Source organism: Myotis daubentonii, chromosome 8 (assembly GCF_963259705.1).
Source record: "Myotis daubentonii chromosome 8, mMyoDau2.1, whole genome shotgun sequence".
Classification (NCBI taxonomy): Eukaryota; Metazoa; Chordata; class Mammalia; order Chiroptera; family Vespertilionidae; genus Myotis; species Myotis daubentonii.
The window spans coordinates 14,083,449-14,371,806 of NC_081847.1; the positions used below are offsets into that span (position 1 = coordinate 14,083,449).

Genomic DNA, 288,358 nt, shown 5'->3' on the forward strand with positions numbered 1-288,358 from the left:
GCATGGCCCTAGCTTTGCAGAACACAAACCAGTGGCTTTCCTCTTGGTGTTGCTCCAAGGGTTTCCTGGAGGGAGTGGGGGAAGACGGAGCATTCCAGACCCCTCCTCACAAAGCCCTGGATACCGTCTTCTGTTTTACACAGCGGCTATGTGTAAGAGTTCATAGAAAAGAGTGTTCCACGAAGAACCACTCATTGAGTTATAAAAACACTCAAGAGCTCCAAGACGCCCTGGCCATGCTCCATGTCTGCACGGCCTCTCCCACACGTGAGGTAAAGCGCCCTGTTGGGCCAGTGTTTGGTGCAGGAAATGTTATTCCCTCTGGCAGGAACAGTGAATGGACAGACCGCAGGGCAGCTTGGGCCTCCTTGGCTGGGGTCAAGAATGATTTGTCCACCTCAGTCTAGGGCTGGTGCAGATAGATATATATTCATTCTTTGGGGTCAACATTTTGCTCCTGAGAACTTTCCCCTCCAACATTTTCATATAAAAAGTACCTAGCCTGCAGAAGAGGTAAAAGACTAGATGCCTCCTAAGAGCGGGTCTGCCCCTTGACCTCTCTCTAGCCCTTCCTAGTGGGCTTGTAACTGAACAAAAACAGGTTTGGCTTCCTGCCATAATGAAAGCCATCTAGGGAGGAAGGTGCTGGTGTAAAAGAAGAAAGAAAGAGATTTTATTTAGGAGCTACAGGACCTAATTATCTTGCTAGCTTTTAGCGTTCAGGGTAAGAACCTCCCCCAGTGCCATCTTGGCCAATGGGGAAGCTCTCCAGGCTTCCTGTCTATGGTAACAGGCTGACAGGAGTAAGCAGCTTGGGGATGATGGTGCACAGCAGAGACCTTTGCTGGACATGGTCTGGGACCTTTTCCATCTTGGCAGAGGCCTGTCCGCTCGGTGTGTGCAGTGGCAATGGGAGGTGAGGGCAGATGGTGGTCCCTGTTCTCGGACCCCCGTTGGTGGGGTTGCACTCTCATACCCTTCATCAGCTCCCACACTTTGTTCTATCCACTTTGATCCCAGTTAAGCACCAGGCAGGCCTCATGCTTGGCAATGCCCACTCAGCCACACGCTGGTTTGTGGGTCAAGAAGGTAATCATTGACTAGTTCATATATTTAAATAATGCATATGGTTAAAATGTCCATGGAATTAGAGGATGTTGAACATTCAGAGTTGAATATATTTATTTTAACACAAAGAACTTCTTCCTCTATAATATTTATTCTGTTTTTTTCCCACTGCTTTTAAGTGGAGATGGTAGTTAGAGGGTTTGGGGGAACTTCACAGGTTACCCCCACCCTGAGCCAGCGTCGTGTTGGATGTGGGATCAGCAGGAGCAAAGCAGAGACCCTCCTGGCCGGGAGGAGCAAACTAAAGCCTAGGCAAATGCCTGGGGCTTCAGGGGACAGTGTGGGGTGTTGGAGCAGGCCCAGTGGTCAGGGAAGGTCCTGGGAGTGGGGGGAAGATGGTGCTGCTGAATCTGTGTTGTAACTGGTGTCCTGCGTGCCACCCTCCAGGCTCTTTGGCCTGTTCCCTGTGAGCCACTTTGTCACTCAAGGGTCCTGGCAACCTGGACTTGTTATTTGCCATGACAGAAGGGGTGGCACAGGTGTGGGAGGTGAGGAGACACAGCTAGTAGAGGCTCCATGTCCCAAAGCAGCACTGGGGCACAAAGAATGGAGGGCGACAGGGCTTAGAGACTGTGTGCTTTTTTCTGGTATGGATTCTTAGTCAATTCTTATAATATTTTATTTCAAAAGTCCAGGATCAAAGTAGGAAGGAAAGCGAGGGGCTAGAGAAACTTCAAAGGCTGTTTGTGATTCAATCCCCACTCTTCTCTTCCAGGATCTAAAACCAAACCAAACCAAAACACTTGATCCAACAGAAGAAATCTGGACCAGGGACTCCGGAAGCTGTGGGAGCACAGGGGTGAGTCGTCCGTGGTACCTTCTGGGGAAAGTTAAAATAAGAAGGAGCCAGAGTCACTGAGGAAGAAGACTCGGCACTGGGGCAAAAGCATTCTTCAGTTGGTCTCTGGATGGGCTCTCATGTCGTGCCTACATTTAAAAGGGTTAGGGGAACATCTAGATCAGCGGTTCTCAACCTGTGGGTTGCGACCCCTTTGGCTGTTGAACGATCCTTTCACAGGGGTCGCCTAAGACCATCCTGCATATCAGATATTTACATTATGATTCATAACAGTAGCAACATGACAGTTATGAAGTAGCAACGAAAATGATTTTATGGTTGGGTCACAACATGAGGAACTGTATTTAAAGGGCCAGAAGGTTGAGAACCACTGATCTAGATGGTTCTTGCTGGCCCCTTCAGGACCAAGATTTGGGGGAGATTTTTCTTGAAGGTTTCACTGCCAGGAAATAACATGTTGGGCTACATAAGTTATTTTCTGCTTCCAATTTTATACAAATTTTACATTTGCAAAGTTAAACATGTTGCATGTCATGAGATGAAAAAAATCAAAGCTTTTCTACAATGAGGACCTATCTGAGGGGGTCAGACCAACAGGCAGGACACGGGAGGTTTGCTGATTTTAAACAAGTGTCACTAGATCTTTCCACAGTGATTCTGGCAGCTGTGGCTGCCTGTGTGTGTGGAGAGGCTGTCGGAGGGGTAGCATGCTGCTCTGGTGACTGGAGGGAGGACATGCGAGTCAGCTGGGCTTTTGATTAGAGTCTCTCATTAATTTGCTGCTGCTGCTGGCTGCTTCACGCCAGGCTTGCTAATGAAGTGAACTTTTGGGTATTGTGTACAATTATCAGTGCTCTCTGGCGAATACTGACAATATTCCAGGGGCACCCATGCAAGTGACGGGCATTATACAGCACATTCTGGGAGTGCTTCACAACTAATGAGAGTGGATGGTTCACAGCGTTGTCTGGACTTTATTAAGCCGGCTAACGAGTGTCAGGTCAGTTACTCACCTAACAGACGCTGGGAGCAGCTCATGGCTACCTGCAAGGGCCCTTCTGGGGATTTTTATTACTCCGGCAGGACGCTCAGCGGCACTGATCTCTCATGTGAGCTGTGAAGAGGTTTATGGGAGCCACATAGTTGGGGTGGGTGTGAGAATGATCACACGGATGTCATGTTTTATGACAGCACCGGCTGAGGGCACTTGGAAAAAATGCAGATTCCTGGGTCTTACCCTAGACCAGTGAAATTGGGATCTCTGGGTGTGGGGCCCAGGAAATTGCTTCCGCAACAAGTCTGCACTCTCCCATGTATGTTCCAGTTGCCCTGAGTTAGCAGAGAAACTGGAATGACATGGAAAGTGCAGCTGACAGCATGGAGAGGGCCTGGCATGACTGAGACTCTGACATCGGCAACCACTAGGAGTTTCTGCAAGAAGAGGAGGGGGAAGGGTTTGGTACACTTCTCCTCCCCCGTGTGTGTGTGTGTGTGTGTGTGTGTGTGTGTGTGTGTGTGTGTGTGTGTGTAGGATCGGCTGGTAGGTGCGAGAGCAGTTGCCTCATTTAGTGCAGGTCTCATCCCCAAGACTTGCCTTCCCTCACCTGAGCCCCTGCCTCTGACCTGGCCCCTTCTGGACCTGCTCCTCTCTGCTTGGAGATGAGTTGGACCCTCGTTGCTACTTTTGAGACTATGCATTTCCTATCTTATTCCAGTGAGGACTTAAAGCAGCAGAACAAACTAGTTAGGGAGGGAGAATGCCAGCACATGAGGAACTAGTTACAAGATTGCATGAATGGTTCAGATGTCAGTTCAACAATTATGAGCTACGTGAACTACCAACCTGTTAGGGGCTGAATTGTTGAATTCATATGTTGAAGCCCTAACCCTCAGCACCTCAGGATGTGATTGGGCCTTGGAGACAGGCCTTTACGGAGGTGATTAAGTTAAATGAGGTCAGATGGATTGGCTCTAGTCCAATGTCACTGGCGTGCTTGAAGTGGACATAATGACACAGTGATGCGCAGAGGGAAGACCACGTGAAGGCACATGAGAAGACGTCATCTACAAGCCAAGGAGAGAGGCTCAGGAGGAGGGAGCTTGATCTCAGATCTAGCCCCCGGCTGTGGGGAGGTTGGTCTCCGTTGTTTCAGCCCCGGGTCCTTGGTACTTTGTTATGGCAGTCTGAGCACATTCATATGCCCACTCAAACCAATTCAGGGAATTTTTTGGCTTTTGTAATTGGGAGGTTGAGGGCTGGGTCTAGAGGTAGGAACATTTGGGGACACACAGATGCTGTCAAGGTCCCTCATGCTCTCTCCCCACTGAGCTTCCCTCCAAGTCCGATTGCTTCCCAGCCCGCTGTAGCTGCCTCTTTCCAGGCAGCCATCTCAATAGAAATGAGATACCAGCCAGTTGCCCTCTTCCTGCACCCCATTTTCCAAGAACCCGCAGTGTGGAAGGATCGGACTGGCCCTGCTCCAGGGCAGAGACACCTCCAGACCAACTGCTGTGTGCAGGGAGGTGTGGCCCATGGATGCCCCTTGCGTATCCCAGTGCTGAGGGTGTGTGTGGGGACGGGGGGTTGGTGTACAGAGGGAGGAACAGAGCAGACAGAACCAATCCAGGTCTGTGAGAGTCACATATTTGGATGAAGGAATCTACATTATAATCCGTATTATTTGGTAGTTAAAACTTGTTTAATAATTGAGAGTGCTATATATTGCAGTACACAGCGACCCCAAATTATTAAATAAACGGCTTCATTTTCCTGATGACCTTCTGTGCTTTGGCAAGATTTTAGTAAGTGTAACCCATAGGGAAGGGTCCCATAGTTAAATACACTAGGGAAATGCTCCTTAACTCCTTCCTGGGCATTCAAAATAAATATTCCCGAGTTAAAGGCCCCGAGAATTCCAGCTCTGAAGAAATCTTTTACTTATTTATTTATTTATTTATTTATTTATTTATTTATTTTTATTGATTTCAGAGAGGAAGAGGGAGGGAGATAGAAACATCAGTAATGAAAGAGAATCATTGATCAGCTGCCTCCTACATGCTTCCTACTGGGGATTGAGCCTGAAACTCAAGCATGTGCCCTGACCAGGAATCCAACCGTGAAGTCCTGGTTCATAGGTCGATACTCAGTCACTGAATCACACTGGCCGGGGCTGAAGAAATCTTTCCAATCTTTTCCAATCTTTCCAAATCTTAACCCTGTATTTGCCAAATTTAATTGACTAAGAGTCCCCATCTCACCCGCTCTCACCCCCCTCCCCACCAACTAGTGTTTACAGAAGCTGTTTAGAAGTGCGGGGCTCTGACTTTATCTGTGCCCCTAAGGTGAGGCCACCATAAACCTGAAGCTACCTCCTGGGTGTGAGTGAGGGGTGTGTCCCACCCAACTGCTCTGATAAGAAGTCTCCCGGAGGTTGACTTTTTCTACCCTCTCTTCAGGGCCCTAGGTGTCTTCTTAAAGCCACAGGACCCCTACTGATGCCACCTACAGTCACATCTGGCTCCCAGCTGCCTCTGGGTTGCAACCGAGAGGTGCAGGAGGAGAAATATGGCTTTAAACCAGAAGTCCTCACTCTTGGCCATGTATCTCAATCAAGGTTTTTACAGAAGATAGAATATTTCTTTCCTTTTAAATTCACACAATTGTTTACAAAGGCTTTCAGATATTTCAGGATTTTATGCAGACACGACTGCCTCCTTGAACCCCTGTGGCTTTCAGAGGGTTCACTTGTGCAGGCTGCTTGGGGTGGCAGCCACGAGGAATTGTGGGAATGTTCACTGGCCACTGCAGATTGTGGGGATGTTCCCCACAGCTCGCCCGGGGCCTCCCGGGCCCCAGAGTGTCCTCTTTCACTGCGTTCAGAAACGGATTTCTCACTTCCCCACACAGCACATGCCATCCGTTTCACAAAGTTTTTTAGTTTTAGATCTGAGGGAAAGACTCAACCCTTTGGAGTTACTGGCTGTTTGAAGCTATGAGTGAGCACATGAAATCCAGGGTCTTGAGTGACTCTGTGCCTGGCTGAAGGAGGGGCTTCCATCAAAGCTGACTAGTCAGATGATTTTGGCTTTAAAAAATGACCCCAGTGTTTCCTGATGCAAACGCAGAGCAGTTTCAGTGAGATGGATGCAGCAGCCACCTGCTTCCCGCGAAGAGCCATCCCCGTGCGTCCCCCTGGCCAGCCTGCTCACCCAGCTCAGTTGTTTCCTCTGGCCCTAGGTTGGGGATGTCCACCTGCCCTCACTCCTTGCCCTGGGCCTTTGATCATTACTCTTCATACACATGATCATTTCTCGTTGTTAGAATCATGGGTGGCACCCAAGCAGCCATTCATGGGTGGGAGGGGACATGGTTCTGTTCCCGGGCTCTGAGATGAGCTGGAGAGTTGGTTTCCCATTCAAGTCTCTGGGTAATTTAGGCCACGACAGTGAGTGCTGTTCTCCACGGCAAATGAAGACGTGTAATTCCTTTTCTTTAGTTTTCTACGGGCTCAGCTCATCACAGATCTCTTTTGGCTTCTCAACTGCAAAGCCTGATCCTCCTTTCCTCCCCCTCCCCCCTTTCTTTCTACTGGATTGAGTGCAGGCTTTGAGAAAAAGCTGTTTTGTTTCCTAGTTTCATAAATATAAAGTAAAACCAGGCCACTCACTTTTCCCAATGCCTCTGTGCGAGCCATTTGTGTCCTTAAAAACCCTGGCAGGTGAGTAACAAAAGAAAATGTTGCTGTAACTTTCTTTTTAAAAAACATCTCACATGCAGGTGGGGTGGAAAGAAAGCCATGCTGGGCCTTCTCTTTCTGGTGTTGGCCTGGGCTCCACTTCGGGCTCCTAACGCTGGAGCCTTCTATCTGCCCGTAGCCCCGCAAGGCAGGTCTTCTCAGCCCCATTTTTAAAGGCAGTAAGTAGGATGCTCCCCTGAAACCCCACTGCAGGGAAAGGGCTGAGCTGGATCCAGATTGGCCTGACCCCATCCCATTGGCCCACTGTGTGCTGAAGGGACCTTCAGATCTGTGCAGTTTCTGGGCTTTGTTTTGGTGGGCAGGGGGGTGCCTCCCTGGCTGTCACCCAGAGGTGGGCACTGGCACACAGAGAACAGGCTCTGAGTCTCAGGGCCCCTGGTGGTTTGGTCTGTGACTTGGCTCCTGGCAGGTCACCCCAGGCACCTCCACTGCATCTGTGTCAAAGGGAGTCAGAGGGATCTGGGTGCCACTGCCTGGCTGTGGGACTTGGGGAGGTATTCACCCCTTTGTTCTTTAGGTGCCTGTAAAATGTGTGCTTTGGGCATGAAGTAAGAAAAGGGATATACAGCACCCCAGTAGGCACCTGGTGAGGGGGTGCTCAAATATGGTAGCCCCTGGGAGGGGACTTCTGTGTTGCTCTGCTCCTCCACCTTCCCGCTCCCCTTCTTCCTGTTTTCCAAGAGTGGAAGGAGGGAGTGAGACCCTCACAGCCTAGAGACAGCGGTGCGGGAAGCAGGCGTCTCACAGCGAGAGGTGAACATTGAATATAAGGCCAATTGGGAAAAAAAGGAGACATATGTACTACTATTTGTAATACTTTAAACAATAAATAAATAAATAAATAAATAAATAAATAAATAAATAGGAAAGCAGCTAGAATTTTTAGCTTAAATATTGGAATATAAACACGTAAAAAGAAATAAATATTTCTCATTTTTTACATGGTTAAACAAACACACAGAAACAAACAAACAAAAAAGAAAGAAAGCAGCTTTCTTTCCAGGGTCCTGCTGCCTGTGCCTGGGACCTTTAGTTTCCAGTGAAGACGGACAGCAGAGGGCTGCCGCGTGCCCCGGCCTGGCTGTGGCTGCTTGGGATTTCTTTCGTTTTCCACTGGGGCTTGTATCTTGTCAAGCTCATCAAAAAAATCAGTGACCTGCAAGGACTTATTTATATTAGATCAACTGACAGAGCTTCCAGGAAATTTGGTGCTAAAGCCACTTTATGCAGCCATTCTCTCTAAATCCGAGGTCAGATCATCAGAGTTCTCAGTGTAGCCTATGGTCAGCCACTTGGAAATTCAGTGCATGGTGGGAAGTCAAATATTTCACTGAATAACTGTTAGATTCGGTGCCATTCTCAGCCCCAATATTAAGAGTATATGGAGGCACAGCTGAGGCCTGTTCCTGACTGGCCTTGGCCGTGTAGGGGCTCTGAGGCTGCAGGGGCCCGGCTGGAGGTCAAACTCAGTCTGAGCCTTGCCCATGGGGATTGGCTTAGGGACTACACAAACTAAGGGCACCGAGCTCACGCGGCCAGCATAGGAACGGCGACTTCAGATCCCGTTTTAGGGCTGGTGAAACTGAGGCACAGCATCCCCACAAACACCCAGGAGGGACAAAATGGTAGGGGCTGCGTTTCTAACGGTGCCCCATCAGTATCTTGGACTCTTTCAGTAAATACATAATAAAAATTCACCGGGCAAACCTCTATTGCGTGCCTGTGGTGCACCAGGTACTGTTCTAAGTAAGCACTGGGGACACTGCAGCGAACCCAACAGACCATAATCCCTGGCCCCCGAGTTCATGGGTTCAGGGAGACTACGCTCAACAAGGTAACTATGTAAAAGAGAGTGCCTTCCTGGGTGACCTGTGTCACCTGGAGCCAAACAAAGCTAGGAAGGGTTACAAAGGGGCAGGGTGAGGTGAGGTGGGGGTGGGGGGGACTCAAATTTCTCCCCGCACCATGGAAAGGTACAGACCTGAGGGATGAGAGGGAGTCAGCCAGTCTGTTCAAGAGTAACAAGGAGGGGGGACTCTTTCCCCCTCCCCACGTGGGAGTCCGTACTTGTTCTTCAATAAATTTCCACCTTCGCTGGACAAAATAATAATAATGATAACAATGATAATAATAAATAAATAAAAATAACAAGGAGGGAGGAGACGGACAGGAGGGGGGTTGAGCTCTGAGAAAATGGAGTCAGCTGCTAGAGTGTCTTTTGACCACTTGAAAGTCTTGGTTTTCGGAGAGGTGAGTCTTGTGGTGGTGGGGGGAAAGGGGGGAGTGGGGGAGGGGTGGGTTTGAGGAGAAGAGGATTAGGATCCTGTACACATCTACTCTGCTCTTACACCTGGAATAGCCATGAAAGCCAAATGGCCAACTGTCTTGCCTCATATGTGTTTTTCCCCCCAATAAATACTGCAAATATATTTTATCTTCCATATGATGTTCTTAATAACATTTTATTTACTCTAGCATTATTTATTGAAAGAATATAGCATATAATACATATAACATACAAGATATGTGTGAATCAACAATTCATGTTTCCAGTAAGGCTTTTGGTCAATAGCAGGCTTTTAGTAGTAGTAGTAGTTAAATTTTGGGAGATTCAAAAGTTATATATGGATCCTCAACTATGCAGGGGGTCAGCATCCCTAGTCCCCACATTGTCCAGGTGTCAACTGTTTTTGAAGGAGCTGCCCTATTCTAAAAACCTCAGTTTCTGCCGAAACCGGTTTGGCTCAGTGGACAGAGCGTCGGCCTGTGGACTGGAAGGTCCCAGGTTCGATTCCGGTCAAGGGCATGTACCTGGGTTGTGGGCACATCCCCAGTAGGAGATGTGCAAGAGGCAGCTAATCGATGTTTCTCTCTCATCGATGTTTCTAACTCTCTATCTCTCTCCCTTCCTCTCTGTAAAAAAATCAATAAAATAAAAAAAATAATAAAAATAAGAACCATTTAAAAAAAATAAAAAAAAAATAAAAACCTCAGTTTCTCACTCAGACAATGGGATAGTAATGCCCGCCTTAAAGCATTTTATGAAAATTCAGTGAGACTATACATGAAATGACTACAATGGAGTAAATTTTTAAAAACTGTGAGTTTTACATCCCAATCAATTCTGCTCCACTTCTCATTTTCCAAAGTTCAATTTTATCTTAAAACCATCCATTCCATTCTACCCCATTCATCCAACAACCATCCACTTACCCAATACCATCTACCACCCATCTATTCATTTATTCTTCCATCCATCCATCCATCCATCCATCCATCCATCCATCCATCCATTTATCCATCCATCCATCCATCCATCCATCCATCATCCAAGTTAGATCCTTAGAAGTGCATGTGGAAAGCTAAATACTGTAATTAAGGGTGCCTAAAATGAAGGCTGAGTTACTGGAGTAAATAGGAGACTGAAAAGGTTGATGAGAAACAGTGGTGACCAACCTGTTTTCTATGCTAATGAGGTGAGTTTTATCCCAAAGGCAGTAAGAAGCCATAGAGACCATTGATCAGGCATTTATGAAATGGGAACAGTTAAATCAGTGGCTAGATGAATGAAAGCCCATTGAGTACGGTTGTGTAAGTGTAGGAATTTAAGATCAAAGAATAATAAAACTAGTAAGAATGATGGTCCAAAACTTGTAGAAATCAGCAATTTGGGGAGAAAACTGACTTGAATAGAGACAGTGAGGAAAGTGAGGAAGATTTTGCAATCACTTATTATAAGACTGATAAGGCTTGAACATATCTGAGGCAGAGAGATGGAAATGTAGATTTGGGAATTACTCAAGAGGCCTGAGAGGGAATGGGCTGGGCTAGCTGGGTGACGTGTGGCAAGTCACTCAAAACCCACTGTGCTTGGTTGTCCATTTGTAGCGTGAGCAGACCTCCACTACCAGCATCTGATGAGCTAATACTTGTAAAATGCACTTAGCACCTTATAAGCCTTTTGTAAGAGCTAGGTCAAATCAATGTTGTTAAATAAAATATAAAATATTTCTGAGAGACTATTTTATTGATCACAATGAAACATGAGGAAGGGATTTACAAAGTACAGGTGGTTTAGGGGGTGGAGCATAAGAAAAAATAATATATATTATTTAATAATAATAACAGGTATTTCATAAATGTTACATTAACTGAACCATGCAGTATGTATTCTTTGGATATTAACTTTTCTCACTCAACATAATTTCCTTGAGATTCATCTAAATTACTGCATGTATCAATTGTTCATTTTTTTTATTGTTGAGTAGTTTTTCATGATATGCCATACTGATCTTTTAAACCATAAATTTGTTAAATAAATAAAATTAAATTAACTTTGTGAGAAAAATTCTGTATTGTTGCTCATCCACATGACATGAACGACAACTTTGACAGAGCATAAAATATGGACGCACTGAATCAGAAGAATTGTGTGAGTGATGTCTCATTAACACTGAATGCTGGCCTGCAGCCAGAAGACTGATGTGGGTTTCAAAGCTTGACCTCATACGTGTGCTAGGGTTGGGGGCTTGTCCCAGCATTTGAGGAGAATTCCTGTTGCTCCATATTCTCATCAGCATTTGGTGTTGGTCCTATTTTGGATTTGGGCCACTGTAATAGATGCATAGAGTATCTTATAATTGTTTTAATCTGCTATTTTCTAACAGCATATGATGTTAAACATCTTTTCGTATGCTTCTTTGTCATTTGTATATTTTCCTTGATGAGATGTCATTTCAGATCTGTTGCCCGATTTTTTAATTGGATTGTTTGCCTTCTGGTTGAGTTTTAAGAGCTTTTTGTATATTTTAGATAACAGTCTTTTATCAGCTATGTCTTTGCAGTCTGGGCTTTTTTTTATTCTCTTAACAGTGTCTTTGGCAGATAAAAAGGTTTTGCTTTTATTTTTTATTTTTATTTTTTAATATTTTACAAAGTAGAGGGAGGGAGGGAAGAAGGGAGGGAGGGAGGACTTATTCACAGCAGGACATGATCAACAGGTACATGATCAGTGGTACCAGGGACAGCAGGGGGGAAGGGCATTTTGGGGTGCTTCTGCCACAGGTGTCTGCCCAGGGTGGCCCGCAGGCAGGCGGAAGGGCACATGGCAGTGGGAGCACTCAAAGCGGGCACCGCCAGGCCCCAGACCGTGTATGCTGCGGTGGCGGCTAAGCTTGCTGCTCTGGGCACAGGCAAAGGAGCAGAGGTCGCAGGTATAGTGCTGCTCCCGGTGTGTGAGCGCCGGTGCACAGTCAGGTTGCTGCTGTGGGTGAAACGTTTCCCACAGAACTCACAGCTGCCCCCGGGCCCATGGCTCTTGTTCACTGTCTTTGGAGTCTTCTTAGGCAACTTCTCTGGGATCTGGGCAGAATTGATTCCCTCTTCCTTGATGGCATCGCCCCAACTGTCCCCACCAGGACCAGCCTGAGCTCCACCACCTGGAGCCCCAGGTTCCTGCACACCTGCTGTGTCGGCAGCTCCAGCCCCTTCAGGACTGCACAGGGGAGTCCTGGCTGGTCAGCGGCATGGGCGGCTGGCTCTGGAGTATATGGGGCTCAAGGGGGTTAAAACATGATTCTGTAGAAGCAACGTTGCAAGCAGTGACTAGGTCAGGCCCAATGTCTGGGTCCAGGAAACAGGAAGCAGAGGGAATGTGGCTACTCTGCTGGAGAGTTCACTAACCAGTGTTGCAGAGCCATGGGGTGGGGGATGGGAACCAGTCATCTCCCAGCCCCTGAGGTCAGGTCCCTGCAACTTCTTTGTCCTGTTGGCCCCGTGAGCCATCCTGCCATGTCACTGAGGACTTTGCTTTGTGTCTGACACGATGTCAGAAGATATTCCCAGGCAGAGAACTCTGAGGATGGCATCTTCTTTCTACCCAGCGACACCTTGCAGACTGGGGACCGAGGGAGAGTGAGAGAGTTTACCTCGTTCTCCGGAGGCTGTATTATGTGCCCCAGAGTCACCCCACTTCTCCACTCCACTCTCACACTGTTCTCATCACAGAAGCCAAAGTGAGTCTCCAAAATCCTGAGTCAGAGCAGGTTACTCTCCTGCTCAGAATCCGCAAGAGGGGCCCATTTCATTTAGTGTAAGGGCCATGGTCCCTGCCAAGGGCCAGTGGGACCTGCCTCTATTTTCTAGGCTCACCTGTCCTCACTCTCCACCTCCCTCTTACTCTCCAGCCTGGCCTCCTTCATACCCTCCAGCACAGTGGGTGTGCCTCAGGGCCTTTGCACTGCTGTTCCCTTTGCAGGGAACACTCTTTGACCATATACAGTGGGGCCTTGACTTACAAGTTTAATTCGTTCCGTGACGGAGCTCGTAACTCAAATTACTTGTATGTCAAATCAGAAGTGAACGAGTGAGACACGTGATGCTGGGCTGATGTTGTGGCGTTCACTGTGACATTCACTGCGCCAACTAGCGGTGGGGTATCTGAAGCTGGCTCGTAACCCGAATTTTAGCTTGCAACTCAAAGCAAAAAATCGGCCGAGAGAGGCTCGTATCTCGAAAAACTCGTTAGTCGGGACACTCACTGTATCTGCTTGGCCAATGCCCTTAGCACCTTCTCTTTGAAGCAACTGTTAAACACTGCATAGCCTCCCCTAGCCCACCTCTTCCTTATCCTTACCTGACTCAGCTCTCTCTCCTTCTCCTTCTTGTTTAACATACAGATTATTTCTTATTTACAGTGGGGCCTTGACTTACGAGTGTCCTGACTATCGAGTTTTTTGAGATACCAGCTGTCTCTTGGCAGATTTTTTGCATCGAGTCGATAGAGTAATTTGAGTTAACGAGCTCCTTAAGGAGCTCGGTCTCGGAACAAATTAAACTCGTAAGTCAAGGCCCCACTGTATTATGCTCACTGTTCATAGATCCTTTACTGAGTTATTCACTGAGCACAATATCTGGCTTGAATTTGTTCAGTGCGAAATACTGACCCTTGGATGTGAATTTGTTGCATCTTCTCAGTTCAAATGAAGTCAACAAAAATTCCCTTCAGCAGATGTCCGGCCCAGCTGTATTGAGGTTATTTCATGTGTTTCTGCTTTTCTCTTTATTGTCTTCTGTATTCTACTTCCCTGTGATTTATTTGATTTTTTAGTATATCTTAAGTTGAGTGATTAGCTCATGCATTCTCAAACTTCATGCCTTTCTAATATAACACTACTAGTATGTAATCAGTCTTAGAACATTTTTTGTTGCATCTGACAGGTTTTGATAGGTATCATTAACTATTGTTCAATGTAAACTGAAACTAGAAATGAACTTAGAACCAGCTGGCTTAGGAACAGGGAGCATGCAATCATTACAAGGCTGGAGGTGCCATAGCCAGATGGACTCTGGGTTCTTTCCCTGATGCTTGGTCTGCACAAGGGCACGGGCGAGGGCTGCCAGTCACCAGTGCCATGCAGGGTTGGGGCTGCCAGATCGAACAACATGGATCTGAAGACTGTTGGTAGGTAACCAAGTGACCCCTGGTCCTCACTGATGCCTCAAACTGGTCAGCACACATTTATAATAAGGGCCATGACATCCCCTCAGCCTGGGCCTCCCTGTGAGGCTCTGGCGGAGTCTGCATTCCACGATGATGCAATCTGTATGTCTCTGGCACATTTGCTTGAAAATACCTCTTAAACTTCCTGTCCAAGGGTGGTGTGGTGGCTAAGGGCCCTTAGATAAAAATGAACAGATTCAGGGTTTATTTTTTCTCTTCTAAAGAGGCAAGTCATAGTTCACCAGAGGACATCTCTGACTCATTTTCAAACGGGAATTTTCACACTCTCAGCTGAAATGAATGAAGTGAATTACAAATCTGAAAGCCTTTCCCCAAGCTTCCTTGCATCCGGATGAAAGAGCACAAGTTCATTTTCAAGGAAGGGCTCAGAGCCGGACTGTGTGGTTTCCCATAGTTATGAAGGTTTTTAAAATGATTATTTTTGGTTCTGAACGTGCACCCAGTACCACCACAGTGTTTCCCACTTTGATGTAATCGGTAGAATGATTCTGATACTGGCCTCAGAATCCTGCATCGTGGCAGCCCTGTCGGAGCCATACGCTGGCTTCCTTAATGAACCAGAGTGTGAACTTGCCCCTGGAGGGAGAGGAATCCCCGCTACCCTGTCCCTGAGCATCTACAATGTGTGCAGCTGGAGGACCACCTCTAAGGGAACATGCCTGAGATTTTCGTGGATGGGATTCTGAAACTTCCCCAAATCACTAGAAAAAGTCTGTTGAAACAATTGCACGGAAGAAAGCAGCATGTGGGGTGTGAAGGGCCACTGGCTTACTCAGAGAACCGCAGATATCTGGGGCCCTGCTCTAGCACCGTGACCTTCATTAAGGTGCCTAACTTTTGAGCCCTGTTGCCTTCAATGTGAAATTAGGTGCACAAGTCTCATGAAACTGTTGTGTGGATTTGGCGGAGTCATCACAGGCAAAGTGCTGAGGACTCTGGCACAGGTAGACACTTGAATTCCTTGCATTCGTGGGGACCTCGAGTTGGCTTATCTCCATTCTTCTGTTGGAAATCACCCAAAGCCACAGGAGAAAGAGAAGCCAGAATGAGCTTCTCTGGATGAAGTAGGAGCGTGTGCTGCCCCCATCCTTGCTCCTGCCCAGGCTTCTGCCATTTCTTGCCTCTGTACTACGTGTCCTCCAATTATTCATATTCTTTGGACCCTTCTCGCCTGTCATGTTTTATTTCTCAGCGGCATCATTCCTCACTGTGCTGGCGCAAGGGGCAGCCCTTTCACATTGTGCTGTCTGAGTTTCTCTGGATCCCTCATCAGCATGCAAAATTATTCTATTTAGTTGTTTACTTTTTCAATGTTTGTGAAGTGCTTAGAACAGCACCAGGTAGTGAACACCGCATAAATATCTGCTATTATTATTATTTATTATTATTACATTCCTGTGGGATGACAGGTCTAGAGAACACTACAGCCTAGACAATGTGCCTTCTCTGAATGGTTCACATCAAATCCTTTCAAGCTCATTCTCTTGGAAGGCATTGAGGGGTTTCCTTTCTTTGCCCTGATGAATTGTAATAGACTTTAGATCCACTGTGCACTGTATGTATGGAATAGTTGGATATATAGATTTAGATAGAGATTAAGCTAATGAGATCAAGGTGTGTCATGGTGAGTGAGCATGTGCGCGCTTGCGCACACACACACACACACACACACACACACACACACACACACCTTTGAGTTAGAATATCTGGGTTCTGCATGCAAGCTTCAAAAAGTCTCAGGCAGACCTAGCTGGTTTGGTTCAGTGGATAAAGCATCAGTCTGTGGACTGAAGGGTCCCTAGTTTGATTCCGGTCAAGAGCATGTACGAGTTGCGGTTTGATACCTGGCCTTGGTCAGGGCACATGTGGGAGTCGACTGATCGATGTGTCTCTCTCACACTGATGCTTCTCTCTGTCTCTCCCCCTCCTTCCCACGCTCTCTAAAAATCAATGGAAAAGTATCATTGGGTGAGGATTAACAAACAAAAACAAAAATGTCTCAGACAAAGTACCCCCTCCCCACTGTGCCCTGTGACCTCTGCCTTGAGGGCTCTCCATTCCTATTCTGCCCCCAGAGCAGAGTCGACTAGCCAGGAGCCAGGGGAGGGGACCACGGTCACTCTAGAAAGTCCAAGCACCTTCACACCGACTCTTCTCTCAACCTCTCCCCTGGCTCTCGGCATCTCACTGGGTGAAAGTGAACTTCAGAGAGGGCATGATCTGAAAGGCAAGTCCTTGCAATCTCAAGAAAGGACCTGAACTTGCTGTGGCCATGCACCCCATGGGCTTCAGACACCTGCATGTGGAAGTGATTAGCGTTGCCAACAAACCTGGGGTGTCACCTTGGCTGCCATGGCTGCCCACCCTTGGGTGCGTCTATCATCCTTTTTTAAAATATTTTTTTTATTTTTAATTATAGTTGATATTATATTAGTCTCAGGTGTATAAACCAGTGATTAGACATTTATGTAACTAAGGAATTGATCATCATGATCAATCTATTAACCATCTGACACCATACATAGTTATTACAATATGTTGACCATGTTTTCTATGTTGTACTTTACACCCCCCTGACTATTCTGTAACTACCAATTTGTACTTCTTAATCCCTTCACCTTTTTTACCCAGTCTTCCTACCCCTCCCCCCCAAAATCTGACAACTGTTACAATGTTCTCTGAATCTATGATTGCTCTCACACGCCTTCTCCCCTGGATGCCAGTCACACCTGTTTAAGTCCATGCACTGTGTCATCTCACTGTATGAACATGTATTCCTGAGGAAATTTTGCTCTAGACCAGTGGTTCTCAACCTCTGGGTCACGACCCCTTTGGGGGTGGAACGACCCTTTCACAGGGGTCGCCGAAGACCATCGGAAAACACATATATAATTACATATTGTTTTTGTGATTAATCACTATGCTTTAATTATGTTCCATTTGCAACAATGAAATTGGGGTCACCGCAACATGAGGAACTGTATTAAAGGGTCGCAGTATTAGGGAGGTTGAGAACCACTGCTCTAGACTAAAGAGAGACATCCAGTTTAAGCTGGTGTGAGGCACAGTGTCCTTTAGAATCTTTGTTAACAGACTTGGGATATTGTTATGAAACCCTTGCTCCTCACTCATGACGTTTCCTTCTGTGCACAGTTTTGGCCCCTCAATCCCCCCTTACTCCTTCCTTTCCAGGGACCGTTCAGATTGGAGAGTGCTGGGAGAAGGAATTAGGCATGTGTGGTTCCGCTCCTTCCGCCTTTATTTTAGGGATGTGCTTTCCTGCAGGAGCATCTGGTGAGCTCAAGGGACTGCCCCAGGCTGAAGCCTAGAGTCAGGACTTCCTGTCACGAATGGGTAAAGAGCCTCTTCTAGGGCATAGAACCAGGAAGCCCCTGTCTCCCCCACCTTGGTGACATTCTCCAGGATCAGCTGTGCTGGTTACAAAGCGGACATTTGGTTTCTGATGACTTGGTTGAGTCGGTATGCCTCAACTGGCTATTACTTTATCTCAGTCAGTTTTGAAATTGGTAATTCGTGCCCTGACCGGTTTGGCTCAGTGGATAGAGCATCGGCCTGCGGACTGAAGGGTCACAGGTTCGATTCCAGTCAAGGGCATGTACCTTGGTTGTGTCACATCCCCAGTAGGGGGTGTGCAGGAGGCAGCTAATTGATGTTTCTCTCTCATTGCTGTTTCTAACTCTCTATCCCTCTCCCTTCCTCTCTGTAAAAAATTAATAAAATATATTAAAAAAAGAAAAGAAATTGGTAATTCGTATGATTCCACTGATTCTGAACTTGAGTGTGAAGCAGAAGGGCCTGATCTACAGACCCCTTCAAAACATAAATCCTAAGAGCTGTGGTTTCCTTTTCAGCTTTTCTTGTGGCGACTGGCACATGGTGGTGGTACATGATGGAGAGGGGCGAACCTGTAACTGGAGAAGGTGCAGAGACAGTAGACAACGCAGGCCAATAGTCATGATCTTAGTTTCCACTAGCAACAGAAACTAAGGCAGAAACACAGCAGCAGAACTTCTGGCCCTGCCAATGCCAGGATCCCTGCCAGCTCCCCATGGCCAGGCTCCTCCTACTCCATCAGCTGCAGGGAAGTGTCCTGCTCTCCTGTCCTACAGGCCTGAAAGGGGAGCCTCACCATCACACTCAAGGCATAAACAAGGACACCTCAGGAAACTTCCAAGGAGATGGGTGATTTTCCCAGGGAATGGATGATTTTCCCATTGACCGTGGCTGGAGTGGCGACTGCAAGCTGGTGGGTGGTGCAGTCACAAGTCACCTGAAGCATCCTTCCCTCACCCCTGAGATGATACCCTGACAGCTGGGGCAAAAACTCATCAGGAGCAACTGAAATGTTGATGTAAATGTTATTTTGGAGAACTGATTAATGTGTCAAATTATTCAGCTCCCAAGGTACGGTAAAAATAACAGAGTTCTCTGTAATTTCCTGATTTTACATTCAAATGACTGATTTAAGTTCCATTTCATAACATCCTATTTAAACCTGTCCCTCTTCCCAGGGTGTTGAAGGGCTGCTTTTCTGTGTCCTGAATTTGTATGGGCCAGAAATCACAACAGCAAAAGACAGGTTTTGAAAATTGGGACAAGAGGCTCATGGGCTATTCTCTTAATAACAGTGCTCTGCAATTATATTTGTATTACAGCAAAGAAAGCAGGAAGCCAGGAACACGTTTGCTGGGTAGTCCCGGCCCACCACAAGCTTTAAGGGACAGGCATGCCACACCCAGGCAGCAGTAGTTCATTTAAGGGCACTATTGCTCATTTTCTCTGTCCTGGTGGTAAGGGAGAGTGACCTCAGGGTGAATGCATCCTCCTGGTTCTGATATTGCTCCCAGTCAATTCTTGTTGCACTGGCATCCTCAGAGAAACTTAGGAAGCCACTGTGGAGAGGAATGTACCCCACCTACGGGGTACACCTAGGGGTCTCCAAGCGTTTTCACCCACACTTTCAAAGAGCTGTGCATAGATCAGCATCAGATGGCTCTGCGGTGCCTCACGCCCAGCAGCACCACATGTGATGGAGGTGAGATCTTGCCCCTTTGTGCTCCTTGCAGCATGCAGCTCCATGCCCCTGCCCCCACTGGCTTCCAAAGGTTGGTGCTGTTAACTGATAGTAGTTGGTGGCAATTCGAGGCCAACAGGAATCCCCGATTTGGGGTGTGGGGAAGAAGAAAATTTTATTCAGTGCAAACTTTATTCAGTGGTATCCTTGAGATTGTTCCACGTGCACTTGAAAAGTATGTATATTCTGCTACTTTGGGGTGAAATGCTCTGTAAATATCAGTTACAGATCACATACTTTTGATTTATCTGGACCATTTTTACCATTTTTTAATTTTAAAAGTGGGAGCAAAAAGAGTTTTATGGAAAATGCCAAAGGGACCACCCATGCCTATTTTTCATCAACCCTAGACACAAGCCACAGGAGAACTTTGGCGTGTGAGCCGAGGGTGTGCAGAATGTTGCTAACTGGTGCTGTAGCTGTTGGTCTCCTGTAATGACCTTCTAGTATCCAACTGCTCAAGTGTCCTGGTGACAATAATAATAACTCGGGCTTTGAGGCCCAAATTCTATTTTTGCCAGCGGCAACTCTAATCTTTTTTTTTTTAAACCAGGAAATGATAAAATTGAGTTGAGAGAATGGTTTTCAGAATGAGAATAATGATGAATGCCCGCACCTATCAGTCTTTAGCAGAAATTTGTCATATTATACAATTTAATTAATCTTGCATTAAAAATATGACTGAAAAAGTTAATTTTCAATGTAATAACTTATTCAAGAAAATCTTGCACGAGAATCAAAGATTCTGAACCTCTAATGAACTGTTTAAAATATTCCTGTGGAACTGAATTAAAAAAGCAGGTCTCTGATAATTGCTAAGATCGAAGACTCCCCTAAATGAACTATTTGGTGAACTAATTTGCAAGGGAATAAGTCATAAGATAAGGACTGATGAATAAAGACTAATAAATAAGGGAATCAGAAGTCAGAGGTTCTGTATGTGGCGCCCACGAACCAAACTGCCCGATGACCTTGCTTTGTGTGGACCACTCCCCATGGACTCAGGGGTTTGCTCTGTGACTTGTTAAGGATGGACTGTCAGCAAGTGTGATTCAAGCAGAGCGTTCTTGGAATGCTCCCTCACGGAAGCTGGCTGCCACGTGAAAGGTCCAAATGGCCTGAGGCCACCATGCTGTGAGGAAGCCCAAGCTAGCCAACATAAGGGCACATGGAAACAGCTATGTCTGACAGCTCCTAGCTATCTGGCTCTCCTAGCTGAAGCACCAGATATAAGAATGTTGGGTGCCACAGCCTTATCATGCAAACCTAGAGCTGAAGGCTGCCCAGTTGAATCCCAGCTCAAATTCATTATTGCTATTTCTGCCGCTAAGTTTTCAAGTGTCTTATATAGCAAGAGATAACGGAAACAGAGGGTGAGGGGTCCTGGCTAAGTCACGTCTTGAAAGAGTGATAACACTTTTGTCAGTAATGGGGTCAGAGCATTAATTACCTACTTTACAAGGATTCTGTGGGTGACAGTAGATCACAGATCGCAAGTGTAGTCCCTCTACCAGCAGTCCCAACATGCCCAGAGGGCTTGTTAATTTCTAAACAAACAAACAAACATACAAAATCTTGGCCCTGCCCAGACCTGCTGAGTCAGAACCACCTCTTTATAAGAATTCCAGGTGTCTCATGTTTGAACCTGAGACACGCTGAGCTGGATAGAAGAGCAGAGGCTTGGGCCTGGACTCTGGGTGTGAAAGCTCCCAGGATGCAGTGCTCTGAGCAGCAAGCAGCTGAGGGTCCTGAGCTCCTGCACATCCATGCGTATCTGAAATATCTGTTCCCCTTGGGGAACTTCTAAAAGGGGTGATTGATTTGCTGAATGTCTCAAATATGTATTACATATTCAGCCTTTTTTGTTATGTTTCTAAATTATGACTGTAAGTTATCAGGTCACTGGCAATCCTTAGAAAAATATCAGTAAACTAGAAGCCTGGTGCATGGATTCAGCCTCGTCTCTCAGCCTGGCCTGTGCCCTCTTGTAATCTGGGATCCCTCAAGGGATGTTGGACTGCCTGTGGGGATCAGGCCCAAACCGGCAGTCTGACATCCCCCAAGGGATATAGTAGTGCGTGAAGCTGCAGGCGGCCAGGGAGGAGCCCAAGCCCTGGCCAGGCGCCACACGCTCTCATCCTGGACCTGCCTGGTAGCGCTGGCACTGAGGTGGGAGAGGCTCAGGCCACTGCAGTTGCGCTCGCCAGCCATGAGCCCAGCATCTGGCGCCTAGCGCCCGTCAATCAGCTGAGCGGTGCTCCCGCTGTGGGAGCACACTGACCACCAGGGGATAGCTCCTGCATTGAGCATCTGCCCCCTGGTGGTCAGGGCCCATCATGGCAACCAGTCAAACAGTCGACTGGCTGAATGGTCCACCAGTTGCTTTGGGTTTTGTATATATAGACAAGAGGCCCGATGCATGAAATTCATGCAAGAGTAGGCCTTCCTTCCCTTGGCTGCTGGCACTGGCTTCTCTCTGGCACCCGGGACCCGGGCTTCCCTCACAGCCCTGACTTCATCTGGAAGGTCACCCAGTCTAATTAGCATGTTATGCTTTTATTATTATAGATGGGGCTCTTTATCAACAGTCAAAGCAGAGACACTGCATGACCAAGAGAGGGCGGTGCAGGGGAAGGTGACCACACCTGAGAGGAGCTGTGAAGAGAGGAGAGACTGACAATGGCCAAGTGTTCCTCAGGTCTCTGAGCCCCTGAACTGCAAGTACCCAGAAGGCTGGTCTAGAGTCTCCTGATGTTAATGTGCATTGAACTGGTCACCATCACTGGTCAGGACACAGGGTGCAGGCCCTGCCCCGGAGAATCTATGCCAGGAGGCCTGGGCTGAGACCCGAGACACTGCACAGTAAGAAGACACTGTTGGGTCTTTAGTCAATGCAGGTGGTCAGGAACTAGGACAGTCCAGTCCAGCTTGCTCCTAAAAGTCCTAAGGTTGGAAAGTGGCCAAAGCAGGGAAGTCTTTCTTTCTAACAGACTTTTAATAACTTTCCAAATCCCAGCTTTCCAAATATATACTTATATATTCATAATTATATGAAGGTATAAATGCTGTCCAAATATAATGAATAAAAATTATATTTATATAAAATATGTAAATTATATGATATATACTATATAAATATATGGAAAATGTATATTCTTTCCCAGAGAGAATCACATGAACAGTTTAGTGTATACTTCTCTCAGCTGTCCTCTTCTTAGTAATCTCCACTTAATAAGGTGGCATGCTTTTGCAGCATCAGTTTTCCTTAATCCTTGGCCTCTGCTTTCCAGAGGCATATGGGCACACACCCCAAGGCTTTCAGGGGCAGATAGTTTGCCATTGAATGGATGCACCGTGGCTTTTTTCTACAGTGTGGTTAACCACATTCACAGTGTGGTTAATTGGTCCCTGTAGTAAACCTTCTACATCTCATTTCTCACTTTTGCCTACTGCACTGTTGCCTGAGCAAACACCCCCAGAACCCAGGAGCCTTTCTGGTGAGGGCAGGTCCCAGGTCCCAGGTCCCAGGGTGGCCTTTGGTGTCTGCCACTCCAGGCTGGCATCTATGTGCCCCCTGGAGACAGATCCTGCCTGGAGGGGATTCTGAGGGAGCAGCACATTCGTGGTGTTTGCTTCCATTGTCTGCTACCAGCCAGGGACACGCTGTCATGCATTAAATGTTTGGTTTTGCATATTTGCTGTTTTGCTGTTATTGACCATCAAGGTCTCTAAAGCGACCCAGATAAAAAGCCCAGGAGCATGGGACTAAGAGGTGTGAAGTAACCAGGATCAACCTGAATGACTCTGCCTCCCCTCCCCCTGTTAAAATCAACAGAAACCACATCCTCACTCACCGCCCTGTGTGTCCCCATAGGCCACAAGCCCAGCAAAATGTCCTCGGAGACACACACATTGTTGTAGTTACTATGGCTTCAACACAAATCACCACAAAACTTACCAGATGCATTGGTCTCGAGGGCCTGTGGGTCAGGAATTTGGATGAATGCAGTGTAATCGTGTGTCTCTGCTCTACACTGTCTGGGCTCCACGTGCTCTTTCCATGTGGCACAGAGAACACGGTCTCCATCCTGTCAGCGTGGGCCACCGACCCCCAGGTGGTACCCAGGGCTGCAGAGGCACATGCCCCAGGAGAGAGAGGCAGCTTAGCTTCAGAAATCAGCATCCCAGGGTGAGGAGACTGCGGGGAGGGGACATCTCCTAGTGCAGCCACCTTTGGAAAGGCATCTTCCAGGCTGCTGATTCACAGAGGTGACCTCAGGGGTCATGCAAGCTGGGTGTAAAATAAGCATGTCAAACCCACAGGCCTCGGTTTATTTAAATGAGGCCTGCGGCCCGTGAGCTTCGAGGGATATCTGTCGCTGGGCCAGAGAGTGAGTTGGGACTCTCAGGCTGAGGCTGTCCCAGGGTGCTGTGGAGGGCTTTTGGCTCATCCAGGCCCTGCTGATACCCAGGGGTAAAGTGTGACCACAGAAGTGTCCAGGAAGGGGATCTCATGGATTTTGACAATAGAGGGCACCATGTTGCTGGGGGTTCATCAGTTCATTCAGACCAGGAGCCCAGCCAATGGCAGGGAGCAAGGAAATAAGGGGAGGCTGGCCACCCGGGCAATATCCCAGCCCAGGAAGGGTCCAGGTGTCAAGCTGGATCATGCAGCCAGATGCAGGCAAGGGGGGAAGATTTCCTAGCCCATCCCTTAACCAAGGCCCTTCCAACCTGATTCCAGGTCTGCCTTACTGGGGGAAGGGCCTGCTGGCCTCTCTGCCCGGTAAGAATAGGCCGGGGACTCTAGGAACCCCGCTAGGCGGGTTCTGTGAAGACTGACGCCTGTACAGTCTTGCAGTGTCTCCAAGGAGCTAGTCACCTGTTGGTCTCAAGGATGAAGCTTGAGGAGCAGAGGAAGAAGCGCACTCCTGCAAGAGGTGCAGAGGCGCCCTGAGCTGGCCTGGAACGCGTGGCAGCACACCATCACCGCTTAAGCTCCACCCTTGCAGGATTCTCTCCCCATTGTCACCTTCCTTCTGGAAGCCCTTGGTGACTTCCTGCAAAGAGAGTTCCAGTGTCTGCCCTGAACTCCCCACTTTCCCAAGACGTGCATGAGCTGGGGCTGGCAGCAGGACCTGTGTGGCTGAGTTCTCCAGATACAAAGCACCCTGACTGTCCATTCCACAGACAGCACAGACCATCTCATAGAGGCCCGGCTGTGAAGGTTGTGGTTCCCACCCCTTTCCCCCAAGAACAAATGGGGTCAGGAATTTGGGGAGACAGGTGGGAGATGGCATCGTGTTTGAAGCCCATCCAAGCCGTTGGCTCTCAGCCCCACTGGCTCAGGAAGGCTTTCCTGAGCAATAGGTTGCTGTGTCCTCTGTGCGCATGGAAATGGAGTGGAAAGTGGACAATGCCACCAGGAAATGGAAGAACAAGGGGCTGGAGCAGTTCCACACCAGGGTAATGGCAGGGTTCAGGGCTTGGCAGCTCTGTCACCCGGAGTGTAAGAGGGAGGCTCTGTGGCTTAGTCCCTGAGCAAGGTGGGCACTATGGGGGGAAGCTGTGGCCTAGAGCCTGGAGCCTGGAGCCTGGAGCCTGGAGCCTGGAGGAAGGGCTGCACCTGCCCTTCCTGCTGCAGGAGTACAGTCACGTGCTCAGGGCATGCTCGTCTTTTTGGGCCTGCCCTCCACATCCACTGTCTCCACAGGAGCTGCCTTGCTGGAGCCAGGGAACGTTCTGGGGTTAGGGCTGACGCACTGCTGAGGCAGAGGTGTCTGGAGCTCCCACCTGCTAGTCCTCATGCTCCACCAGAGCCCCTCGGGCGCCCAAGCCCACTGTGGCTGTCTGTGGGCGTTTCCTGGAGCGTGGTTTCTGTTCCAACTTTGGGTACCTCATATGTCCTCATAATGACCAGGAGAGACTCCTTATCTTTGCACAATCATGTTAACAAAATAGCGACTCTTTGTCATGATGTAAAAGAGGGGAGTGGCACCAGCCATTGCCTAGCAATGACAATTTTGTGAGTAAAGTTGACAGGTGTGGTGGCTAACGTAGACAGCTAGGTGGACGGAGGGAGGGAGGGACGAGCGTGTTAAACCCAAGGGAGTTTCTGAGAAGTTCCAGGACCCCAGCGCTCTGGAGACTGGGAGCAGAACTAGAATTCTCTGTCCACAGGATCAGTCTCCAATGTCTAGCAGGGCCTCCCAGCCAGGAGCCCAAGAGGCATATGTGAGTCACGGCCTTGCCTGGACAAGATGTTTAGACTGTTAATGAATGTAAATGTTTCTTAATCATCCTCAAATCATTCCTTGGAGGGTTGCCATGGCCACAGGGCTCTGGTGAGGGAAAGTCATTGTGTCTTCACATTACTGTCCACCCACATGGGGTTCAGACAGCTCAGGCTCTGAGCCCCATGTGCCTGCAGCATTTACAAGTTGCCCAGCACTTTTCCTTCTGCGACTCCTGAGAATCCCCATGGCGTTCCCTGCCTAGGAATCTGTGACGCGAGGCTGCCAGGGCAGGTTGCGACCAACTTCAGTATTTCCCACATGCCCTCACAGCAACACCAACAGAGATGGCCGGGTAGAGGCTGGTGCAACACTGGTCAGAAAGGAAAACAGGTTCACAGAGAACCGGTGACTCATACAAGCTCAGTCATGACTGGTCCAGCCTCGTGCCTGGTGAAGATGCTGAAGATACTGGGCAGCTCCACAGCATTAGGTGCCAAGCTGGGGGCACGCACTGTTCACTCAGTCCCCTAGCAACACGTCACCTGCATTTCAGATGAGCAGAGAGGCTCAGAGACGGGGTGTAATTTGCCTCAGGTCACAGAGCAAGTGAGTGGCTGAGTTGGGACTTCGGGGTTTCCAGGGCTCAGGCCTGGGAGGGAGGCAGGGTCCAGGGTTGGCCATGGTTCCTGTCCCGCCACAGTATTGAGATGCTGCAGGATGCTGAGCGCCCCCCCCCCCCCCCCACCCCTGTCTCCTTGCACTGTGTCGTGAGGCCCTGGACCGGGAGCAGGGAGAGGGGAGTTACACTGTTCGCTCCATGCGTGGTGCAGTGGACCGTGTTTCCACTGGTTAAACACAGAAGTCAGTTCTGTCCAGAAGGCTGCAGTGTCTCCTTCCAAAGGGGTGGAGTATGTCTGACGCGTACCAGTGACGCATAGGCACTCCATCTTGTTACCGTAATCTCTATTTTGTAAAAGCTGTTTGAAATTTTAACCCTGCTATTCTTGGCTTCTGTAAACATGCTTGTTTGCTTGAATAATAGGGAAAACAAGCTCAGCTCTCTGACCTTGCAAGCTGCTCCGCTGCAGTCCCTGGCTACTCCCATGCCAGGCCCCCTCCAGTTATCTGAAGTGTACTATGCTCAAGGCTACTGAGTTGTGCTGTGCCCAGGTTACAAGCTTCCTGCAAAATATCTACATAGGGCACTTTGTAAAGCCTACAAAAGGTCCGGAAACTCCATATTTAGGGGACAAAGAGGCTGTGTGTATGTGGTGGGGGGTGGGTAATAAAGGGAAAACTTCCTCCATGTTGCTTTGCTCAGACTTTGAGAGACAACTCCTCTGAGACCGCTAGCATAATAAAGGCTCCAAAATTCGGCTTACTGATTAATTAAGGCGTCCTCTGTTTAGCTTGTTGATTTACAATATGACACCAGCACTCAGGGACTGTGCAGGAGCCAGGCCAGATGTCTGAGGAGGGTCAGCAACCTGTGGTTATGCTGAGTGGCCCAGGTCCCATCATTAACGTCCCTTGCCCCACTGTTCCCAGCCTCCTAATTAGTACATGATATCATTATCTGTGCTCACCTGCAGGTTTTTCAGATTTCCTCCCCATTAGGTTAAGTAGGGCTGTTAGGCCTAATCGCATTGCAGTGGTTCTCAACCTTGGCTGCACATTAGAATCACCTGGGAATCTTTTTTAAAATCCTGATTTCTGGGCCTCATCCTCCAGAAGTTTTGTTTCTTTGTTACTTGCCCCACCCCATAACAAAGAAACAGAATTTCCGGAGGATGAGGCCCAGAAATCAGGATTTTATTTTTTATTTTTTTAAAATGTATTTTATTGATTTTTTACAGAGAGGAGGGAGAGAGATAGTTAGAAACATTAATGAGAGAGAAACATCGATCAGCTGCCCACTGCGGATGTGCACGCAACCAAGGTACATGCCCTCAACCGGAGTCAAACCTGGGACCTTTCAGTCCACAGACCGACGCTCTATCCACTGAGCCAAACCGGTTTCAGCAAGAAATCAGGATTTTAAAAAGATTCCCAGGTGATTCTGATGTGCAGCCAAGGTTGAGAACCACTGCATTAGAGGACTGTGGGTTATAGGTGTCAGATATTCATTCTGGGAAGTTAGGTGTTCGAAGCACAGAACTATTGCTTAATTACCTGCCTCTCCACTCTGGGCTGAGAGTGAGTGTGGGCTGCTTCTTTTGCCCGAGGCATGTGCCTGTCCGGTACTTGATCAACCACAGGAACGCAGCACTTTCTTCCAAACTCAGATCTCCCCATGACACTGTCCCTAGAAGTTCTGCAGATAACTCAGGTCTGACTCAGTTTGGTATCTGGCTGCTATAGCAAAGAGACTCCCACATGTCCCATCTCTCACGTGGAAACTCACTGCTTATTCGCTGAAGGAGTCAGAGTGTGTGACCTCCTGGTGGGCAGGTGGCTCTCCTCCATCTGAAGGTCCCTCCAGCAACCCATCCTCCCTGCCTGGATCCAGCCTGTGGAAGGGGAATGAGTATTCAGAAGGCACAGCCACTTCTTAAATCCGGATCTGGAGAGCATTATGCTAAGCGAAATAAGCCAGTCGGAGAAAGATAAATATCACATGATCTCACTCATTTGTGGATTATAATGAACAACATAAACTGATGAACAAAAACAGACCCAGAGATAGAGAAGTATTGATCAGACTGTCAAACCTCAGAGGGAAGGTAGGGGAGGATGAGGGGAAGGGAGAAAGATCAACCAAAGGACTTGTATGCATGCATATAAGCCTAACGAATGGACACAGACACCAGGGGGGTGAGGGCATGAGCTGGGGGATGGGGAGGCTGCGGGGGCCACAATGGGGGGATAAGGACACATATGTAATACCTTAATCAATAAAGAGAATAAAAAATTTAAAAAATACTTTAAAAAATAAAATAAAAATTCCGGGACTATATACCATTGGCCTCTCTTGCCCACATCTTCTTGGCGGGAACTCTGTTGTTACCTGGCCACACCTACCTGCAGGGGAGGCAGCACTCAGGGACAGGTGAGAGGAGCCTCAGGTGGCCTCACAGCACAGGTGTGAATGACAGAGGGGGAGTTGGCAAGGGCAGACTCATCCAGGCTCATCTCCTTCTTTGTGTACAACCCGCTTTATCCAGGGGCACACGACCTCAGAGAGCTTCCGGGACCACACAGCCGGGCAGGAGCAGACGTAAACACAGACTTAAACATGGACAGTCCTCTTTCTCCAACATGACAGCCTGCAGTGGCCGGCACTGTCCACCTAGATGGCCCCTAGTTTGGCCCCCACCCCTTGTAAGACCAGAAGTCTGAGTCACCAAAATTAACAGAAATGTCTGTTACTTTCTAGTGCTACCGAGATGACTCAAAATAAGCAAGTTAGGATCCTCCTGGTGGCCCGGCTAAAGCCCCTGGGAAGCACCTGTGAGCAGAATAGCAGATGTGGGCTAAGGCTGATTCTCCCAGGGCCAGAGGCCACGCAGAGGGACGTCGCTTCCTCCTGTCACTTCTGCCGCCTCTGTGGAAGGTCTCTGGGAGGCCACGAGGTTGTGTTTGCATGAGCAAGGCACAGCCAGCGCTGCCGCTTCCCCGTTCACATTCTGAGCCCGGACTCAGTGCATGCTCAAGGGGAGCAGCCCGCCTGCTCAGTTCTCTATCCCCTCAGCTCTCTCCCCTCAGCCCACCCACGAGACTCCTGCACCTGCAGCACTGCCCTGATCTTGCCCTGGCCCACCAGGACCCCACCCTCGGCCCTGCACCTGCTTGGAGTGCAGTGCAGAGTCCCTGTTGGCTCACCAGGCTTTCTAACTGCTCCCCCAACTGCATCTCCAGTTTCCTTCTGCATTTATTCCATGCTTCTCTCTCCCTAGCAAGTCATTTCTCACCTTCCCTCTCACCACTAACCATCTGAATCCTGCTCCTCCCTTCGCCAGGAAGCCTGCCCCCCCCCACCACCCCAGGAGGGTTTCCTGCTCCCTTCTCAGTCCTGAGCACCCATTTGCCTTCTCTTGAGGCCCTTGTCAAGTCCCTGGTCTGAGGTTCGGGACCATCTTTATCTTGGGGTGCATTTGGCTGTGTGCCACACATGGTCTGCACCAGTGTTCAGTAAACACAGATCCACAGTCTCCAATATGCAAAACCAAATTAATGAGGTGCTCATTACCCCACAGCTGCAGGGCATCCGGGAGAAGAGGAGGGGTTTGTGAGTAAGGCTGACCTTGAAGGCTGCAGGTGCTCAGTGCTGTATCTCCAGCCTCTGACCTCGGGCTGCTCCGAACTCTTCACGTCATCCTGCTTTGGTGCCTGTGCAAACCCACTGGGGCTGCTGTGCCCGTCAGCTTGGGGGCTGCTCAGAGCCTTCTGATACCCTTTCCCACAAAACATCCTACTGCACGTCTCTTGGGGCCATTATCTCTTTTCTTAAATAGTCATACATGTTTGTTTCATTATATGTGTTATATAACACACACACACTCACAGACAACACACTCACAGACACACACAGACACACTCACACTCACACACATACACGGTCCATTCCTCCCCTTTTCCTCTGGGTGGACTCCACCTAGCACAGTGCCTAGGACAAGGCCCCTGCTCAACTGACTCCCACCTACTAGTAGACTCACCACCACTGTTGTCAAAAGCGGACTCAAGGCAAGGACTTGGCTCTAGGAAGCACGGGTGAGGAAATGGTGATGTGGGACAGAGAAAGCAAAGAAGACAGTTAAAAAGGTGCGAATCACCCCACTCCTGGGTATTTACTTAAATAAAGTGGAATTTTGTGGTCCCCCAAAAGTCTGTACAAACATGTCTGCAGCAGCTTTATTCATAATTGCCCCAAATTGGAGACAACCCACAGGCCCTTCAGCTGGTGAGTGGATGATGGCCGATGACGGTACCCACTTAGCAATAATGAGCAAGGAAGTAGCAGTGCTCACGACAGCCTGGGTGAGCCTCAGGGCCAGGCTCAGGAGGCCGCACGCTCTGTGAGTCTGTTCCTGGGCCACTTGGAAGAGGGAGCACTGCAGGTGGAGGACGGTGAGTGGTTGTCCCAGGTCACAGGGAGAAGGTTGACTATAAAGGGCATGTGAGGTTTCGAGGGGGTGATGACATTTCTGTATCTTGACTGTGATGGTGGTTACAGGGTCATTCATGCATATGGTCCAGCTCGTGGAACTGTACATGAGAACAGGTGCATTGTGGGTTCCCAATGAATCAACAAACCTGAGTACAATGCGCTTGTGTGTATAAAGATGTGGCCAGGACACCTGTCTGAGGCGGAAGTGGATGGGAACCCAGGCTGAGCTGAGCCAGACTTCTCAGGCGAGGTGAGTGGACCTGGAACTTCAGGTCTAAAAGCTGCAGGGCACCTCAGAGCAGGAGAGCCGCGCTCACAGCAGGGAGCCAGCGAGTCTGGAGGAAAGGAGGAACCCAGAAGGGTTTGAAGGTGAGATCTCAGGAGGCTGAGGAGCAGGCATGGGGACAAGGACAGCCCTGGGCATGTTTGGAAGCACTTCACTCTGCAGGGTCCGTGGAGGGACGTTTGGGGCCTCAGGTTGCCCACCCTCCACCAGAGGCCCAGACTGCGACTTGGTGCCAGAGGCATATTTGGGAGGTTGTCCCAGGAAGCAGTTGTGGGAGTTGGGTGGGGAAATGAGTTTGGACAGGGAAGAAGCCAGTCTGAGAGGGCATTAAAGAACAGGTGACATCAGGGTGACACCTCAATCCCGCAGGGAACCCTGGGAGCCTGCAGATCAGCTCAGCGTTGTCTCTGAGCTGAGAGGAAGCTGAGCTTTATTCACCATTTATTCCCACCTCCCTGGGTGAGACTGCTCTTGACAGTCTTCATGGTACTGTGACCCCATGAGCAGTCGGAGGGCCAGACACTGTCAACACGTTTGACTGAGGGAATGTGGGCAGGTGCCATCAACATTCACTACAGTTGGTGTCAACAAAGTATACTTGAATTTGGAGATGTCTTATTATCAGGAAAAGCAAATTGCTTTACATATTCTTCAGTTTTGAGATATATAATTGCTTTACATATCTCATCAACATCCACATATGCCCCCATTGTACACATCATCAAAAGCACTCTTGCCCAAAATGAACAAACAAACAAACAAAAAAACGAACAAACAACCAAACAGACAAAGCACTCTTGCCCAACCCACATGGCGCAGTGGTTGAGCATTGACCTATGAACCAGGAGGTCATAGTTGGATTCCCAGTCAGGGCACATGCCTGGGTTGCAGGCTCGGTCCCCAGTGTGGGACTTGCAGGAGGCAGCCAATTAAGATTTCTCTCTCATCATTGATGTTTCTATCTCTCTCTCCCTCTTCCTTCCTCTCTGAAATCAATAAAAAATATTTTTTAAAAAAGCTCTCTTGTAGTTGAGGTGTCCCAGGCGCAGAGTGGCCAGGCCGTTTGATGAGGCCCACACGTCAGGACCACTTTAGGGCCCAGACTCAAGGACCCCTTCTCCTATGTCCTCATTGATGAGAAAGTCAAACATGACCCTTCCCTCTGGGAACAGGCATTTGTGGAGAAGTTTGTTCATTTTTGCTTTGGTTGCAATAAGCATACTTTTTCTCTAACATGAAAGGAAGAAGTTTGTTACAGCGATGTTACAAAGCAGAGCACTCTTTTTCAGATTTTAGCAAATTGTTTTCCAATTTCCCCTTTTAGGAAACTGAGATCTCAGATGACTGGTCAGCTTCCATGGTGGTGGAAGTGGCAGACGGTGACTGGACTTTCTTTCCCAAACACATTGATCATGTTTCTTGTTAAGTCTGTGGTTGAATTCTCAGATGCAGAGAAAATCCACACTTTTAATAAAAAGGTAGCCTTCCTGCTTCCACATTGTTCCTTCGTAAGAAGAGGAACCGCCTTGTCTGCTGAGAGGACCCTCATCTGGCCTCTCTGAGCTTCCGTTTCCCTGCTTATCAATTGGAGAACTGATGCCCCACCTGCTCACCCCACAGGGGATTTCTTGAAAGGATCAAATGTAATCAGACTAAAATATGTAGGTATAATATTTACTCAGGTTCCTAAATGACTAATGCTGAGGGAGGTAAATGCATACAGTATGTATCTGTTCTCAAAAAATCCCAAGATGCAGAGGAAGTTACAGCAATGTCAGCAACTAGGACATAGGCTGGCGTTACCTCATTTGCTTCTTGCAAGAGTTCTTTAATGATGAGGAAACTGAGGCTCAGAGAAGTTCAGGAACATGGCAGTCCATCCTGCTGACCCTACAGCCTGTGAGTGTAATAGTTTCATGACCGAAGGTAATCCAAGTAGAAACAGTGAATCCCGGAGCAGAGGGGCGATGTCTTACTCAGCCTCCTTATGTCTCAAACCCAGCAGAGTGCCTGGCACAGACTAAATCTCCGACTTCATTAAACCATGAAGCATATCACACATACAAGCAATACGTATAATGGCAATCAGAAGCACCTCAGCAGCACCTGTGGACACCCTCCCCCCCCCGCACCCCCAGCCTGAGAAAGGGAACCCTGCCGGTGTCCAGGCTGCCCTCCTCCCTACTCCACCGGGAATACGCACCACCTTGGATTGTGTGCTCTCACAGCCCAGCCTCTCGTGCTCTTTCAGTCACTCATGTGTTCTTCATTGCAGTTCAGTTTTTCTTCATTTGAACCACATCTAAATGGATGACATCGTGTATGTTCTGCGACTTATTTTTTTGTTACCTGTGTTTTGAAGTTCCTTCTGCACTCATTTTCACACCCCAGAGTCCCTCCATGGTAGCATTAATGGTGCTGGGTCTGTAGTAAGCGCTGCTGGTTCAGTGAATGAATAAAAAAACCACAGGAGGAGTCCTGAGTTTGCAGGCAGCCCGAAGACCAGGCTTGGTGATGGGTTTGCATTGATCTGGGCCTTCTCTGGTGAGTACCTGTGTGGGCTGGGGGCAGGTTGGAGGGGGTGGGGTTTCAGGGACCTTGGGTAGCTCAGGGCATGCCACACTGAAGGATTCCTGACCAAGGGCAGGGATGGGGGAGAGGTGTAGTGAGAGGCACCTCCTGGGGCCAAAGTTAAAATTTCAGTTTTATGTGCGGACAGTGCTCCTCGGAGGAGGCTCTCAGGCTTGAGCTCCAAGGGGAATGAGGCCAGGTCCCGAGGACCTTCTGATGCCAGAGTCTCCCTGCCTTAGGGCCGGATGGCTGGGGTAGACACACACACCGCTAAGGCCCACTGATGGGCTCCAAGTCACCAAATCACCATTATTTCTAGTGGGACCCCTAAATGCGGTCATTTACAGAGCCCAGAGAGGCGTTCCATAGTTCCCCTTGCAGCATACTGCTCTCCTCAGCCTTTGTGTCTACCCATGACTGCTCCCAGCACACACATCCACTAGACACAGGTTGACAAAAGCCCAGGACGATCTTAGTGAAGCTAGGACAGCTTGTCAGTCCTGGCAAATGAGTTCCTGTGGGATAGAGCCCCCTGGGCCACGTGCCCCCACTTCCTGCGGATCTCTTTGTTTCTTCTGTGGGACGGCTTCTGCTTCAGTCCCCGTGAAGAGGTAGGAAACACAAGAGCCAGCTTGATGTTTCTGAAGCCGGGTGTGTTCTGGACAGGGCCAGCCGCCAGGCTCTGGGGTCAGCTGGTGGGAGGTTGCCTCTCAGGCTGAGGAGATGGGGCTCTGGTCCGCAGCAGCCATGGGAGGTTTTTAAGCAGAATTATGATAGCAATGTGTGCAAACTTATTCTCTTGTGTGTGCCTGTCAGAGAGAGGAATGGGGGCGGGGAGGGGGGGGAGGAGGAGAGAGAGAGAGAACACCAGTTTGCTTCTGGGCCCCAGAGAAACATTCGTATTTGAGTCATTTATTGAGAAAAAATAATTAAAATCCGAAACCAGAGTAAAGTTAAGGAACAAGCTGATGGCTCAGTGGGAGTGGATCAGTTGAAAAGCAGGAGAAGATAGAAGCCTCTTTCCCTTTATCCCCACTGTTCAAGCTCAAAAACCATTCGGAGAGAACTGTGCAAAATTGGCCCCTGGAGAATGTGAGGAGCCCTGGGCAGGTGTGTGCTGCAAAGAGGGAGGGGCCTCTTTGTGGCCTGTTTTCACCTGCACATGTGCGGCTGGAGCTGAGGTCATGGGCATACCCCGCACACCGTGGCAGGAAATTAACCTCCCTGCATTATGGTCACCCCTCAGTCATCCTCCTCCATAATTACATTAAATATCCACACATACCCCTGCAATGTGTGCACCCCAAAAGAGAGCTGTGCAAGGAAAGCGACAGCTCTGCACTCATCTTCAAACTGTTATCTGTTCTCTGAATTTCTCAACTCGCAGGACATTTCACAAGGGGCCAGATGAGCAGCTTAGATCACTGGAAGTCCCTTCCCAGCCGTCTTAGAGTAAGTTCCCTTTACCTATAATTGGGGCTTGAATGGACTTGGCTTCACAGTTAGCAACAGGAGAGGCTGGTGTGCTGGAATCTTCATGCCCTTGCGGCTCTGTCGCCAGCAGCAAACACTGCGATGATCCCTGATGGATGGGGTCTCCGTGTGATGACAAGCTGGGCTGATTTAAACATGTACTTTTTTTTCCCCCCCAACATCATGCTCTTATATTATAGGATTTTTACATTTTACATTAAAAAATTTCAAGGGTAATTTTGACTATGAGGTTTTCATTTTATGCTGTTAAAAACTATTTCAAAATGCAGCTCCAGAGAATCACCTGAGATCTTGTAACATGGTCAAATGCGGTCATCTTCAGCACCCACATCACAAATTATTATCATCAGAGCTGGTGCTTGTGACCAGTCTGTGTGACAACCTGACTTCACACCTCGCCCTGGCCATCCTAAATTCTTACATTTCTTTTCTCTCGAGCCTCCTACCTTCTTTGCTGATGGCTATGGGCAGTGAGTTCTGCCCGTGACTTTGTTAGTAAGGGAAGAGAGGAGAGGAGAAGAAAAGGGAAGGGGTGCGCCCTGGGGTCAAGGACGTGAGCATGGCAGAGCAGTAAATTGATCTGGCTCAGACCCCTCTGTTGTGTTTCATCACTGATGACACATGAGGTTCAAGAACAGATATGAGCATCCAAATCATCATGTTCCAAGACTCTGCGCCAATGGCATCTAGTGGGCTTCAGGGCATCTCAGTGTCACCCCCTTGGACCAGCCACCCCTGACAATCCCCACTAGTCCCTCCCACTCCCGTTCTGTCCCCTGCCTTTGTTTCTCCCTGACCTCCTCATGCTCTGCAGTTACTTTATCGGCTTCTGGTTCGTTTGCTCATTGTCTGCCCCCAGGAGGCTGGCCTGTCTCTTGCTGATCCCTATCACCACAGCTCAGAGTGGCACTAAGCTCGGAGGAGGCCTGCAATAGAAATGTGCTGGATGCGTGGGTGCCCAGCTAAGCATGCGTGCCAATCAGCAGAGCGAGTCAGGGCGTGGGGGCTAATGTTTAGGTTGGGCAAGGGTTCCAGTGGGCTCAGGCAGGGGTCAAAGAAGGCTTTCCAGAGAAGGTGAGCTAGGCTCGGCAGATGGGCAGCGTGAGGCCCGTCGGCCTCGGGCTGGGAATGTGGTAGCTGTACCAGGGCAGGGCACCTAGACCACTATCATACCTGCCAGCTGCTGCCCACATGGTGGAGGGGACTGTCAGGGGAGTTCTGAGGTGGCCTTTGACATTCCTGGACAGTGGGTCCAGGTGGGAAAAACCTCAATGTTATCAAATTTGAGCCAGTGCATGAGATGCCTGCTGGAAGTGTGGGTGCGGAGGGCCCCACATGGCTGCTGGGAACTGATTCCTGGGAAAGCATCTGACTGTGGGCATGGGGTGGGCAGAGACAATGGGAGTGGCACAGGGCTCCTCTCCCTTGGCTGCTCAGTGAGGGTGCGGAAATGCTGCCAGGCTGCCGAGGAGGGCTGGGGGCGACCCTGGGGCAGCGCACTTGCTGGCTGTTTCTTTGCTGGCCCACACCCCCCAGGCCCCCTCCCAGGAGCTATGCCTGGGGTGCAGGAGAGGAGCTGGCCTGGTTCATTTGCAAAGGAATCAAATTTGCTTTTCAAACTTTCAAACCGAAAAACGTGTTCATTTCTCTCTTTGGCGCACCACTTAGAAGTGATGAGTTTCCCAGCTGCACCGCACAGTCCGGCGCGGCTCCCGGACACCGGAGCCGAGATTCAGCCCAGAAGGGGGCCTCCCGCATGTGATGAGCAAACGGAAGTGGAGGAAGTTTAACTGCACAGGAAACAAGATGAAAACACTATAAACTGCCATGAGTATACAAACAGGGCTCTGCAAACATTGACACGGAACCTGAAGGACACCCTGTCCACGGGGTTCTGCTCCCAGGCCCTTCTGCCAACACCGCCTGCGCTCTCCAGAGACAGAGGACAGCCTGTCCTGCGCTGTGGACTCGCAGCGGGTTTGCCCAGTCTGTAGGCTTGTCTCCATCACACCGGGTCTGTGTGGGCTGAGCTGAGCACCGGTGCAGAGTCGGCGAGCAGTGCACCCCCTTTCCCAACAGCTCCAGGGGTTCCTGCCAGAGCAGGGGCTGCTCTGTGCTGGGCAGCAGAGGGACTACCTGGATAGTAGAGGGAAGAGATGTGGGCCCGGGAGCCCAGGGAAGGCAGGTAAATTCTGGAGCTGGTCACGGCAGGAGCCTGGGTGTCATCTGTGAGAGGGAAGGCGGTGGGGTGTGTGGGGACAAAGCGAAATGTGTGAAGGCGCTTCATACACTGCAGTGTGGATGCGGGTTTGATGGTGGGAAGGGGGAGGCATTGTGGGTAGTTTCTAGCTGCTCATGAATTCTGGGCACATCTTGTCACCCCTTTGAGCTTCACTTCCTAAAGTCGGTGTCCTTGGCTCCCAGACCTTACCCCGGAGGCCGGGTTCTCCTGAAAGTGGCAGAGGGACTACCTGGATAGTAGAGGGAAGAGAAAAGGTTTATTGGGGGTAATAGGTGTGAACTGGAAATGGAGGAATCCGACTGGGCAAAGGAGCCTTCAGAACACAGAGCTCATTGGCAGCCAGAGGGCGCTCCCAGCAGAGGGCTGGCAGAGGAGCCGTGAGCTGGGGAGAAGTGGCCGGGCCCTGTGTACCACCTGGCCCCGCCTTGGCGAGAGCTGTCCTGGGAAGCCTGCGGCTGTAGCTGCCACACCACAGCCGTCAGCAGCCACACTCCTCGCAGCAGGCGCCAGGGTCTGAGTAAAGCGTCTGTGTTTCAGACACAAGACCACGTAAAAGCAGCTGAAGGGACCTTGGCTCCCACCCCCAGGCAGGTTCAGGTGGGGCCTCACTAGTGTGAACACTGCCTGGCTGGTATTCCTGAGGGTTCCCGAGGGCACCCCGGTGCTTATGAACACGTTGTCACCAACACCTGCAGTTGGCCATCCAATGCTCCTGTGTCCCCGCTGGGGTAGCTCTGTGCCCAAGCATCTTGTACCTGTGTCCCAGCAGGCCCCGCCTCACCCACCAACCTGACCTGAGAGGGCCAGCTCCCCAGGGACTCCCCTCTGAGATGACAAGGGCTTGAAACTGAGCCCTCTAGTGGTGCTGGGTGCCCCGTCTGTCAGGTGCCCTGAGGCAGGCTGAGAGGGATCAGCGGGGCCTTCAGCCTCAGAGATTTCACAGCTGTGTCACACGGCAAGCCTGGCTCCTTCCATCTCTGACGTGTCCTTTGCCTGCAGGATTCTGGGGCCTTGGCTCAAGGGACACAACCTGGTCAGGGCCTCACAGAGGCATGAGCTGGGTGCCCTGCCTGGGGTGAGGGGCGCTGAACCACTTACTGCCCACACGAACTTTTAGTCCATCAGTCAGCTTTGGTTTAGGGCCCAGAGGCACAGGCAGACAGCTAGATGTGGCTGGGGCTGAAGGTAGAGGTGGAGAGAAAAGGCGGTGAGGGGCTCAGGGTGACTACGGGGGTGGGGTATCTGTGGAAAGGCAGGCAGTTGCTGGATACCATGCATGAGCACGAGTGGTGCTATGGCTTGAATGTGTCCCCCCAAATCCGAATATTGAAGCCCAAACTCTGCATGTGCCAGGACCTGGTCTTGGCTTCCACTCCTGTACTGGTCCCATTAGGCTGTGAGCATCCCCAGATCTAATCCCTCCCATCTTTGTCCCCCAAGGCCCCCCACAGCCCTGTGCATGGTACGTGCTCAGCTAATGCTTGTCATGCCGCACTGATGTGAATAGGCTGCCCTGAGCATCCACCTCTGGTTCTGTTCCAAAGCAACGCTGAACGACTCGGCTGGATATATCCTGTGAATAAGCCTGCAGCTCCCGCAGCCCCTACTGGACCCCATTCAGCTGCAGTTTCCAGATTCAGTCCTTTCCTTCCTCACGGGAAAGGAATGGGAGAAAGAGAACCGTTCCCATGTACAGTTCTGGCCCCGTGCATCTGATTTCTGATCGGGGGCTGTAGGGGGTGGAGGTATGTGGCTCCCAGAGGCATCTGGACCTGCGTCGTGGAAATGACAGCCGGGCCACTGGCAACATGCGCCTAACCTGGCATGGCCGCCTCCCTGGCCCACACCTTCTCAGAGCAGCTGGGGAAGGAGACCTGGGCCCTGGTGAGGAGAGCTGAGTCCCATTCTCCACCAGTTGGCAGTGCTGAATTGAGCAAGCGCCCCCCGTCCCCCATTCCCCGCCCCCTCCCCCGGTCCAGTCAGGAATGGGCCCTCGATCCTTTTGAACCAGAGGATTTCTGGGTGGCTGTTATTGAGTGAACAGGAAAGTCATTTTTACAAACCCCAAGTCATATCCCATGTGAGGGGTGCTATTATCATCTGTCACTGTTTTGCTAGGACGGACACGTGCTGGTGGAGGTAGGTGGGTGTGTGGCTGTGGAAGCTGAGGCTTCTTCCAGGAGATAGGGTGCCTCCCTCCTCCCCTCTCCTCCTCCTTCCCCTTCTCTCTTAGTTGAACTATGGAGGGGTTTGAAGGAAGTGTGGCTCTGCGAGTGGACGCCAAGCTTCCTGGGCTGGTGCTCCATCCAGGTGGCACCAAATTCAGAGCCAGTTTTCAGAACGTTTGTGCTGCGAATGACCAAGACGGATGGTGTCGCAGGCTGGCTGATTCTCTGATGTGGGCCGTCCTGTGCATTGTAGGATGTTGAGCAGCATCCTTGGCCTCTATGCAGTAGGTGGACAGTTGTGACAGCCCCAAATGTCTCCAGATATTGACCGATGTCCCAGGATGACGGGCGGAGAGGGAAACGGACCCTGGTTTGTTCATTCTTGTGCTGTCAGACCTTGATCTCTGGCCCGTGGTGGGTCGGCCAGGCTCCAGCCTCATGTCCTCCTGGCTGGATGTCTTTGGGCTCTCTCTGTTGTTCCCTCTTTCCTGTGAATTGGCCTCTGACACCCCTAGATTGAGTTCAGGGATGTTCCCGGAACCATCTGAGAAGCTGCACAGGCTCTAGGGCAGCCACATGTCAGGCTTAAGGTGGAGGAAGCCTGGCCTTCCCAGTTTTCCAGCTCCTGCCCATCTTCCTGCAGGTTCATCAGCTCCCCCTGCCAAGTGGCCTCCTGGACCAGGCTCAGTAAGATCTCAGAGAGCCCACAGTCTCCTGGTCCTGGTTGTGAGGGCACTGGCCCCAGAGCTCCTCGGCTGAGCCCAAGGCCAGGTTCTGTCACTTCCTGGCTGGTGATGGTGGAGGCAAGAGCCTCATCGGACACTGAGGATCTGACAGGCCTGGCACGGAGCGGGATCCACTTGCAATGCACTCTAAATTCAAGGTGCGTGTTATTTTAGAAAGACATATTGTATGGGAGTTCACAGGATGCCAGATAAAGAGCTGGTTTGGGACTTTCAAATAGCTGGGTTTCTGTGTGGGAATGGTAATGAGGGAGCGTTATCTGTGGGCATCACCTTTACTCCATTATGGGCTAAAACAAAGGGCGAGCGATACTGAAGTGGCCTGATCCCTGTTTCTAAATTCAAAAGGGTCTATCTCTCGACAGTGACAGCCTCTTGCTTCTAATCACACAGGACCTCGTAAGAGAATGAATGAAAGCCCTGCCTGGTGGTGCTAAGTGCGCAGGTTTCATAGCTCTTCATCAGCTCTGCAACTAATTCAGCCCTTAGCAATAGCTGATTGTAGCAGACTCTTTCTATTTATCAGGAATAAGACTTTGTTTACCAAATCAAGTAGAAAAACATATTTTTCACATGTTCTGGGATCATATTCAGGGAACAAAAACACTAGGTGTTTTAGAAGAATGCAAACCATTCCCCATCTTGTTCCACCTATAAATCTTGATTCGTTTAATAAAATAGTTTGAATCCAAATATGAATTCTCTTGTGTAGACGGGCAAAATACCCAAATCACCGTTTATTTTTTTCAGCTGAGCCATGGGTTGGACTCAGGTGACAGGAGGTATCATAGCTGAAGGCCTGAGAGCTGCATGAGTGGCTGGTGCTGTGATTTTGTGCGTGCTCACCCATTCTCCTCTCTCTTTTCTTCCTACTCTCCTTTCCTCCATTCCTTCCATCTATCAACTTTTATCTTCAAATTGGCCCAGAATGGCCTAATTTTAGTGAAAAAACCAGGCATAGTCCCCTAGAGGTCATAGGGATACAGTGAATGCAGCCCCTGGCACTTACCTCTCCAACCCCCTCCCTCTGCAGAGCGCCTTGGCTTTAGTCACCCCCTGCTGGTCAGTGGAGTTCATGGCTAGATGCTGAATTCAGGTTCAGGAACCTGTCTCCCTGGCCTGGGAAGTGCAGCCTGAGCTCACTGAGGAGAGGGCTCTGGGTGACTGAGGAGCCTGACAGCACTGCTCCGCTAAAAAGACAGCCACCTTGCAGCCTGGAACCCAGATTCATCCTAACAGCAGAGGAACCATGGCCCAAAGTCCAGAGCAAGTACCGCACTGAACTCTGGGGCGGCCGCTCCTCTCACCATTGTCTGCATTTGAAAAAGCCCAGGCTAGCCCCACCCCTGGGGATGTCTCCAGCTCAGTGCTTATCCATGGAGGCACCCACATTCCACCTCATCGCCCCAATCATCCTGCCATGCTTGCTTTTCTACGTGGTGGGGGTGGGCAAATCTTTAGAGCCCCCAGTAATCTCCCCTGACCCATGACTCACTCAAGACACACTCTCTACTAGGAAAACCCACAGGGAGCTCCACTCCTAATCACCATGCCCTCCTGTGTGGGGCAGCTGTACTGGCTGTTATCGGTGATCTTATCAATATCCTTCCTGCAATGCAGGACAGCCACTGGCCCACAGAACCCAGCTGTACCTTAAACGCAGGGCAGACAGCTCCTCCCCACTCCCTCTGCACCCACGTGGAGCCCTGACCCCTCCTGTGGGGCTCAGTGAGGGGACAAGCTCACTTCTTTATTTACATGCTTGTTTGGCAGGGAGCCAGCGGTCTGCTGGCCTCGGCCATCTGTGGGTCTAGTGTCCACCATTTCTTTCCAAAGATGTGTGATCTTCAAATGAGAACCCCAGGGAAATGAGGTTCCCCCGCCCCAGGGGCTGGCTCAGCGCATCCTGAAGACCAGGGAGGGGCTTCAAGAGGTCATGGGGGCGGAGACATCACAGCCATAGCTTCACACACAACTTCTGGCTCCCTCTGTTTCCAACGACATCAAGAGCAGAGCACAGATGCAAAGGTGGCCTCTAGGTAGGAGATGGGACAGCTGCATTTTTAGGGAGGTCAGCCTCAGCTCAGGGTTTGAATTTACACTAAATGGTTTATTGATAAATTGGGTCGATGTCAACACTCATGGCAACAAATGCAGGCGGTCTTTGAGGGGGAAAGAGTGAAACACAAAATGGTCCTCATAAGGGTTAGGACCGAAGCCAGTCCACAGGAGGCCTCAGAGGCCCTGTAGAACCTCAGGGGTGAGGCCCAGAAACCCAGCCAGGATAGCCGAAAAGGCAGCTTTGGCCCTGGCTTTAGCCGTGGTGACCATTGGACGCTTGTACATCCTGGAGCAGTAGGAGTTGTTGGCAAATGGGAAGGCTGCTCCATTGATGCATTTTAAATCCAGAAGCTGCTTCATATGAGGGAGGCTTCTAGCATCTTAAAAAGTGCCGAGAGACTGACTGGGTGTGAGGAATGCGCTGCCCGGCTTTTGAAGAGGCTGGTCCTATTGTCAGGGCCCTGTTTCTATTTAGCTGGGTGGCCGAACTCTCTGTGGCACCTTGGGCAGCTGCTGATGACACAGTGACTTACAGATGAGCTTCTCTCACCATGTTCTCCTTGGGCCCATTGTAGTTCCTGGGGGAGAGTTGGGTAAGTGGGGATATCTGGTGAAGTGGGGACTCCTGGTGAAGGGGGGACACCCAAGGAAGCCAGGCATGCCTAGTGAAGCAGGGACGGGAAGAGCCTTGTGGCCGGTGGAGGTAGGTCAGCCAGGGATGCCTCCAAGGCTGTGGGAAGGAGAGCATTGTGCACAGGAATAAGATATGCCCTAGTCACCTTTGCTGAGGTGTCACTGCCCATGGAAGTCACCTCAGCCCTCCCCCCTTCTCACCACATTGTCCCACCACTTAGTGGCAAAGACAGGCTGTGAAACATAAGCCAAAAGCATCTTTCCAGTCCCCTAAGAGTCTTGGCACCCCAACAATGGGATCTTGGCCCAGATGTAATTTTTCTCGCTTGTAAAGCCATAACGGAGGAAACACAGTGTAAGAGGAATCCGATGGGGCTTATGATCCAATGGTCTAGGATGCATCTTGGCTTTGCTGTTTTCCAGGTGCACGACTTAGAGGAAAAGTATGAATGGGCTCTGGGTCTCTGTATGTCAATAAAATGGTTGTAATAAAGAGCTCTTACAAAATGGAGTGCGATGCTAAAGGGAAGGCTGTGCCTCGCATGATGAGGGGTGTGGAAGCAGGTCCTACCACTAAGTGCTTTGTTGCCTGGAGGGGTGGCGGGGCTGGGGTGTTCTATAGCTGCCACTTGTGTGGTGCTGGGTGAGTTACCTTCTCTGAACCTCAGTTCTATCACCTTTTCACCTACCTCTGGGTGAAATGATACATGAGATAATGTGGGCCCAGTGACTAATGTAGGGCCTGCCCAGGGCACTGCCTGGTCCATGGTGGCTGCAATGACAACTAAGGTAATGTGACTTTAGAAGTACATGGCAGCCCCAACTCACTTGGAAGACTGTTATGCTGCTGCTCAGCAGTCACTAACAGGACACCGAGGATGACATGCAACCACCTCCCCCGCTGGTCAGAGGACTGGGTTGTGTTGTGTCTATCTATCCAGTGAGCTGGGAGGCCACACCCATTCATCCAGCTGTCCTGACAGGTTTGGCCCTAACCCTACGCACATGACCATCCACACTATATAGTACCACCTGTGGTCCTCGTGCTGGTCCTTGGGAAGGACTTGGTAGAGCTTCAAAAAATACAGAGAGGGATGATCCACTGGAAATGAAAGCTTCTCCAACTGGAAAGGCAGGGGCTGAGAGAAGTGGGAGGTCGGTCTGGTAGGAGACAGGGTATCTGGGCACAGAAGGGTTAGTGTAGAGCAACCATGATGTGGCAGTGAGATGGTGGGACGTGACATACAGCGTTGGTTCTACTTCTTAACCAAATCCAAAGTCATGGAACTTTGGGCACCTCTTAAACTTCAAATAAGCCTTTTTAGGACAAATACGAAGATGCCCATTTCACACCATGGTTCCTGATAAATAAACCTGGAGAGATTGGGCTGAAATGATGGGACAGTACAAACAAGCCAGGGAATGATTATCCAAACACTGGGAATAACAGCGGCCACTCCAACTCCTTTACATGACCCAGGGCAGGAGCTGGGCTCTGTGTTCATATACTTACCAGCAATCCTAGGAAGTGGGCCTCACTTATCCTCTTCTAGAGGTCAGGTTCCAAGAAGTACACCCATCTACCCAGGATCACACAGCTAGAAAGTAGCACAACTGGATTCACGTCCAGGTTGGTTTGATCCCAAATCTCTGCTATCGCTGGGTTACTGATTCTTACAGGGACATTTGGATTTCTTCCATATGTATATTTTTTAGAGCACATTTTTGAAGCAGCTATTACAACCAAATGGTAGAAGATCTTGGACTTGACCTAGGAAGGCAGTGCTAATAATTTTCACAATATTAAGTGTTTAAGGTCAAGGGTGAGGGAGCTCAAACCGGAGTCCTTATTCCAGGACAGTGATTCCACACACTGGAATCACCAGGCTGCACCCCAATCAATCAAATCAGAAATCTGGGGCTGGGATCCAGGCAGCAGGAATGCTGTAGGTGCTGGGATGAAACCATTGCCCTAGAGAGATGGTCGCAGCATCCACTCAAAGTATCAGAACAACAGTGCATGTGAACAGTGTTCCAGGTGGAACTTAAGCCGTCAGAGATGATGTGATTCTCATCTTAGGAGGCCCTCCTACTGTTTTAGCAACCGAGTCCTGGCTAGCTCTTTAATTATTTTAAAAAGAAACAACTATAAGTGAAACCTAAGAAACAGTATTAATAAAAAAAAAGTCTTAAACAAAATAGCTGAAAGATCATTTTTGTTAAATAATGAACACTCGTGAAACAGCAGTGAAATGGTATTAAAATGTCTGTGATTATTTCTCAGCATTTGTCTGATAACTAAGCAGCATGAAGCAGTAGTTGCACTTAAAAAATGACAAGAAAATAGCTATTCATTTAGTCAACAGAGAAGGTTCATCTCCTCCTAAAATCACTAGTGCCACTGCTTATCACCAAGGCGAGCGCCAACGCTTGTCTTTATGCTGAGATGGTGTCCGCAGGTCCTGGAGCAAACCTCGGCGTCCTTCTGGGAGGAGTCCGGGACAGACTGTGGCCTGCTCCCCCGACCCTAGATCAATGAGGCCCAAGGTTGCAGATTGCTGTGTGGTGGCTGCTAAGTTTGGACATGACAAGGGATGCTGGATGAGCCTAGGCTGGGGGGGTGGGGGGGGGGGCGCGGGGCAGGGCGGGGAGGAAAGACTGGGCCTGGGGACAGGTCCCACAGTGTTCTGACTTGGCATTCTTAGGCTGCACCCATTGAAGACCAGGGAGAGCAGGGTTCCTGCCAGCAGCTTTGTCTGTCTTTCTGATGAGCCCTGTTTCCTTTCCATGGGGAAGGTACATGGACTGGGGAAATGACAGAGGAGTCAAGCAAGGCAACAGACAGAAGAGTGACACGTCCCCAGCCTTCTGCCTATTGCACCATATCCCATAAAAAATAAACACAGTTTTACTATTTGTATATTGCTAGTGCTATGGCTTTCCAGGCCTGGCAGGCTGCCGAGAGAGCTGCACTGCCGCTAGTCCACCAGAACCCATCCAGGCACAGCCTCAGGGTAAGGATCTTTGGAGCTTCCCCTTGGAAGGGTTAGCAGTGCCATCTGTCTCCTGTTCTACAACGTGTTGTGAAAATAAAGGGTAAAAACAAAACAAATCGATGAGTAGAAAATTTCAGGGTGTTATGGAGTTGTTTGGCAATAATTTATACTACACAGCGTCACACAGGTGTTTCTCCCCTGCTAGCCCTGCTCGCTCTGCGTGCGCACAACACTGGCCCCGAGTTCTTCTCCTTCGTGCGCGGAGGAAGCTCATAGGTGATTGTTCTTGGAGAGGTAGGCAATGAGGGCCACGGCCACGCCCACGTAGATGCCAGTTCCGATGGTGATGGAGAGCACAGCCAGGAATAGGGCCCGCCGAGAGCTGGTGCTGGCCTGGTGGAAGTCCCCCTTGGCCACGGCTTTATTGGTCTGCAGAGTGGAAAAGAAAGGAGGGGGAAGAAAAAGAAAGTCAAGAAGAGCAAGTCAGGAAAGATGAAGAGCGTGTGTGGCTCACTTCTGGCTCCCTTCCAACCTTGAACCTGACTGGTCCCAGGGAGTGAGGACTCGCCCAGAGGAACTGTGCCTGCTCTGAGCTGGTGACAGCAGTTCTCTGTAACTGGCAAAAAAGGAATGGGGGACGGATGCTTATGACTGCTTCTCCACTGCAAGGCACTCAAAGTGTAAAGAACAAAAAAGCCTCAAGCAAACACCCATGGTCAGCAGTAGCCCAGCTGAGCACCATAAATGTGGGGCCCGGGGTCTCGGGCACCAGTACGCCAGGGATGAATAGCTACCACACCTCCAGTGCCCTGCTTTCTACCCAATAATGCCATTTCCTTTCATCTGAATAACACTAAATTGTCTAAAATATGTTCACACTTAATTTAATCTTTACAGCATAGGAGGAGTGTGGGGAAGGGTATTATGGTTCTCATTTCCCAGAAAAGACTGTGGCATGAGATTATTAAATCAACCGCAGGATACTTGAGACTCTACTCCTCAGCTGGTGGCCCTGGAATCATGCTCTCCTTTCCGTCTCCCTTCCTTGCATAGCTAGATTTGTTACAATTCATCCGTCAATACAGTGGTTTGAAGTAAGAGCAATAGCTAGACATCTGGTTGCTCAGTTACATAACACGGTGTTAGTTTAATTAGATTCACTTCTTATGATCATGAGGTGGCAGGAACGTGGTTTTGGATGTTGAATCTGATTTGGTATTTTTTGGTAGACCCACGTATTCCCTCTCACCCTCTTCCTTTCTGAAGGAAGGTTTCTGGCCTGGTCTCACTTCCATGTGTCACCAGTGGTATTTCTGCATTGCGTAGGCAGGTATAGGAGTCAGTATATTTTTTACTCAAATTGAAAACACCGAGGCCTTTGCAATGGACCACAGAGGGTGAAACCCAAGAGGACTCACAAAATGAATTTCCGCTCTCTGTGGTCCAGACCCCATCTGATGAGGTCTGCATCCCTGTGTCAGGTTGAGAAGGGACTTGTGTCTGCTTCATGGCTGCCCTCTCTTTCCCCTAATTTCTGGATTGTGAAGGCCAGTTTTTACGTCCTCCTCCCTTAATTTTTTGGCTTGGACGTGAGCTTGGGATCTAACCACCAACAACTTCTAATGAAGCAGGGCTAAGGAAATGCAAAATGGGAAGTCTCCTAGGGCAGTAGTAATTAAGTCTTAATTAGCTGAGTTTCATTTTCTAGCAGTACTCCTACCCTCCAAGGTCCTAGAACATAATTCACTGTCACTGCCCATCTTCAGCCCAGCAGCCATCCTCCATTAGAATGTCATTTGCTGCTATCTTTGCCATTAGCCCCATCCTTGTCGCCATCCACCCACGGCTCTGCTGTCGGAGCGTACATACAGAGAGGAAGGCAAGGTGGACACTCTGCATTCCTTACCCCTGGACTCAGGCCCCTGGAGGGAATTCCTGTGTCTCAGAGGACTATCCCATGAGAGTTCACACATTTTAGCAGTGCCCTCTCACCCCCCTTTTCTGTTTCATTGATCTCCATGCCTATTCTTATGCCAGTGCCAGGCTGTTTTGATTACAATGCCCTTGTAGGATAATTTGATATCGAGTAGTGTGATATATCCAACTTTATTCTTTTTCAAGATCGCTGCAGCTATTCAGAATCTTTTTTGGTTCCATATACATTTTTGGGATATTTGTTCTATATCTGTGAAATATGCCATTGGCATTTTAATAGGAATTGTGTTGAATCTATAGATCGCCCTGTGGACTGTGGGAATTTTAATGTTAATTCTTCCCATCCATGAACACGGTATATGCCCCCACTTATTTGTATCTTCCTCAATTTCTTTCTTCCATGTCCTATAATTTCCCGAGTACAGGTTTTTTTTTTTTTTTTTTTTTTTTTTTAAGAGAAAAACTTTTACTAGATGATGCTCAGACATGACAGAAATGGACTTAACAATCAAAGACATTAAAATACTTCTTACAAATATGTTCTATGTATTCAAGGATATAAAGAAAAACATTACCATAATAAGAAAAAAAATAAAAAGATTAAAAACTAAAAAACTGTAACTTCTAGAGAAGAAAATACATTAATCAGAAACGCAAATGGTATTTTTTTTTTCTTTTTAGAAATTGTTCTTGCTTGGCTTCGTGGGGCTTGCGTATGTCACTAGTTATTTTGCAAACAACTCAACCTTGAACCCTTTCTCTGCCAGGCTGTTTCCTGCCTAAAATTCTGATGTACACATTTTAGCCATCACAGTCTTCTTACTGTCCAATTTTCGACTCTTCAATCAGTGAAATTTCAGTCTTCATGTGTGTGAGAAGAATGGGGTAATTATAAACCTCATCTTGTGTTTTTTATTCTCTCAAGGATCACGGATATTCCCTGTTTGTGTTTCATGTGTAAAATTATATGTTTCCTGCCCGGCCAGTGTGGCTCAGTGGTTGAGTGTTGACCCCTGAACCGAGAGGTGACTGGGCTCGATTCCCAGTCAGGGCACATGCCTAGTTTGTGGGCTGGATCCCCAGTTGGGGAGCGTGCAGGAGGCAGCCAATCAGTGATGGATAATGTTTCTTTCTTTTTCTTTTTTTTTTTTTTCTTTTCCGAGTACAGGTTTTTTACCTCAGTTAAACTTATTCCCTCGGTACCTTATATTTTTTGTTGCAATAGTAAATGGGATTGTTTTCTTAGATCTTCTTTCTGATAGTTCATTATAGTGTATAAAAATACAACTTATTTCTGATTAATTTTATATCCTCCTACTTTGCCAAATTCATTTATTAGATCTATCCCCACTTACCTGGTTGTTAAGGCTTAGAAAACCCAATTTTTAAATTCAAGAGCAAAAGTAAAACATTAGTGCTAAAGCTCATGAAAACAACAGATTTTCTTGAGTAATGTATTATTTAAACTGAGAAAATGAAAATCGTATAAACAGAGCAACGCAACAAGCACAGGCGTTCTTTGTCTAAAATCTCTACCACCAGAACCATGATGCATTTTCCATCAGCATTTGCTGAAGAGGTAAGACTTCTCTATCCCCTGTCTGTCCCTGCTCACCATGCCTCACTCCAAAGTGGCAGACACGAAGGTTGGCAAGCTGGGAGGAGGAGAGGAGAGGAGAGACCATACCCCTCCTTCCCAGTGTGCAGGCATGCCATTGGCAACTACTTTTTTAAAAAAATATATATTTTATTGACTTTTTACAGAGAGGAAGGGAGAGGGATAGAGAGTTAGAAACATCGATGAGAGAGAAACATTGATCAGCTGCCTCCTGCACACTCCCTGCTAGGGATGTGCCCGCAACCAAGGTACATGCCCTTGATCAGAATCGAACTTGGAACCCTTCAGTCTGCAGGCCGATGCTCTATCCACTGAGCCAAACCGGTTAGGGCAGCAACTACGTTTTAAAAGAATAGTGCTATATACCAACCCCCAGAATGGCTCAAATGGAAAAGTGACCCAGTACAAAATGTCAGCAACAATATGGAAAAACCAAAATTATCATTTACTCCTGGTAAGAGTGTATTAGTACATTTGTATCACTACTTGGGGAAACTTCAGTGCTTCTTATAGTTGAACATGTAGCTACATTATACAACTATTCCCTTCCTGGTAAATACTCTACAGAAATTATCCCTATGTTTACCAAAAGACATCGACAAGGATGTTCACAGCAATATTCATCATAGTAGCCCCCAGATGGAAAATCAGTCAAATGTCCAATAACAGTAAAAAGTGTAAATAATAATGGTACCCCAATGTGGAAATGAAATCAATCTCAGGAACATAATGTTGACCAGAAGAAGTCTAACACACGATGCTATTCACATAAAGCACAACATAGGCCAAAATAATCTATGCTATTTTTGGCAAAGAAGTCAGGTTAGTGGATATCTATGGGGAAGGTCAATAATTGGAAGAAAGCACCATTTAAAAAATATAAATTTGCACCCCAAGATAATTTCAGAAATGATTCTAGCAAGAATTAAGTGAACAGATAAGAAGCATCAATAAATAATAGAGAAACTGATTTTATGAAATTATAGAAGAAAAAGAATGAGATGCTAATTTCCCTATAAACAGATGTAAATGCGGCTCATCAAGGTGTGCCCCAGACTTTCTTCTCCGGGCTGCTCTGTCGAGGCCCTTGTATTTGCAGTGGCGTTTTCATTCCTCATCAGCATTTGAACTCCGGACTCATCTCGCCATGGTATGGATGCTGAGGCCTGTTCGGCTCTGCTGAGTGCCTGGAAGGAGTTGGCAATCTAAGTGTGGGCACGACAGAAGGAGGGGTGCTTGCTGCTTCTCAGGGAATACAGGAGGCAGGGGCTGGGGGTGGCGAGAAAGGCCGAGATGACCGAGGCTGGAGAGAGCCTGCCCAGGTGAGTGCTGTGGAGGAGCTCTCTGTGGTTGGTGGAGATGTTTCATGTCGGTGCTGTCCAGCGTGGTGGCCACAAGCCGCCTGTGGCTATTAAACACAAGTGCTATCGGGTCATGAGAAAACATGGCAGAAGATCCCACAGGGAAGAGACGTGAGGGAGAAGGAACCCAGTGCTGCAGTGAACCAAAAAAGAAGGCAAAATGCCTAAAACTGAGGTCCAAGGAGTCTACCAGGCTGTGCACTACATGTGGGGCACCCCCCAGGCCCCTGGGAAACTGGCTCACACACGCCTGCCTTGTGTGGATTATGTGTGAGCTTATTTTACTGCCCATTCAATTTGGTTCAGTGTCTGGTTGAGATAGTGAAAGAGCTGTAAGATGAAGGAAACAGGTGACCCATGACAAGGGAAAGCCCCTTGAATTTGCAGATAACTTGGGGAGGCCTTTGGACTTCTGCATGGCCTGGCATGAGCTTACCTGTATTTAGGGTGCACACAGGGCTCCTTTACATTTAGAATTGGGAGATGCACTGACCCCGGCCATCGTGACCCTGAGGCAAGGACTTCTGAACAGATCTCCCTCCCCTCCTATGTGACCATCTCCCCTTCTCAAGCCAGCCCAGAGCTGCTCTGAGGGCCCTGGGCTCAGTCTCTCTCAGATGGACCAGGAACCTTGTGCTAACATTTCTCTTAGCTCAGGATTCAGTTCCCATGGCTTTTGGCCAAAGTCTTCATTTATGTGTGAGTTTGGAAAACACCCACTATTTTTTTAAAAAATATTTACTTTTATTGATTTCAGAGAGGAAGGGAAAGGGAGAGAGAGAAACATCAATGACGAGAATCATTGATTGGCTGCCTCCTGCACGCCCCCTACTGGGGATCGAGCTCACAACCTGGGCATGTGCTCTTGACCGGAATCAAACCTGGGACCCTTCAGTCAGCAGGCTAGCGCTCTACCCATCAAGCCAAACTGGCTAGGGCAGTAAACACCCACTATTGATTGAGGATTTGGATAAATGATTCCCCCCTGAGATATGTCCCTGCTGCTTTGTTTTTCTTGTAAACTTATTCTAGGGGTAAGGTCGGATGTTTCCAGGTTCCATTAAATCCAGAGATATATTCTCTCCGCTCCTGTCCAGCACTCGGGTCCAGGCACAGCCGGGAGGGCCTTAACAGAAAAGCCCATGCCAGACCCCAGCCTCCTGGATGTGTGATGGGCTCCCCAAGACACTCGCTGCCTCTGCAACCTTCCCTTCAGAAATGTATAGCACACTGGGGGCTTGGAGGCTCATTTCCCTCCAGTACCAATGTCTGGCTGGCTGGTTTACATTTCTCTGCATTATTGCAAAGTTTGTTTCCAGTATTTATTACCGCCTACCATTCGCTATGCATTCACCAGGCACTTGGAGAATCAGTGTTATATTGTGTATAACAAGATAATGTAGACATACTACACCTCGTGGATGAAAAACCTCTCAGATGCAGGTGGTTTCACACACAAGCCTCCACACACACATTTCTTTCCTTACATGAATTTCATTCCAGGTGTATTTTCATGCACCCCCACCCCCACCCCCACTGCTCCTTTGAAGCAACTCTTCTGTTTTAAGCCAGTAAAAATGTATCTGTTGTTAGTTAGGTCTGAAGGGCAGAAAGGGTATCAGTGACAAAACAAAGGCACCAACCGTGTCTGGGTAACTGGTTCTCCTGGGTTTGAGTCCCGGCCTCCACAGAGCCGCCCCGCCTGTCCCTGGTTTGGATCGCTGCCCTCAGAGGGAGGGGACTCCCCACAGAGATGTCTGCGCAGCTCCTTTCATCAAGGTCACCCCTTCTGTGGACCTTATTTTACAGGGGCCACAGCATCATAAACATAACACCTGAGCTACTAGTATCTCTCCATCTCCACGTGAGCTTAGAGAAATCTCAAAGCCTTTAAGCCACTCAGCTCACGAGTGGCCTTCCCAATGGGCCTTAAGCAGTTTCACGCTCTGGCACTCTCTCACATGCTGAGCTCTGGTCCCAACCAGAGAGAAGTCCGCCTTGGTTTCCCACACACTCAGGTTTTCTCAGCCGTGAGAGGAGGGCTGGGAGGCTGGGACTCCTCCAGCGAGGGCCCAGGAAACCTAACATCCAAGCAAAATGGGAACCCCTGGAGGAGGGTGAAGGGGGACCTCCCACTCAGCCCTGCCCCCTGGTGCCCTCCCACTGCCACCTCCCCCTATTCAGGCTGGTGGTTAAGACTCAGCCTGCCATCCACATTCTCAAATACCCTCTCTCTACTCTCCTCCCCAGTGCTGCCCCATTGCACTCCCGTTCTCTTCTGGGTGTCACTGGCGCTCAGGTTGGTAGGAGTAACAATGACAAAAAGAACTTCTACTATTAAATCCGAATTATAGACAGCATCAGAGGGCCTAAAAGCTGCTATCTTCATTTCTTAAATTTGAACAGCTGAAAATGGCCAGACATTTGTATACTGGCTTTCCCTGTGTCCTTCATTTTTTTTTTAAACATTTGTTTGCATAAACATACACGCATACTAAGTATAAGACTCATAGAGAAAGTGCACAACTTATAAATTCATAAGTACACAGCTTGGTGAATTTTTACAATGTGCACACAGCCATGTAACCATCATTTGGAACAAGAACAGAACAGTATGGCCACTTGAAAGCCTTCCACTGCCCCTTTTCTGTCACTCTTCCCCAGCAATAAACACTGTCCTGATTTAGCCTAGATCAGTGATTTTGTGCCAAAGCAGGCACACAGGTGTGCTGCAAGATTCTTTAAAATTTGCATTACCTGAATATTTAGTCAGGGGCACTGGCTTTTTTTCCTTTAGATTGTCAAATTAAAAAATGACAACAGCTAACAAAACAATAGCCATTCGGTGTAAATGAATCAAAACTATACCTATTTTTTTGTCAGATAGGCAAAAAACATGTTTTTTTGCGGGCCACAGAATTTTAGTAATTAGTTTATGTGTGCCATGAGGTAAAAAAGGTTGAAAATAGCTGGCCTAGATTGTGTGGACTGCTTTGGAATTTCTTATAACAGGTCCTACAGTATAAAAACTGGCTTCCTTCGTTCTGTGAGATTCATCCCTGTTGCATGTAATTATACACCATTTATCCTCTAGAGTCCTGCTGCATGAATATACTATGATTTATTTGTCCACTCTCTTGTGCAAAGGCATCTGGGTAGTTTCCAGTTTTTGGCTATTATGAATAGGGCTGCTATGAACATAAACATTCCAGCACATTTTTATGATCATCTATACTTATGTCTGTTGGGTATACGGTTAAGAATAGAACTACTAATAATGGGGGTATGTATATATTCAGTTCATAAAATAGTTTTTATAATCATAGTAATTGATGAATGCAGGGTTTTATAAAATACATGGTACAAAAGGTTTCTAAACTCAACCATCAGCAGCTGTGTCACAAATACTTCTGTACCTCTGAAGCCTTTTCTGAAAGACAAGTGATGAACTTTTCAGTGAATCTGTCTGTTATGTATTAAATTCTTAAAAGGTTATACTTTTTATTTCTTAGTTTATCAACTTATCAACTACTTATCACTGACCACCTATTGTGGTGCTTTCTTACAAAACTTCTCTGCCCCTGCTCCCACCTCCCATTTGTCACCTATTCCCTTCCCTCATCCTCCTAATGCATTTAGTTAGCTCTTTATCTGAGTAAGCCAAGCACACTGGTGTTGCTTCTTCTCTTCTAGCCTTGATGACTCTAGTTTCTCATATGTTATGGAATTGTTCATTTTCTTTACCACACTCACCAATAGCCTCTCCATACATTTTCTTCATTATATGATCAAACGTGTCAGATTACCTATCCATTTTTTTTCTTATTTTCCTGGAGACCAGACTCCTGGGATCTGCTATCCTTCTGCTTCAGTTTAATAGGATTGCTCTTTGATGCCATCCCTTTAATTGTATTTTGAGATTTCCTTTTGCTTTTCCTCTAAGTTAACATTTTTGTTTCCTCAGGTCTTTTCTGAGGAAGACATCCCTGCAGTACATGCTACTGAAAACCCCTGAGAACTATTAGTGTGTGGATGATATGTTTGTAAGACTTTGCATATCTATAAATGACCATATATTACCACTGCCACCACCACCTCCACCACCCCCACACTTGATTGATGGTTTAGCTAGGTATAGAATTCCACATTGGATATCATTTTCCCTCATATTTCTCAAGACATTCATCCATAGTTTTCCCATTTTCAATACTGTCTAAAGGACTAGAATCCTCTTTATACCCCACTCACTATTAAAACCTGCTTCTTCTCTCTAGAAGCTTTTAGGAATCCCCCATTTATGTCCCGGATTCTGAAATGTTAATTTGAAAGGCCTTGATATTAAATCTCTAAATTAATCCTTCAATTGTCTCCTTTTTTGTACTACTGTCCATCTCTGGCCTTTTGTTAATATTTTATGGGAGATCTCCTCAACTGCTGAAAAGTATTTTTCTACTTCCTGCATTGTCTCCTTATTTGTCCCTTCTCTTACCCTCACTCATAAATTTAGTTCTCATTTTTTCAGGTTAGAGGCATTCTCAAATGTCAGGCAATCACTGGTGGCTACTTGACATTTAAGAGCACCAAAGGCCAACTAGATCCTCTGTGTGCTACTGAGATGTTTTATATACATACATTTCTAAAAGGTGCTATTTTTGTTTCTTGTTGATCCATGTCCATTCTCTTTTTCTTTCATAGTTTTATGATTTTTATTTTAACATTTTAAACATAATCTACACTAATAAAAGACAAACATGCAAATTGACTGTACCCTCTCTATGCCTTCAGCCATGCCCATCAGCCAATCAGAGTGACTATATGCAAATTAACCCAACCAAGATGGCGGCCGGAAGCCACAGAGCTGGAGCAAGCAGGAGGCTTGGTTGCCCCAATGATGGAGGAAGCCAAGCTTCCTGGCTGGCTGCTGCCTGCTCTCAAGGCAACCAAGTTTCAATTATAGAAGGTAAATAAACCCCAGATACCTGCTTCCAGCCGCCATGGCCATGGAGGTGGAGCGAGCAGGAGGCTTGGTTGCCCCAGCCATGGAAGAAGCCAAGCTTCCTGGCCGGCTGCTGCCTCCTCTCAAGGCAACAAAGTTTCAATTATAGAAGGTAAATAAACCCCAGATACCTGCTTCCAGTTGCCATGGCCACAGAGCTGGAGCAAATAAAAAAAACAAACAAAAACAGGAAAGGCTGGGAGCTTCGGTCACCGGGGGGCTTGGTCAGTCTGAAAACAGCCATCAGCCCCTTACCGAGGCTGGTCAGACACCCCAGTGGGGACCCACACACTGAAGGGGGTTTGGGCAGCCTGAAAATGGCCCTCGGCCCCTCACCCAGGCTGGCCAGGCACCCCAGCGGGGACCCCTACCCTGAAGGGGCTGTGGCCAGCCTGAAAACAGCCATCAGCCCCTCACCCAGGCTGGCCAAACCCCCATGGGGTGAGGGTCCCCACTAGGGGGCTTGAGCAGCCTGCAAACAGCCATCAGCCCCTCACCCAGGCTGGCCAGGCACTCCAGCGGGACCCCCACCCTGATCCAGGACACCCTTCAGGGCAAACCAGTCAGCCCCCACCTGTGCACTAGGCTTCTATCCTATCTAATAAAAGAGAAACATGGTAATTGGCGTACGACCACTACCTTTCCCATTGGCTAATCAGGGTGATATGCAAATTAACTGCCAGCCAAGATGGCGGCCGGCAGCCAGGCAGCTTAAACTGATAATGAGGCTTGCTTGCTTCAGTGATGGAGGACTGCAATGTTCCTCGCCTGCCTTGCCAGCCTCTGAGCTTGCAGTTTAAGAAACATAGTAACATATAGAAGGTAAACAAAACCCCAGAAACCTGCTTTCAGCAAGCCTGGGATCTCAGAGTTGGAGTTGATACAGAGTTTCGATTATAGAACTGAAACAAACCAGATACCTGCTTTCAGGAGTGGAGGCCTAAGAGTTGGAGCCTCAAAGCTAAATGTGGCCCAGAATAATAAAAAAAAAAAAAATGGAGCAGTTGGGAGCTTCAGTCCCAGCCTGAAAACAGGCCTCAGCCCCTCACCCAGACTGGCCAGGCACCCCAGTGGGGAACCCCACCCTGAAGGGTGTGTGACCAGCTGCAAACAGCCATCATCCCCTCACCCAGGCTGGCCAGGCACCCCAGTGGGGACCCCCACCCTGATCCAGGACACCCTTCAGGGCAAACCAGCCAGCCCCACCTGTGCACCAGGCTTCTATCCTATATAGTAAAAGGTTAATATGCCTCCCAGCACCGGGATCAGCGGAGCCGAGAGGCCTCCCGGCACCGGGATCAGTGTGACAGGGGGCAGCGCCCAAACCCCCTGATCGCCCTGCGGCTCTGTGTGTGACAGAGGGCGGGGCCACAACCTCCCTATCTGCCCTGCTCTGTTCGTGACAGGGGAAGGCGCCCCAACCCCCTGATCAGCACTGCTCTGTGCCTGATAGGGGGGAGCTCCCCAAACCCCTGATCAGCCCTGCTCTGTGTGTGATGGGGTAGAGCCATAACCTCCCCATCGGCCCTGCCCTGAGTGTGACAGTGGCGGTGCCCCAACCCCCTGATCGGCCCTGCTCTGTGGGTGATAGAGGGCGGCGCCCCAACCCCCACCTCACGGGCCCTGCTCTGTGTGTGATGGGGTAGAGCCATAACCTCCCCATTGGCCCTGCCCTGAGTGTGACAGTGGCGGCGCCCCAACCCCCTGATCAGCCCTGCTCTGTGTGTGACAGGGGGCGGTGCCACAACTCCCCTATCGGCCCTACTCTGTGAGTGACGGGGGGAGCTCCTCAACCCCCTGATCAGCCCTGCTCTGTGCGTGACAGGGGGGAGCTACCCAACCCCCTGATTGGCCCTGCTCTGTGCATGACAGGGGGTGGAGCCGCAACCTCCCCATCGAGCCTGCCTTGAGTGTGACAGGGGGCGGTGGCCCAAACCCCCATCGGCCCTACCCCGAGTGTGTCTGAGGGTGGCATCGCAACCTCCCAATCCGCCCTGCTCTGTGCATGACAGGGGGTGGCGCCCCAACTCCCCAATCGGCCCTGCTCTGAGCCCGACCAGGGGCTGCACGTAGGGATTGGGCCTGTCCTCTGCCACCCGGGAGCAGGCCTAAGCCAGCAGGGCGTTATCTCCCGAGGGGTCCCAGACTGCGAGAGGGCACAGGACGGGCTGAGGGACCTCTCCTCCCCCCCGAGTGCACAAATTTTTGTGCACCGGGCCTCTAATTCTATATAATAAAAGGGTAATATGCAAATTGACCCTAACAGCAGAACGACTGGGAATGACTGGTCACTATGACACACACTGACCACCAGGGGGCAGATGTTCAATGCAGGAGCTGCCCCCTGGTGGTCAGTGTGCTCCCACAGGGCGAGCTCTGCTCAGCCACAAGCCAGGCTAATGGCTGCCAGCACAGCGGCGGTGGTGGGAGCCTCTCCTGCCTCCTCAGCAGCACTAAGGATGTCCAACTGCAGCTTAGTTCTGCCCCCTGCTGGCAAGTGGACATCCCCCAAGGGCTGCCAGGCTGCTAGAGGGATGTCTGACTGCCAGCTGGGGCCCAATCCCCCAGGGAGCAGGCCTAAGCCAGGAGGTGGATATCCTCCGAGGGGTCCCAGACTGCAAGAGGGCATAGGCCAGGCTGAGGGACCCCCCTGAGTGCACAAATTTTTGTGCACCAGGCCTCTAGTCCTATATAATAAAAGGCTAATATGCAAATTGACCAAACCATGGAACGAACGGTCACTATGATGTGCACTGACCACCAGGGGCATATGCTCAACACAGGAGCTGCCCCCTGGTGGTCAGTGTGCTCCCACAGGAGGAGCACCACTCATCCAGAAGCTGGGCTCACAGCTGGCAAGTGCAGCAGCTATAGCGGGAGCCTCTCCCGCCTCTACATCTGTTGGACATCTCCTGAAGGCTTCCGGACTGTGAGAGGGCGCAGGTCGGGCTGAGGACACACCCACCCCTGACCCGAGTGCACTAATTTCGTGCACCCAGCCTCTAGTTTAAATATAAAGTAATTTCAGTAAAGTCATAGGTTAGGTTCAAGTGTACTCATTTTTGATCCTTTGCCACCTGTGTAGTAGTGTTGCCTACTCACTACTTTAAGAAATTTTGATGGACTCTTGATGGGGAAAGTTTATAAACCAATCGACTCATAATCTCTTGCTCCCTCATATTTTTGATTAAGAGAGACATTTGTGACATTTTTGTGTGATCTTTTCCTACACAACTAGTTCAGCCTGTTGTCTCTAAGATAATATTTGGGACATGGCCCTGGTGGGCTTCAATGCTTACAGTTGGCCTCTTTGCAGGAAGGCAAGGCAGGTAAATTCAGGAATGCTGCCCTTATGAGTCAACATATATGAACAAATAAAAAGAAGATAATCAATAAGAAAACATTAATGAAAAATAAAAGTATAAAGAAAACGACAAGACATTGCTTGGTACACTGGCAAGTCGCATAGCTCACTGGCCTTGGTGGCAAGACGTGAGTTTTAAGACGTACGAGATGTATTGCAGTTTCAAGGAACACAGATTTGTTTTCATGTTATAAAACAGTCAATTTAAATATTTACCACAAAACATTAACAGCTGCCCACAGCACCTTAAGGGACTCTAATCCCAGCTCTGTAGGTTAACATTTGGAATTCTGGGACTCAATGCTTAAAGTGAACAGTAGGACCGCTTCCTTACCGGGAAAGTTTGTACAACATACAGAGTTGAATCTTCCACAATTCAAGTAAAAGAAAAACAAGCATGGAAATGGCGCTGCACAAGCCATTTGTGTTCTTTGATTCCATGATGCTGCCCCTAGACATAATGAAGCAGTGGCGATGCTACATAGCACTGGGTGGTACCCAAATGCAGGCGATCAGATTGGAGACACACAGTTGGACATGTTTTTTGTGGGTTGAGAATGGAGAGTGAAATGTGGCCAGGACACAGCACAGATTGGAAGGACAGTTTATTTCTAGCGCAGCTAAGCAAACTTGCAGCTTTCAGTTTATAAACCTGTTATTTCTTGGAAGGTAGGCATAGCATTCTGCTTGTTTGCATGCTATTTCATAGATGGTTTGCATTCTGTGGAGGCCCCTTTCAGAACAACCTTAAGAACTGGTCAGGCTGCCAGGTGATAGATGAGAAAATGGAGGCTGGGAAAGACTGAAGGACGCAGTCAGCAAAGGTTTGAAAGTGGAACTCGTGTTTCTTAATCATACCCAGCACTCTTTCTGTTCTGTTCTACCTGTTCTGGTTTAGTGGGTAACTGCGACCATGAGGCCTCGCTGACAAAGGGGAGCTGTGCTTGGTTGCCCTTTTATGCCCACGAGATTCCCAATTACTATCTATCCATTATCATGGAATATGCCAAAGGTGAGTATATACCACAGGGAGGAATGACTACTTATTTTTAAATTACAGTTGTGTTTGCATTTTCTATTCTAATTGTTTCCTGTTTCAAAACAAGTATTTTTACTATTATTACTGGTACTTATTTGCAAAAGGCACCAGGTCCTAAGTTCTGGCAAGATAATAAATTGGCTGACATGGGAGATCCCTCCTTCTGGGAAGATAAAAAGCCATGAAACCCAAGGGGAATGCACTTGAGGAGAGAGATCTGGGGTCCATGTCTGAGTTTCTAACACTTTTGAGGGTAGGAAGGCTTGGTGTTTGGCCAGGGAAGATTCCCATACACAAATCCCATCGCTTCAAAGAGAGTCCCATTATGAAAGGAGCTAGAGACTTCTTCCTGCGGCTTGAGAAATCAGAGGGTAAGTTTGTGTCTGTCTGGACCCTGAACATATACTCAAAACCTAAGGGCCAGGCTAAACATAGGTGCCAGCCCTGACTCTTTACATAGGCACAGAGCAGAAGCCCTGCTAAGAAATTAAAATATGTATGGATTCAGGACTTAAGCCATGGAAAACACAAAGATGCTCTCTAAGGACAATGACAGTTTTGCAAGCTAGAGCTCATGAGTTTCCATCGGGGATGTGGTGGGGGGAATTAATCTTGGCTCTAGATAAAACCACAATAGAAAATTATAAACTACATTGTGTGTATGTGTGTGTGTGTGTGTGTGTGTGCGGAATACAATACATAAGAGGGTGGTTGGCAGATATATCTCCCAAAACAGAACTATTAATTCAAGAATTAAATGACTCCAAAAAAATTCATTTTTCATCTCTATCACAACTCAAAAAGATTAAAGTAATTAAGAGAATTTAAGTGATTAAGAAGGAATAGAAGTCCACAGTGAAAGAACAAGAGACTATATTTTTAAAAAAATGCAAAGTTGGAAAATTCACAGCTAGAATTTTTAGAATTGAAAAGTATAGAGTACTTGATATAAAAATAAAAACAATTTAAGGGTCAAATAGCAGACTGACTAGATGCAGCTGAAGAGAGAATCTATCTGCTAGATGATATTTAGAAGGGAATCGGCTAGATATGCACAGAAAGATACAGAGATGAAAAATAGGTGACTTAGCACATAAAAGGTCCAATATACAACCAATAGGAATTACAGAGGCGAGAGAGGGGAACTAATGAGGTCACAGCAATAGTTAGACGTGGGAATTGTACAAATTGATGACAGATATGCATCATCAGATTGCAGGTGTTCACTGAATTCTGAGCAGAACAAATAGAACTGAACACACATAAAGACACACCATGGTGGAACTGAAGAGAATGGATCGAAAGAATCAACAAAAGGCTTATTCTAGAACATTCACATTTCCACTTTCCTGTTTTACCCTTAAACATATCATTGATACCCATAGCTTTGATTACCACCTATATATAGTGACCTTCTGGTCTTATAACTCTAGCCTAGATGCATATATACAACTTGATATCTTTATTTGGATATCTCAAAAATAAACTCAAATCCAGTGCTCAAGGCCAACCTTGTCATCCTTCCTGCTGGCCACTGTCCCCCTCAACCACCACCATTATCATTGCCAGTCTTCCTCATGACCTGCTTTTCCAGTCTTCTCTCAGGACACTGGGTTTTGCCTAAAAACCCCAGAACAAAATTCCTTTTGTTTCACTGCTCTAATCTTTGACTATGCCAGCTTCTATTCCCTGTCCTTCACTCTAGCTAATTTGGAAGAGGAACAGAGTTCATTTTTGAAACATGCAACACATGCTCTCCCTTCTCTCTTCTTAAAACAGCCCCTCAGTAGCTTCTCATCCTTAAAGGGCTCCCAAGACCTGCATGGTCTGGGCCTTTCTGCCTCTCTCTGTCTTGTTCTCTTCCATCCAGCCTCCCTGGTCATTTCTCCCTGTGCCCTACCTTTAGCCCTCTCTGCCCTCATCTGCCTTCACAACAGAACATCTTCTGATTGAATGCAAGCCCTCAGTCACAAGGAAATTTTGCCTGACTCCCAATTTGGCCACACTCCTCTAAAACATGCTTTCATGCAGCTGTGACCCTTCATCTATGCCATTTATGACATTAATGTTCAGCTCCCCACTAGACTATAAGCTCCAAGGCAACAGAGGCCATTTTCTTGTTAATTTTTTTATCTTCAACATTTAACACAGCACCCTTGCACATTAATGGCATTAGAAGTATTCCTTTAATGAAGGACTTTCATAGGTTCTTATTTTATAATTATATCCAAAATACGTGAGTGAACCAGTACCTTTTCTTTTTATTTCTTTTTTATAAATATATTTTTATTGCTTTTAGAGAGGAAGGGAGAGAGATAGAAACATCAATGATGAGAGAGAATCATTGACTGGCTGCCTCCTGCACGCCCCCCACTGGGGATCGAGCCGACAACCTGGGCATGTGCCCTTGACCAGAATCAAACCTTCAGTCCGCAGGCCGACGCTGAATCAGTACCTTTTCCAACATGAACTCAAACACCATGCTGACTTGTAAAGACAGCAATGATGCATCTTGCAGACATAGGCCTCCACCAGCTGTTAACATCACAATGTTTATTGTTGAAAGTGAGTCTGGCTCAAGTGGCTTGGCCTCTGTGTGGCTGTGCTCAGCTTGCACACTCATTTATGACATGTATCTTTCCCTCTTATGACAGCTTGCTTAGCAGACAGCAGGACGTGAATGTCCTAAAATCACTTTGCATCTGCTCCCAGCAAATAGCCCATGCTGGTCCCCATTTGGGGCTCACTCCTGACCATCTGGCCTCTTCCCGAGGAACCTGACTGCCTTCGGGTTGGCTGCAGAGTCTGCCAGCTGGGGGTGTGCACTTTCCAATTATACTCCCTCGGGATTCAGTCATTTGTTTTTATTTTCCTGCTGCAAGAATCCCTGACCTGAAGAAACCCCAAATGTGTGATGGTGACATAGTGAGAAAGAAAGTTGGGCTCCAGAAGTTAATGTTGAATCAAGTGGAATGAAGGTGAGGTAACATAATAATTGCTAGTAAAACTAAGGAAGCTTCAAACCAAAATACAATAAAATATCTAGGACTTGAATTATCAAAAGGACAAAGAAATTCATTGCTGGATTGAAAGGAAGCATTAGCCAGGGTGGCTGTACCCACCATCAGAAGGCAATTACATGGATTCCTACAAATGACTGAGTTTTGTTGACTTTGGATTCCTAATTTTGAACTCAGAGCCAAACCCCTATATAAAGCTCTTAAAGGAAATGACAACAAACCATTAAACTGGACTGCAGAATGCCTTGAGGCAGTGGTTCTCAACCTTCCTAATGCCTGACCCTTTAATACAGTTCCTCATGTTGTGGTGACCCCCAATTTCATTGTTACAAATGGAACATAATTAAAGCATAGCGATTCATCACAAAAACAATATGTAATTATATATGTGTTTTCCGATGGTCTTCGGCGACCCCTGTGAACGGGCCGTTCCACCCCCAAAGGGGTCGCGACCCACAGGTTGAGAACCGCTGCCTTAAGGCGTTCCATGCCATTTAGGAGACACTTTCAACAGCTGCAGCCTTGGTCTCGGGAAAGCCATCTGATCTTTTTGTGCACAGTATCAGTTTGAGTCTTGGAACACTAACTCAAAATTTAGGAGCCAGAAGACCAGCACCTTACTGTTATAAACAGTTAAACAACTGCAATTCAAGGATGGCCAGTTTGCCTCCGGGCTGTGTCCTCCAACTGTGACCTTTTACAGGAGGCTGAAAAACTTATCCTGAGACAGCCTACCATTGTGCACACTCCACATTGTGTGTTGCCTGTACTTGAACAAAAGGATGCTGGGTAAATACCAGGTCATATTAGTTGACAACCGGAATGTTAAATTAAAGGCGGCATCCCCCCAGTATGAAAGGAGAACATGTCCAAGGTTGTATACAGATAGTCAAAGAAGCCTATTCTAGCAGACCTGACCTGGCCTTTCAGCCTTTAGAAACTCCAGACGTGGAGTGGAGATGTTTATTGATGGAAGAGCTTCATGGCTGGGGGGTTAATTTCCAGATATTTGGAAACTCCCCAGTTCTCTTCCTGTTGTTGCTTTCTACTTTAATGACTGTGTGGTATGAAATGTGGTTTTTTTTTTCTATTCTTTTCTGATTCAAGGATTGTGTTGTGGCTCAGGACATGGTCTATCTTGGTGAGTGCTCCACGTGCACTTTATTAGAATAAGTATTCTGCTGTTGTTTGTTGGCATGTTCTTTTAATGTATCAGTCAGGTTGATTGATAGGGCAATATATCAAGTAAAGATAACTCTAGCTTCATTAATTGTCTGTCTACTTGATCTATACTGACAGAGTGTTGATGTCACCAACTATATATATCTACTTCTTTCATTTCTATTAGTCTTTCCCTCATATTTTGACTCTCTGTAGTTAGGTGCATACACATTTAGGATTATTTCTCTTTGGAAAATTGACCCTTTATTATTATGCAATGAGCCTCTTTATTCATGATAACTATTCTTCTTCCCAGGTAGGCTTTTCTGACATTAATATAGATACTACAGCTTTGTGTTGGCATAGTATACCTTTCTTCACATCCTAACTTTTAATCTATTTGGGTATTTATATATAGGTTTCTTTAACTGTTTACAGTATATAATTTATATTTTGATAGCATATAATTGGGTCTCTTTTTTAAACAAGTCTGACAATCTCTGTGTTTGTTTTTTTAAATTGAGTATTTAGACCACTTACATATATATTATTATTATTAATATAATTGAACTAATATTTACCAACTTTATATATTTGTTGTATTTTTTCCTTCTTTTAGCCTTCTCTGGTTTTAATTGGGCAATTTATATGATTCCATTTTTATCCCCTCTATTAGCTTATTATGTATACTTCTTTCTAAAAATATATATTTCAGTGGAGGTCCCAGGACCTACAGTAGCATTTTTAACTAGCCTAAGACTACTTTCAGTAACACCTAATGTCTCAGTTGTAGTTCATACCTTATGACAGAATATTCCCAAATCCTGTTGTTCCTCTGATATTATTGTCACTTTTCATTTTTTTACATATGCTATAATCACCCAATGTAATGTCACTATTTCTTTAAACCAAGCATGTCAAACTTGCAGCCCCATGTGGCCCAGAACAAATATCTACCAATATAATGGTATGTAAGGAACATTTTAATAAAAATTTCATAACTTAATTTTTACAATATCCTGTTATACATAACTAGAGGCCCAGTGCACGAATTTGTGCATGGGTGAGGTCCAGCCAGCCCGCCCCAATTGGGGCTGATGGGGCCAGGCCGGCTGGGGGGAAGGGCCTCGGGCGGTTGGCTGGTCAGCCCTGCCCCCTGGTCAAACTCCCGATCAAGGGGACAATTTGCATATTAGCCTTTTATTATATAGGATTATTAATAACAAACTATAACATTCGCTAATGACTGATTACTATAATCGTGTTGCATTCATTTCCCTTACGCGCCGTACGCACGGGCGCACCATTTCTCTCCACTAATACCAGCAGCAAATATTTTAGCAGCCGATTGCCACGGCATTAGTCTTGGACTGACTTGTTTGGTGTGCGCAACAGGAAATATTTTGCTTTCAGAGAACAAGAAAAATAGGTTTATTTGCATTATGCTTGTTAATTTGTGCAGTTATTCAGTGTCTGGTAAGTTAATGTTCAAGAAAAAAGATTAATTTTTATTAAAATGTTCTATTATTTTATGTTAACGATAACTGATTTATTTCAGCCCTTTGTATTCAACATGTCTCTATTGAAATAAACCTATGTTTCTATGAAAATTGAAGCTTTTGTTTTTTTGTGGCCCACATAAACTTAAACCTTGTTTATTTGGCCCATGTTAGCCTTTAATTTTGACATGCTTGCTTTAAGTACACATTGATCTTTCAGATAACTTAAAAATAATAAATTAAAAGATTATATTTCACTTTTATTTTTTCCATTTTTGCTGCTCTTCCTTTTTAAATGTAAATCCTATTTTCTAACCCATACCATTTTCCTGCATCCTGCAGAACTTCTATAATAATTTTGTAGATATCAGGTCTGCTGGCAATGAATTCTCAGTTATTTTTTTGAAATCATTATTAATTCTCAGCTTTTGAAGGGTATTCTCACTGGATGTACAATTTTGGGTTGGCAGGTTTTTATTTGTTTCAGCACCTAAAGACTACATTCAGCTGCATTCTTAGCTGCATGCTTTCTCTGTAGGTAAGGGTTCTTTTTTTTTTTTCTTTATGGGGATCTTTCAGATTTTCTCTTTGTTTTCAATTTTTTACAGTTTACATATGACACATCTAGATATTATTTTTGTTGTTTGTTTTTGTTTTTGTTTAATTCTGCTTGGAGATTTCTCTGCTTTTTGAACAGTGGTTTGGTCTGTCACTGAGATTGAAAAGCGCTTGACTATTATTTAAAAAAAATGTTTCTTCTTTTGGTATTCCAATGATACATGTTACACCATTTCCTGTGGCTCCACCGTCCTCAGCTCTTGTATGTTCTGCTCTGTTAGTGTTTTTAAAAATTCTTTTTTCTCTTTTTATTTCAGTAATTTTTTTTTTACCTATCTTCAAGCTCATGGATTCTTTCCTTAGCTGTGTTAAGTCTATCAACAAAAACATTCTTCATTTCTATTACTGCATTTTGGTTTACAGTTTTAATCTCTCTGCTGACACTGCCCATTCGTATAAACATGTCTGCTTTTTCTATTAGAGCCTTTAACCTATTGGTCATAGTTGCTTTAGATTCCTTGTCTAATAATTCCAACATCTAAATCATAATCAAGTTTGATTCTGATGACTGCTTTGTCTCTTAAAATTTTTCTTGATATTTGGCATGCCTTGCAATATTCTGTTGAAAGGCATCTTGTATAGGGCAATGTATATTGAGGGAAATAGGCCTGTGAAAATTTATGCTAATTTCGCCAGGGGTGGAGCTTATTTGATGTTTGTGATAGCTTTAGGCACCAAAAGCGTCAAGGTCCTCTATGTCCTCATATTTGTCTTCCCTCTTGACTTCCCTATATACTTCTCCTTACACAAAGTATATGTCTTTCAGCCCTCCCAGCTTAAACCCATGGTTGTCATACTAGTGGCTTATTCACATGGTGGTAGGGTGTGGGGAGGACAATGTCCTCTGATCTAATTAAGTCTCACCCCTTGGAATACATAGTGGGCCTAGGGTGCACTCCCCACAGAGGGATACATCTCACATCCTTCTGTTCCTCCTACAGGGTAGGGTCCCCACCCATCAAAAGTATGCCAGAGGCCACCCTGCATCAGATAGGAATTCCAGCAGACACATCAAAAAGGGGGCTAGGGATAAAATGTGAAGGAGCCATTTAAAACTATGAACAAGCACTGTGGCAATTTAGAAATGCAGTATTTCAGCAAATATGAGATGACATCTTTTGTAAATGGCCACTTAAGACTGTGTGCTAAATTGGTGTTAACCATGTGCTAGCACCAATTTAGCACACCGTCAAACCTTAGAAGTGCAATGCACTTACAATGCAATCACTTATTTACTTAAATGGCAAAAGTAAAGATGAGAAGCTTTTTCCAGCATTTTGCTTTTGGATTGACAAATGAAAAACATGATGAAGATTTTTTAAAATGCTCTAAGATGGCTCTATTTTGCTCAGAAAGTTTCTATTTCTTTCCTGTACATGCGCATAGTGTTAGGCTGTAGATATTTGAAGGACTATGTTAAATTAACTTGTTTTTAAATTATTTAAAGTATTTAATGCGATCATTTACCCTTACCAAGGAAGATTTTTTAAAATGCTCTAAGATGGCTCTATTTTGCTCAGAAAGTTTCTATTTCTTTCCTGTACATGCGCATAGTGTTAGGCTGTAGATATTTGAAGGACTATGTTAAATTAACTTGTTTTTAAATTATTTAAAGTATTTAATGCGATCATTTACCCTTACCAAGGAAGATTTTTTAAAATGCTCTAAGATGGCTCTATTTTGCTCAGAAAGTTTCTATTTCTTTCCTGTACATGCGCATAGTGTTAGGCTGTAGATATTTGAAGGACTATGTTAAATTAACTTGTTTTTAAATTATTTAAAGTATTTAATGCGATCATTTACCCTTACCAAGCTAATGCTGTCTGCTCTGCTGACTGAAGATTTACAAGGTTCTCAGCCCCTCTATCTTCCTTACACAATGTGTTTTCAACACTGTCATGCATGCCAATGTGTATTTGATCAGTATAACAGCTGTTAAGTAAAAATACTCTTTACTTTTACTGTAATAATGCCATGGCCTAATAAAGGAGAAGGCATTTTAGGTCTCAGAAGTGTTGTTAATTTCACATAATCTTTCTTTTCTTTCTTTCTTTCTTTTTTTTAAAAAATATATTTTATTGATTTTTTACAGAGAAGAAGGGAGAGGGATAGAGAGTCAGAAACATCGATGAGAGAGAAACATTGACCAGCCACCCCCTGCACACCTCCCACTGGGGATGTGCCCGCAACCAAGGTACATGCCCTTGATCGGAATCGAACCTGGGACCCTTCAGTCTGCAGGCCGATGCTCTATCCACTGAGCCAAACCGGTTACGGCATATAATTCTAAATATAGTATTTAGGAAAGAAAATTGTTCTGGATTACAAATTTTCCTATAAATCTAGTAATATAAATAGAGGGTGGACAAAAGTAGGTTTATAGTTGCTTGTACAGAAAATAATACAATAATTAATAATACAAGAAAAAACTCTGTTTCGCATACTCACCGCTGTAAATCTGCTTCTGTCTACCCCTGTATGTTGAGTGCATAATTTTCTTTCCTCCCTAGAAAAGCAGCTGTGACAGATTATATTTTCCCCAAATGGCTGCTGCCGTATTTCCCATTCCTTGTTCTAGAGCCTTGACTTCAATGTGCCTTCCCATGAGCGTGGACGGACCTGTACCAAGGCCTTGACCAGTAAAGTCTGGTGGTAGTGATGCTGCATGACTTTAGAGGCTAAGTCATAGCAAGCTCTCATGATCTCCCTTGATATCTTGGGACCCTCGCTCTGGGAACCCACCGCCATGCTGTGAGGAGCCTCAGATTGGTCCACTGGGAGACTACATGGGAAGGCCACGTAACGGGTACTCCTGTGAGGAGTCTGGCTCAAGTCCCAGCCAACAGTCAGCATCAATTACAAGACATGTGTGTGGAGGCACTATTCGGTCTTTCCCCACTAGCTGTCAAGTCAGCCCAGTCTTGAATCTTCCCAGACATTTAGGACAAACCATCCTGATGATACCCATGGATTCCGAACCCACAGAAACAGCGAACATAGTGAAAATGTCTTATGGCACTACGTATAAAGTGGTTTATTTTTTAGAAATAAGTGGAATCAGTATCCTAAATAAAATGTAAAGTTTTTTTTCAGAAAGCTGGAAGCAGGTGCCACATGTAAAACACTTTCACTGTAAAACCAAGAAGCACACAGATTGTGGGGGTTTGCAGGAAATTCTACAAGACTCTTAAAGGCGGAGGAATGCAGCTACTTCTTATAAGTACCGCGCGCTAACCGACTGCGCGACTGGAGCTCCTGCAGCTACTTCTGTAGAAGTCTTAGGGAATTTCTCCTTGGAAGCCAGGGTTTTTCACCTCTTATTAGTTGGTACACTCTTGTGTCCACATTATAATGTCAGGGACTTAGCTGCCTCATGCAGAATTTGACAAAGTGCCTTGGTTCATGCTACTCTCAACTGGAAAATGCTGAACTGAGTTTAGACAAAAAAGTTAGGCCGGGACATGCTGCATTGGGTCAGGAATACAACATACTCTGGTCACTAAGAGAGGACCTCCCTTTTATCACTGGAGCTTTGTAGTCTGATAAGCTAATGGAAATACTATAGACAGTGAGGGCTATACTATTATATATAGTGACAACACTACATTTATCTGGCATATAAACATCCTATATAACAAAGAGGTAATATGCTAATTGACCCTTACACCCTCACAAGATGGCAGCGTTCACAGCCACAAGATGGCGGTGCCCAGTCCCCTCAGACCTGTGGACAGTGAATTTTCATGCGACCATTACCTTTTAAAAAAAAAATCCTTGCCGAAACCGGTTTGGCTCAGTGGATAGAGCATCGGCCTGCGGACTGGAGGGTCCCAGGTTTGGTTCCGGTGAAGGGCATGTACCTTGGTTGCGGGCACATGCCCAGTGGGAGGTGTGCAGGAGGCAGCTGATCGATGTTTCTCTCTTATCGATGCTTCTAACTCTCTATCTCTCTCCCTTCCTCTCTGTAAAAAAATCAATGAAATATATTTTTTTAAAAAAACCCTTACCCAATGATGGTTATTTCTTTTAGATCATCTGTTCTTGGGGAGCAGGCCTAAGCCAGCAGGTGGGCATCCCCCAAGGGTCTCAGACTATGAGAGGGCACAGGCTGGGCTGAGGGACCCCATGTGCATGAATTTTCATGCACCGGGCCTCTAGTTAAAAATAAATGTGATTTATGGGTAAGGTTCTTAAATTATGTGTGCACATGCAGGCATGTTCATGTGCAAATGCACAGTCCTGTTCATGCCACATACATTTTAGCTCCCATGAGAATCATCTCTGAACAGGAAAACATAAAGGGCAGCTGGAGAAGGGAGGTGTCATGGCCCACACACTTCCTCTCTGCTCTTGCTTCTCATTGTGTGGCTACCCCTTTTGGAAGCCTCAATATTCTTGCCACCCTCTTTTCCACTTAAGAAACAAGAACAATCTCTAAAGTACAGTGCCCTTTTGGCTGGGGAATTAGTAACAATAGACCAAACTTGGCTCTATCCTACACCCCACCCCTTCTGGATAACTACTTTTGTTGTGTTCCACCTTTGGGTCAGGTAGTAACAGTCTGGCCTCTGTCTTGTTTCTCCTCAATACTGAGGGATAAAAGGAGATGTGATTAATGCTGCACAGGTGACTTGCTGCCTCCAGGCCCCTAATAACAGTGACACTTAAAGAACAGACTTAACTGTGACAAGTGACAGCTGAGCTTGGGATGGCCTGGGTGTGCCTGCTTTTTGGAGGAGCCACAGTACAGTCTGCTGCCCGGCAGGGATCTTAATGGACACACTGCCCCACCCCAGTCCAGGCCTTTCCTACCCACCTGGTTAAGGATCTGTAGGGCCCAATAATGATCAAGTTTGGCTAAGGGTTCCAATAAGTCAAACTTCTAGGCTTAACACTTACTTTCTTCCTTCCCAGCATTCAAAAAAAGTGTTGTGTTGTGCACTTTATTTTATTTTATTTTTTTAAATATATTTTATTGATTTTTACAGAGAGGAAGGGAGAGAGATAGAGAGTTAGAAACATCGATGAGAGAGAAACATCGATCAGCTGCCTCCTGCACATCTCCTACTGGGGATATGCCCGCAACCCAGGTACATGCCCTTGACCGGAATCGAACCTGGGACCCTTCAGTCCGCAGGCCGACGCTCTATCCACTGAGCCAAACCGGTTTCGGCTATGTTGTGCACTTTAAATACATACAATTTTATTTAACTATACCTCAATAAAGCTTGAGGGGAAAATGATAAACCCAAGAACATGGTCTTCCTCTACCCTTTTAGTAGTTCTAAATTATAGAAAACCTCAAATAAAAGCCCCCCACCTTGGGTGTGAACTATACCTTCCAGCTACACTTCAATGTCTAAATCTTCTCATATAAGAGTCTGAGATTTGCTGAGGCCAAAACTGGAGAAAATGGGTGCATCTCTTTCCCTCCATATCATCTCATGATTTTCTTCATTGTTGCTGTTGCTTCAGGTGAGGAAATACTAATTCTGCAAGATGCCCTGGTCACTGGCTATAGAGGACTGATATCTGAAATACAAAGGAGCAACAAAGGGAAAGCAAAGTGGAGGGGAAGGAACGAGAGGGGAAAAAAATAGAGACTCCTCTAGAAAGAAGAAAGGTCACTATGGCTATTTTCAATGGGTGAACTATTCCATTAGCTCTATTATGTGGAGAGCATTAGCGTTGTGCATGGCGGGAAGGGATATTTTAATGTAGAACATCTTTTTCCAGCTTCAAAAGACAAGACTGAAATATAAAGGCAATAAAATGGCTGTTGGGATGATATCTTTTCTCCCTGGGGGCTTTGCAGGTTGGCAGAGTAACAGGAACATAATTTCCCAGGTCAGAGATGACTCTGGCAAAAGAAGAAGAGACAGGCTGAGCCCTCAGAGCCAGCGAGTCCAGGTGCTCTGACTGGCAGAGATGCTGCAGGACCCCCCTCACCCCTCCTCCCTCCTCAGCCAGCAGAGGAGCGAGAAAGCCATGGGTTAGCCTAGAGGGTTAGCTCATTTTCCTCATGTAAGTGGCCCGTTCACATTGCATTTTCCTAGTCCCAGTTTCTAAGGTCTGATGGACTATATTACCCTGATCACTGCAACATCTTAAATGAGGAATTAGGGTCAGAAGACTTGGCTGAACCACTAACTAGGGATTTCAGGTGGGTGTGTGGCACCATTTTTCAACCAATGAGAATGGAAGGTTTTGGAAAAAGAGCTCGTGCATGCCGGGCCCATTTAATCTTGGATGTTGCCTTCCTGTTTTAGTCTTTACACCACGAATCAACAAACTCATGGACATGTATTTATTATAACCCTTTACTAGGCCACAGGTTGCACAGGTACTAAACACTCTACTAATGCATATCCTATATAATAAAGAGCTAATATGCAATGGTCATCATGCCCTCGTGTCCTTGTGCCCTCGCAGGGGGACCTGAGGCTGGGGAACCTGAGACTGCCCCCCCTCGCCCTGTGGGGCTTGACAGGGGTGGGGCTGGCCGGGTCTGAGTCTCGCGCAATTTCAAGGAGCACGCAGGTGGGTGGGAACTTAACTCTGGGTCCCACGGCATGCCCCAGACTCTGACAGGAGGGAGATTTTCATATACATTTTACTAATTTTCTTTCATCTCTGACACTTCTATTATAGAGAAAGGGCAAATAGCAATATTAAACTATTTCCTCTAATTAATTCCCTTTTAATGTGCATGAATTTTGTGCACCGGGCCACTAGTTAAGACTATAAAATGATGCACAGACCCTTGACTGCCAGTGTGCTCTCCTTAATAATCAGCACTGTGAGTGGCCCTCATGCTGTATGGGCGGCAGCACACTATGCCTCCAAGCCATCCCTGAAGCCTTATAAGCCCACCCTCTCCTGTCTTCAGATGCTAAGAATGCAGACTCATGTCTTACTTACATCTTTGTCATTGGTGGGTCACAGTTCAGACTAGAAAGTCCCCTGAAGTCTTTCACTGTAACTGGAAAGAGCTGACTAGGGGTTAACGGGGAGAGCAGGCAGTGATTCTCAGCTGTCCAGAGGGACTTTGGGATGATGGTACCAAGGAGGTGGCTGTGTGGTTGAAGCAGGAATTCCCATGTGCTGAGAAGAGGATGGGCACAAAGGGATAGCCCCTAGGTCAGTGATGGTGAACCTTTTGAGCTCGGCGTGTCAGCATTTTGAAAAACCCTAACTTAACTCTGGTGCCATGTCACATATAGAAATTTTTTGATATTTGCAACCATAGTAAAACAAAGACTTATATTTTTGATATTATTTTATATATTTAAATGCCACTTAACAAAGAAAAATCAACCCCAAAAAATGAGTTTGCGTGTCACCTCTGACACGCATGTCACCTCTGACACGCATGTAATAGGTTCGCCATCACTGCCCTAGGTGAAGGCTCCAAGGTGGGGTGGGCAGGCAGCTTTGAGAGTTGCAACAGGTGGATGCACAAGGTGTGGGTGCAGGCAAGACTCTATAGGTACTAGGGGCATGTTCTCACCTCGGCTGGTTGAAGTGTTTGCATTCTGCACTGTTGGCCCTGTGGAGCCCTGAAGTTTCCAGGCAGGGGTCCCTATGAGCAGGTCTGAGGGGTCAGCAAGACAACTGCACTGGGTGTGGAGGATGGAACTCCGTTCCAGCTGGTAGAGGGCAAGGACAGTTGTCCAGGTGTGAGAGGTGATGTTCCTCTGACTGCAGAGCATCGTCACCCCCTGTCATCCAGGGTACAAACAGCTCTGTGAGGCCAAATGACATCACTTCCTTTGTCTTGTATTGTCTTATCTTAAAGGCCCAGGAACCGTGGGTAACTCATCCAGGGTCACGCAGCTGGGAGTGGATACTACCAGGGTGATCTCCAGAACCCCAACCCCAAGTACTTACAGCCTTTATCTGAATAACATGGAGATGCATATGAAGGGGTATGGTCTGAGTCAGGTCTCCAGCCCAGGTCTCCATCCTACACTCTTGCCTTTAGGGATGGCAAAGCCTGTCTGGGGCTTTGGACAAGTGATCTGATTTCCCGGAGACTCAGTTTCCTCATTCCATCTTGGAACTGTGGGAGGATGTGTGCAATACGGCTCATGGAATGTCTTGCAGGGTGCCTGGCACATGCAAGTGCTCAAGAGATGATGGCAAGAATCACTGTCAGTGTCAATAGGGTAGGCTGGGGGTGGTGTCCTGTCCCTAGCGTGGGCAATGGGTTCTGTGTCCTGTCCCACAGGGATGTGTCTAGATCAGGGAACTTGCTCAGACCCAGAGTTCTTGACTGTTCCTAGATCACAATGAACTAAAACCCTTAATCTATGTTTTAGATGATAAACTATTGTTGTAAGTCTTTTCCAGGAGCCGAGAGGAAATAGTTCTGAGTTTAGATACATTTAGAAACAGATTTAGGCTGACTTTGCTTTAAGCCCTTTCCTCTAGTTGTTGAATTCTATTGTTACGGTAAAATGAAAGTAATCACTTTTAAGTTCTGCTCCAGGATCATCCTTTAGTTTTATGGCTCGTGTTGTTCCATGCCATGTGTGATGTGCAGACTTCTTACCTCTCCTGCTTTCTGACAAGGGCACTGGGAGGGCGAGTCACAATATTCCCACCTGGACAGGGATGGGGGTTGGTGGTGTTCGGAGCGCATCTGATTTCTGTCCTGGCACTAAAGGTCAAGTCCTCTCTCCTAAGTCAATGACACCACCTCCCCAAACCTTCAACTGGTGTCAGACAGTTCCTTTCTAATAAAAGAGAGAAATTATTTGAGGAATAGATCACTCTATGGTGAAATATATTGTCACCTTAGCTCCCCCCCCCCTCCGTTCCTAGACTGGAGATGAGGAGTAATAAAGAATTTTCAGAAGGAATTGGCCTTTCCCATGAAAGGCTTGTAGGGCAAGAATTCAGACAAGTAGAATTAGTCTGCATTGAACCAATCAGGTGCTTACAGAATGTGATAATTTAATGGAATATTCACTAGGGTAATATTTTCTTGCCATTACCATTAAGTGGTTATGTAACTGTCAGCTCAGTTATGCAATGCACTTGATAAAGCAAGGACATGCTCATGAAGTTGTCTAATTACAAGACAACAGTGATCCGTGTGTTCCTGCATTTTATTTTAAGTCTTCTGTCCCGGCTGGCTTGACTCAGTGGTTGAACATCCACCTATGAACCAGGAGGTCACAATTTGATTCCTGGTCATGGCATGCCTAGATTGTGGGCCTTTCCCCAGTAGGGGGTGTGCAGGAGGCAGCCAATCAAAGATTTTCTCTCATCATTGATGTTTCTATCTCTCCCTCTCCTTTCCTCTCTTAAATAAATAAAAAAATATATATTAAAAAAAAACACACCCAAACAATAACACATAGCCCTAGCTGGTTTGGCTCAGTGTATAGAGCATCGGCCTGTGGACTGAAGGGTCCCAGATTTGATTCTGGTCAAGGGCACATGCCTGGGTTGTGGGCTCAATCCCCAGTAGAGGGTGTGCAGGAGGCAGCTGGTCAATGATTCTCTTTCATCATTGATGTTTTTATCTCTCTTTCCCTCTCCCTTCTTCTCTGAAACCAATAAAAATATATTTTTAAAAAATCACATAAAAACTTCTGAATTACAGGTTCACCCCTCCTGGGTGACACTGACAAGAAAATGGGTCTGCCCTGAGCCCTGTGAATCTGAGCCAAGAGAAAGTTCCCAGGTGGATCTGAGATTGGTGCCACAAAGTGGAAACAGCACCAGAAAGGACCAGAGCATTTCCCTTGTGGGGCACACTGGGTGCATATCTGGGTCACAGCAGGAAGGGTTAAAGGAGGGTACTCAGCACTGATTCTGCAGACCAAGTGTAAGCCCACAGGGGAGGGAGGCCCAGGAAGGATTCTTGGGGGCAGTGTGAGGCGGTGGTGGGTCTGGGAGTATGCGCCATTGCTGGCCCCAGTGAGCAGGTCATAGGTTGTGGGGAGGGCAGCTCAGAAGTGTGGAGAGCAAAGGGGAGTTCCGGTCACTCACGCAGTATTTGGAGTCCTTACTGTCATCAAACGCTAACTCCATTAAGAGAAATAAAACACTCTCAGCCCATCCCCAGGATATCCTAGCGTCGCAAGGTTCACACATGGGAGCAGGTTCTAACTATCCTCTAGGCATTGTACCTGGAGTGCACCCAGGCCAGAAAACACCCCTCTGACTACAAACAGGTGATAGCACCTCCCAATTTCTGTAACTGCAGCAGGGCTTACCGGGAAGATACAAACCTTCCGTAGAAGGCACAGCTGCCCAGAGCAGCTCCTCTCACCATGAGCACATTGTCCCCCTCCCTCAGAAGTGACAAGCACAACTTTGGCAAAGAACACCCACATGTACCCAAGCAAACATACAGAGCCCGCCCAGAGGGAGAGGCCTGGTGGCTGCATTCAGGGCTCTGGCTTCCTTCAGAGTTGAGCATGTCAGCTGGACTTGCAACTTCCTTTCTCATAGTTCAACATTCACGCATAGTAAATGGTGCCACGCTGAGTGTTCCCTGCAAGATGTGTTGCCAATTACTTAAAACCCCGCTTAAGGACCAAGCAATCAGGTGCTGTATAAATCTGAACTTTTATGAGCAGCATGTCTCACTCAGGACCCTGCTGCAGAATCAGGGACAGGACTATTACCCAAAGTCTGGCTGATTAGTACTTGGCTCCCTCATGGGCAATGTTACAGGCATAAACATGCTCCCAAGAGCCGCTGATGGGTGATTCCAAGTAGTTATCATAAACACCGATGGCTCTGAAAGGAAGATTTGTTGCTTACATGATTCATTTGGTTTTCAATCTCTGCATGTCATTTCCAAAGGAATGCAAGGCACTTTATACACCTATAAGGACCAGGCAAAATTATGTGAAATAATCTCAGAAAGGCGCAGAATTATTTTAAGATTGAGCTCTAGGAGAATCTGTCTCAAGATGCCCATCTCTCTCCCCACCTACTCACCACATCTCCACTCCATACAGAAGGATTTCTGGGAGGACCACATAGGACAGCCCATCTGTTGTGCGTTCCATGCCTGTAAACCATGGTCACAGGACAGCCCAGAGCTCCTGTGACTTTCTTGGTAACTAAGAAAACCATCAGAGACCATATCGGGTGGTGGTGGGCCGTGCAAGCCTGGGAGGGGGGCAGGTGGCATTGGAGGGTAGCAATGGATCAGGATGCTGGGATAATGGCAGAATTGGGGGAGTAGGGTAGTCTTGGGGTTCAGGCTTTGACATGCCAAGTTAAATGGAGCAGGCAGTGCCAGGGGGGTCCTGAGAAGTGATGCTGTCCATGTGAAGGTTGTGCCTCGCAGGAGTTGCTGAGACAAGGACCAATAGCTGTTCTGGAATGGGGGATGAGAAGGGTCCAGCACATGGCCACAGCAGGTGACTGGCCCCAGGAACACCTGACTTACACTCATAAACTCACTTGCATTCTACTATAGTCCAGTGCACGACCAGCCAGTTCTAAAAGAAGCCTTTCTGTATATCTTGTTGTTTCCAAGTCCCCAGCCATCTCATTCAAGAAGTCATTGTTTTGTTATTTACCTTTGAGTTATTTTTGAGGCAACCAGCCTCATAGCTCTCACCTACAGCTTACAAACTGAGTACATGGGCTCACTGTGTTTCTATTTTTGTGTGTGCCAGAACATCGCTGCAAAGCAAAGCTCAGATGGATTTAGATATAGATCAATGGAAACACATTCTATAGTTGCATTTCAAAGTTTCCTTACTATTTTACACATAATCTGGACAAGTTAAAAAATAGCACCCTGTCAAAAAGAGATAAGAAAAATAAAATTGAGAAGTATAACATACATTCTCTGCAGGCCATAGCACATGTTATGCTCAAGGTAACTTTTTCAGCTTTAAATTCAGTATCTGCTAATCTCTATGTCTGGGATTCACATAACTCTCAAAGTGCCAGAAAATGCTAAAGCTCATTGGGAAGGAAGGAAAAGAGGGGCATTGGTGAGAGCAGACATCTCCAGAGTCACAAGGCAGGGCCCCGTCCTCTTTTTTAATATATTTTTTATTGAGTATTTTATAGAGAGGAAGGGAGAGGGATAGAGAGTTTGAAACATCGATGAGAGAGAAAAACATCGATCAGCTGCCTCCTGCACACCCCCTACTGGGGATGTACCCGCAACCAAGGTACATGCCCTTGGCCGGAATCGAACCTGGGACTCTTCAGTCCGCAGGCCGACACTCTATCCACTGAGCCAAACCGGTTAGGGTGCTGTCCTCTTGCTGTAACATATCTTATGGCAGATGGGGATGTTTTAATACCTTTAAAATGTTCATGTACAGTGGGCCTAATAGTAAGGGGTTTCTGTCTGTGAGAAAGACTGAACTCCCCTGATGTCATATCAAAATCCATGAAAATTTATACAGTGTTCATAACTAATGACTAATCGCAACCCTTCCTGAGTTTGTATGTTTGGCTTGCATCAATATACATGTGAGTTGAAACACATGAAAATGCTATCCTCCATGCAAAGTGGCACTTCATGCTATGAATGGCAGGATGGATCAGTAGCCCTGGTCCAGCCCGTGTTTGGGAGGCAGGGGTGTCCCATGGACCACACTGTTAGTCACACCACTGACACATCTGGAGCCCTGAGATCTGACTCAAGGATATCTGGAAGCCAGCAGGGCTGCCCGTGTGGCTGCACCCAGAGACACTCGTGACCCTCGGTGCCTCTTCATAGACCAAGGCATGCTCAGCTGAGTGTGTGTCACAGGGGATGGCCAGGCTGGAGTCACCATTCATGGGCATAGCCATGGGTGGTGGCCAGAGGTCCTGGCACTAACCTTTCTGTTTAGTTCTTGGTAAGTCAATGGACCCATGCAGCGGGGCTTCAATCTTAAAAGAGATGCAAAAGATGACTGAAGGGTCCCAGGTTCGATTCCGGTCAAGGGGCATGTACCTTGGTTGCGGGGCACATCCCCAGTAGCGGGTGTGCAGGAGGCAGCTGATCAATGTTTCTCTCTCATCGATGTTTCTAACTCCCTATCCCTCTCCCTTCCTCTCTGTAAAAAAATCAATAAAATATATATATTTTTAAAAAGAGATGCAAAAGAAGCAGGAACAACCATGCTTTTAGAGGCATGCTAAGTCTCAGAGCTTTAGCTACATCATCTCTAAGCAAAAAGATTACACATTCGGGCCAAAGCCGGTTTGGCTCAGTGGAATAGAGCGTCGGCTTGCGGACTGAGGGGTCCCAGGTTCGATTCTGGTCAAGGGCATGTGCCTGGGTTGCGGGCACATCCCCAGTGGGAGATGTGCAGGAGGCAGCTGATCGATGTTTCTCTCTCATCGATGTTTCTAACTCTCTATCTCTCTCCCTTCCTCTCTGTAAAAAATCAATAAAATATATTTAAAAAAAAAGATTACACATTCGGAAATGAAATTTGGCCAGATGGAAGAATGTAAAATTTAACGCATTGTTCCTTTAATCCTAGATTCCAAACATGCAGGCATTGCATGATCTCTGCTCCTGGACATTAATGTATGAGTTTCTCTGCTACAGGACAATTACAAAATCAAAATATTCATCACTGAGACACTGTTCCACCTATAATTGAAAAATGACCCATTCATACATCAAGGAACAAAGCAGATATGATGCATTTGCTCATTTATACAAGTAAAAAGCAGTAACTTTAACTCCAGCGCAGATTCTAGATGAAAAGAAATAGATCACAAGTTGGTTTTGTCTTTCCTGCACTGAATCATTAATATTTATATGGAATTGTTTAATCCAGAACTTACAAAACAGCTTTCAGAAGCTATAATTATCCATATTAAAATATACATAAGTGAGATAGAGAGAGTGATGGGGCGCGGCGGGGGGGTGGGGTGGAGGGGATGGGAGGATGATGGGGGAAGGAGGTAGGTCTGAGGAGAGAGATCAGGGAAAAGGATAGTGGGAGAGGGGAAGTCGTATCTAGAGAGAGGGAGGCAGGTGGAGGGAGGAAAGAGAGAGATGAGAAGAGTGTAAGGGGAGAAAAGGAGGGAGTGAAATACTCACTTGATGACCAGTGTTGAGCTGCCATTGGCAGCATTTTCCTGTGATCCAAGTTGTAAATATATCCGTTGTTATATTGGCCTATCCCGCTAGCAGTGTACGATAATCCATTTGTGTGCAAAGGCAATGCTATTCCTATGCCTGGTTGGTCTCTTGCAGCCCCGGTAGTTCCTTCAATACAACCTTCATTTACACGTCATTCACCTTGGAAACTGAGGTGGTCCTGGTCCTAGTCCTTCCCACCCATTCTGTCCCTTGATAGCATTTTCCTTCCCACGTGGTCCCACCACTCCTTTTACACCTCCTGGGGCTGAGGCATGCTTTGCCAGCTCATTCTCCCCCATTTTAGCACAGTTTTTAAGGCTTCGGCAGTCATCCTGCTGAACCTCTAACTATGCGCCTATTGGATAACCTGTGACTCTCAAGTAAAGAGTTAGATCTTCAGCTAATTCTGAATCTGCCAGTGCCTTTTCATGCATTCATTGAGTGCATTCAACATACTATAAATCAGGGGACATTCGAGAATAATGAATCTGAGGACAAAAGAGGGATATGGTGAAGTACATAAAACATTAACTCCAAGACTTGTTAATGATTATGATGACACTGTTCAGTGTGTGGAATACGCAGGGCCCATTTTTTTATGTAATGAACATGTTCCAAGCACACACCTTTGGAAAAACAAAAGGAATGATGAACATTTCAAAGGTCTGTCTTTGTGACAAGGTTTAGATAGGAGAACATGAAAATGCTTTGGTGAGATAAATGGTGAGAAAAGACAGGTGCAGCTGCTGAAAACACTTAAAGCATTTTACTTCAAATGTTGGAAAAAGTCCCAGTTCAATTATCGCACTAGTCTAAGGTTTACTGTAACTATGCTGCTGGCTGACGGGAAGGCAGAGGGAGATGAACTGTTTCGGGTTTTCCTCCATCTATGCCCTGTGACTCCAGGGTGTATGCAGATAGTCACAGAGACCTCACAGAGCTTGACAACGTGCTTGCTCATTTCCTTGTGAGAAGATGTTATGGTCTAAGGAAGAGTCTATTTTAGAACATATTCACCTATAATTGTTTCCATACTGTGCTTTCTGATTATTCTTCCTGCTGTTCTATTTCCAACTCTCTGGCTTAAAATGTTCTGTTAAGAGACAGACTATACTTTGCATTCAAGACTCTCTGGCCCCACCCTGCCTTCCCAGTCTTATGTCAATCTACCTCCTTTTGCAGTATAAAGCTTGTATCAGTCTGATTTACTTCCTCCCTCAGTGACCACTCAGGTTCCTCTGTTTTTTATTGTTTCCACCAATCATGCATGAAGAACAAGCCAGAAGAGCCAGAAAATTAACATTTCCTGAAAGCAGCTCTAGACCTACAACTGATCACAAGCCACTCATGATAAAGCATCATGGAGGAGTGAGATCCATACTATCTCTTAGAGGTCCCTGGTGGGGTTAGTGCTAGCTGCCCACAGTCCTGCAGAGGGCGCATTGCCGGGGCATTTGGTGATTTGATTTGATCTCATGCATGGTCAACTCTTCCCAACTCTGCTTGGGCACATTTAGATTATACCACATTTATAAGCCACACGGTTCATCTTTACGAAATGACCAAGCAGAACATTGGTGTGCAGGTCTCTGCATCACACATAGATTCAACCAGGACTTAGTGAGTAGCTATGAAGTGCCAGACCCTGTGCTTTGTATGTTCTACACAGGATGCCACGTCCCCAGAGTTTGATGAGGCACATATGGACTGTGTCCTATTTTCTCACATATTCTGTCAACTTAAGTGGAATTGTAGTTGTTGTGATCATGCAAAGAGACAATTCGAATTTCTATTAGCACCAGCAAGAATGGGAATTCAAGCAAAGATAATCTAAATTCCTCAGCCAACCTTACTTTTCTAATTAAAAAATATTCCTGTTAAAAGAGGAATACATTCTCTGTATAAACAATCAAGGAAAGAGAAAAAGGCAGATTTCTGCTCCTGGTAATATCACTAGAAACCCACCTGCAGAAGACAACTAAAAATCACTGAAGATATATGAGATAATTTAAAAGCATCGAAGAGATAAAAAAAAATGAGGAACTATTAGACCAAGACCAAGAGAAAATGAGAATCTGGAGGGGTGAGTCGGCCTCAAGGATGTTTGCTGACCATAAGAATGCCTGATAGGGTGAGTTTTTGATTACTTTGGGGGTTCAGGGCCAATCAAAGAGGGAAATCCTGGCAAATCAGCCCCATAGAATGGAACAGCAAAAAGCAAAAGCATAGGATAAAGAGTGAAGCAAAAGTATAGCCTCCCACCCATGAATTACAGCCTGTCTTTGCATCAACTCAAAACATGAGCTTAGACCAGTGATGGTGAACCTTTTGAGCTCAGCGAGTCAGCATTTTGAAAAACCCTAACTTAACTCTGATGCTATGTCACATATAGAAATTTTTTGATATTTGCAACCATAGTAAAACAAAGACTTATATTTTTGATATTATTTTATATATTTAAATGCCACTTAACAAAGGAAAATCAACCCCAAAAAATGAGTTTGCGTGTCACCTCTGACACGTGTGTCACCTCTGACACGCATGTCATAGGTTCGCCATCACTGGCTTAGACCAAGGTGACTCTGAATTGTGCCCTGTGTCCTGGTGAAAGCAGAGAAATAGCCTATCTGGAGGAAGGTGGCATCATCCTAATCCTCAAAATACTCCTGTGAATCCTTTTAAAAAAATAATTATCAGCTTTCAATGAGGAAAAAAATCTAAGAAAACATACGAATAAGGAAAAGAAAGAAAAAGAAAACTCAGACTCATGGGAGTTCCAGATGTTGTAATCATCAGGCACAGCCTATAAAATAACTCTGCTTACTCTACACAAGAAAATAAATAAAAACAAGTTTGAATATCTTGGCAGGTAATGGTAAACGATAAAAAATGTTATAGCAAATCAGAAAAAGAAGAGACAAAGACATTCTAGAACTGATAAATTTGGGGGGGGGAAAGGATATTATAACTCAGTGAATAAGTTTATCAGAAGTTTCGATACTACTAAAGAAGAAACTGTCAATCAGAATTCTATGCTTAGTAAAAAAACCTGTAAGATAAAAGTAATGAAAAGACATTTCCAATGACACAAAACAGAGAATTGCCACCAGCAGATCCATTCTAAAGGAAATTCTAAAGAATGTTCTTTAACAAAAGGGAAATTATGCAAGCTACAAGGTCAAAGATTTAGGAAGGACTAAGGAACATAGTAAGTGGAATATGTGGGTATATACAAGTATATATTGACAATATAAGACAATCACAACATTGTGTTTTTGGAGGTGGGTATATTTTATCCATCTATCTAGCTGTCTGTCTGTCTGTCTATTTATATATCCTTTTATTTATATCCCCCCCCCAAAAAATAAGTAAGGCCCAAATTCATACTTTGAAAAGATTGATAAAAATATGAAAAAAATACAGCTTGCCAAAATAAAAGCTAATTAGACTCATCAATTAAATAAATTAAATCTGTAATTAAAAATTTCCCTGCAGAAAAGCTCCAGGCCCAGATAGATCCAACCAGTGAGTGCTACCAAAAATTCAACAAATAAATAATTTCACATTTGTAAAACTGACAGAGCAGAAAACAAAAGGAAAATCTTCACAAGTAGATGATACTGCTACAAAAATTAAGGAAGAAATGATCAGAAAGGATAATACAGATCAATCCCATTAACACAGATGTAGAAATCTCAAGGAACACAGAGGCACAAAATTCAACAACATATAAACATTATGACCATGAGAATTTACTCTAAGAATATGGAATTGGAATTGGAATTTCAAGGTCAGTTTCACATTTTCAAATGAGTCAATGCAATTTACCACATTGAAGATGATTATAGAAAGATTTATAGATTAAAGGAAAATACTCAGAATTATTTTCATTTGCACAAAAAGCTTTTGATAAACTCAACATTCATTCATGATAAAATTAAAAAAGGTACTAAAGATCCTACTTAACAATGAAAGTTGGACATTTTCCCCTAGAGACCCAAGACACGATAAGGATGTCACTTACATTCAACAGTGTTTATAAGTGCAGTAAGAATATATATTAAAAAATGAATGCTTAGGGATGCAAATTTAGGGGTTAAAATAGTAAAGGTTTGGAAGGAAGTAAGTCCTATAGAAGCCATTACAGTGTAATGGTGGGGACATGGGTTGTGATCAGGAGGGAGCAAGGAAGGGTGGAGTTTGAGATCCTGGGGTTATAATGTCTTGTCTTGGATGATGGTTACTTGGCTCTAAAACAATTTGTCAAGCAATACAAATTTTCACACTATGATAGGTTTGAAAATCATCTTCACATGAATGGTGTTAAAACAAACAAGCAAATACACACAAAAACACACGTGGAAAGGAGAAGAAAACCCATATTTGGGGTGATTTCCTTTCAGCCCCCTTTTCCTTTTTTCTAAATTTAAAAAAATATACAATAGTATACCTCATACCTGGAGAGTTCGACATTTTTTTAAATGAAGACATTAAAAGAAAATACTTAACTACTTTTTCTAACAAACAGTTAGATGCCATGGGATAATTTTTTGAAGCCACAAAACTGTCTTTGTTCGAAGGAGAAATGGGAAATAACGGAAAGCAACTAATTTTTCCATGGAAAAGTAGTAAATCAAAATCAAGCAGCACTGAACTGAAAAGAAAATGCGACCTGAATACATTGAACTAGAATCTCTAAGAGCCAAACATCCAACACCCACAGAGAGATTTTCCCAGCATCCCCGTGTTTCCTTTCGACTCTGCCCACCGTGAGCGTGCTGTGCGCAGTTAACCCGCTGTGTGATTCTGCAGAAGTTTAACAGCTTTGCCGACCTCCAGCTTCCCCACTTGCCTGCCTCTCCTTCAGTGGTCCTTGTGAGGATGAAATAAAATCGCCTGTAACCCTGTTCTGAAAAAGTAGCTCTGGGTGTACCAGCATTTAAAGGGTTTAAACATAGCACAGACCCCCTGCACAGGGTCTATAAGCCTTTTTCATGTGTAAAACGGTGATAATTTAATACCACATTTAACAGGCCTGCTGTGATAATTAGGTGCATGCAAAGCACTGGCACATAGCCTCGTTAATATTCACAGCAACATTTTAGTTCCATGGATGCGTGAAGGGGCTTTACCCGACCCCCTGCAGTACTGTTTGCCAGAGGCCTGAGGTGGGGGTCTTGCCCTTGCCCAGCAGGGCTCTCAGCAGTCCAAACAGGGTTGCCCTGGGAAGTATTACCCTCTCCAATGCGGGGTCCAGTGTGGTTGACACAGTTTGAATTTTGAAAAAATGCTGAGTGTCAGCTTATTATATCACCTGGTTTAGTTTCGCTGTCAGGCGTGGTCCAGAGCAGAATGAGTCTACATGCTATAAATAAATATATATATATATATAAATATATATATATATATATATATATATATATATATATATATATATATATTTATATTTATATATATATACTAGAGGCCCGGTGCACAAAAATTTGTGCACTCGGGGGGAAGGGGGGGTCCCTCAGCCTGGCCTGTGCCCTCTCACAGTCTGGGACCCCTCGGGAGATAACGCCCTGCTGGCTTAGGCCTGCTCCCGGGTGGCAGAGGGCAGGCCCAATCCCTAGGTGCAGCCCCTGGTCGGGCTCAGAGCAAGGCCGATTGGGGTGTTGGGGCGCTGCCCCCTGTCATGCACAGAGCAGGGCGGATCGGGAGGTTGCTATGCCACCCCCAGTCACGCTCAGGGTAGGGCCAATTGGGGGGTTGGGGCACCGCCCCCTGTCACACTCAAGGCAGGGTCAATGGGGAGGTTGCGGCGCCACCCCCGTCACGCACAGAGCAGGGCCAATCCGGGGGTTGGGGTGCTGCCCCCTGTCACACACAGAGCAGGGCCCATCAGGGGGGTTGGGGCTCCTTACCCTGTCACGCATGGAGCAGGGCCCATCAGGGGGTTGGGGAGCTCCCCCCTGTCACGCACAGAGCAGGGCGGATCGGGGGTTGGAACGCAGCCACTGTCACACTCAGGGCAGGGCAGATGGGGAGGTTATGGCTCTACCCCATCACACACAGAGCAGGGCCTGGGGGGGGGGGGGGCGGGTTGTGGCGCCGCCCTCTATCATCCACAGAGCAGGGCCAATCAGGAGGTTGGGGCGCTGCCACTCTCACACTCAGGGCAGGGCCGATGGGGAGGTTATGGCTCTACCCTGTCACACACAGAGCAGGGCCTGTGGGGGTGGGGGGGCGGGTTGGAGCACCACACCCTGTCACACACAGAGCTGCAGGGCGATCAGGGGGTTTGGGTGCTGCCCCCGTCACGCTGATCCTGGTGCCAGGAGGCCTCTCGGCTCCGCTGATCCCGCTGCTGGGAGGCATATTACCCTTCTACTATATAGGACAGAGGCCTGGTGCATGGGTGGGGCTGGCTGGTTTGCCCTGAAGGGTGTCCTGGATCAGGGTGGGGGTCCCCACTGGGGTGCCTGGCCAGCCTGGGTGAGGGGATGATGGCTGTTTGCAGCTGGTCACACACCATTCAGGGTGGGGGTCCCCACTGGGGTGCCTGGCCAGCCTGGGTGAGGGGATGATGGCTGTTTGCAGCTGGTCACACACCATTCAGGGTGGGGGTCCGCACTGGGGTGTTTGGCCAGCCTGGGTGAGGGGATGATGGCTGTTTGCAGCTGGTCACACACCCTTCAGGGTGGGGGTCCCCACTGGGGTGCCTGGCCAGTCTGGGTGAGGGGCTGAAGGCTGTTTTCAGGCTGGCGGGTGACGGAAGCTCCCAACCGCTCCTTTTTTTCTTTTTCTTTTTTTAAATTCTGGGCCAGCTTTAGCTTGAGGCTTGGCTCCAGCTCTTAGGCCTCCGCTGCTGAAAGTAGGTATCTGGTTTGTTTCGGTTCGAAACAATTTATAACTCCAGCTCTGACTCCAGCTCTGAGATCCCAGCTCGCTGAAAGCTGGTTTCTGGGGTTTTTTTTTAGTTTCTATATTTGTTAAAATGTTTCAAACTGCAGGCTCAGAGGCCTGCAAGGCAGGCGGGGAACGTTGGTTTCCTCCGTCACTGAAGCAAGCAAGCCTCATGTTCAGTTTAAGCTGCCTGGCTGCCGGCCGCCATCTTGGCTGACAGTTAATTTGCATATCGCCCTGATCAGCCAATGGGAAGGGTAGCGGTCGTATGCCAATTACCATGTTTCTCTTTTATTAGATAGGAGATATATATATATATATATATTGATTTCAGAGAGGAAGGGAGAGGGACAGAAACATTAATGATGAGACAGAATCATTGATGGCTGCCTCTTGCACTCTCCTCACTGGGGATCAAGCCCGCAAGCCAGACATGCGCCCTGACTGGGAATGGAACCATGACCTCCTGTTTCATAGGTCGAAGTTCAACCACTGAGCCACGCCAGTCGGCTACATGCTACATTTTCACCCAGCACCCTCAGAGGAGGGGGGCTCACTAGGGGACTGAGGGGCTGCCTCACGTTGTTGGATGCCCAGGAAACTCTAGCCCAGCCCTTTTGCCTCCCGGCGGAGGGACATCAGACACATATTCTGTGCCTCTGAGTCATTAAGCCTCACGCCTCTCAGGCTCATCCCTGCCTCCTCTGCCCCAGGTGTCTCCTTCCTGACAAACCCAGGCAGGCCATGCCACTCCACCTGTGGGGGCTGGACAAAGAACCCCCTCTCCAGAATCCCTCCACTTCTCCAAGAGGCCCCGTGTGGTGAGCAGCCAGCTCCCTCCTTGGGGGAACTGTTGACCAGCCCGGTAAGGCACCTGCTTGTTTTTCTTTCCTTCCTTCCCTACCTTGTTTCCATGTGCCCTCACTTTTGTGGGTTTGGGACTTCACCTCCAAATAAAGCATTAGCACCCTAGCTTGCTGTGGGGTCTGAGTCCTAGGGAGCCCGGAGCAAGGCCAGGAGGATGGCAGGCATTTCTGCTTAGTGCTCATGGGCCACCCCACTGTGGGGTTTGGTGTCTCCAGGGCCCCTAGGAGAAGCAGGGGCCTGAGACCAGCCTGGATGGGCCAGCCCTCCCTCAGTCACTCTGTTAAGAGCACTCCCTTCCCCAGTGTCTGCATCCTGTGGCGAATAAGCCAAAATCGATACCATGGAAAAAACACTACCCTCTGTAATAACTGCAGCTCTTTCTGAAACAGACATAAAATGGCATGAGACAGTCCCTAAAGACGTAAACTATGTGCTGAAATATTAGGACAGGAACAAGGAGAAGCACACGCAGCCCTTCCCATAACACAGAGCCACAATCTCTACTGCGCACACGATCTCTTTTCCCCAACCTGCACGGTTATGTGCAGACAGATGCAAGTGGACATGACATCCATCATCTGTCTCCTGGGAAGCATGGCTCCAAATGCATTCTGGGAGAAGGCTGTGAGGAAGCCTTGGGTGATGGGCTGGGGCAATCTCTCTCCTGATCCCCCATGAAGGAAATGATCCCATTGCCTGCAGCACACCCGAGACACTGCATGTACCCCTATGTGGCACCCTGAAGCTCTCTGCACCCCAGCAACAAGGGCTGGTGTCCCTTTGCACCCTGCACAGGCTTGTGGGCAACAAGTGACACTGTGTGGTTTGCATAGAGACAAAACATGCAAATAAGATGTCTCACTGATGGCCACTGAATCTCCTGAGGGGGGCTGGAGGGCAGGGCGGGGACCCAGAAAGTCACCCATCCAGAAGGTAGGTGCTGAACCATTCTGGCTGTGAGGGGAAGGGGCAGGTATCTGTCCCTGCTCAAACACCCCATGACATCTCACCCCAAAGAATAGGCCCAAGTCAATGTTACAGCCTAAAAGGCCTTGTGGGCTCTGCCCCCTCACACCCCAGTCTTGTTACTTCTCTTGCCTTACTCCCTATTTCCACACCCAAAGGGCACCTGTCTCAGCCACAGGCCCCCACGTCATTCTCAAACACACCTGGCATGTTCCTACCTCAGGGCTTTGCACTGGCTGTCCCTCTGCCTGAAAATCTCCTCCTCAAGAGATCCTCATGGCTCAGCCTATAGTTTTATTGTGAACTAGAGGCCCAGCGCACGAAATCGTGCAGGTCCCTAGGCTTAGCCTGCGATCAGGGCCATCTTCTGCCTGTTCGCCAGTTTCCAGGTTGAACGCAGCCTCCGCTGCCGCGCCGGGTGGGTTGCTGGCGCCCCCCGCAGCTTCCGTCAGTGCTGCAAACCCCAGCAGCGGTGGCGGCAGCGGCGGTGGCGCCTGCGTGAGGGGCCCTGAGTGGGCAGCACGTTCCATCAGCAGCCTGCCCTGGCAACCACTTTCCCGCAGGCCTGAGCCCCTGAGCAGCCGGGGATGAGCTGGGGATCCCAACGGCCTGACAGCCAGCCCGGTCCTCCCACCACCCACCCGGGTTCCCCTGTTCACCATCGCTGATCCATCGGAGCCTGTGGGTGGGAGGAGGGAAGGGGTGACAGGGGGGGAGGGACCAAGAGGTCAGCCATTCTGCCCGCTCGCCAGTCCCCAGTCCTGCCCTGCCGCTACCCACCTGCTTCCCGTGGTTCCCCCTTCACCTGTGGACAGGGGTAGGGGGGTGGGGGAGGGGAGGGACCAAGAGATGGTCAATGCACCTCATGGTGATTGGTCGAGTGGTCATTCCAGTCATTACACTTATGGCCCCTAGCCTTTCATTATATAGGATGCTATCCTCTAAAAAAGCCATTCCATGATCACCCTTCTAAAAAATGTATACCCCATATCCATTTCTTCTCCTTTATAACTTACCACTGTTAGGCCCTCTATGATTTATTTTCGTTTGTTCCCTGCCTCTCAGCACCAGAACGTCAGCTCTGTGAAGCTGGGGTTCTGTTTCATGCAGCGCTATATCACCATGCTCAGAACAGGGCCTGATACAGAGTAGGCGCTAAGTAAATGCTGGATGAATGAATGGATTTCAAGGACATAGTTCCTGGCCGGGTTGGACTCTTGTTCTTCTAGGTTTTAAAGAGATTCCTTCTTCCCTAATTTATCCAATTCCCTTTATTGGTGCCACTCATAAAATTCATAATCTGATTTTTAATACCCTTTCCTCATTTAATTATTGTTGTAATGTTGCAGTTAGCAAAGGAAAGAAACATTTTATGAAATAAAATGCTCAAATGTAGAAGCCACCTGCAGTAGGTGCTGGGCATTTAGCCGTCTGGCCTGCCTCCTGCCCAGTTCCAGACCCACGGCATCATGGGGGAGGGTCTCCAGCTTCAGTCTCCAGCTGGTACCTGCCACGTGGGAGTGAGTAAGGAGCCCTGTGTAGGACGGGCTTCTCTTCCTCACTGCACCAGCCTCCTAGCAGAGTGGGGGACTGGATTTAGAAGCCGGTACCGTGCTTCTATTTTTGTTTTCAGACAGATAAGAAGGTCAAAGTTTTAATGCAGAAAATTTCATTTTAAGGTGTAGAAAATCTCCATTTGCATCAAGTGCCAATACTCGCTACCTCTCTGATTTTTATAAATTATTTAATCCCTTGAAACCAGTTTCTTCATCCATAAAATGGGGATAATAATTTCCCACCTTTCAGACTCATTGCAAAGATTGAATAAGTGTGCATATTAATTAACTCACAGAAGTCGCTCAGCAAATTATGGATTCAGTTCTAACCTCCACATCATTCAGAAGCATCCATTCCTGGATATCCTACCAAAACTGCACACAACACTTTCCTCTTTATAAAGTGGTTTAGGAAGCTCGCGTGCAATGGGAGCTGGATCGGTTAACACTGTTGGCGTAAAATGATGTCTGGGACAAATTCTACACTCACCCTCCTCCACAGGCCTCCACGCCGAGTCCTTCATCACAGTCAGGCCCAAGCAGCTGCCTTTCCCAGGGATGGCTCTGAGCCAGGCATCCTGGCAGCCCCAGCCCCTAGCCAGCCAGCTCAGGCCTCAGGACACCTTCCACCCACTGAACCTTGGTTACAAGGCCACAGAGGGATGCCTTGGCAGTGCCACATCACAGGCTTGCTATGAGATCATGCATGGGCAACAGCTACTTAAACCGAAGCAGCATCAGGATCAGCGGGAGGGCTTGTTCAAATGCAGGTTCCTGGACCCACCCCAGAGGCATGGAACCGTCTGAGTGGATCTGTGGTGGGGCCAGGCAACGTGCATGTCTAATTGTGTGAGGGATGCTGATGCTGTTGGTCAGGACCACACCTGGAGTAGCAGGTGCAAAGTATGTAACATGGGACCAACACTTAGTGATCAACACATTTCCCACTTGACAAGCACTCTTATTGCTTCTATTACTACTACGACACCTTTCTCAATGATAAAGTCTGTTGGAGAAAAGACCCTGAGTCGTCTTTTCCTAGGAGTCTCTTCATCCAGGGTCCCACATGTGGCCTGACAATTTGGATTTGCAGGAGAGCGTGCTCAGCACCTGCCGCTTTCCCTGGCACCTGTGGGGACTCCCTCTCTAACTTCACTTCCCGAACACCTGGTGAGCTCCGTGCCACAGGTCATTTTAACATCACTTTATGGATCAAGACACTGAGGCGTGAAGAAGTTGCCTACCAGTCTGGGCCCAGGTGAAATAGGACAGAACAAAAACCACCCTGGGTTTTGTGAGTCCAGGAAGCCTGTGGATTTGTCTCACCACTGCCTCATGTCGTCCAAACACTGAGATACTGGTTTTCTTTTTCTAAAATGGCCCTGCATGTTCCCTTGACCTCACTGAGTGGTTATTTAACAAAGTGCAAACACCATCTAATTGTCAGTGACGCAGTGAAACAGGATCTATGATAGATGAAGAAAAATAGCCATCACACTGGTGTCAAAGATTTCCCTGTGAACAGTGTTGGGAATTGGGGAGCTTTGGCTTCATCAATATTCCGTTTGCTCTATTCTGACGTCACCACTCCAGCCCCCAGCACCTCTGGGCAGCAGGAGGCATTGGTGACAATTGCAAAGGACCCTGTAGAAATGGCTCTGGGTGCTCCTCTCTCCGGCGCCCTCCTCTCTCCAGAACTCCCAGATGGCCTAGCCCGAGAAAGCACTGATGAATGTGGTGTAATGGTTCTCAGAGTGTCTGTTCACTGCAGGTGCACACTCCCTCCAGCAGCTGCGTGCTCCCCTCAAATGCCTGCAGAGGACTGTGTGCCTGCAGGCAGGCTGTAGAAGCACCAACAGCTCGGCCACAGCCTCGTGGCTGTGCTAAAGCCTGTGTGTCAGGGGGTCGCCCCCTCGTCTGCAGCCGAGCCCAGAACTACACAGTGTGGACGGTGATGGAGAGAGCTGCGGGGGCCTGGTCAGCCTGGCCGTTCCCAGGTGGACAAATCTGGATACAGACCCCGTAGAGGGCACTTACCTCCAGAGATTTCTTCTCTGCTTTGGTCCCACTAATGGGAAATCCATCCTCAAAACACAATGAAAAGGACTGAAAGCCTGGGACCTCTTCTGATCCCCACAGGGAAACAAGCCCTAGACTCCCAGACCCTCGCCTTCCCCTTGGAGAAACGTGACCAGAGGCCTCCACGGAAATGGCCGTTCACGCTCACTGTTGAACAAATAATCAGAATCCTCTTTCTCATCAAAGGTATGAAATGTCATGACGGGTCAGACCCAAGTCGAATAGGCTTCTACCATGTGAAGAATAAAATTACTGTCTGAGAGAGAGACTCTAAATGCTCGTCTCTGGAACTGTGGTCTTGGTATAAGTACACTCTTTTAGACAAAGACCCTACGCGCAACCTGCCCTGCACCGGAGACAGGGCTGCGCCAGGACACGGAGAGCAGCCAAGACAAGGGACGGCCTCTCTGTCCGGCCTCACAGACAACCTGTCCTGTGCCCTCCCATTTCCCCAGGGCTCGCTCCCCCCGCCCCCGGTGCCTCCAGATGCGTTTATTCATGTGCACTTCCCTTCTGGAACAGCTGTCCTAGTAGGATCCAAGGTAAGAAAGTCAATCCTACTCTAAAAATTGGCAATTAGTCCTAACTGGTTTGGCTCAGTGGATAGAGCGTTGGCCTTCGTACTGAAAGGTCCCAGGTTTGATTCTCGTCAAGGGCATGTACCTTGGTTGTGGGCACATCCCCAGTTCGGGCGGGGGTGCAGGAGGCAGCTGATCGATGTTTCTCTCTCATCGATGTTTCTAACTCTCTATCCCTCTCCCTTCCTCTCTGTAAAAAATCCATAAAATATATTTTTTAAAAATTGACAACCAGAGCTCTGCTGTGGACAGCACCTCCTGCTGGGGGCTAGGTCAAGGCTTTCCCCAGGAGGCTGGGAGTGACCTGCTCCGTTTAACCTCACCACGTGGCAGGACGGGGATGCAGGAGAGAGGGTTGACATCCATGTTCAGTTCATGGGAAAGCCAGAAGTCCCACAGTGTGTGAGAAGCCATTTCTCTTGGCTCCATCCCGACCTTCCCTATTGTAGTGAAGCTGCTCTTGTCACTGCAGCCCGTAATCCAGGTTGGGGTGCCGTGTGCACAGAAGCGGGTAAGCTCTCCTCCTCTGGGATCTTCTGCCAGCAGGTTCTGCACCGAAGCATGTCTGTCCATAAGCCTTTCTCCAGGCCCCAGCCTGTGTCCCAGTCCTCAGCATACACAGTGCCTACATTTCTCCTTGGAGTCTAGGCACACCTGGGCCTCGCTCCACCCAGAGCCTCCCAGGCCCCTACCAAACCTGGCAGTCTTGCTTTCCAGCCACTGCTTGTGCCTCCAAAGAAGGGGGGCCTGTGGCATTCTTGGACAAACTCATACAAGAGCTGTTCAGGTTGACCCTCTAGGCCAGTGATGGCGAACCTTTTGAGCTCGGCGTGTCAGCATTTTGAAAAACCCTAACTTAACTCTGGTGCCATGTCACATATAGAAATTTTTTGATATTTACAACCATAGTAAAACAAAGATTTATATTTTTCGATATTTATTTTATATATTTAAATGCCATTTAACAAAGAAAAATCAACCAAAAAAATGAGTTCGCGTGTCACCTCTGACATGCGTGTCATAGGTTCGCCATCACTGCTCTAGGCCATCGTTGGGCATAGAGCAACTGCTCAGCCCCACCTCAGCCGTGCGGGACTTTCCCATCACCCTCCCCACCCACTACCCTCCAGACCAGGACCACAGGGCAGCCCTGAGCAGGGCCCCACCTTGTCCCTCAGCTCCTTCGCCCCTGCCCTGAAGGGCCTCGGAGTGCCCCTGCTAAGAGGTGCGTGCCCTCAGGAGTACCACCACCTGTCAGCTCACCGCTCGCCCCTGCGTGGTGTCAGGAAAGGGGGGTCAGGGGTAAAATAAAGGGCATAATGGGACTCCTGTCACAAGCCAAACAAAAACCAAATCAACACCGAAACCAGCGAGAAGCAGTGAGAGGCCACTGCTGGGCTTGGCCAAGGAATCTGTTTTTAAGCCGAGAGAAAGAAATATTTCAAACAAAAGACCTGTCAGAATCAGTGTTTGCTGCCTCAGTCCCAGAACCTCGCAGCTGGAGAGGGAAGCCCAGGGCTGAGGCGCGTCCCAGGAGCCAGGAGTGCAGCGCCACACTCTCCCCGGCCAGCCCAGCAGCTGCCTTCCTCTCTGCTGGGCTGGGATGGTGGTGCTGCTGGAACCTCGTGCTTCAATGGGCAAGTATAAATGTCTTCCTTTGATTAATAAAAATGGGAAGGTAGGTTATTTTTGAAAGAATGCTTTTCATTTGCTAGAGGAAATCTTTCAAAGCCTGGGGTCCATGAAGGCACAGCAAGGAGGATGCTCTGCCGTGAAGGAGGGCTAGACACCGAACCCTTCTGAAGCCCTCACACTGGCCACCCACCAAGACACACCGTTTCCACTGGCAGAACATTGACTGGGGGAGAGGACACACAGGCGGCTGTGAAACTAGAATCTATTTTATCGAATGAGCCTTTCACAAAGAAAACACTCCCCCTTTGAGTCCATTCTCAGTCGGTTAGATGTCCTCACCCTGGGCACAGTGCTTTCCGGCACGGGGTCAATGCCACTGCCAAGGCCCAGGTGCCCGCGTGAAGGCCAAGCTCCCCAACCTATCTGCTTTTCCCCAGTGGACACCGGTTTCCGTTATTCAGCCCTTTCCCGGAAGACTGCCCACCTTACCTTGGGGAGCCTGGGGGCAGTCCCAGGACGACTATTGAGGTGAGGTGGCCCTGACCCCTGAGCTCCCTGTGGCACCCCAACTTACCCAGGCGTGTTCTCCAGCCATAAAGTAAAGAGTCCTCTGGTGGCATGGGTAGAAAGTCTTTCCTGACTCTCCTCCTACTGCTGGGTGTGCTGTGTGTGAGGGGCCTTACCTCGTGGGACAGGTAGAAGGCGGCAATGCCCAAAGGCCAGAAGCAGCAGAGCATGGAGAAGACGCTGAGGCCCAGGTGGTCCCGGGGGGGCATCATGAGAAAGTTGTCCTCGCTCTCTGTATCACTGGAGTAGTTGCTCTGCAAGAGAGAAAGGGGGGATGAAGATGGTTAGTAAAGGAACCACTCTGTGATGCCCTCTGAATCTGGAGGTGGAGCCTGGCCCCCGGGAAGGTCACTGTTGTTGTTATTGCCTGCAAGTGCTACCCCTCAAAAGGAAGTGCCCAGCCGAGGGAACTCTTACCAAGAACAGGAAGAGAAAAATTGCAGGCACAAGGTTTTGGGTCATTCCACAGATGACAAAACCCTATAGGAGTCAAATACTCACAGATCTTTGGGACGAGGGCTGGGCAGTGGGGGTAAAGGTCTACTCTACAGAAGACAGAACTGGCTACTCTCAGGACACATTCTGTGGATTCCACTCTTTATTCTGACACAGGGGGATTTCTGTTTATTTGTCTATTTCATTTATTCATTTTTTTTAAAAGACTAGCTTATTGATTTTTAGAGAGAGAGAAGGGGGGGGGGAGAGAGAGGGAAACATCAATGTGAGAGCGCAACATGGATGGCTGCCTCCTGCATACCCCCTACTGGGGATCGAGCCTGCAACCTGGGCATGTGCCCTGACTCAGAATCAAACCAGCAACCTCCTGGTGCAGGGACTACGCCCAACCAACTGAGCCACACTGGCCAGGGCTGAGACAGGGATTTTTAAAAAGCAGCTCGGCCAATTCCACCACTGATCAAACCTCCCTGCAGAGGGTACACTGGAGCGGAGCTCGAGGATGCGAAAGGGCAGTGACATTGTGGCAGGATAATAAGAAACTAGGGAAATCCCTGGGCACGTGGAATGGGGAAACTGAGACAAGAAAATTAAACAGGCCAAACTGTTTGGGCAGCTTGCAGCCAGCTTATGAATCACAAGACCTCATCTTCCCCAACCAAGAATACTTGAGAGTAATGACTTATACCTCTCCTCCCTAACAAGAGAATACATAGCTCGAATCACCTTAGCCTGGGAAAATAGAGAACAAAGACCCAATTAACGCCATTTGTGCCAGCTGAACCCAAGGACAGATGAAGTTGGGTAACAAATAACAAAAACCCCATTAAAGCCAGACACACCTAAGGTAAAAGGACAACAGCAAAACGGACCAAAGAATAATCCAAAATTCCCCAATACACTCATTTTGATACTTCAGCATATTAAAAACGCACCTGGAAAGCTGATGAATATTCTGCTGAAACCCTCCCCTAAGGTTCTCACCTGAAGAAAAAAAAGGGGGGGCGGATAAAAAGCCCCCAGGACAAAGAATCAGTGTGGCACCTGTGCCCCTTCTCGGGCACGAACATTTGATTTCTTCCTAAACTCTAAGGGTCCCCATGAGACTTGTAACCAGGGAGCAGTGGGCAGCTGCAGCCTGACCCAGGCTCACCCCTGATCCTGTCTCCAAGGCCCCCTTTTCTCTGACTTCCCAGTGAGCTAAACAGCCCTGCCTTGGCTCAGTTCTTTCCTGTAACATTTCTAGAGCCAGAGCAGAGCACCCCCTAGGCCAGTGATGGCAAACCTTTTGAGCTCGGCGGGTCAGCATTTTGAAAAACCCTAACTTACCTCTGGTGCCGTGTCACATATAGAAATTTTTTGATATTTGCAACCATAGTAAAACAAAGACATATTTTTGATATTTATTTTATATATTTAAATGCCATTTAACAAAGAAAAATCAACCAAAAAAATGAGTTCGCGTGTCACCTCTGACACGTGTGTCATAGGTTCGCCATCACTGTCCTAGGCTCTCCCCCGCTGCTTCTTCTACCCTAATTCCTTCCCTGTTTCACTGTCCCCCGCTGTAGTGCATGTACCCTCAAACCATCTGCACTCCTGTTGTGACATCTTCCCTACACGAAGTCAAGAACCCACTCACTGCAGGCCAGCTTGAGGCAGAGCTGCTTTGGGTCGGACCTTACCTGGGAATCATGTCAAGGGGCTTCCACTCCTACATGCCCAGCTAGAGGATGCCTGTGTCCCAGTTAGTTATCCCACAGGCTGGGCCCCCACGACACATTTTCTCTCCTCATCAGCATATGGCACACTCAGGCCGATTCATCCCAAACGGGGGCCACTCTCCGTGATGATTTTAGAGAGATGGAGTCCCATTTTACTCCAGCTTTTGTCAGCTGCAGGAGGTTGTTAAACGCGTGCCCCCCCCCCCCCCCCCCCCCCCCGGTGCAGGCTGGAGATATGTAGGATCACCGCAGTGCATGCTGGCCTGAGGCGGCTTCAGAGGCAGGCGCTCACCTAAGGTACCAAACACTCAGGTGGGTGCACTGTATGAGCCTAACACCTGTGTGGGTGCCATGGCCACCAGCACCACCCAGCAATGCCCCCTCATGTCTCCCCTGCCTTCCCACGCAGACACCGAGGAAGCCCACAGGTGCCGACGATGTCCTTTCCTATTTTGTTAATTCAAATGCACGTGAAATGCCCACCTGAGCCTCTCATCAGCGTGCAGACAGCAGCAGTGCTTTAGTGAAATGGTGGAAGCTTCCTCTTAGGACTTCTCTTGTCTCGTTGAGAAAACAGGCAAAGCCTGATGGGCTCACTCAAACCACAAACAAGGGCCTTGTCTGGAGGGCCCTGTGATGGAAGTGGGTGATGCACGGTCTATGCAGCAGCTGTCCCCCCAGCCCTGCAGGGCAGGGGCTTTGAGAACCAGCCCCTTCCTGGCGGGGGGCACTGCCCCTTCTCAGGTGAGTCACAAGCACTGCTGAGTTTGGGATCCCACAGCATATGCCCTCAGAGCTGTGTCTGAAATTTGCATTCTTTTACTCTGCAACATCACCTCCCAGATGGTCTCCCCAACAATAGAGGGAAATGAAAATTGCTCCCTTTATGCCTGTCAGAGACGGGAACTAAACAGCCTTCAGGGATGCATAATTCATGGGTGAGACTCATGGGTGGATGAGGACTGCCTGGGTGTGCTGCCGGAGGGGTACATGAGTGGGGACCCTCCACTGTTTGTGGGGTTCTTGGGGTGCGGCTGAAATGGGAATTTTCAGAAGCCCCCACGGGAGGATGAGGTGGCAGAAGATTTCACTGGTGTAGAGTTACATCTCTCAGGTTCCAATGTCCCATTTCCCCCAAGCCGGTCCAGGAAGAGGGGCAGCTGGGAGTTCCGTAGAGGCAGAAAGAAGGCCAGTGTCCAGAGTTTCCATCCCATGTTGCAGCTGGGTGTGGTTCAGCATCCAGGCCAGGTTACAGTCTATTAGTCCTTTTGTGGAGCCCATGTGGTCAGAGGGGAGCGCAGCCCCTGCTGCAGGAGGCCCAACGGGACCGGGCATGGTCGCCAAGAGAGCTCACTTCTTTGTTTAGAAGTTGAAATATTCAGGTTTTGTGCGCTTGCAGTGGCCATGCCCATTCTGGCCAATTACCTATTTCCAGGTCTGATTGACGGGCAATTGGCCTCCCACATCACTCAGACCTTACTGGGCATGTGTCTAACCTGCCTTTGTCTAGTACAGTGGGGCCTTGACTTACGAGTGTCCCGACTAACGAGTTTTTTGAGATACCAATACCAGCTGTCTCTCGGCCGATTTTTTGCGTTGATTTGATAGAGTAATTTGAGTTAACGAGCTCCTTAATGAGCTCCTTAACGAGCTCAGTCTCAGAACGAATTAAACTCGTAAGTCAAGGCCCACTGTAGCCCACTGGTTCTCAACCTTGGCTGCACATTAGAATCACCTGGGAATCTTTTTTAAATCCTGATTTCTGGGCCTCATCCTCCGGAAATTCTGTTACTTTGTCATGGGGTGAGGCCACAACATTAGTAACAAAGAAACATAAGGATGAGGCCCAGAAATCAGGATTTTAAAAAGATTCCCAGGTGATTCTAATGTGCAGCCAAGGTTGAGAACCACTGGTCTAGTCCCTTCCCCCATGGATTAGCGGGGAATAGACTTGCAGAGTGTTAAATGCAGCTTTTTGGCAAAGCTGTGTAAGTGGCACGCCTATACTATCTGGTCTCCTCTTTCGCTCCTTTCCTGTTAAATAATAACCAGGTTATTACAATGGTATCAGGTGGAGATGCACATGTGCCAGCCCCTGGGAAGTTGAAATCTCTTATTTGAATGGAGGCTGTGCAGTGTTGCTAGGCAGAATCTGAGTATCTTCATGGCCCTTCCTCTCGGCAGCCGTGTCAACCCCAGGGTCTCCGGGCCCTCATCTGGGAACGAGGGACCGAGTGCTGAGCTGTGTTGGAAAGGCTGAGCTGCACTTTCTGGGAAAGGAAGAGCCTACAGTGACCGTCCCAGGTTAAGTGAATCCCAAGAGCCTCTGCGTGAGGTGGAGGGGCAGGACTGAAAGGACAGCCTCTTCTGACCCTCAGCTCAGTCCCTGAGTTCATGCACTTCATGCTGACGGGTCCAGGTGCTGCTCACGGGTGTCCTCACACGTGTACAGCAACTCTGTCTATGGATATTTGTTTAGTGTTTTTGATTATTCTTTGCATGTTTTTTAAAAGTGATTTTGTTTTTTGTTTTTAGTTCACAAAGAGTTTTATATACAGTACCTGAGTTGGCTGGATTCTAACAGCAACTCTGGAAATAGGTATTGTTCCTGTCTTTACTTTTATTTCTATTTTACAAAGGACAGAGCTGGACTCCGAGAAACTGAAATCTTTCCAAATCACAGAACCACCCAGCCAGTGGCTGCTCAGTCCAGATTATGCTGTGTTTGGACACCAACCAAAAACGTGGCTATGGAGGAGGAAACCAAGATGGCGGCATAGGTAAACACCGAAGATTGCTGTCTCGCACAACCACTTCAAAAATACAACTAAAAGACGGAACAGACATCATCCAGAACCACAGGAAGGCTGGCTGAGTGGAAATTCTACAACTAGAAGGAAAGAGAAAAGCATACTGAGACTCAGAGGAGGTGCGGTGCAGAAGTAAAATACAGAGGTGCAGAGGTGCAGAGGTGCATGGGGAGTGGGCTGGTGGCTGAGGACACGGTTGTCTTTTTCAATTGGGAGGAAGTCTCAAGCTCTGAGCTCCAGTTCCGGGCAAGTCTCTGGGGACCCAGACTCATACGGGAGAAACTAGACTGTCCGGCATCAGTCGGAACTTGAGGGCAGCTTTCTCTCGGAGGTGCTCGCAGCATTGCCTGGACACTGAAAAGCGGGGCCTCTGAGGGCAGGACTGAGAGCAGCCATAACTGCTCGCTCCGCCCTGTTGATCCCCTGGGACCCCGCCCCCCCCCCAAGCCATGCAGGGAGGCTTTTGCATATGAAAGGCCCAGCCCTTTGTAATCTGAAAATTACTTAACAAACTGCAGCTGGCCCAAGGCCCCAGGGCAACTTGCATTCCTTCACAGCTGGCTTCTGCTGGGTAGCCTCAGGCAGAGGCTAGATTAGCAAGTCCTTAGAGATCCATTCTCCCACTGCAGAAACAGCAGATTCTCATAGCCAACTGGCCTGGAGGTCAATCCCTTCCAGTGTTACCTACAACCATCAAGGCTTAACTACAACAAGACTGTGCACAAAGCCCACAAGGGGGTGCACTAAGAGTGTCTACCTCAGGTCATTGGGGAGGCTGAGCCACTGGGCCCTATAGGACACTTAGCACAGAAAGCCACTCTATCGACACAGCGAAGGATAAAAAATGCCAAGACAAAGAAACAGGACACAAATGACAGAAATGGAGGAAAGAAAACTACTAGATATAGAGTTCAAAACCATACTTTTAAGGTTTTTCAAGAATTTTCTAGAAACCACCGATAAACCTAATGAGACCCTCAAAAAGTCTGGTGAGACTGCCGATTAATGTAGTGAGACCCTCAAGAAATCTAGTGAGACCCTCAAGGTTATGATAAAGGACCAACTAGAAATTAAGCATACACTGACTGAAATAAAGAATATTATACAGACTCCCGACAGCAGACCAGAGGATCGCAAGAATCAAGTCAAAGATTTGAAATACGAAGAAGCAAAAAGCACCCAACCGGAAAAGCAACATGAAAAAAGAGTCCAAAAATACGAAGATAGTGTAAGGAGCCTCTGGGACAGCTTCAAGGGTACCAACATCTGAATTATAGGGGTGCCAGAAGAAGAGAGAGAGCAAGATATTGAAAACCTATTTGAAGAAATAATGACAGAAAACTTCCCCTACCTGGTGAAAGAAATAGACTTACAAGTCCAGGAAGCACAGAGAACCCCAAACAAAAGGAATCCAAAGAGGACCACACCAAGACACATCATAATTAAAATGCCAAGAGCAAAAGACAAAGAGAGAATCTTAAAAGCAGCAAGAGAAAGAAACACAGTTACCTACAAGGGAGTTACCCATATGACTGTCAGCTGATTTCTCAACAGAAACTATGCAGGCCAGAAGGGAGTGGCAAGAAATATTCAAAGTGATGAATGCCAAGAACCTACAACCAAGATTACTTTATCCAGCAAAGCTATCATTCAGAACGGAAGGTCAGATAAAGAGCTTCACAGATAAGGAAAAGCTAAAGGAGTTCATCACCACCAAACCAGGATTATATGAAATGCTGAAAGGTATCCTTTAAGAAGAGGAGGGAGAAGAAAAAGGTAAAGATACAAATTATGAACAACAAATACACATCTATCAACAAGTGAATCTAAAAATCAAGTGAATAAATAATCTGATGAACAGAATAAACTGGTGATTATAATAGAATCAGGGGCATAGAAAGGGAGTGGACTGACTATTCTTGACGGGGGAAGGGGTGTGGGGGATGCGGAAAGAGACTGGACAAAAATCGTGCACCTATGAATGAGGTCAGTGGGGCGGGGGGTGAGGGCGGAGGGTGGGAGGGGAACCAGGTGGAGGGGAGCTATGGGGGGAAAAAAGAGGAACAACTGTAATAATTTGAACAATAAAGATTTAATTTTAAAAAAAAGAACCAAATAAAAAACACACGTGGCTATGAATAAACCCCACTTTACCTCAGTTGCTTCTTGTCCAAAGATAAGGTGTCTCTTCTGACCAAGGATTCTGATGACTTTATTTTATTTCTTTTTTAAAAAAATATATCTTTATTGATTTCAGAGAGGACAGGAGAGGGAGAGAGAGATAGAAACATCAATGATGAGAGAAAATCATTGATCGGCTGCCTCCTGCACACTCCACACTGGGGAGCAAGCCCACAACGTGGGCATGTGCCCTGACTGGGAATTGAACCTTGACCTGGTCCATCGGTCGACACTGAATCACTGAGCCAACTGGTTGGGCATGCCTTAACTTCTTTCATGGTGGTGACATGGAGGCCAGTGGTGACAGTGCCCAGTTGAGAGTTTTCTCAATCAAATGGCCAGGGTGTGTGAACTGCTGCCCCAGGCCACACAGGCAGCCGGCAGCACTGACTTTCGCCTTTGGAAACTGCTCAGAATGACACCGCTCTACCCATGAAGCAAAGAATTAGACTTCAGGGCACTCCCCCCAAATCTTCACAGATTTTCATTTAGAAGCATAAGGGAAGCACACTACAAATTACCAAGTTGTGGCTACATGGCACCAGAATAATTAGTCAATCTTGACTAAAATAGATTCTAAAATAGATTCAGACAAATTATAGGGTAGACAGAACAGCCCAGCTCTTTTCTTGTTCTTTCTTCCATTAGTAGGTTATAAGTGGCTGTGGGCATCGTGCCACTGAACAGCAAGGAGAGGAAACGAGGCCGCGTGCAGGAGGCTATGTACACACCAATAAACCAAATAGAAAAAATATGCATAACTACCAACACCAACACATTCATCACCCACAGCAGCTGTTTTTAAAATTCCTCCTCATGGGTCGTTGGATTGGAATTGCTGCGACGCAGATTGAAAGTAATTTAATGGAGGTGGCAGTCCACCTGAAGGTCCTCCCTTTTGAGCTAACCCTTTGCAGGAGGCAAATGCTACAAAAAGGTAGAGAAAGGAAGGAGCCGCTGGGTCCCTCAGCCGGTGCCCTGCTGACGTGGCCACTCCCCCCACCATCTGCCCACTCTCAATCCCATTTTTGTTGCCTCCACTCAGTGGAATGGCTTTTACTCAGCTTGCGGTTTTCTTCCCTGGCGTACTTTAGGTCCTGATGTTTCCCATTCTCTCAGCTCTGTGAGCAAGGGCTGCAGGCTGCCTTTTCAAGGATAGGAAGCTGTGCTCAGCTGTGTGACTTAGTCTCCCTCAGGCCTCACTCATCCCCACAGTGCCTCCCTCTGGGCCACATGCTGCTCTCCTAATTCCCCCTGGCCTTCTCTGCTTGCTAATTCTGGAGCACACCTACTGCTCGGCTTGAGGGAGAGAGCAGAGGAGCAGCGAGCAGGACGGTACAGGCGTGGGCCTCGACTCGCCCAGGATGCAGAGGAGTCCAGGCTGCCGCCTTCCTAGGGAGGCTCGGGGTGCAGGAGCACCGCCTAAGAAACACAAGGACGAACATGCAGGTGTGTCTGTTCTAGAGTGTTCCTGGCAGCACTGTTTAAAAACAGTACAATTATAAAAGAATTCTACACACCTGGCAGGTATGGGAGTAGTGGTGGGAGATAGCAGTGGCAGTCTGGCAGGGTGTCCTGGAAAGCTCTGAGAAGTGGCATTCGAGGAAAGCCCTGAATATGGTGAGAAAACTAAAACTGATGGCATGGCTGTTTATTGATTGCCCAGGGAAGGTGTTTATAATAAACTAGAGGCCTGGTGCACAAAATTTGTGCACTTGGGGGGGGGGTGTCCCTCAGTCTGGCCTGCACCCTCTCACAGTCCAGGAGCCCTCAGGGAATGTCCTACTGCCCTGGAAGTGGGAGAGGCTCCCCCCACTGCCGCCACTGCTGTGCTCACCAGTGTCTGCCCAGCTTAGGGCTTCTGGCTGAGTGATGCTCCCCCTGTGGGAGCACACTGACCACCAGGGGGCAACTCCTGCATTGAGCGTCTGCCCCCTGGTGGTCAGTGCACGTCATAGCAACTAGTCGTTCTGCCATTCCGTTGTTTTGCATATTAGCCTTTTATTATATAGGACTAGGGGCCCGGTGCACGAAATTCGTGCACTGGGTGTGTGTGTGTGTGGGGGGGGGTGTCCCTCAGCCCAGCCTGCCCCCTCTCACATACTGGGAGCCCTCAGGCGTTGACCCCCATCACCCTCCAATCGCAGGATCGGCCCCTTGCCCAGGCCTGACGCCTCTGGCCTAGGCGTCCGGCCCGGGCAGTGGGGACCTGCAGCTGCAGCGGCCCCGCGATCGTGGGCTTCACTTTAGGCCCAGGCAAGGGACCCCTAGCTCCTGGGACTGCCAGCTTCGACCGTGTCCAGCTCCCATTGCTGGCTCCACCCCTACTTCCTGCTATCACTGGCCAGGGCGGAAAAGGCACCTGATTCTCCGAACATGGCTGCCCCCCAGCTCTTAGCTCCCCCCTGGGTTTCCGATCACTGTCAGTGGCAGGGGGCTTCTTCCTGCTTTCCCTTTCGCCTCCCTGCATTGTGCCTACATATGCAAATTAACCGCCATCTTGTTGGCAGTTAACTGCCAATCTTAGTTGGCAGTTAATTTGCATATAGCCCTGATTAGCCAATGAAAAGGGTAGCTCGTACGCCAATTACCATTTTTCTCTTTTATTAGTGTTGATGGAGTGAAAAACCGGGGTAGAAAGTGAATGTATCACAGTTCCTCCAGGACGCCAGGAGTTAGATGCTTCTTAATGGAGGGCATATCATTAACTTCTTTCTTTCTTTTTGCATGTCTGGGTTTTCTTTTTTTTCTAAATTAGGCAAGATGCATTTGGCAATGGAAATTATAAAGGGACAGATGTGCTCACAATGCAGAGCCCTCCGCCATCCCTCTGTCCTCACAAAGAACTCTGTGGAGTACGTTTCCCTGAGACTCAGCCTGGAGATATCGCATGGCATGCACCTGGTGCTCAACGAGCAGCGGGCAAAGCAGGATCTGAAGGAACCCAGCACCACCTGAGGGCGGGCGCTGAGACGTGGGTCACCCACGACCCCTGGTCCCTTGGACCTGTCTGACTGAGGATTGAGCTCAGGGGCCTCAGAGCTGCCCAGGACACCCACATCTGTGCAGACTGGTGCAAGCAGCCATAGCCACATGGAGGCCCATAAACTTAAATGATCTCAAATCGAATACACCTAGTTCCCCAGCCACATTACCATATGCCAGCACTCAGTAGCCAGAGGCTGTTGGTGCCTCTCACAGTGGATACCACAGATTCGCAGCATTTCCATCATCTCAGGAAACTCTGTTAGACAGCCCTGTCTTATGGGGTCTGATCCCTATTAACTCTTGCCCCACTCTCTCCCACCCACAGGGAGCTCTCTGCTGTTCCTCCAACATGCCGGCATATGCTCCTGCCCCAGGGCCCTTGCACTTGCTGTTCCTCAGCCTGGAACTCTCTTTCCCAGGTAGACACATGACTACTTTTCTCACCATACTCAGGGCTTCACTCAAATGCCACTTTTCCTCAGAGCTTTCCAGGATACCCTGCCAGGCTGCCACTGCTGTCTCCCACCACTACCCTCGTACCTGCCTGGTGCATCCCTTTCATCCCCAGGTGGTGTTTACTGTCTGAGTCCCTTCCTCTAAGCACTAGGAGGGCAGGAGTCTATGCATGTTTTATCGGTAGCTATATCCTAAGTGCCTACAATGACGCCTGGCACACATAGGCACCTAATGTACCTGTCAAATGAGTGAAGAATTCATGTGTGCCCTCTGCCAACACTGACAGCACCGACTGACGCAGCAAAGCCCCCAGAGTTTGTTCAGGGTGCCCTGGGCTCCTTTAGGCTTATCGGTGCCTATGAATGCACCGTCTTCAGCCCTTCTGCCCCACCGCGGCCCCTCTCCTTCCCCACCTAAAACGCCTTCCCTGTGTATTCCAGGATGCACACCCTAGCCAGCCATTCAGGTGAGACGGCAGGGAGGGTGGGGAAGAATGACGACCCCATCCGGTTCAAGGCTGTCTTACTCAGGGCAGCTGATGAACAGAACCAAGGATGAAGCATGGCCAGCAGGCAGGCAGGTGTGTCTGTCAACCTGCGTGTGCTTGTCAGCGGCATGCTTGATGCTCTATGGTCTTGGTAGCCAGCATGCAGCATGGTATCTTGGTCTACGTCGGATTAGAGAAGCGTGGGGAAGCACCTTTGATATCCCAGACAGGTCAATACCTAACAGAGCTTCTACTGCCACAGGAGGAAATAACTCCTAGTGAGCCCTGTTGGCAAGGCTAGTGTCTGGGTTTTGAGCCCTGGGTTTCTTTTTTTAAAAATATTTTTATTGATTTCTGAGAGGAATCATGCTCCCTACGGGGGATTGAGTCCACAACCTGGGCATGTGCCCTGACTGGGAATTGAGCTGTGACCTCCTGATTCATAGGTTGAAGCTCACCCACTGAGCCGCGCCGGCCGGGCAGGCCCTGAGTTTCTTACAAGGCTGACACTGGGATTATCTTCCTTCACCTGCACCATTAGGGTGGGCCCCGAAGATCCCCTGGTATCCACTTAGGGGTTTTATTTGGGCAGCCTGGCTATGGACGACTAGGTGAAATCATCCCAGCTTTCCCCAGCACCTTGAACCCCACTGGCCTCTCTTTTACCCAAAATTAGATCAATAAACACCACAGATGTTTCCTGAGGACCCTCTCTGTGTCATGCGTACATGGCTTGCAGATGCAAAGAGGTATAGAGATCTGGGGGTTCAATACTATGAAATGCAAAGAAATCATATTTTAGTTTCTAAACACATATTACCCTAAATTACTGTTAAATTATTCCAGGAATATAATTTATTTTCTCCCACTAGGTAGTAATTTTCGTGTAGATAGAGACTATTTCCTACACTGGCGCGATGGAAGCAAATCAAGGCAACAAACCCCTCTACTGCAAGACTGAATCTGTCTCTTTGGGACCCTTTTAAAGAGCTTGTCTGTTGAGCATGTTGTACCTGAATGGGCCAGGTAGACAACAGGACAAGGAGCTGGAAAGAGCCCCACTGTTTTTCCAAAAGTGGTGTGGATTTGGGGATTCCTAGGGAAAGTTGTGTAGGAAAGGTGGAAGGAGAGGGGAGGTGGAGAGAGGGGTTAGGGGGTGTCTTGGGCCTGGGGCACAGCAGAGGGTGCGAGTCAGTGAGCAACAAGGCTGCAGGGACGGTCTAAGGCCTGGGGCCATCCTTATTCTTCACCACACGGGTAGAGGCCATCCTAGAAACAATCCCAGTGCCTGTCACTCCCTCCCAGTGCTCCGTGAGGGCCAAGGCATGTGAGTTCACAATTCTGGAATCAGTCGGCCAGGACAAGGAGCAAAGCATAGCACGAAGCCAGCCCTCAGCCCTTGCTGCAGCCTCTTTCCAGTAGGCAATGCTTGAAGCACGTGCTTTGCAGCCCAGCCCTCTCCTATCCTGCACTGAGATAGCCCAAAGCAGAGACAACAAGATTTTCCTCAGAAACACTCAATTATCATCCCTCCCTCCTCATTTCTACCATGGAATACTATACAGCAGTAAAAAAGAACCTCTTACCCTTTGGACAGCATGGAGGGACCTGGAGAGTATCGTGCTAAGTGAAATAAGTCAGTCAGAGTAAGACAAGTACCACATGATCTCACTCATATGTGGAATCTAAGTATCAAAATATACTGATGAAGGGAGTGGATCCAGAGACATAGAAGCATGGAACAGAGTGTGGAATCTCAGAGGGAAGGCAGGGGAGGGTGGGTGGGTGGAAGGTAATCAACCAAAGACCTTATATGCATCTATGCATAACCCATGGACACAGACAATAGGTGCTGAAGGCCTGGGGTGGGGGAAGGGGTGGACTGGCAGGGGTCAATGGAGAAAAAGAGGAACATATGTAATACTTTCAACAATAAAAAATTATTGAAAAAATAATCACCCCCCTGAACTAGCACTCTGGATTATCATAGGAAGATGTATTTCACTCCTTATTCTAATTCCTAAAAGCTGGGAATTCAGTTATTCTTTGTGAACCACCTCTCCATTCATTACGCAAGTAAAAACAGGGGCACGATTTCCCAACAAATATGTTTCTAACTGCAGCACATGTGAGGTGTCTTCAGTCGTAGCCATCTAGATCTACCCACCTCTGTGTGCCCGGAAATGGGGAAAACACCACTTGCTCTTGGTGGGTCTGGTCTAAACAGTTGTTCTCCGTTTGCTTTTTAGGGGACATCATGGAGAGCACGCTGCCTCTGGCAGCGTCCTGTGTCACTTTTAAGAGGGGCACCTCCGTGCTATAGTGCACGCAGCGGGCCTGGGGCCTCTGAGAAGGGGGGATGAGATCTATAGCCCTAAGTTCCTAAACCGACTTGCACCCAAACAGCTTCACCTCTTCCCCTTTTGCATGTTTGGTTCCCAGGAAAACTTTTGTAAAGCAAATGTCTTACAACTAAAAAAGAAAAAAAGTTTGAAAATATGGGAGTTAATACATCACTTAGAAGTAAACTTTTTTTTTTTTTTTGGCCTCCTGGTAGTATCTGGTACAATAGTCCCTAAATGAGTTTACATTCCTTGAGGAAGGAGTTATTTTTAGAAGATACTAATCTGATTAAGAGCTTAAATATAAAATTTTCTAAAGATGGGGGGAAAATAAAGTTAACTCAAAGGGAAATAACATACAATACCAGTGTCTTGCATTTTCCAGAATGAATGCAATCCAGTTCCTATGGCCCATAATGCTGAGATTAGGAAGTACAAGCTACCAGTTATAAAAATAGTCATAGGGGTGTGAAGTACATCAGAGGCAATAGAGTCAGTGATATCATAATAACTACATACATGCCAGGTGGTTACTAGACTCAGTATGGTAATTACTCCATAAGGAGTGTAAATGTCTAATCATTGTGTTGTACACCTGAAGCTAATATTGTACATTTATTTATTTATAATTTGCCATTTTTATTGAATTTATTGGGGTGATATTGGTTAATGAATGTATATGGGCTTCAAGAGTATAATTCTATAACACATCATCTGTATATTGTATTGTGTGTTCACCAAAGTCAACCCTCTTTTGTCACCATTTATCCTCCCTTTACCCTCTTCTACATCCCTAAACCTCCCTTTCCCTCTTGTAATCATCCTATCACCCTACTGTTGTCTGTGTCTATGAGTTTTTTTTCTTACTCTTTCAAAGAATGTGCACTGATTAAATTGGAATTGAGGGTATCAGTTTTTATCTATCTATCTATCATCTATCTATCTATCTATCTATCTATCTATCTATAAATAATATAAAATCTATGTGCATGTAAATGCACACTGTTATATAGATATGTTTATGTATATTACCAGCTCAGTCTGCTGAGAGGGCTTAGATACAATGACACCCCACCTGTACCAAGTAGCAATGAGGAGACTCAGTAGTCATATGTTGGTTTCTGAGTGCAATTTCTTCAACAAAATGAGCCTGGGCTCTTTGGAGCAATGGCTGATTTCGGGGCTGGGGCTGGCAACAGACAAGATACATTTGGAGCAGCTTGCCGTAGCAGGAAATGATGATCACAGCTGATTAAAGAATGATGAGCTACCGCAAAGAGGCACAGAAGCCAACTTGAAGGGGCCTTTCCTTTCCAGTAAAACAAAATGAGCAACAGAATAACTATGCAATACACATTGTAATAAATGTGACAGCAGCCCACTGAATAAAGTAAGCATCAATAGCCAGCCTGAAGCAAAGTAATAAATAGATAAAACAATAAATATGGGGAGGAATAACTCTTCCTTGTAATGGAATGCCAACTAATACATATAGAAGGAACTATAGAGTTAGAAATTTGATGAAGAATGGTAAAAATAGTAGGTGAACGGCTAATGGAACACATGATGTGTTCTCCCTACAAGTACCTTTCCAAAAAATACTTATTAATTGCAAAGAGACACCATCACTTGGCCAGTGAGAAACTTCAACAAGTGATAAAATTACCACCAGGAGGAATGGGGCACATTGACACCAAGGGCCTCCTGAAGGTACCAGCAAGGGCATTGCACCACCTACGTGTTGGTCCTGCCAAAAATGCAGTCACCTGAATCCAATCAAAGGAACCATCAGACAAAACTAAATTGAGAGCTGTCTGTAAAATAACTGACCTGCATTCTGCAAAAGTGTCAAGGTTGTGAAATACAGAGAAGATACAGAGAAGGTTGCAGACTATAGAAGACTAAAGGGGCATGAAAATAACATGCAATATGGGATCCTGGGCATATTTTTTTCTTTTGCTATAAAAACTATATTGAAAGGATTTTTAAAAATTTGAATAAGGTATGTCCATTAGGTGATAGTATTAAACAATTTTAATTTTCTCTCTTTTATAATTGATGTTGTTTTTAGAAAACACATGATTCCTTTAGGGGAAAAGGAATTTCATGTCTGTAACTTACTTGCAAATAGCTCAGAAAAACATGTATACTGATGGAAAGAAAAAGCATATATGATAAACTATTGAGACTGGAGAAAAGTAGGTGACAAGTAAGTATACAGGAGTGCTTTGCACTGTTCTTGCAACATTTTTATATGTCTAAAATTATTTGACACATGTCATTTTAGAAGGAAAAGCTCACACTTTAACTTGAATTTTTGCCTTTGGGGATTAAGCATTGCATACATTTTTTCTCTCTCTTTTCCATTGTGCTTTAAATGGAAACACTTTGAGCATCATGGCAAAAAAAAAAAAAAAAGATATGCTAATAACCTGTTCATCTCCACTGATCTTAGCCTACTGTACCTATTCAAGGATATGGATATGAAACATATGGGTATAACAAGTGACAAAAGAATGATGGAGACATTCAGGAATTTCTTTTACATTTTCAATCTAATAACTATTCCAAACTTTGAACTGCTGGTGGATATTATATATTGAAGCTGATTTTCCGAAAACTTTTAGTAAAACTAAAAATCCTTTGTTGGCCAGCTTGGCCACTTAGGGGACTGGAAACATCTATGTACAAGAGAGGTCTGTGGATATATGTTTTTTGGCTAATACCTGCACCTTCATAAGTAACACACAGACACAGACAACGGTGTGGTGATAGCCAGAGGGAAAGGGCTGGGGGGCTAGGTGGAGGTGGACAAAAGCAGGGGGAGGAGGGATGGAGAGAGACTTTGCTTGGGGTGATAGGCACATGATGCAGTGTGCAGATAATGTTTCATTGAGTTGTACACTTGAAACCTGTATGGTTTTGTGAACCAATGTCAACCCAATAAATTCATTTAAAAAAAAAAAAAAAAGAGGCCTAACTCCTTCCTTCCCATCATCTCCAAACAATGGCCTATTTCACTTTTAAGATATTCAGTTTAATGCTGTCCGGATTCTCTCTTTCACCATCTCTGACAATAGGCCCCCAACAGGCTCTGTGCCTCCCTCCTGTCTCTCCTCCATCTCCCCTACACACGTGTCCCACTCTGCAGCCAGAACAGCTTCCAAAAATATGGATCTGACCGTGGTCCTGCTGCCTGAAACCCCTCAGTGGTTCCCTACTCCCAGTAGCCATCAGGGTGTCCAGCAGCCTGGCCTGTGTGGTGCAGCACAGCAGCACCCTGAACAGGCCTGGGCTCTCTTCCCACACCCTACCTCTCCATAGGGCTCTTTCTTGTCACTATTACTTGTCCATCCTTCCTGTCTTGTAGTTACTCACCTAAAATCCAGCCTCCCTTAGAGGGCTGGTAAGCCCTCAGTGATGGGACCCTACTTGTTTTAGATCAGCGGTTCTCAACCTGTGGGTCGCAACCCCTTTGGGGGTCGAACGACCCTTTCACAGGGGTCACCTAAAACCATCGGAAAACACATATATAATTACATATTGTTTTTGTGATTAATCACTATGCTTTAATTATGTTCAATTTGTAACAATGAAAACACATCCTGCATATCAGATATTTACATTATGATTCATAACAGTAGCAACATTACAGTTATGAAGTAGCAACGAAAATAATTTTATGGTTGGGGTTCACCACAACATGAGGAACTGTATTAAAGGGTCGTGTCATTAGGAAGGTTGAGAACCACTGTTTTAGATCCTGTCTCCAAGACCTCACCATGATCCATAGGTTTTTTTCGATTCTAACTAGTTAGTGTTCCCTGCAGATCTAGGTTGGATGCCTCCATGCTTTATCTGCTCACATGTCTCCTTGGACTGAAATTCTCTCACCACCTCCCCACAGTCCTTCTTGGCCAACTGTCTGGTTCTCCTCCTCAAAGTACAGTGCAGGAGCCCCATCCCCTCCTTTAGATGCTCTCAGGGCAGACTGGGAAGTCTATTACAACTCTCTGTTATGATAAAATTGCATTTTTGTATCTGCTTCCTAAACTGTATGCAGGTAAGCAGCATTTCTACTTTTGCTTTCAGCAAAAAACCTCAGACCTTAACAGAGTGGACACTTCACAGAGGCTTTTGAATGGAAGCCAAAGCCCTCTCCCAACTTTCTCAAAACTCTAGCATTGCCAGGGCTCACACCCTTCTCTTCCCCTTAACAGGTGCCATCAACTGCCTGAAGGTCTCCTTGTATAGCCTTTCCCACTCGAACCTCTCTCCACAGCCTGTCAATTCAATTGGTTTTCAGCTCCATGCATAGGGATTGCTACATCACTTTTTATTTTTCCATTTCTGAATTTCTCTTCTAAAACATCTCTCTCTTTTTCTCTCTTTCTCTTTCTCTCTCTCTCTCTCTGACTGGCTTATTTCACTTAGCATAATAGGCTCTGGGTCCTTCTATACCAGGGGTGGGCAAACTTTTTGACTCGAGAGCCACAATGGGTTCTTAAACTGGACCAGAGGGCTGGAACAAAAGCATGGATGGAGTGTTTGTGTGAACTAATATAAATTCAAAGTAAACATCATTACATAAAAGGGTGCGGTCTTTTTTTTCAATAGTTTTATTCATTTCAAATGGGCCGGATCCAGCCCGCGGGCCGTAGTTTGCCCATGGCTGTTCTATACTGTCCCAGAAGGTAAGATGTCCTACTTTTTTGAGGCTGAGTAGCATTCCATTGTGTAACTAGACCACAGCGTTTATCTACTCATCTACTGATGGGCACTTGGGCTGCTTCCAAACCTTGACTATTGTAAATAACACTGCAATGAACATGGGGTACATGTAGTCTTTTGAATTAGGGTTTTGGGTTTTTGGGATATATTCCCAGAAGTGGAATTGCTAAGTCATAAAGCAGTTCCATTTCTAATTATTTTAGGTCTCTCCTACTGTTTTCCACAGTGGCTGCACCAATCTGCATTCTCATCAATAGTGCATGAGGGTTGCCCTTTCTCTACATCCTCAGCAGCACTTGTTGTTTGTTAATTTACTGATGATAGCCATACTGACAAGCTTGAGGTGGTATCTTACCCGAGGATATTTTTCCATTGATTTTTAGAGAGAATGAAGGAGAGAGAGGAGGGGGAGAGAGAGAGAGAGAAACATCAAAGTGAGAGAGACACATCAATTGGTTGCCTCCTGCATTCGCCCTAACCCGGGCTGGGGATGAAGCCTGCAACTGAGGTATGTTCCCTTGACCAGGAATCAAACCTGTGACCCTTCAGGCCACAGTCCAACACTCTAACCACTGCGCAAAACCAGCCAGGGCTCATTGTGGTTTTAATTTGCATTTCTCTAATGATTAGTGGCCTTGAACATTTTGTCTATTGGCCATCTGTCTGTCCTTTTTGGAGAAGTGTCTATTCTGGTCCTTTGCCCATTTTTAAATGAGATTGTTTGTTTTCCTGGTGTTGAGTTGTGTAAGTTCTTTATATATTTTGGAAATTAATGTGTCATTGGCGAATATGTTCTCCCATACAATTTATTTCTCTTTCATTTTGTTGATGGTTTCCTTTGCTGTTTAAAAACTTTTTAGTTTGATGTAGTCCCATTTGCTTATTTTTTCATTTGTTTCCCTTGCCGGAGGTCATATGTCAGAAAAAAATATTGCTATGAAAATATCCAAGATTTTTTCATTTATATGTGGAATCAAATGTACAAAGTAAACTAACAAACAAAGGGAAGACAGACTCACGGATGCAGAGAGCAGTACGGTGATTGCCAGAGGGAAAGGGCAGTGAGGGGAGGTAGGAGAAAGTAAAGGGGGTGTAAATAGTGATGGAAGGAACTTGACTGGGGAGGGGGGGTAAACACACAATACAATATACAGATGATGCATTATAGAACCGTGTACTTTAAACCTGTATGATTTTTTAACCAATGTCACCACAATAAAAAAAGAACATTTCTCTCCATCTGCTTTTTTTACCTCCAGTCCTGATAATTCTGGTCTTATTGACCCATCAATCCCTCATTATTTCATTGGACTTCTACCTAGTCCGGGCCCCATGAGTGTGGGTCTGATTCTACTCCAAACCTCCTCTTTCTTGCTCTCTCCAGCCTCCACCAGAAAATCTGGCTCTTCTTTCTCTGCCACTCATGTCCTGGAGGAATGTCCTCTATCTTCAAGGCAGTGAAATTCCTTCCTTAAGCTGGGGCTTCTGCCTCTTCATTGGCAAATGCATGGCTTTTGTTCAGATCTGTGAACAAAAGAACCTCCCACTTGGGGCACTTCATCGAAGGAGAAGGGACAAGCTAAACCGGAGGTTGCTGTGCATGTTACACCACGTCAATGTGCATGTTTCTAAGAATGTAATCCGACCACCCTGACCTGCTCTCCAGTCTAATGAAGAAGTGACTCTTGCGATAATTTAACTTCCCTTCTCTTAAGGCTATCAATTCTACTACTCCTTCCAGCAGGTTTTAGTTCTACCAATGAGCCTTCAGTAGAAACGTTGGCATGCCAAATTAAGGAAACCACGCACGTGTGGCAGCAAAAATACTTCCCAAATTGTCACCACACACGCATTTCTAGCCTTTTGCTGCCCTAGCACCACATGTCCCTCTCACCTTGTTCACTTTGCCAATGACCCCTCTTTCCTGGGGGTGGGGTGTTAGCGGGAGTCCCCAAGTGACCTGCTGGTGCTGCCAACCTTTAAGTCCACCTGTAGCCCCATTGCCACAGCTATTACCTGAGGGCATTTCTGATGAGAATTCCTGCTGGTCTTGGTCATTTAGTCTCTCTCCACTCCTCCCATCTTCCGCAAACACTAGAGAGTTTAAGGGGCACCCAAAATGTTTCAGTTTCTCTGCATTTTATCACACTAGTTTCATTCCCTAATTTTTGCCAGGCTCTCGTGGATTCCCACCAAATCACCACATCCCATTCCCATCTGACCTCCAGATCCTGAAATTCCTCTTCCTCCTCCACATCATAGGAGAGGGTGTGGATTTTGATGTCATCAGCTGAGAGGTCAATGAACTTCCCATCGGGGTACTCCAGACTCTCTCTGGTGGGTGACCGGTCCTCAATGAAGGTGGTCTCGCAGCAGTCGGCAGCCACGCCATCCCCCCAGGAGCGCAGCATGCCCTCGGAGTAGAGGATGATGTTAGGGTGGTAGTGGGACTCCACCGACTGCTGCAGGGTGTTGGGGTCCAGCAACTGCTGGACCGGCTCACTCCTGCCGCTGTCCAGGGTGGCTGCTGCTGCACTGCCCAGCAGCCGGCAGTTCTGGTACTGGGGTGCTGGGTAAACGGACACCAGGCCATCTCTGCTCTCAGCCATGAAGTTCCTGGTGTTAATTAAGCCATTCCTCTTGCCAGCATCGGTGATCTTACTGTGCATCAGCATGTTCTTCTGTTCAACGATGCCGTCCATGGTGCTCCGCCTGCCCAGCGGGGTGTCGGGCTGTGGCTGCAGGGCTGGGCTTCAGGGTCACACTTGCCTCATGGAACCCATTTCTCCTGGAGGAGACGAAAACAGAGATGAGACAAGGAAATCACACCTGAAAAAGAGCTCATCACCCAGACCCTTGTTCTCTCAGGTATACCAGTCAGCCAGTACGCACCATGGCTAGGAAAGGGAGATGGGAGTCCAGCCCTACCGACTCTGCCAATTTTATATTTTTAAGATTTTTTAATTGGCCTTTTTTTAGAGAGAGAGAAAGGGAGAGGGAGAGAAAAACATTGATGTGAGAGCGAAGCATTGATTAGCAGCCTCTTGCATGCCCCTAGCTGCCTCCTGCACACCACCTACGAGGGATTGAGCCCTGAACCCAGGCATGTGCCCTGACTGAGAATCGAACCAGAAACTTTTCAGTCCACTGGACGAGGCCCAACCAACCGAGCTACATGGGCGAGGGCATCTGATCCTCCAATTTTAAAAAGGCTTTATGAGAGCAGCCGGCCAGAGAAAAGCAGAAACTGATTATCTGCATCTCTGTAAAGTCTGTTCCCAAAAAGGACTCTGCAGAAATTGGAATCACTGCAGCTCTAGAGAAACCTGTGACGGGCAGCACTCATCCCGAATCTCACAGGGAAACCCAATCACATTAGCATCAGACTGGTCCTCGGGAGAACAAGGCTGCACATCTGTAATAGAGCTGGACTCTCCCAGGTCCATGGCTACTCATTCCAGCAAGCAACACACACCCAAAGAAGAAAGGGTTTAGATAACATCCCACACAGATTAGAAAATAAATGACAAGATCATACCATTGTACTGTAGATGGACAAAATTCCCCAACTGAGGAAATACATGTATATTCTGGGGTAGGTATTAGAATTAGCTCAACACACCTGCCTACTGGCCTTCCAGCATAGTCCCGGGAATCAGCCAAGAAATTTCTTTGCCTTAATGGTGCTCAACTTAGAAAAATATCTATATATTAGGGACAAAATTAAGAAGTCCTCCAAATTGTTTCTCCCTAGATTCTGTTTCTTTCTAGGATTTCAAATGTTAAAAAAATAAAAGAAAAAACAAGCTTGAGGTTTTTGGAGCTAAAGAATGAATTTCCTCAGGTTTTTCATCTTTGCAAGTTAACTATTATTCAGGAAAATATTCTGTCTTGTGGGGTTAGGGTGCTCCGGGTTTCTATGAGATTCAAGCACTTTCTTACATTATAACTGTTTTACTTGGTGGTAGTTATCGGAAGTTACAATTTCAGACTGACTAAAGGAGAAGAGATAGAGAGGACACCTTGGTGACTAACTGGGAAATATTTTAATAGAGTTGACAAATGACTAGTCGAACTACAGTATATGCGCTGAGAGATTGGTCCTATTATTAGTGTTACACTGTGTCAAACTTAAGAGACGTCAGAAACATACTTCCACCTCTGCTTACACAGCACAGAGTGGTTCGCTCAAATTTAAATATTTGAACAAGATGCCGTGAGCATCTGCAACAAGCAAGGCACACCATGTGTTTGAGCATCACCTCTGTGCTTGATCATCTTCCAACCTGGCATCATATGCTTATTGAGGTATTTCTGGTCCAAACACTACAAGCCAGATGAGGGGCCCAGCATTGAGATCAACCCAGTGGCTTCTCTATTTTCTTAACTTTGTTAATCTTCCTCCTTCCACAGAGAAGCCACTGGGTTGATCTCAAGGCCGGGCCCCTCATCTGGCTTGTGATCTGCAGGATGTACTATCAAGACTAGAATAATTTTCTTGAAGTCGGTTCATTCTCAGACTTAGCTCCTTCTACCCAGATCCACTGTAAGCATCTTACAAAAGATATGCGGTTCAAATCTCACCTCCTCAATGAAACCACATGCTCTTGCTCAGCCAGACTAACCTCTTCCTTTTCTGTGCCATGTTTCTCTTACAGTTCCTGTTGCATCCTTCTCTGCCAACACAGCATCTACTACTGTCAGCCTCCTCCTCCAGCCCAGGAGCTCCATAAACCAAAGAACCAGTGTTACCTTTCCCCTTTCTAGTGCCCATTATGCAGCAGGCCCTCAGTGAAAGTGTTGACATAAACAGTATCGTCTTTTATGATACCCATAATCCCTACTTAGTGATCTCCTTGCGCTGCACAAGCCCCAGATGTGAAAAAAGTACCTCGAGGCAGGCACAGCTTAGGTCTCTCTATAGTTCGCTGCCCAAAGTGCCCAGTGAGAACTGGCAGCATCAGCACCCCCTGGCAGCTTGTTAGAAATGCAGAATCCTGAGCACGCCCTGGAACTACTGAATCAGAACCTGCATTTTCACATGAGAACAAGCGATTCGTCTTCATGTTAAAGTCGAAGGGCACCACGCTAGGGTGGAAAGAGCAAGTTTGTCCTGTTGGACAAGTTGACTCGAATTTACAACAGATTATTTACTATATTTTTAAAGTATTAAATAAACGTATCAAGCAATTGCATTCTTAAATAAGTATTTTCTTCGTGAAGTGAGGTTTTCCAGCTTTGAGTATTATAAATTATGATTAGATCTGAAAGAAAGGGGCTAGAGTTAGTGGGATTTTATTTTTGTCCCTGCATCATGCGTCAGTATCTCTTTTAACACACACTGGCTTGTCGTATATAGACTTCAACTGCATAATTCCTCTTAACCCAATTCTTCTATGTTTCCTTCTATGCACTCCTCCCTCATAAGCTTTTCTTCAAGCCCCAGCTTAGCAGTTCAGGGATATAGTGGAGAGAGAATGCCCCCAATGCTGCCACCGGCTGGGTGATCTACCAGCCTCCTCACCATTGCCCTCTGGGGCCGTACCCAGTGACTGTGTTGTTCTTCTAAGGCTCTTCACAACAGATATATCATCATAAAATATGATTGGTTATACTATATGACAAATAACACTTTGTTTATTTTGTATTTTTCCCCTCAGCCATTGATACTCAGAACCAGTGGCTGTGATGAGGAAACCCTCTCACTTGGTCCTTTATTTCTGCTTGAACAGCTCTGCTATGTCTAGGATGCTGCCTTGTGTTGACAAAACGCTTTCTAGGCTGCAATCACAGCTAAGCTCCTGATCCCATCCTCGGGGTGTGGCTTTGGCATCTGTTCGTGTGAGTCTGGCAGAGGAAGCTGACTGAGTGCATCGCCAGCCAATCACACTCCGCCTGATGCTTTCCCAGTGCTGGCAGTGGGGAGAGGAGAGGTGAAAAGGGGCCTCCTTGTCCCTGAGTGTGATCCCCCATTACTTCTTCTTCTTGTATTCTTGTTCAAGGAACCCTCCTGCCCACAAGTTTGGGTGAAAATGGGACAGGTGCCCTGCAATAATAAGCTATTGATAAATACATATTTCCATAGTCTCTATCAGAAACTGACTATGCATGGGAGAAAACAAAAGGACAGAAAGTAGGTATGTAACATCTGCACACATTTTATATTGCATAGAAACACATTTTTCTTTGCTTTGAGACTGTCACTACACACACACACACACACACACACACACACACACACACACACTCTAGAGGCCCAGTGCACGAATTCGTGCACCCGTGGGGTCCCTCAGCCTGGCCTGCAGTATCGGGCCGAAACTGGCTCTCTGACATCCTCTAAAAGGTCCCAGATTGAGAGAGGGTGCAGGCCAGGCTGAGGGACCCCACCAGTGCACAATCAGGGCCAGGGAGGGACACAGGAGGTTGGCCAGCGGGAGGGACCATGGGAGGGCTCGAGGGCGTGTCTGGCCCTCTCACTCAGTCCCGATTGGCCAGACCCCAGCAGCAAGCTAACCTACCGGTCAGAGCATCTGCCCCCTGGTGGTCAGTGCACATCATAGCAAGCAGTTGAGCGGCCTTTGCATATCATTAGCATATTACACTTTGATTGGTTGAATGGCCAACTGGACGACCGGACACTTAGCATATTAGGCTTTTATTATATAGGATGGCACTACACTGAGAGTCAGGAAACCAGGGATTTAGCCTTCGTTTTGCTACTACGTGTCTGTATGATCTTGGGAAAGTTGTTTATGAAAATGGAATTATTTTTTTAATATGTTTTTACTGATTTCAGGGAGGAAGGGAGAGGGAGAGAGAGAGAGAAACATCAATGATGACAGAGAATCATTGATTGGCTGCCTCCTGCATGCCCCACACTGGGTGAAAATGTAATTATTAATAAAGCAGTTGAGCAAGAGCTTTAAGGTCCTAGCAGCTCTGTGATTGGTAGGTCCTAGGCACAAGTCTTAAGGTTTTACCGACTTAAGATATCGCTTTCACTACCAGGTGGTGAAAATCTCATATTGTTCACAATAGTCTAGGTTTCAGTTCAATAAAATGTGTACTTATCAATAGCTTATTATTGCAAGGCACTATGCTAGGTGCTTCCTAGAAATAATAAGGTGAGTTCCTAATATTAAAAATTGAATCAATGCAAAAAAGCAATATTAAACCACTGTAATAGTAGTTAAACATGAACATATCACAAAGACATGCCAATGTGAAACTGAAATCTAGTATTTCAAAATGAGCTAAAGGGAATTGAAAAAAATGTAAAAACTGGGAGGGAACAACACAAATCAGAATTGGGAAAGAATCAAAAGCAATGTAATTTGTGAATAGAAAAAGATGTGAACAGAATTCAGGAATTAGAAATAAAAGAAAGTAATTTCAGAAATCAAGGCTAGACCAGGAAGGACAGAAGAGTGAAAAAACACAGTGGATCATACCTTAAAATAAGTAGGACATGGAAAATAGAAAGCTGCCTTACATTTTTAAAAATGAATACTTAAATTCATTTGAAATTCTAGAGTAGACAAAAGTGTTGTGATGTGAAAGCCATCAAAATACTGACTCAGGAGAGAAGGACTATTTTGAGGGAAGAGCAAGAGGGAATTTTCCGAGGTGATGCAGATATTCTTTATCTTGGGAGAACCGAGGTTATGTAGACATATGCATTTACCAAAACTAATCAAATTCTAACACTAAATATGTATGCATTTAGAGTGCTAAAATATTTTGAAAAAAGCGATAAATATAGAATAAAGACAAAGAAAGCACAATCCTATCTAATAAAACAGAAAAATGGTAATTAGCGTACGACGATACTCTTTTCATTGGCTAATCAGGGCTATATGCAAATTAACTGCCAACAAGATGGTGGTTAATTTGCATATGTAGGCACAATGCAGGGAGGCGAAAGGGAAAGCAGGAAGAAGCCCCCTGCCACTGACAATGATCAGAAACCCAGGGGCCGCCTTTGCCCTGCCTCCCAGCCATGATCGGAGAATCAGGTGCCTTTGCCGCCCTGGCCAGTGATAGCAGGAAGTAGGGGTGGAGCTGGGCACGGTCGAAGCTGGCAGTCCCGGGAGCTAGGGGTCCCTTGCCTGGGCCTAAAGCGAAGCCCACGATCGCGGGGCCGCTGCAGCTGCGGGTCCCCGCTGCCCAGGCCGGACGCCTAGGCCAGAGGCGTTAGGCCTGGGCAGGGGTGGAGCCTGCAACCGCGGGGAGCTGGGGGTCCCCTGCCCAGGCCTGAGACACCTCTGCTGGAGGCTTCAGGCCTGGTCAAGGGGCCGATCCGGTGATTGGTGATCGGAGGGTGATGAGGGTCAACTCCTCTGGCCGAGGCATCAGGCCTGGGCGGGGGGCGGAGCCGGGGATTGGGGGGATATGATGGTCCCCTTGCCCAGGCCTGAAGCCTGGGTCAGAGGCGTCAGGCTTGGGCGGGGGGTGGAGCAAGCAATCAGAGGGAGATGGGGGTCCCCTGCCCAGGCATGATTCCTGGGCCAGAGGCCTCAGGCCTGGGCGGGGGCCAGAGCCAGTGATCAGGGGGAGATGGGGGTGCCCTGTCCAAGCCTGACACCTCTGGCAGAGGCGTCAGGCCTGGGCAAGGGGCCGATCCTGCGATTGGAGGGTGATGAGGGTCAACGCCTGAGGGCTCCCAGTATGTGAGAGGGGGCAGGCTGGGCTGAGGGACACTCCCCCCCACACACACACCCAGTGCATGAATTTCATGCACCGGGCCCCTAGTATGCACATAAAAGGAGAACTTAAAGAAGAAAATAACGAATGGATTAGAACAAGTATTAAAACGATGATTTCTATAAAGCTTCCTGGATATTCATGGTGAAAGGGTACAATAATTACCTGGAAAAACCGACTCAGTATGACCAACCAAAATATCAATTATAGTAAATCTGCTAAACTTTAAAGAAAAACAAACAAACATAAAAACAAAAACACCCCACTTTGGTTATTTGGGGTTGGGGGGACCCCAAAAAAACTTGTGTCACTAAAAAAGGTAAGAAAATCAGATTGTTATCAGACTTGTAAACAAAAAAGCTTTATAACAAGCCAATAAAGTAAAGTACTGAAGAGACCCAAGGCATTAAAGTGTGAGTCAAGTTTTTATATCTAGTCAAAATGAACTTCAAGGCTATATGTAAGATGATGTGAAAGAACTGAAGGAATATTATTCACATGCGGATTTCCTGTGGAATCTAAATGAATATAAAGTACAATCAAAATGACCAGAGAGATATTACATAGGACAGGTGGTTTTCAATGCCTACGAGTATGACAAAAAGAAAGAAAATGGACATTATATTATGCCTTCTTATGGAAATTCATGCCATCACCTATGAAATCTTCCTGCCAAAGAAAACAAAACAAAATACAACTTTGTTTTAATCAAATATTTTATATAACTATCAATTATAGGAAATTCAGAGGAAAGAGGAACATGTCAAGTGACATCATGGGTGTATGCAACCAAGTAAATTCCAGAATGTGGAGAACTCTACAGGAAAAATAACCCAGACATTGTGAGGATTAAGAAACAAAGTGAGAGAGAGAGAATCTACAGTTTAAATAGATGTAGAAGACATAGTAATTATATGCATGTGTGTGTATATAGAGGTATATCTTATTTGAATCTAATTCAAACAAATGAACTGAGATTTTTCATATGGATATAGGTTTGTACATGTACATACATATACATTCATATATATGTACACACAAACACATATACATACATATTTATACAGAAATGTCTCTAGATTTATACATATATCCTTATACATTTCTATATTAAGACACTGAGGAAATGAGATTGTTGGTGGATAGCTGATGACACTAATAAATAAGTTCCTGTAATTTATTTAGATATTGTTAATTTTGAGGGTATATGATGAGAATTAAAAGAAGAACTACCTATTTTAAGAGTTTCATATTAAAGTGTTTACAGATAAAAACATGATACAATATCTGGATTTGTTTAAAAATCATCTGGATAAGGAGGGGGAGTGGGTAGGTAACAGAGAAAACAAGATTGGCCTTGGGTTGATAATCAGTCAAGTTGGTATCTTGGGTCTATTATGTAATTCTCTTTATTTTCATGTCTGCTTACAATTTTCTATAATAAAGTACTTTTAAAAAATCAACAGGTGTAGATGTGTAAGAAAAACATTCCAGGCAGAGGGAATATCATGAAACAAAGGCAAAGAGGCAGGGACATTGCAGGTTGCATTTAGGGAAATTCTAGGGGTAGGGAGCTGTGAGATAAAGTTGACGGAGGGGAGAAGCCTTACTTGGAGGGTCTTGAAGCCAATTACAGATACAACATTTACTTTAGTAATGGGGATGTTGAAGAAAGGCTCCTTGAGTGGAATGTGATACTCATAGGTGGGTTTTTGGACAGTGCGGGGAAAGGAAGCACAGTAAACACTAGTGACCTGGCGCAATGAGGAACAGTGTACTCCTCTAATGCTCAGCTGGGTGCCCTGTAGGAACCTGTAGGGCAGTGGTTCTGAACTTTCTGGCCCTTTAAATACAGTTCCTCATGTTGTGACCCAACCATAAAATTATTTTCGTTGCTACTTCATAACTGTAATGTTGCTACTGTTATGAATCGTAATGTAAATATCTGATATGCAGGATGGTCTTAGGCGACCCCTGCGAAAGGGTCATTCGACCACCAAAGGGGTTGCGACCCACAGGTTGAGAACCGCTGCGTTAGCGTGACATGAACTAACAAAGCACTAGTTATGATTCCTTTGTTTTATATATTTCATCTCTGACAAATGCATCATAAAGAGGCAATCTGAGTGGCCACGTCAGTGGCTGGAAGAGTACCCCCAATGCTTTTGACACCAGATAACAGAGGCCTTCCCTGGGGACAATGGTGCCTGGACACCCTTCTGGAAAGCACTGCTTCCACAGTGAGTGCTTCCCCTTTAAATGATGGGTCCTGCAGGAGCAGGCAGGAGGTGACGAACTCAGGTGCACTGCCTGTCCCTCACTCAGTCATCTCAAGTACAACCACTCTTCCAGGCTGTGCGTGGTTCTCACTTTCCAGAAGACTGTGTTCTGTTTGGATCACCTGGGTGTGAATTATACACTGGGTTTCTAACACTGAGGTGGCTGTGTGGACTGAGGCCATCTCCAAAATGCCGAGGAAGAACTCCTGGCCAGGTGCATAGTACTCACAGCACAGCCCCCGTGACCTGGGCACACTGGGCTGGATCCTCTGAGAGGTAGGGCAGCTGGTGGCCTTGCTAGCTTGGGACTCGCCAAGTCTCACAAGTTGAGCACTAACTGCAGCTTATTCACAGAGAGCCTGAGGTTCTCTGATTTGGAGGCAGAGCAGGGGGCTTGTCCAGAAGGAGGTAAAGGAACAACAGCTGATCCTGACTACTGGAGCTACTCTGGTCAAAGAGATGAGGATGTACTTGAATCTGTTTGTGAATAATTCATGGGAAAAATATTATAAACAGCTCCCAAGGTTGAGGAGCCATCCAAGAAGAGAAAAGCAACCAAAATAGGTAACAATGAAGAGTAGAGTGGTGTTGATAGGACAGTGGGGAGCAGGGCTGAGAATAGGGTTCTTGGTGCCCCCACCATTCTTGTTGCTTTTAGGTTGGAATTTGATTCTTGTTGCTTCTGATGTCATTAAGCCTAATTTAGAAACTACTCTCCAGAAGAAGAAAGAAAGAAAAAGAAATCTCTCTCCAAACAGCTTATCTCTTCAATCCTGTTCTACCAGGAATCGTATTTTTTGAATATGACAGAATTAAACATGGACCTATCCATGTAGAAATCAGGGTTATATATTACAAGCTGCATTTTTCTCAGACTTGTCTCTAATATTTAATAGACGCTTTGCTCTGAGAAAATAAACTAGAAAAATACTCAAAAGGAAGTTTTGGGAACCAGTGTTGTAAGTGTAATAATTCCCAGACAAAGGCATAAACCAAGTAAAGACAAATGAAAGTACTAAAACCTTTTCATATTAGTTTTCCTTTTTTTTCTGAGCCTGTGTACAATTCTAGATTTTACAAAAATCTCTCCTGCTCCCCGCAAATCGCTCATTTCCCCTCTCCCCATACCCCTCCCACTGGAAGACTTAAAGGTCTGCACTGTTGGGCTTAAGATTTGTGTGTGTGTGAAGTGGAAATAATTTTACAAAGTGGTATCTAATATCTGTACCTGTGTGTCTGATTAAAAGCTTCATTTGCCAAGTTTTATGCAGTAACAGTCACATTTAACACAAAACCTTCAGAGCAGTTTCTCCAATTAGAAACAGAATAGAGCAAACTAGGCAACTGATGAGGAAAATTAAACGAGTTAGCAGATTAGTTTAGCCTGGATGCTTGGGACGTGTGACAGGTTAGATTGCTCCTAACCTGTTTAATCCTTTCTTAACTCATTTAAGTGGAGCATTAGGAGGGCACTAGGTGCTGGATCCTCCATAAACCCCAACACTTTCAGAAGCCATTTGTGTAGGCGGCAATACTTCCCTCCTGGGAAGCAAACGATATACTGTATGTACTTCTGCCCAAATCCGAATGTTGAGAAAAAAGCTACTAGCAAACCCTCATTAAAACAATCTAAATTTGCCTTTAGCACTAACAAGTAGAAGAGCCTGTGATTTGGCAATGGAGATAGTAAATGAAGCATTAAGAACCAGATCAGCTATTATTATTTAACATTTAAATAGCACATTACAATTGCAAAATGCTGCATCCGGAAACTTATCACTGTTGGTGGCCTGGTCACAAAGCCAACCAACACTTACGCTAAGTGAGCAAGCCGTTGTCATAGCTCCTCCAGAAATTCTAAATCGGATTCATCAAAGGTCAGAGGAGTGCAGAAAAAGTGCTGTGGTACTGGAAATGAGAAAACCTAAGTTATTAGAACCATTGCTGCCTGTGCAAGTTGTAGTAACTTCTTTTAGCTTTGAGTCTCCATCTCTGTTTTAAGGAAGATGCTGTAAGAGGAAGCTTCTTTTTTTTTTTCTCATTGATTTCCCAGAGGGAGAGGGAGAGTTAGAAACATCAATGATGAGACTCATCAATCAGCTGCCTCCTGCATGCCCCTTACTGGGGATCAAGCCTGCAACCATGGCATATGCCCTGTCAGGGAATCAAACTGTGACCTCCTGGTTCATGGGTCGATGCTCAACCACTGAGCCACACTGGCCGGGTGAGGAAGTTTCTAGGCCCATATAGAATCTCCATGTTCACCTTTACCAGTTCTGTCACTTTCATTACCTTTACAACCATCACCGCTACCAACATCATAATCACCACCACTACCTTCAGCACCTTCACCACCACCGTTATTCCCACCACTAGCACCACAACCAGGAACTGGCAAACAATAGTTCACAGGACAAATCTAACTCAAAACCTGCATTTGTATAGCCCGCAAGCTAAACATGCTATTTAAGTGGTTGAAGAAGAGAAGTATATTCCAAGACACATGAAAATAAGAAATTCAAATGTCAGTGTCCATAGATAAAGTTTTATTGAACCACGCCCATATCGATTCCTTCACATATGCCTATGGCGATTCTGCACTATAAGGGCAGAGTTGAATAGTTGTGGCAGAGGTCATATGGTCCGTAAAATAGTTGTTATCTGTACCTTCACAGATAAAAATAACTAATTCATGACCACGAACCCTTCCATACCATCACCACCATCACCACCACCACCATTGTACCACCACCGCTACTAATGACACCACGACCATCAGAACAAGTACTGCCTCCACTACCACTGCCATCAACAGCAATGACACCACACTCCCACCCACGCACACCACTCCACGGCTCAGAGATGTGGAGGCTTCACATGCAGCTGAAGAATTCAGTGAGGAGACCATTAATGTGGACACAGACTCTAACAAAAGTCTTCCACCACTGAGTGAGACAGAAAGCCTGGAAAGTATCCTTGTCTCTAAAAGTCCTGTGGGTAACCTGTTATTTTAGGAGTGTGCTGGGGTGACTTCATCTCAGAATTTCTAATTATAAGCCTGGACTCACACACACGTCACTTGAACAACACAGTTGAATGCTTAGTGCAGAGTGTTTTGGGCTGGGAATCCCCCAGCCCTAATTCTTACCAGAAGCAAATACAAAACCTTTCTGGCCTCAGGCTATTTCCATAGATAATGACATAAAAAATGTGAGTGTGGAATTAAACATTTTAGGAAATAAGCCACCAAGTTAGGTAAAAAAAATGACTGAAGATACTGACATTATCAAATATAAAGGTTATAAAATAAACATGCAGAATATTTTTTAAAAGGAAGAACTTAGAAGTCAGAAATAAACAAAATACATTTGTGAAATTAAAACCTCAATGCATAAACTGTCATTTCTGGCATTAAAGTTGACTAGATGCTCTGATGGATTCTTTTACTAGAAAATAAGATTATAGATCAGAGCACACTTTTAGACATTGCTGGTGATGGAGGAAAATTGTCAAAGATTACCACCATCCCATACAAAGATTACTGGAAAAGGTAGAGTTGCATTGATTTAGAATGCCAACAGTAACAATGGCAGTTAGTTAGACAGCCTTGGTAGAGACACAAGATTAAGAAGTTGAGACTGAATCCTTATTTTCTGCTAAGATTCTTTAGGAAAATGATCTCAAATTTAGGCACGCTTTAGAATCACCTAGAGGGCTTGCTAAAATGTGGATTGCTAGGCTTATCCAGCAGAGTTTCTTTTTTCATTCATTTGTGTTAAGTCATATGGTATTTATCTTTCTCCGTATCACTTATTTCACTTAGCAGAATACCCTCTAGGTCCATCTGAATTGTTGTAAATGGCAAGATTTCATTCTTATTTGTTGCTAAATAATATTCCAATGTTCTTTATCCATTCATATATCAATGAATACCTCCGTTGTTTCCATATCTTGGCTATTATAAATAACTAGAGGCCTGGTGCACAAAATTCATGCACTGAGGAGGGCGGGGGAATGTCCCTCAGCCCAGCCTGCTCCCTCTCCAATCTGGGACCCTTTGGGGTATGTCTGACTGCTGGTTTAGGCCCGATTCCACAGGATCGAGCCTAAACTGGCAGTCAGAAATTCCTCTCACAATCTGGGACTGCTGGCTCCCAACCGCTCACCTGCCTGCCTGCCTGATTGCCCCTAACCGCGTCTGCCTGACATCTTGATCACCCCCTAACCATTCCTCTGCCAGCCTGATCAATGCCTAACTGCTCCCCTGCCAGCCCAATCGCCCCCAGCTGCCCTCCCCTGCCAGCCCGATTGCCCCAACTGCCCTCCCCTGCAGGCCTGGCCACCCCCAACTGCCCTCCCCTGCTGGCCTGGTTGCCCCTAACTGGTCGCCCCTACTGGCCTTATTGCCCACAACTGCTCTCCCCTGCTGGCCATCTTGTGACCACAAGGGGGTGGCCATCTTGTGTGAGGGTGTGATGGTCAGTTTGCATATTACCTCTTTATTATATAGGATGCTTCAATGAGCATAGAGGTGACATAACTTTTTGAATTAGTGTTTTTGTTTTCTTCATATAAATACCCAGAGATTGTATTGCTGGGTTGAAAGTAGCTCTATTTTTGTTATTTTTTTTCACATATTTGAAATTTATAGGCAGCATGCCTTATCTCCTTATCTAGGAGTAAATGTCTTTATATTTTTAATTTTATTTTTCAATTACAGTTCACATTTAATATTATTTAGTACTAGAGGCCCAGTGCACAAAAATTTGTGCACTCGGGGGGGAGGCGGGGGGTCCCTCAGCCTGGCCTGTGCCCTCTCGCAGTCTGGGACCTCTCGAGAGATAACGACCTGCTGGCTTAGGCCTGCTCCCAGGTGGCAGAGGGCAGGCCCAATCCCTAGGTGCAGCCCCTGATCGGGCTCAGAGCAGGGCTGATTGGGGAGTTGGGGCGCCGCCCCGTCATGCACAGAGCAGGGCAGATTGGGAGGTTGTGATGCCACCCTCAGTCACGCTCAGGGTAGGGCCAATTGGGAGTTTGGGGCACCATCCCCTGTCACATTCAAGGCAGGGTCGATGGGGAGGTTGTGGCGCCACCCCCTGTCATGCACAGAGCAGGGCCAATCCGGGGGTTGGGGCACTGCCCCCGTCACACACAGAGCAGGGTCGATCAGGGGGTTGGGGCACCACCCTCTATCACCCACAGAGCAGGGCTGATCAGGGGGTTGGGGCGCCGCCACTCTCACACTCAGGGCAGGGCCAATGGGGAGGTTATGGCTCTACCCCATCACACACAGAGCAGGGCCCGTGGGGGGTGGGGAGTGGTTGGGGAGCTCTCCCCTATCAGGCACAGAGCAGGGCTGCTCAGGGGGTTGGGGCCCCACCCCCTGTCACACACAGAGCTGCAGGGCAATCAGGGGGTTTGGGCGCTGCCCCCTGTCACGCTGATCCCGGTGCCGGGAGGCATATTACCCTTTTACTATATAGGGTAGAGGCCTGGTGCATGGGTGGGGCCGGCTGGTTTGCCCTGAAGGGTGTCCTGGATCAGGGTGGGGGTCCCCACTGGGGTGCCTGGCCAGTCTGGGTGAGGGGCTGAGGGCTGTTTGCAGGCTGGGAGTGACTGAAGTTCCCAACTGCTCCTTTTTTTCTTTTATTTTCTTTTATTCTGGGCCAGCTTAATTTGAGGCTTGGCTCCTGCTCTTAGGCCTCCGAGGCTGAAAGTAGATTTCTGGCCTTTGCTTACAATGTTGCGAATCTGCTGGCTGAAGTCCGGCGGTATTTGTTACAGTGTTTCTTAAACTGCCCGCTCAGAGGCCTGCAGCCGCAGGCGGGGAACGTTGGTTTCCTCCAACGATCCTCCATCACTGAGGCAACCAAGCCTCATGTTAGTTTCAAGCTGCCTGGCTGCCGGCCGCCATCTTGGCTGACAGTTAATTTGCATATCTCGCTGATTAGCCAATGAAAAGGGTAGCGGTCGTACGCCAATTACCATGTTTCTCTTTTATTAGTGTAGATTAGTTTTAGGTGTACAACATAGTGGTTATAAAATCATATACTTTACAGAATGTTCCCCCGATATTTCAAGTACCCACCTGGCATCATTCATAGTTATTACAATACTAGAGGCCGATGCACGAAATCTGTGCAAGAGTAAGCCTTCCTTCCCCCAGCTGCTGGCATCGGCTTCCCTCTGGCACCCGGGACCTGGGCTTCCCTCGCAGCCCCGGCTTCATCCAGAAGGTTGTCCAGAAGGACGTCTGGTCTAATTAGCATATTATGGTTTTATTATTATAGATTCATGACTATTTTCCCTATGCTGTAATTTACATCATGTTACTATTGTGTGATTACCAATTTGTAGTACAGTGGGGCCTTGACTTACGAGTTTAATTCGTTCTGAGACCGAGCTCGTTAAGGAGCTTGTTAACTCAAATTACTCTATCAACTCAATGCAAAAAATCGGCCAGGAGACAGCTGGTATCTCAAAAAACTTGTTAGTCAGGACACTCGTAAGTCAAGGCCCCACTGTACTTGATCCCTTCACCTTTTTCACCCAGCCTTCCATCACCATTTACCGGCCCTTACCCTTATCTACCTTCCCCACTTCCCTTTCCCTCAGGTAAGCAACAAACTGTTGTCCATGTCTATACTCTTGTTTGTTTGTTTGTTTGCTTTTGCTTAATCTCTTCAACTTTTTCACTAAGTCCCCCAAACCAGCTCCTGTCTGGCAGCTGTCAGTCTCTTTTCTGTATCTATGAGTCTGTTTCCATTTTGTTAATTTATTTTGTTCATTAGATTCTTCATATAAGTGAAATCATATGGTATTTGTCTTTATCTCTCTGGCTTATTTGACTTACCATAATACTCTCCAGGTCCATCCATGATATCACAAAAGTTAATATTCCTTCTTTTTTTTTTTATGGCCGAGTAGTATTCTATCATGTAGATGTACCACAACTTTTTAATCCACTTAATACTGATGGACACTTGGACTGCTTCCAAATCTTGTCTATTGTAAATAATGCTGCAATGAACCTAGGGGTATATAGATGCTTTTGAATTAGTGTTTCAGGTTTCTTAGGATACATGCCCAGAAGTGGAATTGCTAGGCCATAAGGCAGGTCCATTTAATTTTTTGAGAAAACTCCATACTGTTTTCCACAGTGGCTTCACCAATCTGCATTCCCACCAACAGTGCGTGAGGTTCCCCTTTTCTCCACATCCTCACCAGCACTTGTTGATTATTGATTTATTGATGATAGCCATTCTAACAGGTGTGAGGTGATATCTCATTGAGGTTTTAATTTGCATTTTTCTGATGATTAGTGACTTGGGGCATCTTTTGATATGTCCATTGGTCATCTGTATCTCCTCTTTGAAGAAATGTCTATTCAGGTTCTCTGTACATTTTTAAATTGGATTATTTGTTTTTTTGGTTTTGAGTTATATAAGTTTTTTATAAACTTTAAATATTAACCCCTTATCAGATGTCTCACTGGCAAATATTTTCTTCCATTCAGTTGGCTGTCTTTTTATTTCCTTGGTGATTTTTGCTATAAAAAAAACTTAACTTTTTTCTTTTGTTTCCCTTGCCCCAGAAAATATGTCAGAAAAAAACAAACACAAAAACATTACTGAGAAAAATATCAGAGACTTTACTGCCAATGTTTTCTTCTAGAAGTTTTATGGTTTAAAGTCTTACATTTAAGTCTTTAAATCATTTTGAGATTATTCTTGTATATGGTGCAAAAGGGTGGTATAGCTTCATTTTTTGCATGTATCACCAATTTTCCCAACATTTATTGTATACACATCACCCCATTGTATGTTTTTGCCTCTTTTGTCATATATATTGACCATATAGGTATAGGTTTGTCTCTGGGCTCTCCATTCTGTTCCATTGATCTGTGTGTCTGTTTTTATGTTAGTACCATGCAGTTTTGATTACTATAGCCTTGTAGTATAATTTGATATCAGGTAGTGTGAAACCTCCAATTTTGTTCTTTTTCAAGATTCCTGTGACTGTTCAGGCTATTTCTAAGAGTTTTTGATAGAATTTTTAAGGTTCTTTATGTATAGTATCATGCCAAATAATGAAAGTTTTATTTCTTCCTTTCCAATTTGGAAGTCTTTTATTTTTTATTTTCTAATTGCTGTGGGTAGGACTTCCAGTACTGTGTTGAATAAGAGTGGAGAAAGTGAACATCTTTGTCTTGTTCCTGATCTTAAAAGAAATGCTTTTAGTTTTCCCCACTGAGTTTGATGATACCCGTGAGTTTGTCCTATATGGTCTTTATTATGTTGAGGTATGTTTTCTCTCTTCCCATTTTGCTGAAAGTTTTTTTTTTTTTATCATAAATGGGTGTTATATTGTGTCAAATGCCTTTTCTGCACTTATTAATATGGTCATATAATTTTTAACCTTCATTTTGTTTATGTGGTGTATCATGTTGATTGATTCACAAATAATGAACATCCTTGCATCCTAGGAATAAATTCCACTAATCATGGTGTATGATCTCTTTAATGCAGGGGTCCTCAAACTTTTTAAACAGGGGGCCAGTTCACTGTCCCTCAGACCATTGGAGGGCCGGACTATAGTTTAAAAAAAAACTATGAATAAATTCCTATGCACACTGCACATATCTTATTTTGAAGTAAAAAAACAAAACAGGAAAAAATACAATATTTGTATTTTCATGTGGCCCACGGGCCGTAGTTTGAGGACCCGTGCTTTAATGTCTAGCTGAATTTGTTTCACTAATATTCTGTTGAGGATTTTGCATCTATGCTCATCAGGAATATGGGCCTTTCATTTTCTTTCTTTTTAGTATGCTTATCTAGTTTGGAATAAGGATAATATTGACCTTGTAAAATGAGATTTGGAGTCTTTCTCTCCTCTTGAATTTTTTGGAATAGCTTAATTTTTCTTTGAAACTTTGTGAAGCCACCCTACTAGCACTTTCGTTTGTGGAAGTTCTTTTTATTATTACTGCTTCAATGTCATTCATTGTAATCAATCTGTTCAGATTTTCTGTTTCTTCTTGATTAAGTTTTGAAACATTATATGTTTCTAGGAATTTATTTTTTCTAGATTGTCCAATTGTTTGGCATATACTTGAACATTATATTTTCTTATACTCCTTTGAATTTTTGTGCTGCCAGTTGTTACTTCACATCTTTCATTTCTGATTTTATTTGAGCCATTCCTTTTATTTTGTTTTTCTGGATGAGTCTGGTTAAAGATTTATCAATCTTGTTTATCTTTTCAAATAACTAGCTGTTGGTATCATTGAACTTTGTATTATTTTCTTAAGGCTCTATTTCATTTATCATTTTTTTTCCGTTTACTCACTTTGAGTTTTGTTTGTTGTTCTTCTAGTTCCTTTAGGTGTAAGGTTAGATTGCTTTTTGAGAATTTTCTCTTTTTTAAATTAAATTTATTGGGGTCACATTGGTTAATAGGATCACACAGGCTTCAGGTGTAGATTTCTATGTTACAAGGTCTGTATATTGCACTGTGTGCCCACAACCCGAAATCAAATAATCTTCTATCACCATATATTAGGCCCCACCACCTTCCCTCTGGTAACCACCACATTTCTCTTTGTGCCCATGGGTTTCAGTTTAATTTCCCATATATGAGTGAAATCATATGGTTCTCAGCATTTTCTGACTTACTTATTTCACCTAGTATAATATTCTCGTCCATCCATGTCACAAATAGCAGTATTTTGTCTTTTCTTATGGCGGAGTAATATTCCCCTGTGTATACGTGCCACATCTTTATCCAATCCTCTATGGCAGGACGCTTTGGTTGTCTCCATGTCTTAGCCACCAGGAATAATGCTGCAATGAACACAGGAGTGCATATATCTTTGCGAATACATGTTTTTGAGGTTTTGGGGTATATTGGGGTGATACTGGTTAATGAAAAAGTATAGGTTTCAAGTGTAAAATTCTATAATACATCACCTCTATATTGCATTGTGTGCCCACCAGCCAAAGTCAAATCATTTTCTGTCACCATATATTTGATCCCCTTTACTACCTCCCCCCATCAGCCTTCCCTTTGGTAACAACCATACTACTATCTGTGTCTATGAGTTGTTTTTAACTTGTTTGTTCATTTGTTGCTTTTAGTTTTATCTACCACAAATGAGTGAAATCATATGGTTCTTGACATTTTCTATGTGACTTATTTCACTTAGCATGGTATTCTTAAGATCCATCTATGTTGTCACAAATGACAATATTTCCTCTTTTCTTATGGCTTAGTATTCCATTGTATATATGTATTCCATCTTCTTTATCTAATCATTTATTGAAGGACACTGTGGTTGTTTTTATTTCTTGGATGCCGTGAATAATGGTTTAATAAACATAAGGGTGCATATATCTTTGTAAATAAAAGTATTTAAATTTTGAATAGATATCCAGTAGCAAGGTTGCTGGGTAATATGGTAACTCTATTCTTAATTTTTTGAGCAACCTCCATAGTCTTTTCCATAAAGGCTATACCAGGTTATGTTCCTTCCTATCAGCAGTGAATGACGGTTCCTTTTTTCCCACAATCTCTCCAATGCTTATTTCTTTTATTTTTTTAAATTCTTTATTGTTTAAAGTATTACATGTCTCCTTTTTCCCCATTGACATCTCCCCGGCCATTTCCATCCCCCAGCACATGCCCTCACCCCACTACTGTCTGTGTCCATGGATTATGCTTATATGCATGCATACAAGTCCTTTGGTTGCTCTCTTGACCCCTCCCCTTCACCCCTGCCTTCTCTCTGAGGTTGGACGGTCTGTTTGATGCTTCTATGTCTCTGGATCTATTTTTGTTCATCAGTTTATGTTGTTCATTATATTCCACAAATGAGTGAGATCATGTGATATTTATCTTTCTCCAAATGGCTTATTTCACTTAGCATAATGCTCTCCAGGTCCATCCATGCTGTTGCAAATGGTAAGCATTCCTTCTTTTAAATAAACTCAAAATGGATAAAGGACTTAAATGTAAGATGGGAAACCATAAAAATCTTAGAAGAATCCATAGAAAATATCAGACATATGTCATAGCAATGTATTTACTGATACAGCTCCTAGGACAACAGAAACTACAGAGAAAATAAACAAATGGGACTACATCAAAATAAAAAGCTTCTGCACAGCAAAAGAAACCTTCACCAAAACAACAAGAAAGCCCATTGCATAGGAGAACATATTTGCCAATGTTATATCTGACAAGGGTTTAATCCCCAAAATTTATAGGAAACTCATACAACTTAACAAAAGGAAGATAAACAATCCAATCAAAAAATGGGCAAAGGACCTAAATAGACACTTTTTGAAAAAGGACATACAGAAGGCCAAGAGACATATGAAAACATGCTCAAAGTCGCTAATCATCCTAGAGATGAAAATCAAAATGACAATGAGGTACTATCTCACACCTGTCAGAATGGATACATCAACAAATCAAAAACAAGTGCTGGCGAGGATGTGGAGGAAAAAGGAACCCTTGTGCACTGCTGGTGGGAATGCAGACTGTTTTGATTATCATCTTTTTGTAATATAATTGAAGTCACGGAGTATTATACCTAAAGTTTTATTAGTTTTTCTCAGGATTGCTTTGGCTATTTAGGGTCTTTTGTGCTTCAATACAAATCTGATAATTTTTACTCTTCTTTAAAAAAAATTTTGGGGATTTTGATGGGGATTGCATTAAATCTGTATTTTGTTTTGGATAATATGGCCATTTTAACTATGTTGATTCTTCCAATCTACGAACATGAAATTTCTTTGTATCTTTTTCAATCTCTTTTAATAAATGCCTTGTAGTTTTTAGTATACAGGTCCTTCACATCCTTTATTAAATTTATTCCTAGGTATTTTATTCTTTTTTGTTGCAACTGCAATTGTTCTTTTCATTTCTATTTTTGAAATGTCATTCTTACTATGCACAATTGGAAAGTTGTTTGTTTTATAGATTGATTTTGTGTCCTGCAACTTTATTGTACTTATTTATCATTTCTAATGATTTTCTGTTAGAGTCTTTATGGTTTTCTATATAAAAAATTATGTCATTTGCAATAAGTGACAATTTTACTTCTTCATTTCCAATTTAGACGCTTTTTATTTCTTTCTCTGGCCTGATTGTTCTGGCCAGGGTTTCCAGGACTATGTGGAATAAGAGTGGTGAGAGTGGATGTCCTTGTCTTATTCCTGACCTTAGAGAAAAATATTTTAGTTTTTCACCATTGAGTATGATCTTAACCGAGGGTTTGGCATATAGAGCCTTTATTATGTTGAAGTGCTTTCCTTCTATACGCATTTTTGGTGAGTGTTTTAATCATAATTGGATGCTGTATTTTATCAAATATTTTTCTGAATTTGTTGATATGACATGATTTTCATTTTTAATTTTGTCAATGAAGTGTATTACATTGATCAATTTACATGTGTTGAACCATCCTTGTGCTCCTGAAATGAACCCCACTTGATTATAATGTATGTTTGTAAAATCTTGTATTCTTTTTTGCTAATATTTTGCTTAGCATTTTTGCATCTGTATTTATTGAAGATATTGGTCTGCAGTTGTTTGTTTGTTTTCCTTGCCATGTGTTGGTATCAGGTTTTTGTTGGCCTCATAAAATGTGTTAGGAAGCAATGCCTCTTCTTCAATATTTTGGAAGGGTTTGAGAAAAATAGGCATCAATCTTTTAAAAATGTTTGTAGAATTCACTAGTAAAGACACCTGGTCCTATACTTTACTTTTTGGAAAGTTTTCGATAGGCCTATTTATATTTTACTAGGGGCCCGGTGCACGAAATTCGTGCACTGGGTGTGTGTGTGGGGGGAGTGTCCCTCAGCCAAGCCTGCCCCCTCTCACATACTGGGAGCCCTCAGGCATTGACCCCCATCACCCTCCAATCGCAGGATCGGCCCCTTGACCAGGCCTGATGCCTCTGGCCTAGGCGTTCGGCCTGGGCAGCGGGGACCCGCAGCTGCAGTGGCCCCACGATCGTGGGCTTTGCTTTAGGCCCAGGCAAGGGACCCCTAGCTCCTGGGACTGCCAGCTTCGACCGGTGCCCAGCTCCCATCGCTGGCTCCACCCCTACTTCCTGCTATCACTGGCCAGGGTGGAAAAGGCACCTGATTCTCCAATCATGGCTGGGGGGCAGGGCAAAGGCGGCCCCAGGGCCGCCTTTGCCCTGCCCCCCAGCTCTTAGCTCCCCCCTGGGTTTCCAATCACTGTCAGTGGCAGGGGGCTTCTTCCTGCTTTCCCTTTCGCCTCCCTGCATTGTGCCTACATATGCAAATTAACCGCCATCTTGTTGGCAGTTAACTGCCAATCTTAGTTGGTAGTTAACTGCCAATCTTAGTTGGTAGTTAACTGCCAATCTTAGTTAGCAGTTAATTTGCATATAGCCCTGATTAGCCAATGAAAAGGGTATCGTCGTACGCCAATTACCATTTTTCTCTTTTATTAGTGTAGATAGTTCTTTGTGATTCAGTCTAGGTTGGTTATATAATTCTAGGAACGTATCCATTTCTTTGTTTTTGCATTTGGTGGCATATAGTCTTTCATAGTATATTTGTATTATCCTTTGTATTTCTGTGGTTTCTGTCATTCTCTTTTATTTCTGATTTTGATTGAGTTTTTTCTCGTTTGCTTAGTGAGCCCAAGTGGTTTGTCAACTTTATTAATCTTTTCAATGAACCAGCTCTTTGTTGCATTACTGTTTTGTATAGTCTTTTTGTCCACTATTTCATTTAATTTGGCTCTAATTTTTATTATTTCCTTTATTTTGCTAACTTGGGGCTTCTTTGGGTTTTTTCTTTTTTTTTTTTTTTTTGAGTTTTTCCCCCTCATATTTTTTAAAATGTATTTTTTTCAGAGAGGAAGAGAGAGAAAAAAAACATCAATGAAAGAAAATCATTGGTTGGCTGCCTCCTGCATGCCTCATACCAGGGGTTGAGCCCACAACCTGGGCATATGCCATGACCGGGAATCGAACTGTGATCTCTGGTTCATAGATTGATGCTTAACCACTGAGCCATGGTGCTGGGCTGTCTATTATTCTTACACTGGTATTACTCTTTCTGACTGGTGTCAAATAGAGTTCTTTGGGGGTTTTTTTTGTTTGTTTGTTTTTTTAATGCTCAAGACTCTGTTTCCTTCCATCTGTGTGATTTCTAGGTTTCTATCTTCAATATCACTAATTCTTTTCTCCATCTAGTCAGCTCTATTTCCTAAGCCTGCTAATTCATTCTTTATCCCTTTTACTGAGTTCTTCATCTCTAGACTTTCTATATGCTTTTTTTTTTTTAAGTTTCCAAGTACTGGTCCTGTAGCTCCTTGACCAGCTTACCTTGGTGAAGGTAAGTTTATTCTTAGGTGTCTTATTTTTTGATGTTGTTGCAATGGTATATGGGATTGGTTTTCTTTTAGTTTCTCTTTTGGAGAGTTCATTATTAGTGTAGGTCTTTTTAAGAGAGGGATGAAAAATAATGTGTGTCCAGTCCTCTACCTTGAATCAAAAGCATGGTTCCATTACTGGTACTTTTTCCTGTCCCTCTAATCAGTTTCATTAAAGGATTGGTTTCCAAAGATCAAACTTTTGGCTTTGTTGATTCTCTATGTTGTATCTTTGCTTTTTAGTTCACTAGGTTCTTCTTTCTACCACCATCTGTCACATGTATTCCTTTCCATTATTATTACTTTAGCTGATTTATTAATTTAGTTGTTGACTTATTACATCTTACTCTTTATTCTCCTCATATAAGCATTAAAGCTACATATTTTTCTCTAAATGTTGCTTCACCTGCACTCCTAAGTTTGAGATTTGTTTGTTTTAAAATGTAGCTTTTTCAATGATTCAGTTCTAAATAATTTTACATTTTGCTATGATTCTCCCTTAGTCCAATGGTTATTAAGAAAGCATTTCTTTTTCCTTAATTTCCAAATGAATGTGGAATTTATTAACTATGTTTTATTAAATGTAAATGTACTTTTATACCAATTGTGTTTTGGTGAGAAAAACTGATCTAAGTATACTAGTTTTTTTAAATTTTACTGATACTTTATAGCCTAGTACTTGATCAATTTTTAGAAGGAATGGAGAGTGGGACAGAGGGAGGGAGGGAAGGAAGGAAAGATAAAAAGAAAAAAAGGAAACAGAAAGAAAACATGTGCCTAGAAGAATCTCTATTCTCTAATTGTTGGATTCAGAAATGTATATATGCTTATTTGCTTAAAATTGTTATTGTTTTTTCAATATTCTATGTCTTTCTTATTTTTGGTCTGTGTATTTCTTAACATAATTGAGAGAGTGTTTTGAAATCTCTTGTACTGGTGGTAGAGATATCACATTATCTCTGTAATTTTATCAATTTTACTTTTTACACTGTGACAAATTATGTAGAACATGAAAGTTGAGACTTGAAACTGGTGACTTGAACCTCTTCCTATGTAGATACCATGTTACTCTGTAGTAATGTTTTCCAGTCCTTATTTTCTGTTTTGTTTTAGATTCATTAAAGTGGGCCTGGTTTGATATATTTTGCTTGTGATTTTCTTTATAGATATGTTCTACATCCTTTTTCTTTCAATGTTTCCATGTACCTATGCCATACATGCTTCTCTTAAAAAAATAACATATGTCTGTATATTGTCTTAAATCCTAGCTAAAATTTATTTTAACGGGCAATTTAAATTTATGCTTACTATGAATACTAATATATTTTCACTTGTTATTATCTCAATTTTTATCTGTATATTTCTGTCTCATTATTATTTTTCCTCTCTCCTGGCTTGGAATGTATATAACTCTTTCTATTCATTTGGTAGTTATCTTTGAGGTATGCCCATGCATATTTAGCATAAATCTAAAACTGAATATTTTAACATACTTCTAGAACATTTAAAGGAGCTTAGAACCACCTACCTTTTGATTTGCATACTATTGTTTTCCAGTGTTTACATTTTCTTAAATACACCTCAGCATTTAGGGGATGAGGTGGCTTATACATAGTCAATATTTATTTGGATTTACAAACATGTTTTTGGTTCATCTGTTCATCAGTCTTTGCATCTCCAGCCATCGGCTAGTGTTCTTTTCCTTCTTCCTGAAGTGCATCTTTTAGAATTTCTTTTGCTGTAAATCTCTTAGTTTTTTAGTCTGTCTGTAAATATCTTGTTTTACTTTTTTCTTAAAATATAATTTTATTATGTATAGTTCAAAGTTGATAGCTAATTTCGTTCAAGATATTGAAGATACAAGTGTACTGTCTTCTGGCTTCCATTATTGATTGATGTTGGACGTCATTCTAATGTTGCTGCCATGTACTTATCTGTCTTTTCCCTCCGATTGATTTTAAGATCTCCTTTGAATATCATGTAGCATGTCAATGTGGTTCCCTGATGGGGGTGACTGGAAAAAGAAGGTGAAGGGATTAGCTAAATAGCACATGTGCAGACCCCAGGGACATGGACATAGGTTGGTGAAGGTAAAGGGAAGGAGAGAAGCGGGTGGGTGGTTGGGCAAAGGGCGGGGTAAAGGAGAACACTTGAAATTATGTTAACACTAAAAGTTTTTAATAAAGAATAAAAGAAAAGAAAACAAAAATATTTTAATAAAAGATAAAATAGTAACAAATAATTAACAAAATAAAGAATTTTTAAGATCCCATAGTAGATGATGAGTTCAGTAGATTATTGAAAGAAGGAAAGTCACTTTATGCTGAATGAGGAAACTGCAGCCTGGATTTCCTGAGAAGAGATGATGGCAGCTAAGAGGACAAGGCATACAGACTGAGGTCAGACTTCCGTAGAACAACACATGCTGTAAGGACAATGGGGTTATGCCTTCAAAGTTGGGAGAAAAAACATTTAATTAGTCGCCAACAAAGCAATCATTGCAATGTGAGCAAGAACAAAAAGGAAACAGCAATAACAATAATCAATATTTCAGCACTCAGAAAATTTATCTCACACATTGCCTCTCTAAATAAGCAACTTACAAATTTACTTTAGAAAGAAATGATATCAGAAACCAAGAAAGTGGGTAACCAGGTGTAAAAGAGGCAGCAAATAACTCCAGAAATGATTAAAAAGAGATCCCCGTATGTCAGCTGTTCAGCAACAATCTGTACGATTTGTAACAAACATCTGTATCTGTGGGCGTCACAAAGGCCTTCTTCATGAACAGGAAAAACAGAACAAAGAAATTTGGAAGATAACAGTGATGCTCAAAATAAGGCACAGGTTTCTTTCCTCAATGCTAAAACGAAGTTATTTAGAAACTCCAGAAAAAAACACAAAACACACCCACAAAAACAAAAAACTACAAGAATTCCAAGGGTCCAAAGACAAAAGAAAACAAAATTCCCCATTATGTCGAGCAGTTATGGAATACAGAAATAGTCCACTCGACCTAAACACTGAGGATATTTTTCTTCTTGTATGACTACTAGAACCTAGTCCAGAATAAATATTATTTTATCACCAGCACTTGAGTTTACAGTCAAGTGATTTTAATGTTTATAAAATCACTGTAATAACTGTTTAATAATTTAACACTTGGAATCTATCTAATTAAAGACACAGATTTTTAAAGACAAAGTCATCGTCATGTCTGCTAACATTATCTTCATCATCATCATCATCCTCGTCATCAACAGCATTTTGGCCAAGAAACACTGGGCATTTCCTAAATGCCAGATACTGTACTAAAATCTCATAAGAATTATTCTGTTTAATTGTCAGAGTAATCCCCTGAGGTAGGTATTGTTGTTATCCTCATTTCATTAGGCACCGAGAAGCTAAGTAACTTGCTCCACATCTTTCATCTGTAAGAAGTAGGGTCTGACTCATAGTTACTAAATGAGATTCACTCATTTTAATGTAGAAGTGAAGACACAGCCAACCTCAATGGGAAAGCAAATGGGAACGAGGAAAGAAGGAAGGGCCAGCATGCCACCACAGTCTCATCCTGCCTGGTGGGATGACAGGAGATGGAGATGGAATAAGATTCATTTAAACATACAATAGCAACCAATGAAAGAACTGAAAATTTTACAATCCTGAAAAGTTGGGAGGCAGGGAGAGGAGATCGGCAGTTGGGTTTGTGCACTGCATTCTAACCTTAAGCAAGCTAAATTTTACCCTTTCAAAGCAGGGAGAGTATTTTGCTAAGTGAAATAAGCCAGTCAGAGAAAGACAAGTCCCATATGCTTTCACTTACATGTAGAATCTAATGAATAAAATAAACTAACAACAAAATAGAAACAGACTCATAGATACAGAGAACAGACTGACAGGTGTCAGAGGGGGAGAGTGTTGAGGGCTGGGTAAAAAAAAATCAAGGGATTAAGCAAAGAAAAAGAACTTCCTAGACACAGGCAGCAGTACAGTGACTACCAGAGAAAAATAGAAGTGTGTGAGGTAGAGAAAGGTATAGGGAGAATAAATGGTAATGAAAGGAGAGTTGATTTTGGGTAGTAAATACACAATTCAATATACAGATGATGTACCTGAAATCTATATAATTTTATTAAACAATGTCACCTCAATAAATTCAATTAAAAAAATACATAAAAGATACTGAGAGTGCCACATGAAACCTCAAGTACCCACAAAAAAAATGGTAGAGTGGTTTTCTTTTCCCCCATGCAATGGGGGTTTTACTAAACCTCAGAATTGCTAAAATAAACTGAAAGCAAAAAACAAATAAACAAACAGAAAAATCTAAACTAAATATGATGATCCCTTCCCATTTCTCCTATAGCAAAGTGTTTCTTTAATATAAAAACACAATTTCTTTATACAATAATTCAGAAATAAATGCTTAACCTCACAGATTGAATCCATGGTCCACCTTCTAATTATCTAACATAATAAACTCTCAGACTGCATCCTGGACATTTATGTGAGAAACGGAGAGATTAAGGACAACCAAACTCATTTGGCTACATGTGTGCTTGGTCTTTACCTTGTGGGCTTTGACATAAGCAAACCTCAAAGCCAGAACACTAGGTCCCATGTAAATGCTGGATCATAAATGCCAACAAAGGGATGAGAATTATATTACAGATGGTAAATTATAGCCCGAAGAAAGGGCACATGTTCCAAACAAGTTTCTAGTCTATTGTAGTCCTGCTGTAACACACACCTTGTGTTGCCAGATCTTCAAAATTTTCAGGAAAAAATTTGCTTTCACAACCGAGGAAGACCACAGTTTAAAACCTCCTGCAACAATGCATCTATGCATGTTGTACAATATAGCAAATATTCCTTTAACATCGTAACTGAACTCACAGAAAGGTAAGGGAAATTTGGAGCTAAAATTAAAGAGGGAAGTGAAATACAGATTCTGAAACTCAAATTGATGCTGCCCTACCCTTGGGGAGAGAGACTGGTCTTGGTAAACAAGGATTTGGGTTAAGTGGCCATGAAAGAGAAAGATAGGCCTTGGGTCTCCTCAGGGAGACAGTAGAAACGAGACCCCTATATACAACCCCTACATAAAGCCAGGAACCTCAAATGATGACACCTCCTGAACGCACTGTACAGAGTCACTCTACCAATCACTAACAGACCTTCATTAAAAGGACTACTACAGTATGTCCTCCAGACGAAAGGAAATTGATCACAGAAAGTGGAAAGGAGGTGCAAGATATAAGGTAAGTAAAGAATATGAGTAATCTTTAATAAGCATCGACTAATAGAAAATTATAGCAACAATAATGACAATAATAATGATGAATTCTGGTGTTAGAAGAGTGAGAAGAAAGTGAAATATTGAACAATAATATTAAACAGTAAGAAAAATTAAAAAAAAAAACCCCACATTTTATTGATTTTAGAAAGACAGAAAGGGAGAAGGATCTACACTAATAAAAGAGAAAAATGGTAATTGGCGTACGACGATACCCTTTTCATTGGCTAATCAGGGCTATATGCAAATTAACTGCCAACAAGATGGCGGTTAATTTGCATATGTAGGCACAATGCAGGGAGGCGAAAGGGAAAGCAGGAAGAAGCCCCTTGCCACTGACAGTGATCGGAAACCCAGGGGGGAGCTAAGAGCTGGGGGGCAGGGCAAAGGCGGCCCTGGGGCGGCCTTTGCCCTGCCCCCCAGCCATGATCGGAGAATCAGGTGCCTTTTCCGCCCTGGCCAATGATAGCAGGAAGTAGGGGTGGAGCCAGCAATGGAAGTTGGGCACGGTCGAAGCTGGCAGTCCCAGGAGCTAGGGGTCCCTTGCCTGGGCCTAAAGCGAAGCCCACGATCGCGGGGCTGCTGCAGCTGTGGGTCCCCGCTGCCCTGGCCAGACGCCTCAGCCAGAGGCTTCCTGCAGGGGCAGGGGCGGAGCCCGTGCGATCGCAGCACCCCCCGCTGCCACTGCAGGTCCCCGCTGCCCGGGCCGGACGCCTAGGCCAGAGGCGTTAGGCCTGGGCAGGGGCGGAGCCTGCAACCGCGGGGAGCTGGGGGTCCCCTGCCCAGGCCTGACACCTCTGCCGGAGGCCTCAGGCCTGGTCAAGGGGCCGATCCGGTGATTGGTGATCGGAGGGTGATGAGGGTCAACTCCTCTGGCCGAGGCATCAGGCCTGGGCGGGGGGCGGAGCCGGGGATTGGGGGGATATGATGGTCCCCTTGCCCAGGCCTGAAGCCTGGGTCAGAGGCATCAGGCTTGGGAGGGGGGTGGAGCAAGTGATCAGAGGGAGATGGGGGTCCCCTGCCCAGGCATGATTCCTGGGCCAGAGGCCTCAGGCCTGGGTGGGGGCCAGAGCCAGTGATCGGGGGGAGATGGGGGTCCCCTGTCCAAGCCTGACACCTCTGGCGGAGGCATCAGGCCTGGGCAAGGGGCCGATCAGGCGATCGGAGGGTGATGGGGGTCTACGCCTCTGACTGAGGCATCAGGCCTGGGCAAGGGGCAGAGCCAGCAATCGGAGAGGTCTGGGGGTCCCCTGCCCAGGCCTGATGCCTGGGCCAGAGGCATCAGGCCTGGGCTGGGGGCAGAACCAGTGATGGGGGGAAATGAGGGTCCCCTGCCCAGGCCTGACACCTCTGTCAGAGGCGTCTTGCCTGGGCAAGGAGCCGATCCTGCGATTGGAGGGTGATGGGGGTCAACGCCTGAGGGCTCCCAGTATGTGAGAGGGGGCAGGCTGGGCTGAGGGACACTCCCCCCCCACACACACCCAGTGAACGAATTTCGTGCACAGGGCCCCTAGTATATATATAAACATTGATTGGCTGCATCCTGCATGCCCCCTACTGGGAATCAAACCCACAACCTGGAATCAAACCAGTGACCTCTTGGTTCATATGTCAATGCTCAACCACTGAGCCACACCAGCCGGGTGACAGGAAGAAAATTCTAATGGTGGTAGCATTAACTCTAGAGTTTGTACATTATGGAATGCACCTGGGAGAGTCCATGCTGTGACTCAAGGCTGGCTGCCAACAGCGCTGGCCTGTGAGCAAGTGAATCTGTGTGCAGTCTCTTTAGGAGGACAATGGGTTTCCACAGCCCTGTGTTTTCTGTCTCACTGAGGATTCAGGTGAGTGGATGAGGCGGGTCTCTGGGAGTCAAGGGAAGAGGGGAGTGTTCATCGTGTTCATGCATATCCTGATTGAGTGCAGGCAGTGCCTGCAGGCTGAGGGCTCAACACTGGGATAATAGCGGACCTCCCCTAGGAGCCACTCAATCAGCCCCTCACAAATATCTGGCATCTTTTGAGATGCTGTCCCTTTGCTAAGTGTCTCGGAGGGAATCTGTATGTGAGCCCTTTAAGAGGTTTCCTGTAGCCCCAGGTGGAATCCCTTTGAGCTGAGTGGGGCAGGGTCTCTGGGAGTCACCAGGGTGAAGCACGCAGCACAGATTCAGATTTGGAGCTCACCTGCAGGACGTGTGCTAGGACGGCTCAGCTCAGGGACAATGATGTGATGTCGCTTTCTTAAATGACTATGAGAACATTCTATTGTAGGACTTGTCATCTAGGCAATTGTTTTTTATTTCTTATTGACCTGATAGTGGAACCCTTTATTTAGTCTTCAGGCTCCTTAGTCTACCTCTATTTATTTCCTTTTTCTTCAAGTCTCATACTATTCCACTTTGTGCCTGTGGGGAATGTGAGACTGAGAACTTCAACAATTTTTTTTTTTTAATTTTCAAAATTGAGCTATATGTGAATCTACTGAACAAAATAAGCTGACAAATAAAATAGGTTCAGAGACATGAAAGCATGCAACAAATTGACAAATCATGTCCTTTTTATCATTTAAAAATATTTTTATTGATTTCAGAGAGGAAGGAAGAGGGAGAGATAGAAACATCAATGATGAGAGAGAATCATTGATCGGCTGCCTTCTGCACACCCACTACTTGGGCTCGAGCCCGCAACCCGGGCATGTGCCCTGACTGAGAATTGAACCATGACCACCTGGTTAATAGGACGACACTCAACCACTGAACCACAGCTGCTGGCATTTTTTAAAAAAATCATTTTGAAGTAGTGTATTTATTTAGTTTCCAATTCCTAGTCTTGTTTTTATACTTGTTTGCTCATTTGGTTTTTTGTTTTACTTTACAATATTATCTTTAACTTCTAATTTTTCTCTAATTTTGTTGGTTCTATGTTTGTTTTCATATTTATTTTACACATCTTTCATTTCACCCACCTCTTTTTTCATTGGGACTTTTAAATTATTGAACATGTAAATATTATTCCCCTTAATTTAAATTTTCCACATATCCATTATTAACATTTTGTTCTAATCTCTTAATCTCCTTCCCTACTTTCTCATCTATGTTATATCTCCTCCTCTTTTCAGGCAGTTTTCCTTTCCACTGGTTTTCACTTTGAAGCCACACTTGTACCTTGGAGAGCTCCTGACCCTTCTCTGTAGTTATTGCTGAGCGGCCCCTTTAGGTGCAGGCTCTTATGAGGGACCATTGCTGCTTGTTGACCTAACTACCTGCTTAGATGTTTCTGGATTCCTAGGAACAGTGTGCCTCCTGGATCTCCCCGCAGCCCTTCTTGGCATTGAACTCCTTGAATAGAATAATGAGTTCTGGTCAGTTTGTGCTGGAGAAGGAGGAGACAGACGATTGGCAGGAGGCAGGAGCAGGCTGCTTCCCTCTTGGTTGGATGGTGGAGAAGACATGCCTGGCTGCAGACATCCTGTTCACACCTGCTTGCTGCTCACTGTGTTTTCCCAGGAGGGAAGTCCTCAGGAACACAGAAAGAACTTACAGCTTGGGAAGAGCTGCACTGTATGCTGAGTAAGGGCAAGGAGGTGCTTCCTCATGGGCCCTGCAGCTCCCTTCCTTCTGAGCTCCTGTGCTCCCAGCAGTCTGACGGTGGGGAGGTTCACATGCCTATTGGTGCAGAGGAATGAGCTTGGAACACGGCTTCGTACAAAGGAAGAGGCTAAGAGTTGAGCTCCAAGCAACATCTTCCCGAAAGCCTGGACTCTCACCAGTCCCGAGTAAAATGATCCTATTATATGCCCCTTCTTCAGGAACAACATATATTGACATAAAGATGAATCCAAAATTGTTTTCACATTCTCGTGTTGCAGATGTTGATGGTCCTGTCGGTTTACCCTTGGCATTCATCACTGCAGCATTCACCAATGGCATCCAACCATAACCAATCAAAGATGCTACCTTGGTCCACATGTTTGATGGACGGGGGAAGAAGCAGCCATGGCCACCAGCCCCTGGCCTGCAGGTGTTTAAAGCACCTGAAGAGGTCCTACTTTGTCTCCCATAACTCCCTGGCAGAACTGACCCCAGTCACCCCTGGGGTGACTCTGGATAATGAGCCATTTATTCACTTCCCTCCTTTCCCTGCATAATTCCCCACGCTTCCCCCTGAATCACTTCCCAGGGAAGCCACATGTATGCAAGTCCTTGTCTTAGGCTCCAATCTCTCCTTTATTTTAATATTCCCTCCTGATGGAATGAGAAAATGGGCTGTAGGCTACCTCACCCACTGCCCAACTTCTCTCCTTGTATGGCTGACTCAAACCTGCTCCTCACGGGGGACCTGGGGGCCACAAGGCACACTTCTCTGTCAATTTTGGGAAGAGGCGTGGTCCCTGGTGGACCATGCTGCCTTGGCTTGGCAGACTGAGGAAGAGCCACTGCCCTGGAAGTCACTGCACAGAAGACTTTAAATAAGCCAGAGTGAAACCAACAGGCACTTTTATTTTAGGTGAAGCCAATCTCTGGATTGTGCCCACAGGGGGGCATGGTTCCTTTTCAGCAAGGAGGCCAGTCTGGGGCATCCAGATAAGGACCTTTTCTGGTGGCACTAATATTATGTGACTTCAAGAGACTTGAATTTTGGGAAGTGTAGTTTGAGATCTTATTTGCCCAGGTAACAAGGTGAAAACACACACACAACAGGGACAATATATCAGAACACTGGCCACCCTTAGCTCTGGTAGCATCAAGGAGGACTGTTACATTCTCAGTCTCCTCAGGGGGAGTTTCTTTCTTCAAAGCCTGGCTTGGTTTCCTGACAACTTGGATGTGTTTATCTTAATTGTATTCTCCTTTCTGGATATTTGGGTGTGTTGCCAGTGGAACACATGTTTTAGATAAAGGTTTAGCTTAGCTTATTTCATGTGCCCTTGGTCTTAAAACTTGCTAAAGATAGGTATGCCTGGATTGACACACCCTAGCTTTGTGCCTCCAACCACAGCTGTATTAACCCAAATAGAAAATTATCCCCTGAAATCATTTATAAATAGAATTTGGTGGTGCCTAATTGAAGCACTTGGGATAAACGGGGGCCAAGACTTGATGGTGTAGGAGCTAAATCCTAATCCAAGCCCCAGGGTCACCAATGAGATTATATCACAGGCCCTCTTTTATTTCTGCCATCGTAGGTCATATATTCTGAACCCCTTAAAATAAATCATTTTTCTTTACACATGTTGTTCTGTAGTAGGCCCCTGATTGGTTACCATTGGCCACTAGATTCGGCAGAATAGGGAGAATGAGAAAACAGAGAAATACTGAAATGTTCAATGACAAGTCATTATTTACAGACTTTTCAAAACTTGCTTTGCGTGTACCAGAGTAAGCATCTTTCCTCCTGTGTTTGGATTTCTGATCTCCGGAATAAGCCCTAGCCTCACTGTGCTCTTCCGTCTAAGACTAGGCCTTCTAAGGAAAATGCTGAGAAGATCTAGTGAGCCTACACATGCTGAGCTGGTTAGTAAAGAAACTGTGTTACATGCCCTTCAGTATGGAGACCCTAGGAATGAGTGGTGTCCACAATGTCCTGTGCACATCAGCTCTGCTCAGCTCCTATAGACTCAAGCCTATCTCTTCTTTTATGGGGTCAACCCATCTCATATTTGGTCTTCCTCTTTTTTGTGCTGCCTTCTATTTTTTTCCCCCCCAGCGTTATTGCCTTTTCCAAAGAAGCAAACTATGAAACAGCAAATATAGGTGGATGTCACCTGGGATCCCATTAAATTCAATTTTATTATAAATATTGCAGTGCTACTAAAAAACAAACCTCAAAAATATAAGAAATCAATGTGGATGCCTGAAATCTACCCAAATTTAGCTGTGATGTTGAGTGAGAAAGGGCAGATTTGGTGCATGAATATGCAGGAACCAATCTGGTCCCCTCCCTCAATTCCCCTGAAAGAACCCCTGGCTTAAATATCAATGAGCCAAAAAGATACTTTGCATGCTTTACCTCACTTTTCATGACAACTCTCAGAAACACGTTCCCCTTTCTCCCTGAGATAATTTCCCCCATGGCTTCCCCAACTGCCTTTTTTCCCACTCCCTCCCCAGACAGCCCCCCATACTCTGTCATCCTCCTCTGTCCAGCCTTTAAGTGTTGGGTTTAAGTCCTTTTTTCACTCATAATCTCCCTGTAACCCCTGGTGCCAACCATCACCCACATGACAGTGACCACCAGTCCAACTGGAATCTCCACTTTGGACTTTTCAAAAGTACCAAGTTCGCCTGGCCAGCACGGCTCAGTGGTTGAGCATCAACCTATGAACCAGGAGGTCACAGTTCAATTCCGGGTCAGGGCATATGTGCGGGTAGAGGGCTCCATCCCGTGTGGGGCATGTAGGAGGCAGCTGATTGATGATGGTTTCTCATCATTGATGTTCCTATCTCTCTCTCTCCCTCTCCCTTCCTCTCTGAAATCAATAAAAATATATTTTTTTAAAAAGCACCAAGCTCAATGTGCATCAAACCCTCTGCTGGTTTATCATCCCACCCAATGTCCATAAACAGTCCCACCACCTGACCACTTGTCCACCAAGTTTCAAACAAAAAAAGTCTATTTTGCCATTACCGTCTCCTCACCATCAAAACTGAGTCTTTGACAAGTCTTGCCAATTCTTCCACCTGTCTCCCCGGTCACCCTACTTGAAGCTGTTATCATCTTTCTCACCCATGCCACTTCGGCTATCTTCTAGCTCTTCCTGCACACCCTTTCTTGGCCAGTGCAGTGGCCATAGGGGTCTCTCAGGAATACAACTGATCTTGTAATACTCCTACATGATTCCTTCAGTGACACTGACCCTGGGTACAGACAAAAGGTCTTGGTGTAGCTGATGAGACCCAGCATGAGCCAAATCCTCATGCCCCCTGCCCCTCCCTCACCACCCCCACCCCCGCAACTTTCTGTGCTCCAGGCCCATTGGCCTTCTTTCACTTCTTTGAAGTAAAAGCTCATGTTCATGAACTACAGAGTTCAAGTTTAATGTTGATCTACTCTGAAGAAAGCTGAAAGCTAATAACTTGCATGCTACACGGCAGGAAAAATAAAACCTGATCGTTCAACCCCTCAAATAGCCTTATAGCCATAGATGGAGATCTAGAGCTAAAGTTAGGACTGGTCGGCCCACAAGTGAGCTGAGAGTGACCAAGTCTAGCTTGCAAAGGTTTTTTCACTTTGTCTCAATCCTCACCTTTCCCTATTTTCTTTTAATGTGCTTCTTTAAACATTTTTGTTATTTATGTGAGATATATATATCCTATCTAATAGACAAACATGGTAATTGACCATACCTTCGCTACGCCTCCCATTGGCTAATCAGCACAATATGCAAATTAACCACCAACAAAGATGGTGGCTAATTTGCATACTGCAGGCAGGGTGGGACAGCGCCATCCTGCCTGCCCTGCTGCCATTCGGGCCTGCTATCTGTGACCTGGAGCGGCGGGCATCCCGTGTGCGACCTGACCAGGGGCAGCCGGGCAGGGCAGCGAAGGCTTGAAGGCAGCTCCGGCCAGAGAGAAGGCCTGTGTCCCGGGTGCTGGAGGATAACCAGTTCCGGAAGCCAGGAGAAGGGAAAGCCTATTGCACGAATCTTTTCGTGCAACAGGCCTCTATATATATCAGGTTTTATTTTTCCTGCTGTGTAGCATGCAAGTTATTAGTATATATATATATATATATATATATATATATATATATATATACACACACACACACTTTTATTTGGACTAGATATACTAAAATCAATGTTGTAATGAAACAAGCACCCAATGATCCACACGCCAAAATTGTCTGTTCTTGCTGGATCCCACAGATCTCCTTTCTAAGAATAGACCCAACGAAATAAAATTTATGAAATCCAATCATTTAACAAAGATGCAATGAGCACCTGCCCTGTATCAGGCATCATACCAGTGCTGGGGGTACCAGTCAAATGAAGCCTCTATTTTTGCGATGTTTATGCTCTACTCAAAGATGAAAGATAGGATGTGGATTTAATAAGTGTGCTGATGAGAGTATGGGAAAGCTAGACCAGGGTAGGAGATTGGAGAGCTGAGTTGGGGGAGGGAAACATTCCCAGTGGAGTGTTTTCAGGGAATGCTGCTCATTGCAGTGCATATTGTTTAAATGAGAACTTTGCATCTCATCTCAGTGACAGAAATAGATGAGCTTCTCATGAGTCCCTGGACTATTTTTACCGCTTGGACACTGTGAGTCATGTTGCTGATTGTATCTCCCTCTCTTCATTGCTGCTGATGAGCTTACAGCCTGTTCTGGACATCAACATGTATATTTGAGCTACTCACCTCTCTCCTGGTTTTATCTCACCAGCCTCACCTGAAGACCACAAAGCTCCTGACACCCTAACCATGAATTTGGGGCAAACGACCATTCACATATCTGGGGTAAAGGCACCTTGAGACTTGGAAAACAAAAGTGATATGCGTAATGCTATGACTTCTGAATAAGCACTGAACATAATTTTGTCAAAGTAAATATCCACTGAAGACCTTAATTAGTCATAATTTATAGTAGAATAAACATAAATGCAGGTAAAACTCTATTGAAGGTGCTTTCCGTATATATCAGAAGCATCCATCTTAATTATTATAAAGCTGCTAGTACTCATCTTACTTCAGTGAACTTTGAATTTCATTACCTTTAATGGCAATGGGCAGCCCCACAGGCCTTCACACCTTCCTGACCCGAAGCCACATGGCAGTGCAGTGCGGTGAATCTACATTTGATGTAAAAAAAGCTAATGAGCATGCTCGTAAGAGATTTTGGATGAGACATCCATGGAATCACACGCTTGCTGCTGGGGTCAAATGAGTGATTATTTCAAAGTCATATTCTTTCCAATTAGCCTAGAGGAGAAGATTCCTTTGTGAGGATCTGGTATTGTCCCCTTAAGATTTACTCCTGTCTGTGCTGGGATGTGATTCATCTTGAAGAGGCTTTGACACTCTGTGAATTAGGGCAGCAACATCAATGCACAAGCAAAGCCTCTTTGAAAGTGACAATGCCTCTCAGTGTGACACAGCAGTCCCAGCTCTCTGCTGGTTCTTGGAAGAGTCCACTTAGGAAGTAGGAGAGAAGCGACGAAGGCAGAACAGTTCCACCATTTCAATTAGGCTATGATTCCTATGTCCGTGGGGATGCCCAAGACTTCCCACTGGGAGGCCCTCAGACAAGAATTGAAGTGCAAATAGTTCATTAGAGAGGTGGTTCCAGAGCATTGGACAGGTAGTGGTGAGTAAGGGTGGTAGGGGCCAGAGAGAAGCCAAAAGAGTGTGTGCTAATAAGCCAATTTATGCTACAGGCAGCTGGGGCTTAATCTTGCCTCAGAAGGCTGGGAGACCATGTAGAGAACACACTCAGAACTGTCTTACCCGAGGGTGAGGGAACCAGGGCATTTGTACACAAGCTCGCTCTCCATCATTGGTCCACGGCTGCCCCAGGAGCATTCACTCTCTGGCCCTTGCAACTTGCCCTGGTGTGGGCTGAGTGCCCCCAGGTAGAAAAATCTCATGTTAGGAGTAAGGAGCTTTGGACTTGCAGAGGTGAGTGCACAGAGGTACACCTGGCCTACCCGGTGTGGCTCAGGGTTCAATTCTCAGTCAGGGTCAGGGCACATGCAGGGGTTGAGGGCTCAATCTCCAGTAGGGGGAGTGCAGGAGGAAGTCGATTAATGATTGTCTCTCACTGTTATCTCTCTCTCTCTCCCTCTCTCCCTCCCTCCCTCCCTCCCTCCCTCCCTCCCTCCCTCCCTCCCTCCCTCTCTCCCTCCCTCCCTTCCTCTCTTAAATCAATGTTTAAGAAGAAAAAAAAAAGACTCTTGGATGAGACGCCACAAGTGGAATACTTTATGAACTCCATCAGGTACAGCCTATAGTGTGATGGATGGATGGTACTTGGCAATATGGACCAAGTACCCCACAATTCAGTATGCCACCACCATCCTGTGAGGAGGGCACTGTTATTACCACTACCATATTCAGGAGAGGGGACTGCAGTACAGAGAGCTAAAGCCAGTTGCTAACGGTCAGATAGCTACTAAGTGGCTTAACTAGAACTGGATCCCAATCAGTCTGGCCTCAGAGCTCCTGTGCCCAACTCTGCTTCATATAGTTTCCCATCAGAAGTGTAGTTGGCCATGCAAATAGACCCAGCCTAAAATAAGGCCTGCAATAAACATGAACGCTGATAAAGAGGACCCACCAAATGGGTGGGGAAAGTCCTCATTAGCTGCTGCTGCTCAGCAGCGTCACATGTACCAGTAATATCTTAGCCATTGTCCAGGGCTAGTGTGTGTGAAAGTCAGCTCAAGCTGCCATCAAAAAACCACAACGTACACAACAGACCTCTATTTCCTCACAGCTCTGGAAGCTAGGAAGTCTAAAATCAGGGTGCCGGCTGGTTTGGCTTCTGGTGAGGGTCTTCTTCCTACTGTGCAGATGACCACCTCTCTGTGTCCTCACATGGCCTTTTCTGGGTAAGAGATCCCTCTTTTTATACGGCCACTAATCTCACTGTGGGAGCCCCACCCTCATGACCTCATTTAACCCTAATTACCTCCTAAAGGCTCCATTTCCAAATACCATCACAATGGAGGCCAGGGCTTTGACATGAATTGGGTAGGGGGGTGGCGGCGGGGGGAGACGACAAACATTCAGCCCATAGCCCCATACAATAATGATGTTCAAAAGTTTTTAGTATCTGTAGAAGGACAGAATTCAAAGCAAAGCACATACATACGACTCTATAAAGTATAACACAAAATTTATAATATACTTAAATATATGAAATATGCTATCTATCTAGGTAGTTAAATAGATATATTTCTTTTCCTAAAGTCTTCAAATTACTTCAGATGCCTGCTAGCTGGAGAAATCTTTTATTATTTAAAAAATGTTTATAATGTAAAGTTGGTAAGCTACCTGATTCCAGTGAAAATCTGTCTCCCTCAGGACCCCCTGGGGTCCCTAGCACAGTCAGCCTCAGCCTATGATGACACTCTATTTTGATTTATGGGAAAAGGATCTCCCATAGCACAGGCTGCCAAGCAGAAATCACACATCCTGTCTTGTGCTCTTCCCTGGGCAGAGCTGATGTTAAAATAGACAGGGCTGATATGAGCAGCATTTTAAAAGCTGTGCTTTCACTAAGAGCGTTGTGGAGCCAGACGTGGAGGTCCTGTCTAACACACCTCAATCAGCACCCTGGATTTGATGTTCCATGAATACTGGTGGGGTGCACAGCATTTGAATTAAGGCAGAGGCAAGAAGAAGAAAAGCCACTACTTTTGTTTGCCTACTAGAAATATCAGATTCTCTTAAGTAGCTTAGTATTCTGTAGAAACTCCTGGGGAAGAGATTAAAAACAGAACTGGGTAGAAAGAAAAGGGCTCAATACTTTCTTGTATAATAACATAAAGGGTGTTTCTATTTGTTTCTGTCATTTTCTTCCAATTGTATTAACTCCAACTGTATTAACATCTTCCAATTATATTTATTTATTCTTAAAGAAACGTTGCAGTCACCATTTGGCATCTTTTAAAATGTCATTGGTATGATACAAACAAGCAAACCAAAATGTTACTTAGAGGACCAGGTGCCAGCACGGCCCCAGTGCTCCAGTCTGCACAGCTCACACCTGGTCCTGAGTCTGGGGGCAAACCTCTGGCTGGTGAAGGGATGACTTCCTGGCCTTTTTTATTTGACCTTTACTGACACCTTCTGGCCATTTGACTTTCCACCTCACCTGGGGGGCGGGGGGTGCAGTGAGAGTGACTGTGATAACTTCTAGATGCAGCTATTCATATCCAAAGCATGCTTTGTGCAGAATCATTAGGATTAATGGCACACTTTACAAGAAGGTATCATTATCTCTGCCCTCCTCATCCCCACCTCCACCCCCCATGCCACATTCCTGGCCTGAATGCCAATGTCCTACAGAGAATCAATCAGCTTGGGAATTAGGGGAAAGAAAAGACATCAGCTCAGATTATAAACCAGGACTATGCCTGAACTACAAGCAGGGTTAGGGAGCCAGGGTGGCAATAAGGATGAGAGTTTTGTGCCCCTCCTCTGAGGGCAGTGATGGGTAGGGGATCTTCTAAAGACGGTCACTGGCTGACCTTCAGCAAGCTAAGGAGAGCGTGGAGGGTTGGTCTGAAATTAGTTTACTGAGTAGTAAGGATTAATCTGTTGTCTGAAACCTACAAGGAACTCACCCTACCTCTCCATGTTGTAAAAGTGCAGATCACAAAATTTAACGGGCAAATCCCATCCTAGCAGAGGAGCAAGTATACATATGTCCTTTGACCCAGGATATATTCTGGTCTTAGATAAAAGAGTACATAAAATGGTACGCATAATAAATACACTGTTAATGACCACAATTGTAATAGAGGCATTAGTAAGCATTCTTATAACTAGAAACTTCTATTAAGTGTGAGTTTTACATAACAAATGAGAACTGACATCTCTGGGTGCTTGAATTAAATAGTGTAATTCAAGCTGAACCTATACAGACATAGTAACTTAGAGAGCTGGGCAGGACCTCCACGAGGTGACCTCACACTGTGACAGTGGGATAGGGGGCGTCTGTAGGTTGGTCGCCATGATGGAAGGAGAGGACATCATGAAAACCAGAACTACATGGTACCTGCCATATCCAAGTTCCTGACAGCCACCGAACAGGGGCTTCTCTGGGCAATCACTTCAGCCTTCCTCATGGCCAAGGAGCAGGGGTGACCAGATTGGTTCCTCAGGGTCCCAGATCCAACTCCGGGGACAGTCCTGGCAGCCCCTTTCTTGGCCACCCCTCTCTTGCCCCCTGCAACCTCTGAGTTGGGCCTTCCTTTTTCCAACCTGTGAGGCTCAACCTCAAGGACACCTTCAACATGAATCACTTCCTAGCCCACTGTCTCTTCACCCTCCACCATTATATATAAGAATATTTCTTATTCTTCTTGTATTTTTATACCTTTTTGCTTTTTGCTTCCAAGATATACCTGAATCAAAGGAGACTATCAGCTTCCTGAAGAAAGGGATGGCAATTCCTACTTTATTGTGTTTCCAAAAAGCACAGGCGTACAGTAGGTGCCAAAGGCTTGTGACACAGTGAGTTAATGAATTGAACTGTCTTCAGTCATGACATATCCCTCATTGTTTTTCCAAATACTTCAAAGTGCTGTCAAGTTGATGTCATTTGCCAACATTATGACTAGATTTCCTATTTCATCATTCGATCAGTGTAAAGGTTAATGTGAGATCCCTACTTGGGAGCCACCCCTGAGATGTATGTCTTCACCCCGGGCTTCAGGAATCGTTGATGGAATATTCCTGGGTCTTCCACAGAAAGATGTCCGAAGCACCTCCCTCATGCAGTAGTCCCCCACTGCTAGCCCTGTACTTGGCCCTGCTGTGGGCCAGCATCTGTCAAAATCAGCTGCTAATAACGTCCAAGTGACAACATCTTAGACACACCCTTTTAATATGCCGCACCTGCCTACCCGTGGAAAGTGGGTTTACACCAGTGGTTCTCAACCTTGGCTGCACGTTAAATCACCTGGGAATCTTTTTAAAATCCTGATTTCTGGGCCTCATCCTCCAGAAATTCTGTTTCTTTGTTACTAATGTTGTGGCCCCACCCCATAACAAAGAAACAGAATTTCCAGAGGATGGGGCCCAGAAATCAGGATTTTAAAAAGATTCCCAGGTGATTCTAATGTGCAGCCAAGGTGGAGAACCACTGGTTTACACTGACCTGACATGATTTGCTCTGCACAAAGACTCCATGAGTATACTGCTCTCTCCAGGCTGGCTGCAAATGGTATTCTCCCAGCCTGCACAGATCTTGAATCTCAAAGGGCATCCTCTCCTTTGCTTCATTTGGTATTCCACTGGCCACGACTTGTACGTTTAAAGAATTCACACAACTGATTGAAACTGAACTCACATTAGTTCAGCTAATTAGCTGGTGTCTTAAGCATCAAATCCACAGGGCCCGTGAATGAAGCACATTGGGCTTGAAAATTTCTTTTCTGTGAGTTTTAGGACCTTGGTCCCATTGATAGTTCTGCCTGCCCTCTCCTGGTGCCAGTCCTCAATGGCCAACCCCCACCTGTCACCAGAGTCAGACCCACAAAGAAGAGCTGGGCAGTGACCCTGTGGCACCTCACTATGAAGGCTCAGCCCTCTCTGCTGGGCTCAGAAAGGTTGGTCTATGCCAGGTCCTCTGGGATTTGCTTCATCCCTGGCTTTCCCACACTCAGATGGTCCCAGCCTACAGAATGCTGGACATGGTTTGATGCCTTGGCATTTGTCACCCCCTTCTCTGGCCTCCCAGCTTCCCAGCATCGCCTCATCCCCTACCAGTGGTCGGCAAACTCATTAGTCAACAGAGCCAAATATCAACAGTACAACGATTGAAATTTCTTTTGAGAGCCAAATTTTTTAAACTTAAACGATACAGGTAGGTACATTGTTATTAACTTAATTAGGGTACTCCTAAGGCTTAGGAAGAACCACACTCAAGGGGCCAAAGAGCCGCATGTGGCTCACGAGCTGCAGTTTGCCGACCACAGCCCTAGACAAGGATTCTGACAGGCCCATTTCCCAGGGGCTCACCTCAGTTAAGGAGCCAGATAAGGACACACTAGCATCAGTTGTTGCATGATGGACCCCACTTTGACTGACACTACTGAAAGCTGCCTATCTTTCATCTCATGTAACTGCCTTGACAACACCATGGAGAGGCACCGGTGCATCCTCTTCACTCACAGGGAAACTGAGGCACAGAGAGTACGTAATTGAATAATTAAAAAATTTCCCAAAGGGTAAGGGGTAAGCCAGAATTCAAATTTGGGCAGACTGCAGAGTCCCCATTTACACTCCAATACCACGCTCCCTCCAGCCCCAGCCAATCCCTCCTGGGGTCACTTACGAGGCTCCGGGCACAAGGGGTTCCACTGTGTCTGAAGCACACAAGACAGTCCCACTGGCATTGGTAGCTGTTGGCAGAAATACATCATAGCCTGGGCTCTTTCACAAGTTGGGGGACAAGATCCAAAAGAGCAAGTTTAAGTGCACAAGACTTCATGAAGCCTGGGTTCAGAACCGGCACATTTCCATCCCCACTCCACTATGTTAGTCAAAGACTTTTGGAGGCCTGGGAGAGAAGGACCACATCCAGTCCAAACACAAGGGGCGGGGGTGAACTGGACTCCTCTTCTTGCTGGGACGGGTGGGAACGTCACAGTGCAAAGGCAGGTGTGTGGGGAAATGAACTGCTGAAGCCCCTGTTTACAAACAATCTACCACATTTCACATGGGCAAACCATTACAGGAGGAAGGAGGCAGGGCAGGGAGATTAAGCATGCACATGCACACATATACACATATTGTGTGGGTATTTATATGTGCATGTAATATGTATTATTGTATTTATTTAGCCCCACTGCATGCCAAGAAGTAAACAGCATAAAGGTGCAGGAGCTCAGGATGGCCTAGGGCTCTATCCACATGTCCTTGCAACACTCACCTCAATAAACCCAGAGGCACAGCGGTTGCCAGCTCTAGCATTTGTTTCTTTACCTCTAAGTGTTTAAATAGAAGGGACTTTACAATGTTTTCTTTTTACATACCTTACATAAGACAAACTTTAAGTATATTATGTTTTTGACCCCAACTTCAGGTTATGTAAGTTTACATAAGATGAGTAAAACCATGTATCGGAGTGATCAGCAAGCTTGCACTGCTGGCATCTTCAGCTAAAACAGCTGTTACCCTTCTTTGGCTCAAACCAGGGTCAATGGATAGAGTCCTCTTCTTCCATGCCTCCCCCTACCCTCGCCCACCATCTCAGCCCTTTACTACCTGACTGCTCAAAGTGTGGCCTGGTGGGACCAGCAGCGGTTAGAAATGCAGGATCGCAAGCGCCCACCCACACCTGCTGAGCTGGACGCCGCCTCGGCAAACCCCTGATGTTTTGTGTGCACATCAGTTTGACGAGTGCAGCTCTAACAGATGCTTCAGTAAGCACCACTGACTCAGATGCTTCTTTAATATTATTGACCCAAGTCAATTTCTATTCTTTACGTTATTTGTGTGTGAACCAACTTTTCAATATCTCCAGATGAATCTACTCTGCAAACGAGTTTGAGAGCCTCCTGAACCTGGGCTACTCCAAGGGACGCAACAACATCGGCAAGGTGCCTGGTGGAAATTCAGGACCCCCCCTCCCTGGACCAGAACCTGCATTTCACCAGCTCCCAGGAGATGCGTGTGCTCACTCCAGCCAAACACCTTTGCTCAGCCTCAGTCCAAGGCCCCGGCCCAAGCCATGCCACCTCTCTGTACCCACATACTTGCCATCCCACCCACACACACCATACACACTTTCAGAGTTACCAGCAAACCACTTCTGGGTTCACAAATACACAGTGTGGTCTTCCCATCCCCCATCTATCTCATAATGTGCCTTAGTGCTCGTCTCACTGCGAGGTTGATGACAAGCACTGGCTGAGTTGAGATCCCACCTCAGGATCCTACCTTCGCCCATCTTCCCCTGGAGGCTGAAAGTTAACTCCCCATCCTCACCTGAGCCTTTCTTATAATCAAGGGTGTCTACAGACACAGCTCTAGCCAAAGAGAATTGTGGGCAAATGCCTTCTGGGGGGGGGGAGGGGGCTCTGTTCATCTCTCCCACTTTTGCCTGGATCTCAGATGTGATGTCTGAGGCTGTAGCAGCATCTGGGAATCAGGAAGATGGTAGGGAAGCAGCCTCGACTCCACAGAGCTGAGTCAGCACCTCCCAGCGCACGGCTTATATCACCTTGGGAAAAAAAATTCCATGGTTCAGCTTCTATGCGCTGGTTTTACATCATTTGTCGCTGTTTCGTTTCATGTACTCACACAGTTGCTTAAAGCAGTCTTTCTAATTTGCACATGAATAAGGAAGATACAAAAACAACAACAACCTAAAAAGCTAGATCCAAATCAATGTTGCCACTGATTTCTGTGTAAGTCTGGAGAAGTTATTAGACATGCAAGGACACAAAACTTCCAATTTTGCTTCACATTTCTCTTCTATTTCTTCAGTGAAAACACTGGAGGATGATGGAATTGAACAAAATTCCTCAGATCTAAAATTCACTTGTAGTAACTAATGCACCCATATAATATGCAAAAATTGGTGCTTTTAATCTGTCCCACTTTCTGACTGTGGACCTAACATAGCATCACACTCTAAAATGCACTTTCTGTTTTTTTGTTAATCCTCACCTGAAGATATTTTTTTTCCATTGATTTTTAGAGAGAGTGGAGGACAAGGAGGGAGGGGGAGAGAGAGATGTGAGAGACACATGGATTGGTTGCCTCCCACACGCACCCTGACCAGGGCTAGGGATGATGACTAGGAATCAAACCCTTGGCCCTTTGGTGTGTGGGTCAACGCTCTAACCATTGAAAGACATTGGCCAGGGCTAGAATGCACTAATCACTAATGCACTTTTGAGAAACCATCTGACACACTAAAAATTTATATTGACATTAGAAAATAAGAAACAATGGGACAATCCATATATCAAAAATATGGATGTAGATAATTTTCTGTTGAGAAAAGATTTTACCTTTCATGTATTTGGTATCTGAAAAGCATGCAATTTGAGTCTTTTTTTTTTTTAGCATTTGTTTTATATCATATTTTCTATCCCACAGCTATGCCACATGTGGCCTTGGCATTACCCTCTTTGAGGTGGGGTCTCTGCCCCCTCTCATGCATCTCAGTGGGCTTGTGACTCATATGTAATTGATGGAATGCGGCAGTAGTGTTGGCATGTGAGTCTGAGGCTATGTCAGGAAAATCCATGCAGCCTGCACCTTTTGCTAGAAGACGAGCTCTGAGGCCTTGAGCAGCCATTTAGGGAATCCAGTACCTGGAGGCCACCATGCTGTGGAAGTCCAATGTATACCAGGTGGAGAGACTACATGGATAGTTCCTGGGGTTTCAAAGAGCTGCCCTGCTGGCCCCCAGCTGCCCAAGTTCCCTGATCTTCCAGCTCTGGCTACCCTCTGACTGTGCCCGAATGATAAACTGGAGCTGGAAGCACCCAGCTGGCTCCTCCCAGACTCCCCAATCCTCAAAAACTGTGAGCATTCCATGCTGGCAAGTTTTGGGATCTGTATGCAGCAATAGGGAACTACAGCTGTCTAAGAAATGATCTGTCTACTAGTTTCTCAGATGTGAGTTACCACCATTGGAACAGGTCAGATTCTGAGTCCACACCAAAATGCCACAGACCTCTGACTTCTGATCCTTACCCTGACCCTGTCTGGAAGACTTAGTGTGCTTTTTGTTGTTGTTTTTGTTTTAAATGTTTTTATTGTTTTTGTTTGTTTTTTTTTGAGAGAGAGGGGAAGGGAAGAGGGAGAGAGAAAAAAACATTAATGAGAGAGAAACATAAGATGGATTGGGTGCCTCCTGTATGCCCCCACAACCCAGGCATGTGCCCTGACTAGGAATTGAACTGGTGACCTTCTGGTGTATGGGTTGGTGCTCAACCACTGAGTCCCACCAGCTGGGTGACCTTAGTGTTTTTTATTTCTTCAGATAAATGCCTGGAAGTGGAGTTGCTGGATCTTATGGCAGTCATATTTTTGATTTTTTGAGGAAACTCCCTACTATTTTCCAATGTGGCTGCAAAAGTTTACATTCCCACCAATAATACACTTCCTCACCAACACTTGTTTCTTGTCTTTTTATACTAGCCATTCTAACCGGTATGAGGTGATAGCTCATGGTGGTTTTGATTTTCATTTCCCTGATTTGTGAGGACGGTCACCTGCTGGCCACCTGTATGTCTTCTTTGGAAAAATTCAATTCATATCTTCTTACCATTTTTAGTTGCAATTTGTGAGGGGTTTTTTGTTTTGTTTTGTTTGTTTTTTAAACATATTTTTATTGATTTCAGAGAGGGAAAGGGATAGAGAGATGGGAACAACATGATGAGAGAATCATCAGTTGCTTCCTGCACACCCCACACTAGGGATCAAGCCTGCAACTCAGGCATGTGCCCTGACTGGGAATCAAACCATAACCTCCTGGTTCCTAGGCTGATGCTCAACCACTGAGCCATGCTGGCCAGGTGCAATTTGTGTTATTGAGTTGTATGCGTTCTTTATACATTTGGGATATTAACCCCTTAGTGCATATATGATTTGCAAATATTTCCCCCCATTTGGTAGGTTTCCTTGTCATTTTGTTGATGGTTTCTTTTGCTGTGATAAAGCTTTTAAGTTTAATGTAGTACCCCTGGCTTATTTTTGCTTTTGGTGTCAAAAAACAAAATCACTGCCAAGAACAATGTCAAGAAGGTTACTGCTTATGTTTTCTTACAGGAATCTTATTTTATGTTATTTTTAAAATATGTTTTTATTGATCTCAGAGAGGAAGGGTGAAGGAGAGACAGACACATCAATGATTAGAGCCGCTGCCTCCTCCTGCACAGCCCCTACTGGGGATCAAGCCCACAACCTGGGCATGTGTCCTTGACCAGAATCAAACCCAGGACCCTTCAGTTCACAGTGGATAGAGTGACTGACACTCTATCCATTGAGCCAAACCAACTAGGGCACTTACAGGAATCTTATGGTTCTATGCCTTATGTTCAAATCTTTGATTCATCTTGAGTTAATTTTGCACATGGCATAACATTGGGGTAAAGTATCATCCATATATGTTTGGGTTTATTTCTGGGCTCTCTGGCCTGTTCCATTTATCTGTTTGTCTGGTTTATACTACTATCATACTGTTGTGGTTATTGTAACTGTGTAATACAGTTTGAAATCAGGAGGCGTGATATCTCCACCTTTATTCTTCTTGCTCAAGATTGCTCTGGCTATTTACGGTCTTTGTGGTGCCATGCAAATTTTAGGGTTTTTTTTCTATTTCTGTATATTTCTATATATTTTTTCTATTAGCTTTTTTATAGGGATTGCATAGAATCTGTAGATTGCTTCAAGTAGTATGGACTTTTTAACAATATTAATTCTCTCAACCCATGAGCACAGTATATCCTTCGATTTTATGTGCCATCTTCAATTTCTTTCATTATTGTCTTATAATTTTCATAATGTCTTTAACCTCCTTGGTTAAATTTATTCCTAGGCAGTATTCTTTTTTAAAAAAATATATTTTATTGATTTTTTACAGAGAGGAAGGAAGAGGGATAGAGAGCTAGAAACATCGATGAGAGAAACATCGATCAGCTGCCTCCCGCACACCCCCTAGTGGGGATGTGCCTGCAACCAAGATACATGCCCTTGACCGGAATTGAACCTGGAACCCTTCAGTCCCCAGGCCAACGCTCTATCCAGTGAGCCAAACCGGCTAGGGCTTGATGAACCTAAATTAAATTGTTTTCTTAATTTCTCTTTCTGATAGTTTGTTAAACTATTAGAAAACAACACATTTTTGAATATTAATTTTGGTACCCTGAAACATTACTGAATTTATTAGTTCTAACAGTTTTTTGGTGGAGTCTTTAGGTTTGTCTACATATGTCATTTACTAGTAACAATTTTACTTCTCCCTTTCTGATCGGATGCCTTTTATTTCTTTTTCTTGCCTAATTACTCTGGCTAAGACTTTCAATATTATGTTAAATAAAATTGGTGAGAGTGGGCATCCTTATCTTGTTCCTGATCCCAAAGAAAAAGCTTTAAGCTTTTTGACCATGCAGTATGTTAGCTGTGGTGTTGTCATATATGGTCTTTATTATGTTAAAGTACAGTCGCTCTGTACCCACTTCATTGAAGGTTTTTATCATAAATGAATTTTCAATTTTGTCAAATGCTTTTCTCCATCTATTGAGAGGTACATGTAATTTTTAGCCTTCATTTTGTTATTGTGGTTTAATTTACTGATGTTGAACAATCTTTACATCCCTGGAATAAATCCCACTTGATCATAGTGTATGATCCTTTTAATGTATTGTTGCATTTAGTTTGCTTTTATTTTGTTGAGTATTTTTACATCTGTGTTCATCAGGGATATTGGCCTGTAATTTTATTAATTGTTGTGTCCTTGTCTGGTTTTGATATTAGGGCAATGCTGGTCTTGCAAAATGAGTTTAGAAGTATTGTCTCTTCTATTTTTTGGAAGAGTTTGGGAAGAATTGGTATTAATTATTCTTTAAATGTTTGGTAGAATTCACAAGTGAAGTCATCTGGTCCTGAATTTTGTTTGGGAAGTTCCAGAACTTTTTCATTTTGTAAAACTCTGAATGCATTAAACAATTCCCCTTTCCTCCTCCCCAATTCTAGTTAACCATCATTCTATTTTTGTCTCTATGAATTTACCTATCTAGGAACTTCATATATGTAGAAGCATACAGTACTTGCCTTTTTGTGACTGGATTATTTCATTCAGCATAATGTCCTCAAGGTTCATTCATGTTGTAGCATGTGTCAGAAATTACTTCCTTTTTAAGGCTAAATAATATTCTTGTATGTATATACCACATGTTGTTTATCCATCAATGGACATACAGGCTGCCTTCCCATCTTGGCTATTGTGCATAATGCTGCTATTAACATGGTGTGCAAATACCTCTTCAAGACTCTTTCAATTCTTTTGGATATCCAGTGTGGCCTTGACTTACGAGTGTCCCGACTAAAGAGTTTTTTGAGATACCAGCTGTCTCTCCGCCCATTTTTTGCATTGAGTTGATAGAGTAATTTGAGTTAACAAGCTCCTTAATGAGCTCGGTCTCAGAACGAATTAAACTCCTAAGTCAAGGCCCCACTGTATACCTAGAAAGGGGATTGCTGAATAATCTCGTAATTCTGTGTGTGTGTTGTGTGTGTGTGTGTGTGTGTGTGTGTGTGTGTGTGTGTGTGTGTGTGTGTGAAATCTCCAAATTGTTTTCCATAACATTTACATCATTTTGCAAACTCATCAACAGTGCATAAGAGCTCCAATTTCTCAACAGGTTCCCAACTTCTTGTTATTTCCTTTTTCTTTTATGATCAAAGATGTCCTAATTGGTTTGAGGTCAATTAATGTAGTTTTAATGCTTGGCTTTTTTTTTACCTGGTAGGGCAAATCCTCCTTCATTCCTCTTCACTTAAAAAAATAGCATCATATACAGAGGCAGAGCTGCCTCGAACAGACTGTCAAACTACAGCAGGAAGGCTGGGAGGGTGGGAGGGCAGGAGGCGGGTGGGTAAGAGATCAACCAAAGGACTTGTATACATGCATATAAGCATAACCAATGGACATAAGACACTGGGGGGCCAGGGGATTGTCAAGGGCGGGGGGAAAAAAAGGAGACCTATGTAATACTCTTTGTAATACTTTAAGCAATAAAAAATAAAATAAAAAAAATAGCATCATAGCTTGATTATTCTTGTATACTAGGTAAACTTTTGAATTATTTTGTCACGTTCAAAAAGCAATATCATGTTGGGATTCTGATTGAAAAAGCACTTAACTTACAAAGTAACTTGGTGAAAAGAATGATATCTTGTTACCCTAGAGTGTTCCTATCCAGAAGCATTGTATTTCTCTCCATTTATTCAAGTGTTCTCTTATTCCATGAGTAAAAATGTACAGTTTACTTTGTGCAGATCTCATATTTATTCCCAAAGTTATTTCTGGATATTTCATACTTTGGTTGTTCAGCTAATGCCACGCCAGGACATGGGGTGGGTCCAGGTACCTAGGACACCCAGATTGGGGACACTGAGCTTTGAGGAAAGGACGCCAGGAAGAGGGGATTGCCAAGCTGAACCTTTAAGTAGATTAACAAGAGTTAGCAATTGAACACAAGGAGAGGTATGACGTGTCCGCACATGGTTATTTGTGTGTGTTTGTGGGCAGGACTTTCCCAGTATTCTGGGAATCTAAAAAGGCAGGAATGAGGCTGGAGTATAGGTAGGACTATCAGGAACAGCCTGTTATCCTCCACAGGTAGCCTGTCCTATGTCATGGGAGGTGGGAAGCCAATAGAGAGATTCAGGAGAAGAGTCACTGAGGCAGATCTGCATTTTGGAAAGCTCACTTCAACAGTCCTAGAGAACAGAGGTGAGAAGCACACGAAGGAAGGTAAGGAGACCTTGCAGCATGCTACTGGGAGAATCTGACAAGCAATGGGTGTCTACATGGGGCTAATGATAGAAAAGATGGAGGGGAGAGGTAAAAAATATTTAGGGAGGAAATTAGGTAAAAGTCTAAGAGGTGAGCAGTTTTCAGGTGTGGATATCTGGGTTACTGTGTGTCCTCACCAGACAAAGGGGTATGGGCAGGAGGTGAGAGGGTCTGGGGTTCTCTGAGGTTGATGCCCCAGGAACACCCAACAAGATGCCGGGGGCATGTGGAAAGACAAGGCTGAGTCTTGGGGGTGGGGGGGCCTTCGGTATTGGAAAAGAAATCTGGGAGGCAGCTGCATATAAGTCACAACCTAAAGTGAGGCCTTAGGATAGTTCAGTTAGTCAGAGTATGAGGAGTGTGGAAAGAGTGGGCTTACAAGGTTCCCCCCACTCTGACAGGGAAGAAAGAATCCACCGAGGGTCAGGTTTGGGAAGAAGGCTTCAGAGAAGAGGGAACTACATGGTCAGGGCTGTGCTCTCAAGACATTCTCCAGGGCCAAGCCTTACTCTGGTAGAAACAACATCGCTTTGATTTATGTTCCCAAGAAACTGAGTGCATCTTTATTTTCTAAGAAATGCACCAACTTAGTCTTAAGGAGAGATGTCAGCAATGGGCAGAATCCAACTCACCAAAATAAATTTTTGAAATATATAAAGCTCTGAATTCAAATTCCAGGAAGAGCAGCATTTCTGGGCGGAGTCCAAGGACAAAGGACATTCCTATCATCTGGAAAAGCTTTCTGCTAACAGCAAGATGGGAACACACTGCCAGCAGGCCTTCCTGGTTGCCCCACTGTCATGTGTAGTTTACTTTGTTCTCTATAGATGTCTGGAAATAAATGTTAGAGGAAATGCATTTTCCCCTGACTGTTCTATCTCCTCCAGGAGATTCCTGTAATCCTGGACTTCTCTAGATGCATAATTTTCTGGCTTGGCCTACAACCTCGCTTTCCCCTCACCCATACTTAGGGGCCACAGTTTGCTGACTTGCTGTGGATGCTGTCCTCCAAGGAAAGCACCCAAGAACACAGATGAAGAAATTACCTAATTACATTTTGTCCTACTTGGACTTTATTGCAAAATAGAATTGTCTGCAACTGTCTAGTCTAACTATTATTGCACAGCATATGTCCTTGTCCTGAGCTTTATGCCACGTGTTAGCAATGCCAAGAAAACTGAGTGCCGTGGATGAGTAAACATGAACTTTAGAGACAGAAACAAATGAACCCTAAAGACTTGGGTCTATGTACCAAGGCCCTTCCTCTGGTAAAAGATCACAGAACAAGTTAGGAAACCCTGCTGGGTCTTGTCCCAGGAAGTGCAACATGGGGACATTCTCAAGAGATTGCTGAGGGAATCAAACGGAATAATACACACATTTGGATCTTTACCCTTCCCTTTCCTTGTTCTTCTTTTTCCCTCCTGGTCTGGGAGAGAGACACTGATAGTGCAATAAATCACCAACAGTAGAAGCTTCTGTTGGTTTTACGTGAATAACCCTTGTGACAAGCTACAGACAAGCCATGAAAGCTTTACTTGGCCCTTCAAACATGGATCACTCTACTTCTCCAAATTCATTAACTCACCTCCATTTTCCCCAGATACCAGAAGGGTGGGCCACCGTTCGAATGCAGCCAGGCTGCTTGGTTGTGAGGCTTAAAGAGTTACAACAGCTCCACCCAAGAGAGGATGTTGACTGGGGATCCACCACGCATGGAGTGGCATCCATGTCCAGCATCGCGGGCCAAATCCTGAGCTGAGGAAGGCCAGAAACATGCATCCATGTGGCAGGTGTTGAGAGGACAGACCCCTGGCATTTGGAATGCCTGCAGCTCTGCAGGAGGGAGGCCATTCCTTGTCCAGTCCTCCACCAGCACTAACATCTGCATGAGTCTCTGCATTACTCATTCCTCCCCTCACCACACCCCAGTTTCCACTGAAGCTAATGGCTCCACAGCCCATGGCTCCCTTCCACCACTTCCCTGGGGCCTAAGACACATGGAGCTCAGAGAGGAAAGAGAGGAGGGTCATCACAGAGACTCACATTGCAGGCTCTCGCTACTGGTCTGGGCTCCACCTCCGCCACTCCCTGAACCTGGAGACTCATGACCATGCCCAGGTGCCCGCTCTCAGCTTGCTTTACTTGATGATCTAATGCTGATCATGGAGAACGACAAAGTGGTTGCTCACGTGTAAAGGTGGAACCCTACATCCATAGCTTAAAAAAAAATCAGGAGAATGAAAGGCAGAAAATTTAGAAATAACAAAACAGATGATTTCCCTTTATTTAAAAGTGGCTTTGAAAAGAAATCCATGTTTGTGAGGGGGTTGAGAGTACTGTGTTGTGTCAGAGTACTGATATGAATGCGCTGTGTCTCTGGGTTTAGTGTATAAAAGAATAACTGTTAAATAGTATGCACATTAATTAATCAGCTCACAGGTCTTTGTTGTTGAACTGCTTGTACCAAAGTGCACTATGGGAAAGAAAGGAAGTGGGAGGAAAAAAAATGAAGATAGGCTCTTTACAGGCAAGAGACATGAGTAAGCACATCTAATCTAGGCTGGGAGTGTGCTATGACTGTCCAGTGCAGGGTCAGAACCATGATCACGTGCACGCAGGGTGAAGAGGCTCCATGGGATATCTGGAGCAGAAGAATGGCTCTTAAATAAAAAATATGAATGGTTGAGAGCTACTAGCACTGGCCAAACCCTGTGCTTAGATGCATCTCAGACCCAGTGCCCACTGTTAACCTGTGGATGGTAAGGATAAGGTCCCTTCTAAAGGAAACACCTGAGAGAAGAGGCCGAGTCAGACTTCAGATATTAAGGTTGGCTACAGAAATACATACTCTATTTAAAGGCAATCACTCAAATAAGAGAAGAATTGGTAACAATCTTTGGTACGAAGAGCTGAGCAGAGTCCACCCCTTGGCAGAGCCACTGCATTTCCCTGTCCCAGGACTTAATCCCATTAGAGCCCTCAGGAGCAAACCGTATCCCCAACACCTGCACCAACTGCGAGCCTGTGGCACTAAGGTGTGAGGGCCAAAATCATAAAAAGAAGCTGCAAGCTGCATCTTGTACACATGGCAGAAAGGTAGGTTAATGTGACGTTTTTGTGTCTTTGCTTCCCTGAGTGGGGTTGTGAAGCCCCAATATATTTGAGGTAAGGTATTTTTCTCTTTCCGAAGTATCTTCCGTTTAAAGTTGACACAGTGATATAAAACGTTTATGGTTCTAGTTGCCTGAAATGTCTGTTTGCTTTTTGGATACTGATATTTCCCGATGGAGAGAAAGATTAAGGAAGTAACAGGTGGAAGCACTTTTGAAAGCATTCACCCAATGAGGCCAAATGTTTGAGAAGCAATCGTTTTTTATGAATGTAAACTAATTGGGCTCCTGATGAAAAGACCCAACTTGCAATCAGGAAATACTTGCTCTCTCCTTACAGCATTATCAGGACCTGAGTTTAAAAATGCCTGTGATCGATACAAGAATCGATTGGCAAACTAAAAACTCACAATGTTTCACAATGAACATTGATTTGAACCCCAAGAGCACAATCCCCCATCTCTCTCGAATAACATGAACTGAACTCCTAGATAAATTATTTTTATGCAAGTAAAAGTGTCCCCTGGGTCGATCTGAAGTATGCTTTTAGTTGCAGCTTTTATTTTTATTATTTCCCACATTTGTATGTTGTTTCTTGGTTGTGTTATTTAACTTTTACATTGGCTCTCAATACTTATTTGTTGTTGTTTTTGTTCTTTTATGTAACTGAACAGGTTATCATGGAATGGTTTAAGATGATTAGAACTTTTGATCTAAACAAAGTTTGTAACTTAAATCATCATTATAAATAATGGTTATAATGGTATTATAAATAATGGTTCTTTGTAGCTTGTTGGTTTTCTGCTTTATAATATTGTATCCTAGAGCACACACATCGTGTAATTTTATAATGTGATATGAGTAAGTTTTGTTGTGTTAAATTTAGTTGTGTCAAAGCTACTGCTCATAAGCCTTCCCTATACATTCCCTTTAAGCTCTGGAAGACATGAATGTCTACAGTCTACACCATTCCTACGTGAGAATGCATACCTACAGGGACGTACACTCGCTGTCCTTACCCTGGCTCTTGCCCACAATGAGTTGTAGGGCACAGGTACAATGAAGGGCCTGAGCTCTTTTTCTGTTCTCAGAGAGCCATGGGGATACAAAGGAAACACTTCATTAAGACACACTAAAATGTTCTCAACCATCCTCCCATATAAAAAACTATGACAACCATATATATTTCATTTTCAAAATCCTGGAAAGAGCATGGATGAAAAGAAACAATCTCAGAAAAGTCAAGGGGTCTAAGATCATTCAGCAAGAAGCAGCAGAGCTGAAAGTTTGAAACCTAAGTCTTCTCACAGGCACAGTGAGAAAACACTGTGGGGAGGGGCAGTCATGGACTTGAGAAAATGGCAAATGTGTCTCCCTCACACCTCCTCCCCCCACTCCCAGCTGAAATCTAGTATACTGCCTGAGGGGACAATGAGAGCACTGAATTGTTGTCTGATGCTTATGAACACTCAGGAATAACGTGAAATGTCTAAGTATCTTGCACAGAGAATGTTAAACATTTGCTAAAACCACCTACTACTGCATTCCAATTCTGGTGACATGGGCAGGAACTGGGTCAGCCTATCTTTAATGTTTTGAATATTTAATGTTTGAATGTCTTTATTGCTTTGCTTTTTGGATATGTTGACCCAATGACTGCAGTGTAATGATGCTGGGTCAAAAGCTATGCTCCAATATCACCTCATATCATCCTGTTTCCACGAAACAGCCCTGTGACTTTCCGTTGAAAGAACAACAGACTGGTTTGCTACCTAGTCCCTCTGTTTTTGCTGCTGCTGACAAATGAACACCCCATCCTTCAATCCTTGCCGCCTTTGCCCACTCATTCAAGAATTTTGCTGGTAAATTGAAGTCTGTTCAAACTACAGGTTGTAATCAGTCCGTGTTGGACACGAGAACATCCAATGTGCATGGGGACCCTGCAAAGGACAGAGTGAGGGGCTCAGGGTCATGCTGGTGTCATGGAAAGATGTGGTTTTATTTAGGAAGAGAGAGACTTATAAAAGTGCTCACCTACAGGATGGTTATTCATATTACAAAAGGTTAGCTAAGGGTGCCTTTAAATAGTGCACTTTATAAAGGTATTCAGTAGTTTGGCTGAATCCTCCAAGAATGTCACTGGCAATTTTTAGAAACAGCTTTTATATAAATGAAGGTGCAGAGGTGTGCAGGGTGGAAGGGGGCATGTAGGTGTGTGAGTGGAGGGGTCCCTCCCACTGTCCCGGAAGGCCTTCTCCATGCTATTTTCAACAACAGAAACCACATTTGAAACTAAATTTGAGTGAGTAGAGGGTCTCTCTCCAGAAGTGACGTGATCAGTGTGAAGACCAAATGTTTTCTAATTGAGAGGTGAAATATTTAGTACTCTTCAAAACCTCAGAATAGCACTGACAAGTGTCTTTGATAGGAAACTTACATAATAAAATGTCTTTTTATTCTCATATAATAGTAATAACTCCCAGAAAAAAAAATAAGCCACATGAGAAAAATGCACCAAGTCCAGTGTAGCACTACTATGTCATGGTAAATGTGGAAGAAATTAATTGCTTATTATCGCTGAAATAATTTTTAAAGTTTCCACCAAATAAAGTTATTTTGCCTATCACTATTCAACTAGATTCCTGTGTATCCCCTGCACATCAAATGTTATGTAAATCTATATTGTTTCAAATGTCTCTTTCTCAGGATCTGGATTTCCCCTTCTTTCAATCCCCCTCCCCCCCAACCCATCATGCCTCAAAGAATACTAGCAAGTTTTCTATTCCTACTCCAAAATGGAAATGAGGGAGTGCCTTTATTTTTATTTTCGCATCACCTAGGTTCCAATGGAATACTTTAAAGCAGTCATGCAGTCATTTCCGTTAGATGAAAATGTAACGTCATCAGCTGGAGCTAGCCGAGGACGCATTTGGAGGTGAAATAAGCTTGCCAAGGGTTTTAAATCCAGCAAACATGGCTTCCAGAACTCTGAGAAGGGTCCCTAAAGACCCGGGGTGGGGAGGGCGGGGGGAAGACAGGGCAAAAGGTGAATGGGTTTGGTGGTGGGATGAGGGTACACTGGAGGTTCAGTGTACTATTCTATTCCCTCTTCTTCCTTTGGGTACCACTGAAATCTAATAAAAAAAAACTTGAAACGTAGATTTCCCAATTTCCCTCCTTTATTTAACAAGTTCCTGTTGATTATGACTATTTCATTTGCATGCAGTAGGTGGGGACCGGATGGGAGAGAGCACCCGATCAGCCAGCAATCAACATTCGCTCCTTGCAACGGAGCCTAAGAGTGTGACCGAGAGGGAGGGAGGGAGGGAGGGCTCCTCCTCGCACATCCCACAGGCCCCGCACCTGTGGTCTGATCTCCGGAAAGGCATTCCACACAATTGCAAGACGCACAGCATGCACATACAATTCCTCCGAAAATTCAGCTCCAGCTACTTCCTGTCCTAGCCAGATCGGACAGCAGACTGCCCCCCTGCCCTCCTGGAGGCTCATTTTCACTTGCGCTGCTGTGAGAATTTCGGGAGTCAGACCCCGCTTGGAAGACCGCATTCCTGCGCCAACACGACTCGGCCCAGGCAATGACACCCCAGCAAGGAAAAGTTGGCTCCTTCCCCCCAGTTTGCTACCGGGCTGCTTAACCCTACAGACAGGCTGCAGGTTGCGCAGCACGCCTCTGCCCTGGACTCCGACTCAAGACGCAAGCGAGTAGGAGAGGGGCGACCAGTAACGCAAACATGGGTGCACATCCTACAGCCTGACCCTGATTCTAATTAGAAAACGCAGCCTGACCCCCAAATCGGCCAAGCCCTCGGCCAGTGTCTGCAGCAATAAACCTCGGAACGTGGCCCGAAGCTCAGGCAGCGAGTGCGGGCCAGTGGCCAGGCGGCGCCAGCACATCTGACGTCGCAGCAGGGCTTCGCGCACCTGCAATTTGGGTGCCAGGAGTCCGAGCCTCCGTGGGCAAGCGGCTCCGAAGGAAATGAAATGCGGCCAGAGGACCCCTTCCTCTGTCCATCAGAAAAGCCATCGGCCATTCTACTGGGATCTTGAAAAAAACACCGAGCTCAAAGTCCCTTCCCTAAAGAAAGTGCCGAACTCTGCCGGCAATCCATTCCTCCCGCTGTGGCTTGGAGAGCGCACACCAAGAGGCAAAAATCAGACTTGGGGAAATCGAGACGAACTTGAGCAAAAAAACCCGAATCCACTCGCTTTCCTTTCCGCTCCTGGGCTGGTGGCTAGCGGGGTTGCGGGCCGCCACGGCTGCCAGGGAGCAGGCAGCCCACGGATGCCCGTCGGCTCTTCCCGGCAGCGAGGGGCTCCGGGAGTCCCCGTCCTGGTCGCCTGTTGGGAGATCCCAACCACAGCGCTCGAACCTTCGCCTTCCTCTCCCCCTCCGCTCCGGTCCCGAATAGACCTCGGTCCCCAGCTCCGCCGCTTCCCACTCACCAGCCCCAGCCGGTCTTCTTTGGGTCGCTCCAGGGGGTCGCCTGAACCCACCGAGCCCTCGCCCGCGCGCGCCTTCACCGCCCGGGCAGCCCCGCTCCGCTGCGCTCCCAGGGCTGCTCACTAGCTCCCACCGACTTCGCACGGCAGCCCTCCACATCCTGGGCGCCCGGGGTGGCGAGGCGCCAAGCTGCAGCCGGAGCCGACATCACCGGCCCCTTCCTCCGCATCTTGCTAGCCTGAGCCTGCTCTGCTCTCTCCGCCTGTCTGGCGACCCCGCGCCTCGCAGGTCCCGCCACCGCGACCACCCCGACTCACCGCGGGCGCTGCGCCGCCTGCTCTGCGCGCTCCGAGGCGGAGCCAGGACGCCCTCCCTCGCGGGGCCTGCCTCCCGAGCCCGCCACCCGCCCGCAGCCCCCGCCCCGCTCGCTCCAGCCCCTCCTGCGCTGCCAGGGCGGTGGGACCTACCTCCGGGGCAAGGTGACCCGGCTCAGGCGCCCAGGCGGCCCCCGGTATGTCTCCCCAAAGAGCGAGCGGGCGGGAGCCGGGCGGTGCTGCGTCCGCCTTTGATCCTCGGCTCCCCTGCTCTCTCCTCCTCCCCCACCCCACCCCGCTTCCCTCTGCGTCTCTCCTCCCTCTCCCCCCACCCCGCCGCTCCCAGCCCGGCGCTCGCCGCCCGCGCCCCCAGCTGCCCCGCGAGTACTAGAGCGGCGGCGGCCCGGCCGGCGGGGAGCTCCCGGGCAGCACCCTGGGGCGGAGTCCGGCCCTCTGGCCCCCCGCAGGAGGGAAGGGTGCGGGAAGACTCGCGCGGGGCGCGCCCGGTGGGCGGGTTGGGCAAGGGGCGCCCTGTGGCATGTCGCTAGAGTTGCTAAGCCCGGCGACACGCTAGCGGGAGACAGCAGCCAGGAACTCCAGGGGAGGATGGCAGCGAGGAGGAGCAGGATGGGGAGGCGGGAACTTCCCCGCGCGAAGGTGGCCGCCAACTTTGCCCCAGGCCCTTGGCTGGTGTCTGGGAATGTGAGGGCGACACAGGCTGGGGGAGGGGAGCGCCACTGGGGACTTGGAGGACAGGGAATTACCGCCTGGCTCGGAGAAGAGATGGCTCCCCTGGGTCCTAAAGGCTTCTCCAGGCTCAGGTTGGGTTTTGAGGTCCGCAAAAGCCCACTCTATAGGTCTGGTATCTGCTTGAGTCCTAACCCGCCAACCCTCCAGGGGAAACCAGGCTGGGGCCCAGGCTCCCAGACGCCCGCCCAACACCAAACAGGTCTGTAGTCCTGGAGTTGCTGGCCATCCACAATTGGAATCGAAAAGAAACTATTAGGGGCAGAAATAGAATATTGGGGACCAGCTATAATTATATATTAATCAGTCTCTGTTAACTATGATTGTTTTGTTCTAATAAAGTAAGCACATTCTAACCTGGCTGGGAGTTCCATGGGGGACCTGGGCGCTCACCTGGCAATGCGGCCCATCCTCCACATAGAGCTGCCTATTATCATGGAAAGATTAACCACCTTGTTGCAGAACCCTGAGGTGCTAGCCCTTTGCATACCCGCAGGCCTTTGCACCCCCCCAGCCTGCATTGCCTGTAAATTGCCCATTTTGCATACCCATTCTTATCCCTTTTGCCTACTTCCCCATGTAATCTTCCTCCTTATACCTATATCAGCAGCTGACTTATGGTGGGGGCAAAGCAGATTTTTGTGGGTGACCTGCCGCTCTCCCCTACTGCCGGCATTATTGGAATAAATGCTTATATATGATTCAACCCTGTCTCTGCTGAATTGGCTCAAATAGTGTCAGGCCGCCCAGACCCATTGGTTGTCCGGTTACAAACCTAGAGTGGCTGCAGGACTGGAATGGCAGAGCAGGCACAATCATGGCGGGGAGAGGGGAGGGGAGCCAGAGCCCAGGGAGGGCAAACTACCTGGAGTCTGCATTTCAAACGTTGGGGGAAAGTTGTGGATTTGGATTTCATGAACTATGACAGACAGATATACCATAAAGGGGGTTAAAGTGATTTAGGAAAATATCTGTGAGCCCATTTCTACCCCAGGCTCAGACCTGTTACTCTTGCCTCGGTTGTCAAGGCTGGTTATGCCCCATGAAACCCTCCTAGGGACCCAATCCTCTCTCCTGCCTGGTCACCAACCATTGGCCTCAGAAGGTCTTGCTTCCTCTACCAGGCCTCCTCTGGCAGAGTTTCCACAGGGTAGGATTTGAAGATGGTGCCAGAACAGAGGGAGGAGGTTGTCGGTGGGAGGTTTTTTCCATGGGGCTAGGGTGTCACAACCCCAAGAGGCACAATAGAAGTCACCCTCTCCTCCACAGTTCCTACCCACTTCCCGGGGGCAGACATAATGTCGAGTGTACCACAATTCTTGCACTAGGGTTAGGTCTCCGCACCCGTAACCCCTGGCTTTGGTGACCCAGGGATGGCCCCCCGAGCCATACCCAGTGGATGCAGTTTTGCTAGGGGAATTTCCCCAGTTTTCTACAAACATTTACAGTCTTTATGGACTTGCATCAGATCGCTCTCCATCTCTGCACATGGCAAAGCACAATGGAGCGTGCCTCCTAGATCCCAGAGCTGCAAGGCTGCGGTGCGGAATGCTCAGGAGAGGGCAGCGCACATTCCTCCATCTAGAACAGTGGCTCTCAACCTTCCTAATGCCACTACCCTTTAATACAGTTCCTCATGTTGTGGTGACCCCCAATTTCATTGTTACAAATTGAACATAATTAGAGCCCTAACCTGTTTGGCTCAGTGGATAGAGCGTTGGCCTGCAGACTCAAGGGTCCCAGGTTCGATTCCGGTCAAGGGCATGTACCTTGGTTGCGGGCACATCCCCAGTAGGAGGTGTGCAGGAGGCAGCTGATCGATGTTTCTAACTCTCTACCCCTCTCCCTTCCTCTCTGTGAAAAATCAATAAAATATATTAAAAAAACAAAAACAAATTGAACATAATTAAAGCACAGTGATTAATCACAAAAACAATATGTAATTATATATGTGTTTTCCGATGGTCTTAGGCGACCCCTGTGAAAGGGTCATTCGACCCCCAGAGGGTCGCGACCCACAGGTTGAGAACCGCTGATCTAGAAGCACTCAAATGCCTCCTTACCTTGGTAAAGTTGCTTAGTGTTCCTGGATCTTTCCCTGAACAGAACATTCTCTCTCATCTGGACCACCTGGCTGAGCAGATAGATATTGTTAGACTCATGTGAGGTTGAGAATCATTATTTATATCCGATGAAGAGGCTGAGGTTTTTAAAAAGGGTGAACTGAGCTTTCCATAGTATCCAGCATACCGGAGGAGGCTGGCCCAGTTCCCTGCCTCTCTGTTGGTGTACTTTCTGCTGTTTAGGCTTTGGGATGACTTTGAGGGCCAGTTTGTTTTGCCAAGAGAACACCAGCCTGCGTGGCAGCTGTGACCAGCCTTTTCCCCTAGGGTACTGTTTGAATTTTCAATTGAACTTTTCTAATAGAGCAGGCAGGAACCTTCCAGGGTTCCATGTAAGATATGGTCACTGGTCACCTCTGGTTGCCAGTGGGGTGCTCCCTCCAATAGGGAGGGTTGCAGAAGTTAGAGGGAAAAAATGCCTTTGCAGTCGCCCCCTGTATTGTGTTCCGTGAACTATCCCCGTGTCCTAGCTACTTTGAAACTTTCAGGCTCATGCTTTGCAGCTCGGTACCCTGTTCTCTTACAGGTAATGTGTTGAGTGTTGAGCAAGGATACGTGTGTGTGTGCGCATGCATGTGCTTGGAGGTGGGAGGTGTCTTTTATTTCCTAAAATTTTCAAAGGCCTAGTTTTCATAACATGCTTCATTCAATTTAACATTTAAACATACACATTTTCTTCTATTGTGGAATGAATGTGCAGCTTCTCCCCCCCAGTTATTATAGGTAAGCTCCCTTAGGTCACTGCGTTTATACTTAGCTCTTTGCTTGGGCACACCCCAGGTCCTGAACAAATACTCAGTGATTGATAGTTGTTGCAAAAACCTTTGATTGTGGGGTCAAAAATATAGATTGCTGATGAAAGAGAGTAATTTCAAAGAAAAGAAAAAAAGTCACTAAATGTACGACGGGAAACCATAAAAATTCTAGAAGAATCCAAAGGCAACAAAATCTCAGACATATGCCGAAGCAATTTCTTCACTGATACAGCTCCTAGGGCACTTGAAACTAAAGAAAAAATGAACAAATGGGACTACTTCAAAATAAAAAGCTTCTGCACAGCAAAAGAAACCATCAACAAAACAACGAGAAAACCCACTGTGTGGGAAAACATATTTGCCAATGACATATCTGATAAGGGCCTAATCTCCAAAATTTATAGGGAACTCATACAACTTAACAAAAGGAAGATAAACAATCCAATCAAAAAATGGGCAAAGGACCTAAATAGACACCTTTCAAAAGAGGACATTCAGAAAGCCAAGAGACATATGAAAACATGCTCAAAGTCACTAATCATCCGAGAGATGCAAATCAAAACAGCAATGAGGTACCATCTCACACCTGTCAGACTGGCTATCATCAACAAATCAACAAACGACAAGTGCTGGAGAGGATGTGGAGAAAAAGGAACACTTGTGCACTGCTGGTGGGAATGCAGACTGGTGCAGCCACTATGGAAGACAGTATGGAGTTTCCTTAAAAAACTGAAAATGGAACTCCCATTTGACCCTGTGATCCCACTTCTAGGAATATATCCCAAGAAACCAGAAACACCAATCAGAAAGGATATATGCACCCCTATGTTCATAGCAGCACAATTCACCATAGCTAAGATCTGGGAACAGCCTAAGTGCCCATCAGTAGATGAATGGATTAGAAAACTGTGGTACATCTACACGATGGAATACTATGCTGCTGTAAAAAGGAAGGAACTCTTACCATTTGCAACGTCATGGATGGAACTGGAGAGCATTATGCTAAGTGAAATAAGCCAGTCAATAAAGGAAAAATACCACATGATCTCACTCATTCATGGACAATAGAGACCATTATAAACTTTTGAACAATAATAGATACAGAGGCAGAGCTGCCTCAAACAGATTCTCAAACTGCAGCGGGAAGGCCGGGGAGGGTTGGGGGGCAGGAGGTAGGGGGGTAAGAGATCAACTAAAGGACTTGTATGCATGCATACAAGCATAACCAATGGACATAAGACACTGGGTGATAGGGGAGGCTAGGGGACTGTCTAGGGCGGGGGGATAAAATGGATACATATGTAATACCCCTTGTAATACTTTAAGCAATAAAAAAAAAAAAAGTCACGATGTGGTGGGTTTTATTATTACTATTGCTATTGTGATTATTTTCTTCCATGCCACTCGCATAGCTTCAAGATGCCCAGATGAATGTTGTTTTTCTTTCCTTCTCTCCTCCACAGACACACTCACCTTTTAGTGTTTCTGTAATCCTGATGGGCCTTACACTTTACTGCAAAAGAAACTTGCCGGCATCAGGAATTTCAAATGAAGAGAAGATGTCACCTCCTTCCAGCATATGTGGCAGCTAAGGGGAGGGGTTTGAGGTTCCTGGTGGACACCTCAGTTGATCTGGAATGGTCGCTGCACATAGGGTGGTTTTCTTAGGTGTGGACCCCTAGTTGTTGCTTGGAATGTTACCTTAACTATTATGCTGTGATGTAGCATTGATATTAGAAAGCATAAGAGGGGCTATCATGTATTGGGCAATGTGACACAGTAGAAATTGCCAGATCTCCTGGATATTGGGTTACCTTCTTAATAATGCTTGTGCCTTAGAAGAGATTCCAGAACTTTCAGAGCCAAGAGAGGTCAGTGGGATCAGTTCACATGTTGTGAAGAACTGACATGCGAGCACCCATCCAGCTGCCAGGTTTTGGACGACTTTCAGGAGAAGCTATTGTGTGCCTATAGAGAGGTGACTTGATGAGGGGAAACACAGATTTGAAATTTTCAAATAGAAAATATTCCTCAATATGTCTTGAACTTTAGACAATGTGAAAAGGTTACAAAATGCCCATGTGCTGCTATGTTTTGTGTCTAAGGGGTCATCGGTGCTCATTCAGAAACCATTTTTAGATCACATATGTAACATGCGTGGCCTCAAACATTGATTGCAATACTAAAAAAGAAGAACGGTATACCCAATTTTAGAGCAATGTAATTAATTCAGTTTTTCCTTTTCTCCCCCCAAATCTGTTATTGTTTGAGTTAAATTGATGACATTCAGGAATTGAAAAGCTGTAATTTCTTATTAAAGTAGGATCTTGTAGACTTAGAAGGACAGAAAGATGACCATTCAGATGTTCGATGTAGACATGATTGGCAAGTCTCTAAGAAAAACATGAATTGCTGTCAGAAATAAAAAGAGAGAGAGACTGGAAACCTAGAACAACTTCTGAGGCAATGTTGAAGTGAGAGTTTAGAACAGGAAAAAAGATGCAACAGAATGTTAGAGTTGGAGGAGTCCTTCTCAATCACCTAGTATCACCCTCTGATTCTACAGGTGAGGAAACCGTTCCAGAGCGGCCAAGTGGAGGGTGGTCAAGCTCAGGTCTGGGTTACTGACTTCCAAATCAGCAGTCTTTCTTCTGCATTCATTACATCACTTTGGGGGAAAAAATCAAGGAAGAAAGAAAGTTAATATATTTTAGGCAACCTCTTTAGGACCAGTGTATCAACTGCCTTCAACTTTGCAAGTGGCAACATTAACTGAGGGTGTCTGTCAACAGTCGCTGAATGTTTACCATCAGGTGAAGACCTCAGAACCAAGAGCCGGGGAAACCTCCAAGTGAGTGTGTTCCACCTCACACCACTCTCTGCCCTCACGTAGAGAGCCTGGGCTTCCTCATATGTAAAATGAGCATAATTAGAATAGTTAAGACCTGGCATTTTATGAGGCAAGAAAGGGTTCAACACACTCAGCATGTTTTCCTGGGCAGAAACCACTGGTTATTGTTCTGTTGTTGTTGTTAATCCTCACTCGAGGATATTTTCCATTAATTTTTAGAGAGTGTGGAAGGGAGGGAGAGAGACAGAGAGAAGCATAGATGTGAGAAAGACACATCGATTGGTTGTCTCCCACTTGCACTCCGACCACGGCCTGGGATTGAACCTGCAACCGAGACACATGCCCTTGACTGGAATCGAACCCTGGACCCTTCAGTCGACGCTCTATCCACTGAGCAAAACCGGCTTCTGCTGGTTATTGTTCTTAAACAACTGTCTTAAAGACAGTTGGCAAGACTGCCAGGGTTTGCTGGGTACCCTTCCCAAGGAAGTTGAGGGGAATGGCAAACCCTAGATTCATAGCACAGAACTGCTGCTGCTGCTCGAAGGCCTTTGAGCTATGTAAGAAGGGTGACTGACATGATCTCTTTCATGCAAGTACTTCTCCTTTCAAGGCAGCAGAGGAAGTTGTGTTCCCTCAGATCTCCCCGGATCCTTTTGGCCAGTGGTTGGCAAACTGTGGCTCGCGAGCCACATGCAGCTCTTTGGCCCCTTCAGTGTGGCTCTTCCACAAAATAGCACGTGCAGGCGCACACGTATAGCGATTGAAACTTCGTGGCCCATGTGCAGAAGTCGGTATTTTGTGGAAGAGCCACACTCAAGGGGCTAAAGAGCCGCATGTGGCTCGCAAGCCGCAGTTTGCCGACCACTGCTTTCGGCCATCCCATCTGTTTGTTCCCTGGCTTCTGTGGACCTTATAGTTACTGACTCTCACCTGCACATTCCTTTAGTGTCACTTTCATTCTGGGAGAGCCCTAGTTTCTCTTATAAGAGTGTAAAAACCTGGGCTGCCTGGCCCCAGCCCTTTAAAGCCAGAGCCTAGAGCAGTGATGGCGAACCTATGACACGCGTGTCAGAGGTGACACGCGAACTCATTTTTTTGGTTGCTTTTTCTTTGTTAAATGGCATTTAAATATATAAAATAAATATCAAAAATATAAATCTTTGTTTTACTATGGCTGCAAATATAAAAAAAATCTATATGTGACACGGCACCAGAGTTAAGTTAGGGTTTTTCAAAATGCTGACACACCGAGCTCAAAAGGTTCGCCATCACTGGCCTAGAGAGACACCTGAGCTTGTCTAGGAGCATGGGGCACTCCATGGTGTAATGGACGAGGACAGGTAGGAGTCTGGTAGATGAGGTTGAATCCAGCTCATGTTTTTAACCTACTTGACATTCAACTAGCTCCTAACCTCCCAACCTCTTGATATAATGGGCATAAAGGCATTTGCCATGGAGGGCTAGTCAGGGCACCTCTGTGTGGGACACACCAAAGAGGAGCTGTGGTTACTGCGGGCATGGTCAGGCATGCTGGCAAGGAACACTTCCAAGTTTCTTCTTCTCTTGGGACCCAACCAAAGCTGAAACGGCAGGTTTCGCTACCTTTTCTCTTGGTGTCTGTGTGCCCATCCTCTGTTGGCACAGTTTTCTCAGTGGAGCTCACAGTTTCACACACCTGCAAACAAGGTCTGTCGGCCTCAGTAAAGCACAGGTGCTGCACCATCCAGAAAGCAGGTGTCTTGGCCCGAGCTTCCTTTCCTGAAAGCAGAGCCTGCAAGTGCGGCCAAGCAGTGTATTTGGGAAATAATCCCTAGGACAGGAGTGAAGGGTCACCAAGATGGTCAGCAGGAGGAATCCCCATGGTGATCTCTACTGTGGGCGACACTCAGTTCTTGATCCCCTGGGCTGTCCGATGAATGAAGAGAGTGTTTCTCAGAACCACCCAGGCAAGAGATAACAAAGAAGTGAGCGTGCAGAGCCTGCCTCCTCTGTGGGCCCAGGAGGCTTCAGCAACTGAATTTCTGGGCAGTGCCTGAACATGTGTCAGACACGCTCCCTCCGGCAAAGAGAGGCTTCTAAGTAGGACCTGGAGACTTTTTGCTGTGTGATTCAATGGGTGAAATTTCTGAGTCACTCAAATCTGCATGAAAGATCTTTGCTTTACTTCAAGCTATGTTAGCTATCGCCTGGCCAGCATGGCTCAGTGGTTGAGCATCGACCTATGAACCAGGAGGTCATGGTTCGATTTCAAGCCAGTGCACACGCCCGGGTTGTGGGCTCGATCCCGTGTGGGGCGTGTTCCCCAGTTTGAGGCGTGCTGGAGGCAGCCAATCAATGATTCCCTCTCATTGATGTTCCTATCTCTCTCCCTCTCCCTTCCTTTCTGAAATAAAAAAAACCATTTTTTAAAAAAGATGTTAGGTGTCAAATTGCTCTTTCTTTGAATGTGACTCTGTTTTGAGACGGGGCCGCAAGGGTGCTCATTATCGTGCATTACAGCAGATACACACAAAGGTAGTTTTGAATAAATTGCCCGGTTGGAATATATCCTATGCCGTTCCCAGTGAGCAGCCCATACACTCCATGCAGCCAGAGATCAGTCAGGGAAGAGATCAAGTTCCACTGCCCCCGCTGTGCTCGATGCACATATTGTGGATTTTCTTTCCTCTGCTCTCCTGCTTGTCTCCCACCCTGCGTTTACTCCCTCTCCTCACTTTGTTCACCTGTTTCTTCTTCCCAGACCAGTGGTTCTCAACCTTGGCTGCACATTAGAATCACCTGGGAATCTTTTTAAAATCCTAATTTCTGGGCCTCATCCTCCGGAAATTCTGTTTCTTTGTTATGGGGTGGGGCCACAGCAGCCAAGGTTGAGAACCACTGTCCTAGACTGTCACTTGACCTTCACACAGATTTGGTTTCACATTCTCTTGAACATTTGCAGCTGTCAGGTAGCAACCCAACCTGTGCACACTTGAGCCTCCAGCACCAGCTCCCTATGTCACCAGTGTGGCCCCTCCTTCATGTCCACCGACGCCTGTCTTACCCCTGTCCTGCCGCGACAGCTTCCACTTGACTTCTATCTCTCTACTACCTCCTGTGATTCAGTTAGTGATTCATAACCTATATCTATTATGACAGAGCACAGAATCAGAATAATCAGTCTCTTTCAGAAAACGTATTTGCCAAAAGTTGGAAAACAGGATTGATTCCAGAGCTGTTGGAGAGAAAAAATGAGAGAAAGCTTGGCTTTACAAAACCTCACTTTCAGGATGGACAGTGAGGCCAGGAGTTGCAGCATGTGCTCAAAAACACTAGCCTCAAAATTTGGATTCAGGTATCCACTTGGATCCATGCAAACAAAGCAATGTACCTTCACTAAAATGAAAGAAGGCTTGTTTTCCTTGCTGCAGAAAAGAACTAAATGTACTAGTATAGCTCTATCATGAAAAACTAAGAGTTTGGGATCATTAAAAACATTGCCAGTGCAGAACTAAGCATTTAAATAAGTCATTAATCATTAGCATGATTTTTGGTATTTTTCTAAAAGACGTAAGAACTCATTTTTGGCTCAAGATGGTATATATATCTTTACTGCATGTGCTTTTCAACCTGCCATAAGTAAAGAGTTCTATTATAAAATCAACCACTTCTGTAATTTTGCAGGATATGGAACCAGACAATAAACACACATAAAGGTAAGCAATTTCATGTTTGTGATTCTCAGATTTTCACTCATATTTTAAGAAAATAATGCCTCTTTAACAAAGGAACTTATGCAAGTACCAGAACCAGATAGTGGAGGGCCCTCCTGCACTCTAGTTGTGTTCCTGGGGGCACTTGTCATGCACATGAGCATGGCCCATGGAGAACCACGGCTTGGCATTGCCCCACTGTTCTGGCAGCATCTCCTTCCTGTGGTGTTCTTGATATCAGGGCAACAGAATGCCATGAGAATCTCCTTACCCAGCAGGCACTGAGCATGCCACACAGAATCGATCCAGTTTGGGGTGTGGGAAAAATATGCCTTGGCTGGCAGTACAAAGGCAAGAGTTGTCTCTGGTCCAAGGACCACCTGACAGTCCAGAATGTACAGAAGGGGTTTCTACCAGCTCAGGGGTAGCTTGTCAAATACTGACGTCTTGTCCCCACAGTCATGGACAGAAGAACAAAATAAGATGACCTAACAAATGATGGAAAGCGGCAGTATCCGCAGTGGCAGACTGCTTAGGAAGGCCAAATAAATGGATGTGCCCCTTCCGGCCTGTGTAGTTGACACTAGTTCATCGACCTTTGCTGGTGTCTACTGTGGGGCACGGGTGAGCAGTGATGCTGGGGGCCATGATGCCCCTGCCCGCACAGATGGGGGACAGGCAGTGGCTCTGCAGATCCATGGTTCCTCCGACAGGGAACGCCGGAGCCAGTGGAGCCCGGCAGGAGTACAGCCCACAGAGGCTGGGAGTCATCAGGACAGCTGAGCCCTGAGTACCCAGCCTGAGTTATAAGCCTGTGTGTGGGCGCTTGTGCACACTGAGGGCTGGGGAGATAGTTCTCCTGGGGCTGAGTGGCTCTTACAGGTTTTTAGGGCAGAAGAAGCAGAAAGCCCCAAAGTGTAAGTCGTGTGAGGTCAGGTCAGGCTGGGGAGGTAGGCAGTAGCCAGATCACTAAAAGCCTCCGTCCAGGTTGAGGGAGGTTGGGCCTCATCCTTGGGCCACAAGTAACCTTCAACCAGAAGAATGGCAGAATAAGATTTATATATGTAAGCCCTGAGGAAACCTTCCGCAGACAGCAAAGAAAGACGATGAGTTCCGAAGATTCTTCAGGCAACTTTGAAATCATCACATATCATGAGCCACACTGATTTGCTCATACTTTTTGCAATGTGTTTTTCTCACAAAAAACATCTGAAGGCAAGTGCCATGACTCCCTTGTTCAGGGCGGTGCCTGGAATTCCCATGATTCTTGGCCGGGCAACCTTCCCCACTTGCCCCCTTGTCTGCCTCACCACTGGCTGCACAGTGGCCCTCCCACCCACTGGCAGGCTTGTCTCCAACATCCCCAGGTCTGGAACACTACATCGGGATCTTGTCCTTCTTTTAAGAAGGTAACCACCCTTCTTATGTCCCTGCCAGCCAGACCACTTCCTGTCTTGTGCGCTGTCCTTTATGCACTTGACTTATTACACTTATTGAGCTGGAAGCTCTTCGCTGGTAGACTGCACATGTGTGCACACGTATGCAGGTGTGCATGTGCATGTGTGCATGTGTACTTAGGAAGGTGTGCCAGGGGATGTCATTACCCACAGCAGCTGTTCCAAATCCTGTTCACGTGGTAAGAGCTAAAAAGCATTCGAGAACTGAGTGCACGTCGTTAGGGTACTGTGGGACATTCTTGCTGCAAACAAAACTACTTATTTTCTAGGATTTATATATATAACTAGAGGCCTGATGCATGAAATTCATGCAAGGGGCTTGGCCCTGGCAGCCCCAGCTTTGTCTGGAAGGTCACCGGAAGGACGTCTGGATGGTCGTTCGGCTGTCCAGTCTAATTAACTTATTACGCTTTTATTATTATAGATGTGGCTTTTTTCCTTACTATACAAATATATGTGATATTTAACATTTAGATTAACTGTAATTATTGCATATATATATTTCATTTGTCATGATTTTCATTGCTGTGGGCTTTCAGCAGTGGGAGCTGGGTCTCCCACTAACCAGTTACCAAATAGCTCATGACTGGAGACATAGCGCTGGAGTCTGAGGCCTGCCACCTTCCACCCAAGCGCTGACTAGCTGCACCCACAGTAGTGTATTTTGCCTTGTGAAGAAATTCTGTTTAGGCACCAAAATAGTTAACAGGTAGGAAAATACATTCGTTGCTTCCCTGAAAACACAATTTTCAACAGAAGCATGTCTTTTTCCTGCAAACACCTGACTGTGCCCTAATTGTCAAAACAGAGGCAAATTCTGGAGAAGCAACCAAGATGCCATAGCTGCATGGGGGAGTGGCACCTGTAAGCTGGCATCACCTTGGCTGCCCTCTCCTTTAGACCTGCTCTCAGGACAGTGTGTTGGTGGGGGAGACATGCCTGGTGGAGGCTCCAGGTTGGCACCTAGCACAGTCTCCTGGCACAGAAACCACAACACAGTAAGGGGTGGCCAGAGGCCAGGGTGGTATCATGGATAGAGAGAGCATCTGTGCCAGGCCTCCCTGCTCTCTCCAAAACTAGCAGTAGTGTGTGCTTAGTCAGAGTGTTGTAACCTCTCTCTCCCTCTGTGTTCTCCTCTCAGTTACTGCTGCTTTGCTGCACGCTCACTGCAATCTTAAGATTGTAAGGGAGGCCCAGCTGGAGTGGCTCAGTGGTTGAGTGTTAACCTATGAACCAGGAGGGCAGAGTTCAATTCCCGGTTAGGGCACATGCCTGGGGTGTGGGCTCAATCTCCAGTAGGGGACGTGTAGGAGCAGCTTATCAATGATTCTCTCTCATCATTGATGTTTCAATCTCTCCCTCTCCCTTCCTTGCTGAAATCAATAAAAATATATTTTTTAAAAAAGATTGTAAGGGAGGAGACATGCAGTGAGACCTGCTTTTCCTCCAGATTCAGGAAGCAGCCACTTGATGGATTTTTTAGTTTTTGTATCTGCAAAATGGAGGTGCTAGTTTGTGGATTTCACCTCACGCCCAGGGGCATTGGGAGGATGAATGAGCTTCCATTTCAGGTACTCAGAATGCTTTTGGTGTCCCTGATGCTGCTGCGTTGGCTCAAATAAATTCTGTTCCAGCAAATGAGTGTTTTAAATCCATGTAAACAGCAGTGAATGCCACCCTTCCACCAGGCATAGACCTGTATTTACCTTTAAAGAGCTATTCTAGTTAATATTTCATTCTCTGTTCCCAGCTCTGAGTGTGTCTGTACCCACAGACTGCACACAGTAGCCGCATGATGCAGGGACTGGTGCCACTGCCACTGTTCACACAAGTCCCAAAGAGGTCAAGTGATAGCCTGACATTACACAACCTGGAAGGACCATGATGTGGAGCAACTAACTCCAGGCCCATGCTTAGAAAGATTAAGCTACTTCCACTCTCCTCAAACAGGGCCGAGTGGGTTGGGGAAGAGCTACTCATCTTGGGTTTGTCTCATTCATTTCTATGTACTTCTGCCCCCCTGCCCCCAAATTGCATCCTCAGAGATTCTCAGAAATGTTCTCTATGTCCTGATTCTATGTTCATGACAAGTCAATTCAGGAGGGACCCTCAGTAATGCTGTACAGCAGATCCAGGCATGTGGAGTTTTTGCTCTTCATTGTCTTCTTTTTCTTTTTTTTTAATCACTATTTTTTTTTCAATTACAGTTGACATATATATTACATTAGTTTCAGGTGTATACCCCAGTGATTAAACTTATAAAACTTAAGTGATCTTTCTGAAAATCATAGCCATCTGACACCATACATAGTTATTAGAATATTATTGACTATATTCCCTATGCTATACTTTATAACCCCATGACCACACTGTAACTACTAATTTGTAATTCTAAATCCCTTCACCTTTTTTTACCCACCCTCCCAAAACCCCTCCCATCTGGGAACCTTCAAAATGTTCTCTGTATCTATGAGTCTGTTTCTGTTCTGCTTGTTCATTTACTTTGATTTTTGTATTCAATTGTTGATAGATATGTATTTATTGCCATTTTATTGTTCATATTTTTATATATTTTTCGTTTTCTTCTTAAAGAAGACCCTTTAACATTTCATTTAATACCTGGTTTGGAGGGTGATGAGCTCCTTTAGTTTTTCCTTGTCTGGGAAGCTCTCTATCTGACTTTAAATTTTCAATGATAGCTTTGCTGGGTAGACTAATCTTAGTTGCAGATCCTTGCTTTTCATCATTTTGAATATTTCTTGCCACTCCCTTCTGGCCTGCAAAGTTCCTGTTGAGAAATAAGCTGACAGTCATATGGGTGCTCCCTTGTAGGTAACTACTTGCCTTTCTCTTGCTGCTTTTAAGATTCTCTCTTTGTTTTTAACTTCTGGCATTTTAACTATGATGTGTTTTGGTGTGGGCCTCTTTGGATCCATCTTGTTTGCGATTCTCTGTGCTTTCTTTCAGCAGGTAAGGGAAATTATCTGTCATTATTTTTTCAAGTAGATTTTCAATTTCTTGTTCCCTTTCTTCTCCTTCCAGCACCACCATGATGAGAATGTTGGCACACTTGGAGTTGTCCCAAAGGCTTCTTATACTATTTTCATATTTTTAGATTCTTTTTCCTTTTAGTTGTTCTGATTGAATAGTTTTTACATCCTTATATTCCAAATTCTTGATTTGATTCTCAGTGTCCTCTACTCTACTGTTGATCCCCTGTAAGTTATTCTTATTTCAGTTAGTGTATCCTTCGTTTCTGACTGGTCCTTTTTTATGTTGTTGATGTTCCTTGAAGTGATCACTAAGTTCTTTTAAGTTCTCACTAAGTTCCTTGAGCATACTTATAATCATAGTTTTGAACTCTGTATCTGGCAGTTTTCTTGCTTCCATTTCACTTAGTTATTGTTCTGGAGATTTTTTCTGTTCATTCGTTATATGTTTCTTTGTCTCTGGATTTTGGCTGATTCCCTGTGTTTGTTTCTATGTATTAGGTAGAGCTGCTATGTCTCCTGGACTTGGTAGAGTTGCCTTGTGTAGTAGGTATCCTATAGGACTCAGTGGGACAGCCTCCCCAGTCATGTGAACTGGGCACCCAGGTGCACCCTTATTTCAGATGTGTGCACTGTCCTATTGTAGTTAAGCCAGCATTGATTTTGGTGTCACTGGGAGGGATTGACTCCAAGGCCAATCAGTTGCAAGGATCAAGTAGGACTACAGCAGAAGAGCATTTTGATTATGATGTGTCTTGGTGTGGGCCTCTTTTGGTCCAGCTAAGATGACTGCAGGTGCAAACCCTATGGAACAGGACTTCCTTCAATGGGGCTTTAGTGCTCACTGAGTCCACCCTTTGAGTATGTCACTGTGTCAGTGGTAAGGTTGCAATATAGCGTGGTCAAAGCTAACCACTGGGCACACTGACTCTGGGGCCTCCCATGAGGTTCAAAGTCAGCCTCTGCCTGTGGATACCCAGATGAGCTACAAAGTAATCTGTCTACAACTTGTGTTGAGCTTGGAGATGCCCAAGAGAGGCCAAACTATGAACCAGGGCAGGCTATCACTAGTGCCATGCCTGGGGCCACTTTTAGAGAAGTACAGGGCACACTGATGTCAGCTGCTGCTTGGTTGAGAGATTTTAGGAAAGTCTGAAGCCTGAGGCAAGAGAGACCAGCTGTATGGAAAAGCTGCTGGAAATGGTTTGGATAAGCCTACAAGTATGGAGGGGCGGGGTCTCAGGGAATCACCAGAGTAGGCAAAAACTATGACCCAGGTTGATGGAGATTCAGATATGCTGACTCTGTTTTGGGGAGGGGTCAGCAAAGGAACACTGGTGTCTTTCAGCACTTTTGTCTGGGAGAAAGTTGCTCTTCCAGGTCTCACCAATTCCAGACAAGTTAGTTCCTCCCTGAATGTCCCAGTTTCCTTTCAAGTTGCTGCCCCAGTGCTGGAGCTCAGAGAGAGTGAGTCCAAGTAAGTCCATGTGTGGGTCCTTTAAGAGGAACTGCCTGGGATTCCCACAGCCTCTGTTGGTTTTTACAACCAATAAGTTGTGGGGATTTCTCTTCCCAGCACTAGAAGCCTGCGCTGGGGGCCTGGGCAAGGGGCCCCTTGCTTCTCATGGAAACCTCCACAGCCAAGATATTCCTCCCAATTTTAAACCACCACACATGGCTGTGGGACCAGCTGGTTCTGAGATTCCACCCTGCATCTCAGTCACTCCTACCAATCTTGATGTGCTTCTTCTTTAATTCCCTAGTTGTAGGATTTCTGTCCAGCACAATTTCATGTGGTTCTGAATGATGGTTGTTCTGTATTTTAGTTGTAAATTTTGATGTGGTTGTGGGAGGTGGTGAGTCCCCATTTACCTATGTCGCCATCTTGACTGGATCCCCTGAGGGTTGCCATTCTTTGTCAGGCTTTTTTCCTTAGGTCTGACAACCAATCCCTCTAAGTCAGTGGTTCTCAACCTGTGGGTCGTGACCCCTTTGGGGGTCGAACGACCCTTTCACAGGGTTCGCCTTAGACCATTAGAAAACACATATATAATTACATATTGTTTACAGTAGCAAAATTACAGTTATGAAGTAGCAATGAAAATAATTTTATGGTTGGGTGTCACTACAACATGAGGAACTGTATTAAAAGGCCATGGCATTAGGAAGGTTGAGAACCACTGCTCTAAGTTATACTAGGTTACACTAAGTTATAAATCCTGGATCTATAGTCACTGAGTCAGCCATTGTTCTCTTTTCACTGAGTCTCTATTTTCTTGCACATTTACTGGATAATTATTTTATCTTCTCTTGAGGCTAAATATTCTAATTCTATTCTAATTCAACCTTTCTTTCCAAATCTGTTTTTCAATCTCCTTAATCTATTTCACTGTTTATACTTGGATGGCTTCCCAGTTCCCCACACTCCCTGATGAGGTCTTGGGGTTGTGAGGTAAGCAACATGGTTCTGGCTCCATGTTTAGCATTGTAATAACAGTGGTGGCCCTGTGACATGGATCCTGGTGATCTCGACCCAGACACCCCCTGATTCCTTTATCTGACCTGTGCCCCCACCCGACAGCATGCTGTTCTCCTAATTTCAGCACTTATGCTTTCTTCAAAGGACTTGCCTCACCCTTGAAGCTTAGAGAACTGGTAGTGCCTATGGGTTTGTCCTCCCTGGTATCCAGTAACCAGTAACCTATTATGGACAGGTACACATCTGAAAGTCCAGCTCCCTTGCTCCAAGGCAGGGCAAACTCAGGGAGGTGTCACTTACCCTACAGAGCCCACTTTTGGATCAGGCTGCAATTGTTCTTTACAGGACTTCCTGATATCCTACCCCATATGACTTCCTCCTCTTCCCATCCTCTTCTCCCGCTCCCTGACTACCTGTCCTGGAACTTCTTCCATAACCAGTCATTTGCCCAGGGATCCTCATCTTGGGGTCTGATTCTGGGAGAACCTGTCAAAGATACTTGGGTTTCAATATCCCTTCAAGGTCCCAAAGGCTCTTTGGTTAACCTCATCTGTGTGACCTCGAGCACAATGTTCACCTGCACTTATATTGGAATTTCTCACTTGAACTAGAGTTTCTGCCTGCTGTAACTTCATGAGCTTCTACAATTTAGATCCATAAAAGAAGGCTGCTTTTAGGAGGCATCCTAGTGTCATGCGTAGAAGGTAGATCTTTGGGTCAATAGGCTGCTCTGTGTACACATGAGAGAGCGCAAGATCAACCCTGGGTGAGCTATGTAGTTTCTCTGGGCCTCTGGTCTAAACTGTGATTTGGGGGCAATGGTAATATCCCTTCTTCATGTTGAAAGAGTTCAGTGACATCATGCAACGTGCTTGATCTCTAGAGCTTCTTGCTAGCATTCAGTGTTCATTAAACACTAGTCCTTTACACATTTCCCCTGAAGTCACAGTCCAGAGGGCATCTTGGAATATTTTTAGGAGAATTGTCTTTTAGATCGCTTATCTAAGAGGCTCTCTTCTGGGGCTGGGAGCAGGTGAAGAGACACACATCAAGAAGATAATGTCTTTGACATTCTGCAAAGGGACACCAGGATCCAGGAGATGCACAGCCTGTTCCTGAGGTGAAGGGGACAGATAACCATCTCCTCAGCTGTGGGGTGAGCACGAGCATTTGGCACCCGCCTTTGCAAAGGGTCAGGGATGGTTTCAGCTCCACGAGGGACGAGAAGCCATTCATCTCTGAAGTCAACGTTAAAAGCAAAAGTGAACCAATTTACTCTTCCCTTTGGCTTGCAGCAAGCAATAATTTATAATTAAAGTATTTTGCTAAGAAAGGAATGTCAGAAATTTATGGCACCAGTGCCTGCTCATTGGATGCTCACATATAAGAGAAAAGGACAAAACACTTAGGGAAATTAGAAGCCATTTAGAAAATAAATCCCCAGGGAGTCTATTGAATTTCAATCAGCCTAGGACAACTGTTATTTCTCTATTATATTTTCCTGTCTACTTTCTTTGCTCCCAGGCAGGCCACACTTCTGTAGGCATGGCTGAGTCATTAGCAAGGACTTTTGAGCAGTCATGAAATCCTGCTTAGAGAAGGTAGATTCTGAATCCACAGAAAATATTCCATCCTCAGATCAACAGATAGTCAAGAGATTTAGTTCAACCCTGGCTGGTGTGGCTCAGTTGGTTGTGTCATGGGTTCAATCCCCAGTCCTTATGTTTCTCTCTCATACCTCTCTCTCTCTCTCTCTCTCTCCTGTTCTCTTCTCTTTTTCTCCCCCCTTCTCTTCCTCTCTCTCTAAAATTAATAAAAACATATTATTTAATAAAAAAAGAGAATGAGCACTTAATAAGCACAAGCTATCTTCTTAGATGCTACAGAGGATATAAGTATGATTATAACACAGCCTCTCCCTGGCAAGGCTTGCAATCTAGGAGTAAGGAAGAGACAAAATAAGAACATCCAAAGCAAAGGAAGGAAGTACAGTAAAGCAATTGCAAAGTAAGAGTATAGGTGGTCAAAGAAAGGGAAATGTTGCCGGAAGCTAAGGGTTGGGGGTGCGCACAGCCCCCAACCCCATGGTGGTGGATAGCCTCTGACTTAGCCCGCTGATTGCCAAAGCACCTGGAAGGAGCCCCTGGGGACACACTGCCTGTCTCTTCACAAGAACTTTTTAAACAGTTGGCCTAAAATACTTTAAAACCATGCATACATGCAGATATTGTGTTTAAATTTTTTTAAAAAAATACATTTTATTGATTTTTTACAGAGAGGAAGGGAGAGAGATAGAGAGTTAGAAACATCAATGAGAGAGAAACATCGATCAGCTGCCTCTTGCACATCTCCTACTGGGGATATGCCCGCAACCCAGGTACATGCCCTTGACCGGAATCGAACCTGGGGCCTTTCAGTCCGCAGGCCAACGCTCTATCCACTGAGCCAAACCGGTTTCGGCTAAATTTATATTCATTTAGCTTTGTGGTCAATTTAAATATATTTGTGATATAAACATCCTCCCCAGAAAGATCCTATTTTAATACATCATGAATATAAAAAGCAAGGATCTGAATCGAGGCGACTAGATTTGGTGTTCAGACTCAGTGAGGTAGTTAATTAGCTGTTGTTGCAGAAGGATTTGGAGAAAGCATTTACCAAAATTTTCCCAATCAGCCCTCTAGCTGTGACATCACATGCTGATCTTCCTGGATATAGCACAGGCTGCTAGTGATGCCTACTTCCTCAGGCTCACTTCTCCTCATCTTCTGCCTTGGCAAAGCACTAAACAAGTTACCATGTCTTCTCCTAGCCCCGCCACCTTCGACATATTTAGCAAAATTAATATACTTTATATTGTCTCTAATAAAATTCCCGATTTTAATTGGATGTAGCCCCATTGTGTTGCATTATTTAGAACAAATCATTGGATATAGCATTATGTTTATATTCATAATATGTTTCACTTCATTGAAAAAATGTTAGATTGATTCATAAACTGTGCTTAATAGATTGAGTTATATTGCTACACAGGCAGAGGTTTCATATTAAAATAAAAATTACCTCAGAGGGGCAAGACAGCTTTCCCTCTCTGCTCCCCCTGGTGCCTGCAGAGATGCCTGCGTTTACTTTCTTCTGACCTTTTCTTCCTCATGAACACATGATTTTCACTTACCCTTATCTGAGTAGACTTCTTTTTGTGTGGATTCAAATGTGTGTTTAAGCCTTCCTTCTGGTTAATACCAAGGACTGAAACCAACACGATTTCTTGTCCCTGTGCTAAATAGTGCAGAGACTAAAGGAAAATTGAGCAAAATCAAAACAAAACAAAACCACCAAAAAAACAAAAACAAAAACAAAACCCCCCCAAAACAAAAAAAACCCACAAAACAAAAAAACCTAGCACACACAATGGCAGCTAGGCTGCATGCTGCAAGAAACCCCTACTCCTGGAAGGTAAGATTCAGCAAAGATGCTGCCCATCAGGACTCACCGTAACAGCCTCCCATTGCTGTGCCCATCAATCCAAGCCTTCCGTCATAAAGTCTGCCCAATTCCAAGTTTTCCTCACTTTTCAAGACCTGCCCAACAACCCCAGAGGTCAGTGCCCTTCCTAGCGCTGGCCACGCTAGCCAGGCGGGTCTCCCTTCCTGTGCTGGGTCCTTTCCTGGAGTCCCTTGGAGGAGTGGCAGGTTGCTCATATCAAGAGACCGAGGGCTGCAACCTGCATTCAAGGTGACTCTGAGCCTTGGATGCGGATTGGATTCACATCAGTAGTTCCAACAAATACGAAGCCTGGGCTCTTCTCCAGAACAATTAAAGCAGAAATTCTGGCTACGGAGCCCTGGGTGTTCATATTTTTTAAAGCCAACATTTGATTACTTTGTGCCTCAAGTTGAGAAGCCCTGATACAGAAGGTCGGCATTTGTCAGTCAGTTATTTAATCATTCACTTCGTACATATTTACTGACTGCCTTATACATGCCAGGTCACTGGACATAAAATATAACAAATGTGTCTTGTTTGTATACTCAAGAGACTTATATTCCATTGGGAGAAGAAATAAAGTAATCCCATGATTAAGGTAAATGCTTATGAAGACAATCCAGACTGGGCAGTGTGCAAGGAGGTGATGGGGAGAGTGTCTGCCTCTACAATGGTGGTCGGAGGAGAGCTCTCTGAGGAGGTGGCCTGCAGCTCCCTCTCATGAGAAGGAGCAGCTATGTGAGCCTCTGAGGGACAGCCTACAGGTAGAAGGAAAAGCCTGTATGCAGACTCTAAATCAGGTGTGAGCTTGGATTATTGAAGAAAAGAAAGCTGGTCAGTGCAACTGGACTGGATTGAGCCAGAAGGAGAGTGGCCCCAGATGCAGCTGGAAGGTGAACAGATTGGCCATTTGGTAAGAGGGCTGCATGTTATTCTAAGTTCAGTGGAGGTCTTGGCAGACGTACAGGGTCAGGGAGCGATCTCAGCTGTGCAGTCCCCTGACATGACTTCTCTAACAAGAATACGTGGGCTGCTGCTCAGAAAACAGATTGTAGGGAGGAGGAGAGGAAGCTGGTAAAACAGTCATGAGGCTACTGCTGAGTCCAAGAGTGGATATGACAACACTAACCGGGATGGGACAGGGGAGGTGATGGGAAGAACTGGACATGGCCGACTTTATATGGAGGCAGAGCCAAGAGAACTGCTAACGAGTGAAAAAAGGGCACGAGGGAAATAGATTCATCAGGAGTGTTATCTTGGTCTGATGTTGACCATCACGATGAGGAGGCACAGAGAGAAGTGTGAGCACAAACCAAAGCTGAGTTCTACCTGCCTGTTCCACATCCAGGTGGAATGTCAGAGAAGCAGGTACACATAGGAGAATGCAGGTAGAGTTCACAACCAGGAACTGGAATTTGGCACGTGTAGGAGTCACCATGGGTATTTACATGCATTGACAACTACATTGATGATGACGTCACCTCAGTTGAAAATGAAGGTAGAGCACAGAAGAGGCCCTGGGACCCAGTACTAGAACATACAGATATGTCCCTGATGGATAGCGAAGGAGAGCGCCACAAGGGAGGGGGTCTAGGGGTGTGCCACCCTCACAACCAAGAGGACAGAGGGTTTCCACACACAGGTAGTGTCAAACAGCCTAAGGCATTAAAGACACCCCTGGACTAAACAGAATGCAGCTAGTCCCTCTGCCTTGCCCAGATCCTCAGGGCACCATTATACTCAGGGTCACATTCCAGAGTGTGATGTTCATGATGCTCCCTGGACATGAGAGGCTACGGGACCTCACAGAGATGAGTTCAGGGCAGAGGTGGGGCTGGCACACCATTTAGATGGAATGACAGGAAATGGCCTCTCCCTGAAATGAGGGCATCTCCTGAACCCCGCCAGAGGCCTGTCCTATATAATAGCAATTGTCCCACCTAGATCTGCCTTTGGAAATTGGGTTACGTGTTGGACTTTTTTCAAGATAAATATAGAGAGAGGTTGGCAGAGGATCTGGAGCAGCAGACAAAGCAGAAATGGCAGAGAATTAAGGAGTGAGCACATTATGGCGGGGAAAAGGAGACAGTACTGAGGGTAAGGCACCGGGAGGGAGGGGTGTGTGTAAGTGAGTTAGTGTGTGTAAATATGTATGCATGTGTGTATGGATGCATGTGAGTATGCATGTATATGTGCATGTATGTATGAGTATATATGTATGAGTGTGTGTTCACATGTGTCGCTGGCAGTGGGTATCGGCCCAGGTGACAGGAAGGAGGTTTTTGGCCTCATACCATGAGTTCAGTCTTCAGGAAATGGAGGCCACTGATGTGTCCAGTCCTCATTCTTCACCAAAACCTGCTGTGAGGCAAATTTATCTATAGTATTTTAAACACAAATTCTGGGCATGGAGAGACAGGAATGCATTGCTGATTTTCTCTATGAACTTGCAGGATTCAAAGTAGCCTTGAAAAGCCCGAGGTTGGCACCAAATTAAGAAGAACAAATTTAACAGGATAACCTTGGCCACCCCGTTTGAAAGGGACCGTGATAAATAACACCGTGCAACAGAGGGTGGTGGCAAGTCAGAAGGCTACATAAATGTGCATTGCGAGAAAGAGGAATGACATGGGTGTTCAACCCGAAGAGGGAAGATAACAAGGAGAGCAGAACATAACTGGTTCACATCTGTACTTGTCTCAGAAACTAGACCCATTCTGCCTCCTGCTGAATTAGAAGCTCTCGTGACTGTAAGAAAGAACTTAACAGCTCCAGCTGCTCCTGAGATGTGCTGTGTTCCAGCACATCTGGTTCTGAAAGTGCCACCCCCTTGAGAGGGGGTCCCTTGGTGAGTGAGTGACTGAGCGAACTCAGGCCCTTTGAACTCAAAGATCTTCTGTTGCCCAAATACAGCGAGAATGCCAGAATTCTGTAAACGGCATGTGGAAAAACCCTTGTTGTGGAGGTGGCTCCTACTGCTTAATCTCTATGCCTCCTTTTCTGCATTTGTAGAATGTGGCTAATGATTGCCAACACCTGGGAGAGTGGTCGCAGGGGACAATTAATGGGTAAGAGGACACTTGCTGAAGGAAAAAAGAGAAGGTTTGGTAAATGTCAGGCACCCTCAACCCCTGAAAAGTAGAGATGGGGATCTCAGTTCCATTCCAAGCCCAACAGTAAACAAATGGAAGGGGGTGACAGAGCCTGAGCCAGGTTTCTCTGCTGGCAGTTAAAGTTCCTTGACGGACTTCCAGGCTGTCTGACCACCCTGCTTCATACTGTCGGTTGGACGACCACCATTGTTGAGAAAGACCCAGTCTTCTGGCTCCTGGACATTTGACAGATACCGGAAAGGGGTCAGGTGGATGACAACATTTCAGTTTGGGGCTGGTAAAAGCTGACTCAGAGAAGATGGCTTGGAGCTGAGGCCAAAACTGGGCTTCCTAGATCTTGCCCACTGAAGGGAAATTTTCTGCCCAATCAGGGAAAACCAGCTGGAGCTCTGGCCCTCAGCCCACTTTCATAGGAATTAGCCAACACCCATCTGCTCTTCTGAAATTAAACCAAAAGATAATATTACTTGCATGCACATGTAATATCAAATACTTTCAAATTTCAACTATTTAATATCCTAATTGTAATAGGAAGGAGAGGTAAAAGTAAGTTATGTCATCCCATATATGTTTTAATACGTAGGTCTCAGGGTATGAACATATATGGTAAGGATTTGGAAGACCGCTGATATGGTGGACACTAGAAGGAAAACCAGTCAGTCATTGTGAAAAGTAATAACAGCCTTGCTGGTGTGACTCAGAGGTTGAGTGTCAACCTATGAACCAGGAGATCACGGTTCGATTCCCAGTCAGGGCACATGCCCGGGTTGTGGGCTCAATTCCCAGTGTGGAGTGTGTAGGAGGCAGCCAATCAATGATTCTCTCTCATCATTGATGTTTCTTTCTCTCTCTCCCTCTCCATCCTCTCTGAAATCAATAAAAATATTTTTAAAAAACAACAACAGGGTTATGTTTTTTGTACTTTCTAAGAGAATGAAGGTTCCCACCTTCATTAAAGTGAGAATAACAGTTGGGAGGGTTGTGAACTGTCAGCATGGAGGAAGTGAGGCAGTGGGCCCTCCTCCCCACTCCTCCAACTTCCCCTGTGAATGTGCTGGGCTTGTGTGCATATATTCTTCTAAATTCTTCCCTACTATGCCAGGGCAGGTTCCTTTTCTAACCTTGCCCACTGTACTAGCTGTTGGGAACTTAGTCCAAATTCTTCCTTTTTTCTCTGCTCACTAGTATCAGGTGTTGGATCCTAGCCCCTCTGCCTGGTCTTAGACGGAGAAGCCATGAGAAGCTGTGGGTGTATTGCCGAAGCCAGTGGCTATATAGCCATCAGACAAAACAGTTCTTTACAACAGTCCTATACTGGCAGCTGTACACCAGCTGGTAAATATCTTTCCTACACAGAAGTAGCAGTTTCTGTACCCACAGTTATATCTGAGCAGCCTCATGCTGCCCCCTAGACTCACCACTTCACCTCGTAGCAGTACCTAAGCTTTCTGGCTCAGCAGCTTCTCCTGTCTCCCTGTCCAGCACACTGACTGAGCTCTGTAGACTCACGTAGTAACTACCACCGAGCTTCTCTCCTAGCTCTGTCTCTTCAGTACACTTCTTCACACACTTCAGCAGACTAGCTGGTCATTAATTTGTATATTATTCTAGAGACAAAGAAGGCTTCATGCCAATAGTTACATCAATCATATTGGCTACAGCAAGGCACAGCATGCTGTGAGACTGTGACCTTGCAGCTGCTTATGGTATCTTAGCCTAGGCGCAGAGTGGCCTTGGACATTCGGCGTACTATCAGCAAGGCCTCCACACTCTAGCCTTGACTATCCGGGGACTCTGGCATGGTTCCCACATATGATATCCTCACAACTGAGATTTTCATACTGTAGTTATGTGCACGTGCTGGCACACATACATACATATGTACAAACACACATTTTATGGCAATTATAGAAATTGTTTTTTAAAACAACTTACTGATAAAAATCAAGTGAGATCTCTTCATTTCATGTGTCTCTGCCACATGATAACACCTATTTCGAGGGCTACATGACGAGTCGCTTCCTCACCTGGTGGCCACCTTGTAGGTGTCTCAGCCTACAGGGTGGACAAGAAGGGGGAAGGAAGAAGGGGATGAGTAGGCTGTGTTTTTAATGACAGATACTTATTAGCCCTGTTTTAAATATAAAAAGCAATGCATATCCACTTAAATTTTCTCTAGAAATGTAGAAAATCATGAGAAAATAAAATTTACCCCAAATTCCATTGACTAGATAGAGACACATGTAACATCTTTATAATATTTTTTGTCTTTGTATTTTTTAAACTCAATTGGATTCATACTCTGTAGTTTTGTTTTTCTGTACAAAACATTATATTATCAAAATATACCATTTACAATTCCTTGCATACTTTATTCCCAGGCTACATCATAGTGTGTTATCTGATTGTATACTTTATCTATTATGCTCTTATTTTTGGACACATATCTCAAAGTGCTTAATGCTTATAAACAGTGTTCTTTATGAGAAATTTCAAGCAAGAATTTCATTACTTTTGCCACAGCAGTAGCTACATAGCCTTGGTATATCACTTGGAGCTCAAGGATAACATTTTTCAGCTGCTGACTAGCTGGATTGCCCCTTTTAACTATAAGGAATATAAGCATCATAATACTTCAAAAAATATTTTTGTCTATGTGATACCATTAAAAGTACTACAAACCACAATAAAAATAAATAAATTAATTATATATATTTTCAATTAACTTAAAAATTATAATTAAAAATTATTATTTTTCAATTAACTTAATTTTAAGATTTGCTAGTTCTATCATAGACTCTCCACTGTTGGGGTGGGCAAATGGGACATATAATAAAAGTTATATAACTAAGAAATGTTAAAAACAAAAACCAAGCTAGATGGTTAAGAAAGTCCTAAATGTATGTGCTGCAGAAATAACGAGTGGAGTAGAGCTTGCCCAGTATCTTTGACAGGTATAGACATGTACTAGATTCCAAGTTTCTAAAATGATAGGGGATATGACACCAAAAGCATAGTCAAAAAATGATATATTGAACTTTATCAAAGTTAAATACTTTTGTGTACCAAAGGATACTGTGAATAGAGTGGAAAGGCAACCAACCCACAGAACTGGAGAAAATTATTTGCAAATCCCATATCTTGTAAGAGGTTAATATCCAGAATATATAAAGAGCTCTTACAACTCAACCAGAAAACAAATAAATTGATTAAACATGGGCATAGAAAGACATTTCTCTAAAGATAAACAAATGGCCAATAAGAACGTGTTCAGCATCACTAATCATTAAGGAAGTGCAAATTAAAACCACAATGAGATATTCCTTTACACCCATTAGGATGACTTTTAAACACACACACACACACACACACACAAATGTGAGAAAGGATGTGGGAAATAGAAATTGGAACGCTGTGCACTTCTGCTGGTGACATAAAATGGTACAGTTGCTTTGTGGGGCCAGGCATCCTGATCAATGATAATGTGCCATGTAGGGTCCGTGGCGTGCAGGCGTCCACATGTGGAGATCTCACCCAGTGTGCAAGGAAGGAAGTAGATTGTACTTTCCAGGAAGTTATGTCACATGTAGGTCTTACTTCAGGTGAATCATTCTGCATGGAGCAAGTACACCTTTGAGCCTCTAAGTGAAAAAGGCAGCTCACCTGCCCCCAGCAGTTAAGATGGCTTACAAAATGTGTCTGGATGATAATAGTAAAACTATTGACGTTGTGTTTATATCACATCTATAATCACAACGAGTTTCCCAAAGCATCCTCTGCGCATGTGATTCCATTCACGTAAATTCCCCAAGAGGAAGTAGCTGTTGAAGCCACATTTGTGGTTGAGGAACCGAGGCTCAGAGAGGTCAGATCACTCGTCCGAGGCTGCATAGCTGCTATGATGGAAAAGTGCCTCGAGACTGGAAATCTTGGCATTATATCCTCATGCTCTCGCCTCTCCAGGTAGCACCTTCTGAATAGAACTCCTTCGGCAGGTCTGAGGACTGGGCTAAAGCATGGCTGGGAGCTTCCTTTATTGCTGTCCATGCCCCCTGCCCAGAAAGGACAGACTATTTCTTCATTAACATGACATGAGTGGACAGCATGTGGGAGGAGAGGGGGCACCGTGCTGCCAGTGTGCCCATTGCTTTAGCTCCTAACAGACGGAAGAGGCCCGCTGCCCTCCCACGCAATCACCCAGATGCACTGTGTTGTGGGCCCTGTTTATGGAGAGGCAGCCACCATATGTTTACCCACGACAGGCTCTCTGCACAGTCAGCCTCGGATTGCAGCCCCCTGGGAGCCTGCTGTGGTGGGAAACAGCTGCCTGCTGCACTAGAAGAAGAGAGAGTAGGAAGATACTGTTCTGATTCATAGATGCAACTCTGACCTAAACCACATGGTAGGTGGCAGGGTACAGGCGGCTAGTGGTGCCTAAAAACGGGAAGAATACGACACTTTAGAACTTAGCTGTTTTCTCCACAGCCTTCCTTTGTGGATGTATATGAGGCTTCAGCTCCACGTCACCCAGGATTAGGTGTCTGCCACCCAGGTAGGAATTTTCAACTATTTTGTCCTTGTTTGCATGAGTGCTGTTTAGCATGTCTCTAAACCAGCATAGAATGCACTTCAATGACTTCATGGTACTAATTGTCTCGTACCTGGCCTAGTTGTCAAGATGCCAGGTGGGCAGAGGTGGGTGGGCTAGTGGTTCTCCCTGGAAGTATAGAGACCCATGGGTTTTTAATTAGGGACATTTACCATACTGTCCTGGGGTAAAAACTCCTAAGAACAGGTGAGGGTTCACAGTCAGTTCATTCCTGGGGGTCCTGCACACTGGGAGTAAAATAGAAGCCTTTTTGATCCCTCCCCCAGGGAAGTGTGGGGACAGAGATGTTTAAACACCATGCTGTGCACATGAGCTTCCCAGATTAGCAGCCAGGAGCCTTTCTTGATGGGGGAATATGGCCTTTTCTTTCCTATGTTGTTCTCTATTCTCTTTGGCCCAGCTCATGGGAAACACCACAAGTTTCAGACCCAAGAGTACCGAGGTAGAGTCTGGGGCTCTCTGCTCAGTCAATTCACGGCCACATAGTAGGTGGCTGGGTGCAGGTGACCCTCCACCAGGAATATAACTATGGTATTTGAGTGCTGTTATGAGAATAATCAGAATGGCTAGCAAGCTGGCAACCACATGCAAATACTCAGTACTTGGCTTGTTGATACTATATAATAGTAAAATATACAATAACTAGAGGCCCGGTGCACAAAAATTTGTGCACTCGCGGGGGAGGAGGGGTCCCTCAGCCCGGCCTGTGCACTCTCGCAGTCTGGGACCCCTAGGGAGATAACAACCTGCTGGCTTGGGCCTATTCCTGGGTGGCTGAGGGCAGGCCCAATCCCTAGGTGCAGCCCCTGGTCGGGCTCAGAGCAGGGCCAATTGGGGAGTTGGGGCGCCACCCCCTGTCATGCACAGAGCAGGGCAATAGGGAGGTTGTGATGCCATCCTCAGTCACGCTCAGGGTAGGGCCGATTGGGGGGTTGGGGCACCGTCCCCTGTCACACTCAAGGCAGGGTCGATGGGGAGGTTGTGGCGCCACCCCCTGTCACGCACAGAGCAGGGCCAATCAGGGGGTTGGGGCACTGCCCCCTGTCACCCACAGAGCAGGGCGATCAGGGGATTGGGGTGCCGCCACTCTCACACTCAGGGCAGGGCCGATAGGGAGGTTATGGCTCTACCCTGTCACACACAGAGCAGGGCCGATCAGGGGGTTGGGGCACTGCACCCTGTCACACACAGAGCTGCAGGACGATCAGGGGGTTGGGGAGCTCCCCCCTATCAGGCACAGAGCAGGGCTGATCAGGGGGTTGGGGCGCCTTCCCCTGTCACGAATAGAGCAGGGTGGTTAGGGAGGTTGTGGCCCCACCCCCTGTCACACACAGAGCCACAGGGAGATCAGGGGGTTTGGGCACTGCCCCCTGTCACGCTGATCCCGGAGCTGGGAGGCATATTACCCTTTTACTATATAGGGTAGAGGCCTGGTGCACGGGTGGGTGCCGGCTGGTTTGCCCTGAAGGGTGTCCTGGATCAGGGTGGGGGTCCCCACTGGGGTGCCTGGCCAACCTGGGTGAGGGGATGATGGCTGTTTGCAGCTGGTCACACACCCTTCAGGGTGGGGGTCCCCACTGGGGTGCCTGGCCGGCCTGGGTGAGGGGATGATGGCTGTTTGCAGCTGGTCACACACCCTTCAGGGTGGGGGTCCCCACTGGGGTGCCTGACCAGCCTGGGTGAGGGGATGATGGCTGTTTGCAGCTGGTCACACACCCTTCAGGGTGGGGGTGCCCACTGGGGTACCTGGCCAGTCTGGGTGAGGGGCTGAGGGCTGTTTTCAGGCTGAGGGTGACTGAAGCTCCCAACCACTCCTTTTTTTCTTTTTTTAAATTTTTTATTCTGGGCCAGCTTTAGCTTTGAGGCTTGGCTCCAGCTCTTAGGCCTCCGCTGCTGAAAGTAGGTTTCTGGCCTTTGCTTACAATGTTGCGATCCTGCTGGCTGAAGCCCAGCAGACTAAAGCAGGTTTCTGGGGTTTTCTTTAGCTTCTATATTTGTTACATAGTTGCTTAGAGTTGCAGCTCAGAGGCCTGCAGTGACAGGCGGGGAACGTTGGAGTCCTCTGTCACTGAAGTAAGCAAGCCTCATGTTAGTTTCAAGCTGCCTGGCTGCCGGCCGCCATCTAGGCTGGCAGTTAATTTGCATATTGCCCTGATTAGCCAATGGGAAGGGTAGCGGTCGTACACTAATTACCATGTTTCTCTTTTATTAGATAGGATAATATTCCTATTTCTAGACTCTGTGGCCACACTAAACTCTCCCTCTTGGTCTGGTGGGTAGAGAAAGAAAAATACCCATTAATCAGCCTTAATTATAAATGGCATTGCATCCAAGGGCTACATGGATTTAGGCTCAACCTCTGTAGATGTCTTCTGGGCTGAGATCATGAACTCACTCTCACACATGTGGACTGGCCGTCCTCTGGGGCCTGGGTTCCTAGTCTCCCACTGCACCATGTAAACGACTTAGGGAAAAAGGAGAGTGAAACTTCCTGCCCCCAACACCCACCCACACACCAGCCTGAGGGACAGCTGTCTTTGCTGTTAGAGTCAACACCAGCATCTTTTGTTGCCCCAGAGAATTCTCTGCCACACCTTAGCTCTCTTCTGGCTAACCTCCCCAACCCCCCGCCCCTGTTCTTCCACAGCACAGACTGTGACAATGGGCTGAAGAACTTCTGAGACAAAAGCATCAGACATGAGGCAGCCTCTGCCTCACTCTCACCACCGGAGCAGTGAGAGGCCAGCTGGAAGGTGGTTCCATCTAAACTGCAAGCTCTCCCGGCTGACTCAGTGTGAAAACTTCAGATTCACAAACAACCAGAAAAGTGTCATTTTGTTACGCTGCTAAGTTTTGAGGAGGTATGCTCTCAATCAGCGCTTTCCGACCGGTATGCGGCAAGAATTTTTAAAACAGGCAATATCTGACCATTTATTTGGTCAGGAACACTGACCTCTTTTCTTAGATTGTCAAATTTTTAAAAAAGTGAGAACAGTCAACACAACAATAGCCATCTGGTGTGGATGAATAAAAGTTATACCTATTTTTTGGTTAGGTTGGCAAAAAATATATATTGTTTGATGGGCCACAGAATTTTAGTAATTTGTTTCTGTGTGCCATGAGATGAGAAAGGTTGAAAATCACTGCTCAGATGCAATTGGTGGCTGGGACACCTGCCCCTGATGAGTTACAGCAAAATATAAGCCGCTGAGAGGAACTGACTTCCTCAGATCTTTGTAAGACAATGCCAGGCACGAAGGAGATGCTCAGTTACTATTTGTTGAATGAATGAAATATTTATAACTGCTAGCATAGTCACACCAAAACAGACAGTTGTAACACTCTGTCTCCCAATCTCCCCATTCGCAGCAATAGCAAAAGGACAGATGGGGTGGAAGTAAGTACCTATGCCAAGTTGCCTATTGGACAAAGAGTTATCACTGACTACGACCTAACATTATTATGTAACCAAAAAATGTGGCCCCTTACAAGCCGTCACCATGCTGCTATTTAAAGACCTACCTTGCAGGTTAGGGGGAGAATGTAGAATTTGGAAGTAACTAGAGAAGGCATAAAATCTGAGCTTAATCACCCACAAGCTGGTGGCCAGGCACATCACATCCTATCCCCAATCACCCCTCCATAAACACAGACAGATGGAGGGTTAAGCATTGCCCTGGCATAGGGAAATTCTCAGCAAGTGGTAGATATTATTATTTTCTGAACTGTAGGTGGTTGCAATAAAAACTTTCCATAGTTCAGTCATCTCGATGGTGACAGGGGCAGAAAGCATTTTGCGCCAGCAGCTCTGTTATGATACAACTACAGGCCCAGTGCATGAAATTTGTGCACTGGGGGGGGGAGGCAGGGAGGAGTCCCTCAGCTCAGCCTGCACCCTCTCATAATCCAGGACCCCTCGGGGGATGTCCAACTGTCAGTTTAGGCCCAATCCTGTTGAGGTCCCAATCCCAGCAGGTCCAGGGGTTCCCCAAAGGTGTGGACGGAGTCAGTGAAGAAGGAATGACACAGAGGCAGTGTTCAGTTGATCATCATAGCTAGGTTCTCCTGCCAGGTTCTATCCAGGATCTCCAGCCAGGTTCTGTCCAGGTTCTCTTGCCATGTTCTCTCGCTAGGTTCTCCAGCCAGGTTCTGTCTTTTATTGTCTTGTTACATCTGTATTTATACCGGTTGATTTTAATCCTATCAATTTCTATTCCAAACGTTAGGGCATTTCTTATCTCCATTCCAGGGAGTAAAGATTATGTAGTTTAATTGTAATTGTTCGTAGTTAAAGTGATTAACTACCCACCTGGCACTTAGTTAAGGGGTTTTATTCCCTCCCTAACTTCAGGGAAAAATCCCTACCTGGGGAAACAACCTTTCTCGGAGAGGTCACCTTGGTTAAAACACATAGCGCCAAGAAGGGGAGCAAACATATTAAGAACAGTATGCCATATACGCCAGGTCCCTTGAAACATAAGCTGTGCAGATGTTTCTTCCCTGCAGCAACTGTGTAAGCAGTAAGGATGAACCAGATTCTGGCACAATCCCACATCTGCCTGCCTGATTGCCCCTATCCACCTTTGCCTCGTCCCCTGCCACTGTGGCTTCATCCGGAAGGACGTTCAGAATGACGTCTGGAAGGTCGTTTGGCTGCCCGATCTAATTAGCATATTACGCTTTTATTATTATAGATTGTCCAAGGAAAAACTGAGACTTTTTGCTCTTGAGTAGAAACAACTTCTTTTGGATCATGGGGTAAAGTAAGACTCTCTAATTTTTAATCTTAATTTCATTACAAATGTGGCATGGCTCAGAATTTTTCACTCCAGTAATTGGCTCCCAAATAGTTTTTCTTCCTGTATGTGGGAAATACTTATTCATAAGCTCTATCTTATTTTCTTCCTGCCCAACCTGGGTTTGCTAAAGAGCATCTTATGTTACTCTATTCTGCTGGCATCGTTTTATCAACAAATCATTAAGCACTGATTATCCAAAATAAAGAATAGTTTTGAAGGTAAAATGTAAACAGGAAAACGGCCAATTGAATAATCTAGGATGGTGATTTCTTAAGGTATGGTTTGTTAAACTTAGCTCAGAATATAAGATTCAATTGACAAAATAGAGGAGCTGGGTTCATGTAGAAGGAAACTCTCCTCTAAGTATGCTCAAAATCAGTGGCCTCAACTCCAAACAAAGAAGAGATTTGGGAACTGGTACATCACTACCTGCAAAACCAAATGACCTCTACAGCAGTTTGAGTCGAACTCTTCTTACACATCGTGGAAACATGCTTTGATTCAAATGTTGAGTGAAAAAAGTAAGGGTACAAAGTACATACGCAGGATATATGCATGTGATGCACTTAAAAACCAAGTGGCCCGCCCCTGGCCAGGTGGCTCTGTTGGTTGGAACACCATCCCGAATACCAAAAGGTCACAGATTTGATTCCCAGTCATGGCACACAGCAGGAAGCAATCTATTGATGTTTCTCCTCTCTCTCTCTCTCTTTCTCTCTCTCTCACTTTTTCTCTCTCTAAAAATCAATAAAAACATATCCTCAGGTGAGGACTGAGGGAAAAAAAATGGCCAAGAAGATAAGAAAAAGACTGGAAGTGGATTGACATTTTTTTCCATATGCTTACTGTCCATTTAAATTGCTTATTCTAGGAATTACCTGATCATCTATTGTGTAATTTTTAAAAACCAGTTATTGTTATTTTTCCTGAATGTTGTATACCTGTTTTCAATGATAAATATGCTACTTCTTTTCCAATTACATATGTCAGAAATACTCTCCCTCAGGCTAGTTTTGTCTTTAATTTCTTTGTTTGTCCTTCAGAACATTTTAAGTTTTTTGAAGTCATATTTGTCCATCTTTTTGGTTTTTTTTCCTTCTGTATTTTATGTGTTGCATAGAGAGCTTTCCTCCACATCAAATGTATAAGCACATAAAGCTTCTTTTATTCCCACCATCTCACAAGTGCATGTTTGTGTGTGCTTGACTTTGTGTTTGTAACTATCTCACAAAATGTTTTGTCGTATTTGGCTCATTAATTAAAGAATTTAGTTTTGTATGTAGAATAAGGCAGACATCTTACTTTTTCAAAGTTTTTCATTGCTGCTGTAACACCAAGTTTAAGGCCACACAAAGTTATTATGGCATAGTATTTTACATTATATTAATAAGTTAATTATACTATATGTAATATTACTTAAAGTTATTGTAATTCTGGAGACCAGGAGTCCAGCATGGTCTGTCTCACTGGACTGAAATCAGGATGTTGGCGGTTGACTCTCCTTTCTGTAGCTCAAGGGAAGCATAGGTTTTTAGTATATTACATTATATTAATAAGTTAATTATACTATATGTAATATTACTTAAAGTTATTGTAATTCTGGAGACCAGAAGCCCAGCATGGTCTGTCTCACTGGACTGAAATCAGGATGTTGGTGGTTGACTCTCCTTTCTGTAACTCAAGGGAAGCATAGGTTTTCCTGCCTTTATCAGCACATGGAGGCGTCCTCCTTCCTTGTCTCGAGGTCCTCTTCCTTTGGAAGCCAGCAAATCTCTTCGCCCTCACCTTCCTTCAATCTTTCCATCACTGACTACAGCCAGGAAAGCTCAGCTCTTAAAGACTCATGTGACCACCCACCAGGATAGTCCCAGACAATCTCTCTGTTTCAGGGTCCGTAAACTCAACTATGTCTGTGAGGTCCTTTCTACACGTCAGGTCACAGACCCAAGGGCATAGGTGTGGACATCTTTGGGGGCTATTACTCTGCTTCCCACAAAATGGAGTGAAATTCCCAAACTACAATGTATTGAACAATCTGTCCTTTCCCCCTGTTTCTAAATGTCTTGTGTACAACATCACAGACAGATCTGTTCCTGAACTATTTTCTCCCACTCTTTAAACTTTGTCAATACCATGCAGATGTACTAAGTTTATCATCAGCTTTCACATATGGTAGGGCAAGTGTCACAGTATTTTAACATTAACAATATTAACAATTTTTACTATTATTTTATTTGTTCTTTTCCACATTAACTTCATAGATACTGTTAGGTCCGCACTGGAAGGAGCCAGGCCAAGAGACACTGTGAGTGTTTAAGAAATGTTATTGCATTTTCTCACAGTGGGCTGAGACCCGTGTGTCGGTGTCAGCCCTGAGGGGGTGGTTAGGTTCTCTTATATAGGAAAGAGTATGCAAAGGAGGGTCAGGAAGTGGGTGCACAAGTCAGTCAAGGGAAGAGAGTGCACAGGTTGGTAAGGTGGAGGGGAGTTCTTATCTTGCTTCTGCAGGTGTAGGCTGTAGGTCCCAAGCTATGGGAAAAGGCTTATCTACACTAATAAAAGGCAAAGATGCTAATTGACTATACCTTCGCTACGCTTATCAGCCAATCAGAAGAGTATGCAAATTAACCCAACAAAGATGGCCGTTAAATTTGCATACTGCAGGCAGATCCCGCTGCGCCACCCTGAGTGGCAGCAGCGTGATCCCGAGCCGCCGCCCACCCCAGCGCGGGATCGGGCCTGCTGTGTGCGACCTGGGGAGACGGGGCAGGCACCGCAGGATCGGGCGTGCCATCTGCCACCAGGGGAGTGGGCCTAAGTCAGCAGGTGGTTATTTCCTGAGGGATCCCAGACTGTGAGAGGGCACAGGTTGGGCTGAAAGACACTGCCCCCTGCCACCAGTGCACAAATTTTTGTGCACTGGGCTTATAGTAGCAATATATATTTCAGAAAATATGTCCAAGCAGGAGAGGTTAAGGGTAGTTCACCCTAACAGATACTTTGCCAAGTTTCATTAAAATTTATCACAAGATTATGATAGGGGTTGTTTAAATTTACTGAGTAATTCAAGAGTATTTGCATTTGTGCACTACTGGGACTTCCTTTATAAGAACACTACACATTCTACAGCTATTTATTTCCTGTCATTCAGTAAAAATATATGTGGATGTGTGTTGGTATGGATTTGTTAGCCTACAACGTGTGCATTTTTTAATTTGTTTATTCCTGGGCATTTTATCCTGTTTTTATTCCTTTGAATGCAATCTCTTTCCTTTTTTTTTTTCTTTCTTTCTTTCCTGATTATTGCCAGTGAGTTGTTATTAAGCTTCCTTGTCCAATTCCCTAATTAGTTCCAGCAGTGGGTCAGTTTATTTTATTGGCGTTTTAAAGTAGATAAATATTTGGAGTTAGAAATTCAGAAACACACAAATTAAGGTTGTTAATCATTTTCTTTCCATTAAAGAGTTTTGCCTTAAGGCTTTTTCACAGTCAGGAAAAAAAATCACAGTTAAATAATTTCTTTAAAAGAATTTGTATTCACCCCACTCTCAATTTATTTCAGAGAAAAGAATGAAAAAAAAGCGGGGGGTGGCTGGGATTCTCTTCTTTCATTGTCTTCTGTACATCTTTGTACTCTCCTCACAGGTGCTGGATATAATTAGAAAACAGCATTACTTTACACATTTACAATATCCATGTATTGTCAGTTCTTTGGTGTTTTCACACTTAATGGCCTCCTTTTACCTCAATACAGTGTAAACTAGGTTTCTACTCAGTGGCTTTGGAGCCTGCTGGCTGAATATGTTGCCTTTGGTTTCAGCAAATCTGCAAAAAGGAAAAGAGCCACGTGGTCGTGAGAGGAAGGAGTAAGACATGCTTCTTAGGAGGCTGCTGGATGTAAGGGGAGAGAGAGGTCTGTGTCCTCTATGGACTGCGGAAAACAGACAATTTTAGGAGAGCGCTTCCTGGTGGTGTTTGTGAGACTCTGTGTTCATTATTGTTTGTTCCGCTCTTTCATACATACATACATGAATATGCATGTATATGTAAATTATTAGCAATAATGTTTCAAATTTTCCTATTCTTTCTCGTGTTCTCTGATTGCTCTTTTTTTTTTTTTTTTTTTTTAATGCCAGCCTGTCCTTGTATTATGGATGCAACATCTTTATTGTTCTCATGGCATTGTTCTTTATTGTTCTCTGATCTCTGATGACAAGAGTTTTTAGGTTGATTTCCTCCTACATTTAACATAGTTTCAGTGTGTCCATTTGATTAAGCTTGATTCCTCTCTCTGAGTGACTAGGTATTATGCTTCACAAATTCTCTTATGCATGATATATTATATTTATGTAAGAAAATCTGTATATATAACTATGATATGTGCTATTATATTTATATAAATATATAATATATTTATAACTATTAATATACTAGAGGCCTGGTGCACAAAATTAGTGCACTTGGGGGGGGGCGTCCCTCAGCCCGGCCTGTTCCCTCTTGCAGTCTGGGAGCGCTTGGGGGATGTCCAACTGACAGCTTAGGCCCGCCCCCACAGGCTTAGGAGAGGCTCCCACCACTGCCACTGCGCTCACCAGCCATGAGCCTGGCTTCTGGCTGAGTGGCACTCCCCCTGTGGGAGAGTACTGACCACCAGGGGGCAGCTCCTGCATTGAGCATTGTCCTCTGGTGGTCAATGCACGTCATAGCAACCAGTTGTTCTACTGTTTGGTCAATTTTCATATTAGTCTTTTATTATATAGGATAAGTATACTATACTTACATATTAGACTTATCTACCATAACCAATATTACTAATTGGTTTATTTTACTTTTGGTTTCTACATCTTAAAAAAATATTTTTTAATTAATTTCAGAGAGAGGAAGGGAGAGAGGGGTAGAAGCATCAATGATGAGAGAGAATCATTGATTGGCTGCTTCCTGCACACCTCCTACTGAGTATCAAGGCCTCAACTCTGGCAGGTGCCCTGACCTGGAATTGAACCATGACCTCCTGGTTTATAGGTCAATGCTCAACCACTGAACCACACTGGCCAGGATTGGTTTCTACATTTTATATTTATCTCCTTTTTCCTAGGCAGCTTCTTTTGAGGTAATCAAATTATTAGTATTTTATTATATTGATCTACTAAAATTTAATTTATAGTGGTTGTTCTAGGAATTTCATTATACATTTTTTGCACATTCTACATATAATTAACATGGTATCACTTTATATGAAATATTCCAATATTACAAGAGAATAATTCTATCTATCTTACATAATTCATACCTTTTATTATATATTATTGTGAATCTGATTGCTGTGGCTAGACTTCCAGTATTATGTTAAACAACAGTGGTAAAAATGGACATCCCTATCTTGTTCTTTTTTTTTTTAAAATATATTTTTATTGATTTTTTACAGAGAGGAAGGGAGAGAGATAGAGAGTCAGAAACATCGATGAGAGAGAAACATCGATCAGCTGCCTCCTGCACATCCCCCACTGGGGATGTGCCCGCAACCCAGGTACATGCCCTTGACCGGAATCGAACCGGGGACCTTTCAGTCTGCAGGCCGAGGCTCTATCCACGGAGCCAAACCGGTTTCGGCCCTATCTTGTTCTTGATCTTAAAGGAAACACCTCTGGTTTTTGCCCCAAAAGTATGATGTGGGCTCTGGGTTTGTCACATCTGGCCTTTATTATATTGAGGTATGATCCTTCTCTTCTCACTTTGGTGAGAGCTTTTATCAGAAATCAAAGATGGATTTTATCAAATGCTTTTTCTACATCTATTGATATGATCATGTAATTTTTATCATTCATTTTTATATGAAGCATCATGTTTATTGTTGTGCAAATATTGTATCAAACTTGCATCCCTAAAATAAATGTCACTTGTTCATGGTATATGATCATTTTTAATGTATTTCTGGATCCAGTTTGCTAATATTTTGTTGAGGATTTTTAAAAAAATATATTTTATTGATTTTCCACAGTGAGGAAGGGAGAGGGATAGAGACTCAGAAACATCGATGAGAGAGAAGCATTGATCAGCTGCCTCCTGCACACCCCTCATTGGGGATGTGCCCGCAACCAAGGTACATGCCCCCGACCAGAATTGAACCTGGGACTCCTCAGTCCCTAGGCTGACACTTTATCCAGTGAGCCAAACCGGCTACGGCTTGTTGAGGATTTTAGCATCTATATTCATCAGGGATATTGACCTATAATATTTTCTTTCTAGTGTTGTTATCTGCTCTTGGAAATGGGATAATCATGTCTCCTTGCCTTCTGTTTGCTTTTTTTTTTTTTTTTTTAATACCAGGAAATATTTATTTATTTAGCAAAATTCCATGGAGCTCAATGCCTAACAAACTATAATAAATTAATCAAGTCAATATACTTGCCTTAAGTTCTTCAAATAAAGCATCATAATTATCATATTTGTTGACATTCGGTTAGTAAAAATAGTGAATCTGTATTTAAAATCAGATGGACACATTGAAACCTATATTTTTAATAAATATTTATGCTATAGAACATGTTCTTGAAGGAATCCCTCTGTATAAATTTTTCTGGGATCTAGAAAGCCCTACATCTAGAAGTCTAGTGTGGTGGGATGGCACCAGAACTTAGGGGTAGAGACCTGTTTCAGGCCTGGTTCTGCTACAATAAAACTATAGACTGTCCTATGGATTGGCTTTCTGTGTGCATATGTGTGTGTGTGTGGGCATTTGTGTATGCATGTGTGCATGAGTGTGCATGGCCAAATATGAGTGAGATCAAATATGGTGGCATATAGAGGTAAGTGTTTGACGTTTCAAAATTAAATAAATGTAATTTTTTAGTTTATGCCTCAAGATTACCCCTTCAACAAAACACTTCAGATAAGGCAATATAGGAATTTAAGCAACCAATCCCCTTGCTTTATATTCAATAGAAATACTTCAGATAAGGCAATATAGGAATTTAAGCAATCAATTCGCCTGGCTTTATATTCCACATGCTTTATATTCAGGGTGATTTATGTCCTGGTTTGCCAAACCAGTCTGAGTTTATATCTACTATTGGCATAATTGCTGAAAGTACCTCTTCACTTGCAGTGGTGTCTGGTTGTGATCTCTGTACTTATTGCAAAGTGTACCCTGTGATATTCTGATTTATAAGAAATACAGATATAGATATAGATGTAGATATAGATGTAGATGTAGATATAGATGTAGATGTAGATATAGATATAGATATAGATGTAGATGTAGATGTAGATGTAGATATAGATATAGATATAGATATAGATATAGATATAGATATAGATATATAGATATACATTTGGTCTTTATCTATGATTTCTGGCTCACAGCTCCCAAATATCCTGGGATTTTCTAAGTAATGAGAGCAGCAGTGTGGTCTTTTGCTATGTCAGTGATGTGACTTTTGGACTCCACGCAAGGATAGGCGCTGTTTGCCGGTAGAAGCCAACCATCATGTGGGAGGATTGGAAATTTCAATTCCACCCCCTGATTTCCAGGGATGGGAAAGGGGCTTGGTGGTGAATTAATCACCAATGGCCAATGACTTAGCCAGTCATGACTAGAGAGTGAAGCCTCCGTAAAAACCCAGGAGGGCCTGTGTTGGCTGGCCCTGTTTGGGAGAACCAGAAAGCTTCCACATGCCACCTTGCTTGGCCCCAAGCTTCGTGAGGACATAAATGCCTTCTTTCGGGACCTCACTCCATGGAACTCTTCATCTGGCTGTTGCTTTGTATCCATTAATTTCCTTCATAATAAACAGGCCATCTAGTGAGTAAGGGAGTTATCTTGAATTCTTTGAGCAGTTTTAGCAAATTAATTGAGCCTGAGGAGGGGGTCATAGGGGTCTTCAATTTATAGTCCATCAGTCAGAAGCACATGTTGCAACTTGCCTCTGAAGGGCAGGTTGCTCTTGTGGAACTCAGCCCTTTACCTGTGGAATCTGATTTTATCTCCAGGTAGACAGTGCCATAGTTGAGTTAAATTCTAAGACACTCTGCTGGGATCGGAGAATTGTTTGTTGGTGTGGGGAAGCCTGCACACACACACACACACACACACACACACACACACACACGTTGGAATTGGGTATGGGAATCGTTTCCACACCCCACAGTGCAGCAATAGGTTCCAGTGCAAAGGACATAAATAGTTTTGGTTTAAGAATATAAAATGTTTGAATAATTTTCATGGATAAAAAATTCATCTTTCATTCTTCTTTATAGAGAATTTATAGACAAGTTCAAAAGACCTGGTTATTTTGCATAGCAACTGAACTCGGGGACATAAAAGAAAATAACAAGTCAGAACATAGCATAAATATGATCATATTCACCAAACCAGGGAAAATATATGACCTTGAAATTTGAAATGACTTGTTTCAATGACACTTCTATCTGTTCCTACAAGTTCAATTAAACTATTATACACTGTAGAGAAATACAGTGAAATATTCTCCAAAGAAGGAATGAAGGGCAGGAGTATTTTGAAGCACTTTTTAAATTTTTTTTTTTTGTAAAACACAGGACAAAGAAGTCTTGCAAGCAAAAAGTAGTCCCAGGCAAAGACTGATGCATGAAATATATTTGTTTATACTTTATTGTCATATCTTGGAACAATAACAACAAAAGAGAAAGCAACATAGACAGCAGAAAATTACATCTGCAAATGCCACCAATGAAATGGAAGGAGTAATGTCTCACACTCAATAGAGCCCTTTTGCTCAAGAGAAACTTCTTCCCCTTTCTTAACTACTCAGAAGAATCTAAATTAGTGACCTTGCCCATAAGAAAAGATTACCAGAGAGAACCTCTTTTGACCTATCTATAGGGCAAGGCAAACTACTAATTACTACAATGACCTTCTGAAGGCCCAAGGTGACTAACTTCACCTCTAGTTCAGAATGTCATATGTAATGTATACCCATTTTTCCTTTCTGTCTTTGAATCTCTTGTGTATACGGTGTCTCTCTCTTCTACGAGGGGTTCCCATACATACACCTATAATTAAATTTGACCATTTTCTCTTGTTGATTTGGCTCATGTCTATTTGATTATCTGACCAGCTGAAAGCAATTTGAGGGTGGAGGAAAGTTTCTCTTCTCCCCTCCCCCCGACAAGGCCAGCACCACATTTAGAAGTCCCTTTGCCCACATAACATTTAGCAGTCAGTCTCTTTGCTGTCACACATAGAGGTGGCTTACAACAAGCACAACTATTTATCATAAGTATTTTTCATCTTAAGATTAAAAATTGTTGCCGAAACCGGTTTGGCTCAGTGGATAGAGCGTCGGCCTGCGGACTGAAGGGTCCTAGGTTCGATTCCGGTCAAGGGCATGTACCTGGGTTGCAGGCACATCCCCAGTAGGAGATGTGCAGGAGGCGGCTGATCGATGTTTCTCTCTCATCGATGTTTCTAACTCTCTGTCTCTCTCCCTTCCTCTCTGTAAAAAATCAATAAAATATATTTTTTAAAAAAAGATTAAAAATTGTTAAAACAGAATAACTTTTTGAGAAAATCTTTTTACCCATGCCTGGATATCAGACTGGAAGAGGATGGTTAATTGAAAAACAAAACAAAACAAAATTAATTAGAGATGCAAATCAGTCTCCAATTTATTCATAGTGCAGCTCTGAGGAAGTCATTAGCAGTTTTGAGCCTCATGTTTCTAAATGTTTAAAGGGAATAGCACACTTAAGATCCATCACATTGCCTGGAATATAGTAGATATTGAATAAAATTCTGCTGATGCATAATGATTGAGACCTAGTCAATGTTATATAGCTTTGTTGACATAAGAATGTCCAAACCTGTAGGAAAAAATTTTCTAAGAGTTTATTAGAGTTCATGTGAGCCAAACAGAGGATAGGCCTGGAAGCAAGATCTCAACAGAGTGAGAAAATTGCTTCTCAGAGTGACAGTGCCGTTTCTTTTATTCATTTGGAATTAAAAAGGGAACATAAGGGAGATTACTTAAAGGTAGGAAGAAGCACAAAGGGGATTGGATTACAAGATAATTAACAAGATTATGTGCTCTATTGAGGGTAGTTAGTCTTCTGAAGGGTCTGAAAAAGGCATTTCAAAGGTGTGTTAACCTAGATGCACAAAGACAAGGCTTGCTTAAGGCAAAGATAACCTTTTATAGAAGAAGTTAAAGGTCTGGGACATGACAACACACCATGATCTGCCCAGTCAGAAATTTATGACCAAATAACCCCGCGAGGTTACTCTCGGGTAGATGTCTTACAAAGCCCCCTTTCACCCAGAGCCTCCACAGCCTTCCATTTCTGGGCTGAGAGGAAGGCTCTGCTTTCCTGCTTCCCTCAGTTGGCTTGGGGCGATTTGATTGACTTCTGGCTAATGGGATGGGAGCGGAAGCAATGTGAGGCATATATGTTAGAATGTAGTATTCTGCATTTTCCTGGGAGACAAACGCTCTGGACCATGTAGCTGTAAGACAGAGGTCAACTACTCAACCTGCATCAGAGTATGACATGATGAAAACTATTGACATATTAGAGTTAATTTTTACTACAATAAAACCTAGCCTTTGCCACCTAGTATCACTATCTTGGAAGTTGTTCTGAGAATTAAAAGAGATAGCCCAAGTGCCCATCAGTAGATGAGTGGATAAGAATGCTCTGGTGCCCTAACCGGTTTGGCTCAGTAGATAGAGTGTCGGCCTGTGGACTGAAGGGTCCCAGGTTCGATTCTGGTCAAGGGCATGTACCTTGGTTGCGGGTACATCCCAGTAGGGGACGTGCAGGAGGCAGCTGATGGATGTTTCTCTCTCACCGATGTTTCTAACTCTATGCCGCTCCCTTCCTCTCTGTAAAAAATCAATAAAATATATTTCAAAAAAAAAAAAAAAAGAATGCTCTGGTACATTTACATAATGGAATGCTATGTATCTGTAAAAAAAAAAAAAAAAATAGAAGAAGCTTTTACCCTTTGCAACAGTACGGATAGACCTGGAGATTATTATGCTAAGCTAAATAAGCCAGTTAGAGAAAGACAGATCACACAATCTCACTTGTCTCAGATCTAACCTCTAGGTCTCTTTATCCTCCCCCAACCTTTCCCAAGCCAGGTCAGGGTGCTGTGCTCTGTGCTTGCACACTTTTCTGCACTTGTCAGAGTTTTTACTGTTTGCTTCCTGGTTAGTGTCCAGTTCTCCCACTGAATTGGACACTCCTTGGAGACATGGTCAAATTTGTCTTCATCCTCTCACCTTAGTAGCCTACAGAGTCATGGCCCATAGAGAAGTTTGAATAAAACTACATTAAATTAAAAAAAAAAAAGAAAGGAAATGTCCCTCTCTGATTCTGAGGATTAACTGTGAAGTGAGTACGTAGTACTCAGCCTTCATTTCCTTTTAGGGTGGAGTCCTCACCATGGGCACCACTGCCACTTGCAGCAGTTCTCCTGTGGAATTGTCACCAGCAGAAACCAACCTCAAGGCCAGATCTGGGCTCTGTGCCTGGATGACGACATTAAACTATCAAAACACCTGTTTGGATTAAGGGCTCAGTGCATCAAGCCAGGGCTTCCTCAAGTGGGGGAGGGAGGAAGCCATGGAGGATTCCCAAGGGCACAAGGTATTGGCCTTGGGGTCCTTCAGACCCAATTCCGGTTGCTGAATCCCTCTGACCAAGTGGGGACCCCAGCCAGTAGCTAAAATCACTTTTGGAGTATTTGGGGACAATTGGTGGTGAGTGAAGTCAGTAGAATTAGGAGCAAAGCTTGCAGACTGGGTCTGGAAATTTAGGAAAAAAGCAAGAAAACTCCATCTAAATCCTGGAATGCGTGCCTAGTTTAGGAGCCTAAAGAAAAGCAAATAGTGGTTCCATTAAAATGTGCTTAAATGGAGACCTCAGAGTTCTGTTTCCCTGATGGATGCAGACACATTGTGTTTACTTGAGAAGTCTACAGCATGGGGCATCAGGGACTTGAAAGAAGGTCTTTTACCTGGTTCTATTTCCCCCAAACGGGCCTTAAGATACTCATGTGATCAAGGGCCAAAAGAAGGCTAAGAAGGTTCCGGAGTTTTGTATAGTAACTTATTCAGGGAAGAGTGAGTGGAAACCATGACCTGGCCTCTCTGCCATGGTATTTTGGTCTATTGGACAACTTTCAGTCAATGCTCCATGCTGCGTGCTGAAGGGGAGGAGGCAGCATATATTTCCAATTTAAAATTCAATATTCCTGTATCTGTGACAGGTGCCTTTTCAATCCTGTATTAAATGTCAACACTCTGCACTAGAGCAGTGATGCTTTCGTTCAGGATGTAAAAGCAATACCAGCACAGCCTGGCAGAAACGTGTTTTCCCAGGCCCTGTTCCGGGAACCTGGCTGTGGGAGGGCCCCCAGGCAGACAGGGTATTTATGATGAATGGGAATTGCAAGAACACGGTCCCATTGTGGTCTCTGGGCCACAACTCAGAGCAGAGCCCAACTCCAGAAACACTTGACATGCCTGGGTCCGAAGATGAATGTGCTTTGGCTCTAATACCCGATACAGAGAATAAATAACTGAAGCCCTTAGAACTCTAGATTCTGATAACCCTCAGCATACATCTAAGACATGAACATGTTATGGGTGGAAAGGCTCGTACACAGGCTTTCCAAGTTCATGCTTGCACTCTTGTTTACTGAATTCACCTTCTTGGTAAATCTGATTTCCAAGGGGTGGTAAATGGCTCCTCCCTTCTCTCTGAACCCAGCATTCTTGAATATTTTTGGTGAGGATTCAACTGTTGTAATATTTAATGTGTGGCAGTATCATTTTTATATTTCTGTAAATATAAGAAGAGGTTATGAGTGATGGGTATTTTAAAATATGGCCCATTTCGATACCTAACCTGCTTCCTCCCAAGGACCTAATGGTGAAAACCGAGAGGCAATATGTCATGTGCCGAGCTAAATTCAAGCCCTGGCTCTGATACTTGCCAATTGTAGAAACTGGGGGAAATTGCTTCATCTCCAATAAAAATGTATATTTGCAAGAACCAGAGGCAATTCCACAGATTAGTTCACATTCCCAAGCCCAGTGAAAAGTCACAGACAGCATCTGCTAACAGTCAGTGGCACAAAGCAAGTCCTTAAGGACTGTTAGTGTGACAATGAGAACAACAGCGATGAAAGAATTACTCGCTCTAAGATGCTGAGATAATTTCCTGAGTCAGCCTTGCTTAGGAAGGGGCTGGAGTGCAGCTAAAGACACAACAAATTAACTATATTAGCAAGAGCAAGTGCAAATTTTTCCAAATGTGTTTCAATCTGAGCAAACTACTGATGAATACAAATAGCTTGGGTTACATGTAGATAAATAAAAGTGGCTCTACTTTGCATTTATATTATGCTTTAAAGTTTATGAAGCACTTTTTCATACCTCATTTATATAAAAGCAAAGTACAGTGTGTCTCCTCCCCCCCCCCCCCCCAGAAAGTGTAAAGCCATGAACCCTGGGTAGACCATGGGATAGAACACAGCTGACAGGTGAATGGGTGAGAATGGCTGTTTCCCCTTCCTGACATCTTCATCTCCAGAATCTCCCCAACCACCAAGCTCTGACTCTCATCCCCTCACCTGTAACTTCTTCCCCACTCTCCTGGCTGGGTGTAGCCACCCTTTCCTGAATTTCCTCAGAGCTTCATGCACAGCTCTACCTCACCTCCAACACTCGGCCTTGCCTGTTTTGTTTGTTTGTTTGTTTGTTTAATAAACTGTTGCTGCATTTTCCAAGGGGAGAGGCTTTCCAGGCCCTGCTTCTCAGCTGAGAAGATAAGCACTATCCACAGATACAGTGAAAAAATCCAGGGATCCCTCTAGATCAGTGGCTCCCAATGTGGGGCACATGCCCCACAGAGGGGCAATTTGATTTTTAAGCGGGGCAATTCGAGAATGAGTTATTAACAGTGATTTTTTTGCATTTCTTATGGTTGTAGGGGCCTCATATACAGTATATCCTATATAATAAAAGCCTAAATATGCTAAACGTCCAGTCATCCGGTCAACCAATCAAAACGTAATATTTTAATGATATGCTAAGGCCGCTCAACTGCTCGCTATGAAGTGCATTGACCACCAGGGGCCAGGCGCTCCAACTGGTAGGTTAGCTTGCTGCTGAGGTCCAGCTGATCCGGACTGCGTGAGATGGCCGGCATGCTCTGGAGCCCTCGCATGGTCCCTCCCCGGCTGGCCAACCTCCGTGTCCTCCAATCATGCACCTGCACCCTCTGGCAATCCAGGATGCCTAGGGGGATGGCTGAGGTAAATCCTACTGTTCTCTCTACTTCCCAATGAGAGAATACTACAGCTTGGAGAGAATAGGTCACTTCCCGGGGGTTGTACAGCTGATGTGTGCAGACTCAATATTCAAATTTAGGGCCAAGTCAAGAGCCAAGTCAAGAGCCCAGACTCTTAGCCATCTCCCACATGGGCTGTTTCAGATTTGGATGTTGCCAAAGACCTATATTTTCAGATAGGCATTTCAGGGGCTGATAGAGGGCTATGGATACAGAATGGGTTGGGAAAATTCCAAAGATTTGCGCTGGCTGAAAGCAGACAATAAAGGAGCCTCAGAAGAGAGCCTCTCTCATGCCCTGGATCAAAACTAAGCAGTCAAAAGGAATGGGGTCTCCTCTGAGCTGGGATGCGGGTAGATCTTGACTAGCAATGACCACAGGAGTGAACTGGACATCTAGCCTCAGTTGGGCTGTGCAGAGCCCTCCAAAGCTCTCAAGGAAATTGTTAATTATGGTGAAAACTGGGCAATTTGAGAATTTATCACCACCAGCAACACTGGTGGAGTGCTCAGTTTGTGTTAAGGATTCACTCAGAAGCTCCCATTCCAGCCACAGACAGGTCTCTCCATCCCCAGCATTCCATAGGTAGCTCATGCCTACACAGTGGCCAATAGTAGAAACAGAAGGGACTTCTGTGAAGATCTTGTCCAATCCTTGTATGTTAAAGATGAGTTGAGAGAAAGCACAGAGTTTAGGAAATGTCTAAGACTGTGTGCTGACCAGTGGCAGAGCTGGACTTGAATTCGGTCTTCTCACTGCCTCCCAGGACACCAAATAATCCCTCAAGGAAGGAGGTGAAAGAGACAATTCCAGAGCTCAGCCCAAGTCCCAGTGGGTCTATTAGTAAGAATGCTCTGGAAAGTAACAAGAGGTAATTGCTCATCATTCTAGAATTTCAACATGGTGCATTACTAAGTGGGAAATGGGGGGTGGGGGGAAGAGGACCCCAAATTCTTGACTCTCACACTTGTCTTGGAGAGTGGTTCTTAATCTTGATACAATATTAAAATCCCAAAGCCAGAGCATTCTCTAGATCAGTGATTCTCAACCTTGGCTGCACATTAGAATCACCTGGGAATCTTTTTAAAATCCTGATTTCTGGGCCTCATCCTCCGGAAATTCTGTTTCTTTGTTATGGGGCGGGGCCACAACATTAATGACAAAGAAACAGAATTTCTGGAGGATGAGGCCCAGAAATCAGGATTTTAAAAAGATTCCCAGGTGATTCTAATGTGCAGCCAAGGTTGAGAACCACTGCTCCAGATCTATGAAACCGGAATCTCTGGTGATGAGACACAGGTGTCAGGAAAAAGTTCTCCAGGTGATTCCTATAGGCCTGCAGGTTGAAATCACCAAGCCTCGGAGAATTTGCCTTCCCACTTCATCCCCATGCTAATATTGCTTGGTGGGGGTGGGTTACGGGGGCGGGGGGGGGGGAGCATCACTTTGGTGCTTTTGCTGACATCTTCTTATCCTGTTCTTATCCTGGCCAGGCAATGGCAAGGTATGATGTGTCATCCCGGCTAAAATGGCAGGTAGGGTTTGGCCAAGAAGACCAGAAGATGACACAATAACATTGTTAAATAAAAGTGAATCTAATGGCTATTGTGTGAGATGTGCACTCACAGGCCAATGCAGATCCAAGCCATTTGGGGCAAGGCAGTTGCATACCAGTTCAAGTCATAGCCTGGAGTCTGGACACACCAAGAGCAATTTCTTGACAGGGGCAGTGAACAGTGAACTGCTTTCAGTGTAGCTCAGGTCTGTCCAGCCTCTCTGGATACCTCCCCTCTGGATAGAGATGCTCACCTAGGGGAAATTCTGGAACTGAACTCATACCCAGTCCTCCCATTGGTTTCTCCACAGGTGTCCTAATAGCTGTGGTCTTGGCCAGGGACCTTCGTGTCTCTGGCCTCTGTTTATTCCTTTATCACCAAATATAATTTTGATTTTGCTGATCAATTCCGACTTAAAGTTCACTTTTGGTCAGTCATGTCTGTAGAAGTAGATTTCAACAGAATGACCTTAGGCTCCTTTTGCATTTATTCCCCCCCAAAAATAGATAGTTATGTTTCAATAATAAACACAGCCAAGCAAACCTGCCAAAAATCACAAATAATCTAGTTCTAAGACTGATAGAAAAACCTCATGCTGCACAGCAAATGTACACAAATTAATTATTAAACTCTTTTTTTTTTCATCTCTGAAGAGTGAATTTTAGGGCAGAATTCTTTCTGTTATCTGTAACACATAAATGTGGGCAAAGTTCTTTTTAAATTATTTTTAAATTTTTTTATTTACCAGGTTCTTTTTTTTCCTGGTATAGACTTGAAAGATCTTCTTCTTCCTGGGTGTGATGTTTAATGTTGGTAACTGAAAGGAAAAGTTGGCTTGGGTGCTATCTGGTGATCCAAATGCTTTCTGAACAAATCAATATGCAATGAGTAAAGGCTTAGGAAATGGTATTCCAGCTTTCTTCATTTGTTTCTGAATAATTTGGTTAATTCAGATGAATGTGTGAGCATGGACACATTTTCTTTGTCATATTTTCAGCATCCTCAATGGCATTTTCTATTCCAAACTCTGTACATAAGTCCCATGTGAATGTGTTCATGGATGTTAGCATCGACAGTGCTCAGGTGAGAAGCTGTGGCAGACATTGATGCCGACCTGTATCCCATTGGCTCAGGTCTGAGTTCTGCAGCTGTGATAGTTAATTCCATGTGTACTGATAGCACCTCACCCCATGCACCTGCATGAGTCTGTGCCCTGCCTGAGGCTTTCTGCACCATTATGGCAACTTGCCTAGGCACTTTCAGGGCATCCTGGGAGTGCCAAGGATTTAATACCCCCAAGGGTATCAACCAATTAAGGATAATGACCCCAGGTTTCCTGTCCCCCAGAAGGTAAATTCTGAGGGTTTCATAGAGGGTCCTAGCAGATGGATGTTCAGCTTCTCTTACTGTAGCTCTTATTAACTCACTTTTTAGTTTTCAAACCTTCCTTCTCCCTCATTCTTCTTCCATTTTAGGCTTCCTGGGACCACCTCCCAAATAAACAATTGCACCCTGATCGTGTTCTCCCAGGGTCTGCTTTTGAGGGGTACCTAAACTAAGATAAAGCTTAATCTGGAACTGAGAAGAAAGGGAAGTCTGGTTAACCTGTTGTGTGAGGGCCAATTGGAAAGCTCAAGGTGAAAATCCAGAGCAGAATTATAATTAATTGATATTTTTGTCGAAGATGGAGAAAACTGGTTAAATCCTACTTACTTCTAGCAAAGAGGCAAGAAAAAGGAAGTAAAAACTGTTCTCTCCTCAGGGCTAAAGAATACACAGGGGGCTTTCAATTTGCATGAAAGGCTCAATATAGCTGGGCTGTCCAGACAAAAAGTGAGAAATTATGTGGTTCAGAAAGACCGGGTTTAACAACATCCAACTTCTAATTAATGTGCTCATTCACATAATATCTTAGAAAAAGAGCTGGAGGAAGCCCATTTGTTGCTAAAAACTAAAAGTTTTCAGGTTTAACATGATAATAGTTCTAGATAATTGATTTCAAACCCTGACAATGAGTGTGCTGGTCTGCTGGCTCCAAGGGCTTGGATGTATTTAATGCATTAGACCTTCAAGAACCTCCCGCCCAGGAGGCGGCCTAACCACTTCATGCACTCATTTGGTATTGAACATGGGAGCTGTTACACCTCAGACACTGTTGGGGGGCTCAGTAATTCACTATAAAATGGCCTTTTCGATGACTTTTCCAACATCATGAAATGGACCAAGGAAAGAAAGGATTATGTTCCTGAGGCCAAACAAAAGAACAAGTCGATCGAATTCACATAAAGAAAAAAAAACACATGACAAATTGAGATATAAAAGTGAAAGCAGAAGCTGGTGTTTAAAAGAAATTGAGATCTTTAAACTCACCATGATTTATAAAGTCAAAATAATTACCTAGCATGTCTGGCTTTGCCCAAAAGGAGGCACTCATGTGTCCCTGTGCTGAAGGCCAGGGCTGGTTTGTGTTTGGGCGGGGGAGGTGGTGGGGACCCCAAGAAGACGTCTTCTGGCAAATAAAATCACTCCTCTGGACTTTCTAGGACAGTTCTTTTATCTTAAAAAACATGAAATTCATTGCTAAATGTGATTTAATTAATATAATTTCACAAATATTTTGCTTTAATAAATGCATCCAATGCATTACTAATGAGCAAATATCTTACTAAGTAAAAAAAATCAGAGCATTTTTAAAACATGTTATTGACATATAATGTATACAGAAAGTTCACAGATTACAGATGTATGGCTTGATGAATATTCACAACAGAACACAGCTGTGTAACCAGCATCTGAATCGATAAATAGAACATTAGCAGCACCAGGAGCCCTTTTCTTGTCCTCTCCTAGTCACTGCCTGCTTCCTGAAAATGAGCCACCATCTTGTTTTTAAAAGCTTAAATTATTATTATTATTATTATTATTATTATTATTATTATTATTATTTTGTTTTGCATTATGCTGTGTGCTCGTCTTTCTTTTTCTTTTTAAAAAATATTTATTGTTGAAAGTATTACCTATGTCCCCATTTTCCCCCCAATTGACCCCTCTAGCCCTCCCCTGCCCCCCACCCCAGGCCTTCACCATCCTATTGCCTGTGTCCATAGGTTATGCATATGTGCATACAAGTTCTTTGGTTGATCTCTTCCCAACCCCCGACCTTTGCTCCTTACTCCCTTCCCCCGACTAGCATAATACTCTCCAAGTCCTTTATAAGTGGAAGCATACAGCATGTACTTTGGAGTCTTATAATGTGTGTTTTAATTTAACTTTTTGCTGAACATTTAATTATTTTTGGTTTAGAAAATATATTTACTTGCCCCTAAATCCTACTGATTCTTACTAAGTGTTCTCTAACTTCTCCCCTCCATAACCTGGCATCACAAGGGTGATGGGAAGTGAACTCTGGCCCTTCTTTTTGGGTCGGCAGTAATATGAAGGGGGGCACTGGGGAGAGTCTTGGCTCCTACTTATAATGACTGAAGTCTGGAGAAGGGTCACTTTGCATACTCCCTCCTGTTCCTCCAATGGCAGAGCCCACAGGTTGTCAGGGAGCCTTTTTCAAGCACTTCCTATAACTTCTGCTGGGGGTGGGACTCTAGCACCACATGACCATCAAGACATAATGTGGCTCTGTTAGGGGACTATGTCTTAAATTTTTAACAGCAATGTTAATAATAATAATAAATTAGCAAAAAGCAACCATGAATTTAAGCACATGTAAGATACTGTGCTAAGAACTTTCCATAGCTTGCCTTATTCAATCCTTATGAGAACTCCATGAGCAGAAAGTTCTTATCTACATTGTATTAGTCAAGATAGCAGCTGTAGCCCTAGCCGGTCTGGCTCAGTGGATGGAGCGTTGGCCTGCGGACTGAAAGGTCCCAGGTTCAATTCTGGCCAAGGGCACGTACCTAGGTTGCGGGCACATACCCAGCAGGAGGTGTGCAGGAGGCAGCTGATCGATGTTTCTCTCTCATCGATGTTTCTAGCTCTCTATCCCTCTCCCTTCCTCTCTGTAAAAAATCAATAAAAAAATATATAAAAAAAGATAGCAGCTGTAACAAATAGCCCCATTCTCAGGGCATCGTGCAATGAAGGTTTACTGCTTGCACATCTCACATTCAAAAGCAATCAGAAGGGAGGCTTGTGGTGCTGCAATCTTGTGACACTGTCCTCTTCAATTCATGGCCTCCCAAATTGTGGTAGATTGCAATAATGGACATGTTTTTCTGGAACTTGTCCCATAAGTAGATGGAAACTTCCCCACCTCTTGAATCTGGGCTTGCCTTGGGACTTGCTTTGGCCAACACATAGTGTGGAAAAAACGTTGTTGGATTTCTGAGCATGAGACTTAGGAGACTGGAAGTTTCTATTCTCATCCTTCAAACTCTGTCATTTCCATGTGAACAGACACAGACTTTCCTGCTGGATGAAGAGAGATGTATGACTCAATCTCTGCCCCTCAACTGACAACGAAACAACCACGAATCATGCAAGTGAGACCATTCTTGATTATCCCACCCTTGGCTGAGCTGCTGCCTGACCCCAGAAGCCTGGGCAAGCCCAGCCAATGTCTGAGTCTGGCCCAGATCAGCAAAGCTTCCCAGTGGGTCCATGGATGCATGAGCAAAAATGAATGGCTGTTATTTTATGCCACTCAGTTTGGGGGAAAAGGGGAGTTTCTTAATGAGTAAAAGCTGATGAATACAGTTGTTATGAGCAGGAAAGAGATTTTGAAGGGGAGCTTATGGCCATAGCTGGAAGCAGCATAAATCACACTTCCCAGAACCCAGTCTCATGGCCTGAACATAACTGTAAGTGGCAGTGGTGGTGGTGAGAAATGCAGCTTTATCGTGAGCCTAAGTTTGGTGAATTATAGCCTTGTCAATACTACATCCATTTTATAGATAAGTACATTGAGGATCAGATAAGTAAAAAAAAAAACAAAAAACAAACAGTTGTGCAGGATCAAAGTAAAAGTAGCAGATTTAAGATTTGAACATTTCTATTTGACCCCCAAACCTGAGCCCTTTGTCATGGTGCATACTGTATGCCTTTTGCCCTAGCTGCTTCTCCTCCTCTCGGTTTCCCATTGCTGCGTGGAGAAAAACATAAATTTAACACACAACTACCTTACTACAAATGATATCAAGCAATATTACAGAGATGTTTAATAAAGTCACATTACTCAACTGACCCTTTCTTTACATTGTAATCAGAAGACTTAATGAAGATACTATTTGTTATATATTGCAATTCATAAAGTTCTTTTTTTTAAATTTTTTTAAAAAATATTTTTATTGATTTTTTACAGAGAGGAAGGGAGAGAGAGAGTTAGAAACATCGATGAGAGAGAAACATCGATCAGCTGCCTCCTGCACATCTCCTACTGGGGATGTGCCCGCAACCCAGGTATATGCCCTTGACCGGAATCGAACCTGGGACCCTTCAGTCCACAGGCCGACGCTCTATCCACTGAGCCAAACCGGTTCCGGCATCATAAAGTTCTTTTATGAGCATCATCTTCTTGGATCTTAATAGTCCTATGAGGTTTTATTGTTATCTTATCGAACTGTTGAGAAAACTAAATTAAAAAAAAATCCCCAGATAGTAATGGCGGGGTGGGCTTGAGACTTATGCCTTTCATGTTAAAGGTTAGCCCTCTTTCCAGTAAAAGCAACAAAATACAAACTAGTGATCAAATAAGAGAGAATAAGTGGGAAGTGTCCAAAATGTTTTATGTATAGGACATAATGAATGGCATATCTAGTTGCAAAAATCTCTATATTTACTGTCTATGAACAGAGAGGGTATATTTTATTGTGAAATTATTTGTTGTTGTTTCATCCTGTAAATGTTTTACAAGTTTAGATAAGAGAAATTTTAGGGAAATAAGCTTCAGAGAAGACTTCCTGACCAAGAGGGGCTTCAGGTACATCTTAAAAGAAAAGTCAAGTCAGATGGTCAGAGAGATCAAGTCACATGCAACAGGCAGGGATTGCACGGAGAGGCACAAGCAGTCAGCACGGTCCAGCAGGGGGGAAGCCCTAAATCCTGGGTGTCATAAATCCTGGTGAATAGCAGGGATGAGCCTCAGTCCAGGGATAGGTTATAACATGCTCTTATCCCATCACACAGATTCCTAATTTACCTGTGAGCAATGCAGAGGTCTCAGTCTTTCTCTCTCTACAGTCTTTATCTCTTTTTCCCCCCACTCAAACTCTGGTCCTCAGGGATAGGGAAGAATGAAATTTATGTTATTACATTTTATTATCACAGATAAACCAATTCAATAACTAGCCAGTCAGTCCAACTACTAGACAGAAACAATATGGAAAATAAGCAAACCAGGCTAATAAGTGTGATGGATTAAGAATCAATGTGCTTAATAAATCCCCAGTTGCTTCTTGTGTGAAAATTTAACTGTCCCAGAAAATGAATGAATGATTTTTACCACCAAGGCTTGGTTATCCAATTATATTCAAAATATAGTCCTATATGTCAATGGGCATATTCTACAAAAGAAAAGAAAGCAAACTCATCACAAATAGAAAGAGGTCTGCAAACTAAGAAAGAGGAATTAATCAAGGGAATGTTGCAATAATCTGGAGAATTCTGACAAATATGCCTCTGTGGCTAGCTCATCTCTCTGCACATGAACCGTAGGAAAGAGTGGCTGATTTGACAAAAGTTTAAAAGAAACAAATTATTATGTTTCCCATGAACCGTAACTCACTTATCTCATGCTGTCCCTAAAGTTAAATCTTCAAAAGTCAATTTATAATTGGAAATTTATTTTGTGCTACACTTCTCTGGAAATGTAGTTGATGCTTACTGAATTGAATTGACAGAGATTCTAAGTATTTTGTCCAGTTGTCCATTCTTGTGGCACAGAGTTTTTCCATGTCATCTTGCAGTAAATTGAGATTAAATGATCACATAGGAGATCCACAAAAGAGGACAGAGAGAGTGGATGGGAGAGAGTGTTCAAAAATAAAATGAACATTTTCATGGCTGAGCAAGTTATGACTCCTTAGATCAAAATGTTCCATGCATGAAACATGAAATAAGATATAGTGTGGAGGATTTTAGAAAATTAAGAATGGAGATATCTTAAAGGCTCTGGGTGGTGGTAGTAATAAGAAAGACAGACAAATGAGAATCTATTTGACATCAGGATACTTCTCATTGATAAGAAAATAATGGAGAAATATACTCAACAATCTCTAAGGTGGAAAAAAAGAGTATGAAAATACCATGTATATAAAATTTACAGCCAGATAAAGTATCATTCTAATGGGAGAGTTAAATAAATATTTTTAAATTTCAGATAATTTGCCACTTCTTTAAAATAATTCTCTTACAAATATCTTTTTTTTAAAATTAGTTCATCATATACTCCAGAAGGAGGACAATTAAATTCAACACTTAAAAGGGGACACAAGAGATGATAATAAAGAACAGAGAAACCTCATTTTTTTGGTACAATTGAAGTAATTTTTATTATAAAAAAGAAAATCAAATAATAATTATGTGATTAAACTCAACAAGCAAAACACAGAAGGGAGTGTTCTCAATTTGATAGAGGACACCTATGAGAAGCCTGTAGTTTAATGGTGAAAGACTGAATGCTTTTCCCCCCAGAGCTGTTTTTACTCACAATACTTACGATATTAAATAAATGCCCCCCCCCCCCCAACCAATTCTCCAATTCTTTGGACACAAACTGGGTATCCTGAAATTTAATTCAGTTCTGACACTAACTCCTTGGGGTTTAGTGCAGACCCACAGGTTAAGGACTCAGTCCCACTAGGCTACTCCCCGCTTCAGACAACAGTTGCAAGTCAAGTTCCATAGTTTGCAAGAACAGCTCACAGAACTTGGAAGACACTTTACCTACTATCATCGGTTTATTATAAAGAATCCAGATGAACAGTCAGCTGAAGAGGCTCACAGAGTCAAGTCCAGAGGAGTTCCCAGCACAGGAGCTCCTGTGTCTGTGGTGGTGGGGTGTGTTACCTTCCTGACACATGGATATATTCACCAACTTAAAAGCTCTTGGAAGCCCTGTCGTTTAAGGTTTTTTCATGGAGATTTTAGTGCATAGATATGATTGATTAAGTTATTGGCCATGGATTTAACTCAATCTCCAGGTTTTTTTCCTTCCCCGGAGGTCAAGTGGGGCTAAAACTTCCAACCCTGCAATCATGCCTTGGTCTTTCTGGTGACCCATCCTAAAGCTGCCTGAGGGCCTGCTGAGAGTCACCTCATTAGAACAAGTGACACCCCTATTACACCTATCACTCAGAAAGTTCCAAATGCTTTCAGAGCTCTGTATCAGGAATAAAGACCAAATATGTATATTTATTGTATCACGCCCCCTAAGATCAAGAATAAGGCAAATATGTTCATTCTCACTACTTTTTTTTGAGCATCATATTAGAGGTATTAGGGTAGGCAGTGCAATCAGGGAAGAAAAATAAAATACAAACAAAATGAAAAAGAAGTAAAGCCATTTTTATTCACAAAGAGGATCATCACATGATTTTCTATATAGTAAATCCTAAGAAATTCACACTATTTAAAACTAATAAGTGAGTTCAGGAAATTTGTAAGATACAAGATCAATATACAAAACTCAATTGTATTTCTATATAGTAGCCGTGAATAATCCAAAATGAAGTTAAGTAAACAATTCCACCACGATAGCATAAAAAGAATAATATACTTAAGAATTTATTTAACAAAAAGTACAAGATTTGCATACTAGTAACTATGAAATATTGCTAAGATTAAATCTCAAAATAAATGGAGATATATATCATGTCCATGAATAAAATGGCTCAATATTGTTATGATGACAAATTTCATAAAATTGATGTACAGATTCAATGCAATTACTATCAAAATACCAGCAGGGTTTTGCAGAAATTGACAAGCTAATTCTAAAATGTATATGGAAATGTACAGAATCCAGGATAACCAAACCATTTTTAAAAGATAAATAAAATTGGAGGACTTAAATTTCTCAGTTTAAAAATTTCCTATAAAGCTGAAGTCATCAAGACAGTGTGAAACTGGCATCGGATAGAGATATAAATAAATTGAATAGATTTGAGAGTCCAGAAATAAATTCTTACATTCTTGGTCAATTGGTTTTGACTAACATACTAAGGCAATCCAATGGGTCTTCCAAGTTCTGTCTTTTCATCAAATTGCTTTGGAAATATTTAAAATCTCCACTAAAAAGATGAGTTTAAACCCTTTCATCTTCTTATACACAAAACTTGACGCAAAATGGATCATAGACAAAAATAAGAATTAAAACTAAAATACTTTTAGAAAAAAATGTAGGAGAAAAACCTTCATGATATTTTGTTTGACAATACAATATTACCTATGACACCAAAAGGCTGATCATAAAAAAAAGCAAAAAACATTTGATGATTTGGACTTCTATAAAATTAAAAAAATGATTTCCCTTCAGAAGGTACCATCTATATATATAAAAGCCTAAGCGACTGTTCAACCATTCAACCCTTTGACCAGTAGCTATGACATGCACTGACCACCAGGGGGCAGATGCTCTGACCTGTAGGTTATCTTGCTGCTGGGGTCCAGCCAATCAGGGCTGGGCGAGATGGGCCAGACCTGCCGTGGAGCCCTCCTGTAGTCCCTCCCCAGCCCTGATTGGCCCTGATCGGGACTGGGTGAGACAGTCGGACATGCTCTGGAGTCCTCCTGTGGTCCTTCCCCAGGCAGTCAACCTCCTGTGGTCCCTCCCTGGCCTTGATCGTGCACTGGTGGGGTCCCAGATTGTGAAAGGGTGCAGGCCAGGCCGAGGGACCCCACCTGCGCATGAATCCATGCACCAGGCCTCTAATTAAAAAATAAAAAGACAAGACCAGTTGCCTTTCTGGTAAATCATATATCTTATAAAGGATTTGTATCCAGTACTTATAAAGAAAACTTATTGCTCATCTGTAAGATGACATAAAAACTAATAAAAACAGGCAAATATTTGAACAGACGCTTTACTAAAGATGTGTAGATGGTCAATAAATACATCTAAAATGTTTAACATCATTAGTCATTGAGGAAGTGCATATTAAAACCATAATTAGACGGTTATGGTAAAAGAGACTGACAATAACATGTGTTGACAAGGATGTGGAACAACCTCATACCTTGCTGGTGGGAATATAGAATGACAGTCACTTAGAAAACAGTTTGGCAGTTTCTTAATTTACTTTTCATATGACTCAGCAATTCCATTAGGAGTGATGCACTCAGAGAAATGAAAATAATGTCCACACAAGTAATGTGTATGCAAGTGTTTATAGTAGTAATATTCATGATAGACAAAAATTTGAAACAATCCAAATATCCATTAACTGGTGAATAGATAAAATATTGAATATCCGTACATTGGAATATAATTTGACAATAAAAAATAAAATACTCATACATGCTACAGCATAATGCCAAGTGAAAGAATTCAGACATAGGAGGCTACATGTTGTAGGATTTCATTCATATTAAATGCCCTGAAAAGGCAGATTATTGTTTTTCTGGGTTGGCGATGAGAATGGGATTGACTGAAAATAGTCTTGAGGGTTCTTTACATGGTGATGGAAATGTTCTAAAACAGGATTGTGGTGATGGTTGCACAACTGTGATAGCTTATTAAAAATCATTGTTATACTTAGATCAAGGGTGAATTCTCTAGTATGTAAATTATATCTCAATAAAGTGGTTAAAAATAAAGACAAAGTGTTATCTGAAAAATAATTTTCAGGGCACACAGTAGCCACAAATATTTCTAAAATTTATCTAAAAATTGTTAAGAGAGAGAAAATAAAAACAATGAAAACATGTGCAAAGGGGATCAATAGGTCAAATGTAAAAGAATAAATCCAAGTTGCTGAGAAACATATGGAAACATCCTCCACTTCACAATAATAAAAAATGATAGCAGCAATGAGGTGTCATGAGATTGCTAAAAAAGAAAAAGAGTAACGAGAATTTATGTCAGCAGTAATTCTGAGAATTAGGTGCCTTTTTGCCAATGAGATTCTCCTTATGTTTACATGCATACATGCACACACATAAAACACAAACTTCTAAAGATAGATGGTGGGCATTTCAGATGGAAGCAGGCAGCAGAAGATGGATACAAAGTCTTCCCGGGGTGTCCTTCCTTGTCACAGCATTCCAACAGAGGGGGAGCACTGAGCATCTGCCCCGTGAATGGCTTGGTTCCAGGCCAAAAGCAAACCTGCTAGGACTGTGTGCCAGAACCCAAGCATGTAGACTATTGGCAACGTTGTGGTTATACTTCAGTAACAGATGCTAAAACAGGACCCATTCTGCACCAGAGCTGAATAAAGGGCCAAGTAGATAGATACAAATATAATATTGCTGGTGTTAGGTCTGATCAAATAATCAAATCGATATCCCCTCCCCTGAGAACTGATCTATAGGCCGCTTCACAGTGGACATTTCACTTGCTAAGACCACATTCCACTTGCTAAGACCATTATCTTTCCCCTCAGTACCCACCCAGAGAATTCTCTGCCCAGAAAAAGCTCGCCTGGCGTCCTTTAAGATCTCGGACTAACAGTCCCTCGGGGCTGGTGCCATTTTGGGGCTCAGCCCACCTGGTATCCAGATGACCTAATAAATTCATAATTCTTCACCCCTTTTGGCTTTGTGTGTTCCTCCCTCCGTGACTCTAACAGCTGATTAGTTGACTCACTGTGGTTGAGCATTGACCAATGAACCAGGAGGTCAAGGTTCGATTCCCAGTCACAGCAGATGCCCGTGTTGTGGGCTCAGGCTTGACGCCAGTGTGGGGCATGCAGGAGGCAGCCGATCAATGATTCTGTCTCATCATTGATGTTTCTATCTCTCTCTCCCTCTTTCTTCCTCTCTGAAATCAATAAAAATATATTTTTAAAAGAGTACCTCATATGTAAGTTGAGCTGCTCATGCAAGAAGCACACTGCTCACACTGGCCTCCTTAGGAATTATCTAGAGGGCCCTAAGACAAATGTATTTTTTTGTATTTGTATTGTTCTACTTCTTACAGGAACCACACTGTTTTATTTTCTTCACCACAGTGAATTACTTTATTATTAAAATAAGCTAATAGAATAAATTAAAGACGATATAAAAAAGATTGCATTCATAAGAGTAACAAAATTATAAAATGTCAGTAATAAGTTATAAACAACATGCAAATAAAGTTCTTTATCATGTAGTTGGTTAAAAATACTCAATATTTTCACAAGGTCATTTTTCCCAAAATTAATTTATAAATTCATTGCAATTCTAATTAAAATTGCAAAGGAAATTATCTTGACCTTTGCAAGCTAATTCTAAAACATAAATGGAAAAAAAAATGCACAAGAATATGCATAATAAATGTGGACTTGACCTAGTAATCTACATACTAATTGGGAACTAGAATTGCTAAACTAAACAATGAATCTGGCCTTGACCATACTAAATTACATAAGGAATGTGAACTTGACCTACAAAACTACATAATAAAGTAGTTAACTTACTAAACTTCATAATAAACATGAATACTAAACTACCGATTGAATGTGGACTTGACTTTCTAAACTACACAATAAATGTGAACTTCAACACTAAACTACATAATAATCTGGTTTGACATACTGAACTTCATAATAAAGGTGGAATTGACTACTAAGCTTTATAATAAATGTGAACCTGACCTACCAAACATCATAATGAATGTGAACATGACCTATAAAACGATGTAATGAATGTGGATTTAATATCCTAAAGCACTCAATGAATGTAGACTTGGCATACTAAACTTTACAATGAATGTAGAATTGACCAACTAAACTTAATAATTAATGTGGACATGATCTACTAAACTTTATAAGGAACATAAACTTTATCTGCTAAACTTCATAATATATGTGGAATTGACCCACAAAAATTCTTTTTTAAAAAAATATATATTTTATTGATTTTTTACAGAGAGGAAGGGAGAGGAATAGAGAGTTAGAAACATTGATGAGAGAGAAACATCGATCAGCTGCCTCCTGCACACCCCCTATTGGGGATGTGCCCGCAACCAAGGTACATGCCCTTGACTGGAATCGAACCCAGGACCCTTCAGTCCGCAGGCCGACGCTCTATCCACTGAGCCAAACCGGTCAGGGCCCACAAAAATTCTTAATGAATATAAACTTGATCTGCTAAACCTCATAATAAATGTGGCCTTGACCTACTAAAAGTACATAATGAGTGTGCAACTGACCTACTAAACTATATAATAAATGTAAACTTAATCTATTAAACTTTATAATGAATGTGGATTTGACCTACTAAACTTCTTAATGAATCTAGACTTGACTTACTAAACCTCATAATGAATGTAGAATTGACCTACTAACCTTCATAATGAAAGTGGACTTGACCTACTAAGTTTAATAATAAATGTAAACTTGATGTACTGAATTTCATAATAATTGTAAACTTTACCTACTAAACTACAAAATTATATGGATTTGACCTACTAACCTCATTATAAATGTGGACTTTACTTATGAACCCGCATAATCAATGTGGAGTTGACCTATTAAACTATGTAATGAATGTGGAATTGACCCACAAAATTCATAATAAATGTGGATTTGAGCTACTAAAGTACATAATGAGTATGGAATTAACATACTAAACTTCATAATGAATGTGGATTTGCCTTACTAAACTTTATAATAAATGTTGGCTTGAACTACTAAAATTCATAATAAATGTGGATTTGAGCTACTAAAGTACATAATGAGTATGGAATTAACATACTGAACTTCATAATGAATGTGGATTTGCCTTACTAAACTTTATAATAAATGTTGGCTTGAACTACTAAAATTCATAATGAATGTGGATTTGGCCTACTAAAGTGCACAGTAACTGTGGAGTTGACCTACTAAAATACATAATAAATGTGGCCTTCTGTACTAAACTACATAATGAATCTGGAGTTGACCTACTAATAATAAAGCTGGACTTAACCTACTAATCTTTATAATGAATGTGTACTTGACCTACTCAACTTAATAATGAACATGAAATTGATGTACTAAACTTCATAATCAATGTAAACTTCACTAGTTAAGCTACAGAATAATGTGGACTTGAACTACTAAACTTCATTACAAATGTGAGCTCAGTTGGTTAGAGTGTCATCCTGATACACCAAGGTTGTGGTTCAATCCCCCATTAGGGCGCATACAAGAGTCAGTCAATGGATGCATGAATGAGTTGAGCAACAAATTGATCTCTCTCTCTCTCTAGAAAAAAGTGAGCTTTACCTACTAAACTGGGTAAGCAATGTGGAGTTGACCCAATAAACAACATAATGAGCATAGACTTGACCTACTAGTCTGCATAATGAAGGTGGAGTTATCCTACTAAACTACTTAATGAATGTAGACTTGACCCACTAAACTTTATATTGAAAGTGCATCTAACCTATTATACCTGATGATTAATTAGGACTTGAACTTGATCTACCAGCATTCAAAAAAAAAAAAAAAGAGGTGGGATAAGTAGTTTTTCTTTTTCTAGAGTCCTACTTATAACACACATAAAAACAAATTCAAATTGTACTATACAGCTAAATATAAAAACAAATGAAACATATATGACCCTATCTCTAAACTAAAGAAAATAAATCAGTAAATACAAAGTAAGAGAATGTTTATTTCATTGTGAATAGAGAAAGCTATTTCTACAATTGTTAGAAAAGAAAAATTTATGTTTGCCTATATCAAAATTAATTCTTTCTCTATAATCCTAAAAGATAAGAGACAAAAAAGTCCTTGGGATATATATCACAAATATTAATGTTCAGAACATAGTATGAAATCCTAATAATTCATTCATATGAAAAACAATTTAATAGAGAACAATACAAACAATTCAGAGGAAAGAAAATAGAAAACAAATAAATCCATCAACTGAGAGTTCCCATAGAGATTGATGTATAGTTATTCAAGAAGGAATAGACCATTGTTTAAAAGAATGTTGTAGATATTTATTGATATGGACACTATCTCTAAGGTAAATAGTAAATGGAAAGTAGTCAGTTGGTTATGGTACCAATTATCAAAACCAGAAGCCCCAAGTGAATGAACCTCATATTTGTCAAAAAGAATATGTATAATGCATAGGAAAAATGTCTAGAACACTCAATAAATTGGTTAGAGTAATACATTTCTAGTGTTTTCTTTTGTAATTTTACAAGCTTACAAATATTGCTCTTTTAAGCTCCTGAGTGTGATGAGCAGGTTTTCCTGGTACATCCAGGCCAGTGCCACATTGTGTCCTCATCAGGGAAGGAGGCCGAGAAGGCAGTTCCCATGCCCACCACACTGGCTAGTTCATAGCCTGGGCGCTGCACGTGCTCTCTGGGAGGGAGCAGTGCTACCTCCCAGGGCAGCAGCCTCCTACAGTGCTCACCTGCCCGGCAATCCCACAGGCGCTTCGCTCTCATTTTCAGCTCATCTTGTTTACAAGGAGTTCACAGGACTTTCTCTTCACAGGGAGGGGGTACGTTCTCAGGCTTCATGTGGAGAGAACATAAAAGTGAATCATTTTTCCCCCCACTATTCCCAGACCCATGAGAATATAAACAACAAATACGATTTAACTCACTGACTCACAACACACAAAACACTTCCTCTGATAGCAGGAGTGAAGCCATTACCAGGCCCTTGCCTAAGTTACTAAATAATGCATAAGCATGCACTTTGGCCCAAATTGAATAAAGACATTCTTCCAGATTTCACTGAAGTATGTACATTATGAGTGTGGGATATTGAATTTTCTTTTTAGTCATTTCCCATCAACTAAAACAAAAGAGTAGAGACAGTCTCAGACTTAGGGCGCTAACCATAAGGCTCACGGAGCACTGCAGAATTTACCATGCACGGTTGTACAACCTTGCTTTTGATTTCTAAAATGTCCTTGAGAGGTGAAAAGCTTTAGAGAAAGAAACGACAATCTCCAAACCCGTGGAGATTTGTCCAAAGTCACAGACTGTGGAAGCAACACATCAGGACTGACCCCCAGCCCCTGTGGTTTTATTATTACCCCCGGGCCCCTCCCTTTGCACTGAAACTGTCTTTGGCTCCCTCCTTTTGGGTGATCGGGAGGGAGCACTGGGATATGAGGAAGAGGAGAAAGTAATCAGGTGCCTTCCCTGTGCTGTAGAGCACCCGAGGTTGCCAGGGAGCCTGATATCGAGTCCAGACCTGAACCTGGGGACCGAGACCTGCTGTGGCAGTGCCGCCAGGAGCTGCCCACGTCCCCTCTGCAACCTCTCAGTGACCCTGAAGCCACGTGGGCATCTTTGGCACCTTTTCTCCATCTCACTCCTGCTGTTGGCAATCATCTTCCGATAGATTATCTGCACCCAAGTCCTTTTGCAAGCTGTGCTTTTTCCCCACCTATCCCCCACCCCTACCCCCAGCTTCCCTCTGAGATTTGTCAGTCTGTTCCAGGTTTCGATGTCTCTGGATCTATTTTGTCCATCAGTTTATTTTGTTCATTAGATTTCACATATGAGTGAGATCGTGTGATACTTGTCTTTCTCTGACTGACTTAATTCTCTTAGCATGATACTCTTTTCCAGGTTCCTCCTGTCTCAAAGGGTAAGAGATCCTTTCTTACAGCTGCATAGTAATCTATGGTATAAATGTACCACAGCTTTTTTATCCCCTCCTCTGCTGACGGGCACTTGGGCTGTTTCCAGATCTTAGCTATTGTCAATTGCACTGCTATGAACATAGGGGTGCATACATTATTTCTGGTTGGTGTTTCAGGTTTCTTAGAATATATTCCTAGAAGTGGGACCACTGGGTCAAATGGCAGTTCCATTTTCAAGTTTTTGAGGAAACTCCATAATGGTTTCCACAGTAGCTGCACCAGTCTGCATTCCCACCAGCAGTGGACTAGGGCTCCCTTTTCTCCACAACCACGCCAGCACTAGTCGTTTGTTGATTTGTTGATGATAGTCATTCTGACAGATGTGAGCCCATGGACATAGACAATAGTGTGGTGAAGGCCTGGGCGGGGAGGGTGAGGGGTGGAGGGGGTCCATGGGGAAAAAGGGGGGGCATCTATAATATTTTCAACAATAAAGATAAATTTTTAAGAAAGAAAACACCAAGGAAAACAACTCATCAAGCAGGATTGTGCTTGTATGGCTCAGCTGTTATCCTTTCTGATTCATTCAAAGTTTCAAAAGGAGGAGGTGCTAACTATACAGACCCGGCGCCTGGTGCCAGCAGCAGATAGGACTTCTTACCGTCCTCTCTCTGGACCTCACCTGGCACCGCACACCCAGGCAGAATGTTGTCACAGCCAGTGGTTCGTCCCCTCTTGGGCGGGAGGCCCCACACTAGCCCCTGGTTCCTCACAGAGCTCTCCCATGTGGCTTTGAGAAGAAAAATGGGCTCCTTTTGAACTAGGAGAGGCCTGGCAAGTGCTGGGAGTTTTGGAGGACCCGGCGTGGCTGTGGTACCAATGGGGAGACCTGGATGGGAGATGTTTGCTCTTGGCGGTAATAAGCATCACGAGAGGCATTTTGACTAGGTGGGGAGTTAAACCTAGTTTACAATGAGTCCAAGAGAGCTCATTGGAGTCACCCAGCTTGTAAGAGGCAGAGGTGGGACCTGCCTGGGCCAGAGTTCCCTGGTGGCGCAGGTTTGTCCTAATATGCTGCCGCCTACTGTGGGGCTTTAGCTACTTAACCTCTGCTCAGGAGTCCACAGGTGGAAGAACAAAAAATGCCTCTTGTGAACGAAAGATTCTCCAGTGCCATGAGCGCTCTCTGGGAGAAAACAGGACACTCCTTATGGGGGTTCCAAGACAGGCTCTGAGGGGCAACAATGTAAAAACAAAAATAATCAGTAAGGAACAGTGGCCTCAATGATACTAGTCCGTCTAGTATTTCTCCAATCACAGTGGGACACTCTGAAGCGGGGGGCCTGGAGGAGGCAATGGGAGGAGAATGCACACTGGGCCCATGATTTCCCCACCCGGCTCACACCGGCTAGGAAGAAGCAGAGACAAGGTCATTATTTTACTGGGAGAGAATCTGTATAGCCTGAGCCACAGGGGAACAGTTCTCTAATGAGGGCCAGGGTCACAGGCAGGAAGCAGTCCAGCCTTCGCCACTGGTGGGATTTCCTGGGACCTTGGAGGAGCCTGCCAGCCAGCCGGAATTCAGTCAGCCCGTGGAGCAGTTTGGTGCTTCCACAAGTAAAAGGTCCCCTGGGTGAGGGCCTTTCTGTTCCTGGGTGTAGAAACTGAGCACATCAAATGGCTGTCACCCCCCCCCATCCTGGCATGCAGGTACTACATGGCTGAGCACAATTGAGAAGTTGGAGACCAATGCTTTAAGACTTATGTAGTTTTAGGATTAAGGATAATGATTTTCAAAGAAGAATGCATGACTGTACCACCAAAAGTTTTAATTCTTTCCCAACATCAGGAAATGTCTTCATTTAATGGAGAAATAAGTTGATGTATAAAAACATTACAAGATAACATAAAGAAAGAACTCTCCAAACTAAATATGATCAAAGAACAGATTAGAGCCCATTAGCTTTTCTCTTCCAAAGTAAAACACTCTTGTGTCTAGCTTCAGATGTGAAATGCTTTTTATGTGACTCCAGCTGAGTTCAAGCAGACTTAGTACAGAATCTTTCCAAATTTCTGGGCCATATTTTTACCGAACGATCCATAACCAGACATTTTTAATTACCCAGAAATGACTTCTAATTTAATAACATTAAAGAGTCGTGATTTGATTTGGGATTTGACCTTTGAGTCAAATTATCTATCATTTAACTAGACATTTATTCCTTTGTTAAATAATGCAAGTACTATCATTTTTTTCAGGTGCAATAATTGTTACTTTTGATGATAAGCTGATATACTCTATTCTATATTTTAAAATTATGATAAAACTTCAAAGTTTGCTTATTTTTAAATTTTGCCTAACATCTGTGCTCACTTGAGCTGGATAACCATTCAATGATATGTGTTGAGAAACATAAAGATAAATAAATAAATAAATACATAAATAAATAAATAACTTAAAAAAACACTTTAATATTTTAAAAGAATATAAAAAAGCTGGGAAATGAGAGAGTCAGTCTCAATTCTTCAGTAAATGGGATCTCTAGCTGATGTATGCTGGATGTTATAACTTAAGCATAATAGATTTCAGTTGTACAAGATCCCTCTAGTTACAATAAAGATTTATTGGAAGAAGATAAAAGTTGAGTCAGAGAGAAGATGGGAAACGTTTTGGTCAAGATCCCAGTAGGAAAGAATCCCATTGGTCAAACCCCCAGGGTACCCAGGGGGCAAAAACTGTACAGGTTGGCCTCCCAGGATGAATAGATGGAGAAGGTGCAAACAACAGTTCTGTGAAGGCCTGGGGGTTGGGGTGGGGGGGGTGGGCGTGAGCTGGGTGGAGGGGGTCAGGAGCTGGGTGGAGGGGGTGAATGGGAGGAAAAAAGAAAGACATCTGTAATATTTTCAACAATAAAGACATATATCTATATATCTTTTCTTAAAAAAGTTACTCTGCATAAACTACCTTGCCTCAACCAGATTCCCAGGACCCCCTTCTGAGAGTCTGGATAGACATCAGAACTCTCATTGGAGGGGGCCAGGACTTCTCAGAGTTTATTTTGGTCTCTGTGTCTGTCTTGGTTAAAGACCTCCATTTGCCCCAATTACTCAGAGACTAAAGTGAGATGAACTGGCTTTAGGCCCCTCCAGGTTGGCTACCAGCCTGCCTTCCCAGCATGAGTGTGCATCACGCCCTTTAGTCCACAACACACCACTTTCTCTGCACTTGCTACATTCACTCACCTTTAAGCCTTGTCCATCAGCTACTTCCCTCTGGAATGCTTCTCCTCCCATTCCCAATTTACATCCTGTTGACAAAACCTCCCGTAATCCGTAATCTCCCAGCGGAAATTCTTTATTTTTTCATTCACCAGAAGGACTATTGTCTAGAACCAGTGGTGTCAAGTTGCCAAATGCCTGACAACTAGCTCTCCAGCTGGGGAGTGGAATTGCTGATCTGCAGTGTTTGGCAATTTCTCTCACCCTGGCCAATTTCAAGTTGCCAACAGTGTACCAGTGGTTTCACAGAATTCCTGAAAAATGAACAGTTGACTCTCACTAGACTTCCACACACCACTGCTTGGCACACACACCTAGTGATTTAATTCCCATGGCGTGTGGCCTGGCAGGGAGGTTTTACAAAGCTCCCAGGTGGTACCAGTGTGTAGCCATGGTGAGAACCTCTGCCATATGAGTCCCAGCTGCTGCATGTTAACATCTCTGGTAGTTTAAGACATTCCAATCCCATTCCACACTCCCAGAGATTATGATTTACTAGCCTCAGGGTTCTGAGTTTGAATATTTCTTTCTTTCTTTTTTTAAAAAAATGATTTCAGAGAGGAAGGGAGAGGGAGAGAGAGATAGAAACATCAATGATGAGAGAGAATCATTAATTGGCTGACTCCTGCATGCCTCCTACTGAGGATCAAGCCAGCAACCTTGGCATGTGCCCTTGACTGGAATAGAACCCCAGACTCCTCAGCCCACAGGCCGATGCTCTATCCACTGAGCCAAACCGGCAGGGTTTGAATATTTCCACCACTTCCCAGGTGATGCTGTGGTCAGGGCTAAGTGAGAGCCAATGCCACAGTAAATGCTTGTCACCTCTGTTACTAGTGTTTTCCTTCTTTTGTAGTTGGTTATCCATGGGTCTCACTGAAACGGGAATTTTAAGGGGATATAGGCAGGTTTAGGGAATTTTTAGAATTGGTGCCCATGGAGAAATCATAGGGCTACAGATTGGGAGAAGGTACATCTCCATAACACAAGGAAGCCAGGTGCAGGGAGCAGCAACAGTTACATTTCCATAAGACAAGGGAGCTGGAAGTAGCCAAAAAGGTCTATATCTACAAAATAAAGAAGGAAGAAAGCCAGAAAGAAAAGCACAATGAGGGAGGAGGGCATCACATGTCCCACATGGTTGACCTTTGAGTTCAGGAGTTCCTATAGTGACCAAATCAAAAAGGGGGATAGTGGCCAATCAGAGGGGATATCAGGATACAGGAACGGCAGCCTTTATAAACCATGGAAACAGGAAGTCGGTGGGACCCTCTCCCCCTCCCCATGTGGGAGTCCATTCTGTGGGACTCTTTCCCTCTCCCCACATGTGAGTCTGTACTTGTTCTTCAATAAATCTCCACCTTTGCTAACTACTCTCTGTGCATGGATTCATTCTTCAACTCCGGCAGACAAAAAATCTGGGTTCCAGTCCAAAAATTCCGTTTCATCATCTTCTCTGTAGATTATAAATGCATGAGTCATTTGCCCCCGAGGGTTTCAGAAATGAATTAAAAATAACACTAAAAATTTATTTAAAAATGAGTCACATTATATGCAAACCTTATTTAAAAATGAGTCGCAATCCCTCTCGTAATCTGGGACCGCTGGCTCCTAACCACTCACCTGTCTGCCTGATCGCCCCTAACTGCTCTCCCCTGCTGGCTTAATCACTCCCAACTTCCCTCCCCTGCCGGCCTGATCGCCCGTAACCATCTCTGCCTCGGGCCCCCACCACCATGGCTTTGTCTGACAGAAGGTGTTGTAACATACCCCGCGAATCACAGAAGGATGCCTCAAGAAGTCGAATTAAAGAGTCACATTTATTGCAATCCGGGACTATGAGGGGGCATTCCCAAATCTCATAGCAATAAGATGGTGGCAAAACCAGACTTATATAGGCAAAAATCACAAAGGTATTGATTACATCCCAGGGTTTGGAATGTGGCACCTGGCTCCCAAAAAAGCAGATTACAGAAGCAGAATTAAGCATGTTAATTACAGTTTCGGGTCTCCGGATCACTGAGTTGATAGAAACACATTACCTAGAGCCCTCGGGTCTCCGACCACTGAGTTATCAGGACAATTTAGAGTAATTGTGCTGTCCTGGTCTTGGGACCACTGAGTCAGCTGGAACGCACCACCTGTGGCCACTAAAACAATTTAGGGTAATTGTGCTGTCCTGCTTCTAGGTACAGTAGAATGTGCTCTCTAAGACCAGTATGATAACAATTAATGGAATAGTCATTCAATCGATAAGGCATTCAATCAAATGGGATGACTTATACAATTTAGAAAATCAAAGTAACCTGTCCATTGTTAAACAAAGCAAATAGGTACCATACCTCAAAGGCAGGGAGACCAGAAGATGTCTGGTTGACCTGGTCTAATTAGCATATTACCCTTTTATTAGTATAGTTTGTGCAATTCTTTAATGGAGCAACTTTGACTCTGAGTAATAACAATTTGTCTTCTTCTGTTCTACTTATTGTGTTAATTAACTGCTCTTCCCTCAGTTATAGGGATCTTATGGAGGGGGTGGGGGGGTGGGGAGGCCACATGCTAACTTGACAAGCTCAGGGAAGGCCTGCATGACAGTTTTGCAAAATTAAAGACCTAAACTTAAAGTAACCACAAAGGATGGTCTATAATTAAAACTTGAACTAAAAGCAGTTTAGAGTGGGTAGTCATGTCCTAGACCAGCATCTTGCCTGATAAAGGTCAATCTTTACCTTAACTGAGACTATTGTCTTTTTGCATCTAAAATAACATCCTTGTGAAATTCAGGGTAACTTGTAACTTCCCTTTGTCAGGACCCCTCAGGGCACAACCCAATGCACCTGGGCTCCAGGACAGAGACCATAAATTCCTTTATTGTCATTGTTATCATGTTAATTGTTGACTGTTAACTATCCTGCACCCACCTGAGTAAAAGAAGTATGTGTCATCATTTTACTTTTATCCAATCCAGCATCTAGGTCTTAATTTCACTTCTGCAACAATACTGTGAGTCAGGTAGAGTTACCCCCATCTAAATGAAACAAAACAAAACAACACAGAAAACTGAGGCTCATAAAATTAGTATAATAAGTTCCTGAGACCACATTTACACCCAGCTTACTAGGGCTTCTCTGGCTTCCAGGCCTCTCCTACACACCAGTGCTTGACATAAGGCAGTGTAAATGACCTGAGGGCCCAGAGCAGTTGTCGGTGTTTTTTTTTTTAATTACTCTCTGTGGCTCTTGGGCATACAGCAAAGCCACCTGCTGTGTTTATTTTGTAAGCAAGCAGATTACCCTGGCTTCTTATTCAGTACTCTGGGCCCAGGAATCTATATTTCTTATAAGCAGTCACCTCCTTTTTCCCCTTGAACGTTATGTTTTTAAAACTATTGGCTTAGAGAATATTTGCAAGCTAAATCTTCACGGAAGCTTACCAGAATTGATTAGATCTCACAATGAGATGCATTTTGAGTTAAACCAAAATGAATGCATCCTCTGAGCTATTCAAAGAATCATGTTTGCTCACAATTGAACCAAAAACAATTTCAACAACCCAATCAAGAACAAGTGCAGTCTCATGTTCATTGCCATAAAATGCAATGAGCTTGGAAAATAGAAAGAAGGGGGAGAGGGAGGGGACCCAAGTTTCCCCCTGGATCTTACAAGAAAGGAAGTGCTTGGGGTGGCCTCTGCACCCCAGAGTTACTTTCAACAAGCATCCAGGTGATGAGGAAACTAAACACAGGCAGAGAAGCCAGTAAAGCAGCTATAATGTTCTTGAAAGGTTTTGTCAGTAGGCAGTTGTGGTTTGAGAAGGTGCTCCATCAAACACCCCTTAGATGCTGGAGGCTCTGTTTGAAACCAAGAATCCCTTTTTGGTTTTGAGATCCAGAGGCTAACTCTAACATCAGGATGATTCTATTTAAAGGGTGAATTGTGCAGTTTCATTTACAAAGGCATTTGTGGATTGCGAATAAAAATTCATCCTCATAACGGCTTCTATGTGCCAGCAGGAGGTCTTGAATTGGTTCCCATGAGAGGATAGGTTGGAAAAATGCTTCATGTCTCACTGAAGGGCAGAATCTTTGTGTGTGATAGGCTGAGAGAGCCCTTCCCACCTCTGGAGCATGTAGGGAGTTTGGAAATAGAAATGCCTTCATGAGGAAGTGAAGAAGGAGATGTCTGTTATGGGTTCAATCAGCGAGATAGACCACTGACTCAAAATTTAAATTTAAGAGCCTTTATTAAGCTGGCTAGCTGACTACAGTTGTGTCCCTCCGGTAGGAGCCTCACAGCTTGCAGTGCTGACCGAGAGTACAGCAAGACCTTTTATCTGCAAAGACTTCAAAGTATTTTTTTAAAAAAAGAAAAAACAAACTGCAAAGCGGTTCATTAGCCGTTCCTGGTACTGGCAGGGTAAAAAGTTTACATAAAATTTATAAGCAGGGTCACACCTGGCTGGGTTTAATCATAACACATTGCTTTTCTAGAGAGATAATTAGCAATTTTTCTCTCCCATAGTCCCTGCCCCTCAGCCTACTCAATAATTCTTCTTTGTCAGGCCCCTCCCCCTAGCACAGTGTCCAGGATGGCCCTGGCACCCATGCACTACCCAGAAATATGGGATGATCTTCCTAGGAATGTGACTGGAGAAGAAATATGAGGTGGTAGGAGCAAATCGGTGGCAGCCATGCCACACGTGTGCTGAGCCATGTTCCCGCTGACCATTTGCTTTGCAGTCAGTCTCTTCTCTCCCTCCAGCTCATGCCTTATGTGAAATATGGGTATTCCAACCTGCCAGGCTCCTGTGGATCACATTTTAGTAGCTTCAACAATTCTAGGAAGGTGAGAGGTCAGGTCCACCGCACACAACTTCTCCCAGTGAAATCAAGCTTCAGATTAAACTCTCCCATGCGGGCAAACTTGTTTTAATATTGGGGGCGGGGGGCAGGGAATAGGACCATGTAACCTGCACTCTGCCTGATAGGAACTGTTTCCTCCAGGGCGAAGATAGGGCTGTGTCATGAAGGGCAGCGCGCTCAGCTCACATTGCCATGGGGGCAGGTGGTGGGTCACTAATAAGTTGGGTGGAATTCTGCACACAGGTACTGGGTTCCAGATTCTTTATTTTTCCTTCAGAATTTATTTTTATTGTGGACAGGATTACTGATATCCCCCATTGCCCCCCGCCCTTACCCCCCTTCACCAGTCTGTTCCATGCACCCATGTCTCTGGACCTATTTTGTTTTTCCATTTATTTTGTTGATTAGATTCCACCAGAATATAACCTCCACGGTACCAGGTACATGTTGCCCACCACTGCATCCCTAACACCTGGTCTGAGAGGTTCTCTTCCCCCAATGTCAGTCAAAGGAATACATGATGGCTAGTACTGTGGAAAGAGCCCTGTTAGCCATGTAATGTTTTACCATCTCCCATCCTCCCTGGGTCTTAGTTATCTCATCACCAAAATGTACACGTGGACTAATTGCTCTTCACATTTCCTTCAAATTCTGATTATTGTTGAAGTAAGCCAAGAGTCCTGTGCCAGCCATCTCTAAATTGCATACCTTGCAGGGTTTAGCTTACTTTTTGGACAATATTGCATAGCACAAGGGTGGGACATTGTAGTGCTTGTCACTGAAACAATATATGTTCCATTCACCATTGGCCACTGGCCTTTAAAGTCCCAGGGTGAAGGGAAAATATTAGCTGCCCATGACATTTAGGATATCAGGCCCACAGTTATGTGATAGCACAGTAAAAACATGGTTTAAGATTGGCCCACGGAAACATCTTTTCATCAATATTATTAACTCATCTTCCACCTTTATCCTCTCCCTAATGTGAATGGCTCAGTACAGCAGGCCTCTCAGGGGAGATCCCATATATAACCCGCTCTGGGGTCTTCTTTGTATTATTCAAAATGAGCGACATGCTTCCTTTGGGCTTTGGCGATCCCATGTTACCTACTATTTATATATCAGAAGGCCTGACTTTACTGTACACGGTGATGGAAAACAGGCTAGTTCTAAAGTGATTTAGTTGAGGCCATTGCAAGACCTTTACGACCAACAGGAAGGTCACTTATAAGGATGTGGCTGCCGCAAGGCAAACAATTCCAGCCCTGCAGCCCCACTTATTCAAGACAGGACGTTGTGATGTTATATACTGTGGAATTTGGGCAAGTCCCACTGAGGCTCAAAATGTGGAGAGTTACAGGGGTACTTTTGGAAACTTTCCCTTTCCTGAGATAGCTGTAAGGCTTAAATTAAATAATGCATGCAATGTATAGCACAGTGCCTGGAATAAAGTGACACCTAATAATTATTAAGCCTTGTGGCCGGTGAAGCATGTGACTGGTGGATGCACAGTGTCCTGCTCAGTTTTTCTGAATATGATGCCTGAGTCTCTGTGACATCAGGTCTGTACATGACCCTACCTTGTTAATACCCTTGACAGAGGAGTACAGTTCCAAGGAGTGTGGGGTCGTGGCACATGGGTGGGATGGAGACAGATGTCCTGGTGGAAATGCCTGGAGAAGTGGAATACCTAAGAAAGAATTGGGGTGAATAAAGGACATATGCCAACCCCAGATACAGGCATAGGTTTGAGTGTCTTTTGGAGATGATAGTGATGAAACTTACTACACATTTTAGACAAGAAAAGATTTTCCTCTAAGAGTCAATGAATAAATCCAGCACAAAATGGATGACATTGGAAAGACTCATGCACTCTTTATAAGGAGGTAGCAAGATATTGGCTCCATGTCAGTGCAACATTTGACTCAGCATATCAATACAGATTTAAATAAAATATGTTAATCAGTAAAGTAAGGGATGGATTGGTCAGAAAATATGTAAACATTATGAAACAAAATGAATAATTACAGAAACAAATGTTGAAGTGTCCATTTATTAACTGCAGCAGGTCTGCATGAGAGGACTCTGGATATTCATTCTTCTTCAATGATCCAAATAACCCTTTTTCTGAGTTCCTATATCTTGAGTAGCCTTCACACGATGATTCTGTATCTTCTCACCTATGAGAATAGAATGAACTAGGGATTCCAGGGAGAGCTATCTGATCAACCTGAGAAGTGCATTTTTCTTTATAGTTTTCTGAGTAGTATCCTTGTTTATATATCTACTAGAGGCCCATTGCACGAAATTTGTGCACTTGGGGGTGTCCCTCAGCCCAGATTACAAGAGGGCGCAGGCCAGGTTGAGGGACCCCACCAGTGCATAATCGGGGCCAGTGAGGGACGCAGGAGGTTGGCCAGCCGGGGAGGGACCCAGGAGGGCTCCAGGGTGTGTCCAGCCCATCTCGCTCAGTCCCAATCAGCCAGACCCCAGCAGCAAGCTAACCTACCAGTTGGAGCATCTGCCGCCTGGTGGTCAGTGCACGTCATAGCGAGCAGTTGAGTGGCCTTACCATGTCATTAGCATATTATACTTTGATTGGTTGAATGGCTAACCGGACACTTAGCATATTAGGCTTTTATTATATAGGATATCTTGTGAGCTTGGTAAGTGTGGATCTGTCCTCATGGGCAGGTTTACACTGTAAGACCTGATAGGATAAGATTTCTGATGCTACAAAGCACAGTGAAATGCCATTTGGCAGACATTTTGGCAGCAGATGGGGTAGGAAAGGCAAATTAGTCCCACTTTTATTCAAATTACAGATCAATAAAGAGGTCCCTCACAGATGCTCAAACCATAGCCTGGAACCATTATGAAAAATCTACAATAAAAAATTCTCACTTTGTTTTGTCCTATAGGGTGTAGATCCTTCATTCCAGTATACTAACTAGACTGTCATAAATACTCGGTCCCACCCCAATGCCACAACATCTGTAAGAAAGCAGCTAAGCAATCTTGCTTAAGAAGAATAAATAAAAAGCTCTCAACCTATAAATCAAATGGAAATCTGGCAGGGCAGAGCATACCCAAACTAAAAGTAAAAGCATAAATTACTCTTTTGGAGGTGGCATACCAATATTGTGATCTTTCAGATATAAATTTTCCTCAGTACCACATAGCCACTACATTATTGAGGAGCTCAAGGCAGCACCCAGGGAACCACTGCTCTTCAGAGTGTGTGGGGAGCTACCTTCCCAGCCCCAGCCCATGGAGCTGCAGAAACCCAGAGCTGGGAATGGTTCATTCATCAGGGAAAAGTTGGCAGATTCTATCCATGGTGGTGGTAGAGTGGGTGGCTGATGTGGAGCACAGTGAGATCAGCAGTAAAGGTGGGCCCAAGTATTTAAAAAATACTTATGTAGGTGGTTGAAAATGTTTTCAAAAGAAGGAACCTAAGAGTATTGTTGATTCTTTCTTCTTCCAGATGCTTGTCTTGGAAAGATTTACTCTCAGAAAATCTAGGTTTAGGTTTCCCTAAAGCAGACAATCAGCCCTGGTGGAAGCCAGATGCTGGGACATCCAAAACCAAGACTCTGAGTTTGTGTGGAGATCCACTTTTTGCACCAAGAACCAGGCCGAACTGGCTCTTTTGTTTATATTCTATGGGGCTTGGTAATCTTTTGAGGTGCTTTACTTTAAGGATTTTCTAGTCCTGCATAAAGTCTCTCTCCACTAGCGCCCGCCCCCCAACCCCCCTCCAATCAAGCATGCCTCAGGGGAGGAAGGGGCAGGGGCAGAGAAATTTCAGCTTGAAAGATTTTCTGCACCTGTGGGGGATTTATCAGTGCTGATGAAGGAGGTAAAGGGAGAGAAATTTTGTGGTGAAAGCAACAGACCTTGGAAACAATAGGGAGGAAAGAGAAGCTTTTCCCAATGAAGGAGAAATCTCCCCAGGCTGAGAGGGAAGGGAAAGCTGTGTAATAGGCAGGAGTCTTCTCACTCTGAGCAGGAGGGTGTGGGGAAGCAGAGCAGGGTCCTCCTGGCATCCTGGGAGGAGATGTGTCTAGGTGAGTACAACCCTGAGGACCTCACGGAAGATTCCTCGCACTCCTGTGGCAATGGGCAAAGATGGCATGAAACCTTAAGTAAAAACTGAGCGGGTAGGCAATGGATGCCTAAGGACCTCTCCCCACACATGGACTCCTCCCAGCCATTTTGTAATGCAAGATCCTAGAAACATGGCACATTCCTCTTGGTGGAACTTCGAGATTAAATTAGGTGCCTTTCCTGCCAAACAAGCGGAATGGAATCCAAAATCCAAATTAACTTAGAGAGAGCAGATTGACAGCCCCCCTTCCTAAAGCGTCCAAGAATTCACATTTTTTAATTCAGGAAGAAAACATCTCTTTCTGTGTGTTCCTCCCCCTCCCTCTTAACAGCTAGGAAGGGATTGGGATTGATGCCAAGGTGGTCTGACTTGAGTGGGTCCCAGGGGCTACAGCCAGATGCAGGGGTGGTGCTTCTCCTCTAGAGAGATATGATGTATTAAGTCAGGGACTATAAAGGTTTGGGAACAGTACTGTACCAGAGTTTGCCCCAGATGGTTCAAATGAAGACACTTTAATGATAAATAATTGAGAGGTGAGGAGCAGGGCTATGGAGCTAAACCACATGTGGTGAAGGCACTTTGAGCCTGGGTAACATATAAGCTGTAGAGAAAAGTTATCTGGTGGGAAATGTTGTTGCAGATGACTCAGTTACTACCAGGACATGTTGCTGAAAAAAGGGGGTGTTAGGGAAGAAACACCCCATCTCTCACTATTCCTACCTCTCATTTTCTGCTGATGTCAGACTCAACGGAAAACTCAACTTAAAAACCCTCTGGTGACAGACAGCCCCCTGGTCCACAGGTACCGGCCTCCTGGGATATAACGCAGGGCAGAGACGGCTGTGGAGTGAGTCTGGGTAAAGAACAAAAAATGACGAAGCAGGTGTTAAGGTCTAAGGCAAGGTGCACAGTCTAAGCCAAAATCTTTGGTGCCTGTGGTTAGTTCATAAAAAGAAGCGAACTCATGGAACCAAAATGGTGCTCCATGGAGCAGGAGAGCAGGTGAATCCGAGGGGAATCTGGACATCTTCCAGGGTTTCAGGGAGCTCTAATCCTAGATCGGGCCTGTGGGATGTCATTCTGCTCGCGGGGTGTCAGTGTATTTCCAGGGAAGTTGGACATTTGGTTTCTCTTATGTGTTGCATTCACAGTAGCTGTACTTAAATATGCTGAACAACCACTCATATCACACAGAGAAAAAGACCTCCAGTCCTTGTCTTTGTTCTCAGCTGAGCTGGGTCCGTCTCCTGTACTCCATAGCTCAGCTTTTTATTAAAAATTTTTTTTCTCCTAAATTTATTTTTCAGGGAGAAAGCACAATTTTTTTATCCATTAAAAAAATCTTTATTGTTGGAAGAATTACATACGTCCTTTTTTTTCTCCCATTAACCCCTTCTAGGCCTGCCTGCCCCTCACCTCAGGCCTTTACCACCCTATTGTCTGTGTCCATGGGTTATGCATATATGCATACAAGTTCTTTGGTTGCTCTCTTCCCACTCTCCCCGGCCTTCCCTCTGAGATTCAACAGTCTGTTCCATGCTTCTATGTCTCTTGATATGTAACAGTATGAGTTTCAGGTATATAAGATAATGATTCCATATTTGTGAATCCTGTGAAATGATCACCATAACAAGTCTAGTTATATCATCATACATAATTACAAGTTTTTTTCTTGTAATGAGAACTACTAAGATCTACTCTCTTAGCTCTCAGCTTTCTGGTAAGTGGGAATGATGAAACTCACTTCCAGAAAGTCTTTATAATGCACATAATGTATACACCAAAAATTGTTCTAGCCAAAAAAATAAATGAATAAAATAATAATAATATCCTCTAAAGCACTTCAGCCAAAAGTAAAAAAAAAAAAAAAGTTTAATTCTGACTTTTATTACCCATGCAACATCAAATTTTATTGAAACAATAACTAGAATGAGAGATTAGCACAGGAGAGAAGAGGAGAATGAGAGCAGGACAATCCTAGAATGCAGTCCCTGCATTAAAGAAGGGCCCTGCTCTGACCCTCCACTGCGTGGCCAGAAACGGAGGGCCAAGGAGACACACCCATCAGGAGACCTCCTCCTACCAAAAAAATACATGCCAAGTTCCTGGACAGAAATGCTCTCCCAGATGACCCTGAACTTGTTCCTGTGGGCTGTGCGGGTGGTTAAGAGCGACAAAAGGGCCCACCAGTAATAGCTGTGGATCTGAAAAAGAGATAAACAGGTGACATGGGAATTTGGAAACATGATGTCAGAAAGCCAGTGGAGAAGAAAAAGCATGAGAAATTAAACTCTAAACTTTTTCAGGCCAAACATTTCTCTCCTGTCACTGCTCTTTTAGTTCATCCACTTACCTAAGAGCAGTGCCGAGGGCAGGATCCTTGGAGAATGGGTCTATGAGCATCTTGGCAAAGTAAAGAGTTTGTTCAGTGACTGGCTCTTTCTAGGAAAAACCAAGGTGTCAGACTAAGAAGACAGCATGGGAGTGGAAACCAAAAGCAGGGTTTCTTTAACAGAGTGTTGAAATTTGAAAGGAGCAAGCAGGAAAGCTGTGCTGGGTCTGAGAGAAGAGTTCCTATTTGGATTCTAAGGAGTCTGTTGGCAGTGAGCTAGTGTCTGAAGGAGGGAGATTTCAACAATTTGTGAGCAAACTGCTGAAATATCCTCAAGACATTACAGAGAAACCTGCTCCCCACTGCATCTGGGTATGTGAGAAGTTGTATGCATACCTCTCACAGTAACTCCCTCTTCAGATTTGCTCAGTGTAAAACTCAGTTTCATCTGCTCTCAGTTCTAACCCCATGGCTCCTGTCTTGCCTCAGAAGAGGAGGCTCAGACCCAAACATGGAAGGATCTGATGATTCTGAGCAGCCTGGAAAGAACCGATCCAGCATGTCTGCCAGCACCGGCGTGGCAGCCTGCCCACATTCCTCTCAGGGGGAGCAGAGGACACATTCAAAGATGCAAGGAGCATGGCCAGGAGTGGGCAGGGAGCATCCGATAGAGCATAGGGACCTTGGCCCTTGATTTCTGGCTTCATCGTTCAGCCTCTCTGAGACTCCAAGGGCCATGCTTCAAAATAGGAATGATAATATATTACAGCAACAGAAGTGACGGACGGACCACAATACCTGAGTCTTGCCGATGCTTCTCAGGCTTCAGAGATGTAGCAGCCTGGGTTGCTCTTTATACTCCGTACATTTCACATCAGGTTTAAACATGAGAACATACAGGACAGTTTCTGGCACAAGCACCCCAAACTGTGGTTGGATCTAGAGTTGCCAGAAGACTGAAAGCATTTGATCAGGTATGTGCTCGGGTCAAAGCATTGGTGATGGTGGTGGTGGAGGGGGGTGGGGGGATCAGCCTGGGAGTTGGCTGGTGACTGAAGTAACTGCAGAGCTAGAGGAGAGGACAATATGGCTCAGTGTCTCTCTCCCAGACGTGCAGACACTGTCAATGAAAGCACTTCCCTCCAGGCACCCTTAGAGGGGGCTCAGGGCTTGCCATTGACATGATTCTCACACCCCTTTGACTCATTCCTGACCCTGGCCCTCTTCCAAGGATAACAATGAAGGAACTTGGCTACTCCATCAATGAATCCAATGCCCTAGAAACCAAGGAACTGGAATGGATTTGGGTTGGTTAGAACCTATAGCCTTGTGTGATGGAGCCCAAGTCCCTGAAAACATAGGGAATTGAGGCCTGGAGGGAAGAGCAGCCAGGGTCCTCCCCTTTGGGGTGGTCAGGCGCTGACTTTGTATGGGGCCAGTTCAGCCAGAGGGTCTGAGAAAAGACACTGGGATACTCCTCAGGATTAATGAAGATCCCATGACCGCACTGCTTTGCCGGGTCTCCTCTCTTGATCTCTCAGGGACTTTATTGCCATTGCCTGATAGTTTTACCTGTTTTTCTCTTAAAGGTGGTCACCATTCCAGTGGAAATCAGTATTTCAGATATAACACCATAACCCATCAATCTGGTTACTTGCTGCATTGTAGCACCATTCAAATTTAATGGCTTAAAACACCAATAACACTGTTAAAGCTCATGATGTTATGGGTCAGGAATTCGAGCAGGACTTGGGCAGGTGTTATTCTGGTCCACATAGTCTCCTGGGCTCACTTGGAAATATTCAGCTGATGGCTGGGATGAATGTTCCAAGATGGTACCATTCACATATCTAGTGTCTTATTGAAAATGGCTGGAAGTTGAGACCTGACTAGCCCCCCTCCCACCATGTGTAGTCCCAGGGTATCCCCCATCTTTTCACCAGGGCAGTTGGCCTTCTTACTCAAAAACTTATTGTTCCATGGGGCTCAGGTGGGATCTGCAAGGATTCTTATTACCTAGACACAGAAGTCCCACCGAATTTTATTGATCAAGTAAGCCTTGAGGGTCAACCCAGATTTAAAGGGAAGGGAGGATATTTCTTCTCTCAAAAGGGGAATGGCCTGGATGTCCTGGGAGGGAATGGCTTGATGTACCATCCTGGAGACAAGCCACCATCCTAGAGTTTTGGATTGTGAAGTTTAGAACCAGACATGTCTCAATTCAACCCCTGGATTTTCCACTTTCACCTTGGAGACCTGGGGCAAGTTATACAATTCCCATAAAAGTGTTTCATCATCAGTAAACTTGGAGTAATAATACTACATTCTTCAAAGAGTTACTGACAGGGTTTCATGACTGATTGCTTGATATTTAAGGTACCTTGCAAATGGGTTCATGTGTCAGAACCTGTGTGAACAGAGGGGATCTGGCGCAGGAACTTACTGGCCAGATTACTTAAACATTAAGCAGTTCACTGCCACACTCAACCCTGATGCTAGACTCAAACCTGGTTCTACTGTCTTCATGCCTTAACTACTCTGTGCCTCAGTTTTCTCATTTATAAAGTGTACACAATAATAGTGCTGGCTTTGTAGGAATATCGTGGGGGATTAACTATTGTTCTAGAATACCACAGCTGCTTCATAGATGTTAATTGCTATAGTAGTCCATCTCTATTCACAGTTTCATTTTCCGCTGTTCAAGTTACCCAAAATATTAAGTGGAAAATTCCAGAAATAAGTAATTCATCACTTTTAAAGTGCATGCTGTTCTGAGGAGCATGATGAAAGCTTGTTCCTGCCTAAACCATGAGTCATCTCTTTGTCTAGCATCTCCACACTGTATATGCTCCTTGCCTATTAGTCACCTAATAGCCAGCCATCTGGGCTATCAGATCAACTGTTGTGGGATCACCATGCTTGTGTTCAAATACCTTGATTTTACTTAATAATAACCCCCTCCCCCCCAAAAAAAGCACAAGAGTAGTGATACTGACAACTTGGATATGCCAAAGAGAAGCTGTAAAATGCTTGCTTTAAGTGAACGGGTATGCATGTACAAGAAAAAACTCAGTATATACAGGGTTTGATACCATCTTTAGTCTCAAGTATCCACTGGGGAGTTCTTGGAATGTATCCCCATGGATAAGAAGGGACTACTATATTATTATTCACATGAATTATTTCTAGTCTATATAACAAAAATGCATGGTAGGTATTTTCTCTTAATTTTATGCATAGGAAAACTGAGGTTTATGGACAAAATAAATGAAAAGTATAGTATCTTCTCCAAGGATACAGTGCTAGTAAGTTGTGAAGTTAAACTCAGGTCAAGATGACAAGAGAGAATGAGAGAGAATGTGTGATTAGGGGACAGAAGATGTACTAAGAACATACCACTTAAAGAAAGATAGGAGAGAGTGAGAAGGGAAAACATGCAAATTTAGGAGAATGTTGCTGGACAGTAAAACGTGGCTGAGAGGAAGATGGCAGAGATAAGAGAGATGGATATTAAATTCAAAGAGATTTACAAGAGATAAAAAGGTTACAAACCTGAAAGTGAGATCACAGGTTAGAGAAAGAAGGGGAGGAAGATGGCAGAAAGCGTGTTAGAACATCAGGTAGAAAATGGTTAAGAAAAAGACACACAAAATAGGAAAACTATTAATGATATGATGTTTCTACAGAACAGATATATGACATAAGTTCCTAGTGTAACTCACATATGGGAAGTTAAAATTCATTCATTTACAATCGTTACCGCTTGTGGAGGAATATAATTTCTTTACTCAAGCAGTAAAGAGTTGGACTCTTCAGGAAATAATTAGGACAATAATAAAAACTTAAAAAGGTCATGCACTAAAATTGACTGAGAATTAGAATAATAATGTGGGATCAGATGGCGCCACAATCGGGACGTGACTTCAGTCTCATCTATTTATCTGTCTGCCTGGGAAGCAGGTGGCGGACATGTGGCTCTGAGAGCAGGGCACTTGCCCCAGGAGTTCCCCAACTAAATGGAAATTGGTAAGCACAGGGCTGTGGGTAAGGAGATGTCTTCAGATTACCAGAAAGATCGATTTACTGATGCTGGGCCAGAGAGTTGCCAACTGAAACATATGTGTGTGCGCGCGCGCACACACACACACACACATACACTTGACATGTATCTTAGGTCCACATTATAGACTAAAAACTATTCAGATAAAACAGTGTTCATCAAAATTAAAACCTTCTGCTCCGCAAAGAATTGTTTAGAGGATTAAGAGACAAGCTGAAGACTTGGAGATAATATTTGAACCCTGTATATCTGACAAAGGTCTCATGTTTAGAATATATGAAGCCGTTTCAAAACTGGACAGTTATAAACACACATACACAATCCATCTGGAAAGTGGAAAAAAGACACGAAGAGACATTTCAGTGAAGAAGATGGCCTGCAGCGTCAAATAAACACAGGAAAAGACGTTCAGCTTCACTGGCGAATAGAAAGAGGCAAATTAAAATCGTTATGAGATATCACTACACACCTATTAGAACAAATAAAAGTTACAAAAAAACAGCTGGCAATAATAAATGCTGTTGCATGTGTCTTAAAAATGGATCATTTATATATTGCTGGTGGTGATGTAAAGCAGTACAGACTCTCTGAGAAATATTTGACAGTTTAAGAAGAAACTAAAATAAACTTACTGTATAACCCATCAATCGCACTCCTAGGCATTTATTCCAGAGACATGCAAACTTATGTCAGCATAAAAATCTGTACACAATCAATCACAGCAGCTTTACTTGTAAAAGCCGAAATCTGAAAATAACCCAAATATTCCTAATAGATGATGGTGAAATAAACTGGTGCATCCGTATCATAAAATACAACTCAGCCATAAAAAAGGATGAATAATGATACATATGACATTTTGAGTCAATCTCCAGAGAATTACACTGAGGAGTAAAAGCCAGTTGCCGGTTTAATTCCAGGTCCAGGGCACATACCTGGGTTGCAGGTTCAATATCCAGCCCCGGTCAAGGTGTGAGCAGGAGGCAGCCAGTCGATGTGTCTCTCTCACATTAATGTTTCTTTCTCTCTCTCCCCCTTCCCCCTCCCACTCTCTCCTAAAAATCATGGAAAAAATATCCTGACTCCTTGGGTAAGGATCCTAATATATATAGAGCTAGGTGCCATCATGACCAAACGGGCGACCATTCACCATGAAGTGCATGGAGCACCTCTTGTCTCCCCACTCCCCCAGCCCCCGAGCTGCTCACCACGAAGTGTGGCTGGCGGCAGGGCAGGGCTGGGGACTGTTGAGCGGCAGTGGCTGGCTGCTTCGCGGGGTGGCCCTGAGTTTAGCGGAGCAGTCACCCGGGTGGCAGCGAGTTTCGTGAAGCAGTTATGGGGCGGGGGGGGGGGGGGGCCTTGTGGAGCAGTGGCGGGCGGGGGGAGTTTCACGGAGCGTCCAGAGGCGAGCTTTGCGGGGTGGCAGCAAGCTTCGGGGAGCAGTCGAGGGGCCACGAGCATTGCGGAGCTCCCCGGGGCGGGGAGCTTCACGTAGCGTTGCAGGGTGGCAGTGGCCATGTGAAGGAGGCCAGGCTAGGCCTAGGGACCCTAACCGCGCAAGATTTCGTGCACGCTGGGCCTCTAGTTTAAAAATAAGAGATAAAAGGGGTCCTGAGCAGGCATGTCTGTGCACTACCATCCTTAGCTCACTGCTCCTGACTTTCTGGCTCTGCTTCACCAGAAAGGTGCTGGCGCTCTCAGCACAGGTGTGACACTCAATCCACCTCAACTCTCATTAGTGATTGCAGTTGCTTCATATTATTCACTGGTGAGATGTCTCCTGTCCTATTGAACAGAAGAAGAAACTGAGGCAGGGAGACCTGACCTAGCATCTAACATCATTCACAGTAAGCGATGGATCTGAGATTCTAACCTCGGCTTATCTTACTCCAAAGATGATGTAGAACCACTATTTTATAATTGGAAATACTTCTCTGATCCCTGAGCTTTTAACCCAGAAATGTTGAATTATCTACGCACTGTGGAGAACATGGTGGCCTGGGGCAGAGCGGTGCCGCCAGGCTGAGATGGAGGAATGCCTTGCCTCTGGCACCCCAGGAGCCAAAACAAAACAAAATTAAGCTGAAACAAACTCCCCCTAAATATTATTACCAAACTATCACAAATCGATTTTTTAGTAATTTCTAGAAATGGCAACTCCCTGTTTATCCTTCAGTTTCAGAAGCCCCACCAAACAGGGCTGCCCACAGCAGGGGTTATCACCTGTTCGATCTCTCAGGTATGCAGAATGCCACATCCTTTCTTTTAACAACACATCCTAGAGAACGATACCCAAAAGTATAAAGTAAAAGTCAACTTCCTGGCCTAAGGAAATAGGTTATTCCCTGAGAAACATGGTTGGCAGCAAAAGTAATTATTAAGCTGACACCGTCTGTTGAAAGAGCAATAAAAAAATCACTTTTAGAGACAGAAAAAGTAGCATGATTCTAGAATTCAAACGCGCATATATATATATATATATATATATATATATATATATATATATATTTTTTTTTTTACCTTTCGGACATGACTTACAGTTGATCTAACCATTTTGGAGGGTCGTTTTCTTTGCTTTTCCCCTGAAAAGCTGTAAGTGGTCATCACATTGATAGTGAGCCTGAGAAATGAGGGCATATGAATTACACTAGCTGCCAAGAACCTCCTCCCACCCTTACCTCTCCCATCCTCTCTCCTCCCTCCTTTCTGCAACAGAATATAGGAAGTCGTGCTTTCAGAAAGTGTCAAGGAGAGGGAAATCTCCCTCTTGAGTTCTTGTGGCCAGAGTGATAATAAAATTGACACAAGGGAGATTCACGGGAGAAAACCAACTTAAGCTGTTGTACACAGATCATAAAATTAATGCTCAGAGACTGGCCAAAAAGCAGGCAGCTTTTATTGTCTTTTCACATAGAGAAACAAGAAATTTGTGACGATTCAACAAGACAAAAGAAAAACTTACGTTTGGGAGTTCATTGTGAGGAATCTAAGCAAAGATTTGGCTTGGGTAGCAAATTAGCAAAAAAACGGTAACAAGTTTGTTTATTCAGGCTTCTGGACCCTGTATTCTCTAACCTGGTGATAGGCATGACTCTCCTTCTCCAGGTGCCCGGATGGGGCCTTTCACAGAGGAAATTCATTTACTGCATTCTGAGAGACAAAGGTCATTCTTGCACCAGCTCTTTTTAAAGTAACTTTAATTCAGAATAATCAATGCACCCAAGTGGCATATTTTAGAGCAGCCTGCCCTGGGCCCCCAACCGAAGCTTCCTGAAAAACTTACCACATTAAAAGGCAAGAGGGAAAATTAAATTTGAGGTGAAAAATGACATCTGAATTTATTTTCCTCCTGGAAAGAACTTTGGGTTGTGTGGCAGGTCCAGAGCTTGGCCTGAGGTGGCAGTCTGACCTCAGCAGCGCAGGTCATGGGGCAATATTGTAATTTAATTCATGGTTTGCTCCCCCTGGTAGGGAAGGAGTAAAAGGAAATTGAGCCAATCAAGAAAGAACAGGGAGCAAGGAGGGTCCCAGCAACAGAGCTGCAGGTGGGACCTCAGGGACAATGTGGCCACCTGGATTGTAGGGACTGTGATATTTGACAGTGGTTTTTATTCATTAAGAAATACTTTACTTTGTCTTTAATACCCAAACCATGTATGAAAAAATATATGTTGCGCCAGGCCGGTGTGGCCCAGTGGTTGAATGCTGACCCACTACGAACCAAAAGGTCACAGTGCAATTCCCAGTCAGGGCACAAGTCCAGGTTGCTGATCAATGATTTTCTTTCATTATTGATATTTCTATCTCTCCCTCTTCCTTTCTCTTTGAAATAAATAAAAAATATATTTAAAGCCCTAGCTGGTTTGGCTCAGTGGATTCAGTGTCCGTCTGTGGACTGAAGGGCCCTAGGTTCAATTCTAGTCAAGGGCACATGCCCGGGTTACGCACTGGATCCCTAGTTGGGGACATATAGGAGGCAGCTGATCAATGATTCTCTCATCATTGATGTTTCTATCTCTCTCTCTTCCTTCCTCTCTGAAATCAATAAAAATATATTTAAAAATCTTTAAAAAATATATGCTGTATTTAGTTCAACATGTCAAAGTACTGCATGCAGAGTGTAGAAAGAATAAGTGGGCAAAGGCAAGGAGTATCAGGCATTCACAGTGGGCTCAGGGGACCAGGTATCTAACGTGGGCTCCAAGAATGAATGGGTCATGTGTTTTTTGGTATAGCTGGAGAACACCTGCAACAGATGGTAGCCTGGAGGAAGGTAAAGTCACCAGGAAGCTATTTGTGAATATCAGATGTTCCTCTACCTCTGAGGAGGGTGGCATGGAGATCTGGAAGAGGTAGTACACCACTGCCTCAAAGAAATCAATGACCTGTATAAAGACAAGAGACATGGCCAAGTGCAAGACCATGGTGAGAGAAGTTAGCTTGACACGGAGGCAGACAGGGAAGAGGTCCAGTGGAAATCAAAGGCAGGAGGAACATAGGCAGGAGGAGACATGGCAGTTTGAGCCAGCCTAATCACAGAAACCAACCATGCTGAAATAACAGAATGTTTTTGGACACAGAGTCAGAGGCATGGGAAACCAAGGGAGGGCCTGCAACAACAAGGTGTACTGTCGCATAGGAACAGAGAAAGTTCAAGTCCATTGCTGGGCAAGAACAATGAGAGAATCAATCAGGTGGCACACACAGGTAGATACAGAGCAGGCTTGTAGCACATATATACTCCTAGACCACCTAGCTTCACTGGCCACCCATTATTTGGGGCCCCTCCCTGTGTGGGAGTCTGAATCTGTTTGTAATAAATTTGCTTGTAGTAAATTATCCATGCTTTTGCATAAATATTCTGGTTCATAGAGCTCATTCTTCGGCATCCTGAGACACAACCCCGGGGGGGAAAATCCTCGGCTCACCATTCCGGTTATCAATGGGACACATGTGGACAGCACTGACTTCAACAGGAGCAGTCACCACTAAATTTGTTATGGAGAATGTTGGCCAATGAAATAATTTCTGGAAGGTTTTTAAGAGACACTTGACAAAACTTTCCAACTGTGCATGTTATATTCTCTGAGGGACAAACCAAGCATGTCTTCAGAGTGATCCTGTGTGTGGTGGGCCATTTGTTACCCCTGACTTAAAGGATCACTCCCCATATTGGGACAACATGACTTAGCTTTTAGTTGAGAAGTGACCCATGAAGCCAGAACATCTCATGGGAAGACAACCGCAAGGATGCTGGTGATCTCTCCCAGGGCACAGTCTGCTCTGAGATGCTTCTGGGAGGAGGACTTCATCCAGAAACCCTGCATCTAAGAAAGCTAATCCTCTTATCTCTCCTCTCCAAGTGGTTATGGCTCTAACAAAAGTCTGAGACCTTTTGATTAGCTATTGCATTTTAATGTGAACTTTCCTCGATGGCTCACAGATGCTCTGTGATGGCGGACATCAGAGACCTAGGAAAGGTGGCTTCAGAATTAGTTTCATGGAGAGGAACACACAATTAAGATTCAAATGGCATCAGACAAGACTGACCCACAAAGATGCTGGGCAGGACTCTCACCTCAGGAGGACGTGGTGTCAGAGACTGGCCTCATGTCAGGCGGGATTCCTGAGGACCTCGTACGCTGCAGACACTGGTAAGATAAACCTCTGAAATTATTCTGTTTAAAGAAAATAGGCAAGTTGGGTGGATGACTGTTACTTTATTATATAATTTAGGTCGTTCCTCCTTTATTGCCAGCTCTGAGTCTTAAGGCCATCTTAGTGTGCCCTTGACATTGACCATGCAGTTCTCTCCTCATCCTTCTCCCTGTCTTCCTGGACTGGCTCAGATGCTTCCTGATTCTTTTTAAAGCTCTGTCCTGTTTTACATGAATGAGAAATAGCCACCATCAAGGTCTGGTTGGAACAACAGTCAGTGTGAAGTCACTCTAAAGTACACACACACACACACACACACACACACACAAACACACATGTCTCTAAGTGCCACATTCATTTTTGCAGAGAAATGAGACTTAAATTCCTACATTTGTTAACTGTATATACCTCCTTCCAATAATGTCTGTCTTAATTCAAGTTGTCCAGAGAAACAGGACCAATAGAATATAAATATACTAGAGGCCCGGTGAATGAAATTTGTGTGTGTGTGTGTGTGGGGGTCCCCTCAGCCCAGCCTGCACCCTCTCCAATCTGGGACCCCTTGGGGGATGTCTGACTGGCAGTCCAACATCCCTCTCGTAATCTGGGACCACTGGCTCCTAACTGCTCACCCCCCCTGCCTGTCTGATTGCCCCTAACTACCCCCACTGCCAGCCTGGTCACCCCCAACTCCCCCCTCCCCCCCCCCCTGGCCCCCTCCCCCTCCCCGCCAGCCTGGTCGCCCCATGCAGCCTGTTGTTCAGTTGTTTGGTCGCTCCTCACTGCTCCCCCTGCTGGCCTGATTGCCCACACAGTCTGTTGCTCAGTCGTTTGGTTGGCCCTCACTAACCCCCCTGCCAGCATGGTCGCCCCACGCAGCCTGTTTGGTTGTCCATTCGGTTGTTTCAGTTACGACAGTCACTTAGGCTTTTATATATATAGATGTGCAGGATTCATTTAAACTGTTATGTCAAATATACAATAACATTTAATTCCTGTCTTCCTAGACTATGTTCAGAAGTCAGTGACAGGATCAATGTGTAGAGTTCTGAAGGAAATGGGTAGTGGGTATCTAAGCAGACTATTTTTTTGAATAACAAGTAAAAGAAAGAGCTTTTAAAGAAAACATCACAAACAAACTGAGATGAAAACTTGAGCGATTTGACAAGATTAAACTTAATGATTAAGGCTTAAAAATAAAATGCCAGATATACAATTGCCATATGGTGACAGGATAACAGAGACATTTGTAAAACCAAAACACTAAGGAATTAGGGGCTCTTATATTTAGTATAGAAGTATTTATTCTGCGTTTACTTGTTTTATTCATGGAAATTTTCTGAAAAGCATCAAGGAGAATGACAAGTGAAAACACACACTCCAGCTTCACTAAAATGAGGAGACCCTAACCACTCCCTGATTTCAGGTGGTTAGAAGGACCACTGAGAGCAGTGGGTATAATACAGGGCACATTGCGGGAGAAGGCTTAGGGGCAGGTCTCAACATCAGCAAGAAAAGTCAAATTCTTAAAGCTGACAGGCACACCTTAAAGTTTAAACTCAAATTCCTTTGGTGTTGCAGCCAGCACAGAGTGTATGGCGAATTGTACGAGCTCCTCTGGACTCGACTAGAGCCCAAGAGGAAGTGGAGGTGGCGTAAGTGAAGGAATCCAGACTTGTAGGCAGCTCTCTGCAGCTGGAGTAGAAAAGAAAGACTTCATATTGGGACCCACTGCCTACCATGATCTCTTGTGCAAAGCCAATTAAACAAACTCACACAAAATATTTGGTTATAATAAAAATGTACAGCATAGGGAATTTAGTCAATAATACTCTAAATAACTATGTATGGTGTCAGATGGGCATGAGATATATCAAGATGATCACTTAGTAAGTTTTATATAGCCTAATCACTGTGGTGTACACCTGAAACTAATATAATATTGTATGTCAAATGTAATTGAAAAATTAAAAAAATTAAAAACAAATAAATAAAAACTACAATTAGCATGAGAGGTAGTTCTACTTTCCATATTTAAATATCTTTCCAATAGATGGTATACACACACACACACACACACACACACACACACACACACACACACACTAGAGGCCCGGTGCACTCGGGGGGTCCCTCAGCCCAGCCTGTGCCCTCTCGCAGTCTGGGACCCCTCGAAGGATGTCCACCTGCTGGCTGGCTTAGGCCTGCTCCCCAGGGGATTGGGCCCAAGCTGGCAGTCAGACATCCCTCTGGCAGCCTGGCAGCCCTCGGGGGATGTTCACTTGCCAGCAGGGAGCAGGCCTAAGCTGCAGTCGGACATCCTTAGCACTGCTGAGGAGGCAGGAGAGGCTCCCAACACCACCCTGTACTGGCAGCCATCAGCCTGGCTTGTGGCTGAGAAGAGCTCCCCCTGTGGGAGCGCACTGACCACCAGGGGGCAGCTGCTGCATTGAGCATCTGCCCCCTGGTGGTCAGTGTGTGTCATAGTGACCAGTCATTCCCAGTTGTTCTGCTGTTAGGGTCAATTTGCATATTACCCTTTAATTATATAAGATAGAGGCCTGGTGCATGGTGGGGGGGGGGCACTGGTTTGCCCTGAAGGGTGTCCTGGATCAGGGTGGGGGCTCCATTGGGGTGCCTGGCAAGCCTGGGTGAGGGGATGATGGCTATTTGCAGGCTGGCCAAGCTCCCCAGCGGGGACCGTCACACCATGAGGGTGTAGCCATCCTGGGTGAGGGGCTGATGGATGTTTTCAGGCTGGCCATGGCACCCAGCCACCCAAGCTCCCAGTGGAGGCTGGCTGGAAGCAGGTATCTGGGATTTATTTATCTTCTATAATTGAAACTTTGCTGCCTTAAGTGGAGGCCACAGCTGGCCAGGGCAGGCAGGAAGCTTGGCTTCCTCCAGCTCCGTGGCTGTGGCCGCCATCTTGGTTGGGTTAATTTGCATATGGTTGCTCTGATTGGCTGGTGGGCATGGCTTGGGGCATAGGAGAAGTGCGGTCAATTTGCATGTTTCTCTTTTATTAGATTAGATATATATGGTTGCCCAAAATGTATACATACTCTTTGAATAATTATAAAGGCAGTGTTTATTAAAATACATTTCATTTTCAAAATTGAGCTATCAGCTGTTAGTGTTTATATTTTTGTGGGATGCTCTGTATATATAACCTACACTAATAAAAGAAACATGCAAATTTACCATCACTCTGCCACTCCACCACTCTGCTACACCCATGAGCCAATCAGAGTGACTATGCAAATTAACCCAACAAAGATGGTGGTTAATTTGCATACGCAGGTGCGGAGTGAAGACCAAAGACGACTGAAGATGGTGGTGGCCACGGAGCTTGAGCGATCAGGAGGCTTGGGTTGCTCCCAGCGACGGAGGAAGCCAAGCTTCCTGCTGGCCTTGGACTCTGCTCAAGGAGTGGCTGGGGGCCTGGGTTACCGGGGGCTCCACTCAAGGAGGGGCAACCTAGGCTTCCTGTCCGCTCTAGACTCCACTCAAGGAGGGGCTGGGGGCCTGGGTTGTTGGGAGCAACCCACGTTTCCAGTCTGCCCTGGGCTCTGCTCAAGGAGTGGCTGGGGACCTGTGCTCTTCTCAAGGAGTGGCTGGGGGCCTGGGTCACTGGGAGCAACCCAGGCTTCTGCCCTGGGCTCTGCTGGAGGAGCTGGAAAAAAAAGAGGAGGGTCTGTGAGAAGCCAGAGCAGAGAAGTCATGCCTTGCTGCTGTGGCCGGACCAAGGTGCCAGAGGAAAACCGGTGCCGGCAGCCAGGAGAAGGAAGGCCTATTGTGCGAATCTTCGTGCAATGGGCCACTAGTCCTATCTAATAATAGACAAACATGGTAATTGACTGTACCTTTGCTACACCTCCCATGGGCTAATCAGCATGATATGCAAATTAACTGTCAACAAAGATGGCGGCTAATTTGCATACTGCAGGCAGGGTGGGACAGTGCCATCCCGCCTGCCCTGCCACCATCCAGGCCTGCTATCTGTGACCCAGGGTGGCGGGCGTCCGTGTGCGACCCAACCCGGGGTGGCCGGGCGGGGCAGCAGCGATCGGCTGGCCCGCCCGGGGGTCCTGTGTGCGACCCGACCCAGGGCGGCGCCCCAACCCCCAGATCGGCCCTGCCGTGTGCGCGACCCGAGGAGGCAGGGCAGGCACTGAGGGGTCAGGCCTGCCATCTGCCACCCAGGGAAGCGGGCCTAAGCCAGCAGGTGGTTATCTCCCAAGGGGTTCCGGACTGTGAGAGGGCACAAGTGGGGCTGAGGGACACCCCTCCATCCTCCTCCCCCTCCAGTACACAAATTTTTGTGCACCGGGCCTCTAGTTATATATAATGGGCTACAACTTTTTGTCCCATAGAAACCCTTTTCTGTAAACATCCTGCTTGCTTTTTCCAACTTCTATAACCATTATGTGTTCTTGTAGTCCTTTTTATAGATGCTGTTTTGTATCTATAACAGTATGTATACAGGATGGGGCAAAGTAGGTTTATAGTAGTGAGTACATGAAACACATACTTTAATATTGTATTCTCATTGAATAATGATTGTATTATTTTCCATATGAACAACTGAAAACCTAATTGTGCCCCACGCTGTATTTATACATTACATATTTCTATTTAAAGCAAGCAAACAAAACAAAAACCTTAATGAAGCCTTCATCTTTATGGAGCAAGAGCACAAAGCACAGATGCAAGAAGTGAGGAAAGACAGCAGACCATGGGGAGATGAAAAATGAGCTGTGGCGCATAGCAAGGAAGCAGCCAAGCCAATATTAAGCCATCACTGAAATGAAGGCGAAATGAAAGAGCACAAAGGAGAATAGACACTGTTGATAGCTAATATATTACATATGTAGATATATATAGTTTTCAGACTAAGCTACTATATTACATATATATATATATATATATATATATATATATATATATATATATATATATATATATATATATAGTTTTCAGACAGAAGAAACAGAGCCCAGAAGAAGAAAAATGGTGATTAATAAAATTAGCTACATATATAAAAAGTTTGGGCATTGCGTACAGCATGCAGTGAAATCAAAAGTCAAATAATGAGTTGAGGGAAATTGGGATATGCCACCAATATCACAGAGACAGCTCATTTCTTTAGTATAATAAACGCTCCTCCACAAACAAAAGGCCAGCAACATGGTGGAAAAACAGCACAGCAGTTCAGAGGACAGAAGTGCACGTGGGTGCTGTGTTAGGCAAGGACCTGCCCTTCCTCACAGGTGCCCATGTTTCACTGAGCAGTGTTTCCACTCAGGGTGATCCCACCCTGCCTGTCAGTGGTACATGAACACAGCTGTTCTCACATATCCCCGATGGGAGTTTTCACTGGTAGAGCCTCTATGAAAGACTCTAAGATAAATTTCAAAATTAAAAATTCATGGGCCCTTTGATTCAGCAGTTCTACTTCTAGAACAAAGAAAAATGGTTGGAAACAAACTAGCTGTCTCTTAATAGAAAATTGGTTAAATATTTTATCAAAGGAGCGCGCCATACAGGAGTGCACCACAATCTCAAAAAAGGCATGAGGAAATGCTTTATGTCTTGATATGTGACAATTTCCAGGATATACTGTGAAACAACTAGAGCAAGGTAAGAAGCATGCTTAAACAACCCATCATTTGTGTGAATGCTTATATGAATTATTTGCGCTCACATGCACAAAGTATCTCAAGAATGATAAATAAGAAATGAGGTGGTTGAGGGTCAGGAGTGGAGGTGAAATTTTACAGAAGATCCTCCTTAGTTGTTGAAATTTGATCCTCCTGAGTTATTACCAATTGAAAATGTATAATATAACATAGAAATAATAGGTTGATGACAGGGAGAACAATAGAAAAATAGGCAAAACCTATGAAGTGAAAAATTTCACAGACATAAACTGAAAGACTTAATGAATCTGAAGAGAAGATGCAATTTTTCAGTAATCAGAGAGCTACACTGAGACAACTGAGATGCCCAGCAAATAGGCAAAGATTGGAAAGGGAGCCACACCTAGTGCTGGAGAGGACGTGGGCACAGGGACCCCCTCTGGGGGACAGCTTCTGCCAGAACAAAGTGAGGCCACGTCAGAGCACCTTCCCTGAGACCTGGCTCGACCACCCGGGCTCACCATTTGAATTGAAGCTCTTTATATTCTGGAGTTATGCGTCAACTTCAAGGTCCTGCCTTGTTTCTTTGTTTTTGTTTTTAATTTACTTCCTTTGTTTAATGCCTAGCATCTCGTGGTATGAAATGTACACCTCAGGTTTGCTGAGTAAACATTTAAGTCAGTCATTCCCAAACTTTACATATTAACGTGACCTGGAGATTTAAAAAAATTCTGAAAACCTGGTCAACCCCAAGACAAATCATTCACAGTATTGGGGGTAGGTGTGGAAACCACTGGTATAATCTCATAGAGGCAAAAACAAACCTCTGTTTTCTGTTGATGAGACAGCCATTTAAGAAGTACAGTGACAGGCTTCTACACTGGACTGTGTGCTCAGTTGAGGGGTATGCAGTAAGCTCTCCCATCTCTGTGGTCTCCCCGTATCAAGCAACCCCTTACCTCCAAATGCAGCGGACCTAGCCCGTTCAACTTCCAAACCACCGATTGTTCCAGGTGTGAAAAGAAATGCATTAAGTAGATGAATAATCACAAATGCAGAGCATTTCTACAGGGCAGAGTATTATGCTATTGTGGTTGTTGCTTTGTGCTTTTTTTTTTTTTTAATTTGGTTTTTACTTTTCATTTCTGGGGAAGTTGGAGGTCAAGTCTGTTTTATCTCTATTCTTGCAGAATGCATATATAATTTCTAAGAATGACAACATTTTCAAGAACATTTACACCAAACAATGTCCGTCCTGAATAGATTTTCCTTATGAATAAAGTCTCTTTCACGCATTCTTTTCCCTCTGAAGAAAGCCTGCGAGAGGCCTGGATAAGCGCCAGAGAGTGTAGGTCACTTGGAGCAGTAGCTGCAGCTTATGTATGTTGGTGGCTGGAAGTGGGGGCGGGTTCTGGGAGGTCTTGTTCAATAGACAAGGCGGCCACCTAAGTCCGTTATTAATACTTAGCTCACAGCACTGAGGAGCCAATGAAATGCATAAAATGTTCAGGATAAAGTCAGCCACATAACAAGTGCTTAATAAATGCGAACTGGGGTGACAATGATGATGATAGTTTTCACAGGGTGCCCTCTTTTCTGAAAACACTTCCTTCCTAATTTCATAAACCGAGGAACTGTCTTATTATATAGCTTTTTGTGGTGGTCCCTTCCATCTTCAAAGCTCCCAATACATCACTCTGACACTGACTCTTCCTTCTGCCTCCCTCGTCTACTCAGAAGGACTCTGTCATTACTGTGGGCCCACCTGGAACATGCAGGATGACTTCCTCATCTGAAGATCATCTGATTAGCAAACTTATTTCTACCCACAACCTTAATTACCTCTAGCCATGTTATCTAGCATATATAACGCTTCTTGGGATTAGGATGTGGTTGTCTTTGGGGGACCATTAATCTGCCTGAGCTCTGTGTGGGCTCTTATTACTGGAGTATTACTGTTCCTAGGCCGTCTCAGAAGACAGCGTAAGAAAATATATGTGTATATTGAATATATTCACACCTACATGTAAGTATATATATCTGTATCTGTAGGACCTAATTCATCCTGATATTTCCAACTCTAATCCTCTAATCTGGTATGACATGGATCATTCTAGCCTTTGATTTCTATAACCTCCCACTTCAACAGCAAAAAACTTGGCTCCCACTATTTGCTATTGTTTAATTTAATTGTTCAATTACAATATACGTGGATAATGGTTTACCTGTAATCCCATGGGAAACAACTTTACAAACTAGAGTATAATGCATATGTGCATTTCCTTTTTGCATTTAGTCTCACAGATTGGACTCATTTCTAAAATTACTTAGGTCAGCACCTTTTACCCTCACCCTTTTTAATGGGGTAATTTCATATATTTTAAATGTCGTGGGTTTTTTTTTAAATTTTTTTGTTTGGCCATAGTCTAAATTTCATTGTGAGATTCCTAGCCTCTTTGAATAGTAAAGTCTTAAATAGAAGAATAGGACAAGGAGCTAGAGTACAAGGTTCCACGGGGTTGGGACAGATTATTAGTGAACATACTCCAACTGCCCAAAAAATAGCCCTGCTAAGAACGCCCAACATTATCTTGACTGCCCGGTTCACTCCTAACCATCCTTTAGCCAGTTGTGAAAGTACTTCTTTTCCTGAATGTCTTAGCCTTCTTTTCCTTTCCAGGCTAGACAGTCATGGTGTTCCAGCAGTGAGATGGCTCTATTTTTAGAACTATGATAGACAGATAGCTGCATGCCCACTGCTGTTCACAAGTAAACCCCACATTTCCTTAGTGCTTCAAGTGTGTCTGTTTTGTAGATCTTAACAAAATTGTTCAGATGCTCAGGTGTCCTGTTATCTCAAGCACACCAAGGGGACATGCTCTTTCTTCTTAGTGAACAGTAGGCAGGTTTGCAGTTCTTAGAGAAAGCTGGTGCTCAAGAAGAGTAAGCAGAAATAGAACAAGTAAAATAAAGAGGGCCTGTGCTTTACCTGTAGGTTCACCAAGTCCTCTCTCTTGGCCTCATACTCTACCATTTGTAGAGTCAGCGCTGGTCCCTACCTATTATGTGACTGGTCTGTCCCAAAGTGCATTCTGGGAGAGGTGACTCCCAGATAGAATGATGAGTTTACCGCCATTTATCTTGGGTCAGGTGGGGAAACATTTTCCTCTTCCAATACGTAGAATTATGTAAGTGGTATCTATTACAGTTGGCTGGAAAGCTATTCATTTTTCAGAGCAAAGTTCAAGTTGCATGAGCTATGGGATGTGTTTCTTCACTATCCTTGTTTTCCTTGTTTCCCACCTCTGAATTCTTACATCACGGGCTGGCTGTTTGTGCTGGACACTTGGATTTTTTAAATACCATGTTACCATGCTGGTCACATATCCATGCGCTTATCATATCTCCTAAAAATACAGTAACTATCAGAGGAAGGATCCATTTATGCTTCTTCTCTCTGCTTCTTACTGTACTTTCCATAACATCTTTTATGTAGTAAGTGATCAGTAAACTCAAGAAGATTGAGAATTAAAAGTTACCTAGTGAAATCAATTCATTATCCAGGTAAAGAGTGCTCTCTTTTGCCCTAGCCAGCTTGGCTCAGTGGATGGAGCATCGGCCTGTGGAATGAGGGGTCCCGGGTTCGATTCCGACCAAGGGCACATGTCTGGGTTGCGAGCTTGTTCCCCAGTGGGGGGTGTGCAGGAGACAGCCAATCAATGATTCTCTCTCATCATTGATGTTTCTATCTCTCCTTCTCCCTTCCTCTCTGAAATTAATAAAGAAATATATTTAAAAAAAAGAGTGCTCTCTCTTATCCTAAGAATATCCACCTTCTGGCCTCACCAAACATGAGAGCATTTTACCGCCATTCACCACTCCACAACATAGAAAACCAAGTATATAGATTTGCACGTTTTCAGAGGGATTAGGTATGCCTGTGTCTCCCTTTGGCTCTTCCAGAAGCCTGCTACACCATTTGTAGTGCTGGTACTTTATTTGGGAAGTGATCCCATGATGTGTAAGTGAGAGAGAGGAGATAAGGACAGACAGGAAGTCAATAAAGGGTACATTATTGGGCTGGTTATGATTGTGGGCAATGAGGACTATGTCTCCCTAGACCCACTGAGGATTTCAGAAAGTTCACCCCGGGTCCATCCCTGTAGTAATGGGAGACTGAGCATTAATCCCCCTGCCTTCTAGTCCTCATAGGCAGTGATTGTCCTGGGAACTTTAACCACCATTACCCGATTACCATACCATGCTTCTCCCGCCTTCCCGGCACCCATGGGTGAACAAAAGGGAATGACTTACTCCACTCATTTTCATTCTTAGGATGTTATCCTAACCACAAATATGAAGTGTATACTATTGTGACTTTGAGTTTTATAAAATTGGATCAATGTAGTTCAACTTAATATAATGCATTGATAGTAGTTGATAGGGGTTTAAACTGAAGAATTAGAGCATACCAAAGACCCATTTTTTTACTGAGATAGTATTTGAATCAGCAGTGCACTAATCTGCAGACTTGCCAAGGGAGTGTTAGGGTGGATTTGCATGTAACTTACTCACTCATACATGGAGAATCTAGAAGAAATATCTGCCACTACTACTGTGGCAAATAAATTTGTGTGAGAAGTTCCAGCATCCTTGAAAAGCTCTGTGATCACACTTCTGTGTAGGCCAGACTTCACAGTGGGAATTGCAGTCACTGAATTAGGAACTGTTAACGCAATGGAAGTAATTGGAACCCAGGATGCCAGGGGCCAAGGGGCAGTATTCAACCACCAAAGGCAGGTGGGGATGGCTACCAAACCTGGCAGCAGAGCTAAAGCAGCAATCAGAGCATTCTGACTTATCCAGACTATAGTGTTGCCTGGTTAATGATAGTGTTCCCATAAGTAAAATACATAGAAAGCCTACTAAATTCTAACTTGATCTGTATAAACAGAAAACTTCTAGATCAAGGGAACAAAAGCTGAACCTGAATTATAAAAACAGGGACTCAGGGCTCCTCAATCAGTTCCTGGACCTGACCCAATTACAGAGCCAGAACTCCATGAATGAAGAAGGGGAGGCGAGGTCCCATTGAAGAAGGATCCCATTACACTGTCAAAAATTTATACTGTTAATCATTCTCCCAGCCTTCCCCAAGCAGAACTATGCCTTTTATCAGGGTACCTTATTGGGAGAAATGAAATACTGAGAGTCCTTTGGTACCTCTGGACACTGGTTCTGAACTGACACTAATTCCAGGAATCTCAAAAATGTTACTGTGGTCCACCAGTCAGAGTGGAGATTTATGGAGGTCAGGTGACCAATGAGTCTTCTCTCAGTGCCACTTCACAGTGGGCCCACTGGGTCTCTGAATTCATCTGTGGTTATTCCCCCAGTTCTGGAATGAATAATTGGAATAGCTACACTCAGCAGCTAGAAGAATCCCCACATATGTACCCTGACCTATGGAGTGAGGGCTTTTATCGTGGGAAGGGCCAAGCAGAAGCCACTAGAACTGCCTCTAGCTCTAGAAAAACAATAAACTAAATAAAAGACCACAGTCCTGGAGGGATTTCAGAGATTAGTGCCACCATCATGGACATGAAAGATGTAGGGATGTAGGGTGGCGGTTCTCATCACATTCCCATTCAACTTGTCTATTTGGCCCGGGCAGAAGGCAGATGGATCTTGGAGAATGACAGTGGATTATTTTTAAGCCTTACTAGGTGCTGACTCCAATTGCAGTTGCTTGATCAGATATGCTTTTATTATTTGGATAATTTAACACATCTCCTGGTACCTGGTATGCAGCTACTGAATTGGCAAATGGTATATTTCCATCCCCGACAGAAAAAGCCCACCTGAAGCATTTTACTCTCATCTGGCAAGGCTTTCCTACTGCTAGTACCTGTCACCTTCCCAGGCCTTTGTCATAAATCGATTGCCTTTCCCTTCCATAAGCTATCGCACTGGCCCATAACATTGGTGACATTGAGCCTAGTGAGCAAGAAACAGCACTGATGGGTAAGACATTCAAGTGCCGGGGGGTGAAAATAAATTTGCTAAAATTCAGGGGCCTTCTACCTCTGTGAAATTTCTAAAGTCAGTGGTGTGTGGCATGTCAGGATATCCTTTCTAAGGTGAAGGATAACTTAGTGCATCTGGCTCCTCATATAACCATCTATTAAGCCTCTTTGGATTTAGGAGGGAACATATTCCTCTATTTGGTGTGTTACTTTGTCCCATTTATTAAGTGACCTAAAAAGCTGCAGTTTTAAGTAAGGCCCTGAACAACAGGAGACTAGGAAACATATCAAGGCTGCCGTGCAACAAGAACAGACATATAGATCAATGGAATAGAATAGAGAGCCCAGAAATCGGCCCTAACCAATATGCTCAATTAATATTTGACAAAAAAGGCAAGAACATACAATGGAGCCAAGATAGTCTCTTCAATAAATGGTGTTGGGAAAATTGGACAGATACATGCAAAAAAAATGAAACTAGACCACCAACTTACACCATACACAAAAATAAACTCAAAATGGATAAAGGACTTAAATGTACGACAGGAAACCATAAAAATACTTGAAGAATCCAAAGGCAACAAAATCTCAGGCATATGCCGAAGCAATTTTTTCACCGATACAGCTCCTAGGGCATTGGAAACTAAAGAGAAAATGAACAAATGGGACTACATCAAAGTAAAAAGCTTCTGCACAGCAAAAGAAACCATCAACAAAACAACAAGAAAGCCCACTGCATGGGAGAACATATTTGCCAATCTTATCACCGATAAGGGTTTAATCTCCAACATTTATAGGGAACTCATACAATTTAACAAAAGGATGATAAACAATCCAATCAAAAAATGGTCAAAGGACCTAAATAGACACTTTTCAAAAGAGGACATTCAGAAAGCCAAGAGACATATGAAAACATGCTCAAAGTCACTAATTATCCGAGAAATGTAAATCAAAACAACAGTGAGGTACCATTCACACCTGTCAGAATGGCTATCATCAACAAATCAACAAACGACAAGTGCTGGAGAGGAGGTGGAGAAAAAGGAACACTCATGCACTGCTGGTGGGAATGCAGACTGGTGCAGCCACTATGGAAGACAGTATGGACTTTCCTCAAAAAACTAAAAATGGAACTCCCATTTGACCCCATGATCCCACTTCTAGGAATATATCCCAGGAAACCACAAATACCAATCAGAAAAGATATATGCACCCCTATGTTCATAGCAGCACAATTCACCATAGCTAAGATCTGGAAATAGCCTAAGTGCCCATCAGTAGATGAATGGATTAGAAAACTGTGGTACATCTACATGATGGAATACTATGCTGCTGTAAAAAAAAGAAGGAATTCTTACCATTTGCAACAGCATGGATGGAACTGGAGAGCATTATGCTAAGTGAAATAAGCCAGTCAATGAAGGAAAAATACCACATGATCTCACTCATTTATGGATAATAAAGACCATTATAAACTTATGAACAAAAATAGATACAGAGGCAGAGCAGCCTCAAACAGACTGTCAAACTACAGCGGGAAGGCTGGGGAGGGTTGGGGGGCAGGAGGGGAGGGTAAGAGATCAACTGAAGGACTTGTATGTATGCATATAAGCATAACCAATGGACATAAGACACTGGGGGATAGGGGAGGCCAGGGGATTGTCAAGGGTGGGATAAAAAGGAGACATATGTAATACTCTTTGTAATACTTTAAGCAATAAAACAATTTAAAAAATAATAAAAATAAAAAAGGCTGCCGTGCAAGCTGCTCTGCCCTGGGGCCATATGATGGAACAAATCCAGTAGTGCTAGAAGTGTCAGCAGCAGATAGAGGTGCTGTTTGGAGCTTTTGGCAAGACCATGATGGGTGAATCACAAAGAAGACTTTTAGGAATTTGGAGTAGAGCCCTGACATGCTCTGTAGATAACTGCTCTCCTTTTAGAAACAGCCCATGACTTGCTTCTCTACCTTACCCATGGGCCACAATTTACTATGTGACCTGAGCAGCCCATCGTGAACTGGGTGTAACCTGACTCACCACGTCATAAAGTTGGGTGTGCAGAGCAGCCTTCCATCCTCAGATGGAAATGGTGTCTACATGATTTGGCCCAAGCAGGTCCAGAAGGTACAAGTTCATTACATGAATAAGTGGCTAGAATATAATGGTCTCCACTCCTGGTACACTGCCTTCTCTCTCCCAGCCTGTATCTATTGCCTCATGGTTGACAGAGGAAGCAAAGACTCGGGCCTGGTTTACAGATGGTTCTGCTTAATATGTAGGCGCTACCTGAAAGTAGTTAGGTGTAGCTCCTCAGCCCGGACATCCCCGAGGACAGTGGTGAAGGTATTTTATATATATTGTTTCTCTGCCTGACACGGGGAGGGAGCTCAGTTAAGATTTCCTTATAGCATGTCTCTGGCTAACCCTGAGACAAGAAGCAGATATATGTCTCCACAATTCTCCTCCTCTGCACAGGGATGGTGCTCTGTCAAGTCATCACTGACCTGAAGCCTGCACTGCTGTGATCCTTACCAGCTGAACCCACCTGATGGCCTGAGCTCCAAAGTGGCTGACCATCCACAGGCTCTGAGATGTTGCTGAGTGCTCCTTCAGTGCCTACGTGTCCCCCACCCACCCACACATAATCACTGAACATTCTTTCTGGTCTGATAGCATAGACACACTGACCAGGGAACTGTGAGAGCTCTGGAAGCAGGCACTCCCACATAGCCCATACTAAAAGGGCCAACCACATCCTCAAGGTTGTAACATTTCCTGGAGTATGGACCAGCCTCTGATTTCTGGTGCCTGTCCCCTCAGCCTGACAGCATTCTCAGGAGTGCTGGTAACCCTCTTCTGTAACAACCCACAACAATGCAATGGCAGCCGGTGATGGATACCCCAGCCCCCAGCCATTGGTGGAATGACTCAAGAGCATGTTCTACACTGATTTGAAGTCCTGTCATTCACAGTAGTTACTGGTGTAACATCACACTTCATTTTCACTCATCTCCTCCCTGTCTCTGTTTAGCACCTTATGTTTCTATTATTGATATTTCCTTTGATTCCTAAATAACTATTAGCACTTGAGTTCTTGTCTCAGGTTTGCTTCCAGGGTAACCTGTGTGAAGACAGACAGCCTATAGAGAGAGAAGTAATGGGGCAAGGCATTCTTGTGTCGATCAGAAACAGGCAGAAGGAGTCAAGGCCACTGAACAGGGGTGTGGGGCACCCAGGCTCTGCATTCTCCTGATTAATTGTAATAACACTCCTAATAGTAATCACAATGACACACACTTGAAATTACTACCTGCCAGGTATTGCTACACTTAATCTACATGACAATGAGGTCATTGTTTTTATACTGTCTGTGCAGTAACTAAAATTCTTAGCTATAAGGCTGTATAGATGTAAGAGGCTTAAATATTGTCTAAATTTCCTTCCTCCTTTGTGAAGTGATATGCCAGTCATAGATAACACAGAGAACTCAGCCTCAGTGCCAGACAGACTATGGGGTGGGGGTGGGCCAAATAAAGGCCATTTCACAGCCAAGTGACAAGAGAGATGTTGCAGATGCATTGATGTGTGCAGTTCACTCCTGACATGAAAGCCATTATTGATAATAGTTATTATGCGCAGAAAGCGCCACCTAAAATATACTAATTATAACATCCTATCTAATAAAAGAGAAACATGGTAATTAGCGTACGTCTGCTACCCTTCCCATTGGCTAATCAGGGCGATATGCAAATTAACTGCCAGCCAAGATGGCGGCCGGCAGCCAGGCAGCTTGAAGCTAACATGAGGCTTTCTTGCTTCAGTGACTGAGGAAACCAACGTTCCCACCTGCCTTGCCAGCCTCTGAGCTTTCAGTTTGAAACATTGTTACAAATATAGAAGCTAAACAAAACCCCAGAAACCTGCTTTCAGCCCGCCGGGATCTCAGAGCTGGAGTTGATACAATGTTTCAATTATAGAACCCAAACAAACCAGATACTTGCTTTCAGCAGCAGAGGCCTCAGAGCTGGAGCCAGAGCTAAAGCTGGCCCAGAATAAAAAAAAGAAAAGAAAAAAGGAGCAGTTGGGAGCTTCAGTCACCAGCCAGCCTGAAAACAGCCCTCAGACCCTCAGCCAGACTGGCCAGGCACCCCAGTGGGGACCCCCACTCTGAAGGGTGTGTGACCAGCTGCAAACAGCCATCATCCCCTCACCCAGGCTGGCCAGGCACCCCAGTGGGGACCCCCAACCTGATCCAGGACACCCTTCAGGGCAAACCAGCCAGCCCCCACCTGTGAACCAGGCTGCTATCCTATATAGTAAAAGGGTAATATGCCTCCCAGCACCAGGATCAGCGGAGCCGTGAGGCCTCCTAGCACCGGGATCAGCGGAGCTGAGAGGCCTCCCGGCACTGGGATCAGTGTGACAGGGGGCAGCGCCCAAACCCCCTGATTGCCCTGCGGCTCTGTGTGTGACAGGGTGCGGCGCCCCAACGCCCCCCCCCCCACGTGCCCTGTTCTGTGTGTGATGGGGTAGAGCCATAACCTCCCCATTGGCCCTGCCCTGAGTGTGACAGTGGTGGCGCCCCAACCCCCTGATCAGCCCTGCTCTGTGGGTGATAGAGGGTGGCATCCCAACCCCCTGATCTGCCCTGCTCTGTGCGTGACAGGGGGGAGCTCCTCAACCCTGTGATGGGCCCTGCTCTGTGCATGACAGGGGGCAGCGCCCCAACCCCCTGATCGGCCCTGCTCTGTGTGTGACAGGGGGTGGTGCCGCTACCTCCCCATCGACCCTGCCTTGAGTGTGACAGGGGGCGGTGCCCCAACCCCCCAATCAGCCCTACCCTGAGCGTGACTGAGGGTGGCATCACAACCTCCCAATCTGCCCTGCTCTGTGCATGACAGGGGGCGGCGCCCCAACTCCCCAATCGGCCCTGCTCTGAGCCCGACCAGGGGCTGCACCTAGGGATTGGGCCTGCCCTCTGCCACCCAGGAATAGGCCTAAGCCAGCAGGTCGTTATCTCCCAAGGGGTCCCAGACTGTGAGAGGGCACAGGCCCGGCTGATGGACCCCTCCTCCCCCCAAGTGCACAAATTTTTGTGCACTGGGCCTCTAGTCCTATATAATAAAAACCTAATATGCTAAGTGTCCAGTCATCTGGTTTTCCGTTCAACCAATCAAAGCATAATATGCTAATCATATGCTAAGGCTACTCAATTGCTCACTATGACGTGCACTGACCACCAGGGGGCAGATGTTCTGACCAGTAGGTTAGCTCGCTGCTGGGGTCCGGCCTATTGGGACTGAGCGAGATGGGCCAGACATGCCCTGGAGCCCTCCTGTGATCTCTCCCCAGCTGGCCAACTTCCCACATCCCTCCCCAGCCCTGATTGTGCACCAGTGGGGTCCCTTGGCCTGGCCTGCACCCTCTCGCAATCTGGACCTGTCAGGGGATGTCAGAGAGCTGGTTTCATTATTTTTTTCTGTTATGTATTACTAGAGCCACTGGTGCATAAATTCATGCACTGGGCCTCTAGTAATATATAACAGAAAAAAATTGGACACAACCCAAGTGCTATGTATTTGGTGATTGGATAAATAAACTATGCTAAATTCAGCTGTGCAATACTAAGCAAATGTCACAATGATATCATGTAAGCACATTTAATGGCAAAGGAAAGTAAACATCACATGCTAAGGGAAAAAAAAAAACATGTTACAAAAAACACTAATAATGATGTGTTAAAGGTATGAATTGATAAGAAGAAAGTGCAGGATGACATATCCCAAAACGTCAAGAATCTCTGGGTCATGGGATTTGGGGGGACTTTTATTTTCCTATTTGGTCTTTTCTGCATTTTCTACAATAAATACATAAATATGTACTTTTAAAATATTCTAATTTCCCCAATAAAAACTCCCTGGTGATTACAGAGAGATGCTTTATGGAAGTATAAAACTGTTGAGGGAAGGGATGTGAGGTCATGTAGTAAAGAGAGTGGAACACAAAGTAAAATAACATTAAGTCTGGTGTTGGGCTTGATGTTCTGCTGAGATGGCCTTGTCATTTAAGTTTCTGGAAGAGAGAAAACTATCCTGAACTTAAATACAGCTCAGGACCTAGTACTCACTGACTTTCCTGAGGTCTGACACTATGACCGCACTGCTGTTTGCTGCGAAGATGCTGCTCCCCTCCCAGAGGGCTCCTTAGGGTATGTCTTGCTGTGTGTGACCTTAGCAGCAGCAAAGGATCCTGGTGTTTCCCATCTGACCTATGCTGGGATTCCTGCTGCTGCCACAGGGTAGGTACAGATGGATGCCACCAAGTTCACTCAGGTATAAGAGAAGGAATACAGCAACATGCAATTGAGTTTTAATAAGTTCAGTGATGGGCAAGACTGAAGGAAGTTTCATCTAATATGCGTATTCTGAGAGCTGGTTCCTATTTCTTAAAGATTAGCCGTAATTCTCCCTTGAGCTGGACTCGGGTGCAAATGCCCAGTGGGAAGAGGGTTTAGCTGGGGTGGAACATCAGGCCCATGGACTGTACAAGGCCTGGGAAATGAGTTGGTTTGGTGCTGCCTAGGCATTAGGGGTGATTTAATTAAATGTTTGGCCAAATACAGCAGGCTAATTTTAAGTTGATAATTGTGTATGGCCCTGGAATATTGTTATAAATATCCAATGGCCTTGGCAGGAAAAGGGTTCCCTACCCCTGTTTTAGAGGAATAAAGGGACTTCCTCATTCATGTGTTCACCATACTCTGCTACTTAAGCCATGCCTTTCTCACTCTTGTACTTAGACCATAAGGAAAGGGTCATGCTCTGATAACAAAATCCACAGTCTAAATCTTATCTTTAGGATGTTATTAAGGTAGGAATAACTGCATGGTAGAATCCATATCTATAAGAAAACACTGAAGATTTTTGTTAAACTCATTTTAAACCTTCTTCTCTCCAAAAAATATGGGTCAACATAAGGCTGTCTCTCAAAGTCATAATTCAATGTTGATATGGGGAAAAGGAGAAAAACTTGGACTGACATCCGCAAGACCAATGCTTTCTCCAAACCTCTTCTCACAGCTTTCAATTCAAATCAGCTTTGATTGCAAAGAATGCAGTTAAGTCTGCTCATTCATAGATTCATAATTAGAGACTCTTCACAACACTTTCAAAGAAAAATGATGTTTCCCCACTTTGATGAAGATCGGTGAAAGATGGAGTGTCCTGTAAAATAAAGACACAAAGAACTTGATCTTCTTGAGGACAGCGAGGCCCCAAGGATGAGGTGAAAGAAAGAAATTGCATTCATCCATCTCCCCAGATCGTCAGATAGGTTATTGCTGTTGCCATATTGGGATAAAGGTGAAGCACAGGCTGTAAAATGATTTCCCTGAAGCCACACAGGTTGTTAATAAAGATCTGCCACCCAAGTTCCCTGGTTTCGACCCACTGCTCTCTCCTCCATGCCACACTGATCTCCATCCAGCCTTGCTTTACAAATCTCTGGTTTTGCTACAGTTTTTTCAATAACCAGTCACCTGGTTCATGGTCCATGAAAGAGAAATGATTCTAATGAGGCTGTACAAGAACTGCCCTCACAACAGGCTCTCAGCCTTAACAAAAGGAATTGTGTTGTTTTGTAAGCAGCACAGCATGGTTAAATGCTGTTTGTAGCTTAGCACATCTTTATTTATTAAACAAGACTATCAGTATTAATATATATATATATACATATATAGTGTGTGTATATATGTATATATATATATACATATATATATATATATATATATATACACACACACACACACACACACACACACACACACCCCTAATATGCAAATAGAACGAATGGTGGAACAACTGAACAACTGAACAACCAAACAACTGGTTGCTATGACTTGCACTGACCATCAGGGGGCACATGTGGAACATGGCGAGAGTTGGCAGCAGGCGGCAGAGCATGGAACATGACAGGCGTCAGCCACAGTGAGATACTGGAGCAGGTGAGCGGGGGTGCCAGACCAGAGCAGGGCACTGGTTGCTATCATCGGGGTGAGGCTCTGGTGGTTACTAAAAATTCTTTGTTCTCATGTGCCACCATCCTGCCCAGCGCTCGCACCTGCTGCCGGCATTGGCCCCCCTTGCACCCGCTGCCAGCACCAGTGCCAGCCCCGATTGCCCCATCATGGATTCTCGACCTCCCCCTGCTCCTGAGGGGCGATCGGGGCCAGCAGCCACCACTCGCACCCGCAGCTGGCACTGGAGCCACCACTCGTACCTGCTGCCTGCACCCCGGTGCCAATCTTGATCGCTCAGCGCTGTCAGTGGGTGTGAGCAGTGGCTGCTGGCCCTGATAGCCCCTGAGGGCTTCTTCACCTCCCCCTGCTCCTGAGGGGCAATTGGGGCAGCAGCCACCACTCACACCCACTGCTGGCACCGGCCCCAATCACTCCATTCCGTCAGTGCGTGGGAGTGGAGGCAGTGGGAGCAGGGCTGCTGGCAGAGAGGGGACTGGGGGCTACAGCAGGATGGGCTGGGTGGGGGCATGGAGGATGGGCTGAGGTCCGCCCCTTTGCCCACCACAGTTCCTTTCAAGGTGCACAAATTTGTGCACTGGGCCCCTAGTTAAATAATATGAATCAAAATAATAGTCTTTGGAATGAACAGACTTCTTCCTGTTGGATAATTTTGTTGTTCAACTTGTAACTCATAAATGTCCTGTGCAAATTAAGTGTGATTTACTTGATAGGGCAGCTGTGCCAATTTGTGTGTGAAAATTGTCCAGAGAAGTGAAGCCTTTGGAAGAAACCTATAACTGCCTTTCATCTCTCGGGTAACAATGACACAAAAGCCTTTTCTTTATTCAGATCTCTTCTATTTGGGAAATGGAGAAACCAGCTGCATAGCTGCCTTGACTTGCAGAACATAGAGATGGAAGAGTCAATGTGCATCTACTCACACCACTTGACCGATGAGGAGTCTGTAGGCTGGACATGTGGTGAGTAGTCTGAGGTTGTTAAATTAATGATGAAGAGATTCAAGTCCAGGACCAAGAACTGCACATCCACACTGCTGACTGGATGGGAAGTAGCTACACCCATTGAGGGGTTGTGAGGAGAGATGCTGAAATCCCCTTCCACACCACACAGTTATTTATTGAGTGTGTGACTCCAGCACAGAATGTTTTAAAATACTCCATTTGTTCCAGCATTTCCCAGAATCCCTTGCAATTAGGTTGGTGTCAGGTGACTGGCTTAGACCAATGGACTGTGAATAGAAGTGATACCGGAGTCTTCTGCACCAAAGCATTTAAGAGCTGATGTGCACTCTCCAGCGCTCTCCTGCCCAGTGACCCTGGAAGCCATATGTCTATGTGGTTGTGATGCAAGTTGATGGGAGCTGGGATCCCTGGTTATAGGATGGAGAACAGACTCATTTGCTTGCCTCACACCCTGAGTGAACAACAGCAGCAAAACACTCTGGCTGTGCTAAGCTACTGAGGTTCAAGATTTGCTTGTTCCTGCAGCATAACTTAGAGTGTCCTAACCAATATGACTGTATTGTCCTAAGAAATATGGGGAATAAGAAAACACATATGGGACATTATCCTTGCCGTTAGGAAATTCACTACATGATCTCCAACAATTATTCTCAGTCTGTTGTTCCTGGACCAGCAGCATCAGCGTCACCTGGGAAAACATTAGACATGCAAGTTCTGAAGCTTTATCCTAGACCTATAGATTCCTACACTCCAGGGGTGGGGCCAGGATTGTGTTTTAACAAGCCTTCCTGGATTCAGATGCAGGTTAGTTTGAAAGCCATTAATCTAAAAGATGATATATGCACAGCATGCCAGAGATTTTTCCAGGAACCTGTATTTGCAATAAATACCACAGGAAATCAAGGTCCTTCTGACTGAATTCACTGGCCCTTTTCTATCATTGAACACCTCCAAAGGCAAGAGCACATATTCAGCTGCCTCTGTCTCTTTAAACAATGCTCACCAACTGCACTTGGGTCAAACCATAGGCCAAAAGGAGCATGGCTAATCTCTCCTTCGTATGGCACATATGGAAGATGGCTACACATTTAGAGACAGTTTCCGAGGTCTCCCTACTGTGTTCTACTGGCCCTTCCTAGGTTTTATGAATTTGCTAGAGAGGCTCACAGAACTCAGGAAACCAGTTTGTTCACCAGATTACCAGTTTATTTGTTTCCTGAAAAGGAAATGAAAGCGTATGAATCAATGATGAACAGATACATGGGGGGAGCTTCTGTCCACAGGGAGTTTGGTGTCTGACACCTGAGTGTGTCCTGGTTCCCCACTGTGGAAGAACTCTGACACCCATCCTTTTGAGTTTGTATGGAGGTTTCATTACCAAGGCACCATTAATGAAATCATTGGCCATTGGTGAATAATGCCATCTCCAGCCCCTCCCCTTCCAGTGTTATTGGACTACTTCTGAACCAGGGCTGGTCCTGCCTGGGCACAGTTCAAGACCTTTCCCATGCCAGGTGACCTCCAGATTCTTGGCTCGCCTAGGAAAAATTCAAGGATGAGCAAGTTTTATTCAGTTAAAGAAAAAGAAAGAGGCCAGGATGTAGGTGCTGCTGTGAAATAAGCAAAACATACACGTCCAGTTGGACTCAGGCCGATTCACGAGTGAGTTGTGCACATGGTCAGTTTGGGGGATTTTGTGTGTTTCCAAGGGGAGGTTGTCTCCAAGCTTTGTGATGCCAAATTCTGACTCCGCCTTCCGGTTGGAAAGGGTTCTTATTCCTAATATAATTCATTCAGGAAGGGGCTATGACACTTTCTATTTATGTTCATTTTCATTATAATGATGGTATAATGGGGTCATTCTCTGGTCAGTGGTCTCTCCATCTTGGATTAGTCTGGATCTAACTGTGTTTTGTTACCTCCCTGACTGTGGTGATTTAAACCATCTGCTCTTAGGCATTTTTAGTCAGGAAGGATAAGGTCTTGTGATTTATTATCTGGCTGTTTATTACTCCACCATTGGTCGTTTGCTCAACATTTGTCTCAGT

At 45.0% G+C, this 288,358-nt stretch overlaps 1 protein-coding gene across 4 annotated transcripts; it reads right to left on the minus strand.

Moving 5' to 3' along the window:
* Positions 1-45,041: 45,041 nt before the first annotated feature.
* Positions 45,042-176,865, minus strand: SYNDIG1 (synapse differentiation inducing 1). 4 transcript variants are annotated; one of them, XM_059705383.1, is made up of 4 exons: positions 175,795-176,865; positions 116,063-116,628; positions 95,782-95,919; positions 45,042-46,267 (listed from the first exon to the last, which is right to left on the minus strand). In XM_059705383.1, exons 2-4 carry the CDS (start codon positions 116,540-116,542, stop codon positions 46,109-46,111), a joined length of 777 nt encoding a protein of 258 aa, XP_059561366.1. In that variant the 5' UTR covers positions 116,543-116,628; positions 175,795-176,865; the 3' UTR covers positions 45,042-46,108. The 4 variants fall into 4 exon arrangements, with proteins under 4 accessions (XP_059561366.1, XP_059561365.1, XP_059561367.1 ...); XM_059705382.1 differs by lacking the exon at positions 175,795-176,865 and adding an exon at positions 175,330-175,774; XM_059705384.1 differs by lacking the exon at positions 175,795-176,865 and adding an exon at positions 118,425-118,547.
* Positions 176,866-288,358: the final 111,493 nt, after the last annotated feature.

What these genes read in the sequence shown, in the direction of transcription:
- SYNDIG1 (XM_059705383.1), bottom strand. Translation starts at nt 116,542, where the DNA reads ATGGACGGCATCGTTGAACAGAAGAACATGCTGATGCACAGTAAGATC. An exon ending in AGGAATTTCAGGATCTGGAG is followed by an intron (nt 95,920 to 116,062) that starts GTCAGATGGGAA and finishes TCTCTCTTGCAG; the next exon opens with AGCAACTACTCCAGTGATAC. An exon ending in CCTTCTACCTGTCCCACGAG is followed by an intron (nt 46,268 to 95,781) that starts GTAAGGCCCCTC and finishes TCCACTCTGCAG; the next exon opens with ACCAATAAAGCCGTGGCCAA.